At 43.4% G+C, this 254,666-nt stretch overlaps 5 protein-coding genes, 1 long non-coding RNA gene and 2 pseudogenes across 28 annotated transcripts; 7 read left to right on the top strand and 1 right to left on the bottom strand.

Moving 5' to 3' along the window:
• The first annotated feature begins 24,483 nt into the window (after positions 1-24,483).
• Positions 24,484-49,509, top strand: CGN (cingulin). Of its 3 annotated transcripts, none has more exons than XM_081487499.1 (21): positions 24,484-24,557; positions 31,175-32,049; positions 32,788-32,888; positions 33,035-33,104; positions 33,208-33,297; positions 34,972-35,099; positions 35,737-35,869; positions 36,437-36,649; positions 36,953-37,101; positions 37,350-37,482; positions 40,242-40,442; positions 40,773-40,979; positions 41,750-42,007; positions 43,007-43,177; positions 44,174-44,335; positions 45,877-45,966; positions 46,440-46,523; positions 46,636-46,754; positions 47,073-47,181; positions 47,560-47,723; positions 48,015-49,509. In XM_081487499.1, exons 2-21 carry the CDS (start codon positions 31,189-31,191, stop codon positions 48,154-48,156), a joined length of 3,585 nt encoding a protein of 1,194 aa, XP_081343625.1. In that variant the 5' UTR covers positions 24,484-24,557; positions 31,175-31,188; the 3' UTR covers positions 48,157-49,509. The 3 variants fall into 3 exon arrangements, with proteins under 3 accessions (XP_081343625.1, XP_081343624.1, XP_081343626.1); XM_081487498.1 differs by having other exon boundaries at positions 40,242-40,451; positions 40,779-40,979; XM_081487500.1 differs by having other exon boundaries at positions 40,242-40,451; positions 47,587-47,723.
• A 1,354-nt stretch (positions 49,510-50,863) lies between these two features.
• Positions 50,864-96,642, top strand: TUFT1 (tuftelin 1). 4 transcript variants are annotated; one of them, XM_081490898.1, is made up of 13 exons: positions 50,864-50,984; positions 73,299-73,373; positions 73,786-73,887; positions 78,590-78,676; positions 79,220-79,309; positions 81,472-81,537; positions 84,955-85,068; positions 89,148-89,276; positions 90,031-90,125; positions 92,199-92,304; positions 93,161-93,244; positions 94,186-94,286; positions 95,105-96,642. In XM_081490898.1, the coding sequence occupies exons 1-13, from the start codon at positions 50,925-50,927 to the stop codon at positions 95,166-95,168; spliced, it is 1,173 nt and encodes a 390-aa protein (XP_081347024.1). In that variant the 5' UTR covers positions 50,864-50,924; the 3' UTR covers positions 95,169-96,642. The 4 variants fall into 4 exon arrangements, with proteins under 4 accessions (XP_081347024.1, XP_081347025.1, XP_081347026.1 ...); XM_081490899.1 differs by lacking the exon at positions 73,299-73,373; XM_081490900.1 differs by lacking the exon at positions 79,220-79,309.
• Positions 53,249-53,371, top strand: LOC145508151 (small nucleolar RNA SNORA11; annotated as a pseudogene).
• Positions 96,643-117,089: 20,447 nt separating the features above from the next.
• On the top strand, positions 117,090-121,714 carry LOC145506384 (uncharacterized). Its single transcript, XR_014053838.1, has 3 exons — positions 117,090-117,318; positions 120,163-120,206; positions 120,431-121,714. It is a non-coding gene; the product is annotated as an uncharacterized LOC145506384 (long non-coding RNA).
• Positions 118,701-118,958, top strand: LOC145504876 (small ribosomal subunit protein eS27 pseudogene; annotated as a pseudogene).
• Positions 121,715-125,885: 4,171 nt separating the features above from the next.
• Positions 125,886-207,100, top strand: SNX27 (sorting nexin 27). 5 transcript variants are annotated; one of them, XM_081490878.1, is made up of 12 exons: positions 125,886-126,206; positions 152,049-152,280; positions 171,995-172,187; positions 173,740-173,804; positions 175,605-175,709; positions 178,591-178,669; positions 182,228-182,391; positions 194,070-194,159; positions 200,852-201,001; positions 201,323-201,451; positions 201,826-201,885; positions 203,191-207,100. In XM_081490878.1, exons 1-12 carry the CDS (start codon positions 125,896-125,898, stop codon positions 203,236-203,238), a joined length of 1,626 nt encoding a protein of 541 aa, XP_081347004.1. In that variant the 5' UTR covers positions 125,886-125,895; the 3' UTR covers positions 203,239-207,100. The 5 variants fall into 5 exon arrangements, with proteins under 5 accessions (XP_081347004.1, XP_081347007.1, XP_081347006.1 ...); XM_081490881.1 differs by lacking the exon at positions 152,049-152,280 and having other exon boundaries at positions 125,886-126,075; XM_081490880.1 differs by lacking the exon at positions 152,049-152,280 and having other exon boundaries at positions 125,886-126,135.
• Positions 207,101-212,524: 5,424 nt separating this feature from the next.
• CELF3 (CUGBP Elav-like family member 3) lies at positions 212,525-227,882 on the bottom strand. Of its 14 annotated transcripts, none has more exons than XM_081490889.1 (14): positions 227,787-227,882; positions 226,926-227,031; positions 225,647-225,729; positions 220,028-220,076; positions 219,562-219,690; positions 219,347-219,426; positions 218,100-218,243; positions 217,843-217,984; positions 217,447-217,596; positions 216,967-217,032; positions 216,552-216,683; positions 216,177-216,320; positions 215,109-215,246; positions 212,525-213,536 (listed from the first exon to the last, which is right to left on the bottom strand). In XM_081490889.1, the coding sequence occupies exons 4-13, from the start codon at positions 220,074-220,076 to the stop codon at positions 215,119-215,121; spliced, it is 1,164 nt and encodes a 387-aa protein (XP_081347015.1). In that variant the 5' UTR covers positions 225,647-225,729; positions 226,926-227,031; positions 227,787-227,882; the 3' UTR covers positions 212,525-213,536; positions 215,109-215,118. The 14 variants fall into 14 exon arrangements, with proteins under 14 accessions (XP_081347015.1, XP_081347020.1, XP_081347023.1 ...); XM_081490894.1 differs by having other exon boundaries at positions 216,552-216,680; positions 227,787-227,859; XM_081490897.1 differs by having other exon boundaries at positions 216,552-216,680; positions 219,562-219,687; positions 227,787-227,845.
• Positions 227,883-234,317: 6,435 nt separating this feature from the next.
• Positions 234,318-241,667, top strand: RIIAD1 (regulatory subunit of type II PKA R-subunit domain containing 1). The gene is made up of 5 exons (XM_081490877.1): positions 234,318-234,416; positions 234,914-234,990; positions 239,697-239,743; positions 240,843-240,969; positions 241,549-241,667. The coding sequence occupies exons 1-4, from the start codon at positions 234,333-234,335 to the stop codon at positions 240,911-240,913; spliced, it is 279 nt and encodes a 92-aa protein (XP_081347003.1). The 5' UTR covers positions 234,318-234,332; the 3' UTR covers positions 240,914-240,969; positions 241,549-241,667.
• The last annotated feature ends 12,999 nt before the right edge of the window (positions 241,668-254,666 follow it).

Here is a 254,666-nt window from a genome sequence, read left to right as displayed (position 1 = left end):
CACTGTTTCCCCATCTATTTGCCATGAAGTGATGGGACCAGATGCCATGATGTTAGTTTTCTGAATGTTGAGCTTTAAGCCATCTTTTTCACTTTCCTCTTTCACTTTCATCAAGAGGCTCTTTAGTTCTTCTTCACTTTCTGCCATAAGGGTGGTGTCATCTGCATATCTGAGGTTATTGATATTTCTCCCAGCAATCTTGATTCCAGCTTGTGCTTCTTCCAGCCCAGTGTTTCTCATGATGTACTCTGCATATAAGTTAAATAAGCAGGGTGACAATATACAGCCTTGACGTACTCCTTTTCCTATTTTGAACCAGTCTATTGTTCCATGTCCAGTTCTAACTGTTGCTTCCTGACCTGCATACAGGTTTCTCAAGAGGCAGGTCAGGTGGTCTGGTATTCGAGAGTTATAGACAGCATATAAATGAAACACTCCTTTTGTAGTTTAGTGCCATAAAAATTCAAAAACAGGAAAATTCATAGGAGAAAAGAAATTTCACTATTTTAGTGGAACCAAATAATGGACAGAGATGTGGCCTGGATCCAGGCAAAAGTATGGAGGCAGAAACTGGCATGGTCAATGCTACAGATGAGGTGGGGGTGAGAAGGGATGGTCAGACAGTAGAACTGGGGAATAGGGAGAGATAAAGTTGATGTCTGATTACATAAGACTCTGAAAGCTAGATTTGCTTTAATGGGCAGTGACGAATGGTTGGAACATTTCATGATGAATGTGGCGTATTTGGAAGATTCATCTGGCAGGTGAAGATTGGAGAATAGAAAATTAGAAGGAAGGACAATTGGGAGGCAGTTACAAAAATTCTGGCTTGAGGCGGGGAGAACCTAATTTAATATTGCATTAAACATGGAGGAGATGAGGGGAAATTTTGAGATACATGGTTTTATTTCTTTTAATTTTATTCTTTTAATTTTTATTTTATATTGAAGCATAGTTGATTAACAATGTTGTGTTAGTTTCAGGTGTATATCAAAGTGGTTCAGTTATACATATATATGTATCTATTCCTTTTCAATTTTTTTCCCGTTTAGGTTATTATAGAATATTCAGTGGAGTTACTGTGCTATACAGTCAGTCCTTGTTGGTTGAGATATATGGTTTTTAATTTATTTTCAAAAAAATAAAGGTAATTATACTTAAAGTTGAGCTTCCCTGGTAGCTCAGCTGGTAAAGAATCTGCCTGCAATGCAGGAGACCCCAGTTGAATTCCCGGGTAGGCAAGTTCCCCTGGAGAAGGGATAGGCTACCCATTCCAGTATTCTTGGGCTTCCCTGGGGGCTCAGATTGTAAAGAATCTGCCTGCAATGCAGGAGACCTGGGTTTGATCTCTGGGTTGGGAAGGTTTCCTGGAGGAGGGCATGGCAACCCACTCCAGTATTCTTGCCTTGGAGGATCCCCATGGGGAGAAGAGCCTGGTGGGCTACAGTCCACGGGGTCACAAAGATTCACACATGACTGAGCGACTAAGCTCAGCACAGGACAGCATACTTAGAGTTAAAAAAATTGAATAGTACATGAAGACATAAAATGAAAAACAAAATCTCCCTTCTTTTCCTCACCTCCAGTCTAGCTTCACAAAGGCAACCACTCTTAAAAGTTTCTTGTGTATCTAAGATGAGTTTTAAGCCCATAGCTATCAATAAACAGTTGACTGTCTTTTTTCAAGGAGGTTACATTCTATAATGTTGCCTCCAACATTGAATTAGCAAATACCATTGCTCCAGGGCGGAAATACAGGGTAGGTTCTTGCAAGCCTCTGATCAGAACATTTTCAACTAATAAACTCATAAACTTGTTTTGTGTGTGTTTCTGTCGAAAGACACCTTATTTAATAACTGTTGTTTTATTAACGTTGAACTTGTGACTAACAGCCTTCTAAATCCTGCCTGAAGGAAGCTTATTTAACACCTGTTTTCTCTCTAGGGCACAGCTTAGCCTTCTTGCACCTGGAAGCACTTAAGCACTACTGTTGGGGGCCACTGAAAATAGTGAAATCACCGACAAAAACAAACCTGAAACACACAGCACTAAACAGACCGTGAATAGGACACTTGGCAGGATGAGAGCTGAAATAAGAGGCAGAGTGTTGCCCTGTTGGGCCTCAGCTGGGAACGTTAAGTGTCCCATGACTCTGATTTGTTGTTGCTCTGGACTTGTCTGGGAATGACCATGAAAACCTTATGAGTACTGATTGAGGAATTGCCGATAAATTTTAGTAAGTAGGCAAATTGACAAATACAGAACTTGCAAATCATGGGGATGAACCAAATGTAGAGAGAGGACCAGTTTCTCAACCGTGTGACTTGTCCAGTCACACAGATTGCATTCGGAAGGGCCTTGAGCTTGCTTTAATGCTCTGCTGTTGTTACTGTCCTGAAATTCCTAACTTTAAAAATTATAGTTGATTTACAATATTGTGTTAGTTTCAAATGTACAGCAAACTGATTTGGTTATATTTATACTACACATAATTTTATATAAAATAAAATTAATATTTATTTTATATAAAAATACAGATTACTTTCCATTTTAGGTTATTATAAGATATAAAATATAGTTCCCTGTAATATACAGTAAACCCTTGTTGCTTGTTTTTATCTATTTTATATATAGTAATGTGTATCTGTTAACCCCATACTCCTAATTTATCCCTTCCCCCCACCTTGAAATTCTTAACTTTTGAACAAGAGGCCTTATGTCATTTTCACTTTGCACTAGGTTACCAATTATGTAGCTGGTCTTGTCTTTATGTTTGTGTATGCAGATTTAATTGCATAAATGAGATCATATTATAAATACCCTTCCTTTTTTCCTTCTTATATTTTCCTTTTTTAAAAATTCAATCTTTGGTGGTATTTTTATATAGACATATAGAAATATACTTTCACCTTTTTAACATCTGTGGTATAGATGTATCATGATTTATTTTTCAAGTCTTCAATTACTTTGGACAATACTTTGTTTATGAATTTTTGCTTTTAGGAATTATGCTGAAAGAACCACTCTTTTTAAACACACACACGCTTTGGCATATAATCCAATTATTTTCATACACTAAACCAGCAGTAGAATTGCTGCTACACTGGAGTATATTTGTATTTCAAATAAAGATCATTATTGCCTTGTTGCTCTCTAAAAAGTTTGTACCAGTTCTCACTCATACCAAGAAAATTTGAGAATTTATGTTCTTAAATACAGCTTGCCAACTCCACAAATTTCCAAACTTAAAAAAAATTTGTCAATCTGGGCTTTTCTGGTGGCTCAGTGGTAACAAATGGAAGATCCCCTGGAGAAGGAAATGGCAACCCACTCCAGTATTCTTGCCTGGGAAATCCCACGGACAGAGAAGCCTGGTGGGTTATAGTCCGTGGAGTCGCAAAAGAGTTGGATACAACTTATCGACTAAACAACAATACCGTTCTAAAAAAAAAAAATTTGCCAATCTGATCAGCTAAAGAGGTATTTGAGCTTCCTTGGTGGCTCAGTGGTAAAGAATCTGCATGCAATACAGGATACCTGGGTTCAATCCCTGGGTTGAGAAGATCCCCTGGAGAAGGAAGTGGCAACCCACTCCAGTGTTCTTGCCTGGAGAATTCCATGAACAGAGGAGCCCGGCCGGCTACAGTCCATGGGGTTGCAAAGAGACATGACCAAGTAGCTAACATACTAAAGAGGTGTTTTGTAGTTATTTTAATTTGCCTGTATTTAATCATGTGTGAAGCTGAACATTTTTTCTGCATGTTTATTTATTAATCAGTTTTTCTCTGTTTTTGCATTTCCTGTTGCTATCCTTTGTTCGTTTTCCTAATAGGTTGTCTTCGTATTTTATATAAATTAAAGAAATTAACCCTTTGTTTGTTATATGAATTATAAATAATCCTGACTTATGAGTCTTTTGCTTTTATTTGCAGCATTGTTTTTTCCAAAACAGAAATGAAGATTTTTGTGTTATACACTGAAATTTCTAGATGAGAGATATTTTAAATTTCAAATAGGGAATTCCCTGGTGGTCCACTGATTAGAACTGTGTACTTTCACTGCTGGGGTCTAGGGGGAGCTAAGATCCTGCAAGCTGAGTGGTGTAACCAAAAAAAACCTTTTTTAATCAATATTACTTGATGATAGCTCAGATGTAAAGGGCCTAGGAGAGGAAGACATCAAAGACAACAGCAGCGTTTCTAGGTTTGGGGAATAATAATAGTGTCTTTACCAGGCTGCCCTGACAGGGATTCTCTCAGTGATAGGTCCTTCACCATGAGCTTAGGGAGCTGAAGTTTCAAAATCAAGAATTCTTTAGAGTTTACTGCTTTTATTTTTTAATAAATGATTTAGGAATAATTTTAGATTCACAGAAAAGTTGCAAAGATAGTAAGAGATGGTTCTCAGATACCCTATGCCCAATTTTCCCTATTATTAACATATTACATTAACATGGTGTACTTATAGCAATTAATGAGCCAATATTAACACATTGCTATTGACTAAAGTCCCTACTTTCTTCAGATTTCCTTGGTTTTTAGACTCATATCCTTTTTCTATTCCAGGATACCATTGGTAGTGTCTTTTTTAGCTTCTTGGCTGTGACAATTGAGTTTCCTGATTTTTGTTCACTGTCATTCCACATCAAGTCACTAATGGGAGCAAAATCCTATCTGAGCTAGCCATCCCAGGATAGAGGATCAGCAGTAACTGACTCTAGATTCCTATCTTCCCTCTCTTCCTGCTTCAAATCCCCCTTTTCTGAGGCTCTCAGCCACCCTCCACTTCCCCTACATTCACTCCAGTACCCTGCACATTCCTTCTTTGCCCTCTGACTTCAACCTAGTATTGGTTAGGTCTTCCTTTGAAATCAAAGACTGTTTTCTAGACTTCTTTGCCTAAGATCAGGATTAACCCCCACATCTTCCCATAAATTTGCTTTATTTGTTTATTTATATGATTATTTGTTTGTTTATCCCCTGAATCAGGGTAGCTGGCTAGTTTTCTTAGCAGCTAGTCTCTAGTACATTTCTAAGCCTGGAGTTGCTCCTGATACTGGAGAGAAGGAGGACTGTAATTAGCAGAGGCAGGGAAGCTGGGAAGAAGAACCGGTTACTGGGGAATTTTGTGCACCTGGTTTGTATGTGTCCTAAGTAAAGGTGAGATACACAAGTGCAGAAATCCTGGAGCAAGTTAGAAATACAGATTTTGTACACTGATGAGAGGTCAGTGTTTAAAACAGAGCTTGGAGAGCTGTTGTCTACTTTTGGAGGTGTCAGTAGGAAGCATGAGAGTGAGAGAGAAGAGTAGGGGGCAGAGGAAAGAACCTTGTCCAGAGTCAGAGGACAGGGAAGACACTCCCACGTAGGAGGCAGGGGAGGAGCTGGAGTAGTAGATCATGGACAGAGCATTGGTGTAGGAACCCAAGGAGAAAGGAATGTGGAACACCAGGAAGCCATTCAGTATAGGGAGGACTGAGAAAAACTTTCAGTTTCTGAACTCACCTGCAGAGGAGGGATGAGAGGACTTGGAACCCTCGCATAAAATAAAGTGCTTGACTCAGACATAGTAAACAGAGAGAAAGAAATAAGACAGCAGCTTCAATCTGCAAAATAATGGGGCTAACTTTCTCCTATACATCTTCAGGCCATAAGGAAGGTGTCGCAGGGAAGAATCATTGAAGATGATAGAGAAGAAAGGGAGATTAGTGGAAATAAGATTCTAGCTTTTAGTTGTCCTACTTCACTTAGGATGTCAACTCATGTAGGCAGGGGTTTCTGTCTGTTTTGACTTCTTTAATATTCCAGGAGCCTAAAACAGTGTCTGGTACCTGGTGGGTATTCAATAAATATTGCTGAATGGTGGAAAGGAACAGAAATTATTAAGTCTAGACACTAAGAGGAGAGGCTGGTTTTAGAATGAACGATAAATAAATATCTCTTCCTCTGAGACCATGAGGAAAACTGAGGAGCCAGAGGGGAAGAAGGAACTTATACCTGAGGTCCTAAACTGAATAATAAGGTACCCGATGATGATGGACTGCAGGAAAGCAGATCTGGCAAGGAACTGAGGGCAAAAATCCCTTCCTGCTTCCATGCAGGGAAGCCAAGAACTGGCTTGGGACACCAACTGGGCACTCTTCCCAGCCCTTGCATTCCAGCCGAATACCCTACACAGTGAAGAAAGGGGACTGACAGTGCAGTGACATGATTTAGGTTAATGAACTACTGATCATCTGCCAAGTGGGTGGGAAGTTGTTTTTGTCTGCCTGCTTCTATGGAAAAAAATTTTTATGAATGATTCATCTTGTCTCATTACTCAAGAGCACGAATTGATAACAAGAGTTTAAAACCTAGGGAGAACATAGCTACCCCCACCCTATCCCACAGCCCAGTTTTTGGTGGATGGGTACGTTCACCCTCTCACCTTCTTGATTGTGAGGATTTCACAGATATGTGTGTGTGTATGTGTATATATATATATATATATATATATATATAGTCAAATTGTATATTTATATGTGCACAGTTCACTATGTGTCAATTATATCTCAATCAAGCTGTTTAGAAAAAGGATAACAGAATCTTACATGTAAAATTATTTCGATCACAGAGTTTGGATTATATATTTTATACACACACACACACACACACACACACACACACACACAGGGCTTCCCTGGTGGCTCAGATGGTAAAGAATCTGCCTGCAGTGTAGGAGAGCCAGGTTTGATCCCTGGGTCAGGAAGATCCCCTGGAGAAGGGAATGGCAACCCACTCCAGTATTCTTGCCTGGAGAATCCCATGGACCGAGGAGCCTGGAGGGCTACAATTCATGGGGTCGCAAAGAGTCAGACACGACTGAGCAACTAACACACACAAACATATACACATATATACATACATATATATATTTACTTACATATATAAATTCATCTTATTTATCTTTACAATCTAAGAGAAAGTCATTTCGAAATAAATTATTTGAGGGGAAAATAAAGGTCAATCTAGGGAGACAAGATACAAAGAGAATCACTGTAAGATTTCCAGCCACATCCCAGGGTAAACTAAGGAATTCCTTCTCTTAGGGGGAAAACTGAAGAGGAGAAAGAAAGTTTTTAGTTAGCTGGCGGTGAGAGTGTTGGGTTCTTTTTATAAACTTTTTGTAATTCTCCTTGAGGTCATGCTCTCTTTGTAATCTTCAATCTATAGAAGACTCTTTCACAGCCTGGAGAGAAAGATGGCTTTTTCCCAGGAAGGCCAGTTGCTCTACCATTCTGCTGCTGCCAAGGGTCACATTTCTTCATCCTCCTGATACACTACAGAACTCTAGAGACACCAGTACAACTCACCACATAGATGGATCTGGGGCCTCAGCGGTGAACCAAATCCTGGCTGAGGCCAGTTTACTTTAAACTTTTCTGAAGAGGTTTTGTAAATCATTTCCAAAGAAATTAAATTTAATCGAGTAAGGACTGAAATTACTCCCACTGTGGTCTCTGCCATCACCTTCACCTGGCAGTCTTAGGGTTTTTATGCCAGACAATATGCATGAAACAGTGCTGGGTGCTGTTCTTAACCCTAAAGAGGCAGGGTTGGTTCTTGATCTCGACTTGAAATTCAGAAAGCCTAGAGAATAAAAATCCCTGGGGAGGGGGTAACAAATCAATATTTACTTTGTGAGCTGGAACGGGTCTGCTTAATAAAGCTCATTCATAAGTGAGGAGGGTAAACATCAACTGACTTCCTGAACTAACAGGCCCCCCAATTCACCAAAAATCTCCAAAGGACTCTAGAGAGAAAAGAGCCAAGTGTGCTAGTAATTGCTTTCTAATCCTTCAGGCTGTGGCTCCAAAGCCAGTTCCTGCTTTTGGTCAGATCACTCCCCAAAACTTGTCACCATCATGATGCCCTTTTAAAATTGTCTTCATAGCACTTATCAGTGTTTCATCAATTAATTTATCTGTTTATTTTCTGTCTCTCCTACACTGGAAGAGAATCTCCATGGGAGCAGGGATCTACCTCCTGTTTTTGAAACTGTGAATGGCAACCCACTCCAGTACTCTTGCCTGGAAACTCCCATGGATGGAGGAGCCTGGTGGGCTGCAGTCCATGGGGTCGCTAAGAGTCGGACACGACTGAGCGACTTCACTTTCACTTTTCACTCTCATGCATTGGAGAAGGAAATGGCAACCCACTCCAGTGTTCTTGCCTGGAGAATCCCAGGGACGGGGGAGCCTGCTGGGCTGCCATCTATGGGGTCGCACAGAGTCGGACACAACTGAAGTGACTTAGCAGCAGCATTGCCACAATAATGTAATATAATGGCTTCCCCAAAATGGGATTCCCTTGTGGCTCACTGGTAAAGAACTTGCCTGCCAATGCAGGAGAAGCAGGTTTGATCCCTGGGTTGGGAATGTTAGGTAGTTAGAATAGGAAAAAGGAGTCCAAAATGGTGGTGGCTAAAAGACAAAAAGAGGAAAAAGTCCTTGAAAACGGAGCAAAGGAAAAATTTTTGGACCCAGAATGGGAACCTCAGGTGAAACAAACACTCCCCCTTCCTGATCACTGATAGGTGTTATGCTAGTCTTAATTTGCATAGGGCAGGCTCAGGGGGAGGAGACAAAAGGTATAAAAATAGGGAGAGGCTGGGGCCTTTCCTTCCAGGGTTGGCCTGCCCTCATGCCTCCGGGGTTTATTATCCTTTGTTTACCAGGTAAAACTCTGAGATGTAACCCTGGTCCTTCATTTCAAATCTTTGCTGTGGCAAGACTGAACAGAGGAAATTATGCACTCTCCCGACAGGAAGATGCCTTAGAAAAGGAAATGGCAACCCACTCCAGTATTCTTGCCTGGAAAATCCCATGGACAGAGGAACCTGGTGGGCTATAGTCCATGGGGTCAAAAAGAGTCAAACATGACTGAGCGCGTGCGCGCACACACACACACACACACGTAAGTCCCAGGGGGAGTGATGGGCAGGGTTATTTCCTTGCCTGTCTTGTTCAATACTGTATATCTGTAGTCCATGGGGTCGCAAAAGAGTTTGATGCAAACTTAGTGACTAAACAACAAACAAAAGATGGCCACGTCCTAATTCTAGGAATTCCTGAGTATGCAACCTCATGTCATTAAAGGGACTTTGCAGATTTAAGTTAAGGATGGGGATTTAAAAGCAGGGAGAATATCCCACATTTTCCAAGTGGGCCCAATGTAATCACGAGAGTCTTTATGAGGGAAAGAGGATCAGTGTCAGAGGAGATATGACAACAGAAGTAGCTATCAGAAAGCGGGAGAGGGACTGGCAGGTGCTGTGCTGCTGGCTTTGAAGATGGAGGAAGGGGCCAGGAGCTAAAGAATGTAGACAGCTCCTAGAAGCTGGAAAAGACAGGGAAATAGATTCTCTACTAGCCTTTAGAAGGAATACAGCCCTGTGACAACATGATTTTAGGATTTCTAATCTCTAGAACTGTAAGATGATAAATCTGTGTTGTTTTAAGCTGTTAAATTTGTGCTAATTTGTTACAGCACCCACGGAAAACTAACCCAAATGATACCTGATGCATAATAGACTCTTAACAAACATTTATCAGTTGACCAACTTCCTTATATATGAGGCCCCAGCCAACAATACAAGCAACACTTTGCAAACTTCATGGTGGTGTATAATAGCCAAGTGTGTTCATAATCCTAAATTCATTTTATTTTCACAATTATTATCCTTATATTACAGACAGGGAAATTAAAACTCAGTTGTCCAAATTCCCATAGGTTTTTTTTTTTTTTTTTTTTGTAAATCAACTACACTTAAATTAAAAAAAAACGTCTAACACAAGATTTCCCCAGTAGTCTGGTGGTTAAGACTCTGTGCTTCTACTGCAGCGGGGACAGGTTCAATCCCTGGTCAGGAAAGTTCCACAGGCCACGTGGGGCAGCTGAATTACAGGCTCTCCGAGGCCGCGGCAGCTTCCGTACTTCCCCTCGAGGGCGCTCAGGGACGCCCGCGCTGTGCCGCCCGCGCTGTCCCGCCCGCCGGTGCGGGGGCGAGGATTTGCATGTGCGACAAAGGGAAGAGGGGGAACCACCCAACGAAAACCCCGGCCGTCGTTTCCCCTAGCCTGGGAGGGCCGGCCCCACTTCGCCGCCCGGCCCCACTTCGCAGCCCGGCCCGCCCCCAAGTGCTCGCGGGCGGCCGGCCCTTCCTGACGTCACCGCATCCTCCGTCCCATAGGTTTTAAGAGGCAGAAAGTAGATTCAGAACCAATATTCTTATTTTCTCCTTATTTTTGTGTAATCTATAAACAATATTAACAGTAAAGGACAGGTTTAAAAAATTCGTTTACATTTTATTTTTCTATGTTTTCTTACAGGTTTTATCTATGTAAATGTAAAAAATCTTTATAGTATGTGATATATATATATGTAGTTTTAATTTTTCTTGTTAATATATTTTACTGCCTGGGTGTATCGGTTTGGGTCTTTTGGGAAACATATGCTAAGACAAAGTTAACAATAGAAGAAGTTTATTGTGGGTGATACCTGTGAAAGATACAGAGCGAGGAAGCAGGATTGGGTGAGGAGAATCCCAAATCATGGTGCAGCTCTGACAATCTCAGCAGGGCCAGCAGGGAGATCTGGGACAAAGATGGCCAGTGAGAGGAGTCTCATGGAGCAGAAGTTCCATGAAGCTGAAGCTCTAATACTTTGGCCACCTGACGTGAAGAGCTGACTTGTTGGAAAAGACCCTGATGCTGGAAAAGATTGAAGGCAGGAGGAGGAGGGGATAACAGAGGATGAGATGGTTGGATGGCATCACCGACTCAATGGACATGAGTTTGAGCTAGCTCCAGGAGCTGGTGAAGGACAGGGAAGCCTGGCGTGCTGGAGTCCATGGGGGTGCAAAGATGCGGACACAACTGAGCAACTGAACAACATGGAGCAGAAATGGACAGTCCTGGTACCCACACTGGGCTCAGTCATTCCTGGGGGCTGTCTGGGAAGAATCTGGTCTCAACTTGAATATAATAATGAATCCTGAAGGTGCTGCAACTGGAAGCTGTGCTGCAACTGGAAGGTCATTGCATTCTGACAGGTGAACACAAGTACTTTCCTGAAGGGAATCCGAGTGGGGCACCTCCACGGCTACTACAGTCTACCCCTTATGTCATGAGGATTCACTTCTCCCTACATATTGAGTAAGTGTTCTCTGGACCTCTCCTCCTCAGGAGAAACTTAGGCGAGGGAGGTTAGTGCAATAACGTGCAGTCCCATTGCTGCAGCTGGTCTCAGGGCTACAACTTGTGCTCACTGTCCTTCCTCCAGTCCAAATCCCCCTTTGTTCTCAGCCATTACCTCTACTGGTCTCAGTGGCTTACCCAGTGGTGCAGCCCAAACCCTAACCCCTGAGGGGTGTGAGGTACCTTCTCAGGTCAGAATTGCTACATTTGTCCTTTCAAGGTCAAAACTAGGCAAGAGAGAACCACGATGTGCCCGGGTAGGTCACTGCACATGTTCCTCCCTGCCCAAACTGGGTAGCAGCAGTCTACCTCTTCCCTAATCAGGGCCAATGACCCCCGACAACATGGTCATTTCTCTTCTTGCCTGCTGCTCCCTGTGTATAAGGAACCCATGACCAGGTGGCAGTCATAGCATGAAACTCAATGTTACCCTTCTGGGAAGAATATAACCCTCTGGGGATTAGAACTTCAAACCCTGCAGAGCCCAGAGTTGCAGAAACAGTCAGTGCCAAGTCCCCAGTGAGTCACTGAGAGTGATGGTGAGTGGGTGCTATTGTCTGAATGTTTTCGTCCCTCCAAAATTCATACGTTGAAATCCTCATGCCCAGTGAGATGGTGTTAGGAGGTGGGGTCTTTGGGAGGTGATTAGGTCAGGAAGGTAGAGCCCTCATGAATGGTATTAAGTGTCCTTATTAAAGAAGTCCAAGAGAGACGCCTCCCTGCTTCTGCCATGTGAGGACACAGTGAAAAGACAAACATCTAAGAATCAGGAAGCCCTTATCAAATATTGAGATCCTGGATTTCTCAGACTTCTGAACCATGAGGAATAAATGTTTGTTGTTTATTAGCTACCTGATATGTGGCATTTTGTTATAACAGTGTGAGCTGACTAAGATTTTGGAGCTACTCCTTTCCTGCTCTGGGCCCCATTCAGAGCTGGCAGTTTTTTGTCACCTAGTATGTGGGCCAGAGTACTATTCCTAGTGTGGAAAGTATTGTCTTCATAAGCTGAAGAGGCCTCCCAGCTCTGTGATCCCTTCTTTGCGAAAAGGTATGGAAGATGAAGTATTATGTCTTTTCCTTTGGAAGGGATGTCCTGGCATGTCTCTTCAACAGTGGAATCTTAAGAACTTGACTGATGTGTAGGCCCCTGAATTTCTGTAGGGATTATCTTCCACGCTTGTGTCTCCCCAAGGCTTTTAGTGTGACAGCTCTGCTTGCTCATCCTGACCGATCAGCATGATGTCATCAATACAGTAGACCAAAGGGTGCTCCGCAGGATGTCCACACAGTCCACATTGCTTCTGACTGGATAGAGTGGATCCACAGGACCCTGGACTTTGACTGGGACTCTACTTGCCACCTGACTCACACAGGGTCCCACCCCACCAGTGGGGTAAGGATGATGCTTTGGGTCTCCAGGTGTCAATGTCAACTGAGATTCTGGGTCCCACAGTCCTCAATATACCTGGAGGTTCTTTCCTATATTTACAGTCACCTGAGTAAATAGTCATAAGTTCCTTTCTGGAAAGACTAGGGAATCACTACAATATATACTTACTGGGGTGTTGCCAGTCTTGGAGACATGGACATCTCTTTAATCGGTGAATTCTGGGTCTGGAAACTAACTGACTGAGGCTGGGGAACTAGATAAGAGATTGTGATTTGTTTTTTTTACTGGGACCTCCATCTTGAGTTTCTGCTCATCTATGTTTGCTTTCTTTTGATTACATATATTCAGTAATACCCTTGTTTTGACTGCCCCTAGGGATGCCATGTTCTATTACCCATCTATACAACTCCTTGTGTCAAGCTCCTGGGCTGTCACTATGACCTTGCTAGTCATTAGGATCATTATAACCCCCAACCTACTGGCAGTTAAATGTTGCCACTTGGCCTTTATTGCTTTGGGACCCCATTATCCCTGTTACTGTTGGAGAGCCAGGCTGTGACAGCATCTCCTCTTGTTAGCTCTGGTTTGCAGAAAACCAACACTGAGCTTCTTAGTAATGTGTTACTCCTCTCACCAGCACATTCCTGATGGTGCTGGTAAATGGGCTGTTCTAGCCCACTCCAGTATTCTTGCCTGGAGAATCCCATGGAGAGAGGAACCTGGTGGGCTATAGCCCACGGGGTCACAAAGAGTCTGACATGACTGAAGTGAATTAGCATCCACGTAGACCTTCCATGGAACATCCTTTGGTAGGGTTTCTGGCCTCTTATCATTGACTGTGGCATGATCATTTCACTGAGCCATTTAATCCTTTCTTCCCCCAATTGCTGTGGCAATCCAGGCAACTGAACTTCACTCAGCAAAGGTTATCACATCCTCCATGTTCCTAAGAGCCACTGAGGCAGGTCCTTAAGAGGAAGTTAAATTCTATCCCAGGAGATGGGGGTCCCAGTCAATAAACTCTTCCTTACCCAGTCTTTTATTTTAGCCCCTTGATTAAGCACCATCAAAAATCCAATTCTAGCTGTGGTACATATACACAATGGAATATTACTCAGCCATTAAAAAGAATACATTCGAATCAGTACTAATGAGGTGGATGAAACTGGAGCCTATTATACAGAGTGAAGTAAGCCAGAAAGAAAAATACCAATACAGTATACTAACACATATATATGGTATTTAGTCAATCGGTAAAGATAACCCTGTATGCGAGACATCAAAAGAGACACGGATAAATAGAACAGTATTATGGACTCTATGGGAGAGGGCGAGGGCAGGATGATATGGGAGAATGGCATGGAAGCATGTAAATTATCACATGTGAGGCGAATAGCCAGTCCAGTTTCGATGCATGATACGGGGTGCTCAGGGCTGGTGCACCGGGATGACCTGGAGGGATGGGATGAGGAGGGAAGTGGGAGGGGAGTTCTGGAAGGGGAACACATGTACACCCATGGTGGATTCATGTCAATGTATGGCAAAACAAATACAATATTGTAAAGTTAAAAAATAGAAAATAAACTAATTAAAAAAAAAATCCAATTCTGTAGATATTCCCCAACTCTTACAGTTCATATTGGTCAGTTGTCACAGCTAATTTGGGGGTATGTCCTTTTCTTCCCTCATCAGGACCAGTATGTTCTCACTGGACTATGCTATAACTTAACCCTAATAAGATCCTGGCAGTCAGGAGAGGAGCTGGAGACAAATTCTGAGGGGGTAGGGGTGGGGGGTGGGGGTGGTGGGAGGCCTCTGCAGTATCTTTCCACATAGAGGGAATGCTAAGACCTAATAGGAAAGGGTGGGTCCCCTCTTAAGGCACTGAGGAGTTCAGAAGATTGTAGGGAGTCAAAAATCTTTGAGGGAACCCCCTAGATACCTCCATTCATTGTGTCAGTGTCCTGGGTTTCCTAACTAGGATCCTGACCTTGAGTACAGATCTGCCTCCCAGAATTCTCAAGTCCTGAGTTTGGTCTTCAGCAATTTTTATTTTTTCTTTCCTCCCCCACTGCAATAGATAAGGGCCTCTTTGTAACCCATCAAAGAGGCTCTTTGGCCTTCACAGTCAATTTTCAATGTTTGGTAACTGCTCTCATCTTTTCATTATCTCTTGGCAGGGCTCAACTCTACTTAATAACAGTCAGCCCATTCCATTGTCCTTGGATTCACTGCTATCCCTCCGCCTACCACATATGTCCGAATTGTTGCACCATAGGAATATTTGCCTGCTTCACCATCAGTGAAAGTTTTAGCAATTGGATCACCTTCTTGTCTCGGAGACTATCTATCTGTACACCCACAAACTATCCAGGAGGGGTTCTTTTTTTAAGGTTCAGTGAGGCAAATGGCAAAATGGTTGTCTGAGGAGGCCTTACAAATAGCTGAGAAAAGAGAAGCAAAAAGCAAAGGAGAAAAGAAAAGATATACCCATCTGAATGCAGAGTTCCAAAGAATAGCAAGGAGAGATAAGAAAGCCTTCCTCAGTGATGAGGGCAAAGAAATAGAGGAAAACAATAGAATAGGAAAGACTAGAGATCTCTTCAAGAAAATTAGAGATACCAAGGGAACATTTCATACAAAGATGGGCACAATAAAGGAAAGAAATGGTATAGACCTAACAGAAGCAGAAGATATTAAGAAGAGGTGGCAACAATACACAGAACTATATAAAAAAGATCTTCACAACCCATATAATCACGATGGTGTGATCACTCACCTAGAGCCAGACATCCTGGAATGCGAAGTCAAGTGGGCCTTAGGAAGCATCACTACGAACAAAGCTAGTGGAGGTGATGGAATTCCAGTTGAGCTATTTTAAATTCTAAAAGATAATGCTGTGAAAGTGCTGCACTCACTATGCCAGCAAATTTGGAGAACTCAGCAGTGGCCACAGGGCTGGAAAAGGTCAGTTTTCATTCCAATCCCAAAGAATGCTCAAACTACCACACAATTGCACTCATCTCACACGCTAGTAAAGTAATGCTCAAAATTCTCCAAGCCAGGCTTCAACAGTACGTGAACCATGAACTTCCAGACATTCAAGCTGGATTTAGAAAAGTCAGAGGAACCAGAGATCAAATTGCCAACATCCATTGGATGGATCATCGAAAAAGCAAGAAACTTCCAGGAAAACATCTACTTCTGCTTTATTGACTATGCCAAAGCCTTTGACTGTGTGGATCACAACAAACTGTGGAAAATTAGTCAAGAGATGGGAATACCAGACCACCTGACCTGCCTCTTGAGAAATCTGTATGCAGGTCAGGAAGCAACAGTTAGAACTGGACTTGGAACAACAGACTGGTTCAAAATAGGGAAAGGAGCACGTCAAGGCTGTCTATTGTCACCCTGCTTATTTAACTTATATGCAGAGTACATCATGAGAAACGCTGGACTGGATGAAGCACAAGCTGGAATCAAGATTGGTAGGAGAAATATCAATAACCTCAGATATGCAGATGATACCACCCTTATGGCAGAAAGTGAAGAAGAACTAAAGAGCCTCTTGATGAAACTGAAAGAGGAGAGTGAAAAAGATGGCTTAAAATGCAGCATTCAGAAAACTAAGATCATGGCGTCCGGTCTCATCACTTCATGGCAAATAGATGGGGAAACAGTGACAGACTTTATTTTCTTGGGCTCCAAAATCACTTCAGATGGTGACTGCAGCCATGAAATTAAAAGATGCTTACTCCTTGGAAGAAAAGCTATAACCAATATAGACAGCGTAGTAAAAAGCAGAGACATTACTTTGCCGACAAAGATCCATTTAGTCAAAGCTATGGTTTTTCCAATAGTCATGTATGGATGTGAGAGTTGGACTATAAAGAAAGCTGTGTGCCAAAGAACTGATGCTTTTAAACTGTGGTGTTGGAGAAGATTCTTGAGAGTCCCTTGGACTGCAAGGAGATCCAACCAGTCCATCCTAAAGGAGATCAGTCTTGGATGTTCATTGGAAGGACTGATGTTGAAGCAGAAACTTCAATACTTCGGCCACCTCATGCAAGAGTTGACTCATTAGAAAAGACCCTGATGCTGGGAAGGATTGGGGGCAGGAGGAGAAGGGGATGACAGAGGATGAGATGGTTGGATGGGATCACTGACTCGATGGACATGAGTTTGAGTAAGCTTCAAGAGTTGGTGATGGACAGGGAGGCCTGGCGTGCTGCAGTCCATGGGGTCTCAAAAGAGTTGGACACAACTGAACAACTGAACAGAACTGAACTGTGAAGTCACTTCATCGTGTCCAACTGTTTGCAAGCCTATGGACTGTAGTCTGCCAGGCTCCTCTGTCCATGGGATTCTCCAGGCAAGAACACTGGAGTGGGTTGCTGTGCCCTCCTCCAGGTGATCTTCCTGACCAGGGATCGAACCCGCATCTGTTACATCTCCTGCATTAGCAGGCAGGTTCTTTACCACTAACACCACCTGGGATACTACCCAGTAAATCTCATGCACTCATAAATTTGTCTCATCATCTGCCTACCAGACCACCTGAACTGACTCACTTGGTTCCAGGACAGGTCTGAGAAAGCAGACAATAGGATGGAGTTTGGGAACTGCATTATTCACCACCTGGCTGGCAGAAAGAACCCCTCCTGGGCACTTTCCTGGTAGTCCAAGGGTTAAGACTCCTCATTTCTAATGCAAGGGGTACAGGTTTGATCCCTGGTCAGGGAACTAGATTCCACATGCTGTGGGTGGCCAAATAAATAAATAAGTCCTTGGCTCACAGTTCAGTTGCTCAGTTGTGTCTTCTCTTTGCAATCCCATGGACTGCAGCACGCCAGGCCTCCCTGTCCATCACCAATGTAGTTTGAGCATTCTTTGGGATTGGAATGAAAACTGACCTTTTCCAGCCCTGTGGCCACTGCTGAGCTCTCCAAATTTGCTGGCATAGTGAGTGCAGCACTTTCACAGCATTATCTTTTAGAATTTGAAAGCTCAACTGGAATTCCATCACCTCCACTAGCTTTGTTCGTAGTGATGCTTCCTAAGGCCCACTTGACTTCGCATTCCAGGATGTCTGGCTCTAGGTGAGTGATCATACCATCGTGACTATATGGGTTGTGAAGATCTTTTTTATATAGTTCTTCTGTGTATTGTTGCCACCTCTTCTTAATATCTTCTGCTTCTGTTAGGTCTATACCATTTCTTTCCTTTATTGTGCCCATCTTTGTATGAAATGTTCCCTTGGTATCTCTAATTTTCTTGAAGAGATCTCTAGTCTTTCCCATTCTATTGTTTTCCTCTATTTCTTTGCCCTCATCACTGAGGAAGGCTTTCTTATCTCTCCTTGCTATTCTTTGGAACTCTGCATTCAGATGGGTATATCTTTCCTTTTCTCCTTTGCTTTTTGCTTCTCTTCTTTTCACAGCTATTCATCCCCAAGGAAAAGAAATGCAAAAAAGCAAAATGGCTGTCTGAGGAAGACTTACTAATAGCTGTGAAAAGAAGTGACTTCGCACAAAGGCACAGTACTTGGGAAAGGTATAGGGAAATGAAGCATGAATGGGTAAGTAAAGTCTGCGGATGGTGATACAGATTTGATAACTGAAAGAAAAGGAAGTAGGAAGGAAAATTGGGCAAAGAGAATCTCAAACCATGATGCAGACAGATCCTCCAAAGTTGCAGTTGACCCAATGGAAGGTTCCAGAGCTTAGAGAAAGGCTTAGAGAATACTGAGCAGAAATGAGCAGTGAGCAGAGAACAGCGAGCAGAAATGGCCAAGCCCTAATGCACACATGGTGCTTAATCACAGGCTGAGAGCTGCTCAGGGGGAGTGGGGCCGCAGCTCTAACACTGCGAGCGCAGTCGCTCAGTGGTGTCCGACTCTGTGCGACCTCATGGGCTGTAGCCCACCACTCTTCTCTGTCCATGTAATTTTCCAGGCAAGAATACTGAAGTGGGTTGCCATTCCCTTCTCCAGGGGTTCTTTCCGACCCAGGGACTGAACCCAGGTCTCCTGCGTTGCAGGTGGATTCTTTACTGTCTAAGCCACCTGGGAAGGTGATAGATCCTAAGGTTATGTCACTGAAGGCTGACAGCTAACAGCACTCTGGCAGTTGAATGGCATGTTTTTTCTTAAAGGGAGATCTGAGTTACGTTTCTCTGTGGCTGCTGTACCAGGTGTTTTGTTTTCGAGTACAGTGCTCTGTGTATCATCTCGCCTCTGTATCTGAGATGTATACTTTGAAAATCATTCAGATAAAGAGCCTAAGTAAATCAATGTGAGGCTGCTGAAATTCTTTGCCACAATGGACTGTGAGAGAAAGTGGGGCTTCGGGAAAGTGTGTATAGGTTTAAGCTGTCTTGCTTCTGCCTCCTTCAACGATGAGGAAAGGAAAGCAGGGTGGGAGGTGGAATCAGCTGTTGTTTGGGTGTGTGGAGGAAAGCTGGTTCTCTCCTCAGAATGGCGATTTACCAGCTCAGAAAAAAAAAAAAAAAGTATGCAGAAGGAATCTGTTCCATTTAATTTCCATTGGAATTGGAAGTATGTAGCCTTCTTGCTCTTTTTTTCTTTTAAATGATACTCAGATTTTGAATATATGCTGGAGACTGAACATACTGGAATTTCATTGCTCAGAGCATTAGAGGCTGGGACTAATGAAAGGGTTTGAGGTTAAGGGGTCACCTTAGCACCTGGGAGAGAAGTCTTTCCTTGTCAGGAAGTGACTCTGATTAGACCCAAAATGTTGCTTGGAATTCTTTGTCCCAAACAGTTACCTTGTTATATATCAGATATTGTTACACATATTCATGTTTCCAGCTGATAATAAAAGGAGGAGCTGCAAGACCAACATGACTTTTTCCTCCCAAGGAGCGCAAAAGAAACAATATAATTAAGGAATCTGGAATTATCTTAATTTCTCAGAAGCTGAGCTCCAGATTCAGGAAACTTGGCTAGGATTATAGCTTTTTCAGAAGTAAAATTAGAATACAGGTCTCTTGACTCCTGACTTATGCTCTGCCTCAGTGCTGTCCTCTCATAAAATCTCTGTGGACAGAGTGGAACATGTGGGTCAGAAGAAGTGAAATATCTTTGAGGGACTCTTGGCATTCCTGAACCCCAAGACTGGAAGAGTGTATCAAGTGAGTATATAAAGTGACCATTTCTTATCTTCCCTAACAATACCCATAATGGAAATTTTACTCAACCAGGAAAAGCCCTAAGCATGAGTGCAATTACATGTTGTTACTGCTGTTGAAGAGCAAAATATTTGTAATGAAATTTGTAAAGAAATGATGAGTAATGTGCTAAAAGGACATTCCTCCTTTGGTCACTACTTTAGCGCAGGGCTTACCACCTCAGTCAAAACTTGCCATTGCATTCATCATCCCAACCTAGGTTCACCTTCTGAAGTACATCTTCACTTTCTTGTTCAAAAATCTACAGTAGCTCTCTGTGATCTATCAATAAAGCCCACATTCCTTACCTTGATATTCACAAAGAAAGTGAAAGTGAAAGCTGCTCAGCTGTGTACAACTCTTTGCAACCCCATGGCCTAATTCTCCAGGCCAGAATGCTGGAGTGGGTAGCCTTTCCCTTCTCCAGGGGATCTTCCCAACCCAGGAATCAAACCCAGGTCTCCCACATTGCAGGTGGATTCTTTACCAGCTGAGCCATCAGGGAAACCCAAGAATACTGGAGTGGGGAGCCTATCTCTTCTCCATCAGATCTTCCTGACTCAGGAATCAAACTGGGGTCTCCTGCATTGCAGGCAGATTCTTTACCAACTGAGCTATGAGGGAAGCAAGGCCTTGAATAATTTACCCTACAATTTACCTTTCCAGTCTGTTTCTCAATACTTGCCTCTCCCTCTGCTCAGCCTGGAGGATCTCCTTCCAGTGTCCACAATAAACATTGTGCCTTCCTGCTCCAAGGACCTCCCCCTACCCTTTCACCTACCTATTTTTATTAAGGTCCACATTAGATACCTTCCCATTCTAGTTGAAAGGAAGACTTTTCAGTAGTATTTCACTTGTGCCATTCGTTTGGCACTTTTCATACTCTTCCTTAGGCTTATGGGTAATTCCAACAGCTTCAAAACTTATTTATAAAGTCTCTAGCTCTCAGAATGACTCTCCTTGGGACTTCCCTGGTGGTCCAGTGGCTAGGACTCTGTGCTCCCAGTGTAGAGGAGCAGGTTCAGTCCCTGATCAGGGAACTAGATCCCACATGCCACAACTGGCAGTTCATGTTTCCCAGCTAATAGATCCTGCATGCCTCAACTAAGACCCAGCACAGTGAATAAATAAACAAATAAATACTAAAATAATAATAAATAATTTAGTTTCTCCATCAATCTGGTGGGCTAAAGTTATCTGACTCAACTTCTGCAACTCCTCACTCCTTCATATCTGGCCTTCCAATTTAAGTTCCAGAACACAAAATTTACCTTTTTTTCTATGTCCAGGCTTTCACTGCTATTTCTTGAATCTTGCTCACTCCTCTGGCTTATTCTTTTTTTTTTTTTTAATATTTATTTATTTGGCACGTGGGTCTCAGATGCAGCACATAGGATCTTTGCTCTTAGTTGTAACACGTGGGATCTAGTTCCCTGACCAGGGATTGAACCCAGGACCCCCAGCATTGGAAGCATGGAGTCTTAGCCACTGGACCACCAGGGAAGTCCCCTGGCTTATTCTTAAAATACAACCAAGTCTCTCTTTACTGAAAACAAAACCAACATAAAACTTCCCCTTTCTTTCACCCTGTTTTTTTTAAGTCAAGGTACATTTTCCTCTTTTCTTGATATACTTCTGTTATTGCAGTTTGCCCTAAGGGTCTGCCACTCTGCTGAAACCAACATCTAGAAGATCAACCATAATTTCTAAATCCCAAATTTCAGTCTCTTCTACTTAAACAACCCTCTTCTATGGACTTTTTCATCTACCTCTCTGCCTACTCCATCACTGGTTTTTATTTTTGCTTTTATCCACCTACTCCATACTTCTCAAGGTTTGTTCTTTGGTACTGTTTAGAAACTTTCACATCTACGAGGATGATTCTTAGATCCGGTCTCTAGCACTAACTTTAACTTCATTTCTAGTTGTTTGCTAGACTGTGTGTGTGTGAAGGAGTCTTTGGGCCTAGAAAAGAAAACAACATCTCAAAGGCCCTTGCTGAACCGAACTTTAGGTCCTGCCCTGATGCTCCAGGCTGGTTGCATCTACCTGGGACTTATCACCCCCTGTCCAGAAACTTCCACCCCCTACATCTGCCAGGGACTTATCACCCCCTGCCCAGCTACAAATGCCACCTCAACTAAAGAATACCCAAAACATCCCGCCTGACCAACGTTTCCCTTATCGCTTCCACAAACCTCCCTTTAAATATGAAGCCTCCCTGATCACTCAGTCTGGTCCTTAGGCCAACTGTTTCCCCTCCTTGCCTAAATAAAGGTAACCTAAGTTGGTGATGGACAGAGAGGCCTGGCGTGTTGTGATTCATGGGGTCGCAAAGAGTTGGACACCACTGAGCGACTGAACTGAACTGAACCTCTGTTGAGGTCGTCTCTCCTTTTCTGCCTCAGCCCGAACTATACCTTACAGTGTGTGTGTCCCACCTCCCAAGATGGAATTTCCAAAGCTAATTTATTTTATTCTTTCTCTTTTAGGTCATCCCCAAATCCCTTCTGTCTCCTGTCCTTTCAAGCTCAGCCAGTGGCATCCCTCTTTTTCAGTTATTTACTTATCTTTAATTATTCTTCCTGTGTAGCCTTCCTGTTGCTCCATTTAGGAATTGGGCACAGAATAATAGGTGATCTCTGAAACAACGATTTCAGTAGAGCTGTTAGTGGTAGTGGTGACAGTCTTGTATAACTCAAGAACTGAGGAAAGAATTGTAGGATAAGAATTTGTCTCCAAATTCACTTTTCTTTCATGAAGCCTTCTCCAGTTTACCTATATCATTCTCTTCTATTCCATTTCACAAAAGTAAAATTACCTTCTTGAATATATACCAATGTAATTCATTTCTTCTTCCTGGATTCTATGTTTTGCTCTAATTTTCTGCCTTTGCTGTATTTATAAATTGGTCAATTCTGCCAAAGTGTAACATTTCTTAAGGAGAGAGACCATAAACTCTGAAAAAGGCCTTAGTGTCACCTTTGCCCTATGTGTCTGGTAAGTGTCTCTCTGAGATTGTGTGCTTCCTTGAGGAACAGGTGACTATCACTGTGACTCAGAGGCCTCCCGGTTTTTCCTTGTAATCTGTATTCATAGGGTTGGGGTGGGTGTCTCCTTTGTTACTCTAACTTTAAAAGTACACCAAGTAGCCTAACGATTGAGGCGTTACCTTAGGAGAGTAGGCATTTCCATTTTCCAATATTTAGGTCAGTTAAACAATATTAAAAAAAAAACTCTTAAAAAACCACCCCAGGGGTTTGGAGGTACTTGGTCCCGAACAGGCACTTCCTTTTCCGATCCCCAACCCCCTTGCTTTTCTTTTCTTTTCTGTCTCACCCTGGGGCACGGGCCAGTTTGATGCCTCTAATCCCTACCTTAAGGTTCCCTTGGAATGCAGATTTGCTTCCCAGCCTAGGAACCGGGAGATGGACTTTACCCTCCAGGACCTACACCTAGCCTTCGAAGCTTGGGGGGAGGGGAGGGAAATGAGCTCCCTCGAAAGCACTAGATTGTCAGCAGCATGTAGGATTCCTCTTCAACGCCAAATAGGTACACAATCAATATTTGTTGAATAAATGCTAATATCGGAACCTAGCAACGCAAACTAAGTCTCTCTCTTTTTCACATACCTCAACCATTAAAATCTCGGAAGTCAGCTTTCCCGCTGTTTAACTACAGCTAGCTGATTAGTCGGAGTGTCTGCAGTTTACGGAGCACCCCGACTTTACTCTTCAGGGTTTTGGGCTCAATTTCCCCACTTCTTGAAACGCTAAAGTCTAAAATGGATTTACAATCTGGGGTTGAGATCCCCTTCTGTTTAGAATGAGAGTCATTCCTATTTCATGTAAATTCACCCCGCCCCTTCCCATTCATTCACTCGACAAATATTTACTAAGTGCCTAACAGATGCCTGTCCCTGTTGTAGGCATTTGGGATAAACCAAAGAACAAAACAAGAGATTTTTGCTCTGGTGGAGCTTAGAGTAGGGCGAGAGACAAACGACGAATAAGAATTTTAGATTAAATTATATAATCTGGAAGGTGATAACATACTATGAAGAAAAAGGTTGCCAGGCTGAATGTTTGTGGAGGCCAGGCGATAAGGGAGGAGAATTCAAGATTGGGATCCGGCTCAGGTTGGGAAAAAGGGAGACGGAGCTGAAGTGGAGGGGCTGCTGACCTCTGGGGACCGGGAAGGTATCTTCCGTAGGATGCGACGGGAGAGTATTCTGGTTTATGCAGAGCTAGGGGAAGGGCAGAAAGGAGTCTGGACAGAGGTTCCGGCCGAGAACCCGGCAGGCGGGGGACTGCTCCGCAGCTGAGGCGAGAAGATGCTCCCAGTCCAGGGCCCGGGCAGGGGCCGGTCAAGGGCGGCCAACCACTAAGCCCCCAAAATGGCCTCCCGATGCCCCTCGCCGCCCCACCCCCGCCCCCGCGCTTCACCGCCCGCCGGCGCACGTGACCGCCGGCCCCTCCCGCCCACCCCGGCTGGCGACCCCGGGTCCCGGTCCCTGAGGCGGCGGCCCCGCCCCTCGCGGGAAACGGACCAACCGGAGGAAGGGTAGGGCGGGGCGGGTGGTGACGGCCAATGAAGGTGGAGCTCCGGAGGGGAGTAACAGGTTGGTGGGAGGGGGAGAAAGAACGAGGGAGCGCCGAGGGACAGAGGGGGAGGGCCCGGGAGCCGAGCGTGCAGCTCTTCCCGAGCCCGAGCCCGGGAGCGCCGAGCCCGGCTAGGGTGAGTGAACCGGGCGGGAGCCAGGGCACCTGAGAGGCAGGCGAGCCCTCAGGTGTACCCTTGAGGGGCGGGAGTCAAGGCGATCAGAGATACCCAGGGCCCAGGTGCTGTGTTGGCGAGAGGAGGAGGGGAGGTCAAGGTAGGGTGGGAGTACTACTGATAAAGAGCTGGCTTCTGCTCTAAGATGCCAGACGCAGGTGCTTGGGAAGGTGCCAGGTGAGGGGCACCTGAGGCTAAGGCTATTCCCAGGGCATGAAAGCGTTTCAGGGCCAAGATACCTCTGGAGGTCAGACGCCAGTCCCTGGGGCAGAATTTCTCTTGGAGACCGGAATGGTAGGGGGAAGGAGTCAGTCTCGGTAGGGCAAAGGGGACTTGCTGTCTGTGGTTCAGAGACGGAAGGGAGAGGGCGTGGAAAGGTGCTGTTTCTCTAAGGTTCTTTCCCCGACTGCCAGTCTGAGCCGGCTCTGATACCTCTCTTCTGGCTTTGAGATGGCTCTGAGGTGTGGAGTCTTTAACCTTTCACCTATGGGACGAGACAGGTGCAATTAATAGACATTGAGAGGTAGAAGGAGAGGATACCCCCATCTCTTTGCTAGGTGTGAAACTAAGGCTTTCGACATTTGTCCTCCTTTTGCTTTCTTGCCAGAGAGGGTTTTTCCTTCTTCCTCTTGAGAGAGTGCTCTAGGAGAGAGGGATTTGAGGAAGCACTGATCCCTAGGCCTACAAAATATGTTGGAATACTTCTTTCTAATGAGGCCTCTTTCTGGGAGCTAATGTCAAACTCTCCCTCCAAGCACACATACTTCCGGGGTTCTAGATGGAGCTGTTGGGTGAGGTTTGGGAGCCTAACCAATTTTCTTGATACCTCTTGGAAATTCTTCATTATTCCCTGAGACCCCACCGGGCATCCCTGACAGCTGGACCATGGTGGCTGTCAGACTGGCAGAAGGCACTGGTGCAGGAAATAAGCAGGAGACTCCAGGACTAGGAGAATCAGCACCTCTAAGTCTTCAGGCTGGATGAGAGGTGCACATGAGGGCCTAGACTAAACTGAGGCAGATTTCCTTGCCTTAGGCATGTGAGGGAACCAGAGCCAGCCGTAACTTGGCCCCTTTGATGCCCTGCCTGAGGAGAGTTGTTGTAATTGGGAAATAATTAGCAACCGCTATGTAGTCGACAGGCTGCCTACACATGCCTCCATACCTCTTTTTTCATCCTCGGTATTTGGGAATGGGGGGCTGGCTCTAGGGGACTGCTAATCCAGAGATTTGCCTGACCCTAAGAGGATTCTGGCTTCCTAGAACCCTTTCTGCTTTCCCCAGGCTGACCTGCTTGCCACCACCTCTGTGGGAAATGAGGAGAGGAGTGGGGCCGCTGCTTTTCTTCAGGCCAGGCAAGGGGAGAACTAAGGGCCCGGGAGGTGGCCCAGGTTATGTGGGATCTGGAATGCAACCTTGGGAACTCTCAAGAGGGAGAGGTAGAGGGAGACAGTCTTCCTGTCACACACTGGGCTGTCTCTCACTCACTAGGCTTATTGTGTATCTGTTCGTGTCTCTGTTCCTTCTGCCTGTTCCCTTCCCACCTTCTGCCTTGGCATCTAAGCTGGACAGAGTCCCTGCCCCTGGTTTTGCCCCTCTGCCTCCTCTGTGGTGTGGAATTTCTCTGATCTGCTTCACAAACTGCCAGTGGAGTCTCCCTGGCCCTCCCCTTCCTCTTGCCTCTCAAACCTGTCCAGCCAGTTTGCAGGGGCCCAGTTCTTCATTGTGTTTTCCCCCTACACTGGCCCAGCAGCTCTAGCCTGGAGCTCAGGTTTGGCTTTTTCAGTGGACTGAGCCAGGAGTACACTTGTAGGGTTCTTTTTGGATCCTCAGTCAACCTTATCTCATTACCTATATGAGAAAATAGGAGCCAAAAGATCAAGGTCACTCAGTGGTCCTTTTCTATTTTGTTTTCCTTGTTAACCTCCAAGGGGAGTCTAATCTGTGTACCTCTAGTTTACCCATTTTCTGCATCTGCCAATTATATAGCATCTGGTGTATTGCCAGGCCCTCTGTATACTAGTTCTTCCTGGGCACACCCGAAACCACCCCACCCCCACTTCTGCCAGGAGTCCAGAGACCCTGTCACTCCTAGTTGGAAGCCAGACGCTTATGGCTGGCCCAGAGATGATGGAATTGGGGCAGGGCAGGCTAATGAGTAACTCAGGGAGAAGTGGCTGCCTGATACAGGTGCTGTGTCCTCCCCCTCCTCGCAGGCAGGAATGACAGGCAGACAGATGAAGCTGAATTAACTTGTGTCTAGTCTTCTTCCCGAGTCCAGTTGGTGAAGAGCGCGCTGGGCACATGCCAGCGGTGGGAAAAGCAGGGTCAGGCATCTGGTGAGAGCAGAGGCTCTGGGCTCCCTGTTGCCTGGCACTCGATCACTGTTTACCTGATCACTGTTTACCTGCCTCTGGCGCTTACGCAAGACCTTAGAGCTGCCCTGCTCCCTGGACCCCGCCCCGCTGTCCTCTGTAACTGAAGGCGGATAGGTTTCGGGTTTTCCATGTTGAATCATTTAGAGCTCTGCTTTCTGACCCACCTCAAAGATCCCTTCAGCCCTCCTGGCCCTGGATTCACATGTTCTGGGGCTGAAAAAGATTGAGGTTTGGGAGTCCCTGGGACCTAGGGGTAGGCTTGGTTCTGCCTCTGAGCAACTTGATACTCTTGGGTGGGCATGGGGCTATGGACTCTCTGGGACTAGGCTGAGAACTCCTTGGCCTGAATCTGGAAGATCAGTTGATATACTATCATGGTAGAGCCACATCATGACTTCTGAGAGCTGGCAGTCTAGGCACATTTGGTTCCAAAATTATGACTGAAGAGGGCAGGGAGTCTGGGCCAGGAAGAGGTTCTGTTACTAGGACAAACAAGAAATGGCTGTGTGGTATCCTTGGGAAATCTTCCCACTGCTGTGTGAGTTCTCCTTGGTTCAGGATACAACTTTTAATAGATATATGTTGATGTCTACTATCTGCTAGGCCCTGGGGACATAGGAGTCAGCTGAGAGCAATGTTTTTTTCCCCTCCAGGAGCTTATAATCGAGTGGAGGAAACAGTAAACAAATTGTCACTCTGATAAATATATAATTGTGGTACATGTATACAGTGGAATATTACTCAGCCATTAAAAGGAATGCATTTGAGTCAGTTCTAGTGAGGTGAATAAACCTAGAGCCAGTTATACAGAGTGAAGTAAGTCAGAAAGAGAAAAATAGATATTGTATATTAATGCACACATACAGAATCTAGAAAAATGGTTCTGATGGACCTATTTGCAGGGCAGGAACAGACATGTGGATGTAGAGAACAGACTTGGGGGCATAGCTGGGGAAGAAGAGAGTGGCATGAATTGAGAGAGTTGCATTGAAACATATGTATTACCATATGTAAAACAGATCACTGATGGGAAGTTGCTGTATAACACAAGGAGCTCAACCTGGTCCTCTATGACAACCTAGGGGAGTGGGATGGGGTAGGGGGTGGGAGGTAGGTTCAAGAGGGAGGGGACATACATATATACTCATGGCTGATTCATGTTGTTGTATGGCAGAAAGCAACACAACATTGTAAAGCAATTATTCTCCAATTAAAAATAAATTAAAAAAATAAATAAACTGAGGCAAACTCATGAGGCCATCTGTGGAGCATATAATGTGCATCTGATCTAGTTTGTGGGAGGGAAGGGTCAGGAAAAGCTTCTCTGAGGAAGTGACATCCTTCTGTAAACCAAGTGAAGCCAGGAAGGTCCCCTTGGAAGGAGCAGCATATGTGCAGGAAAACATTTGTTGACAACTTTGTGACAGGCTTTTGCTGCTACGTGTGTTCGTGTTTACTATCTTGTCATTTTCCCTCTTTTTATTGAAGTAGAGTCTAAGTAAATAGAGGGCAAAAATCTTAAGTGTATAACTTAATAAATTTTTATAGTTGCGTATACCCATATAATTGTTATTGTCTAATTCTCATGGGCAGTTACCTTGTGAGGTAGTATCATTATGTCCAACTTACAGATGAGGAAACAGGCTTAGAAAAGTTGTGATTTGTCCAAGGTAATATACATTAAGTGAAGAATAAAAACAAGGATTCCAGGTCAGATCCGGAGTCTAGTCCAGAGCCTTTTCTAACGGATGAGTGGCTTGGAGAACTTATACCTTTGCCTTGTGGCTTCTTTTCTGATCCCATTTCTTTTCTTTTTAAAAAAGAATTTTTTATTTATTTTTTGGCCATGCTGTGTCTTCATTGCTTCTTGAGCTTTTCTTTAGTTGTGGTGCATGGGCTTCTCATTGCGGTGACTTCCTTTGCTGTGGAGGATGGGCTCCAGGATGCCTGGGCTTTAGTAATTGTGGCTCCCACGCTGTAGAGCACAGGCTAAGTAGTTGTAGCACATGGGCTTAGTTGCTCCAGGGCTTAGTTGCTCCACAGCATGTGAGATCTTCCCAGATCCCTGAATCTGTGTCTCCTGCCTTGGCAGGTGGATTGTTTATCACTGAGTCACCAGGGAATCCCTCTGGTCCTATTTCTTACTTGAATTCCAGCATAGTGTCCTACCAACTAAGTATCTTGCTTTCTGGGATATCTGAGTCAGAGGTTGGTTGGTCCTTGTTTATCACTGAGTCACCAGGAAATCCCTCTGGTCCTATTTCTTACTTGAATTCCAGCATAGTGTCCTGCCAACTAAGTATCTTGCTTTCTGGGATATCTGAGTCAGAGGTTGGTTGGTCCTCCCCATTGTCTGCATAGTGGAAGGACGGGTCCTTGGGCTCATGGGTGGGCTTTGAGGACCTTTTGAGATTCTGTGCTAAAAGTTTGGGTAAGCTGTCACCTGGGGGAAGGGTGCATTCCTTTGGTATTTTCTCAAATACCAAAAAGGTGAAGAACCCTTGCTGATAAGGGGTTCCTCCCAGCTGTATCTTCCTCTGGAGGGGAGGGATTGGGAATGTTAGGAATGCTCTTCCTCCAAGCCCTGTCTCACCTAGAGCTCTGCCCCTCCTTTCCCTACTCCCTCTGGTTCCTGGGCTTCTTAGCCCTTCTACAGTCCCTGTCTGAAAGGGGCCTTGCCAAGTTTCCTTGGCCCAGAGCTCTTCTGAGGGGTTGAGTTGGGTATGTTTGTATCTCTGACACTTCAGAGGCTCCTCCTCCAGTTTGGTGCTAGGCCTTGGTGGAGGTTAGCAGAAGGGGCAGGGGAAGCTGGATTTTTATTTGCTTAGAGGAGAAACTCTCCTCCCCAAGTTCCTGGAGCCAGCGCATACCTGGACTACATTCCATCTGCTGACTCTGGGTTTAGGCAGTATGGCCCAGGGAGGCGACCTGCGGGTGGTCTTGGCTCTGGCCCTTAGGTGGACAAGTCTGCCTGCCCTGGGGCCTCTTGGACTCATCCCACGTGGCCTGCGGGATCTCAGTTCCCCAACCAGGGACTAAACCCTGGCCCCGGCAGTGAAAGCACCAACTTCTAACTACTGGACCTCCAGGAACTCCCTGGACTAGTACTCTTAAATGTTATTTAAATCTTTTCTTGAGTGGGCTTCCCTGGTGGCTCAGATGGTAAAGAATCCTCCTGCAGCGTGGGAGACCTGGGTTCCATCCCTGGGTCAGGAAGATCCCCTGGAGAAGGAAATGACAACCCACTCCAGTGTTCTTGCCTGGAGAATCCCATGGACAGAGCAGCCTGGCAGGCTACAGTCCATGGGGTTGCAAAGAGTTGGACTTGACTGGGTGACTAACACTTTTACTTTTTTCTTGAGTAGGCAGTACACGGTAGCAGATTCAAAAGGGACCAAAAGGGACTTCCCTGGTAGTCCAATGGCTAAGACTGTGCTCCCAATGTAGGGGGCCTGGGTTCGATTCCTGGTCAGGGAACTAGATTTCATATGCCACAGCTAAGATCCTGCGTGCCGCAGCTAGACCCGGCGCAGCCCAATAAATGAATAAATAATATAAACAAACAAAAAACCCCAGCGGGACAAAAAGATATCTAGGAGAGAGCCAGTCATTCTCCCAGCCCTGTCCCCTGTCCTCAGTTCCCCCACTCCTGATGCCATCACTGCTACTGGTTTCTTTGAGTATCCTCCCAGAAATGGGATGACATACCCTGGGGTCTGCTGTGTTTGAGATGAGCTCTGGGAATGGAGGCCCCTGTTCTCCACTGGGCTGGAGGCATCTGCATGCGGGGCTTGTGCCTTCCTTGAGCTTGGGGGAAGCATACGGTAGTGCTATATGTGTATGTGTGAAGATGAAGAAAAATCTTTAAACTCTTGGCAAAGCCAAGCTTCTCAGGACTGTATTAGAGGAAAGGAGTTCTTCTGGGTCAGTGGGTCTCAAAGTGTGGAATCTGGATGCGGCATCAGCATCACCTGGGTACCTCCTGAGTCTGCCACTCTGCGCGGGGGTGGGGGAGGGGTGGGGGGCTGGAGTCTGTGTTTTAACAGGTCCTTCAGATGATGCTGCTCGGATGAAGTGTGAGAAACACTACTGTGTGTAGAGGGGATTGGCAGGTAGTCAGCCTCGTAGAAGCTGGGCAAGTGGAAGTTTCTGGGTTTCTATTTCTAATCTCTCAGCTTAAGCTCTTTGCTTCATCTTCTAGGACCCCTCCTATCCATGGAGCAGGCATCCACCATGGCCGAGCCCCGGGGCCCTGTTGACCATGGAGTCCAGATTCGCTTCATCACAGAGCCAGTGGGTGAGGCAGAGATAGGCACCCTACGTCGTGGTGGGCGACGGCCAGCTAAGGATGCAAGAGCCAATACTTACGGGGTTGCTGTGCGCGTGCAGGGCATCGCCGGGCAGCCCTTTGTAGTGCTTAACAGTGGAGAGAAAGGCAGTGACTCCTTTGGGGTTCAGATCAAGGGGCCCAACAACCGAGGGGCGCCAGGAGCTCTGAGCTCTGACTCGGAACTTGCCGAGAGCCCCTACTCTCAGGCCAGGGAGTTGCCTGCCCCCTCGCAGGGCAGCACCTCAGATGAGGAGCCCGGGGCCCACTGGAATGGAAGGCTACTCCGCTCCCAGTCCCAGGCCTCCCTGGCAGGCCCTGCCCTGATGGATCCGGATAATAGGAGCACCAGCCTGCTGGAGCTGGCCCCCCAGGGGACTTCCCCGGGCAACACCATTGACACTGCTCCCCTGTCTTCTGTGGACTCACTCATCAACAAGTTTGACAGTCACCATGGGAGCCAGACCCGGGGCCGGACTGGCCGCCGCATGCGGATGCTGCCCCCTGAACAGCGCAAGCGGAGCCAGAGCCTGGATAACCGGCTGCCACGGGACACCCTCCAGGAACGGGAGCGCCGGTCCCCCGATCACTGGATCCCTGGCACAAAGCATGACCAGCGTACGGGCAGCTCGAAACCATCAGCCCAGAGCTCTCTAGGTGGCTTTAGCCGTGCCCGTCAGACCCAGGACTGGGTCCTTCAGAGTTTTGAGGAGCCACGGGGGAGGGTACAGGACCCTGCAGTGCTACAGGTCAGACCCCACCCTTCTGTGCCTTCCAACCCCTGGCCCCTTCTCAGTCCCGACCCACCAGCCTTGGGCCCCCAAGTGGATTCAGATGATCTATAGCAGAGTCTACATTTTGTCTTCCACTTTATCCATCTGCTTAACAGATGATATTCACGTGTGCAAGATACTTCCATGGGCAGAATTCTAAAGGAAGTGGAAGTAACTGTGAAATCACCATTCACAAGCCTGGAGAGTCAACTCATCCTTGCCTGACCACTGCGTGTGCCTCAGTCACTAGCATTTGCTAGGGCTGCCACAGACATGAGGCAGGCTTGGAGGATATGAGTGGCTCTCTGTTGATCTGGCCAAAACTCCCACCTTTGTCTCCCACTCAGGAATGTGAGTGAGTAGGGGAGTGACGTTACTCTGAGACAAAGTTAAATCCATTCTAAAAGTAAATCATTTACACATTCTAGTACATTAACTGCCATTAGTGACAAATAGCCTGAGACACAGCTCACAACTGGTTGAGTGCTGCCTGTCGAGCAAAATCTGGTTTGCAGCAATAGTGAGAGGTGGATCCATCCTGGCCTGTTGCTCTGGCCTCAGAAGTGTTGCCTCTGTACCCCCTTTTCAGGCTCGTTCTTCATGCTTGAAGGGCCTCATCTCCCAACTGCCACTTCTCTTTTACCTGAACCCCATACACGCTTCTGGCTTAATCTTCTCAACCTCCCAATTTCTTTGGGTTTACTTCTTTTGTAGTTCAAATCAACTCCAGACCTTCTCCGAGACCAGCAGGAGGCTGCCCCACCAGGCAGTGTGGATCACGTGAAGGCCACCATCTATGGCATCCTGAGAGAGGGGTGAGTGGGGACCCCTCCCAACAGCAGAGTCACTTTCTTGTCCTTCCAGCTTTGTTCCCCATCTTCCCTGCTCTTAACCCTCCTTTCCCTCATCTCTTCTACCCCTTGCCTCCCCTTACCTTTGCATCTGTCCTTTCATCCTCCAGAAGCTCAGAAAGTGAAACCTCTGTCAGGAGGAAGGTCAGTTTGGTGCTGGAGCAGATGCAGCCTCTGGTGGTGAGTGGCCTTCTCATGGTGGAGGGAGGGGGCAGGGTTAGGGCCTCGTGCATCTCAGGATCTGGATGTGGACTCACTTCTTTCCCCACTGTGTCTCTGGCAGATGGCTTCTCCTGGTTCTGCTAAGGCAGGGCAGGCTGAACTCACCCAAAAAGTGGAGGAGCTGCAGAAAAGGCTGGATGAAGAGGTGAAGGTGAGGAGAGGATCAGAGGTGCAGGAGGGATGAAGGACCACATGGGAGAAGAAACTTGTCCTGGATGGGCCCTTCCAAGCGGTGGAAAGAGCGCTTGTGTGTCCTGTGAGATGAGACAAGAGTATGTGCTAGTTCCAGGAAGGACTTTGGGAGTTCTCTGGAGCTTAGAGAGGAAGAACACATTCATCAGGAGTCCAGCTGCTTTTCATTCTGTTCCTCTGGAAGGTCCTGTCCTAGCTCTGCCCCTTGTGCTGTGTTTAGTCGCTCAGTTGTGTCCAACTCTTTGTGACCCATGGACTGTAGACTACCAGGCTCCTCTGTCCATGGGATTCTCCAGACGAGAATACTGGAGTGGGTTTCCATGCCCTCCTCCAGGGGATCTTCCCAACCCAGGGATTGAACCCAGGTCTCTCGCATTGCAGGCAGATTCTTTACTATCTGAGCCACCAGGGAAGCCCAGCTCTACCAGTTACTGACTATATAAATCTTGAGCAAATTATTTACCTCAGTTCTTTTCATCATTATCATAATGATGGTAGTAATAGTAGCTGTCATTTATTGAGTTGAATTATTGTAGTAGGTACTATCCCAAGTAATATGTAATGATTATAGTGACCTTGTAAATTAGATATCCTGGACCCTTGTATGATAAGAAAGTTGAAGATCAGAAAGATGAAGTGAATTGCCCAAGGTGGTAAGTTGTAGAGGAATTTTAAAATTCAGGTCAGTCTTATGCTCAAGGCTTTGTACTCCTGTTTTTGTTTTTTTTTTTTTTTTAATACTGCTTCTACCTTGGCACAGTGGTAAAGAATCTGCCTGCCAACACAGGCGATGCAGGAGATGCAGGTTCGATCCCTGGGTTGGGAAAATCCCTTGGAGTAGAAAATGGCAACCCACCCCAGTATTCTTATCTGGAAAATTCCATAGACAGAGGAGCCTGGTAGTCTACAGTCCATGGGTCACAAAGAGTTGGACACAACTGAGCACACACACACAGTTATTACTGTGTAACAAATTACCTCAAAACAAACATCACCCAGTATCAGAGTGTCTGAGATCTGGGAGCCACTTAACTGGGTAGTTGTGGCTCAGGGCCTGTAGTGAGCTTCCAGTCAAGATATTGGCTGGGAGTCTAGTCATTAGGATACTTGACCAGAGTTGGAGGATTTACTTCTAGCATGGCTTACTCAATGGTGGTTAGCTGGAGGCCTCAGTTCCTTGCTCCGTGGACCTCTTCATAGGGCTGCTTGAGTGTCTTCACAGTATGGTAACTACCTTCCCTCAGAGTGAGTGATTCAAGAGAGAAGGTAAGAAGGAAGCTGCAGTGCCTTTTTATGACCTAGTCTTAGAAGTGACACATCACTTCCTCCTTTCTCTGTTTGTTAGAAGAGATAGCCTGTACTCAAGGGGAGTCCATACTAAGTCCAGCCTCTGCTCAAGGGGAGAGGTTTCACCTTTTGAAAGGAATGGCAAAGAATCTGTGGACATATTTTAAACCATTACAAGTACCAAGGTTTCATATGAGGATTAAATGCAGATAATATACATAAGGTTCCTAGTTCAGCGCCTGTCACATAGTGAATATCAATAGGTGTTAGACATTTCCATTATTCCTGGTCCTTCTGAGAAGCTTGACCTACCTTTCACCTGTTTTATTCTCCTTTCCTTTTCCAGAAACGGCAGAAGCTAGAGCCATCCCAGGTGGGACTGGAACGGCAGCTGGAGGAGAAGGCAGAAGAGTGCAGCCGATTGCAGGAGCTGCTGGAGAGGAGGAAGGGGGAGGCCCAGCAGAGCACCAAGGAGTGAGTGCAGCTGCTGGTGCATGCAGGCCTATGTGGGGACCTCAGCCAGACTCAGAGACTCCCCCAGGGCTGGGGGAGACGGAAATCTCCAGAAGCTGAAAGGGGCAGACAGAGATGGTTAAAGATGGGACCTTTCTTTTTACCTTTTCTATCAGATATTCTAATAGTGCATGAGTTAGGCTGCCTGGGTTTGCCTCTGTGCATCAAGTCCTTAATCTGTAAAATGGGGTTAATAATAGTACCTGCCTCACCGGATTGTTGTGAGGATTCAATCATTCATGTAGCAGAAGTTTTGCGATGAGTATTATATAGTAGGTACTGATCTAGATTCCTATGGTTCATCAGTGAATCATAAAGATGAAGCAGAGTTTCTAGTGAGGACGAACAGACAGTAAACAATAAGCATATTATATAAGTAAATGTGTAACGTGAGAAGGTGGTAAGTAGAGTAGGTTAAAGAACCTTAGGAGGGCTGGGTTATAGGGGAGCAGGTTACAGTATTAAATCAAACAGGGGAGGCATTGTTAAGATTTGAACAAATGCTTGAAGGAAGTTTAAAGGAATTACTATAAGTAAAGTGTTTAGAAAATGGACTGACACTTAGTGCTCAATAATGTTGTCTGTGATTGATTATTAGGCTCCAGAACATGAAGCTTCTTCTGGACCAAGGTGAAAGGGTACGACATGGGCTGGAGACCCAGGTGATGGAGCTGCAGGACAAGCTGAAACAGGCCCAGGGTCCTGAAGCTGCTAAGGAGGTGCTAATGAAGGTAGGGAGGAGGGTGTGTGTATTAATTGCTTCAGTCATGTCCAACTCTGCAGCCCCATGGACTGTAGCCTGCCAGGCTCTTCTGTCCGTGGGATTCTCCAGTCAAGAATACTGGAGTGGGTTGCCATTCCCTTCTCCAGAGGAATCTTCCTAACACAGGGATCAAACCCAGGTCTCCTGCTTTACAGATTCTTTTATCGTCTGACACCAGGGAAAGCCCAGGGAGTAGGGTGGGGTACCCTCATCTCTGCTCCCTTTAAGCAAGAGCAACCTCAAGTCTGCTCATCTATAGTTCCCCCAAAGTATGGGGAGGAGGTAGCTGTCTGTCTCTTCAGGGTGCTTTCAGACAGGTTCAGTGGTGGGGTGATACCAGAGACCAGAATGGTGGCTTTTCTTTAGCCTAACTAGGCATTATAGAGGGCAGAGAACATCTGTTCACGTACCTAGCAGATCGGAGGTGCTCAATACATATTTTTTGACTGACTGGATTAATGAATGAATGAATGAATGAACAGACAGGTGGATTCTAATACGGTGACCTCTGTACTTCCACCTTCACTTTTCCCAGGACCTGGTAGAGACCCGGGAGCTTCTGGAGGAGGTCTTGGAGGGAAAACAGCGGGTGGAGGAGCAGCTGAGGCTGCGGGAGCGGGAGCTGACAGCCCTGAAGGGCGCCCTAAAGGAGGAGGTGGCCTCCCGGGACCAGGAGGTGGAGCACGTGAGGCAGCAGTATCAGCGGGACACTGAGCAGCTTCGCCGGAGCATGCAGGATGCGACCCAGGCATGTGACAAGAGCAGGACTGGAAAAAGAGGGCATCCCTGGGAAGGGGGCTGCCTTGAGGTCTTGGTATCTGGGGATTTTTTTTTTCCTAGTCATCACCAGAACTCCTGCTAAAAGACACATGTGAGATGTAATGAAAACCTTCGTCAGGAAACCTGTAAGGGTGGAGAGAAGGAGTGCGGGCCAGAAGTCCCATGAGGGTGTGCCTCTGGACCTGAGCCATACCATCTGCACTCTCACACTCTGCTCTGGAGTTACCTCTTGCCTCTGAGCTTCCTGGCCCCTGACTCTCCTCTTCCCTAGGACCACGCAGCGTTAGAAGCCGAGAAGCAGAAGATGTCAGCCCTGGTGCGGGGGCTGCAGAAGGAGCTGGAGGAGACCTCAGAGGAGACAGGGCATTGGCAGAACATGTTTCAGAAGAACAAGGAGGAGCTTAGAGCCACCAAGCAGCAGTAAGGACAGTCCCCGCCAGGAAGCTTGTCCAGTATTCTTCTATCCCTGCTCTTCTCAGTCAGCACTGTGCTCTTTCCTCTCCCGTTTCTCAAACTGCCCTTCTCTGTATCTACGTTCCTCCCTCTTGATGGTGGGTCCTCAGTGTATTAACCTCCAGGGAGGTGGTTTTCATCGTTGTGCTAGCCTCTCCCCAGCAGGTGGCCTCACTCTGTTCCCTTTCCCTTTTATCTCACCTTGCTGGGCTCAGACTCCTGCAGCTGCGTATGGAGAAGGAGGAGATGGAAGAGGAACTTGGGGAGAAGATAGAGGCCTTGCAGAGGGAACTAGGGCAGGCCCGAACTGGTGCTGGAGATACTCGCCAGGTGGATGAGCTCAAGAAGGTACTTGGAGGCTGGGGGGCAGAAGGGCAGGTCAGGGTGATGGGCACATGCCTCACCCATCCACGAGGGCCTTCATACTGTCTCCCACATGCTTTGTTTTCAGACTTCTTCCTGCCTGCTCAGCCTTATCTCTTCGCAGCACACACTCCGGCAGGACTGGGCTCCTCATTCATTGTAGACATTTCTAATGGAAAGAACTCTCCGTGGCCAGCTTGGGTTATAGCCAGAGACTGCTGGCTGCCTCCCAAGAGACCTCATGGGTAGCGACATTGAGGTGAATTTGTGAAACTTCAGGATCATTTTTGCAAGCTTGGAAACCTCATTTGGTCAGCATAGCAAGGGTTACTTCATCTTTTAGAGGGGACTCATTAGCTACACTTATGAAACCAACATTTACAGTTAGAACACTGGTTTATTAACTTAGAGTGAGCAGTGTTGTCACATGGATTGGAACACTTGGAGTGTGTGGCCAGCTGACCTACATGGGAAGCCAAATTGTAATTTGAAGGCTACTGCAGAATCTAGATCCAGGGAACTAAATGTTTTTATCATGCGTGGATATTTTATAAACAATCTCATAAAATTGAAATGAACATAGAAATAATTTCTTCATATTCCTGGTATTAGTTTATGAAGGACAAGAAAGCAATGCCAAAAAAAAAAAAGCAATGCATTATTTCAAATGATTTGAAAGTTAGAAAATATTTTCATTAATTATAATTATAGAGAACTGGCCTTTATGGCCTCTTGAGAATCCTTCTGGGTCTACATTTCTTTGTCTATGCTTGATATGTAGTAGGTGCTCAGTTAACAAGTATTAATTAATCAATGCTTGTCTATCATGCATTTACTGCAAGACTACCTAATTGTAATCAGTAAGCATTATATTTTTAAAGAAATATAGCTCTGAATGATGATTTCCCAGATAAATAAAAGCTTGAGCTTACACAAAATTTTTGGTGGAGAAAAAGATAATAAATGTTAACCAAATATACTTTGGTGGTTGTGAAATCAAAGTACTCCTAGTTTTTACTGTATTGTTATTAAGTTAACAAATAAAGATAGTCTGAAGTCTGTTCATTATATTAGCTGTCATAGTGAACTTGGACATTCCTCTCACAATCTCAATTGATTTATTATGCTGGGTAAAGCTAAAAAGCTAAAAAGTAATAACTACTGTTTCATTTATCTCATATATTAAGTATATTTTATTAAATATTTAATCAGGCTATAACATATACGTTAGGAAAATAGACTAACCCAGTCCACTGTAAACCATACACTGTGGTAGTTTCCTTGTTCTTTGTAGTTAGTATGTTAGTGTCTTATATAGAAGACTCACTATATACATATAACCTTTCAGCCTAATTATGATACTTTCTGAATTTCAGAAGTAGCTACTAGATAATTAGAAATCATATTTTAATATTTTAAAAAAGAAATCAGATCAGCAAATCACACTAATATTTATTGTGTCACATACTTTGGTTTTCAGCATTGAAAAAAAATAGCTATTTTTATTTTATTCATACACTCATCTGTTCTTATTCCACATAGTTTTTTTAAAGTAGAGATTTAGTTCATGTACCATAAAAGTCACCCTTTTAAAGAATACAGTTTAGTGGGGTTTTGTACACTCACAGAGTTTTACAACCATCACCACTATCTAATTATAGGATATTCTAATTACCCCAAAAAAGAACCCTGTATCCATTAGCAGTCACTCTCCTCATTCCCAGGAGCCACTAATCTACTTTCTCTCTCTATGGATTTGCCTGTTCTGGACATTTCATATAATTGGACTCCTATAATGTCTAGCCTTTTGTGTCTGGCTTCTTTCATCTAGTATGTTTCTTAAGGTTTATCTGTGTTGTACCAAGTAACAGTATTTCATTACTTCTATGGCTGAATAATATTCCACTGTATGGATATACCACATTTGTTTCTCTTCATCAATTTTTAAACATTTTTAAATTTATTTATGGCTGTGCTTGATCTTCATTGCTTTCCTTGGTCTTTCTCTAGTTGTGGCAAATGGGGGCTACTCTTTGTTGTGGTGCGTAGGCTTCTCATTGTGGTGGCTTCTCTTATTGTGGAACATAAGCTCTAGGCAAGTGGGCTTCAGTAGTTGCAGCACACGAGCTTAGCACTTGTGGCATGTGGAATCTTCCTGGACCAGGAATTGAACCTGTGTCCCCTGCATTGGCAGGTGGATTCTCATCCACTGTGCCACCAGGGAAGTCTTATCTGTTCATCAGCTGACGGACATTTGGGTCATTTCTATATTTAGCTATGATGAATAATGCCACTATGAACTTTACTTACAGGTTTTTTGTGATCATATGTTTATATAGTTCTCTTGGGTATATACCTAGGAGTGGAATTGCTGGGTCATATGGTCACTTTATGGTTAACTCTTTGGAAGTCGTTCATTCATGTCTGACTCTTTGTGACCCCATGGACTATACAGTCCATGGAATTCTCCAGGCCAGAATACTGGAGTGGGTAGCCATTCCCTTCTCCAAAGAATCTGCCCAACCCAGGGATCGAACCCAGGTCTCCCGCATTACAGGCAGATTCTTTACCTGCTGAGCCACAAGGGAAGCCCAAGAACTCTTTGAGACATTGCCAAATTATTTTCCAAAGTGGCCATACCATGTCACATTCTCACCAGCAGTGTATGAGAGTTTCAGTTTCTCCACTCTCTGGTATCCCAAGCTGGCGCTCTCTGCCCTGTCACCATTTCCCTTCCCTCCTAGGAGCTGCACCGGACACAGGAGGAACTTAAGGAGCTGCAGGAAGAGCAGCAGAGCCAGGAGGTGGCAGGGCGACACCGGGAGCGGGAGTTGGAGAAGCAGCTGAGGGTCGAGGCTGAACGAAGCCGGGGGCTGGAACAGCAGAACCTCCAGCTACAAAAGACCCTCCAGCAGCTGAGACAAGACTGTGAAGAGGCTTCCAAGGCAAGGGGAGTGGGCATAGGGCTTAGGAGGTGGAGGCTGAGGGGTCTGGAGGGCTGAGGAGCCAGAGGGCGTGGAAAATTACCTATCATGGGTATGTATAGACCAAATACCATGGTCCTAGGTGTGTGCTTAAATGTAGGCAGGATGTGGCTGGGGAGGCGGGCTGTACCTTGTGACACCCATTGCTTCTCAGTAGGGTGGGGTTCTCAGGGAAGCCTCTGGCTGGCGGTACCACCCCTCTTTAAGTCGCTCTCTATGGGGTGGTTTTCCTGGGAGTGGTCGATGACCTCGAGCCCCGGGGTCTGAGCCACTTCTCTAAACTGGCCTCAGGCTCAGATGGCAGCAGAGACAGAAGCGGCAGTGCTGGGGCAGCGTCGAACAGCAGTGGAGACGACACTTCGGGAGACCCAGGAAGAAAACGACGAATTCCGACGGCGCATCCTGGGTCTGGAGCAGCAACTGAAGGAGGCACGAGGCTTGGCGGAGGGTGGGGAAGTGGCGGAGGCTCGGCTTCGGGACAAGGTGCAGCGGCTAGAGGTTAGTGCTTTTGCTAATATCTTTGGCTTCCTCCCCGTCTTCTTTCCTCTCATCCCTGGCTAAATACTGGTGCCTCAGATGGTAAAGAAACTGCCTGCAATGTAGGAGACCTGAGTTCAATCCCTGGGTCGGGAAGATCCCCTGGAGAAGGAAATGGCAACCCATTCCAGTATTCTTGCCTGGAAAATTCCATGGCTAGAGGTACAGTCCATGGGTCAGAAAGAGTCAGACACGACTGAGAGACTAACACTTTCACTCTCATGGCTCAGATGGTAAAGAATCTGCCTGTAATGCAGGAGACCTGGGTTTGATTCCTGGGTCAGGAAGATCCCCTGGAGAAGGAAATAGCAACCCACTCCAGTATTCTTGCCTGGAGAATCCCATGGACAGAGGAGCCTGGCGGGCTACAGTCCATGGGGTCACAAAGAGTAGGACATGACTGAGCGACTAACATAAACATGGAAATACTCAGCCATCGCTTTTATTTTGCCTGTAATGTGTTTCTGTTTGCCTCCCTAGCCCTCTGTTAACCTTGGGTTTGTTTCTGGAGTGTGCTTTGGTGTGAATGTCTCAGCCTTTGTGCTAGTGTTTTTGTCCATCTCCCACTCTGCATGGTCTCTGATCTTGGTTGGTTCCTCTGAGCCTGTTTTCATTGTCCACCTTTTTCAGAAATATCTCCTCCTCCTCCCTCCCATCTACTCGCCTCCAAATGGCTTGAGCCTGAGCTTTGCATCTCTTGGTCCAACATCCCTCACCTTCCCCTCTCCCAGGCAGAGAAACAGCGGCTAGAGGAGGCCTTGAATGCAGCTCAGGAAGAGGAGGGGAGCCTGGCAGCAGCCAAACGGGCACTGGAGGCACGGCTGGAGGAGGCCCAGCGGGGGCTGACCCGCCTGGGGCAGGAGCACCAGGCGCTGAACCGGGCACTGGAGGAGGAGGGGAAGCAGCGGGAGATGCTCCGGCGCAGCAAGGCCGAGCTGGAGGAGCAGAAGCGCTTGCTGGACAGGACTGTGGACCGGCTGAACAAGGAGGTGGGGCACGGGCTAGCCCAGCCTCAGGAAGAGGCTCAGCTCATACAGAAGCTTGGCTGGAGCAGTGGACCAGGGAGGGAATGGGGTCACAGCATGTGATGTTTGCTTTCCTCAAGTTCATTGTTGGGGAAACCAAGGCCAAAGAGGCAGAGTGGCATCCCTCCTGTGTCCCCTGAGTGTTCTTGCCCTCCCCCGCCATCCCATTCCTTTATGGTCTAAGACCATCTGTCTCCTGGAGTCCCATTGAGAAGTCTATAAGACCTAAACATAGGAATCTTCATTGGTAGAGTTTTATATTTAGGGGAAGGGGAAAAAAGGCCTATGGTCCCTCCTTAGACATCTGTAAGACCTAAAAACAGGAATTTTCATTGGTAGAATTTTATATTCGGGGGAGGGAAGGAGAAAGGAAGAAAAGGAAATAAATTGCTTTTTTTTTGGGTAAGGTCATCCACCTAGTCTCTTATTTATAAAACTGGAGCAAACACCTATTTCATCAGTTCTAAAATGTACATTGTATCATCTCTGGAATTGATTTGTCTTATAACTGATGGTATGTTATAGTTCAGTTGGCAACTTTTTCTTTGAGTGGTATACCTTATAATAATCATTGGTATTATGGGTGTGCTAAAATATGGTCATTTCAGGCTTACTTTGTATCAGGCACTGCTGTAAGTACATATATAATTAATTAACATAATTCTCACAATAACCTTGTGATGTGCTATTATTATCCCATTTTACAGATAGGGAACTGAGACTGAGAGAGGATAAGTAACTTGCCTGTGGTTGCACAGCTAAGTGGTAGAGCAGGATTTGAACCCAGGAGATCTATATTACTCCCAGCCATACTCGGGACCTAGGTCCAGGAGAGAGCAAAAGAGGGCTGCTTGGGCAGGAAGGAGGCTCTGGGAGAACCTTGGGAGTCTGGGCCCAGAGAAGGGACAGAGGCATCTGTTAAAGAGTTGTAGGGTTGAAAAAGCTGTTCTCTCTCTGTCTCAGCTGGAACAGGTTGGGGACGACTCAAAGCAAGCCCTGCAGCAGCTCCAAGCCCAGCTGGAGGATTACAAGGAAAAGGCTCGGCGAGAGGTGGCAGATGCCCAGCGCCAGGCCAAGGAGTGGGCCAGTGAAGCTGAGAAGACCTCTGGGGGGCTAAGCCGGCTTCAGGATGAGGTAGGAGCCTAAATGGCAGGATAGTGGGAGTCCTCCCAGCGTTCTTATATTGAAGGTCATTCATTGCCTCTTAATTAAGTGTGTCTGACTCTTTGAGACCCCATGGACTATAGCCCACCAGGGTTCTATGTCCACGGGATTCTCCAGGCAAGAATACTGGAGTGTGTAGCCATTCCTTTCTCCAGGGGATCTTCCTGACCCAGGGATCGAACCAGGGTCTCCTGCATTGCAGGCATACTCTCTACCTTCTGAGCCACCAGGGAAGTGAAGTGAAATTCACTCAGTCGTGTCCAACTCTTTGCGACCCCACGGACTACACAGTCCATACTGGAGTGGGTAGCCGTTCCCTTCTCCAGGGGATCTTCCAATCCAGGGATCGAACCCAGGTCTCCCACATTGTAGGCAGATTCTTTACCAGCTGAGCCACAGGGAAGCCTGCCTCTTAATTGAAACTGCTGCCAGAGGATCCTAGGATCTGGGCTTAGGTCTAATCATTAAGCGGGGGAGGGTGGAGGGAGTTGTCCACCCTAGATGCAGACAGAGGATGCATTCCCCAGTGGCTCAGCAGTTAAGAATCCGCTTACCAGTGTTCTTGCCTGGCGAATCGCATGGACTGAGGAGCCTGGCAGGCTATAGTCCATAGGGTCATGAAGAATCGGACATGACTGAATCAACTGAGCATGCATGCACTTAGGTAGCGCTGTATACTGTAGTGACACACTTATATCACTCCTGCACAGACAACACATCTTCTACTGATGCATTTTCAAACCCTGCTGCACATTAGGGGGACCTGAGGAGATTTTTAAAAATCTCAATACCCAGGATGCATCCTGTCTACTTAAATCATAAATGCTGAGGCTTGGTTTCAGGATCAGTTGACTGAAAACGCAGGTGATTTAAAGTGTTGAAGAATTTCCCCCCGCAGGGCGGACTGTTCCCACCCCACCTCCACCTCACTTTATCTGAGCAGTTGCATTTTTCTCTTCTGACCAGACTCAGAGGCTGCGGCAGGCCCTGCAGGCATCCCAGGCTGATCGGGACACAGCCCGGCTGGACAAAGAGCTACTGGTCCAGCGATTGCAGGGGCTGGAACAAGAGGCAGAGAACAAAAAACGCTCTCAGGATGACAAGAGTCGGCAACTCAAGAGCCTTGAGGTGAGGACACTGAGGGGTTGATGTGTGGAGGCGGGGTGGGGAGAGACGGGGGGGAAGGTCTGGATCCTGGTGCAGGTCGGACTTCTGTGGGAAAAAAAGCCAGGACACTCCCAGCCTCTTTCTGTATTCGGGATAGAAAACTGGCAGCCTACAGCTGATGGGTTTTGTTTGACTGCAGTGCTTTAAGCAGCTTTGAATTAATTGCCACTGTTGAGAAATTTAAAGATGTCACATAAAATTTTGGATTTCTGGCCTCTTGTTTACCTTTGATAAATGTAACAACGAGGGGCTTTGAGTCCCGAGTTGTCTGCATGGTAAAAGTTGGCTGGAGCTGAGCAGTGGCTTCTCCCCTTTGAGTCAACAGTGGTCTTCAGTTTGCTGTATTGGGCAATAACAACAACAGTAATAATAGCAGCAGCAGCAAACACTTAATATATCGTGCTGTGTGCCAAGTACTTAAGAATCGTTTAATCCTGAACAATGCAGGAGACCCGGGCTTGATCCCTGGGCCTGGAAGATCCACTGGAGAAATGAATGGCAACCCACTCCAGTAGTCTTGCCTGGAGAATCCCATGGACAGAGGAACCTAGTGGGCTACGGTCCATGGGGTCATAGTCAGATATGACTGAGCAGCTAACACTTATTCACTCACTCAGTCCTGAGAATAGCCCTTTGGAATGGGTAGTTTTGTTTTATCCATTTTACAGATGTGGAAAACAGACACAGAGAGGCTAAGCCACTTGTCCATGGCCCCTTTGCTAGGAAGTGGTGAAGTGAAATGAAGTGAGCAGCTAACACTTATTCACTCACTCAGTCCTGAGAATAGCCCTTTGGAATGGGTAGTTTTGTTTTATCCATTTTACAGATGTGGAAAACAGACACAGAGAGGCTAAGCCACTTGTCCATGGCCCCTTTGCTAGGAAGTGGTGAAGTGAAATGAAGTGAAAGTCGCTCATTCATGTCTGACTCTTTGCAACCCCATAGACTATACAGTTCATGGAATTCTCCAGGCCAGAATACTGGAGTGGGTAGCCTTTCCCTTCTCCAAGGAATCTTCCCAACCGAGGGATCAAACCGGGGTCTCCTGCATTGCAGGTGGATTCTTTACCCGCTGAACTACCAGGGAAGGAAATCGAAGATCTGATTTTTAAACCCAGGCAGTCTGGCTCTGGTGCCCACGCTCTTAGTCTGTATATGGTACTGCCTGGCTTGAGTTTAGAAGCTTGGGTTTCTATTTTCCCATTAGGGAAATAGGGCTGCCCCAGTGAGAAACAGATTCTGGGGTTTGTCCTCTTGCCAAGGGGTCAGGATCAAAGTGGGCCCACTCCTTCTTCTTGATGCCTCACTCGGGCAGCAGAGGGCGCTAGCTCCATGGCTAGTTCCATGGTGGCTCTGGGCAGGGGGAGGGACCAACGGATTGTGGGATGGGGAGAGACAAGAATCTTTGGAGGCTGGAGTCTGAGAGGGTCCAGGTCAGAGGGGCATTGTGATGTCCAGCATTTGGGGCAGAATTAACCCAAATTGTTGCCCCTCTGCCACAGGAAAAAGTCTCACGGCTGGAGGCAGAGTTAGATGAGGAGAAGAGCACAGTGGAGCTGCTGACCGACCGGATGAATCGTGGCCGAGATCAGGTAACCCCTTCCTGACCTCTCATCTATGTTTACGCCCGACGACAGGGCCTCTCAGCCCTTTCAAAAACAGCCGTACCTTCCCATCTTTCATGTCTGGAGAGCTCTGGCTGCAGAATTGGTGCATGACTAGTTCTACTGCAGAGTCTCATCTGCTTTCGGGAGGGGTTGGCAGGTTTCCTCAAGTGGAAAGAAGCTAGGAATTTGAATGGAGGAAGGAATCCTGGTGGCCTGGGCTACTGACCTGAGTCTGGACCATTTCCATTCAGAAGGGATTCTGGTTCCTGGTGAGACTGAGGAGGCCTTGTTTCAATCCTTGTGGCTCCTCCCATTCAAGTAGGCTGTGATTTCTCAGTTGCCTGGGAATTTGGGGGATTCAGAGAGCACCCTCCATTTACTCTGCCCAGCTTGGTTTCAGCTTGCTGGTTCATCATCAGCCCTCCCCAAGTCCAGTTCCTCTGGCCTATCCCTGCTAGGTGGACCAGCTGAGGACAGAGCTCATGCAGGAGAGGTCAGCCCGGCAGGACTTGGAGTGTGACAAAATCTCCTTGGAGAGACAGGTGAGGGGGTGGGGTGGGCAGTCTCAGGGAGAGACCTTGGGAGGTGGTAGAATGACCATGGAAGCAATTGGAAGTAGAGTGCAAACCAAGGAGGCTTCCTGTCCCCTCTCAGAACAAGGACTTGAAGAGCCGGTTGGCTAGCTCAGAAGGCTTCCAGAAGCCCAGCGCCAGCCTCTCGCAGCTTGAGTCCCAGAATCGGGAGTTGCAGGAGCGGCTGCAGGCAGAAGAGAGGTGACATGAGCCATCCTTTCTCTCTACCTCTGGGCTTTTCTCCTCTGGGGGCCCTCCGTCTTCTGCCTCAGTCATGGCAATCTGGCTTGATCTTTCGGGAGCCCTCTTCTCTTGATAGGGAGAAGAGAGAATTATGGAAATTCTGAAATGTGAATGGCCTCTGTCTACCCAGTTCTTTGGATCTGCTCTGGATCCTCCCCAGCCTAATGGTGGGGCTTGTGGCTGAGCCTTTGGAGTCCTTGGAGGCAATATGGGGCCAAGTAGCAGCTTCTTTAGAAATGACAACAGCCTAGACATCCCCCTACCTCGCCCTTTTAGGGAGAAGACAGTTCTGCAGTCTACCAACCGAAAACTGGAGCGGAGAGTTAAAGAGCTGTCCATCCAGATTGATGATGAAAGACAGCATGTGAATGACCAGAAAGACCAGGTAAGAATGGCAGGGCCAGGCAACCATAGGGCAAGTATATACTATGCATTTTCTTGAAGGCCAAGGGAGGGCCTACCTCATATGTGTTCTATCTTAGACTTTTTTTCTATAAGGATGGAGAAACTAGAGCAAAAGGACTAGATTAGTGCATAGTAAGCATATGTACTGAGTACTTACGATACACTGGGTACCTTTTTAAGTGATGTATTAACTCATTTAACCCCCAAGACAAACCTGTGAGGTTAGGGAACTTGCCTATGGTCACAACATTTTTCTAGGGCAACTACATATACCTTGTCAAGATTGCTACAGGGGAGGGTCTCAGGCCATAGTAGCAGCAGCTGCTTTTTTAATGGGGGGATTTGGTATCCTGCCTAGCTAAGCCTGAGGGTGAAGGCTTTGAAGCGGCAGGTGGATGAAGCCGAAGAGGAAATTGAGCGACTGGACAGCCTGAGGAAGAAAGCCCAGCGTGAGCTGGAGGAACAGCATGAGGTCAATGAACAGCTCCAGGCCCGGATCAAAGCCCTGGAGAAGGACTCCTGGTATGGGCTGCTCTTCTGCCCCCTGCTCCGTTGGGAATGAGCTCTCCTGAGCTGGGTGGGGAGGAGGGTCTCTAAGAAGGGACTTGGCAGGCACTCATTTCTGGATGAAAGCCAGGATGGTTGTCTTTTAGTACCTCAGTAACCATCCTGTACCCCATCTCCCCTACTTCTTAGGGGTATCTTATGGGTAGTTTTAGGTTTTAGGAAAACTGAGGTTCCTTAGCATGAGAAGGGAGGCTGTTTAAATCTTTCTGTCATCTTCCCTGACTGGTATTCCTCTCTTTGACTCAGGCGCAAAGCTTCCCGCTCAGCTGCTGAGTCAACCCTCCAGCACGAAGGACTGAGCTCAGATGAGGAATTTGACAGTGTCTACGATCCTTCCTCCATCGCCTCACTGCTTACAGAGAGCAACCTGCAGACCAGCTCTTGTTAGTTTGTGGTCCACAAGGGCCCATAAACCACACCTTGAGGCCTGGCCAGTTCTGCTCTGCTCTGCCCAGCTTCAGATTCCTCATCTCTGGCAGGGATCTAGTTATTAAAGACCTAAGATGGGGAGGGGTTTGAGTGATGGTGATAAAAAAATGCATCTGTGCTAAACCAGTAGAGGGACTTTCCCCTTCCTCTGGGGGGGAGTAGCCTCTTTAGGCCAACTGAGCCCCCTCCTTAAGTGCCCATAACCCCCTCCTCTGCTCCCTCATAGCAGCAGGCTGGTCAGGGGGATTGAGTGGGATAGGAAGGGATAGAAATTGCCATGTATATAAAGCTTTCTTTCTTTATCCCTTAACCCTAGGCTCAGGGAAATACACTATGTGATTCTGCCCCCTTGACTCCTGCAATTCATTTCCTTCCTATCCTGGAGCAGGGTTAGGGGAGCATTATGGGTAATGGACATGCTGGCATGACTCTGCCCACTTCTCACATGCTCTTTGCACAGTCATGGGGCCCATGTGGTAGTCTCCACCTGTCTCCATTACTTTATTTTTTGTCTTCCCTAGGCTAGGATCCAAGGGACCCTTTCTCCTTCCCTTCCCATTTTTACCATTTCTACATTCCTTCTTCTCAGTGCCTTAGCCAGGGTGAGGAGATATGGATGCTCTTCTTGCCTTTTATTACCTGCACATTCATACCTCTCCAAAGATCACCTTTTCCCCAGCTGGGGCCCTCTGCCTTCCCTGCTGCCCCAGTGACTGGTCGAGAGATCTACCAGCTTCTTTGCCTATGAGCCCCTGTGAGAGGGGCTTTGGTAATAAGGTGGTGGAGCTTGCTTCTGCTCAGGGTTTCCATCCTTCCTCCTCTTCCTCTGGACTATGATGTGTTTATAAGATGGTTGGACCTGGGAACCCTGACAACTGTCTACACAAGTTTGAAAAGCAAAGGTTTCCGTCTCTGTGGCCGTACTTGTGGTTTCTTTTATCAGAGATGCCCAAGCCCAGTAGAGAACTGAGGGACCCTCATTATCTCAGGAGCCTGGACCTGATACAGAGGGGCTAGGGGCTGACTCTTGGTAGAAATGGGAAGAGGCAATGGAGGATTTGTTCCTCTTTTGGGATTTGGGGAGAGCCAAGTTCTGGTGGGGAGGAGGTGAGGAAGATGATTCACCTCTCTTATTTCCTAAGCAGGCTCTGTAAGGAGCCTAGAGGAGGGAGAAGCCTGTTCTCATCAATGACTTGTAATTTCATGATTTAGAAAAATTGCTCTATTCTGCAAATCATATATTCTTTCTCAATCCAATCGAGCATTGAATTTTTATTTTAAATTAAATAAAAATTATATATCTATACTGAAATCCTTGACTTGTCTTCTCATTCATTTTCCTGACTTATTTGGAGGTCTAAATTATATGAAGAAGCCATCTTACTGTGCAACTTAGAGGCTGAAACTGGAGTTTTCCTACCTCACTTTTAGATGGGATCTAGGGAGACTAGAAGTTTATAGCAGCTACATTCTTTCCTGAGAATAGCAAGACCAGTAAATGCCTTCTTTGAGAATTAAAGAAGACAGGCTAGAACTGAGTTTTATTCCTATAGGGCATAAGGATACCCTAAATACTTGCCTTCTGTGTGCAAAGATACCATCCATTCCTACATTGCATGTGACCCAGTTCCTACCTAGGAAGTTTATGTCATCCCTGCCCTTGTGTTCCCTTGAAGAGGGGGTTAGGTGTTCACCAAAATCTATTGCCAGATTAAGAAGTTCTGCCCACACAAGAATGGGTCAGACCTCCTCCTATCTGATGTCCATGAAGATCATAGCCCCATTGAGAAGCCACCTGCCAAGAGCAGTTGGGCTGGAAGAGGCTCCAAGGTCCTGCTTGACCAACCTCTCTTATGGGCCCTTAAGATGCCAGCCTGGGCTTTGGGAGCAAATGCCACTGGAGAAATTGAGATGTATTCCTTCTTAAGAACACAAATTCCTTTTAAGGCAATATGTCCCGCCTCTCCCTTCTATATAAGGGCAGCTTGGATATAATAGCTTCTGCCGAACAAGCCCCACCCATAGCCAAGCTGACATTGACTTTGGCCTGGGCTTCCTGCCAGGGAAGGGCACTTGCCAGACTGGCTTAGGCCAGTTTGAGTGAGCTGGTCCTGGAAGTCTGTAAGGTTTGCTCAGCTCCACAAACCCTACAGGCTGGCATGTATGTAGGAACAAGAGAATGTATGGAAGATTTTTCCAACTCCTCATCCGCTGAGGGCTGGCAGAGTGATTCTATTTTACAAACACTGGTCTTGGAATTGAAAGGTGAAGGCAAGACTAATGTTTGAGGTACAACGATACACGCATATGTGCTTAGTTGCTCAGTCGCGTCCTACTCTTTGCGACGCTCTGGACTGTAACCCATCAGGCTCCTCTGTCCATGGGATTTTTCAGGCAGGAATACTGCAGTGGGTTGCCATTTCTTCATAAAGGCATAAAACGCTATACAAAACTTAAGTTAAGCAAATAAATTGCTCCCAAGCCATAAGCCCCACCTCTACGCAACTCAGAGCGAGCTCAGACGGGCGTGTCCTGATACATATAGGCCACGCCCATTGCACCCTTTCGCCCACTCGTTGGCCAATGGCGTCCTAGGGGCGAGTCCTGTCTTGCCCCCGCCCCTGACGCGTCTATACAAGGTGGGGAGGTTCGGCGCGCGCCCGCTTAGTAGGAGCCGGACTGCAGGTCAGAGGGTTGGGCTCTGTGCTGCGACCCCCACAGGAGAGGATGAACGGGACGCGTAACTGGTGTACATTGGTGGACGTGCACCCGGAGGGGCAGACCGCGGTAAGAAAAAGCATTCGCGCCGCCTACCTAGCTTGGTATTCTCGTTTTCGAATTCTTCCTTTGCAGTGCCCCGCGAGGAGTTCGCTGACATCACCTGATGCCGCGCTCGGTGTGGTCAGCTCCTCGCGGCGCTTCTCTTTTTCTACCACTTCGCGGCGTGCAGTGGGGTCAGCAGGATAAAGACTCTTCTGAGGCTCGAGGACACGGGGCTTCCCTGCCCTTTGGGAGGACACTGCGGCTCCTGCCCGAGACTCGGCGCGGGTCGCCGGTGCGCGCTGCTCAGGCGTCCTTTGGGCTGTTAGGTTGTGTCGTAGGAGAATGAGCTCCAGGGACGGGATCCCTGTGCTCTTTTGGACTTTGGTTCCCATCGAGGGGGATTAGGCTTTTCTGTGGGTCCTGGTGACTTCAGGGGCTCTTCAAAGAACTTCTTAGTGCTTTGGGCGAGCAGTAGCAAGACAAAGGATACAAAGTGAAATTCTAGGGCTTGGACTGGAGGGTGAGGTTGGTAGAACTCCAAGCACTCCGAGATTGGCCAAGAACTCTTATCTTTCGCTAGGAGGCTGTCTGCTTAGGGTCACCTCTGCTATGATTTCTGCTCTTACCCTCATGGAGGTTTTTCTCCTCCCTTCCTCCCATCGGTCAGCCGATAGCTTCCTGGGACTTCTGGTTGGTTTTGCTTCCGTCTTCAAGCACGGAGCAAGTGGATGGAAGGAATGCCAGAACCTGGGCTAAGAAGAGGAGGGAGGTGACCTGCACGAGCTTCTAGACGGAGTGAGGGTGGGGGAGCGAGGCGCCCTTACCCATCTGCTCCAGTGCTAAGCGATCTGCCCAGCTCCCCTGACTCCCTTGGTCTCCTCCCCACCACAGCAGACCGTATGATTTTTCCTCATACCCTCAGAGGAGCGTAGCTTGTGGCTCTGCTGGGAAACCTAATCCAGAATGAATGTGTACTGTTTCATCATTTTCCAAGCTATTCTGGGGGAGAATGAAACGGGAGCCAAGGTGATAGGGAGTTTGTATCCCTCCCTTTCCCCCACTGCACTCTGATTCCGTTCCTGTCTTCCTGTCTCAGCATGCCCTTGAGATAGAGCTAATCCATCTGCACCTGGATTATGGCTTTTCAAAGTATATTTGTAGAATAGTTGGTCATTTCAAGCTTAGGGTATAGATGATCACTTAATTTGGCTCACAGTCCCCTCTCCATTTCTGTCCAGGCTGTGACTTTCTATCACATTACAGTTCAGGTATTGCTGCTGCCCAACCCCAATACTCCCATCCCTGTCTTCTGTTATTTGCCACTCACCCAGCTCTGGGACACAGAAGAGATGGGGAAAAAAAAAAAATCTATCTTCTATTGTGTTAGACCCAAGTCCTATTCCACATGCTTGCTCACTGTTTTGGAATGGCTGAGGCAAGGAACAGGATATGAGGGAAATAAAGGAGAGGGATGACTGGACTTCTTTTTGAGTGCTGTAGAAAAGAGATTCAGAGAAGTCTTAAATCTAAGGCATTGGCAGTGTTGAGAATGAATTGACCCTCTCTTCTATCCCTTGATGTTTTGCTGCTTGTCTGGTGGGGCAGAAAGAGTAGATTGGAAAATAGCAAGAAATTCAGACAGTCTCCAGCCGTAGATTAGTTTGAAGCTAATAAGAGGCCTCTAGAACAAGAGAGAGACAGAAATTCTCTTTTATTCCTTCTTACCAGGCTGGACTTGAGAGTTATTTGACTTCAAAGGTGGGAATGAAATCACTATTGCCCATATCTGGTGTTGGAGACATTCCTGAGCTCTTACAGAAGAGGAGATGGTAAACAATCAATCAGTCAGGAGACAAGCTTTGTCCTGGATTCCTTTCCTCTGAGCCATCTCGAAGACAGAATTTATGGCTCTGGACAGTCCCCAGAAATCTCTCATATATTCACACTGTTGAATGAGTTCTCAGTGCATGTGCAAAGTGAGTGAGTGAATAAATGAACGAAGAAGTTGTTTCTTTTGGTGTCAGCAGTGCAGACAATTTAACTGACTGGTGTGTCCTGCTGAGTGTCAAGACCCTGGGTCTGTGTTGGTGTTTCTCCAACAACCAGCCCATGTGCCTCAGTGTACCACGCATGGTCACTGGAAATATGGCTCCTGCATTCTCTGGGTTATTTTTATTGTTGGAGGCAGATGTGGCAGGTACAAGGAGCCAGTGCTTTCCAACTGCTGATCATAATCACATAGTCACTGAAATCAGCTTAGTGGATCAGAACCAGCCTAAAAAAAGAAATAGATGTGCTCAGAGCAGAAAGAAATGGCCCCTCTATTTGTAACACACCCAGCAGGAATCTGGGTTCATTGTAACAAGAGGCACAAAACTTGTGGCCTTCCTATGAGTAAATACTCTACACATGTCCGCCTGTACCTCCACTGGGCAGGGACAGTGGGACAGGGCTCAGTATTGGAAGAAAAGTTGCAGTATTTAGTGGAAGAGTTTGCCACCTACAGCCTGTCTAGCCCGTGCATGGGTGAGCCATGAATGGTCTTATAGTCATAAAAGCTTTGAATGTCTCTTTTCAGGAAAAAAGAAAACGATTCCAACTGTATGCCATTCTGGAAATGGTAAAACCATAGAGACAATAAAAAGATCAATGGATGCCAGGAATTTGGGGGGAGAGTGCAGATGAATACACAGAGTACAGAAGTTTTTCAGGGCAGTGAAAATACTTTGATAGTATAATGATGGATATATGTCATTATACATTTGTCCAAACCCATGGAAGGTGTAACATACTCACTTGACTTAGAGTGAATCTTAAGATGATCTGTGGATCCTGGGTGGTTATGATGTATCAGTATATGTTCATCTTTGGTTAAAAAGTACCATTCTGGTGAATGATACTGATAATGGCTATGCATGTGTGTGGGGAGGGGGTATATGGGAAATTTCTATACCTTCCTGTCAATTATGTTACAAACCTAAAACTGCTCTAAGAAGCAACAAACTTCTTATTTCTTAAAATAAGAAATAAGAATTAACATGCTCAGAGTGTTAGGGTAGACATTTTTGGTGAAACTTTTGTTTCAGTTATATCTTTGTTTACATATTATATATGTGTATGTGTATTTATTTGATTGTGATGTAAAGTTTGTTTTTTAAGGCCAAAAAACTTTGCAAGCCACTATAGTAAATTGTACTGGCAAATAAAAGCACAGATTAACTTCATACTCATTTTTTTAAAGACATTTCCATTAAGTTTCCTTATAAACAACAGAGAGTGGCTTCAACTAACTTAAGCAAAAGAGGTATTTATTAGAAGGAAATGGGCAGCTCACAGAATTTAAGCTTAAAAAGTCCAAACCAAGGGAGTCCTGGGGCCTGGGTAAATGGAAGGAGAGAATAGAGGGTTTCTACTTCTGGGTGCACTGTTTCCAGCGGTGTTAGGTCTTTTTTGCCATTCTGTTCAAGATTCTAGGGAGAAAGTGTCATTGGCCCCTTCTCCTCTTGGCCAGAGCTTGGGGTTCCTTGATTAACAGGCCCACCAGATTACCCAATAAAGGAGGGAGATTCTCTGAAACAAAACCCAAGTGCTGTTATCAGTGAAGGAGGATGGAAATTGGTGACAAGAGCAAAAATAGACTTAATTTAAATGATCTCTGATTGTCTTTCTTTTCCTTTTTTAATCATTTTTAATCAAAGGAATGTATGTGTATGATTTTTAAAAGATCTAGTAATATCAAAGGCCTTTAAAAGAAAATAGTAAGCAATTCCCTACCTAAGGCCAGCTGAACAGTAAAGAACCTGCCTGCTAAGGCAGGAGATGGAGATTCTATCCCTGGGTAGAGAAGATCCCCTGGAGAAGGAAATGGCAACCCACTCCAGTATGCTTGCCTGGGAAATCCCATGGACAGAGGAGCCTGGCAGGCTACAGTCCATGGGGTCGAAAAGAGTCAGACATGACTTACACTTAGCGACTAAAACAACAGCCACCCAAAACCCCCCAAAGTTGAAGTTACCGCTCTTAACTCTTAGTCCTGTCCAGTGTTTATGGCCATGTTCCTAAATAGTTTGCTTATGATTTATCAGTTTTAGACATTGTTGACTTCTTGTTGTAGGAATTATAGGAAGGTTTATACTGGCACCCCTTACATGCTTCCTTTTCCTTCTCCCTTCTTCCCAGAGAAATTATATCACAAGTTTTGACTAAACTGTGGTTCTATTCATTACATTGCAGTTAAGAGCCTGGTTCTGGGAGTCTGACCCACTGGACTATATAGTCAGGGCTTCAGTGTTTGCTTTGCCCAAGAGCACTTTGACAAACTACTTTATCTCTTTAGTCTCAGTTTCCTCATTTGTAAAATGAGGGTAATAATTACATCCTTTTCATAAGGTTGTTGTGAAGAATGCATATGAAATATTAAGTACAATGCCTGGCACATGGTAAGTGCTCAGAAGTTAGTTATTATTTTCTCTTTGTTACTTATGGCTCGACTGTTTTAACTCCCCCTAATCAAGGGATGGAGAAAGAACACTCTGGTCTGGTCAAGTTTTGCTCCTTCTCATTATGTTGATGTCTGCTCTTACCTGTTCCTTTCCCCTTTCCTCTGCCAGTGGAGGGTCTTGAGGGTCAAAAAGGACATCTAGGTAGACCCAGAGTGAAGATCTGAATAACCTTGGCTAATCTCAACTCAACTGGGACTGTCTTAGAGTGATAGTCAGGGTTCATGTTTTAGCATCGTGTTCTGGGCTCTTTTCCTCCTTCTCCTTTTTCCGAAATCTTGGCCAAGGCAGCTGGTGTCGCATGATGCCCTGGACTCTGATAAGGTCCCTTTAAGCATCCTATCAGTGTTAACCCTTCCTTAGAATATTTTCTCCCCACCTACACCCCAGAACTTCCCTGGTGGCTCAGATGGTAAAGAATCTGCCTGCAATGTGGGAGACCCAAGTTCAGTCCCTGGGTTGGGAAGATCCTCTGGAGAAGGGAATGGCTACCCACTCCACAATTCTTGCCTAGGGAATTCCATGGACAGAGGCTACAGTCTGTGGGGTTGCAAAAAGTCCACAGGCTTGAGCAACTAACACTCCCCACCGCCACCACCCAGTCCTTTCTACATTTTTTATATTGGTCAGTCTAACTAGAGAGATTTTCTCAATATCTGAGTGGATTTGAAATTTTACATCAGCTGCAGTCTGAACCTTTGTCTTTACCCTGAAATAGGTGTCATTCCTTTAGGACCTCAGGAGCTGCATTAGTTTAATGCCAAGTCTTTCCTAACTTAGAAAAGACTTTTTTTTTTTTTTTTTTACTGAAGTTATGATTTACTGAAGGCTCACTATAGGCCTTGTTTTCATTTTCTTTTTATAATAGCTTTATTGAGATATAATTCACATGCCATACATATCACCCATTCCATATACAATTCAATGGGTTTTAGTATATTCACAGAGTTGTATAGTCATCAACACAGCTGATTTTAGAACATATTTCATCACCCCATAAAGAAGTCCTGACCTATTAGCAAGCACTCCCCATTTTCCTCCAATAGTCCCTGACCCCAGCCCTAGCAGTCTACTTTCATTCTCTATGGTTTGCCTATTCTAGATATTTTATCTAAATGTAATCATATAATATGTGATCCTTTGTGACTGGCTTCCTCTAGTTAGCATGTTTTTAAGGTTGACCCATGTTGTAACGTGAATCAGTATTTCATTCCTTTTTATGACTGAATAATAAATATTACATTGTATGGAAATATTTTGACATGTTCATCATGGATAAATGTCAGTGGGCTTTTAGGTTGTTTCTTTTTAAAAAAAATGTTTTGAAATTGGAGTATAGTTGATTTACAGTGTTGTGTTTGTTTCAGGTATGTGGCAAAGCAAATCACTTATACATATATCCACTCTTTTTTAGAATCTTTTCCTATATAGGCCATAACAGAGTATTGAGTGGAGTTCCCTGTACTATACAGTAGCTTCTTATTAGTTGGTTGTTTCTTCTTTCTTCTTTTATGAATAATGCTCTTATGAACATTTGTTTACAAGTTTTTATGTGGACTTATGTTTTAATTTCTCTTGGAAAGAAATACCTAGGTTTGGAATTGCTGGGTCAGAATATTTGCATTTTAAAAGAGGATTCTTCTGGAGTCACTGATGCTTACTCCAAAGGAATGAATGAATTCTAAGCCGGTGGCAGCCCTGGCTCTGTGACACCTGGGTGGGGAAAGAAACTCCTGGGCAGAGGAACCATTCAAGTTCGGTGACTGCCTGTTCCTTTCACTCATGAGCTCTGCCACAAGCTCAGCCTGTAAATTCCTCCTCACACCATTCTATCTCCCCCATTCGTTGCCAAATTCTTACCTTTAAGAGCACTACAAATGATGCCTCCAAGCCTGCCAGGAATTTGGGGAATGCTGGGCTCTGTGGGAGGATCTGAGAGGGGAGGCTTACGGAGTCACCAGGCATTTGGCGCCAACGTTTGCCCATATTTCTTGCAGTTGGGAGTGGTGGGGTGGTGTGTGCACCCAGATGGTTTCAGTTCCATACACATGTACTCAGAGCAGGTGGGACAAGCTTCCTCGCCTGCTGATAATTATGGTATGTGCCTCTCTGGGTCACAATTCAGTCTTGTGAAATACCTTTGTCTCCTAGGGGTGGGGAGGTTTAGTTGAGGGAACAGGTATGTTCCAGGGAGACTCTTGGCCCAGATTGAAGCCTGGACAGCAGGGGCAGAAAGAGGAGAAGAAAATAGAAAGGAAGGAAAAGGAAATGGTCTTTTAGGGCTTGGGGGCAAAGAAAGCAAAAATCACAAAGCAAGGTAATCAGAGACTGGAGAAGGGAAGGGGGTGCCAGGGAACTGGGGATTCCAGGCTGGCTCGGCACAAGGTGGGTTTCCTAAAGGAAGACTAGCTGAGCAAAAGGGTGTCTTCCTCAGAGTTGAGAGTTCAGGAGCCCACCTCCCTCTTCCTGCTGGCCCCTGTGTTTTGCTGTGCCAGCGGTCCAGAGAATGAGAACAGCTGCCCCAATTTAGGGTGCCACCCTAAATCCCTTTTTCTCATTTCACCTCCCAATCACCTTGGTCAACTCTCTGCATAGAGCTTGTCCAGCCCATGCCTTTGGGCAGGGAACCAGACAAAAAGCAAACACCTTTGTTGTTGGTTACTCTGTGGGGAGGAGCAGGAATGCAACAAAGGGCCAGCTCTGACCTAGAGAGCCCTGCAAGAGGCAGGACCAAGAGTACCCTGAGAGACCTGTGAACCAAGTGGGTTAGGAGTCTCAGCCAAGAGATGGTGGTCCCCCAATCACTGCACCTAGCCTCTTTGACTTTACTGGGGCTTTCCTCAACCTGACCTCTCGGGAATGGTTATTGCAAGAGGCTGGCTATTTCTATTTCTCAGAAGAGAAAAATTGAGGTGGCTGCTTGAGAGACCATGGACATTCCAAGTGGAAATAGGGAACAGGATCAAGGGACAAGATGGTGGAGGAGTGGATTATAGGGCACGGATAAGTTAAGGATGCTGGTTTCCAGCTGAGCGGCAATCTTATACTCTGTTGGCTTCCTTCTCAGAGGCCCTTGACTCTCAGCTGCCGTTCAGTCTTCATGGCCTTCATAGCAGCCTGGGGAGTGAGAGCTAGGGAGACATATTTTCCCATGGATCTTTCCACTATTCACGTGAGCCTGAGGTGTGAGAACCTCTGGGGCCTCCCTGTTTATCTCCCTATCACTGTTCCTTAGCATCTTGATCTCTAAGCCCTTAGCTATGTGTTTACCCCCTCCCCGCTCTGAGGAGTGAGTCACAGCTGGAGATTTGTTTGAACAGAGTGGAGAGGCTGCCTATAATTTTAGAAGTGGCTGGGCTTCTCCCCAAGAATGTTTATGAGGTTAGAGGCTGCTTACCTTGTGATTAGCTCTGTTCCTTTTTCCCTAGAGAAGATGGCTCCCCTTCCTATCTTGCCATTCAGAGAGTCCCCAGAGGGGACCCCCCTGCTAGATATTTTGGGATATTCCTAAAGCTGCCTGAAGCCTGCTCACAGCCCTAGGGTCCCTCCAGCCCCAGAAACCAGTGGCACCAGAGAGGGGCCTGGGTTTTCCTCTTTGGCTATGGTTTGGGGTTGTGAGGTGAAGCCTGTGGCCTTACAGACTGGATCCTCCAGTTCTGGAGGATGAAGTGCCAGAAAGAACCCTAGATTTATTCATAGGCTCCTTTAATTTTTTTATTTATTGAAGGCGCACGGGCTTAGTTGCTCCATGGCGTGTGGGATCTTCCTGGACCAGGGATAGAACCCTAGTCTCCTGCATTGGCAGGCAGATTCTTTACCATTGAGCCACCAGGAAAGCCCTCACAGGCTCCTTTTAGACAGTTGGTTTCACCTACTCCCCTTCCTTGCAGTCTTCCTAGAGCTCCTTGGGAAAGTCAATGCTGCCTCACTTTTGGGAAGTGATTTATGGTTTGCAAAGCACTTTCATACTGTTGCTAAACATCTACTACCTACTTTCCTAAAGTTACAGGCAAGGTAGGTATTATTACCCCCCATTTTGCAGATGGGAAATTGCCCAGAGAGATAAAATGATTTGCTCAAGGATTAGTAGGTGCCATTTGTACTCAAACCCCACCTCTGTCTCGAAGTTTAGTACTTTTTCTTTCCTTCTCTTTCTTTTACGTATTTTGTATAGGAATGTCACACAAATACATTTTTGTTGCAGACGTTTAAAACACTGTAGAAGTATTGATACATGAACTGCAAGTCCCTTTACTCCTCTGACTTTTTCTGTGTGTTCAATTGTGTCCAATTCTTTGCAACCCCACGGACTGCGGCCTGCCAGGTTCCTCTGTCCATGGGCGTTTTCAAGCAAGAATATTGGAGTGGGTTGCCATTTCCTCCTCTAGGGGATCTTCCCAACCCAGGGATCGAACCCCAATCTCCTGTGTTGCAGGCAGATTCTTTACTGCTGAGTAGACTTTTTCTAGCTTAGTGTGTATGAGTTCAGTGCTTTTCTGTTGTGGTTACTTTCAAGAAATGCCAGTGTGGCATGGTGGTTAGGAGTACAGACTCTGGAATCACAGGGCCTGGGTTTGAATCCTGACTCTTCTCCTTACTAATTATGTGACTTTGGGCAAGATACTTAACTTATGTGCCTCAGTTTTCTCATCTGTAAAATGGGGATTTATACCTAACATATAGTTGTCTTGTGAGGATTAAATGAGTTAATACATATAAAGCACTTAGAACAGGACCCAGTAGGGCTCAGCATGTAGTATTCGCTTTATTTAGGAGTTGACAATTACTAATACTCTGAACATATATATGTACTTAAATAAATAAAAGGTCATATTTTATGAATTAAATTATGACTTGCTTTTTTCACTTAATATATCTTTTTAATATTTATTTGGCTGCATCTGGTCTTAGTTGTAGCATGGGATCTTTGCTGCATCATGTGGGATCTTTGCTGCGGTCCACAGACTCTCTAGTTGCAGTGCATGTACTCTGTATTTGTGGCATGCAGGCTTTCTAGTTGTGGCACTTGGGCTCCAGAGCACATGGGCTTCAGTAGTTGCAGTGTGCAGACTTAGTTGCTTCACGGCATGCAATCTTAGTTCCCTGACCAGTTATTTAACCTGCATCCTCTGCATTGCAAGGTGGATTCTTAACTACTGGACCACCAGGGAAATCCCTCACTTACTATATCTTGGAGGTCTTTTCCTGTCAACTTGCAGAGGTTTACTTATCAGCAGTGTAGTATTTCATAACATGGGTATTACCATACTTAATTCACTCACTCGAGACTATTTGTGCTGTTTCCAGGTCTTTAAGTATTGTAAAGAGGATTGCAGTTAACATTTTTACACACATATCTTTGGGTAAACGTGCATGGATTTTCATAGAGCATATTCCTAAAAGTGGAATTAGTCAAAGGGTTTAAAAAAGTATGCACTGTTAATATTGGCCAAATTGATTTCTAAAAATACTTTTATAATCTCTGATGATATACATGTGAAATTAGTCTTTTTTCCTGCAGCCTCACCAATCCTAGGTATTATCAGTATCTTTAAAATTTGCCATTCACTTGATCTAAAAATGATATTTCTGCAGGATTTACATGAAGTAACTCACTCACTTTACTGAAAATCAAGAAAGGATACCTTTGTATATGGGAAGTTTTTTTTTCCTTGTCATACCATATGGCATGCGGGATTTTAATTCCTTGATGCCCAGGAATCGAACCCATGCCCGTGCTCCTGCAGTGGAAGCACAGAGTCTTTATCACTAGACCACCAGAAAAGTCCCTATACGGGAAGTTTTCAAACATAGCAAATAAAATGGTCACTTGTGTACTGAATGGCCACCTTAAGAAACAGAACATTACCAATATTTTGAAGCTCCCTGGGGTCCCTTATGGATCATAACCCTTCTGCTTCCTCCACAGAATTTGGGAATTTTGTGTTTTTATTTTTTTGCTTTTTATTATACTTTTACTACATACTCAAGTAATATATTGCTTAGTTTGACGTGTTTTGAACTTTGTATACATGGTATCATCTATATTCTACTGCTTACTTTTTTGCATAGCATTAATTTTGAGATTCTTTCATGTCGATGCATGTAGCTGTAGTTCATTTATTTTCACAGCTGAATATACTAGTTCACTGTATTACTGTGACAGAGTTTATTCATCCATTTCCTTGTCAGCGCACCATTTGGGTTGTTTCCAGTGTTTTCCCACTGCAAGCAGTGCTGCTGTGAGCGTACTTCTATGTGTCTTATCTTACACTTTTCAAATCAAAATTTAATGAAATTCCCCCCAAATGATAACTCATTGTTATTTTAATTTTTGCATTTCCTTTATTACTGGTAATGTTGAGCATCTTTGATATATTTTTTAGCCATTTGTATTTCTATTTGAAATTTATTTATTCATTCATTTATTTATTTATTGGTTGTGCTGGGTCTTCATTGCTGCCCGTGGGCTTTCTCTAGTTGGGGCAAGCAGGGGCTACTCTCTAGTTTTGTGTATGGGCTTCTCATTGCAGTGGCTTCTCCTGTTGCAGAGCACAGGCTCTTGGGTGCCTGGAGTCAGTAGTTGCTGTACATAGGCTTCAGTAGTTGTGGTGTTTGGGCTCAGTAGTTGTGGTTCATGGGCTCTAGAGCACGGGCTCAGTAGTTGTGGTGCATGGGCTAAGTTTCTCTGCAACATGTGGAATCTTCCCGGACTAGGGATTGAACCCATGTCTTCTGCATTGGCAGGCTGATTCTTAACCACTAGACCACAAGAGTAGTCCCTGTAGTTTTTGTTAGTGTTGCCTTTCTTGATCTTTGCTCATTTTTTTTCTTGTTTCCTCCCTTTTCATGTCTGCTTTTTTCCAGTGTTCCGTACCACTTCTCTAACTGAGGAGTCTAATGTTCTCAAAAGAAAAGGAATTGGGAAGATCCCAGACCACATTACTTGGAATTCACGCAACACATATTCTTTGACGTGCCTGCTCTAAGCAAGGCACTGTGCTAAATAAGCCATCAAGGTCTTCAGGAGCTTATGATTTTATCGGGGAGAAGAGTGAATAAGTAGTTATGAAGGAATGGGGCCTGTGTTACAGTGTAGGGTATGTTGGATGCAGTGGGTGCAGGAGCAGGCTCTGACAGAGGAGTGCTGGGGTAGGACTGTTAGAGGGGAGCCTTAAGGTTGAGTGCAATTCTCCAAAGAGGCAAGGGAGGGGAAGGTAATCTCAGAGGAGAAAACAACGTGTACACCTTTGGGGAGGTGGGAACGTGTGTTGCATTGGAAGGCTCATCCACAGAAATTTGGATTTGGGTGCTTTGCTACAGTTGGATTAGGAAAGTTTGGAATAGCTAGTGTCGGGTACAGGTGAGGTCCTGGTGGGAGTCAAGACACTGTGTGATGCAGACAGTGATAATAGGTCTGATCATAAGGGAATTTTAATGCTATGATAAGCAGTTTTAAATTTTTTTGTTTGCTTTTAAAAAAGACATACATTTATGTATGTATGCAATAACATACATACATAAATATACTCAAATAATTTTCAAAAACTGAATACTATCACCCAGATCAAGAAACAGACCATTACCAGCATCAGGGCATCCCCTTTTGTCCCCTTCTAGTTATTACCAACCCTCTATCCTCACGGGTAACCACAATCTTGACTTCTGAAAGCATTCTTAATTTTGCTTGTTTTTATACTTTTTGTAGAAATGGAATTATATGGTATACTTTATTGTCTGACTTCTTTTGCTTAACCTATCTATAAATATATCCATAACATATCCATGTTGTATGTCCATTAGTTCATTCTTTTCCATTGTTGTACAGTGTTCTGTTGTATGGATGGCTATATCTCAATCCATTCTACTCCAAAACATTTCTTAATTTTGGCTATTGTGAAAAATGCTACTATGAACATTCTAGTATGTGTTTTTTATGGGAAAGTATATGTGCATTTCTATTGAGTAGATAACCAGGTGTAGAGTTGCTGTGTTATAGGATGCTTATAAGATTGAAGGCAGGAAGAGAAGGGGACGACAGAGGGTGAGATGGTTGGATGGCATCACCGACTCAATGGACATGAGTTTGAGTAAACTCTGGGAGTTGGTGATGGACAGGGAAGCCTGGTGTGCTGCAGTCCATGGGGTCACAAAGAGTCGGACACGACTGAGCGACTGGACTGAGGTTGTCATGTGTTCATCTGTGGTAGATACTTCCAAAATGATTGTGATTGATTGTGATAATGAGCAAACCCTCCATCAGTGTATGAGAGTTCTGATTGTTCGACAGCCCCTAACACTTGGTTTGTTTTTTTTTTCTAACCCGTCATTCTGATGGGTATTTTGTGGTATTGCTTTGTCATTTTAGTTCCTAGTTCTTTGATGACATGGCTAATGAGATAGAACCCTTTTCATATGTTTATTGGCTATGTGAATATCCTCTTATGTGATGATTCTATTGAAGTGTTTTGCTCATTTTTCTGTTGGGCGACCCTCTCTCTCCCTCTCATGTTCCCTCCCTCCCCTTCTTTCTTCCTTTAAATATACTCTTTATTTTGAAATAATTTTAAGTTTACAGAAAAGTTGCAAAGATAATACTCATATACTCTTCACCCAATTTTCTCCAGTGCTAGCATCTTACATAACCATGGCACATTTGTCATAACTAAGAAATTTTTAATTGATATAGTACTGGTTAACTAAATTGTAGGCTTTAATTGGATTTCACCAGATTTTTCACTAACGTACCCTTTTTCTGATCCGAATTCAGTCCAGGATATCATGTTGTTTTTTGTCTTACAGGAATTCTTAATGTATTCTGAATATCCTTTGTCAGATAGTCATAGAATGAATATCTTCTACTCTGTGGATTGTTATGCACTCTGTTAATGGTGTCTTCTGATGAATGAAAGTTCAAAATTTTAATATAGTCTAATTTATCAATTTTTTACGAGAAGGATTTTCTAATGTTATGTTTAAGAAAAATTTTGCCTTTGTCAAGGCCGTAAAAATGTTCTGAAAGAAAGAAAATGAAGTTGCTCAGTCATGTCCAACTCTTTGTGACCCCATAGACTATAGCCTGCCAGGCTCCTCCGTCCATGGGATTTTCCAGGCAAGAGTACTGAAGTAGGTTGCCATTTCCTTCTCCAGGAGATCTTCCTGACCGAGGGATCCAACCCGGGTCTCCCACATTGCAGGCAGATTCTTTATCGTCTGAGCCACTAGGGAATCCTAAAAAAAAAATTCTATAAAAACCTTTATTTTTCTGGGAATTCCCTGGTGGTTCAGTGGCTAAGACTCTGCTTTCCCAATACAGGGGGCCTGGGTTTGATCCCTGGTCAGGAAACTAGATCCCATGTGTCACAACTGAGACCCAATGCAGCCAAATAAATAAAAATAAAAAAAATTTTTTAAAACCTTTATTTTTCTGCTTTTCACATTTACATCTGCAATCCACTCAGAATTAACATTTGTATATACTATGAAGTAGAAATTAATATGCATTTTTCCCATAACAAGGCATATTTACTTTAACCTATATGCTTATGGAAAATATTTTAAAGAGGAGCATTGTCAGATTTTGAGGAACTGGCATTTTTGTATGTCTATGTGTATTAGTCACTGTGTTCTCACTTAAGTGTTGTACTGTCCATCTTACCAACTAGTAAAGTAAGGCTGAGGAAGAATAAAATTAATGCACACAAGAAATGAAAGTCAGAGCTAGTGTTTGGGCCAAGGTCTAACTGTTCTAAATGCTATTCTTTTTCTGCAAAGGGGTAGAAAATCAGTTTGGGCTTGAGGGATAATGGACCAGGCAATAGACCTGGTGGTGATTTGGGTACTGTTTGTTATGTATCATCTCATTCTATCAAAATAAAATTTATTTTCTAAAATAAAAAATAAGTATATGAAAAGTAAAATGAAAGAAGTTGATCATATCCTACACTGAAGTTGGGGGGCAGTTAGGCTGAATAAATTAGCCTGATCTATTCATGGAGTATTAATAGTTCAGTTCAGTTCAGTCACTCAGTCGTGTCCAACTCTTTGCGACCCCATGAACTGCAGCACGCCAGGCCTCCCTGTCCATCACCAACTCCCAGAGTCCACCCAAACCCATGTCCATCGAGTCGGTGATGCCATCCAACCATCTCATCCTCTGTCGTCCCCTTCTCCTCCTGCCCCCAATCCTTCCCAGCATTAGGGTCTTTTCCAATAAGTCAACCCTTCGCATGAGGTGGCCAAAGTATTGGAGTTTCAACTTCAACATCAGACCTTCCAATGAACACCCAGGATTGATCTCTTTTAGGATGGATTGATTGGATCTCCTTGCAGTCCAAGGGACTCTCAAGAGTCTTCTCCAACACCACAGTTCAAAAGCATCAATTCTTCAGCACTCAGCTTTCTTCACCGTCCAACTCTCACATCCATACATGACCATTGGAAAAACCATAGCCTTGACTAGACGGACTTTTGTTGGCAAAGTAATGTCTCTGCTTTTAAATATGCTATCTAAGTTGGCCATAACCTTCCTTCCAAGGAGTAAGCGTCTTTTAATTTCATGGCTGCAGTCACCATCAGCAGTGATTCTGGAGCCCAAAAAATAAAGTCTGACGCTGTTTCCACTGTTTCCCCATCTATTTCCCATGAAGTGATGGGACCAGATGCCATGATCTCAGTTTTCTGAACGTTGAGCTTTAAGCCAACTTTTTCACTCTCCTCTTTCACTTTCATCAAGAGACTCTTTAGTTCTTCTTCACTTTCTGCCGTAAGGGTGGTGTCATCCGCATATCTGAGGTTATTGATATTTCTCCCGGCAATCTTGATTTCAGCTTGTGTTTCTTCCAGCCCAGCGTTTCTCATGATGTACTCTGCATAGAAGTTAAATAAGCAGGGTGACAATATACAGCCTTGACGTACTCCTTTGCCTATTTGGAACCAGTCTGTTGTTTCATGTCCAGTTCTAACTGTTGCTTCCTGACCTGCATACAGGTTTCTCAAGAGACAGGTCAGATGGTCTGGTATTCCCATCTCTTTCAGAATTTTCCACAGTTTATTGTGATCCACACAGTCAAAGGCTTTGGCGTAGTCAATAAAGCAGAAATAGATGTTTTTCTGGAACTCTCTTGCTTTTTCGATGATCCAGCGGATGTTGGCAATTTGATCTCTGGTTCCTCTGCCTTTTCTAAAACCAGCTTGAACATCTGGAAGTTCACGGTTCATGTATTGCTGAAGCCTGGCTTGGAGAATTTTGAGCATTACTTTACTAGCATGTGAGATGAGTGCAATTGTGCAGTAGTTTGAGCATTCTTTGGCATTGCCTTTCTTTGGGATTGGAACGAAAACTGACTTTTTCCAGTCCTGTGGCCACTGCTGAGTTTTCCAAATTTGCTGGCATATTGAGTGCAGCACTTTCACAGCATCACCTTTGAGGATTTGAAATAGCTCAACTGGAATTCCATCACCTCCACTAGCTTTGTTTGTAGTGATGCTTTCTAAGGCCCACATGATTTCACATTCCAGGATGTCTGGCTCTAGGTGAGTGATCACACCATCATGATTATCTGGGTCGTGAAGATCTTTTTTGTACAGTTCTTCTATGTATTCTTGCCACCTCTTCTTAATATCTTCTGCTTCTGTTAGGTCCATACCATTTCTGTCCTTTATCGAGCCTATCTTTGCATGAAATGTTCCTTCGGTATCTCTAATTTTCTTGAAGAGATCTCTAGTCTTTCCCAATCTGTTGTTTTCCTCTATTTGTTTGCACTGATTGCTGAGGAAGGCTTTCTTATCTCTCCTTGCTATTCTTTGGAACTCTACATTCAGATGGGAATATCTTTCCTTTTCTCCTTTGCTTTTCGCTTCTCTTCTCTTCCCAGCTATCTGTAAGGCCTCCTCAGACAGCCATTTTGCTTTTTTGCATTTCTTTTCCATGGGGATTTTCTTGATCCCTGTCTCCTGTACAATGTCCCGAACCTCTGTCCATAGTTCATCAGGCACTCTGTCTATCAGGTCTAGTCCCTTAAATCTATTTGTCACTTCCACTGTATACTCATAAGGGATTTGATCTAGGTCATATCTGAATGGACTAGTGGTTTTCCCTACTTTCTTCAATTTAAGTCTGAATTTGGCAATAAGCAGTTCATTTTGAAGAATGCTTAATGTGATGGAAATTAATGATGAAATATTAAAGGGGGGGAAAACACGTATATAACTGTACATAGTAGTATGCCTTTCAAAAATGTGCATAGAAATATTATAAGGAATACATTTTAATAGTGGCTGTTTTAGAGTAGTAGGATAATAATTACTTATTTCCTTCCTTAATTCTTTAATTTTTATCTCTGTATTTTTTTTAACACAGTTGTAGATTCACATGCAGTTATAAGAAATAATAGAGATCTTTTGCATTTTCTTAGCATTCCTCAGTGGTAACATCTTACAAAACCATAATGCACTGTCACAACCAGGATAGTGACATCAGTACAGTCAAGATACAGACTATTTCCATCACTACAAAGATACTTCAGGTTGCCATTTTAGAGTCACACCCACTTCCTTTCCACCTCCATCTTCTCCCTAACTCTTGAACCCCTTTGCCTGTTCTCTATTTCTGTAATTTTGTCATTTCAAGACTATTAGATAAATGAAATCATATAGTATGTAACCTTTTGTGATTGGCTTCTTTCATTTAGCTTAATTCTTGGGAAATTGGTGTTGCATGCGTCGGTAATTGGTTCCTTTTTGTTGCTGAATAGTAAGCATTCCAGGGTATGGCCTTACCAGAGTTTGTTTAATCATTCACTTACTGAAGGGCGTCTGGGTTGTTTCTGGTTTTGGAGTATTACAAGTAAAGCTGTTATAAGCATTAGTGTGCAAGTGTTTAAAAAATATTTATTTATTTTTAATTGGAGGATAATTGCTTTACAATACTGTGCTGGTTTCTGCCGTACATTAACATGAATCAGCCATTAGTATATACATGTCCCCTCCCTCTTGAACCTTCCTCCCATCTCCCACCTCAAGTGTGCAATTTTTTGTGGGAACATAAGTCTGCATTTCTTTGTGATAAATGCCCAGGAATATAATTCCTGGGTCATATGGTGATTGTATGTTTAGTTTTTAAAGAAATTCCAAACTATTTTTCAGAGTGGCTGTGTCACTTTATATTCCCACCCAGCAACGTGTGAGTGATCCAGTTTCTCTGCATCCTTGCCAGCATTTGGTGCTGTAGTCTTTGTTTTAGCCATTCTAGTAGGTGTGTAATGATATCTCACTGTGGTTTTAATTTACCTTTCCCTAATGACTAATGGTGTTGAACATCTTTTTATATGCTTATTTGCCACCCATATATTTTCTTCAGTGAAATATCTTTTCATGTCTTTTACCCATGTTCTAACAAAATGTTAGGGAATAAAATCTTTGTATTTATGAGAGATATTGGTTTGTAGTTTTTTTGTTTTTGTTTTCTTTTTAAAATTGTTTTTGGTCTTGGTGCCACAATAAGAATAGCTTCATAAAATGAATTTGAAAGTGTCCCTCCTCTTATTTTCTGGATGAGATTATGTAGAAATAGTATTGGTGCTAATTTTTAAAATATTTCATAGAACTCTCCAGTGGAGTCATCTGGGCCTGGATATTTCTTCTTAGAGATTTTTTTTTTTTTTTTTTGGCTATGCCACGTGGCTTGTGGGATGTCAGTTCCCCGACCAGGGATTGAACCCAGGCCATGCAGTGAAAGCCTGGAATCCTAATGACTAGGTCACCAGGGAACTCCTCTGAGAATTTTTAAATTATGATTTTAATTTCCTTAGTAGTTATAAGGCTATTCATATTACCTATGTCATATTAGACAAAGAACTTAGATAGTTCATATTTTTTTTAAGAATTGATTCATTTTTCTGAATTGTCAAATTTATGCTCGTAGAGTTGTTCATAGTATTACCTTATACTTTTAATACCTGCAAGTTCTATAGAAATATTGTGTTTCATTCCTGATATTGGTATTTATATTGGTATTGATCTCTCTCTTTCATTCTTTGTCAGTCTTATTTGAAGTTATGGATTTCATTGATCCTTTCAAAGAATAGCTCTTTGTTTCATTGGTTTTTCTCTATTGTTCTGTGTAAATATTATTTATCCATGCTCTTATTTTTATTAAGTCCTTTTCCCTGCTTGCTTTGAGTTTTAGTTTGTTTTTTTCAAAATTCTTGTAGTGGAAGCTTAAATTATTGATTTGAGACTTTCTTTCCATCTAATACATACATTTAGTGCTATGAATTTCCCTCTCTTTAGAGGGAGTTTAGAGAATTTCTCTCTCTTTCCCTCTCTAAAGAACTACTTTGGCTATATCCCACAAAGTTTGATGTTTTGGTTTTTCATTTTCACTCAGTTCAGCAATTTTAAAAAATTTCCTTTGAGAGTGTCTTTTTGACCCAAAGATTATTTAGAAGTATATTGTTTAGTTTCCTAGTGTTTGGAAATTCTCCCATTATTCTTCTATTATTTGTTTCTAGTTTGAATCCATTGCAGTCGTATAACGTACTCTGTATGATTTCAGTTCTTTCAAATTTGTTGAGTGTTTTCATAGTCCAGATTATGGTCTGTCTTAGTGTATGTTCCACAGATCCATGAAAAGAATGTGTATTCTGCTGCTGTTGGGTGGAGTATTCTATAAATGTCAATTAGATCTTGTTGACTGATGGTGTTGTTGAGTTCTTATATATTCTTGCTAATTTCCCCCACCCCAATTGTTCTATCAGTTGTTGAGAGATAGGTATTGAAGTCTCTAACTATAATTGTGGATTTGTGTGTTTGTTCTATCAGTTTTTGTTTCACATATTTTGCGGCTTGGTGTTTGGTGAATATACATTTGGGATTGCTCTGTCTTCTTTGTGGATTTACATTACATAATGTCCTTTTTATGGTAATTCTCTTTGCTCTGAAGTCTACTTTATCTGATATTAACATAGCACTCCTGCTTTCCTTTGATTAATATCTACATGATATATCTTTTCCCATTCTTTTACTTCAACCAGCCTATATTTTTAAAGTATTGAATATGTTTTTATAGACAGCATATAATGAGTCATTTTTTAAAATCCATTCTGCCAATCTGCTTTTTATTTTTTGACTGTGGTTGTACAGCTTACTGGATCTTAGTTCCCCAATCAGGGATCTAACCTGGGGGAAAGTATGGCATCCTAACCATTGGACCAGCAGTGAATTCCTGCCAATCTGTATTTAAGTGATGTATTTAGACTGTGTACATTTAGTGTAATTATTGGTATGGTAAGCCTGGTATTTTATTTTTGTTTGTTGTTTGTTTTCTCTGTCTTTCAGCCATTATTTCTTTCAGCAAGTTGAGTACTTCTTCAACTTTCTTTCTTGTCTCCAACTGAGATCCTGATGACATGAATAGAGGAGATGACCTCTCAAGGCCCAAATCCAGACTAGTTGTCTGTGCTCTTCCAGTTAAAATGCCATGGCTGAACCCGGAACATGGCAGTGAAAGCATCAAATCCTAACCATTGGACCATCAGGGAACTACCGAGACTATGCTTTAATCAAAGTGCATGTCTGTGTCCTGGGGAAAATAGTTAGCAGCCACTTTGGCTATTTTGGGCTTCCCTGGTGGTTCAGTTGGTAAAGAATCTGCCTGCAGTGCAGGATACCTCGGTTCGATCCCTGGGTTGGGAAGATCCCCTGGAGAAGGAAATGGCTACCCACTGCAGTATTCTGGCCTGGAGAATTCCATGGACTGTATACTCCTTGGGGTCACAAAGTCGGACACAACTGAGTGACTTTCACTTTGCTTTGGCTATTTTGAAATCGTTTCTTCTTTCTTTTGAAATGTTCTCTTGACCTAGATGTCATGGAACACTCACTATGCATTCAGAAAATGCTTACCTTTGTTAGGGGCTGTGGCAGACAGCTGCCCACAAGGAGTTAACAGTTAGAAGATCACATGGCTCACAGATAAGTGAGAGGCACTTGCCACCAGAAGCCTTGTGAAGCAGAGGGAGCACAGGGAAGTGAGTATGTGTTTCCTGCAGGATGTAGGGAAGTGTCATGGAAGATGTGGCCATTGAATGCAAACTCTTGAGGGACTCGCAGGTACCCCTGGTGAAAATGAGAAGAAAGAACATTTAGGCAAAGGAAATTAAGAGAGCGAAGTTACTAAAGTAGGAAAGCATGGGGCATATTGGACCACGGGCAATGAAGACCAGTGACAGCAGAGGCGAGTTCACTCAGATTGTAGAGAGCCTTAAATGCCACGCTAAGGGTCTGGCTTTTATTTGGTAGGAATTAAGTGTTTTCGTAAAAGCTAGCTACATTGCCAGGTTTGGTAAGGCTTAAGGGCCATGTGGGAGTGTCTTCAATCTTTCTTATATTTGGGCTTGTTCCAAGAAGTGGGAAGAAGCTAATATTTGAATACTTTCCTCTTCTGTGGCTTCCCCAATGGCTCTGCTGGTAAAGAATCCACCTGCAGTGCAGCAGACACAAGAGACTTGGGCTCGATCCCTGGGTTAGTAAGATCCCTGGAGAAGGAAATAGCAACTCACTCCAGTATTCTTGCCTGGAGAATCCCATGGACAAAGGACCTTAGCGGGCTACAGTCCGTGGGGTCTCAAAGAGTCAGACATGACTGAGTGACTAAGCACACAGTCTTATGTGGCAGAGAACAACCTCCATATTATTTTCAGTTAATATTAAACAAAAAAGCCCTCAGTTGGATGGTAGTATTTCCATTTTATAGGGAGAACACAGAGTATCTGATTACAGAGACTGATGACTTCTCCACCCATTTGTTCTTTCTTGTGTAGGAAGATCTGTTGCCTCCCAGAGAAGCTTCTCCCAGCTTTCTGGGCAGAGTCCATTCTTTTTCCTCCTGTCACTCCATCAGATATTTGGAAGGTTAGGAGGATTCCTCAAAACTGTTAAGAGTAAGATGGCATTTATACTTCTGGACCTCATGGCAGGGTATGACCAGATGACCTCAAAGTCACTTTTGTCTTGGCTAGTTCAGCACCCATCTTCCCATCATTAGCTGCAAGAGGCATGTACTCCTCTTTTATGCTGTTATAATATCAAATATGGAAGGGGCCTTAGAGATACTTAGTTCAACCCTTATTTTTCTAGTGAGATCCACAGATCAGAGTTGCTAAGCCTCTTGTCTACCTATACATGTTACGTGGGTTACTGGCAGCATTTGGTCCATTCTACCTTGCTGATCCTCTCTCAATGTTATTATCTCCCCAGATCTCCAGCCGCCCACTTTTCCCTCTTCTTGCATGTTTCCCCCCTCAGGTTTTCTATTTTCCTCACAATGAAAAGAAGGTTTTAAACCTTCTTTAAGTTACGAAAGAACACCTGCTTCTTCCTTTGAAATTAGGCTGATCTATTGTATTGCCTGCTTTCTTCTGGATAATTTCTGTGTGGCTCATAGAAATAGAGGTTTGGATTCAGGTACCTTCCTATGATTTGATTCAGGAAAGATATCCTAGTCTTGTAAAGGGAATCAGTAACTTCCTGGCTGGATGTCAGGTGCAGAATTTCTGAACTGGGGATGACCAATCCAAGGATGCCTTCTAAACAGTGGGGAAAGGAGATCACATACAATGTGCTGTGTAAAGAACACTGTCAGAGTCCCTGGAGACACCCTTATCACCTAAGAGTGAACTGACCTTGGGCAAGCTGATGTACCTCTCCAGATCTCAGCTTTTCTTGTCTATGAAATGGCAATAATAAAACCCACTCTACAGGACTGGCAAAAGTGCATGTGTACTGGTAGTAGACCATAAAGGTGAGAGATTATTGTTGCTGTGATTGTCATTATTAGGGCAGCGTGGACGTGCTCAGGCTGACTCTCCAGAGTGAACTGACAGGAGATGAACTTGAACGCATAGCCCAGAAGGTATCGAGGTTGCTGGTGGAGCGCAGCCTCCTCGTCTCCGCCAGTTCTCCTTCCTTGCTGCTGACCCCTCGGCCCAGGGCTGGCTGGAGCCATCTCCTCTGCTGCCTGGGAGCATCTCCTTTCAGACACAGCCAGCTGACCTCAGTATCGTGCCTTGCTTTGGGGATATAGAGGTCCCCATTACAATTAAAACTAACCTGCAATTTCAACTAATTCTCCCCGTCCTGTGTTCTTGCTGCTGCTGCATTCATCCTGTGGCTTCGGGTTGAGGTTCTGAAATGAATTTTTGGAGGGAAACATTGGACTAACCCTTCAAGTCTTTTGAGGAGCAGTTCTGCATTGGTTGAGGGGCAGAAGTTCAGAGCTGGTCGTATGGTTTCTGATCCACTTTTCTTTCTCTCTCTCTGGGCAGGCGGGCAGGAAGACCTATGCCATGGTGTCCAGCCGCTCAACTAGTCATTCTCTGGCCTCAGAACTGGTGGAGTCCAATGATGGACACGAAGAGATCATTAAGGTAGGCTTAGTTCACCTCCACTGTTTCTGCCCCCTCTCTTTCTCCCTACAGACACAGGAGAGGGAACGGCTGACTTCGCCAAAAGGCCCTTGTGGTTTGACTGGGAAGAAGCAGATCTGTGATGCTAGTTCTTGGCTGTCCCCTGGAAAGATCTTAATTAACACCAGGAGACCACAGTCAGGCTATAGTGGCTCTCGTGCCCTCTGGCACTTGGCAGGGGAATGGATGAGATAACCTTTCAAGGTGCTTATCTATTGTCTATATTCATTTCAGCTGCTGAAAGCTGTGGAGACAGGTAGAAAGTGTGTTTATGGAACTTATTTTTTTTAATTAAAAGAATTTTTGTTTAATTAAGATAATTAAAACAATTTAAAAAAATTTAAAGTTTCTTTTCTAAAAACAGCGTTTTGAAATATAATTCACATACCATACAATTAACTCAGTTAAAGTGTAAATTCAGTAGTTTTTGATGTATTCACAGAGTTGTGCAGCCATCACCACTGCTAATTTCACAACTTTTTCAGTCACTCCTTCTAGCCCCTGATCACCAGCCTATCAATACCTTCTTTCTCTATGCATTTGCCCTTTCTAGACATTTTATATAAATGAAATCACAGCACAACATGTGGCCTTTTGTGTCTGGCTTCTTTCACTTAGCAAAGTATTTTCAGGGATCAGCCATATTGTAATGTACATCAGTACTCGCTGCTTTTAATGGCTGAATCATATTCCCTTGAATGAATATATTATATTCTGTTACCCATTCATCAATTGATGGGCATTTGGGTTGCTTCCACTCTTTTGCTTTTATGAATAATGCTGCTTTGAATATTCATGTACAAGTTTTTAGGTGAACATGTGTTTTCAATTCTCTTGGTATATACCTAGCAGTAGTGAAATTGCTAGGTCATATAGTAATTCTATATTTATATTTAATCTTTCGAGAAACTACCAGACATTTTTCCAAAGCATCTGCTCTATTTTGTATTCCCACCAGTTATATATGTGGGTTTCAATTTCTGTATATCCTCATTAACGCTTGTTATTATCCATTTTTTGGTTATTGCCATCCTAGTGGATGTGAAGTGGTGTCCTATGGTGGTTTTAATTTGCATTTCCCTAATGGCATCTTTTCATATGCTTATTGCCTGTTTGTATATCTTCTTTGGAAAAATATTTATTCAAATCCTTTGCTCTTCAAAAATCCAGTTGTGCTTTAATTGTTACAGTATAAGGGTTCTTTTATATATTCCGAATAGTAAGTGCTTATCAGATAAATGTTTTGGGAAAAATTTTTAATTTTTTCCCATTCTGTGGGTGTTTTTTTTTGCTTTCTTGATGATGTCCTTTGAAACAAAAATGTTTAATTTGTTGAAATCCAATTTATATATATTTTTCTTTTGTTACTGTGCTTTTGGTATTGTATCTAAGAAGACTTTGCCTAACCAAAGGTCACAAAGATTTATCCCTGTACTTTCTTCACAGAGTTATAGTTTTAGCTCTTATGCATAGGTCTAACACAAGCTGGAATCAAAATTGCCGGGAGAAATATCAATAACCTCAGATATGCAGATGACACCACCCTTATGTCAGAAAGCGAAGAAGAACTAAAGAGCCTCTTGATGAAAGTGAAAGAGGAGAGTGAAAAAGTTGGCTTAAAGCTCAACATTCAGAAAACTAAGATCATGGCATCTGGTCCCATCACTTCATGGGAAATAGATGGGGAAACAGTGTCAGACTTTATTTTTTGGGGCTCCAAAATCACTGCTGATGGTGATTGCAGCCATGAAAATAAAAGACGCTTTCTCCTTGGAAGGAAGGTTATGACCAACCTAGATAGCATATTTAAAAGCAGAGACATTACTTTGCCAACAAAGGTCCGTCTAGTCAAGGCTATGGTTTTTCCAGTAGTCATGTATGGATGTGAGAGTTGGATGGTGAAGAAAGCTGAGCGCCGAAGAATTGATGCTTTGAACTGTGGTGTTGGAGAAGACTCTTGAGAGTCCCTTGGGCTGCAAGAAGATCCAACCAGTCCATCCTAAAGGAGATCAGTCCTGGGTATTCACTGGAAGGACTGATGTTGAAGCTGAAACTCCAATACTTTGGCCACCTGATGCGAGGAGTTGACTCATTGGAAAAGACCCTGATGCTGGGAAGGATTGGGGGCAGGAGGAGAAGGGGACGACAGAGGATGAGATGGCTGGATGGCATCACCGACTCGATGGACATGCGTTTGGGTAGACTCCGGGAGTTGGTGATGGACAGGGAGGCCTGGCGTGCTGCGGTTCATGGGGTCACAAAGAGTCAGACACAACTGAGCGACTGAACTGAACTGAACTGAACTGAATGATCCATTTGGGTTAATTTTTATGTATGATGTGACTTCATTCTTTTGCACATGATGTCCGTTTTTACCAGCATTGGTTGTTGAAAGGCTGTTACTTGGCACACTTGTCAAAAATCAGATTATGTAATTATTATTTCTGGACACTATATACCATTGATCTACATGCCTATTAGGATATCAGCCCCATGCTGTCTTGACTTCTATAGCTTTGTAGTAATTTTGTTCTTTTTCAAGAATGTTTTAGCTATTTAGGGTCCTTTGCATTTCCATATGAATTTTAGGATTAGTTTGTCAGTTTCTGCAAAGAAACCAGCTTGGATCTTGATAAGAATTGTGTTGAATTTGTAGTTCAATTTGGGGAGTATTACCATCTTAGCAATATTAAGTTTTTTAATCCATGAAAATAGGATGTTTCTTCACTTTTTAAGGTCTTCTCTTATTTCCTGTTCTGTAATTTCTTGTTTGTTATGTTCTATAATTTTCAGAATGCAGGTTTTGAACTTTATTAAATTTATTTCTAGATTTTTTTTCTTTTGGATTGTTCAGTGCTATTAATAATGTATAGAAATACATTGTACTTGTATCCTACAACCTTGCTGAATTCATTTATTTGTTCTAATAGTTTTTTATTGGATTCCTGAGGGTATTCTGTATACATGATATTGTTATCTATGAATAGTTTTACCCTATCCAACCTGTATACTTTCAGTTAATTTTTTTTATTCCAAGTCATTACATGGCCTTTACATGGCCATTACATTACCACCACATAATTCTATTAATATAATTATTGTTAACATTTTATTGTGTATCCTCTCAGACATTTCCCTATACGTTTGTATTTTTTAAAAATTGTATATTTATACTACAATTTGCTTGCCTCCCTTTAATGGTAGTTTATAATATCTTCTGTATCCATAAATGACTTCATAGTATTCTATTATACACATACCCTATAATTTCTTTAATCCCCTATTGTTGAACATTTTTTGTATTTCTGCTTTTTGCAGCCATAAACGATATTTTGTCAAGTATATATATTACTAACTTGTGTATGTGTTTTATAGTATAAATAATAAAGAAATATTTTCTCAATTGTAAAAAATTCAAGCATGGTATACAGAGAAAAATGTGTAAATCCCCTTTACAGTCCCCTTTTCATTAATTTACGTGTATGTATGTAAGTATTTATACTAGTTTTTAGCTAAATTTATTTCATTAGGATAAATTTCCAGAAATAGCTTTGATAGGTCAAAGAGTAAATATAGCTTTAAGTCTTCTGATCAGAACCACCATATTACCACCCAAAAAGGTGACAATTTGCCCTCCCACCAACAGTGTATGAGTCGGACACGACTGAGCCACTGAACTGAACAGCAGTGTATGAGGCTACCTGTGTGGAGTTAATTTAACTGGAGGTTTCTTTTCTTTTTCTAAAATTTTTATTGAAGTATAGCTGATTTACAATAATGTGTTAGTTTCAGCAAAGTGATTCAGTTATAGATATCTTTTTCAGATTCTTTTCCCTTATAGATTATTACAAAATATTGTGTATAGCTCCCTGTACTATATAGTAGATCCTTGTTGTTTATCTATTTTATATATACTAGTGTGTATATGTTAATCCCAACCTCCTAGTTTATCCTTACCCCCTTCTCCTTTGCTAGCCATAAGTTTATTTTCTGTCTGCAGGTCAATTTCTATCTTGTATATAAATTCATTTGTATCATTTTATTTTTCTAATTTTCATATGTAAGTGATGTCATGTGATATTTTTCTGGCTTACTCCAATTAGTATGATAATCTCTAAGTTCATCCATGTTGCTGCAAATGGCATTATTTCATTGTTTTTTATGACTGAGTCATATTTTAGTGTGTGTGTGTGTGTGTGTGTATGTGTGTGTGTGTATGTACCTACCACCTCTTTTTTTCCCCAATTTTTATATATTGATTTAGTTTTGGCTGTGCTAAGTCTTTGTTGCTACTTGGGCTTTTCTCTAGTTGTGGCAGGCAGGGGCTACCCTCTAGCTGTGGTACGTGGGATTCTCATTGCGGTGTCTTCTCTTGTCGTGGAGCACAGGCTCTAGGATGTGAGGGCTTCAGTAGTTGTGGCATGTGGGCTCTAGAGCACAGGCTCAGTAGTTGTGGCACATGAGCTTAGTTGCTCCATGGCATGTGGGATCTTCCTGGATCAGGAATTAAACCCATGTCTCCTGCATTAGCAGGCAGATTCTTTACCACTGAGCCACCAGTGAAGCCCCTGTACCACATCTTCTGTATCTGTTCATCTGTCAGTGGACATTTAGGTTCCTTCCACTGGAGATTTCTTAATTAGTGTTGTTTTCCTTATTTTAGGTGTACTTGAAGGGGAGGTCTGGAGACAAGATGATCCATGAGAAGAATATTAACCAGCTGAAGAGTGAGGTCCAGTATATCCAGGAGGTGGGCACCCCTTCCCTTTGTGGAAATGACCAAAGTCGTTTCTCGAAACCTCACATTTTTTGGCTTCTTTCATAGGTTCTGATTTTCTCCCTTCTGTTTCCTTCATATCTCCAAAGTGCTGCCATGCCCCCTCATGTGTAAATATCATTTCTGACCCTTCCATTAATCAACAAATTATTAAGCACCATACACCTAGCGCTGTCCCCCAGTCATCCTATCTAAAGTGCCAGCCTTGCTTCCTCACTTTTCTTAAGCCTTAACTTGGCTCGTATTTCTTCTTGGCACTTGTGGCCATAACATATCACATTGGGTTGTGTGTCTCCCCAACTGGAAAGTTCGATACACCAAGGCAGGATTTTTTATTTTGTTGCCTCTGTAGGAGAGACTGGACTACAGCCCCACTTAAGTAGAGTCTCTCCTTTCCCAGCCAGTGCTTAGAACAGTACTTGACTCATAGGAGTATGGGTTGGGAAAGGGCACAGAGGTGGGTGAGTTCGTGTGCTCTCTTTCCGGAAGCTAAAGCCTCTTGCCGTCTCCTCCCAGGCCAGGAACTGCTTGCAGAAGCTCCGGGAGGATATAAGTAGCAAGCTTGACAGAGATCCAGGAGATTCTGTCCATAAACAGGAGATACAGGTAATAAGAAATGGTCCACAGTTGGGTCCAAACTGAGGAGGTGAAGTTGTACCATTTACCAGTCACCCATTGGTTCCCAGATCTAATGCCAGTGCCAGGAAAGTTGAGAATACAGGTGATGCTGGCTTCTCTGAGCATTCACACCTTGTTAGGGCTCTCCAGAAGATGGACACTTGTATTCACACATGTCAACCTATATACAACCACACCTGTCCCTAAAACATGTACAAAAGAAATTGAATTTATATCAATAAAATTATCATTCACTTGATGGCAAGCCATCTTGTCCATAGGGATTCTGTGGCCAATCTTTTGTAATACAAAGTCTTATAAAGCAGACAATCACCTATAAATCCAAACTTCTCATAAGTTGATCTTGCTTAACTTGGTGATGCTAGTGGTGTAAATTGGAAGTCTTGGTCCTTGTCTGTTACTGTGTGTGTCTAGAGCTGTCTCTACCCTAGCACAGGAAGCTTCTCCAGGTGAGAGTTCATCCTCCCACCCTCGTCTCTGTGCCCTCATACCCCAGCCCAGGGTCTGGGATGCACAAAGTAAAAGTCACTCAGTCGTGTCTGACTCTTTGCAACCGCATCAACTATACAGTCCATGGAATTCTCCAGGCCAGAATACTGAAGGGGGTAGCTGTTCCCTTCTCGAGGGTATCTTCCCAACCCAGGGATCGAACCCAGGTCTCCCACATTGCAGGCAGATTCTTTGCCAGCTGAGCCACCAGGGATGCACAAAAGTGAAAGTGAAGTCGCTCAGTCGTGTCCGACTCTTTGCAACCCCATGGACTGTAGCCCACCAGGTTCCTCCGTCCATGGAATTTTCTAGGCAAGAGTACTGGAGTGGGTTGCCATTTCCTTCTCTGGGGGATCTTCCCGATCCAGGGAGCGAACCTGGGTCTCCCGCACTGCGGGCAGACACTTTACCACCTGCGCCGCCTGCACAAGGTCATTAATAAATGTTTGTTGGACCAAACTGATTGGAGAATCCTTCTTGGCATGGATGGTCCTGGGATCCTACTTTTTAGTCCTTCAAAAATTTGAGGATGGAAATGTCCCCAGGAGAGCAGAACTGTCTCCTCCATGACTTCACCCTCATCTTCCCTTAGATTCTAGGCAGTGTCTCCTTTGTCTGCTTTCGTTTGGGTGAGGTGGTCCTTCGTTCTCCTAAGGGGAACAGTGACCTTGCAGCTAGAGCCAGCACAATTACCCTTCGCCTTGGGCATGTGCCAGGCTTGTGTGGTGGACACCCCCTAATTCATTTTGCTTTGGCTCAAGGTAAGACTTTCACTGCCTGAGCTCACATCTAGCTGGTGGGAGGTGCTTTGTCTTGTGATTGAAGAGCCTAGTGTGCTCAGAGCCCAGAAGTCCAGGGCCCTTGTTTATATCAACCAGCAGTCATATGATGACTAATTAGGCTTTGGGTTGGAAAGAATGGCAGCAAAAGCTGCTTCCCCTTTTGATTTATGTTTTGTCAAACCTTGTCAGGATCCCCGAGGGGCAAGGGAAACTCTTTGTTTATGGCAGGCAGCTGCTTGTGTTTCCTGGGCTTCGGGGAATGGGCCAGCACATTTTCCAGTCTGCTGAAAGATTTTAGCCTGGGGTTTCCTTCCTCCTCCTGATGGGGCTCAGGTATTTTCTCTCAAGGCTGTGCGTTTCTCCACTTCCTGTTTTCTCCATTTTCCTGCAGAGCACTAGACGTTTTTTCTTCTTCTCTTTCCTCCCTTCTTTTTCTTTTTCCTCTTTCTCTCCCCCAACTCATCCTTTTCCCTTTTAATCTTTCTAAGATTTGAACTCAGAAAAATAATGTTTCAAGATACCATGTGATATGGTTTATATGGAATCTTAAAAAAGTGATACAAATAAACTTATATACAAAACAGAAATAGACCCACAAACATATAGAACAAACTTATGGTTACAAAAGGGGAAGGGAGAGGAGGGATAAATTAGAAGTTTGGGATTAACACATACACACTACTCTATATCCCTGGAGAGGAGGGCATGGCAACGCACTCCAGTATTCTTGCCTGGAGAATCCCATGGACAGAGGAGCCTGCTGGGCTGCAGTCCATGGGGTTGCGAAGAATTGGACATAACTGAGCGACTAAACAACAACAGCAATTTTCACTACCAATTTGATTTTTCTTTGAACAGGTGGTGTTAGAAAAGCCAAATGGCCTTAGTGAAGGTCCTCTGACCACGAATAGCAGCCCACCTGAGGTAGGTAACAGGGAAAGTAGTGGCAACTACTGGTTAGCCAAGAGGCAGGAAATACACCTTCCTTATCTTTTTGTTTATTGCTTGCTCTCTCTGTCTCAGTAAATATGAAAGTAATGTTTACTGGCTGTAAAAACTCAAACAAAAGAGAAATATATAAAGCGGAAATTCTCCTTCCCCAGTTCCACTTCTTGTAAATATCCATGGTTAACAGAAGTGGGTAGGTCCTTTTATTTATTTATTTTTTTGGCTGCACTGCATGGCTTATGGGATCTTAGTTCTCTGACCAGGGATCAAGCCTGTGCCCTCCTCAGTGAAAGTGCAAAGTCCTAACTAGACTGCCAGGGAATTCCCATGGGTGGATCCTTTTAGAGCAGTGCTCACCGTTCATTATTAAGATGGCCTTGGGAGCTTTAAAGGATGCAATTCCTGTGTGCTGTCCCTAGAGACTGTAATTTAACGGATATGAAATGTGGCCTATGCATCAAGACTTTAAAAAAAGTATATTATCATATGTGTAACATGTATATTATCATATGTGAAACAGAACACCATTCCAGGTTTGATGCATGAGACAAATGCTCAGGGCTGGGTCAATGGGATGACCCAGAGGGATGGGATGGGGAGGGAGGTGGGAGGGGGGTTCAGGATGGGGAACACATGTAAACCCATGGCTGATTCATGTCAATGTATGGCAAAAACCACTACAATATTGTAAAGTAATTAGGCCCCAACTAAAATAAATAAATTTATTTAAAAAAAAAAATTTTTTTTTGACCATGCATGCCATGAAGCATACAGGATCTTAGTTCCCGACCAGGGATCAAAACTTCACCCCCTGCAGTAGAAGTAGGGAATCTTAACCATTGGACCACTAGGGAAGTTCTGCATTAGAACTTTTAAAAGCTCTTCACTTGATTCTAATATTTAGCCTGTTCTATTAGTTCTGATATTCTAGTTTAAAGTTCTAGAGTGTTTTTCTGTACATAGGTATCCATATTTAAAAGCCATATGTGTGTGTGTGTGCGTATGTGTATACACCAATATATAGACATGCGTCATATATGTATGTATAAATATATGTATATAATATGCACATGCTTTTTACAAATACAGGGTTGTGATAAATAATACATTATTTCTTCTTTTTTTTAATTTTTTTAAACTGCAGAGTATAGCCTTCTTTCCATGTTAGTACATGTAAATCTAGGGCTTCCCTGATGACTCAGAGGTAAAGAATCTGCCTACCATGCAGGAGACACAGGTTCGATCCTTGGGTCAGGAAGATCCCCTGGAGAAGGAAAAGGCAACCCACTCCAGTACTCTTGCCTGGGAAATCCCATGGACAGTGGAGCCTGGCAGGCTACAGTCCATGGGGTTGCAAAGAGCTGGACACGACTGAGCAACTAAACAACAACGATATGTAAATCTGTCTCATTCTTTTGAATAACAACATAGTATTTTTTTTTACAACATAGTATTTTTAATCCCCCCCAGCTTTATTAAAGTATAATTGACAAACACATGGCTATACTTTTTTAAAAATGACTTTTGTTGTTATATTTTTTGTGATTATGTAATAATACAAGACATGCATACTGTAGAAAATTAGGGAAATTCAGAAACATAGAAAAGTTGAAAGAAGAAAAAGATATCAATTGTAATCTACCCAGAGAAAAATCAGTTTGCTGAACTTTTCTTTGTTTTCCCTTCAGTGCAAATATATATTTACGATATTGAGATTAGACTATCTGTAGCAGTTCTTTATACTTGTTTCTTGGGTGGTTATTTTTTGTGTTGGGTGTGTTTGGCCTTCAAGGGCAGAGCTGACTCAGACCTTCCCTTCAGTTCAGGGCTCCTTGTCATCACTGGGCCCACAAAGGCCTCTCACTGCTTTGGCTTTTTTTTTTTGGTCTCCTTGACCGAAAGGTGCGCACTCTAATATATTTAATATAAAATTTAAATATGCCTATTAAGTATGTTTTTAATTTTCATAATAGACTTGCTCTCTATTTGTTTTTTCCTTTTTCATCCAACACCATGTTTTAGGGCTCTGTTTCCATTGCTATGTTAAAATGAGTTTTCTTGTCTTGAGCTCCTACATGTAAAATTTTATAACTCCCTTTTATTCTCTTCATACTGGATCGTGAAATTTTTCCATGTCATCAAAGAGTCTTACAAGAATGACATTTGGATGAATTTAAAAAAAATTTTTTTTTTCCTGCCCCAGGTCTTGATCTTTATTTGCAGCATGCAAACTCTTACTTGTGCCATGTGAGATCTAGTTCTCCGACCAGGGATTAAACCTGGGCCCCTGCATTGGGAGCACAGAGTCTTAGCCGCTGGACCACCAGGGAAGTCCCTACTGGCTGGATTGGGAATGTTGTGATTCTAGCCACTCACTTTAGATGTGCAGTTTGGATTTTTCCCTTCCCCTGAGTCACCATATTTGGCAAATAACGCTGTTAGCAACAAGTTATAATAACACCTGGCACTATCTGTTCAGCCTTTCTTCTTACAAGCTCCAAGATATTATCTTACTTAGTTTTGAGGCAGCCTTGAAGGCAGGGTGTGGTAAGGAGTCTTCTCCCTGTTTCCCAGTTAGAGAAGCAAGGCCCACAGTACTCAGTGATAACACACCACCTGGGACACTGTCCTCTCCTCCCTGCTGAGCTCTGTGCTCTGCTTTGAAGGTGCTGCTGCCTTCCACTGTGCAAGGCAGGGAGAGACTCTTCTGTCAGACCCGAGGGAGCTGGTAACTGAAGTGTGGCAGAAATGGGGGTGAGACCCTACACGCCAACTCAGCCCTAACCACCCCCAGTTTGGGTGTGTCTGGGGGAGACACTCACAGTAACCTCAATGAGACACCTTTTCCTACATCGCATCTGATTCCTGGATTCACCGGGTCTTTTGCCCTAAGCTGCCCATTTGTCAGTAACCCTTTATCTGCTGATCTCTGTGCTAGGTGCAGAGAACCACCAAAAACGTGCCTCTGGGCTGTGCCCCTCTTGACCAGCATGGCACAGCCCTTGCCCTTGGGGACTGAAGTCTAAAGAGGATCATGGTCCCTGCTCTCAGAGGGCTCTAGTCTGGTGGAAAAGCAGGACACACGTGTGAAGATGGCATAAACATACCTGGTCATCAGTCCGTTGACAAGTATATAAAAACTACTGTAGTGTGTCCTAAAATAATGAAGTGATTGGAAACTAGTTGAGTTCTTTAGGGTATGATTGTGTTTTCATATGAATAACTTAGAACGCCTGGGTACCTAAGACTGACTAACTTTACTCCCTTATGCGATGTAAATTCCTTCATGAGGGTGGTTTGGGCCAGTCGGTCTAACAAGTGTTTATTATGGGGCAACCTTGTCTTACCAAGTCACATAGTGGCTTCACCTTCTCGTCCCTCTTCTGGCTATAGGTGGACAGCTGTATAAATGAAGATGTTGAGAGCTTGAGGAAGACGGTTCAAGACTTGCTTGGCAAGCTGCAGGAAGCTGAGCGGCAGCACCAGTCAGACTGTTCGGCTTTTAAGGTGAGATTTGGTTCGGCTTTTAAGGTGAGATTTGGGATTTGAGGAGAAAGTGCCCTAAGGGCAGGGCCACTGGATACAGGTGCAGATGAATTTCTTCCTGGCTGGGATGCCATCAATCAACTGGAAAGGCTAGGTTTGGTGGCCCGGGGCACTTCCTGTCAGCTTTGCCCTTTCTTGGATACTTACAGTTTTTGCTGTCCAAGGCTAGCCTGTAGTTTGAAGGTCAGCTTTTGAATCTCTGCTTTACTGGAGTGGAGAAGTGGTGCTGATTTAGGAGAGCAGGTAATTCAGAAGTCCTTTCTGTCAATCCATGGTAAGAACTGCTGGGCTGTATGTGCCGTGCAGGCAAAGATTGTTGCTGTAAAGTTCACGACTGCATCTCCAGTGTCTGGGACAATTCTAGGCATCGGGTGGGTGCCTCTTAAGTGTGGATGGGGTGAGTGGATGGATTGGTGTGTTCTTAAGAAGAAATGTGCCTGTGGAATTAGGAAACTTTAGATCAAGTCTTGGCTTTACTACACAGAGCTCTGTGATTTTTTTTTTAATTGAAGTATAATTTATAAACAGTGTTTTAAGTGAAAGCGAAGTCACTCAGTCACGTCTGACTCGTTGTGACCCCATGGATAGTAGCCTATGAGGTTCCTCCATCCATGGAATTTTCCAGGCAAGAGTCCTGGAGTGCGTTGCTGTTTCCTTCTCCAGGGGATCTTCCCAACCCAGGGATTGAACCGGGTCTCCAGCATTGCAAGCAGACGATTTTACCGTCTGAGCCACCAGGGAAGCTCCCCAACAGTGTTTTAAGTCTACAGCAAAGTGATTCAGTTACACACACACATATATTCTTTTTCAGCTTCTTTTCTATTATAGGTTATTATAAGACATTGAGTGTTCCTGTGCCATATAGTAGGCCCTTGTTGTTTATCTGTTTTATATATAGTCAGTGTGTATCTGTTAATCCCAAATTCCCAATTTATCCTTCTCCCCACCCAGAGCTCTGTAATCTTGAGTATCTCAATTATTGTTATAAAAGTAATACAAGGTTATTATAGAAGATTTTAAAAATACTGAAGTCTATATGTATAAAGCCCCTTCCCCAACTATTAAAAGCGTGTGAGGTGTTCCATGCTTTCCCGAAAATTCTTGGGGTAGAAGATGAGGTACACAAGACGAACACAGAGCAATTTTCCTACTGCTCTGTGTGAGAGGAACAATCTGGTATCTGCGGTTGTTCACTCAGTCATAAATAAGTAATGATAGGATTCTGCCCTGCCCAGGCTTGCCTGGGGCTGTTGGAAGGGGAACTCCCAGCCTGAACTCTTCTCTTTCATGGACTAAAGAGAGAGAATTTTTGAGAGATGTATTGAGGGTGTGGACCAAAGGTAGTGAGAGTGATTAACTGCCTCAAGAGTAGTTAAAGTCTTATCTGGGTAATTTAACCTCCCTAACCATCAGTTTCAACTTTCATAAAAAGGGGTCATGAGTTGTGATTACTTAGGAATGTAGTATATGATGAAGATGTCCTTTTAAACCAACAGAGATAGATGAGAATATTCAATAAATGAAGATGGAATTAATTAACTAGCTTTAAAAATAAACTACATAGATCCTTAATAAATCACTGTTTACAAAAATAAAATCCAACTAGATTAAAGAGTAAATGCAGAAAAATAAGATTATGAAAATATTCAAATATATATATAAGGATATATATTTTTAAAAAGGGTCATGAAATATACCTCACAAGTTTGGTGCATTGATTGAGTGAGGTAATATTTGTAAGTATATTTATTACTTGAAAGAGTTTTAGAAATAATAAATATTCTATATTTTTCTTAGTCATCAGTTTAATAGGTGTTTTCCTGTCCTAAATAAATTAGACTTAGGGTCCCCAGTGGCTCAGTGATAAAGAATCCATCTGCCAATCCAAGAGAGGGGGGGTCAGCCCCTGGGTTGGAAAGATCCCCTGGAAATGGAAATGGCAACCCACTCCAGTATTCCTGTCTAGGAAATCCCATGGACAGAGGAGCTGAGGGCTACAGTCCGTGGGGTCGCAAAGAGCTGAACACAACGTAGTGACTAAATAACAACCACAACAACAGGGTAATACTAAGATTAATTTGGTCTCAGAACAAAGTAGCTATGTGGTAAAGGAGTTTATTGAATCTATTTCAGATTCCACAGTTTGGATAATTCAGTCAATAATGAATCAGTTCATTGACCCTTTCTTACCTTCTTGGAATAGAACAGGAGGAAGGGGAGGCTGAGGCTGTAGCAATGACCAGACTGTGAATGTTGGAAAGAAATTTCTACATTGAGAAACACTGTGAAGTACTAGTTGGTTTTGGCAGCAAACGGGGGAGCTCTGCTAACCCTGGGTTTCAAAACTTGAGCAAAAGTAGCCTCAGTAAAAGCCCAAGGCTGTAAGCCCTCTGACTGCTGTTAACCACACACTCATGGCTTCTTACAAGAGGCTGCCCTTTAACCCCATGACATGTAGCACAGATCTATAATAGGAGATGCTCCTTGGGTTGCTCCCACTACTGGGGTAGGTCCCCACACCCTCTCATGATTAAGGGGTTCCCTTAGGGCAGGGCTGGCTGGAACTGTGGGACTGATGTAGCAGAAGGTGGCTTTTTTCCTTTGTGATTTTACAGCTGCGTGTGAGGATCATCTGTGGCCCGTTAGTGCTGTGCTCCAAGCACACAGCAACCTGGGTGCAATGTTTGTGTACAGAAATGAGAGGCCTTCTTTTTACACTTCTGCCCAAGGACCTGGCCTGTTTGAGGCTAATATGGGACATTGGAAGGCTTTTCTCAGTCTCTCCGGGTGGCTTAGACTCTCTGGTCTGTTTTTTTGAAGCTGGGGGCAAGAAGGGCAGGATTGTCTATTACCATGAAGACAATCTGTCATTAGGCGTGGGTTTCCCGTTCTACTGGCTCCTGGCTGTCAGGAAGGATTTGCTCTGGACAGGGCTGTGTACAACATGGACAAGTCCCATCACACATCATCCTTTGCTTTGCTTTCTTCTCCTTGATTCTGACTACGGGAGGAGCCAGACAAACTGGTTGCTGGTATTTCGTTTTACCAGGCCTGGTTAGGCTTTCCAGAGGTTACCCAGATGCTTTTTTAGTCTCTGATTGGGGAGTCAGAGTGGGGTACCTGGGAAGCATTGAAATCGATGATGAAGCAACTGAGTTTACTGTTGTTTACTGGCTGTATAATCTTGAATAGATCATTTGACCTTTAGTTGTGAAAGGAGAGGGTTGGACTAGATGATCATCCAGTCCATTCCTGATGTTGCAGAGCATTGGCTGTGTGCTCAGTGCTGTGCTAAGCTCTGGAAAGGTAATGGTGCCCAGGGTCTCTGCCGTCATGAAGCTGATGGTCTCCTGGGGAGTGCACACAAGTGACCAGGCAAAATCCACTCAGTGCATAAGAGGGAAAGGTTGTGTGTCCCTTGTAGACACACAAAGGACATACACCTCATTTGAGCTCCAGCTCCCTGGAAGAAGGGGTGTCTAAGCTGAGACCTGAAAGATTATCAGGAGTTGGCAAAATGTACACAGGAGGAAAGGAGGCAAGTTCTTATTTTACTTTTTCACTCTAAATTCCACTTCTATCCTTTCCATATTGGAAAATTCTTCCTGGTGCTAGTAATGCTTCTGGGTGCTGTTTTGGCCTTTCCAGTATTGATGGAAGTGAGGATGAGGAAGAGTGGGAGACAGAAGGAGGGACACAGAGATTCCTCCATTGGATTCTTTGTATTAGGAAGAAAGCCATAACACTGGTTTAAGCTTCAGTGACCCTGGAGGGCTGGTGGGGATGCTGAAGACATCAGGCATCCGGAAAGTGGAGCTTGTGGGTTCCAGGTGTCACTCTGATTATGTGACAGTTATCCTTGGGAGTGGAGTTAATCTGCTGGTCTCCTGAGTGGTCCTGGAACAGTGATGGGGAGACGGCAGTGTGCCCGTCAGGGTTGCCTCCTCCTCCCATCTCTGCACCCACATTCCTGGGTTTTTTCCTTTTTATCCATGTTTGTCCTTCCACATGGTTCACACAGTCCCCATCCTGTGTCCCAGGTCACACTCAGCCAGTACCAGAGAGAAGCCAAACAGAGTCAGGTGGCCCTTCAGAGAGCGGAGGACAGAGTGGAGCAGAAGGAGGCAGAAGTCGGGGAGCTGCAGAGCCGCTTGCTGGGAATGGAGACGGTAACTGCTGGGGTCTTGCTCTTCAGCACCCAGACTCCTGGGCCAGAAAGTGTGGGTGGACTGACTGAGACGGTTGCAGAGACCTTCGTTTTCTGAGCGATTCCAGAAAAGCTCATTTCACAGCTTCGTTTGGAGTACTGTTTAGCCCTCAAAGAATGGGAAGGTGTTTTTTTTTTTTAATCTTTTATTTATGTATTTGGCTGTGCTGGGTCTTCGTTGCAGCGTGTGGGATCTTTAGCTGTGGCATGCGGGATCTAGTTCCCCAACTAGGTACCAACCCTGGGTCCCCTACACTGGGAGCACAGAGTCTTAGCCACTGGACCACCAGGGAAGTCCCAGGGAAGATCTTTCTTTATCTAACTTAGCCCTTGGTAACTCGACTTGAATCCATTTCCATTTTAGGTGGGTTCTGGTAGAGCTGACCTTTGGCCTTTGAAGACAGTTCTTCAGGGGCCACTCAGACTAGTTTCCCGGGGATTGGTAGCCAGAGCTGGCGGGTGGACCCAGCTGATACAGGGCCAGATTCTCCCTTTGGGCAGCTGGGCGAGGCTGAGAAGTTTCTATGTGCTGAGGGTGGGAAGGGTTATCCCTGACAGGGGAGAGCACCCCATCAAACCAGCTTGACCTGCTGCTCTCTGGCAGCTGTCCCAGGCCCTGCAGGGGCTGAGTCCCAGCCTTTAGTGCCCATCTTACCCCGAACACAGACACCATCACTGTCTCCTCATTGTAGATTTTCTTTCCTTTGGCCCACCAGGAGTATCAGGCCTTACTGGCGAAGGTCAGGGAAGGGGAGACAGCCCTGGAAGAACTTCGGAGTAAGAACGTTGACTGCCGAGCGGAACAAGAAAAGTAAGGGCCCTGGCTCACCGTGAGGTTGGGGTGCGGGGAGGAGAGGGTGCCGACCTGGGGAGGAAGCTGGTGCTGATGTCAGGTTTTCCAGCTCTGACTCACTGTGTGCCTGCTCGGGGTGGGGCCCTGCCCAGGGAGATACTGTGGGGAGGCTGCCATGTCTGAGGAGCTCATATTCCAATACCCTGAAGAAAAGACTTCTGTGGTTGTAGGGTCAGGGGCAGGCAGGAGCTGGTGAAGCGTCTACTGTTGCAGCATGTCATTCTGAGATTCTGAGGTTGTTACACTGGATGTGTTACTAGATTGCACCACAGCCTACTCCCTCCTAAACAAAGTGTTAGTTGCTCAGTCGTGTCTGACTCTTTGTGACCTCATGGACTGTAGCCCACCAGGCTCCTCTGTCCATGGGATTCTCCAGGCAAGAATACTGGAGTGGGTTGCCATGTCCTCCTCCAGGAAATCTTCCTGATACAGGGTTCACACCCACATCTCTTACATCTCCTGCATTAGCAAGTGTGTTCTTTACCACTTGCACCACCTGGGAAGATCACAAATGGTAAATCAAATTTAACATTAGCATACTGGGGGACTTCTGCGGCTAAAACTCCACACTCCCAGTGCAGGGGGCCCAGGTTCGATCCCTGATTGGGTAACTAGATCGCACATTCTGCAACTAAGATTTCACATGCCACAACTAAAAATCCTGCATGCTGCAATGAAGATTGAAGATCCCGAGTGCCACAACTGAGACTTGACACAGTCAAATAAATAATTAAAAACCTGGACCTTTCTAAGCTCAGCAGACATTACCTGAAAGGCTTTCTAAGGAATTCCAAGATGACAGACACAATCCTTGCCTTCTTGGACCCCTCAGTCTGCTAGGATCATCTTCTCTCCTTTGGGATAACCTTGATCTAGGCCCACCTGGCATGGTAAATACAGACATCTTATTGTAACCTTCTCTCAGACTTCATAGCAGAATTGCTTTAAATTACTCAGTGCTCCCTCACCACTCCTGTGATGGAGGTGCTCACAGGCAGGAGACTGAGTGGAAGGAGCAGGAGAGACAAAAAAGACCAGATAACCGAGATTTGGGGATGGCAAGTGATAGTTGCACATCATAAACGCTGATTTTCTAAATAAAAGGAGACTGAGGAATAGAGCACTGGAGAGCTGAGGGTGGGAACTTAGAATGTTTGAACTCAGGAAGAGTGAGTTGGGCTCAGAATGCATTGTCCCCCACTCCTCGAGCTGCCCATCTTCTAGCAATGGGCACTTGTTTGCTTCCTTAGGCAGATGCAGAGAATAATGGGTACCAGCAATTCTTAAATGCCCTGAACTCCTGGGCACTCTCCCCAGCCTCCTGACCTTTGGAGATCTTGACCTAGTTTGCTTAGAAGATGCAAAGGAATCAGCGGTGTCTGGGAATCAAGAGACTTAGACTTGGGACTTCCCTCGTGGTCCAGTGGTTATGACTTCTCGCTACCAGTGCTCTGCACTGGGCATGGGTTTGATCCCTGGTCAGGGGACTAAGATCCCACATACTGCCCGGCACAGCCAAAGAACAAAACAACAAAACCAGACTTGTGTGAAGAGGCATTAAGTGTCCTCAAATTTTATCTCCCTCTTGGTATAAAATCCCTGCTAACAGCTTGATGGTCTTGGGTATCATAATCCCAGCTTGTACATGAATCTTTCCAGGAATAAGGAGCTCATTAGATGTGAGGCAGTCCACTTTCTGACAACTTGAATACTGAGCATGTCTTTCCTATGTTATTAAATAACATAAGAACTGCTGCCTTGGTACATCTACCTATTGGTTCTAGTTTTACTGGTGGAACTATCCAGAATGATTTATCCTTTCTAATCTTTCTGAGCCTCAGTTCCCTTGTTTGGACTGGATGATCTCTAGTGATGCTTCTGATGTGTGTTCCCACCGCCTCCTCCTTGCAGCAGACCTGGGGTGGAAGGAAACACACCTGATTGGAACCCCCTGAGTTCAAGGTCCTTACTGTGACCAGATGGAGAAGGCATCTTTTCCTCTTACCTCAGCCTTTTGGTCTTAATTCCCAGGGCCGCTAACCTGGAGAAAGAAGTGGCTGGGTTGCGGGAGAAGATCCACCACTTGGATGACATGCTTAAGAGCCAGCAGCGGAAAGTCCGGCAAATGATAGAGCAGGTACATGGGTAACCCCTGCTCTGGGGGGCCCACTCTGAGAGTCTCTGCACTGTGTCTAGCCCTGTTTTCCTGTCGAGCCTACACCTTTATTTATTTATTCTCCTGGGTATCTTGTCTTATATTCTTGAGTGTGCCATAAAACACTTAATCTGCCTATTAAATTAGAGTGATTGGGATTTGCTTTTCTTCCATCTTTCCCCTACTTTTTTGGTCATTTGACTTGTGGTTTTCCATGGGAAAAGAAGGAAAAGGTTAGTCTTCCTTGCATGTTAAAAAGTGCTGGTAAATAAGTAATTAAGTCCCACTTATTTGTGTGGGACAAACTCACTTAACTGTGTGTAGATTTTCAACCTTTGCACCTCATGATGTATTTTCTGCTTTTCCTTGCTGGAGCTTTAGGCAGTCAGAATGTGCTGTTTTGTGGAATTGTTTTGAGAATTTCAGACCCCATAATTGGGAGGGCATAGTTGTGGCATGTCAGCTACATGTGCACTAGGATTTCTTCCATCTTGTTCACTGCTGTTTCCCATTGTCTAAAATAAGGACTGTCATACAGTCTGGCATTCAGTATCCTTTTCTTGAGCCAATACATCATTTGTTTTTCCCAAAGGCAAATGAAATGTCTTTTGAGCCATCCATTATTTTGGATTATGAGGGTGGTGTTCCCCCTCACCCCCCTCACGCAAATCTGGGATAATCAAGAGTTTAACGTTTACTGAAAAGCTAAGGAAGTCACGTGAGAGGTGCAGTACTCTGCCCTTTGTCTCCACTGGCTCCCCCAGCAGCCGGGCAAAGTTGGATGAGTATGTCATGAGTCATTTCAGAGTGAGCCCTAGTGTCTCCCACATCTTTGCAGCTCCAGAACTCAAAAGCTGTGATCCAGTCCAAGGATACCACCATCCAGGAGCTCAAGGAGAAGATTGCCTACCTGGAAGCCGAGGTGTGTGTTCCGGGCAGCCCTGGGAAGGGAGCAGACTCTTGAAGAAGAAACTGGACATGGGGAGGGGGAGATTCTGGAGGGGTCTTGGTTGTGTCTTGCTGCTGCTCAGAAGTGAGTATCTGAGGTGGTTGGTTGATCTCCAGCTTTTCTGCTGAGTGAACGTTTTCTGAGACTCTTCAGGGATTGCGGGCAATGATAAGACCTGTCCCCACTCTGAAGGGATATTCCTTGTGGTGCCACCCCTGTGCCACAGCAGCATGAAGGCCAGCCCTTCATTCTGATTCTGTGGGCTTAGCAGAGGAGCTGACAGTGGAGCTGAGCCTTGAAGGAGAACACATCCTATAGATGGAGTCTGCTCCATGGCTAAGGTGATGGGCTCGATTGGCTAAGGAGTTCTTCTTGGTCTGATGTCCACAGTACTTCAGAGGCCTTCCTGTCCATTGACTGACTCCCTGAGATTGCTTTGCAGCCATTGTGTGAGGGTGTCTCAGATAGAGGGGGAGATCAAAAGAAATAGGAGACAGAGTTGTTTATCTCCAGGGAGTCTGCATTTAGAGATAAAATGCAGTCTAGATTTAGAGATAAAATCCATTAAAAATATACCTAAGGATACTTTATAGAAAAGCATATCAGCAAATGCAAGTAAATGACTCAACAGACTATAGATTATATGCAGGAAATGTATAGAGGGGAAGTATAGGAGATGATCAGTGTTTAACAGTTATTGAGAGAACACATCCTCAGGGAAGGAGGCTGGAGCAAGTACTGGAAGGAGAGTGCAACCTGGAGTGGTGAAGATGAGGGCTTCCTGGTGGTGGCATATACAGTGGGGGTGGGGGTGACAGCAGCACCTAGAGGCGGAGACCAGGATGAGCTGGTTAAATGTGACCCACGGCAAACCAGAAGAAACCCAATTCTAACCTCATAAACTTGTGTTACAGAATTTAGAGATGCACGACCGGATGGAACACCTGATAGAAAAGCAAATCAGTCATGGCAACTTCAGCACCCAGAACCGGGCCAAGACCGAGAACCTGGGCAGGTGAGTGAGTGCGCATGGAGCGGGGCCCAGGTAGGCAATGAAGGAAGGAGGGGCAGAGCCACAGGAAAGAAACTTTTAGTACCAAGGCCAGGATGAGGCTCTTCTAAGTCCAGTTTCATTCTCTCCGTCTCTCATCTGACCCATTCTCCACCTGAACCACTTTCTAACCAGGTTAGAGTAGAGCCTGATACCACAACCCCAGGGAGGCCCATGAACAACACTAGAGGCATATGAACCCCCGAAATTGGATGCAAAAATTGTGACTGTATAGCAAGGGCATATGGAGCTTCCTAGGTGGTACAGTGATAAAGAACCCACCGCCTAATGCAGGAGGTGCAAAGAGACGCAGGTTCAATCCCTGGGTTAGGAAGATCCCCTGGAGTAGGAAATGGCAACCCATTCTAGTATTCTTGCCTGGAAAATTCCATAGACAAAGAAGCCTGGTGGGGGACAGTCCGTGGGGTCGCAGAGTTGGATGTGATTGAGCACACACATATACAGCAAGGGCATATATCTAGAGAGAGGGCTTTTTGTTTCCGAATGATTCACAGAAAGGTCCAAAACTTTGAAAAAAAAATCAGGAATCACAGCCGTCCCGCTTCTTAGGTGTTCAGCTGCACCCTCTGTGTTCCTCACCCCCGTCATGAGATAAAAGCACCAGTCCCCTGGCCGCTTAGCACTGATGGTGATGGTTTCAGGACATTAGAACCAAGGGATCAGTGGGCCCTGCAGGGTAGGACCTGGAGGCAAGCCAGAGGGGTGGATCTGGGAAGGCTGGGCCATGACAGGGCACTCAGCGTTTCCGACTTTCTTTTCAGCATCAGGATATCCAAGCCCCCCAGCCCAAAGCCCATGCCTCTCATCCGAGTGGTGGAAACATGAGCCCAAGGACATGGACATTGCTGCCACCTCTGGCCTGCGGAGGAGCCCACCACCCCTGGAGGCTGCCGGCCCTGACTTTGACTTTCCAACTGCTCCCTGGCTGTGCTCAGGCTCGGGCTTCACGGTTCTGTATGCTGGGCAGATGGAGGACTAACGCCCCTCTGGACAGTGTGGCCTCTGGAGGCTGGTACCCTGCCTGCAGGAGCCAGGGCAGTAGCCTTGTTCCCGTAGTTACTATTTCTCCCCGTAGCAGAGCCTCCCTTCTGTTGTAGACTGGAGTTCAGCTACCCCAGAAGCAGGCCCTCCGCGGGTCAGGTCAGGAGAGGTGATGAGATCTGCCCTAGAAGCTGGAGTCCTGGGGGAACGGAGTTCCTTCCGTAAACAGAGCTCAGTTCTTAGCAACAAACTGTTTTTCTACTTGCTCCACCCTCAGCTCATCCTGAGCAGGGCCTCCTGCAGACAGACTATGGGGCTCCCTGTCATGGCCTGGTCAGAGTCAGTGAACCTCAACCTTGACCGGGTGGTCTTGTCTTTGGGGGAGGGGAAATGTCCTTCAAGGCGTAGCTGTGAGCAGAAAGGTTCTGTGAGGCCACGGACAGTTATGGGCAACTTCTCTCTGCTGTGAAGGCTCCCAGAACCTCTTAGGGTTTCCCCCTAACTGGAGGTACAAGATACACCTCATTCTTCTTGACTCAGAGCCTAAAAACTGTTTTCACTGGGTTACATTAATTTCAGCGAAGAAACTCTTGTGGTATTTATTTTGCTAAGTTATTGGTGTTTTTCCTTCCATCTCACAACTGATTTAATCCCAGAGTTTCTGCAGTCTTCTGCAGTCTTCTCTTGCGGTGTTTGGATTTACTTGACAGAGGGAAAAGAGCATTTCCAATGGACTCATTGATTTCAGAATGATGTTATAAGTCTTTTTCTCTCTTTCCTCTACCTGCTGCCTTTCCCTTCCTCCTCCAAACCTCAGTAAGGCAAGTATATTTACTCTGAGGCGTCAGGATCTGAATGTCTGTTGTTTGGGGGAAGAGAGCAATCGGGAGGGATTGCATTCCTCTCTTAACCCTGCTGTGCCCAGGTGCTCCACCATCAGTTTGTTATCCTGGCTCTGAATGAACCTGCCACTCATCTGTGTTTCCTTTAGGGCTCTTCCTGCAGCCTTAAGAAGGAGGCAAGCATCGGAATGTGGTACTCTAGGACACAGAAAAATGAAAAATAAACATTAATTCTCTTTAGGTTCTACTTGGCTCAAAACCAGAAGCCTTAAGTCTGTGGTTTCTGTGCATTGGGGCTGAGCTCCCATGCTAGCTTTGTCCATCGTGGTGTTCTGGTGTTCTTCACATCGTTCCCATTTGTACAATGAGGGGGTTGCACCAGATAATTTCCATGGGTCCTTCCAGTTCTGTACTCTTTCCCATGGCATATTCTTTGTATGGTGAGTTTAATAAATTATGCTAATGTGTCTCTTTGAGCTCCTGGTGTGGTTTCTTTTCACTTTTCAGGGAGGATGAAAGAACATAATTTTAGTGCTTCTTGCAGGTGGGCACCCTGGAAGACGGTGTGGAGACATCCCCATTACTATGATTTGGGGACTTTGAGGCATTCAGAGGAGTTAGAGTGTCTCTGTTAAGCATCTCAGCTCCACGGTCTGAGTCCTTGATGTAGGAGGTAACCCCTAACTTTTGCTCTGACCCGTCTGGGGTGGTGGCCTTGTGGAATCCCTAAGCTTGGCTAGTTGGAAAAGAGCTGCTCGCAGACAGAGGTCTTGTGATTATTCAGAGATTTACCAATCTCAAAACTTAGAGATTTATTTGCAGACATAGGTCCTGTGATTACTTAGAGTTTTACCAATCTCAAAACAGAGATTTACCAATCAGCACTGGAGGGAGGTGACCAACGCCACATCCTTTGCAGAAATGAAAAGCACTCTGGAAAAGCTGACTGCAGCTGTTTGAGGCTTTAGGTTTTGGCATCTCTAGGTATTGCATTCAATTAACCCAATGATCATCTTTTTCTTTCTGCCAAAAAAATGTAGTTGACTGCAGGGCCCAAAGGGGACATAGCTAAATTTACAGGAATCTTCCCTGGGCCAAAGGAACTAGAAACCCCCTTCATCTCTGGCTCCAATTCCTCTCTCGTCCCCTTTCTCCTTCAATCAGAAAAGTATAATATTTTTCTCTTGTGACTTTTCTTCCCCTTTCTGCTTCTCAGCTAATTCACATTCAGGTTTCAGAATGCACTGGAAACCTCCTTCCATTCCAGACCTAGGTTTGTCTTTGAGCAGCCTGAGTTCTCTTCTTTCTCTGGCAGTCTTGCCTGGCATGGGTGTATCTAGACTGCGCTTGTTTTCAGAATATTAAGAGGGTGGAAGCAGGGTGGGGTTGCCTAAGGTGCCAAGATGGCTTGCAGATCTGGAAGAAGATGGAGTGAGGAAGAAGATGGAGTGAGTGAGCCTGCCATACAGGAAAGAGAAGCTCTGGACTGAGCCTCAAGGACTTGGTGAGATAAGCAGAGATTGGACTTGGAGATAATGAAATGGCCTGGAATGTTCTGGGAACTAGAACTGAGCTCTAACGGGAGTTCCCTGGTGGTTTGGTGCTTAGGACTCTGTGTTTTCACTGCCACGGGCCTGGGTTCAATCCCTGGTTGGGGAATTAAGATCCCACAAGCCACACAGCATGACTGAAAAAAAAAAAAGAACTAGAGCTCCGGGAGATTTCTGGGACCAAAAAGTACCTCTGGTGTACATTTCCCCAAGTTTAGTTGTACCACTGCCAAAAGGAACAGGAGCTAAGGAGGTTCTATGGGAAGAGAAATAGTCAAGGGAAAGATAGTTTATATCCTGGCAACCTTTTCAATTAGAGATGGAGAATGGGGACTGGAAAACGGTTAGAGGCCCAGGCCTGAGAAAGGGCGTGGTGAGAAGCTGCTCCTGACTTTAGCAGCCTGTTTATTGCCTGTGTTATGTCATGTGTAAGCCACTCCTCTGTGCTCCCTGAATGTGTTGTAGAGAAAAGATTGAGTCTGACTCTCTGGGACCTTTGCCATGATGGCCTGTTTCTTTGGCTGAGTGCTGAGAGCTGCCCGGGCACGCAGCCGTCATCAGCAGCACCCTGTAAACTGGGAGCATCACCCCAACGTGGGAAAAGCTTGGAAGAGTGCTCCCTGCCTCCTGAATAACTGCCCCTGTCCTCCTACCTCTTTATTTGTCCCCTCGCTGGGTAGAAAAAAGCCTGATCGAGACATGGTATTTCAACCAAATGGTGTATTGGGCCTTTTTTCTAAAACTAAGTACCTAAAACCAAAAATTGATTGACTTATTTTCATCTCTGTTTTAAAAAACTTGGCATTATGAAATGTTCCACGATGTCCTCTGGAAAGATGCTTTGACATGAGGTGGCTTAAAGCTACTTAATTTGACTGAGGAGGGTAATACTGTCTAATCAGCGCTTCGATGTGTGTTGCTGGTTTTTGTGGGGCCTCTGCTAATCCCCTGGGCTCCCTCGTTCCTCAGAGCCAAGCGTTGTGGAGCGTGGGCCTGAGTTTGTTCAGGCTCTGACCCAACAGCAGATGTTCGCCTAGGGCCCTTGGCCTCTTTCCCATGCTTCGATTTAGGACTCTAGCTTCGCAAAGAGAAATCGTTTCCTATCTTCCCTGTCCCAGTTCTAAGCACCATGGCCTTGAAACTCAAAGTTGGAGACCTAAATATTCTCTCGCCCCTCTTTCTCCAAGGAAAATCCTTATCCAGGCTGAGGCTAAAGAAGATCTTTTTTTGTCCAAAAGGTGAGAAATTTCTAGCTCTGTGTGCTCTTATGGGTTGGCAGTGAGACCTACACTTTGAACTCTCAAATGTGTCGGCCTTTTCTCCTGGAATCTCTCTTCCTCTGGAGCCCTCTGGGACATGGGATTGAGGATTGATGATGGCAGGATAATTAATTTCCTAACCGGGTGTTGGTCTCCAAGTCTTAGACCTCAGGACCTCACAAGCCGAGGGGAAGGAAGTCATTTGTCCTCATGACTTTATCTATCAATTCAGTGCTGACTACATATCTCACCTTTCCTCTGCCTCACTAGTATTCCAGGCCAGACTTGTGCATGTCTGCAGGAGTTGGGGCACCCTTATGTCTGTTTCATATCTATTTCTATGTGTTCGAACTGGCCTGCTATATATGATTATGGAGGAAAATCAGAAAAATACCAATATTTAGGAAAAATATTAGTTTTTGTAGTAATTTATCAGTTATAATTATAATAATAATATAACAATATTATCAGTTTTTATAATAATTATTTGGCTGTGTTGAGTCTTAGTGGTGGCACACATGATCTTTGTTATACTTTCTTTCATTGTGGTACATGCACTTTCTAGTTGTGTGCTTGGGCTTACTTGGTTCTCAGCACGTGGGATCTTAGTTCCCTGACCAGGAATGAATCTGCGTCCCCTGCATTGCAAGGTGGATTCTGAACCACTGAACCACCAGGAAAAACTCAGTTTTCCACCTGTATGTCTTCTTTACAACACACACAGACCACTTCACTTGTGGTCACCAAGTGTGTGGGGTTTTCTGCCCCCCACAACAGGCAATTCTCAGCAACCACCAGCTAGGTTTAGCTCAATTCTGATACCATCTACCTGGAGATAAGGTTAAGGGCTAAATTGCAAGAGGCTGCCCTTCCCTAACATCAGATGCCAAAGATAAGTAGCAGGTCCCTAGCTGGATTTTTGTCTGACTTGACTGTGAACCAGAGATTCCCACAACCCTCTCCTTGAATTAATTTGCTAAAGAGACTCGCAGAACTCAGGGAAACTCCTACTTACCTTTACCAGTTTATAAAAAGATGTAATAAAGGATGCAGATTAATAGCCAGGTGAAGAGATCCATAGGGTGAAGTCTGGGAGGGTCCCGAGTGTAGGAGCTTTTGTTTTTGTGAAGTTGAGGTACATCACCTCCCTAGTATAAGGATGTGTTCACATACCTGGAAGCTCTCCAAATCCCATACTGTTGGGATTTTATGGGCTCTTCCTCACGTAGACATGATTAATCATGAATTCCATTTCTAGCTCCTCTCCCCTCTCTGGATAAGTGGGGAATGGAGCTGAGAATTCCTTTCTAATCATGGCTCAGGCTCTCTGGTGACCAGTCCTCAACCAGAAATCCATTCAGAGTCGCCTCATTAGAGCAAAACATGATCCCAGTGCTTTTATCACTCAGGAATTTATAAAGGTGTTTAGAAACTCTGTGCCAGGAACACTGGGTCACAGACCAATATATATATTTTCTGTTATTGGACAACTAGTCTATAGAGCTGTCTCCTAGGATATATTGTACTTTTTTTTGACCACTCCATGTGGCGTATGAGATCTTAGTTCCCTGACCAGGGATCGAACCCATGCCCCCGCATTGGGAGCGTGGCGTCTTAACCACTGGACCACCAGGGAAGTCCCTGGATATATTGTAATTTCAGGGTCAAGAGAAATTAAACTGACTTCCTTTGAAACAGACTTCCCTTTTCAACTCTCATACTTCTTCTTAGTAGAGAGAATCACTCTCTTCAGTGATTCAAACTAGAAATTTAAAGCCACTTTTGACTCTTATTTCCATTTCTTTATCCCTTATATCTAGTTTGTCAACACATCCTAGTGTTTCCTCTATTGAGAAATATCCCAGACTTTCCCTTTCTCTTGTTCACAGTCTCATTGCACCCCATCTCTCTCTTTCTCTCTCTTTTTTGGTCATTCTGCATGTCATGCAGGATCTTATTGATACTGTATATCCCTGACCAGGGATCAAACCTGTGCCCCCTATATTGGAAACTCAGAGCCTTAACCACTGAACTGCCAGGGAAGTCCCTGTAGCTTGGATTCTCTGCGAGCCTGGATTACCACAGAAACCAGTTCCTACTGGTCCCCCACCTCTAGCCCAACCTACCCCAAATCTACTCTCCTCGCCACTGTCATTTGAATTTTTCCCAGATACTATTTTTATCCTACCAGATGGGTTTACTTAGTCAGGACAAAAGGCTGATGGAAATATGATAGCAGTCTCCAAAGAGATGAAAATCCATCCCATAGAAGGAGGTGCAGTTTTACTCCATCTAGCTCCAGAGGGCAGAACTCAGACATGTGGGTGGTACCTGCAGGGAGATGGCTAAGGAACAAAAGGATGAGTTGACAATTTGAGTGTCAATTGGACTGTCTTGACAAGTTAGTGAGTTTCCCTACATGCACAAGTATTTTCCCAATTAGAAAACAATCTATAATAACAAATATTCAATACAATATACCAAGAAATAAACTTTACTTGAAGTGTCAGTGATCTATGTGAGAAAAATGACCATATTTTGTTGAGAAATACGGGAAACTTGATGAAGAAAAACCTTCCCAGACGGCAAAGTTAAAATTGTAAAGATGTCATTTCTTCCTTAATTTACTTTTAGGCTTTGTGTAATTATAATGAAAATTCCAATAGAGTCCTTTTAGAATTGGATATAATTATTTTAAAAATTCATCTGGAAAAATAAAGAGGGGAGATGGCAAAGGAAATTTTGAAGACAAGAGTTTAATTAGGGGATTATTAGCCTTGGGGATACTGAAACATTACATAGCTTACACATCAATTTAACACGCTTGCAAGGCAGAAGTAGACCTAATTTTATAGAAGCATTAAAAAAGGATAAAAGAAGCATTGCAACTCAATGGGGAAAAGGTATTTGAACAATTGGTTAAGAATTTGGGAAACAAAAAAAGAATTCTAACCTTAAACAGTACACCTGAATAAATTCTAGGTAAATTAAGGAAATTAAATATTACACCTTAACTGTAGGAAAACTAGAAGAAAATACAACTGAATATCTACTCAGATCTATTTAGCATTTTAGTATTAAAGGTCAAGAAGGTATATGTCAATTGCGTGTCAGTTAAAAAAACAGAAATAAAGGCCATGAAGGAAAATATTTTGGTTCATAAAAATGTAAGAGTTCTAAATTAAAAAACTAAAGAAGGCCAAAATATGAGGAATTATTAGTGGCAAATTATTAGAAGGCAAATATGATGAAGAGGTAATGTTTTTGTTGATAAGGTCAAACTGATAAAGTACTAAGATCCTTAGAGATCAACAGTGAGGATTAGAATGCATAATTCATGCAAGAGTTCATATTCTTTTTTCTGCACATGTTTATGAGGCTCCTACTCCATGCCTTGGACTGAGGATTGAGGTAGAGTTACAACAGTGAGCCAGACAAGCACCGTCCTGTCCTTGGAGCCCTTGTATTAGGTGGGTTGCAAATCAGAGAAAATGCAGCTCAATGGGGTTAAGCAATAAAGGATCAGTTTGATTCAGGTGACTAGAAAGTCCAGAGACTCTTTAGGCTCAAGTGAGCCTTCACAGAACAGTTTGAGGTCTCAGCAAGGACCTATCTCCTTCCATTTCTTCTCTCTGCACAAGAGATTTGTGCTTCTTACATTAATAATAGCATAAAATGGGAAACAACGTGTCCAATAAAAAAGAAATGGATAAGTACCTGCAGATGCAGCCACTCTGGAATATTATGCATTTACAAATGGCCTTTATGTCACATCAGGGAACTGTGCTTAGAATCTTAAGTGAAAAAAAGTAGGACACAAAATTTTATGGACATTTATTTCAGCTTTGCAAAAAAAATAAATAAAGTTTCTCCAAAAGGCTAGAAATAAACACACCTAACTACTAATCATGTTAGTGTTCAGGCAGGATTTATTCTTCTGTTTGTTTTTGTTATCTTGATTCTTCATTTTCCAAATTTTCTATAGGGTTCAGCCTTCCCTTTCCAGCAAGGCTGTTCCCACACTGCCTTCCATTCATGCCAGGATCATTACTCCCTTTTACGTTTGCTGGTGTTATTTCCTTCACCAGAAATGCCTTCCTCTTTTGACCTCTTAATCAATTAAATATTTATGGATAATTGATACAAGGTTATTGTGCAGTTTATGGAATATAATGTACATGAAAGCACTATGTGAAGTGTTATACGGATGTTAATTGTTATTGTTAGGAGAAAATAAGGGAAGAGGAAGAAAAGGAAGAGAAAAAACTATTATTTATACAATATTGTGCTGGGTGCTAGAGGAGGGCAGGATGGGAAAACATAGAACATTCTGCGGTCCTCCAGAAGCTTAGGATCTTATGAGATGAGAAGAGGGGAAAAAAATACCACATTGTGGAACAGAAATGGATAGAAATGAAATGAATAGAAATAGATAATGGAACATGTGAGATGCAAATATGAGAGAGGCAGTCAGTGCTATAAGAGGAAAGCAGAGAAGAAGGGTTGGAGCGGGCAGAGCTAGAACCAGACCCTGGGGGTTTGGGGACAGGAAAGTTCAAAGAGAAAGGACACAAAGAAAGCTTGAGTTGGAAATAAATGAGGCATGTGGGAGGGTGGTGAGCCTGGCTGAAGATCCTGCTGGAAAGTGGTAGGAGGTTAGGGGGAGGTAAGCCACATCACTGGAATTTTTATTTTATTTAATTAATTTTACTTATTTTGGTTGCACTATGTGGCATGCAGAATCTTTTTCCTCTACCTGGGATCAAACTCATGCCCCTTGCATTGGGAGCATGGAGTCTTAACCACTGTACCACCAGGGAAGCCCTGTCCTTTGGAGTTTTAAAAGACTAATATGTACATCTCAGGGTGGGCAGGGTTCTTCCTTGCCTGTCTTGTTCAATACTGAATACCTTAGTATATAGAAGAGTGGTGCCTAGAACCCAGTAGATGCTCAATACTCAATAATAAATATTAGTTGAATGGAAGTTGGAACGAAGGAATCATAGGATTGACACCATAAAATACAAAGGCTAATCCAAAAAAGGTGGATGACACAGACTGAAAAGGTAGAGGCTGGCAGCAAAGAGAGAAGTTAATAGATTATTAGAGTACTTCCAGGCATGACGGAGAAGGCAATGACAACTCGCTCCAGTACTCTTGCCTGGCAAATCCCATGGACAGAGGAGCCTGATAGGCTGCAGTCCATGGGGTCGCTGAGAGTCGGACATGACTGAGCAACTTCACTTTCACTTTTCACTTTCATGCATTGGTGAAGGCAACCCACTCCACTGTTCTTGCCTGGAGAATCCCAGGGACGGAGGAGCCTGGTGGGCTGCTGCCTATGGGGTTGCACAGAGTCGGACACGACTGAAGCGACTTAGCAGCAGCAGCAGCAGGCATGAAATAATGAGGGACTGACATCTGCTAGATCATCGAAAAGGCAAGAGAGTTCCAGAAAAACATCTATTTCTGCTTTATTGACTATGCCAAAGCCTTTGACTGTGTGGATCACAATAAACTGTGGAAAATTCTGAAAGAGATGGGAATACCAGACCATCTGACCTGTCTCTTGAGAAACCTGTATGCAGGTCAGGAAGCAACAGTTAGAACTGGACATGGAACAACAGACTGGTTCCAAATAGGAAAAGGAGTACATCAAGGCTGTATATTGTCACCCTGCTTATTTAACTTATATTCAGAGTGCATCATGAGAAACGCTGGGCTGGAAGAAACACAAGCTGGAATCAAGATTGCCGGGAGAAATATCAATAACCTCAGATATGCAGATGACACCACCCTTATGGCAGAAAGTGAAGAAGAACTAAAGAGCCTCTTGATGAAAGTGAAAGAGGAGAATGAAAAAGTTGGCTTAAAGCTCAACATTCAGAAAACTAAGATCATGGCATCTGGTCCCATCACTTCATGAGAAATAGGTGGGGAGACAGTGGAAACAGTGCCAGACTTTATTTTTTTGGGCTCCAAAATCACTGCTGATGGTGATTGCAGCCATGAAATTAAAAGACGCTTACTCCTTGGAAGGAAGGTTATGGCCAACCTAGATAGCATATTTAAAAGCAGAGACATTACTTTGCCAACAAAAGTCCGTCTAGTCAAGGCTATGGTTTTTCCAGTGGTCATGTATGGATGTGAGAGTTGGAGGGTGAAGAAAGCTGAGCGCCGCAGAATCGATGCTTTTGAACTGTGGTGTTTGAGAAGACTCTTGAGAGTCCCTTGGACTACAAGGAGATCCAACCAGTCCATCCTAAAGGAGATCAGTCCTGGGTGTTCATTGGAAGGACTGATGTTGAAGCTGAAACTCCAATACTTTGCACCTGATGTGAAGAGTTGACTCATTGGAAAAGACCCTGATGTTGGGTAGGATTGGGGGCAGGAGGAGAAGGGGACGACAGAGGATGAGATGGTTGGATGGCATCACCGACTCGATGGACATGGGTTTGGGTAAACTCCGGGAGTTGGTGACAGACAGGGAGGCCTGGTGTGCTGCGATTCATGGGGTCACAAAGAATCGGACACAACTGAGCTACTGAACTGAACTGAACTAGAATTATGGCCACTGGACTTGAAAGTAAAGGACTGGTGTGAGAATCATTTGGAAAGAACCAATAGGCCTTGGTGACTGACCAACAAGATCTACAGAGATGGAGAGAAAAGAATCAAAGACAATATCAGAAAACCTTAATCATGGTTTAAGATTTAGCCTGAGTTCCTCTTCTAGGAAGCCCTCCCAGAATTCTCAAGCCTGTGGTGTGTGTTCTGTTTCTCCAATCAATTAACACAAATAACCTATATCATCCTGTATTAGGATGTAATAATTATAATATTATAATTCAGACTTTGCATATGTTTGTTTCCTCAATTAGATTGCAAGCTTTGAAAGGTCAAGGAAATATTTAATCCCCACAGTGCCTGGCCCTGGTACTGCCACAAAGTATATGCTCTGTAAATCCTCATTGATTGGAAGAAATCTGTCTTCTCTTCTGTACTGAAGAGGGCACTTTCCTCCGTTTTTTGTTTTGAATTGTTTTCATCTTCTCTCTTAATTGGTCCCAGGTAATGTGGTAAAGGGGGCTTCCCAGGTGGCACTTGTGGTAAAGAACCTGCCAGCCAAGCAGGAGACATAAGAGACATGGGTTTGATTTCTGAGTTGGGAAGATCCCCTGGAGGAAGGCATGACAACCCACTCCAGTATTCTTGCCTGGAAAATCCCATGGACGGAAGAGCCTGGCTGGCTACAGTCCATGGGGTCACTAAGAGTCAGACATGACTGAGCTCACACTACCAGTTTTAATTTCTTCATCCATAAAATCAAGACAACCATGTCTACCTAATGAGAACATTTACTGAAAACTTATGTGCTGGGCACTGCTGTTTAATCCCCATTTTACAAATGAGGAAATTGAGACACAGAGAAAAGACGCACAGGTAGGAAGTATGGAACCAGTAGTCGGTCATCGGCAATCTGGTCCCAGAGTCCCTGTGCTTAATGCTGCACTTTATAACCTCACAGGCATGGCGACTGTCAATACAAAACCATATCTAAATATCATATGTAATGTTTCTGGCAGTGTCAGCAGACACTGAATGTGCTTATTATTATTATTGCTCTTTTAAATATTTATTTATTTATTTGGTTGCTCTGGGTCTTAGCTGTGGGATGGGGGTGGTCTTCCTACTGTTATGTGGGACCTAGTTTCCTGATCAGGGATCAAATCTGGGCCCTCTGCATTTGACACAGAGTCTTAGCCACTGGACAACCAGGGAAGTCCCAGAATATGCTAATTATTGTTAGCAAATATTTTCAAGCATGTAATATGTCTGTGGTATAGGGTTAGGCTTTGGGAATGTGAAGAGGAAAAGATACAGACTCAGCCCTCAAGTTTCTCCCAGGTTTAACAATGCCACCAGATATTCCTATGCCAAGAGGCAAACAGACAATCATAAACTATCAATACTAAAGGAAACTTTAGAAAACATCCAATTGAAGAATAAACAAATAGGACCTAATTAAACTTAAAAACTTTTGCACAATGAAGGAAACTATAAGCAGGGTGAAAAGACAGCCCTCAGAATGGGAGAAAATAATAGCAAACAAAACAACTGACAAAGAATTAATCTCCAAATTATACAAGCAGCTCATGCTGATCAATACTAGAAAAATGAACAACCCAATCAAAAAGTGGGCAGAAGACCTGAAGAGACATTTCTCCAAAGAAGATATAGATGGGTAATAAACACATGAAAAGATGTTAAACATCACTCATTATTAGAGAAATGCAAATCAAAATGACAAGGAGGTATCTTACACCAGTCAGAATGGCCATCCTCAAAAAGTCTACAAACAATAAATGCTGGAGAAGGTGTGTAGAAAAGGGAACCCTCTTGTACTGTTGGTGGGAATGCAGACTGGTGCAGCCACTATGGAGAACAGCATGGAGATTCCTTAAAACACTAGGAATAAAACCACCATATGAACCAGCAATTCCACTACTGGGCATACACCCCGAGGAAACGAGACTGAAAAAAACATATGTACCCCAGTGTTTACTGCAGCACTATTTACAATCGCTAGGATATAGAAACAGCCTAGATATCCATCAGCAGATGAATGGATAAGTTGTACATACACAATGGAATATTCCTCAGTTGTAAAAAGAAATACATTTGAATCAGTTCCAGTGAGATAGATGAACATATAGCCTATTATACATAATGAAGTAAGTCATAAAGAGAATGATAAATACCATATATTAACACATATATATGGAATCTAGAAAGATAGTACCAATGATCCTATGTACGGGGAGACACAGGAGGCACAGACAAAGGAAACACAGATGTAAAGAACAGATTTTTGGGCTCAGTGGGAGAAGGAGAGGGTGGGAAGATTTGAGAGAATAGTATTGAAACATATACATTACCATACGTAAAATACATAACCAGTGCAAGTTTGATGTATGAAGCAGGGTACCCAAAGCTGGTGCTCTGTGACAACCTGGAAGGATGGGGTTGGGAGGGAGGTGGGAGGAGGTTTCATGTGGACGGAGGGGACACATGTATTCATACTGATGTATGGCAAAAAGCATCACAATATTGTAATTATCCTCCAATGAAAATAAATTTAAAAAAAAAGAGAAAATATCCAATCCAACTCCCTCATTTTTCAGAGGAGAAAACTGAGGCCCAAAAGTGGGAGTGAGATATGAGTAATTAAAAAGTGAAGCTTGGACAAAAGTCCTGATCTCCTACACTGGAGTGCTGCATCCTTGGCATAAGGTAGTGTTCAAAAAAGACAGAGAGGTGGTTCTTATCCAAAGCCTGTGTGAAATGACAAAGCAGCTTTCCTTGGCAAGCAGAAAATGGGAGGAGTGGTCGCTGATGGATGGAGAGAAGCCCACCAGATCCTCCAGACTCAGCTGACTCACTGTATCTGCAACTCTTTAGCAGCCGCTGTCTTTCTAAATTTCAGCTGGCAACTTCTTTAGCTTTCTTGTCTTCTAATGAGGGTGAGTATTCCATTCCAGGTGACTTCTCTAACTAGGGTGTGTCCTTAACTAAATCTCTCTTATCCTTGGGCTGCTTCTCTTAAGAAAAACAACCCCCACCATCAAAAAAGGGGGTTGGACCCAGGCCTTTTCCAGTTCTAAAATTACATGGATTTTTGTAGGGGTCAGGGTGGAGAGGGCACTACAATGCTCAGCCAGTGAACTTGAAAACTGCTGCTGCTGCTGCGAAGTCGCTTCAGTCGTGTCCGACTCTGTGCGACCCCATAGACGGCAGCCCACCAGGCTCTGCCGTCCCTAGGATTCTCCAGGCAAGAATACTGGAGTGGGTTGCCATTTCCTTCTCCAGTGCATGAAAGGGAAAAGTGAAAGTGAAGTCGCTCAGTCGTGTCCAACTCTTAGCGACCCCATGGACTGTGGCCTACTAGGCTCCTCCGTCCATGGGATTTTCCAGGCAAGACTACTGGAGTGGGGTGCCACTGCCTTCTCCGGAACTTGAAAACTAGAGGAGGTTTTTTTGTTTGCCAAGAGGAGGTGCTACTACACTCCAGGCTACAGCCACAAGAGGGCAGCAGGTCCTTGAGCACCTAGGCAGGTGCCTACCGTGGGCCTCACAGGAATAAAAGCAACCATACTCCACAGACCTTGCCTGGCCCCTGGAGCTTTCCTGTCGTAAATCCCAAACTCACTTATTTAGTGAAGGGCAGCCAGCCAGGTTGAGGTGAGACAAGAGAGCAGTTTTGCAAATTAAGTCTAGCACCAGAAAGATGAAAGATAAAAGACTGGGCCTAAAAAGAATTAGGATTCTAGGAAAGTAAATATTTTATGAAAAATTGAAAACGTATCTCTGTCCTGGTTTAAGTTGCCTACAGCTCACATCATCAGAGGCAGTGCTTGGAAAAGAGCTGGGAATTGGGAGAAAAGAATTGATGCTTTTGAACTGTGGTGCTGGAGAAGACTCTTGAGAGTCCCTTGGACTGCAAGGAGATCAAACCAGCAATCCTAAAGGAAATCAACCCTGAATCTTCATTGGAAGGGCTGATGCTGAAGCTGAAGCTCCAATATTTTGTTGCCTGATGTGATTCATTGGAAAAAACCCTGATGCTGGGAAAGATTGAGGGCAGGAGAAGAGGGCGGCAGAGGATGAGATGGTTAGATGGTTAGATAGCATCACTGAGTCAATGGAGATGAATTTGAGCAAACTCTGGGAGATAGTGAAGGAGAGGGTAGCCTGGAGTGCTGCAGTCCATGGAATCGCAAAGAATCAGACACAACTAAGGGACTGAACAAAATTTTTAGCAGGCAGAAAGATGATTGTTAAAACTCATCTGTAACGCTTGTGCGTTAGACCATCATTTCTTAGAGTTCCTTGAGAAGTCTCTGTTCTGCTCATGTTTAATAGGCTCTTACTCAAGAAAGAATTAGCTCTGGAAGTTTCCAGAAAGCTCAGCTAAACCAACACTTAATCAATTTTTCTGGAAAGGATGAAATAACCAAATTTATCATGTGTTTATTGAATGAAGAGTACCAGCCTGGGCACCTGAGGGGTCTGAAAGGATGGATAGGGAGTTCAGTGAGGGTGGTAAGGAATGTGGGGCACTGGCCTGTCTTGTTCTCTTCAGAGTTCCATTCAGGAATAATCACATTTCAGATCAACTCAGTAGCCAAAAATTCCACATGGCCTGCTCAAGGGTCTTTTTAAGAATATAAAGGAATTCGATTCCTTGAGAAGACAGTTTCTAATAGAATATAACCTTGCAAAATACCTAGAACACCCACAGAAAAGGATATATAGGGACATGAGGTTTCTATAGAATGATAACATTGCTTATTTACCAGCAATAGAGCTAGAGCTTTGTTTTTTGCCTCCCTCCCCCAGGGCCAAGGAGGGGTCATGGCTGGGATTAAATTGCCCACTGTCTTACTCGTCCAGCCTCATTTCTGAGCGTCTGCCACCTTGCCAGTTGTTTCCGAAACACACCAAGTCCTTCCTCACCTCTCTGCCTTTGCATATGCCCTCTGCCTGGAAATCCTTTCCCTGCTTTAGCTTTCCAGCAAACTTGTGAAAGTGAAAGTCACTCAGTAGGATCTGACTCTTTGCTCAGGCCAGAATACTGGAGTGGGTAGCCTTTCCCTTCTCCAGGGAATCTTCCAACCCAGGGATCGAATCCAGGTCTCCTGCATTGCAGGCAGATTCTTTACCAGCTGAGCCACAAGGGAAGCCCAAGAATACTGGAGTGGGTAGCCTATCCCTTTTCCAGCGGATCTTCCTGACCCAGGAATCTAACTGGGGTCTCCTGCATTGCAGGTGGATTCTTTACCAACTGAGCTATCAGGGAAGCTCAGCAAACTTTTACTCATCCTTCAAAACCCCATTCAATGACACTGTTTGGTGAAAACTTCCCTAACTCCCCAGAGAATCCCCAGACAGTTAATCATCCTTCATCAGTGCTCCCAGAGCAGCTGGTTCAAAACTTATCACACTGTGCAGTCATTGTTTGTTTTCATGTCTGCTTTTCCCCACAGACTTGAGAATTCCTAAAGGGCAGGGGCTGAAAAATTATCTCTGTGTCATCAGTCCTGGCCCACTGCCTACTGTGCAACCTCAGTCAATGCCGGCTAAACAGAAATGGATTCTCTTTCCTGTAACTGGCAGGGTATTTTGCAAGGTGACCAACCAGGATCACTGAACAAAAGAAAATCATTCCTGGAGGGAGCCCTGGGGTGCTTGCCTAGTACCAGGAGCTAAATGCATATAACTGATTGCTAACATTCAATTGCATTGGAAGGCACACATCACTCAAAATTTGATGGAGGCCATTTGCCCAGAATCTATTTTAATTACAGTAGAAAGTTATATGTAAGGAGACACCTTTTGATAGTGTGATTAAGCTCTGAGACATGAATTTAATGGAGTGATGAGTGCTCCATGTTGGAGGTCTTTATAATCTATATGTTTTGGAAAAGACTATCCAGAGTGAGTAAGATAAATATGAATAGATGATGGGACTTTCCTGGCAGTGCAGGGGTTAGGACTCCGCATTTCCATTGCAGGTAGCAGGGGTTTGATCCCTCGTGATAAGATCCTGCATGCCATGGCCAACAAACAAACAAATATGAAGAGATGATCTCGGTTTTCAAGTTTATGTAATAGAATTGCCCAGCTCTGGGCATTGGAGATGGGGCAGAGGCTTTAGTAGCTGCATGTGGAACTACCTGGTCCTCCATAAATGGGTGTTGGGGTTGGATACATAGCTGCCACTTCTCTACACAGCTCCTCACAGCTTTGCCTCATTTGCAAACATCTGAGGGATCAGTAAATATTAGTACATATGTGCTGTCAGTAAATAGATTTTGCAAGAGCTGCCAACACCTGCTGGTGCTTTGTGCTCGTGCTTCTCTCTGGCTCCAAGTCCTCCTCTCTGCCTCCTTGTCCCAAAGCCTCTCGGCATGGACATGGGGAGAGCCAGCTGTATTGAAAAAGGACTAGAAGACAAAGGAAGGAAAGGGAAGGTAACCTTCAAGGGGCAAGTAAGTGGGCATCATGGCTGATTGCATTCTGGGCATTTTTTGGAGATGGAATTTCTTGATCTGCGCCTTGGTCAAAATAACTGTTAATGTGAGGTAAGAGAAGAGAATGGCACACGATTTGGACAGAAGTGATAGCTAAGGCTGGGAAATGGTTCCCACCCATAATTCAAACTAGGCAAAAGTTCAACATTAAGGTTATTAGTACCGAGAATTTATATTGTACATTTTTCAAGCTTAGCACAATATCTTTGCTCTATTGATGCTTTCGAATTGTGGTGCTGGAGAACACTCTTGAGAGTCACTGGACAGCAAGGAGATCAAACCAGTCAAGTTTAAAGGAAATCAACCCTGAATTTTCATTGGAAGGACTGATGCTAAAGCTCCAGTACTTTGGCCACTTTATGCGAAAAGCCAAATCACTGGGAAAACCTCTGATGCTGGGAAAGATTGAAGGCAAAAGGAGAAGGGGGCGGCAGAGAGTGAGATGGCTAGATAGTATCACTGACTCAATGGACCTGAATTTGAGCAAACTCTGGGAGATAGTGGAAGACTGAGGAGCCTGGAGTGCTGCAGTCCATGAGGTTGCAAAGAGTCAGATACAACTTAGCAACTGGACAATAACATATCTTAAATAGCCTCACTGTTTTATAACATTTTTTTGTGATAGAATATACACAACATCAGTTCAGTTCAGTCGCTCAGTCGTGTCCGACTCTTTGCGACCCCATGAATCGCAGCACGCCAGGCCTCCCTGTCCATCACCAACTCCCGGAGTCTACCCAAACCCATGTCCATCGAGTTGGTGATTCCATCCAACCATCTCGTCCTCTGTCGTCCCCTTCTCCTCCTGCCCCCAATCCTACCCAGCATTAGGGTCTTTTCCAATGAGTCAACACAGAACTTACTATTTTAACCCTTGTTAAGTACACCTTTCCATGGCATGAAGTATTTTCATGTTGTTATGAGACTGCCATCTGCCTCCAGAATTTTTTCAACCTCCCTGACTGAAACTCTGTACCCATTAAACACTAACTCCCCATTTCCTCCCCCATTAAGCCCCAGGAAATTACCTTTCTTTCTCTCTGCATGAATTCGATAATCCTAGAATCTGTTCTTTAATTAAACTCTTTTCATAAGAGTGTCCTTGTGAAAAATCTTATTTCTAAAAGTATCTCTACATATAGATGAAGTAGATACTATCATGTCTAGTTTTTAGTTGGACAAACTAAGCTAAGAGAAGTTCAGTGCATAAGAAACAAGTGGCTACTTAGTCAAATCTATTCTGCCCTGCCCCCCTCCTCTTTCACCCTTCTTTATTTTTGCAAGTCCCAAACTTTGTTCTGCTATTCACAAGCAAGGTATGCACACAGGGAAGAGGGTACTTTTAGCCCTAGGAGTAAGTCTTGATGCATTTGAGTCAATCACAGTAATTTCAGTCCCTTTTCCAAAGACTGGTGGTATAGGGGATTAGCAAGTGATACACTTCGAGCCTATAAGACATGAGAGAACACTGATGTAAGGATTCTAAATAGGATTTCTTTGCTTTGACAAATACACAGTTCCTATTTTCTGCTTCTCAATATGGTGGCCATGTGTGAAGTGGTGCCTGAAGCTCAGCAGCCACCTTGCCACCATGAGGAGAGTTAGCCACATCACCCAGATAATACACTGAAGATGGCAGAGGGGAAGATGGAAGGAATCTGGATCCTTTATGATGTGAATGAGCTTCTGAATTAACCAACTTTGGAACTCCCCACCTTTAGTCTTGCTGTTTATGTGAGATCATATATTTCCTTTTTATTTAAACCACTTTTGCATTTTCTGTACTTGCAGCCGAAAGCATACTGAGTAACCTGTTAAGGATTAAAGCTAAATAAGAACCAATGCAGATGACCCAAGTCTCACAAGCTTTTCCACTGGATGATGCTATTGAGGCAGCATTGGTCTTTTTGTTATGAGAGAGCCCATCCTATCGTATTATTTCTGAACTGTTGGCTCCGGGAAAAGATTTCTAGGAAAAAGTACTCCTGAAAAATTGAGTTTGATTTTGAGAAAAGAAAGAGGTGGGGAGATATGGGAGAAAATGGAGAGAGACACAAATAACAGAGTGAAATTTGTGTAGGAAGTTGCAACTGGAAGGATGGAGAAAAATTTTACTGGGAATGGTCCTTTGAAATACGATGGTCAGGTGTGGTGAGAGGGATGAGAAAAAAAAGCCAGTCAGTATAGCTGTAAGAGCCAGGGAGCTTTTCTCTCCAATGAGAAACCCAGGAAATCTCAGAGAGATGGTGTGTGACAAAGTGGAAGGCAAGGGCATGATATGAAGATGACTAGGTAAAGGGCTTTGAAATATTGCAACTACAGAAGCTGACAGGGAACTAACAGAATTACACACTGAGCTGACAGCAATGCTCAGTTACGTTGAACTTGTGGCCAACTGGACTACTCTTTAGAGTCTACTCAGCAAACTTTCTTTTAGGCATGTGAGCTGGGCATGTGATCCAGATTTGGATAATCATAGTTCTTCATTCTCCAGGCAACTTCAATCAGTCCAAGTGGTAGGCACATGACTCAAGGAACGGCCAGAGTCCTTTCCTAGAAAATTATATACAGATGCTGAGAAAAACAAGGTGGGTTTTTTTTTTTTTTTTTCGCTAATAGACAAAGAAACAGAATTGAGCAGAAACAATAGGCAGAAGAAAAAGAGGGAAGCGACCTTGAGTTCTCTGTGTCAAACCTTAAGGCCTAGGCTCCTATAGCATTTGTTTTAAATCTGTGAACTACCCCAGGGTGGCAGATCATTTTCTTCAGAAATGGCCACCATGATATATCTCATCCCACGTACTCTAATTACAATGCAACATTATTGCATTGTAAGGAGTGTGCAAGGAGTGGTGGTGTCTGTATCCCTGCCTCTTGTACCTGGACAGACCTTTGTGACCACTTGATCTGAAAATGTATGGTGGAAGTGGTGCTATGTGACTTCTGACACTGAATCATAAAAATGCCGTACACTATTGCTTTATTTTCTGGGGACTTCTGACTTTGGAACCCAGGCACCATGCTTGAAGAAGCCAGGAGCTACATGAAGAGACCATAGCGGTCGTGCCAACAGCCCTAGATGAGGTCCCAGCAGACAGACAGCCTCAACCAGAAATGAGACATATCCAGATGAACCCAGGCATCGAGTTACCTTGAGCCTCAGTCTTCCCAACTGAGGTTCCAGGCATTGAGGGGCAGGAACAAGTCACCCCTACGTATCCTATCTGAATTCCTGACCCATACAATCCATAGAATAATAATATAATGGTGCTATATCACTAAACTTTGGGATGGTTTGTTATACAGCTACATTTAACAGAAATACTCAGTGTCCTTATTAGCTATGTGAACCAACAAATTCTCTTTTTTGCTTAAGCTAGTTTGAAATGAGTTTCTCTCCTTTGCAACTAAGGATTCTTGACTCATAAACCCTCTGTGCTCAGTTGGTCAGAGTGTCTGACTCTTTTGAGACCCTATGGACTATAACTCGCCAGTGTCCTCTGCCCATGGAACTTTCCAGGCAAGAATACTGGAGTGGGGTGGCATTTCCTACTCCTAGGGATCTTATTCTTTACCACTAGTGCCACCTGGGAAGCCCCCATAAACCCTCTGTGCTAAGTCACTTCATTTGTGTCCGACTGTTTTGCCATCCTATGGACTGTAGCCTGCCAGGCTCCTCTGTCCATGGGATTTCCAGGCAAGAATACTGGAGTGGGTTGCCATTTCCTTCTCCAAGGGATCTTCCCAACCCAGGGATTAAACCTGGGTCTCTTATGTCTCCTTCATTGGCAGGCGGGTTCTTTACCACTAGCGCCACCTGGGAAACCTCTGTGCTGTGCTTAGTCGCTCAGTCGTGTCCGACTGTTCGACCTGTGGGCTGTAGCCCTAGAGGCTCCTTTGTCCCTGGGGATTCTAGAGGCAAGAATACTAGAGTGAGTTGCCATGCCCTCCTCCAGGCGATCTTCCCAACCCAGAGATTGAAGTCTCCCACATTGCAGGCAGATTCTCTACAAGCTGAGCTACCAAGGAAGCCCGGGAAGCCTCCAGTCTCTAGGAATTATCCATTCTTGCAAATCAGTTACTCAGTTTACAAAAAAAAAAGATGGTTTTTCACATGGCCTTCACAGAAAAAAAGTACAGAAAGATAGTGAAAAAGAAAGAACAGTCAGAATTAGGGCAAAGGCCCAGAAAAAGGGATCCTCTTTCTGTTTTATTCAATCCATGACTTCATGGGAAATGGCATGCCTTATCTCCTCATTCAAATCATGTCATTTTTCTACTTAGGATTGGGTGCTAGCCACTGATTTACTGAGTGACTTTTGACAGTCATTGTTACCTTGCTGGGTCTATTTCCTTTTTTAAAGGGTGATAGTGGAGGGAGCTAGTTCTTTATCAGCAAAAAAAGGAAATGGGGCTAGATGTGGTATTTATTAGCATTCTTAATAATAGCCCTGTGCTAAGTATTATGTTAGGTGTTTCCCACATATTCCCATTTGCTCCCCACCATGCCGCTAGGCAGCAGATATTATTAGCCACTCTGCAGTCCTTTCCTTAACTAACATGCTATCCACCCTGTTGAACTTCTTCTCTAGTGCCTCTCACTATGATACATTCTGAGGGTGTGGCAAGTCACATGGGACAAGTTCCTCATTTTTAAGAAGCTTATGTTCAGATTGGAAAGGTAAAGCTAAACTAGGTAATAAATTGTTACAATCTAAACTGAGTCGCTCTGACCATAGATGCAACCGGAGTTACATTTATTACCTGTCATCATGTAACAGGTTACTACAAATTCAGCAATTTAAGACAACACACATTTATAATCTCACAAGTTTTGTGGTCCAGGAGTCTGGGTTCAGTTTAGCTGAGTTCTCTGTAGAGTCGCACAAGCCTGCAACAAGGCATTGGCTGGGTTATGTTCCCAAGTTGAAGCCAGGATCCTCCTCCAAGCTCATGAGGTTTGTTGTAACAATTTCTTGCAGATTTAAGACTGAGGGTCCTATTTTCTTGCTGTCCACAGGGGGCAACTCTCAGATCCTAGAGGCTCCTGCAGTTCCCTCCCACGAGCCTTCTCCACAGGCAGTTCACAACATGGCAGAGTTCTTCTTCAGGGCCAGCAAGAGACTCTCACTCCAGTCAGCAAGAAAGGAGTGTTATACAATGTGTCTGTAACCATGGGAGTGACACACCAGTATCTTCACCATGTTCTACTGCCTAGAAGCAAGTCACAGGTCCCGCCCACACTCAAGGTGAGGGAATTACACAAGCATGTGACTCACTGAGGGGGTGATGGGGTCATGGAAAGGTGTATGTGCTGCAGGAATTTAAAAAAGAGAGGGGTCAGAGTAAACTGGAATCCTCAGGGGAGGTTTTACGGAGGGACTTAGGCTACAGTTTGAAGGATGAGCAGAAGTTAGAACAGCAAAGAGGGGAAGAGAAGAGGCAGGACATCAAGGACCAAAGAACTATATGACTGATGGTGTGGAGGTGGGGTTCTCATAGTACACAAAAAGCTAACGGAAACCTGCTGTCTTTGTACATCACAAAGGGTAGAGAAGAACTTTTTTTTTTAACCAAAAAGGAAGCTGGATAATGGAGACTCCTGGCCTTGGTGTCAGAAAATTTGGGTTCTAGATTCAGTTTTGCTATTAACTAGCAGTGTGATTGGGGTCTGCCGGTTATCCAAGTCTAGTTTCTCAAAAACACTTTTATTTACCTGGTTATTGTGAGTACTAACCACGCTCTTGCAAAATGTCCTATTTCCAAAGGTAGCTTCATCAAATTTCAAGTTCCTGCTCTCTCTGGGTCCCCCAACTCTCTGACTCCTCTTTCTCAGTCTTTCCCCCGATCTCCTTCCTCTTAAAGTCTCTTAAATTTGATGAGGGAGAGCATTCTCTGGGCTCTGACCTTGGCCCTTCTCTCAGTCACTACCCCTCTGCCTTGGGACTCTCAGGAGCCCCACCCAGGACTGATGGCTTCCAAATCTATGCTCCAGCCCAGACCCTTTCCCCCAATGCCAGACTCATGCATGCAACCAGTAACTGATCAATTCTTCCTGGGTCTCCCGCAGGCTACTCAAATTCAACATACTGAATTCATTACCTTCCCGCCCAAACTTTTTCCTCTTCTGTTTCATGCCTGCTTTTAAAGAATCCCACTGGAAAGTCATCATTCTTTCTTCCCCCACCCACCTGAGAGCCAAATGGTCACCAAGTCCCTTTTCTTTAGCTTTTCTCCCCTCCATCACCACTGCCCTAGCTTGAATCTCATCAATTCTCACCTGAATCACTGCAGTCGCTTCTTAACTGATCTATCTCATTCTATCTCCACGCTGCACAGAATGAACCTTCTGAAGCACAGATCTGATGATACTGATGCTCTGCTCAAAAGCATTCAGAGGCCCCCAAGTACTTCGGAATGACATCCAAACTCCTGGGCACCCTCTTCAGTATCTGAAACCCTCCCGGATCTGACTCTTGCCCACTTCCCCTGTCTCCTCTGTGCCCATTTCCTCCCTGTCGCCTCTGCTCTAGCTTGCAGTTCTCACACTGCTCCGTGTTCTTACCAGTCTCTGTGTGTCCTGCCATATTTAAAATGGACAACTTTCCAGCAGTGACAACCTCATGAGAACATGCCTCTCTCAAAGGGTCTTCTTCATCCCTCTCCAGAAGAGGAGAAGAAGAAACACAAGAAGAAGTGCCTGGTGCAGAGCCCCAATTGCTATTTCATGGATGTAAAATGCCTTGGGTGCTATAACATCACCGTTGTCTTTAGCCACGCACAAAGAGTAGTAGTTTTGTGTGTTGGCTGCTCTAGTGTCCTCTGCCAGCCTGCAGGAGGAAAAGCAAGGCTTACAGAAGGACACTCCTTCAGACGGAAGCAGCACTAAAAGTACCCTGTATCAAGATGAATGGGAAACCATCCCAATCAACATGTTTTGGATACATCCTGTTTATTGTCTTGTTTTACTGCTAGGAAGCTCCTACCGCACATATTCAGGGGCAACCAGAAGAGTGGACTCTAGAGTCATCTAGAGTCTGGGGCAAGTAAGTGGCCAAGTACTTAAAAAGTCCATTTGGGACATTGCTATCACTAGGTTCATGGAGTAAATCTGCAGAGCTTGATTAAAAACTGGAATAGTATGTAAATGGGGTATTTCCTTTCACTTTTATGTTTTCTTAGAATTAAGAACTGACAGTTGATACTTAAAACGCAATCCAGCACACCACTTTAATATAAAACAGCTTAGGGTCCTTTATTTACAGTTCTCAGAAGCCTTGTTTGAGGGTGTATGAGGGTAGAGGTTGCTGCTAGGCACCTGGGGCTAGAAATCTCCAGTCCCCTATAGTTAAAGACTTGTCCAAGCAGAGGTTAGTGTCTTATACTCCACAGCTAGTGTTGCAGCCGATTCTGAGCTGGTGGGGGTTGTGGACTCATGAACAGAGGGGGAGAACATGTGGATGTGTAAGAACCTAGGAGTAAAGGAGGAATGGAAATAGAAGAAGGATGAATAGAGGTGAATGAGGGTGATACCTGAACTTTTCAAGATACAGATGATGATTCTTTACCTGACTGTGTACCTAGAGTTGGTGCATAAACAACTGGAACTGTCTGTATCTTGTTTAGGAAAGCATTGTATGCTGGAAAAAGAATAAGAGAGATGTCAACAAGGTGATCTATTTTCACCGGAGTAAGGCTTTAAGGGTCAAGTCCGTTTTTAAGTATTGCTATAAAAAAGTAATGCTTCTAATTAAACAACACTATATACTTAACAGGAAATTTTTATTAAGTGATTTTTAGAGGTATTCCAACTTTTGTCTGAAAGATGGGAAAGGCATATGTAGATAATGGTATGTGCTGTGTTGCCTGAATCATCTCTCACTATGTATTTGAGCAAAACTAGCTATAATCTAAAGTTTAGCAGTGATTTCCACTTCTGAGTGGTATTTGTTTGCCACATGCAGTATATTGTTCTCAGTAAGTTGGACAGGATCTTTGGTCCACCAGGTGACTAAGGGTAGGGAGGCTAAGTCAGTTTCAATTGCATGTCCGAAATTAGATGTGATAAATAACTAATTTTCATCCTCATTTAGTTTGTGAAATAAAATGAAGGCAGTTTCCAAGTTTAAAGTCCACAGTGCTGAATATAAGGATTCCTTACGTAGAAAGAGGAAAACTGTTGATGCCAACACCACAGAGAGGGTAAAGAGGAGACTCTGGTAAGAACCTCCGAACTTCTGGAGAACACCTGAACCATCACATTGATCTACGCATTGGCAGAATAAAAGAAGATAGTTTTTTGATATATCCAGGCCAGACGTTGCATTTAAAAATTGTGTGCTCCTGCAGAAAGTGAAGAAGAACTAAAGAGCCTCTTGATGAAAGTGAAAGAGGAGAGTGAAAAAGTTGGCTTAAAGCTCAACGTTCAGAAAACTAAGATCATGGCATCTGGTCCCATCACTTCATGGGAAATAGATGGGGAAACAGTGGAAACAGTGTCAGACTTTATTTTGGGGGGCTCCAAAATCACTGCTGATGGTGATTGCAGCCATGAAATTAAAAGACGCTTACTCCTTGGAAGGAAGGTTATGGCCAACCTAGACAGCATATTTAAAAGCAGAGACATTACTTTGCCAACAAAAGTCCGTCTAGTCAAGGCTATGGTTTTTCCAGTGGTCATGTATAGATGTCAGAGTTGGACGGTGACGAAAGCTGAGTGCCGCAGAATTGATGCTTTTGAACTGTGGTGTTGGAGAAGACTCTTGAGAGTCCCTTGGACTGCAAGGAGATCCAATCAATCCATCCTAAAAGAGATCAATCCTGGGTGTTCATTGGAAGGACTGATGTTGAAGCTGAAACTCCAATACTTTGGCCACCTCATGCGAAGGGTTGACTCATTGGAAAAGACCCTAATGCTGGGAAGGATTGGGGGCAGGAGGAGAAGGGGACGACAGAGGATGAGATGGTTGGATGGCATCACCAACTCGATGGACATGGGTTTGGGTAGACTCCGGGAGTTGGTGATGGACAGGGAGGCCTGGCGTGCTGCGGTTCATGGGGTTGCAGAGAGTCGGACACGACTGAGCGACTGAACTGAACTGAACTGTACTTGTACCTCTACCTCTTTTTGGCTTTTTACCACTCTAACGTAACAAACTACAGTTCTTGAGCCTTTCTGTTCAGCTTGTAAAGGAATGTTTAAATTCTCTGCCACTGTAAAATGCCTGTTATCTTTCCGGTGTACTTTAACTCCAGGTGACATGCTTCAACTGTTAATCCCTCTAATCTGAAACAATGACCTCTTAAATCCAGGAGCCACTTGTCCTTTTTTATTCAACTGTCATTTCTAGGGAACATAATGATTTGTATGTAACTTTGTCCTCAATAAAACTTCAGACTTATGTCTTTTGAAGTGAAAAAATAATAATAAAAAATAAAATAAAATAAAATGGATAGTTATCAAGGACCGACAATACAGCACATGGAACTCTGCTCAGTGCTGTGTGGTGGCCTGGATGGGAGGGAAGTTTGGGGAAGAATGGATACATGTGTATGTACTGCTGAGTCCTTTTGATGTTCACCTAAAACTGTCACAATATCATTAATCAGTTACACACCATACAAAATAAAAAGCTGAAAAAAAAATCTGTGTCTTGTCAGAATGTCCTTCCACCACTACCCTTCCCTGCCTTGCTAACTCATCTGTGATCAGTCAGCCGTTCCATGTGGAAGCCCTCTCCGATGCGCACTCTTAGCAGCTGGTGCAGCCTCTATCACAGCTCTCATTGCTCAGGAGTGCCAAGGCTTGTATTGTAATCCCTTTTTCTTTTGCTGTCTCTCTTGCTAGATTCTTGAGAGCAGTAATGGTGTCTTGTTTTATTTTCCTATTTTGATGCTCTGATCACCTTTTCTTCCAATTTGATCCTTCTAAGTATTTTCTGTATTTATTTTGTGAACAGACAACACATTCATCTATCTAAAAGAACTTACAAAATGGCATATAGTGAAATGTCTCCCACTCCTGTCCTCCCTGCTCCCCGCAGTTGTCCAGTCCCTCTTCCCAGAGGCAATCAATGTTATTGATTTCTTGTGAATGTGTGTGTGTGGGCTCAGTCTTGTCTCTTTGCGACCCCATGGACTGTAGCCCGCCAGGCTCCTCTGTCCATGGAATTCTCCAGGCAAAAATATTGGAGTGGTTTGCCATTTCCTACTCCAGGGGATATTCCCAGTCCAGGGATTAAACCTGAGTTTCCTGCGTCTCCCGTATTGGCAGGCGGGTTCTTTACTACTGTGCCACCTGGAAAGACCTTCTTGTGAATACTTCTAGAGATATAAACATATCTATGGTTCCCTTTTATGCAAAAGTGGTATCATACTCTACAGACTGAGCTGCACCTTTCCATTTAATTGTGTACAGTATCCATGAGGTCATTCCTCTTTAGTGAAGAACTTCCTTATTCTTCACTTACAGTTTTTCAGTTTTCCATTGTGGATGTATCCTAACCAATGAACATTATTTCCTAGCTTTTGTGAAGACAAACAATACTGCAATGACTAACTTCACAAAAAGGTCATTTCACACATGTACAAGTGTGACAGTAGAATAAACTCCTACAAGCGGAACTGACAGATCAAGGAGTATGCACATTTGTAGGTTTGATCATGTCATATTGCCTTCGTGGAGTTTGTAGATACCATGTTTGGATCCCTAGCCACTATTACAGAGTGTAAAGCAGATAGGCATTCAGTATATCTTTGACAAATACACAAATGAAGAAAAAAAAGTCCAGCTCTTTTAGTGGAAGTTCTCTTTTCCTTTCTCTGATGCCTTGCTTCGTTGGATAAATTTCTTCCCATCCAGTGCTCTGTTCAAACCAAATGATTCATGTTCAATCTAAATGCCATTACTATTTTGGAGCAAAATTCTCATTCCAACTTCTATTCATTTCCGTATTTATTTAACTAATCAAGACCCTTCTTCGTTAGCTTGGTTATAAAATACGGCACATTAATTTTATGTTATAATAACTTTGAGTCCTCATCCCACATTTTAATAAGATATCTTAATTATTCTACTGGGGTTGTTTTTTTGGCTGCATCTCTTGGCTTGTGGGATCTTAGTTCCCTGACCAAGGACTGAACCAGGACCCTCAGCAGTGAAAGCAGAGTCATCAGGGAATTCCCTATTCTACTGCTTTCCCCTGCCTGCGCTTATATAGTTCATAAATTCTTTGGAGGGGTTGCTTGTTGCTTTTACAAGTCATCAGACCTCTGTAAATTAACTTTTATTTTCTTCTAACTATGTATCCCTCTTGTTTTTCCTAGATTCACAGCTTATTAGCTGTGTGAGCTCTCTATGCCTGTTTATTTAATCTATGAAATACAGGACATTAAAGGGTTGTGAGGACTAAATGAGATTATAGATATAAAGTGTTTAGCATTTAGTGCTTAGTGTTTGGCACATAGTCATGTGGAGAGAGACAGTCCTTCATGGGTTTTTCATGCTTTTACCCACCTTCCTGTGGCGTCACAGGTGGCACATTAGTAAAGAATCTGAAAGAGACGTGAGTTTGATCCCTGGGTTGGGAAGATCCCCTGGAGTAGGAAATGGCAACCTGTTTCAGTATTCTTGCCTGAAAATTACCATGGTCAGAGGAGCCGGGCAGGCTACAGTCCATAAGGCTGCAATAAGTCAGACACAACTGAGCATGCATATACACACATCCACTTTCCTGCATATGACAAGAATGCAAGGCCCTGACCATTTTTTACCAGGGTCATTTCTCAGGGTTATGTTTACAGTGAGCAGATGTGAGGAACGAAATAAGCTCTCCCTCCAGGATAAAGAATATGTTTGCTTACTACTCCCTACAAAATGGTGTAGGTTCCCCAAGCTCAGTGTTCCCCAACTGTGGAGTTTAAGTCCACCAAGTGCACAGCATTCATCTGAGCCTTCATGTCATCCTCGTGGCACTTGGCGGGGCAAGAGGAATTAATACAAAGGGGCTGAAGTTGTTGCTCCTGTCGTGAATAAAATTTCTTTGTCTCTGACCTAGGAATCTTGGATCTTTTTTCAGCATTCATGAAACAGTAACAGACTTATTAGCTGGCCAGACTTGAGCAGTAAGTGCTTAAGCAAGCTATTTTTCATATTTTTGTTCTTGTTCTTCTTACTTGACTTTCCAGGCATTCTGCACAATATTTGTAAGTTTGTGTTTGTGTAGTTAGCCAAAAAACATCAATTACTGCTCTTTGCAAAGAACACTACTGTGCTGTTGGGGGAAACAAAATGAATTTGAAATAAAGGTAACTTCAAAATCATTGCTCAATACTATGTTACCATTTATATGTGAAATCTAAGACATAAAACACAGTAGTGAATATAACAAAAAAGAAACGGATTCTCAAAAAAAAAAAAGAAAGAAACAAACTCTCAGATACAGAAAACAAACTAGTGTTACTAGTGTGGAGAGGGAAGGTAGGAGGAGCATGATAGGGGCTGGGAATTAAGAGGTACAAACTACTGGGTATAAAATAAGTAAATTACAAGGATACATTGTGCAGCACTGGGAATATAGCCAATATTTTATAATAACTATAAATGGAGTATAATCTTTAAAACTTGTGAATCACTATGTTGTATCCCTGAAACTTACATAATATTGTAAATCACTATACTTCAGTAAGAAAAAAATGAACATTTTAAAACGAAAAAAAAAACAAACAAACCCAAAAAACAAAATCACTACTCAATTGAAATTATTACTTGGCCACTCTAATATCCAGGTCTAAATCACTGAGACTATAGTTTCTTCTACATAAGCTTTTTACATAGATGGGGGACTCTGGGTTGAGAAGACCCCCTAGAAAAGGATATGACAACCTGCTGCAGTATTCTTGCCTGGAAAATTCCAAGGACCGAGGCGTCTGGAGGACTATAGTCCATGGGGCCCCACAAAGAGTCAGACACAACAGTTCTTATGTAGTTGCAATATAAGAAAAGAACGTTGCACAAAAGTAACTGGGCTTTAGTTCCTGTTACTTAATAGCCGGATGACTTTGGTTCAGTTTCCTGTTATGTTAAATAAAAAAATGAATTCATGACCCAGTTGTCTCACAAGATTGTTGGAGGCCTGAAATAAAATAATGTATGTAGGGACTTCCCTGGCAGTGCAGTGGTTAAGACTCCTGCACTTCCACTGCAAGAGGCACGGGTTCCATCCCTGGTGGGGGAACTAGGATTCTGTATGCTGGCAGGCAGAGCTTAGGGGAAAAAAAGGAAGTAATAATAATAATGATGTATGTAGACAAAAAATACTGAGCAAATGAGTTATAATTTAACACTGTGTTGAATTACAACTGTCAAATCTGTCCTAACAGAATTGTTTTTAGAAGTTATGATATGAAAGGAAAATTAAATTTGCCCCTCACCAAAAGATGAATCTGTCATCTACATTCGAGTCCGAATTAGGGACTCCCTGTTTAACAGGATAAAACGAGCATAAAAGATGAACTACAACCCCCAGCAGGCCTTGCGCCCCGAATTGCGTCATATAACCTCAGCTCCGGCCCGGGCCAGCCCTCTCCCCGCCCCCACCAGCCAGAAACTACATCTCCCAGGAGGCTTCACGGCGTCTAACCGTCCTCTTTTTCCCCCGCCCCCTGTCTCCCCTTAACCCGCGCCGGTAGCTCCGTGGCCGACTAGGGTCCCGCGGTCGGCGGAGCGGGCGCGCGCTCCGGGGGTCGCGCGGCTGCTGAGAAGGGCGAGCACGCGCGGAGGGAGTGGAGGTGTAGGGGGGTGGGAGTACGGCTTGCTAGCTCGCAAGATGGCGGACGAGGACGGGGAAGGGATTCACCCCGCAGCCCCTCACAGGAACGGAGGTGGCGGCGGCGGTGGGGGGTCTGGGCTCCACTGCGCCGGGAACGGCGGCGGGGGAGGCGGCGGCCCGCGAGTCGTGCGCATCGTCAAGTCCGAGTCCGGCTACGGCTTCAACGTGCGGGGCCAAGTGAGCGAGGGCGGGCAACTGCGGAGCATCAACGGAGAGCTGTACGCGCCGCTGCAGCATGTGAGCGCCGTGCTGCCCGGGGGGGCAGCCGACCGGGCCGGGGTGCGCAAGGGGGACCGCATTCTGGAGGTGTGAGTATTGGGGCTGCCCGCTGTCCCACCCCGCCCTCTCCCGTCCGTCTGTCCCTGCATTTCTCCTCTAACCCTGTCACCCTCAGGCCGCACCTCCCTGCAACCCCCGAACCGGCCCTCCGGTCCCCCGCCCCTCCACGGAGGTTGACCCTTTTACCTCCCCACGCCCTGGGTTTCTGGAACCCCCACTTCCCTCCCTGTAATCTCCCAGCGTCCCTCCTGATGTTACCCCTTCCCCCATTGCTTTGGCTTCTTTTCTGCTCCGCTTGCCTCCCCCCCTCGGTATGCTGCCGCCTTCTCCGCTTTCCTCTTGTTGAACCTCTTTCTGCTTCTGACTGACAGCATCTCTTTTTCTGACCCAGCCACTGTGTGTCCACCCCCGCCCCCGGCCCCGCAAGTTCTCATCTTGAACATCATAGTTTCTTGCTCTCTACCCCTCCTTTAAGCCCCCGTGGACTGTCTCTTCTGTCCTCTAGACCAAAGAGGCAGGACCTTTGGTCTGCTCCGACTTTTCTCCGAAAACATATCCCTCCACGCCGCACTCCCTTTTCTTCCCTTAGTTACCCACTCCTTATGGTTAAGCACTCCCTGTATTTTTGTATCCTACCGTGTGTCCCCTCTTTTCTTGTATTCATACTCCAAGAATACCTTCTTCTCTGACTCTTGGATTTTTTGGTGGTGGTGGTGGCGGTGGCGTCGTCTTTGACACGATGGTTTGTCTTCACAGTAGTCCCTACATCACATCAGGATTTTGAATCTAGTGTCTCCATCACACCTCTCTGAGAGCACCCCTGTTCTGGCCCTCGTCTTCACTCCTGCACGGTGCTCATACTTCTTTTGAGTCAGAGCTTTATAGTAGAACTCTCCCTAGCTGGTACTTCCCCCAAACTACAGCCCCTTTTGGGTCTTTGACCTCCGCACTTTTACAGGGCATGCCGTTTTCATTCTTTACTGTATTCCCTTGTTATCTCATGCTTTATTTTTTTATCTTATTCTTTCTCTCCTCTGGGTTGCTTTCCCTTTCTTCTCTTTTTAGGCTCCTTCTGCTGTTGCAGCGCCCTTCCTCTTTCCTTGCTGCAACCCCTCCCCCTTCATATTCCTTCATCCTTACTTCCTCACTGCATCCCTTAAAACTCTGGCAGGATGCTGCCCTGTTTTGCAGTTTCTTTGCAGACCTTCTCCACTCCTTTAATCCAGCTGTTACATTTGTGTTTTTATACTTTGTATTAAAATTTATATAGTGCTTGCTGATTGGTAGATGGTGTATATGCTGTCTCCATTCTCCTCAGCAGTCTTCTATCTTACTGACTCTGTCTTGTATATTCCTTTTTCCCCCACACTTCTGTTCTTCCTTTCAGAGTTTAGATTTGCCCTCATGAATCTATCTCTTTCTCTTTTCTTTTTTTTTGACCTTGCTTTGCTCCTTGCAGGATCTCTGTCCCCCTACCAGGGATCTAACCCTCGCCCACGGCAGTGAAAGCTCAGAGTCCTAACCACTGGACTGGGAGGGAATTCCCTCTTTCTCATTTTTATAAATGTTATTTTAACTATAATTTCCCTAACCTTCAGCCTTTCCTCTAGTAGAACAGTAGGTTTGATCAAAGTTTCAAGGGGGTAGTGTTTTGAAGGACCTGTAGAGGGTCTATCCTTTCTTATTCAGCTCATGCCTCTTACCTTTATCCTTGACATTCTTACTCTGTGGTATCTCTTCATTCTGTTTCCTCTTACCTTATACTTCAAGAAAGAGTAGCTCACCAAAGTAAGTGTTTGAAGCTGTTATACCTTTCCTCTGTCCTTTTTGTAAATGGATGAGTTATTTTTCTGTTAATGTCCTACAATTTTTCTGGTTCTCTCTGGCAGTATATGCTTATTGAGGTTTTATTCTCAACCTTTTGTTTTATACCTGGGCACCTAATTCTTTGTTTTTTTTCCCTAGAAAACTCAAAATCTGTGACTGACATTTCCTTCTGGTAGAAGCTCTTGAAATTGTCATTTTCCTTTCCTTTTCAAAGTTAATTTTGGATCCAGCTGTTTATTTTTAAATTTAAAACTGAAGTGTTTATTTAAAATTATAAATTTATCATAGAGTTCTAAATCATTTACTCTTTACTGAAGGTAAAGGAACTAAACTGAAACAAATAATTCTGTAGAAGACAACAGCTAACATGACCATTTTATATATACTAACTAGTGTAGTTGGTGGCTTCTTGCCTTTTCTGTGGTTTTTGCCGCAGAGTTCAGATATAAACTAGGTATTGTAAGGGAGATCTCAGGTGATTCCCTATAGAAGGACTTGCCTCAGGCACAGGTCCCAGTCTAGGCCCATTTCTCCTAGAGAAAAGACATTATTACATTTTAGCACATCATTAGTGGTGAGTGGAGAACTTTATTTTCGTGGGCAGGGCAAAAAGAGCACTCTTTGCTTAGAGAACCTTTCTTGGAAGGTTGTGATGATCAGATATCTTCCAGACACTGGTTTCTCACTTTCCAACTGTATTTTGATTTCTAAATTCTTTGAGGCACCTCTGCTAATAGTGAAAATAGTGATAGTTGCATCAGAGAGCCAAGGTAGTTGGTAAGTTGTTTGGGTCCTCAACTATACAGCTTCTTTCTCTTTCCTTCCTTCTACTAAAGTCTACATTTTCTTCTCAGTTTTCAAGTGAGAGGAGGAAATCAGAGACATGGTTCTTGAGGGATATCTGTATCTGAAACTTGTTTTGATCTTTGTTAGGTTGATGCTGATTTTCTTAAAGCATTCTTTAGGTAACACTTTTCTCTGTCTGTCACCCAGGTTCCTTAATTAAGCTCTCTATTGTCCCAGGAAAGTTTTGCATGTTGATGAAGTGCCAGGTAGAGTCAGGGTAGGTCTAGGTAGGTTATTATTGTATAGATGTAGTTTGTATTGAGTCAAAGGTGGATGTTTGGACCTTGATAATTGCCCTTTCAGACTTTTCTGCTTTCTTTCAATACGTAAATTATTACAATTTCCATATGTTGCAGTAATTTGGACAACTGACAGAGGTTTGAAAGAATAGAATAACTTTGAGATTTAAGAGAATACAGACTTGGACAAAAAAGAGCATTATTTCTGTGCATTTCTTTAAAGGCTCCTTACTATGGCCTTGTCCTCACTGAATCTTGGAAAAGTCATTAAACTGAATTCAGTATGGTTTGGTTTGTCCTCCTCTCAAAACTGACTAGATTCTTAACTGGTTTGGGAAAGGCTAGATACTAGAGTATGAACAAGCCTCTGGGTTCTGACTTTTACTGCAGATGGAAAGTTTTCTCAAATGACATTGTTAGTCTCCACCTTGTAATTTTTCAATGTGTAATATATATTGAGTGTCTTCCCTGTGATGTGTATATACCTGGAGGCTAGTGAGAAAGGATGCTTTCAGCAAGTAGAACCAAAATAAATACGTCTTTGCACTAATTATATAGTGTATGAAATATTTGACTTCAGGTTGATTTTTCTTAAGGTAGTTTCATGGGCTCTTGATTGATTTCTTACGAGATGCCCTTAGGAGGGTTTAAGTGTGCAATGGATACGGATATAGTACTGTCTGATTTTGAGAGATTAGGTTTGTCTGTTGGCTAGTTTGTTTTGTCTCTTTGGTATTTGTGTAATATGGTCTTCAATAAGCATGAACCCTAAGGTTGGCTTGTAAGCATTCAGTATCATGATATGTTTATGCTAGGCAGAGGGTGTATGCCTTACTTCTTGAAAGCTGCAAGATAATATAACTTTCCTGTGTTAAACCATAAGAAAAATTGAAGATGTTTGTGTGTGTATATATGTATTTATTTGTAATTTATTTTAAAAACTTATAAATATGTCATAGGCATTTTCTCTCTTTTTCCTTCATTTTATTTGAAAATTGACTAAAAAGAGGTTGGGGCCACAAGTATTTTTATGAGTTAAAAAGTACCTTCTTAAGATCTGCTTTCTCAGTTGTAGCTGAATTCTATTTAGCTTAGATTTTCAAGGTAGATTTTGAAAATGGTGTTTGAAATCATGGTTATTGATCAAAGGAAGTTTTTATGGCAGTGATTCTCAAGCTTTAGTGAGTATAAGAATCACTGGGTGTGCTTGTCAAAAGTATAGATTCTCAGGTTCACCCTTTAAAGATTATGATTCAGTAGGTCTTGCTTGGTGGCCTGAAGTCTTTATTTTTTACTCCCTTGCCAAATGTGGTTAATGCATTCCACATACCGAACCTGTACCTGGAGTGAATCTACAGGCCTTGAATTCTCAGTTCATTTTATTTTCATGGTTATGTAGAGAGTCATTAGTCAAGAAACAAAGTGAAAGCCCAGCCCTTAGGACAATCAGTTCAATAGATAATGGACTAACTATTATATCTAGTCATCTGTGCTTTATTTATTGATTCTTGCTTCTTGTTGTTCAGTTGCTTAGTCGTGCTCTTTGCAACCCCATGGACTGCAGCACATCAGGCTTCCCTGTCCTTCGCTATCTCTGGGAGTTTGCTTGAACTCATGTCCATTCAGTCGATGATGCCATTGAATCTTGCTGAACTGTTGTAATAAAGATGAGGGTTAAGAGGTAGAACAAGTTAATAGTAATAATAATCATATCACTTTGCAGTTTGTATAGTGGCTTCCCTGGTGGCTCAGATGGTAAAGAATCCGCCTGCAGTGCGAGAGACCAGGGTTCGATCCCTGGGTTGGGAAGATCCCCTGGAGGAGGGCATGGCAGCCCACTCCAGGATTCTTGCCTGGAGAATCCTATGGACAGAGGAGCCTGGTGGGCTACGGTCCATAGGGTGGCAAAGAATCAGACACAACTGAGTGACTAAGCACACAGCACAGTTTGCACAGTGTTTTTATGTTTGATTTGATCTTCATAATAGCATTGTGAGATAGGGAAGTCAACTATTCTTGCCTGAAGTCACTGAAAATTCTTAAAATTCAGTCACATTCCTATGAAGCTGGGTAGCAGTTGAACTTTGGTTGTATAGTTTTGAAGTGGAACTATTTTATACCCCCTTTCTCTTACTGTTAAATTGGATGGAAGACAGGGATAAAATAGTCATTCTTTGCTGTTATTTTTTGCTATCTTTATCAGTGAAGAGAACAAGATGATTGTAACTGAAACCCCAAGAAATACTTTTAATTCCATAGGTAGTAGGGCAGCAAAATAATACAACTAAATTTGAAAATAGCATTATCTTCCCCTCAGAAATGTCTTCTGTAACATTACTGTGACCAGGAAAAAGATCTTTTGTTAGTAACATGAAGATTTGTCTGGGTCATGTAAGTTACTGTGAAGAACAGTTCTCTTTGCAGCCACTACTTTCCAGTTTGTTTCAGGAGAGGGTTTGTTACCATGCTCTCAAGGATAATTGTTTTTATAGATAAGCCCCATTGGGAATAATTCTTATGATCCGTAGATAAGCAAAGAGCCTCAGTTGACAAGCAAACATTTACAATTTATGATCACGGCAGGGCGCTTAGGGAGCATGATCTGTGGTAAGTTCATTTGTTAGATGATGGCATAAAGGATATTGTAGTGGTTTAGGTTAGAGCCAGTTAGGGTCATTCTGTTCTTCGACTGTCAGCTATATAGTTTCTGTGCTTCCCTTGGGCAGTCTAGTAAGAGCCTATATATGGGTCCACATTTGGGGAAAAAACTATTCCAGGCCTACATTTGGAAAAAACAGTATCTAGGCAGTTTAAAAATATAGATTGGAACTCACAGTAAGAGATACATTTTGTATTACAACCCAATTAAAAAACAAACAAACCAACAACCCACCTGAAACAAGTTTCACAAAACTGTATTTACTAGTATCTTGCACTCTGGTATTTTTTAGTCTGTTCAGTATTTTATTTTATTTTTTGTTTGAACGGTGATGGTGACCCACTGCATTAATTTCCTGACTCATTAGGTTGTAATCCACTGTTTGAAAAACAGTGATTTAGAGTGTCACTTTTTTGATATTGGCCCACTGACATCACCTCATATTTAGCCTGATACCACAATTAAGCACAAGCTATGTGTAAAACACTGTTAGGCTCATATGAGTCACAGAGTCCCAGCATCCCTGCCCTTGAGAAACCTACACTGCAGGTGGGTTAGATCTAGCTGCTTGAAGTTAGATCAAACAGAGTTTTGATTGCAATGCTAAAAAGTTTGGATTTTATACTGTTTTTGAGGTCAGAATATGGTTGTATGTGCATTAATACCCAGGACCCCCTGTGCATTTCGTTTTTATCTAATTATTTATCTGAAGAGGTTGAATAACATCTACAAGACCAGAGAGGAGAATCACTGTTAGAAGAATTTCAGAGCATCTACTTTCTTGGGCTGTCTTGTACTATTATATAAAGAAGGGAGCTAAAGACAACTAAGTTCTAATACTCAGAGGTGAGAGTAGCAGATGAGGAACTAGTTGCCTTTAATTTGTATATGTGTTTTACCTCACAGTCCAGTTCAACTTCTCAAGTGTCCGTTTCTCTTTCTCTTATGTTTTACGTGACTGTTCTTGCTATTGTGTTTACAGTTGATCCTGTGTACTCTAGGCCCACTTGTGCTCTGAAATACAGATGTTCTGTTTTAGCTGCAGTCCTCTGATTTGAAGATGCCTCCTTTCAATCTTTTATTTTGGCATATTCAGCATGTTTGGGAATTGAGGGGGACTGAAGGAACTTAATACGTACGGTACTAAGACTTATACCTGCGTCTACCTTTAGAACGAAAAAATTCTTACAGATTCTTCAAATGAGTTTTAAGAATTGGTGGTGACTGTACAGTGAATTTCTGCTGTCAGTAATGTGAGGGGTACTTAAGAATTAAATTTTGTGATATAACGTTAGTCAAATGCTAAGTAGTATGTGTGTAGCTTCTTTTGTTTATTACTTATTTTCCCTGCTAACTAATAAAGCTCTCATATAGTTGAGGAAATACACCTGTCTTCAGGGTATTAAAGTTGCAGAGTAAGGTACTGTATTTGAGTACTCTTGTATGTACTTCCTTCGGTGAACTTCCGTTATTATGAAAACATCTTTTAAAAATGACTTGTTTTTGCTTAAGCTCTCTGAAACTGCAGATTCTTGTCTCAGGCCTTAGAGCAAGACTAGAATGACAGGTCTATGTATTCTGTGGACTTGCAGCACAAATTTACTTCTGTTTGGAAAAGTACAGAGCAGTCTGCAGAGAGTCAGCTGCTTGGGTGGATTTTCTTCCAGCTGTGTTCAAGAGCCTGATTACTCTTAGGGAGAGCTATTCAGTGAATTAACCAGGAAGTTTTCTCTCTCCTCTCGACTCCTCCACCTCCCCTGCAACATTTTTATATCTGTGTGTCTGTCTAGTTCTGGTTATATTTATTTAGTATGTTTTGAACATTGGGAGGTTGATTAGTTTAATGTTTGGAGATTTTGGAAAATGTGATGACCTCTGTGAAAGTTTTGAAAACTTCTTTGAGTTCTTTTTGCTGATCAGTTTAATCATGATAAAATTTGTAATTTATAAAGTGTATAGTTTTTCTGTTGAATGTACCATGAAGGTTACTTAGTTCTTTTTACCCGTTATGATCATTTTGATTCTGGTAGGGTTAAAAACTTTTTTGGATCTGTTTTCTCAAGGTATGTAGCTTACATCTCTTTTCTTAGAAATGACAATGAATGTTGTTCTCTCTACCTGGTGTTTTGAATCTAAGGAAATGTGACATGAAGTTTCCCTTTATGAATTGTGTGCTGATAGATTATTCTAGATTTCCCTGGCCCACAAAATTATCTTTTATGTTAACTAATTTGGAAAAAGTCTTACTGTAACTTTTTTCTCACTCAATATGTTGAAATAGACTATAGCTTACAAAAACGATACTGTAGTCTGTATTCTTCAGCTTTCAAAAGAAATGGCACAAATTTAATTTGGATTAAAGGATGCATTTAATTGCTAGCGAGTCATATCACTTAAAAAAGATCTCTCTTTTTATTAATTTCTAAGGGTTTCTTTCAAAGATGAAGGTATTTTGAGCTGTTTTTTCAATAGTAGTGATAGATTTACACTTCTGCTCACACTCAAATACAGTACCTCTGAAGACTAACTGAATATTTAGGAAATGGGTATTGGGATTCAGGGTGCCGTCTGTCACCCCAGAATAGATTTATCAGATCACATGAGGAATCATGCTTTTAATTGCTTCATGTGGTAATTCAGAAATCGTAATGAAACAGAACTTTAAAATATTAAGATGCCTTCTTCGGTAATTTACCTGAGTTGCAAACTCAAAGGTTGTTGATAAAGCAAGGATATCTTATTCTTTAACTTTCACCATATACCAAACTAAAAAACATTTGGGAGTTGCATTTAAATTGGCTGTAAAGGCTATGGTTCAAATTATAGCAGATCTCAAGAGCCTGAGTTGGTGTTGATTATGTTTGTTTTGCTGGTGAATAACTGATTGAGGAGTCCTCAGAAATAGGGTGCATAGGAAGAGAATGAGTTAAGTTAGGGAAACTGTTATGGCTATTAGCAACTTTCTTCCCCGTAGCATTCATTATTCCACACTGTGAAGAAGTAACTCATTTTCACATCCAGCTGGTGGCTTAGACGGTAAAGAATCTGCCTTCTATGTGGGAGCCCTGGGTTCCATCCCTGGGTTGGAAAGTTCCCCTAAAGAAGGGAATGGCTATCCACACCAGTATTCTTGCCTGGAAAACCCATGAAGAGAGGACCCTAGGGAGCCATAGTCCATGGGGTCGCATAGAGTTGGACATGAGAGAGCAGCTAACAGTTTCACTTTCATAGAGTTGTTGTATGCTGATCAGGTTTTTAAAGATAAAAATTGGAAAGTAAGTAAGCAAAAAAATCTTATCCAGACAAAATAAATGTTTATCTTTACAGCTTTAGCATCAGAAATTTCTTTAAGACTTTACTGGTAATATTTAGCCTCTATTATGTGAGGAAACCCATTGTGTTTAATTTTTTCTTACTAAGTGTGGTGCATTTATTTTTTATGAGATGAAACAGTATAATTATAATAGATTTTATTCCTCGAATTAACATAAAATAAAGGCTACTTTTTAAATGTCAGCATGTTTGCTTCTTATTCCTTCTTCTTACCTCATTTTGCTATCCTTGGAGTTAAAGTTTATTTTTTTAAATAATAAAAACTTTTATTTTTAGTTTATTTCAGTAAAGGAAAACATAGCCTCACTTTGAAATTGCTTACATAATTGAATGTAATATTTTATTTTTAAGCATTATTTTTGTTGCTTCCCATAATAGGAAACAAAACTGTCACTAATACTAAAACTTGAAAAATGTAGAGCTTGCATAATATTTTTAGTACTTCCCTCTAAATAGTGAACAGGATCTTCCTGGTGGCTCAGTCGGTAAAGAATCTCCTGCAATGCAGGAGACTCAAGTTAGATCCCTGGGTTGGGAAGATCCCCTGGGAAAGGGAATAGCAACCCACTCCAGTTTTCTTGCCTGGAGAATTTGATGGACAGAGAAGCCTGGTAGGCAATAGCCCACAGGGTCGCAAAGAGTTGGACACAACTGAGTGACTAACACTTTCACACTTTCACTAAACAGTGAAACCAGTATAAAAAATAAAAATAAGGAATGAAATTATGAAAGTGCATGAAGGAAAACTAGTATGAGTTTATATGCTAGCCTTAATAATCACCATTCATTCAGGGAAAATTTTTCTAAAATTTTTATTTGTTTATTTATTTTTGGCTGTGCTGAGTCTTTGTTGCGGTGCACAGGCTTCTCACTGTGGTAGCTTCTCTGTTGCAGAGCATGAGTTCTAGAGTGCTTGGGCTTCAGTAGCTGCAGTGCGTGCTGTCAGGAGTTGCGGTTCCCTGACTCTAGAGCACAGAGGCTCAGTAGTTGTAGCACTTGGGCTTAGTTGCGCTGCGACATGTGGAATCTTTCCGGACTAGGGTTCGTACCTGTGTCACCTTCATTGGCAGGCAGATTCTTTACCACTGAGCCACCAGTGAAGACGCCCAGGGAAAAATTTTAATGAGTACTTACTAGGTGACACATACAATATTGGACACTGGGGATAGGAAGCTGAATGACAGGTAGTCTTTGCCCTAAGGAATTTTAGGTTTGATGGGGAATTTGGCAGCCTTGGGTCATTTCTTAAGCCCAGTTGACCTCATGTCTCATTCCTCCTTGCTGACCTCTCCCATCCTGCCTCCCCACAATGGAATGAACAAGTTTAGAGCAATTCCTCTAAGTCCCGGCAAGTACTTTTCTACTCTTAGTTATCTAAACTAGTAATGCAGGTGCCCAGAGACCATATGCCTATTAACAGGAGTCTTCCAGGCACAAAATGTACTAAAACTGGGAAGACTATGTAGTGAAGGGTACAAACCAAGACACTTGAGAATGAAAGGGACCCATTAATTATGCTAGGAAGAAACATGTAAACTGGTTGTGTCCTGGCCACCTGGAACAGAAGTATATAGCCTTGGTAATTTTAAATAAATGAGGCTGTTTTAAAATTCTAAGAGTAGAGTTTTGTATTCTATTAGGAGGGAAATGAACAAGTTTATTTTTATTCTTGATGTCAAGTTGTTCCTTTGGCCTTGTAGGTAATTTATCAGATAACAAATGAACTTTTCTTCTGAATAGCTTGCTTATAATTTTATACTGATTTTAAAAATGTCTCAAAACATTAAGCCTTATTATACTTTTTTTTATTGAATGACAAATAAGATTGATTTATTTAGAAATAAGTCTGTTTGTGTCGATTATGTTTTTATCCTGATTGCCTTGGAATTAGAAGGTTTGAGGAATCTGTTACTCCTTCCCAAGTAATCAACCCTTGTTAGCTGTGGCTGAAGGTATTATGGTTGAAAGTCAGATGAGGTTTATTTGTGCTTTTACTGCCTCAGGCAGCATTCTTTGTGACTAGAACACCCAGCCAGGGTTAAAAAGTCCCAGTGATGATGAGCAGCTTATTTGACAAGTTATTTATTCTTTTTTCCCTCTTTGGGAAGACCAGATGCTCATTGACATACCTCTCAGTTTCTCAGTCCTGACAGGGCATACTCTATTGTTATTATTAACAGTAATATGGTACTCTCTTTTGCCCAGCATTAAAATTTTGGATGTGCTTTAAAATATTGGTGTAAATATTATATTTTGCTTTTGATACTTAAAAAGGCACCAAGGGTTTGTGAATTAGGGGTCTCCATAGAGTGCATAACCTCCACCATTGTAAACATCCCCCACCAGAGATGGTTAGAATTGAAGAGACTACTTTGATATGTCATTGTCATTCAGAGTCCATGATTTATTTTAGGGTTCACTCTTGGTGTTGCGTATTCTATGGGTTTGGACAAATTTGTGATGACGTGTCTGCCATCATTGCACACAGAGTACTTTTACTGCCCTAAAAACCCCCTGTGCTCTGCTTATTCGTTCCTTGCTCCCCCTAAGCACTGGCAACTAATCTTTTTACTATCTCCATAGTTTTGCCTTTCCCCGGTTATATAGTTGTAATCATATACTATGTACCCTTTTCAGGCTGTCTTCTTTTACTCAGTAATATACATTTAAGTGTCCTTCATGTCTTTTCATGGCTTAATATCTCATTTCTTTCTAGGGCTGAATAATATTCCTTTGTCTAGTTCTACCACAGTTTGAGCTTCCTAGATAGTATAGTTTCCACATATATATCCCCCACTCCTGCCAAACAGTTTCTCGTTATGAACATCTTATATTAGTATGGTTATTTGTTAATTGTTTTAACATTTATTAAGATAAATAAATCAATGTTGATACATTATTACTAACTGAAACTCATAGTTTATTCTGATTTCCTTAGTTTTTACCTATTGTCTTTCCGAATCCCATCCAGGACACCACATTACATTTAGTTGTTATGTCTCCTTAGGCTCATCTTAGCTGTGATAGTTTCTTAGTCTTTCCTTGATTTTGATGACCTTGACATTTTTGAGGAGTACTGGTCAAGTATAGTATACCTGACTGTTAGAATTTGTCTGAGTTTTTTTCATGATTAGCTTGGAACTTTGGGAAGACAGTCACAGAAGTAAAGTGCCATTTTCATCAGTTCATATCAGTGGTGTATTTTATCATCATGATTTGTGACTCTCTATATTGACCTTGATCATCTGGCTAAAATAGTGTTTGCCCGGTTTCCCTACTCTGTTCTCCTCCTCTCCCCCCTTTTCATACTGTAGACTTTGGATAGGAGTCACTATATATGCAGCCCATACTTAGACTCTTCCCCTTAGTATGTAGTAACTATATAATTTATTTGGAATTCTACACAGGAGAAGACTGTCTCTTCTTCGTGTATTTATTCTGTCATTTATTTGTATCAGTATCAGCTAATGAATTATTTATTTTATACTTTGTGTTATGTAAGGGCTTCCCTGGTGGCTCAGACAGTAAGAATCTACCTGCAATCCTGGAGACCTGGGTTTGATTCCTGGGTTGGGTGGGGAATGACTACCCAACTTCAGTATTTTGCCTAAACAAGTCCATGCCGTTGCAAAGAGGTGGACGTAGCTGAGTGACTAACATTTTGGCTTTTCACTTAGGTTATAAAATCCGATACTGCCACTGTATTTTGTTGCTCCAGAATTGGCCACTGGTAGCTTTTTCGTTTGGCTTGTGTGCTCTTCTGCCATCCTTTCATCAGTGTGTGTGTTTTTGCTTTGTTTTTGAGCACTTTCTTACTTTCTGGTACTACAGAATGCTCTAGGCTCATCTTGTGTAGTTCCTGCTCCAGTACTAGAAACAGTCATTTCTCCAAGAGGCACTGGTTCTTTTTATTGAAGCATATTATTAGAAACCAAGGTCTGGGCATAAGGTATGGTTCTTGGTACAAGGGTGTACCTTCTTTTAGACCCTCTCAGCTGACAAAGCAAAGAAATATATGTGTTTTTAAACCCCTGTGTATATTCATGAGTTGAGTTCAGTCGCTCAGTCATGTCCAACTCTTTGCAACCCCATGGACTGCAGCATGCCAGGCTTCCCTGTCCATCACCAACTCCTGGAGCATGCTCAAACTCATGTCCATTAAGTCAGTGATGCCATCCAACCATCTCATCCTCTGTCGCCCCCTTCTCCTCTTGCCTTCAGTCTTTCCCAGCATCCGGGTCTTTTCTAGTGAGTCAGTTCTTCGCATCAGGTGGCCAGAGTATTGGAGTTTCAGCTTTAGCATCAGTCCTTGAAATGAGTATTCAGGACTGATTTCCTTTAGGATTAACTGGTTTGATCTCCTTGCAGTCCAAGGGAATCTCAAGAGGCTTCTCCAACACCACAGTTCAAAAGCATCAATTCTTCAGCACTCAGCTTTCTTTATAGTCCAACTCTCACATCCATACATGACTATTGGAAAAACCATAGCTTTGACTAGATGGACCTTTGTTAGGAAAGTAAATGTCTCTTCTTAATATGCTATCTAAGTTTGTTGTAGTTTTTCTTCCAAAGAGCAAAGCATCTTTTAATTTCATGGCTGTAGTCACCATCTGCAGTGATTTTGGAGCCCCCCCAAAATAGTGTGTCACTGTTTCCATTGTTTCCCCATCTATTTGCCATGAAGTGATGGGACCGGATGCCATGATCTTAGTTTTTTGCATGTTGAGTTTTGAGCCAACATTTTCATTTGCTGAGTTTTAAGCCAACTTTTTCACTCACCTCTACATATCTATAAATATTTCTATATGTAATCATCTGTATCTATAGTAAGTTAAACATGAGTTTTTTCTGATGTCTCTGGCTTTTCTTCATTACTATATGGATGTTTTGTCCCCCTCTCCTTGCGGATCTGTTCATTTTCACTCTGACATTGAGGAACTTGACTCCCTGGATCCACCCTTTATTTACTTAATTATTCAATTCCAGTATACATACGTAGCAATACCAGAATTGTTAACCTGTAACCCAGGGGAAACAACTTTATTGACTAGAATACAGTACTTTTGTGCAGTCCCTTTGGCCTTGAATTCATTTCCAGATACTTAGGTCTATATCTCCCTTCCCACTCCCTCTCCCTGCCCCAACCCTGTTTAGTGAGACTTTTTGAAATAGATTTGAAATATAGTTAGACTCTCTTGTCACAACTGGAATTCTCTGGACCTACTGACTTAAGAAAAAGTTGCAAATATTACGGTTTCAGTTCAGTCGCTCAATCGTGTCCGACTCTTTGCGACCCCATGGACTGCAGCACGCCAGGCCTCCCTGTCCATCACCAATTCCTGGGGTTTACTCAAACTCATGTCCATTGAGTCAGTGATGCCATCCAACCATCTCATCCTCTGTCGTTCCTGTCTCCTCTTGCCTTCAATCTTTCCCAGCATCAGGGTCTTTTCCAATGAGTCGGTTCTTTGCATCAGGTGGCCAGAGGATTGGAGTTTCAGCTTCAGCATCAGTCCTTCCAGTGAACATTCAGGACTGATTTCCTTTAGGATGGACTGGTTAGATCTCCTAGCTCTCCAAGGGAATCTCAAGAGTCTTCTCCAACACCACAGTTGAAAAGCATCAGTTCTTCGGCACTCAGCTTTCTTTTTTTTTTTTATACTCCAACTCTTACATCCATACGTGACTATTGGAAAAACCATAGCTTTGACTAGACGGACCTTTGTTGGCAAAGTAATGCTTCTGCTTTTTAATATGCTGTCTAGGTTGGTCATAGCTTTGCTTCCAAGGAGTAAGCGTCTTTTAATTTCATGGCTGCAGTCACCATCTGCAGTGGTTTTGGAGCCCCAAGAAATAAAGTCAGCCACTGTTTCCACTGTTTCCCCATCTATTTGCCATGAAGTGATGGGACCGGATGCCATGATCTTAGTTTTCTGAATGTTGAGTTTTAAGCCAACTTTTCACTCTCCTCTTTCATTTTCATCATGAGGCTCTTTAGTTCTTCGCTTTCTGCCATAAGGGTGGTGTCATCTGCATATCTGAGGTTATTAATATTTCTCCCGGCAATCCTGATTTCAGCTTATGCGTCATCTCATAATGTATTCTGCATATAAGTTAAATAAGCAGGGTGACAATATACAGCCTTGAGGTACTCCTTTCCCGATTTGGAACTAGTCTGTTGTTCCATGTCCAGTTCTAACTGTTGCTTCTTGACCCACATACAGATTTCTCAGGAGGCAGGTCAGATGGCCTGGAATTCCCATCTCTTGAAGAATTTTCCACATTTTGCTATGATCCACACAGTCAAAGGCTTTGGCATAGTCTATAAAGCAGAAGTAGATGTTTTTCTGGAATTCTCTCGCTTTTTTGATGATCCAGTGGGTGTTGGCAATTTGATCTCTGGTTCCTCTGCCTTTTCTAAATCCAGCTTGAACATCTGGAAGTTCATGATTCATGTACTGTTGAAGCCTGGCTTGGAGAATTTGGAGCATTACTTTGCTAGCATGTGAGATGAGTGCAATTGTGTGGTAGTTTGAGTATTCTTTGGCATTGCCTCTTTTTGGAATTGGGATGAAAACTGACCTTTTCCAGTCCTGTGGCCACTGCTGGGTTTTCCAAATTTGCTGGCATAGTAAGTGCAGCACTTTCACAGCATCATCTTTCAGGATTTGAAATAGCTCAACTGGAATTCCGTCACCTCCACTAGCTTTGTTTGTAGTGATGCTTCTTAAGGTCCACTTGACTTCGCATTCCAGGATGTCTGACTCTAGGTGAGTGATCACATCATTGTGATTATCTGGGTCATGAAGATCTTTTTTGTATAGTTCTTCTGTGTATTCTTGCCACCTCTTCTTAATATCTTTTGCTTCTGTTAGGTCCCTACCATTTCTGTCCTTTATTGAGCCCATCTTTGCATGAAATGTTCCCTTGGTATCTCTGATTTTCTTGAAGAGATCTCTTAGTCTTTCCCATTGTGTTGTTTTCCTCTATTTCTTTGCATTGATCACTGAGGAAGGCTTTCTTGTCTCTCCTTGCTATTGTTTGGAACTCTGCATTCAAATGGGTGTATCTTTCCTTTTCTCCTTTGGCTTTTGCTTCTGTTCATTTTACAGCTATTTGTAAGGCCTCCTCACACAACCATTTCACCTTTTTGCATTTCTTTTTCTTGGGGATGGTCTTGATCCCTGTCTCCTGTACAATGTCACGAACCTCCATCCATAGTTCTTCAGGCACTTTGTCTATCAGATCTAATCCCTTGAATCTTTTTGTCACTTCCATTGTATAATCGTAAGGGATTTGATTTAGATCATACCTGATTGGTCTAGTGGTTTTCCCTACTTTCTTCAATTAAAGTTGAATTTGGCAATAAGGAGTTCATGATCTGAGCCACAGTCAGCTCTGGTCTTGTTTTTGCTGACCGTATAGAGCTTCTCCATCTCTGGCTGCAAAGAATATAATCAATCTGATTTCAGTATTGACCATTTGGTGATGTCTATGTGTAGAGTCTTCTCTTGTGTTGTTGGAAGAGGGTGTTTGCTATGACCAGTGCGTTCTCTTGGCAAAACTCTATTAGCCTTTGCCCTGTTTCATTCTGTACTCCCAAGGCCAAATTTGCCTGTTACTCCAGGTATTTCTTGACTTCCTACTTTTGCATTCCAGTCCCCTATGATGAAAAGGACATCTTTTTTGTGTGTTAGTTCTAGAAGATCTTGTAGGTCTTCATACAACTGTTCAACTTCAGCTTCTTCAGCGTTACTGGTCAGGGCATAGACTTGGATTACTGTGATATTGAATGGTTTGCCTTGGAAACGAAAAACGAACAGAGATCATTCTATCGTTTTTGAGATTGCATCCAAGTACTGCATTTCGGACTCTTTTGTTGACTATGATGGCTACTCCATTTCTTCTGAGGGATTCTTGCCTAGTAGTAGATATAATGGTAGTAGTAGTAGTAGATATAACGGTCATCTGAGTTAAATTCACCCATTCCAGTCCATTTTAGTTTGCTGATTCCTAAAATGTTGATGTTCACTCTTGCCATCTCCTGTTTGACTACTTCCAATTTACCTTGATTCATGGACCTAACATTCCAGGTTCCTATGCAATATTGTTCTTTACAGCATTAGACTTTACTTCCATCACCAGTCACATCCACAACTGGGCGTTGTTTTCACTTTGGCTCTGTCTCTTCATTCTTTTTGGAGTTATTTCTCCACTGATCTCCAGTAGCATGTTGGGCACCTACTGACCTGGGGAGTTCCTCTTTCAGTGTCCTATCTTTTTGGCTTTTCATACTGTTCATGGGGTTCACAAGGCAAGAATACTGAAGTGGTTTGCATTCCCTTCTCCAGTAGGCCACGTTTTGTCAGAATTCTCCACCATGACCTGTCCGTCTTGGGTGGCCCTACCTGGCATAGCTCATAGTTTCATAGAGTTAGACAAGGCTGTGGTCCATGTGATCAGATTGGTTAGTTTTCTGTGACTGTGGTTTTCAGTCTGTCTGTCCTCTGATGGAGAAGGATAAGAGGCTTATGGAAGCTTTCTGATGGGAGAGACTGACTGAGGGGGAAACTGGGTCTTGTTCTGATGGGTGGGGCCATGCTCAGTAAGTGTTTAATCCAATTTTCTGTTGAAGGTTTAAGGTTTACACTTTGTGTTTTAAAGTTCTGTAGGTTTTGATAAGTGCATCCTGTCATGTATGCAGTGTTACAGTATCATACAGAGTAGTTTCACTGCAATAAAAATCCCCCCTTCTTCACTTATTCATACCTCCACTCCATCCAAAGCCCTGGCAGCCTACTGATATTTGCCTTTTCTGGAATGTCATGTGATTCATTGGAATCAAACAGTGCCGTTTCAGATTGGCTTCTTTCCCTTGCCAATATGCATTTAAAATTCCCTTATGTCTTTTTGTGGCTTGAGAGCTCATTTCTTTTTATAGCTGAATAATATTCCATTGTCTAGATGTACCATTTTTGTCTATCCATTCACTTACAAGAGACATCTTGGTTGCTTTCAGGTTTTGGCAGTTATGAATAAAACTGCCATAAACATGTATGTGCTAGTTTTTGTGTGAATCTAAGTTGTAAACTCTATTGAGTAAATACCTAGGAGTGTGATTGTTGAATATTATTGGTGAGACTATGTTTAGCTTTTAAAGAAACTGTCAAAATGTCTTCCAAAGTGGCTATACCATTGAATGAGTTGCTGTTGCTTCACATCTTAACCAGCATTTGATATTACCATTTTTTTAAAAACCCATTCAAATAGGTGTTTAATGTTATTTGCGGTTCTCTCATGATGAATGATGTTGAGTAACTTTTATATACTTATTTGCCATCTGTATATCTTCTCTTCAGAGGTGTCTGTTCAGATCTTTTGCCTGTTTTTAGCTTGTTTTCTTACCGTTGAGTTTTAAGTTTTAAGGTTCTTTTATATTTTGGATACAAGTCTTTTATCAGATATGTTTTCCAAATATTTCTCCTAGTCTGTGGCTTGTTTTTCATTCTCTTAACAGTATCTTTTGCAGAGTAGACATTTTTAATTTTAATAAAATTCATCTTAGCAGTTTTTTTTTTAATGGATCACGTTTTGTTGTTTAAAATCTCGTTGTCATACCTATCACTTGGATTTTCTCCCATGTTATCTTTTAGAAGTTGCATTTTTATAATCCATTTCTTAGTATTGACTCAAACATATGCCTAGATTATCTTGTTCATATTTAAAATTTTAAGTGATTGCTTTATAATCAAACTGTTCTACCATAATTTTCTCGACCATTCATTTCCCCCTATTGTTGACTTTTTATAAGAACAGAAATTGGGAAACAACCTAAATAATGATGAGCATACTTGCACTTTGCTTTTTCTGTGTTCAGAATTGTTTCATTTCTTCCCACAAATACTTGAGAATGGTCTACCTGCCGCTATAAAGTTCTTGTCTTCATGAAACTCATATTTTGGTGATTTCTTTAGAATAAATCCTCAGGCCACTTGGGGTGGAAAGAAGAATGAACATTTTTATGACTTTAGATGCATATTACCAGTGAAATTGCTTTCCAAGAGTATTTTACCTATTTATATAGTCATCAACTCATTTTCCGTATGTTAACATTAAAAGTAATTGAGGTAGTAGTTTTGCACCTTTAAAATCGTTAACCAGATTTACTGTTTATTAAAAAAACTGCAAACATTTTAGAAACCTTTGATCATTTACTTTCTCTAGTTGTATTTCTCTTTTCCTATCAGTAAATTAGGTGTTCTAAAATGTTATTTCTGCAACAGAATTCCAAAAAGTTCTTGATACTTAGTAGTCTGGAATTATACATTGGTGTAGACACGTTCAAGCTTGAGTTCTTTTGGCTATTTTCATTGCTTATGCATGCCTGAGTCCCTTATCTCCAGAGTGTAAGGGCAAAGTACAATATCATTCCTGAGACAATTAGTCAATAAAAATATTATCTGACTTGATTGTTTGCCTAAGTAAGGTAGCAAAGAGGCAGAGGTGGATGAAAAGAAGTCAGCTTAAGCCAGCCAGTGTATTTAACTGCAAAATTTAAAAGGACTTGTCTTTACATTTCAGTAGAGTGGTTTCTTTTTATAGTCTAGTGTCTAGTATAACTGTACGCAACTGGGCAGTCACAACCAGTGAAAAGTCAAAGGAAATGTCTTTCTTTTAAAGTGTCAGGGGACTGTTTTCTCTAACTTGTAAGGTGTTCACCCAGTTTCCAAGAAGATATATTACAGAGAAGATAGTTTGTTTAAAAAGCTTTGTATAACTGAAAAGATGGAAAAACTTTGTTAAGTTTAAAAAATTACCCATAGTTCCATAATTACCCTAACTCAGTTATTTTCATATTTTACATATCGTGACTATTTTTGGCACAAAAATATCTTATGTGCTCATAATCACAATGGATAATATTTTTATATTTTAAATGCAAAAACCTCCAAAATAGATGCTTTGTTTTTTGCACATTACATACTATACAGACTTTTCCATGTTTGCATATAGTCTTCCTAAATATTTTTTAAAAGTTGTGAGTCCATTTGCTTGATGTACTTCGGTGTCATTAAAAGTTTTTCTAATGTTAGATATTTGGCTGAACAAATTCTTTTTCAAATACTCTGTGAGAAGAAAATGCTTTATAGTTTTGAATGCTTAAAAATCTAACAAGGGGATTCTAGGACTCCTAAAAAGATCGATTATATTTATAATGTAATATAATAGTATTAATCAAGTGTTGAGTGAGTTTGAAGTTTGTTTCTCACATTATGGTTTTAATAAACTTGAGAGAGATGCTGTTGCTCTCTGGCTTAACTTTATAATCATCCATTGCTGAGGTTCTTAGCTACACTGGGCTCGAAATAGCATGCGTGTTCTGTTGTTTATAGGAGGTTAAGGCAATGCGAAATAATAGGGATAAAACTAGTTCTGGCGTAATTTTGTCTTTATTATTTCTGTGAACTAGGCTTGTAAGACATGAAAGTATTGAAGGCTTAGTTTATTTTCCACAAAGATATGGGAGGTGAAGGAAAAAGGATGTGTTTTATCCATTAAACAATTTTGTATTGCAGATATGTGTATGGATTCATCTACTAGGATCTTCATAACATTATTCAATAACAGCAAAAAAAAAAAATTCAAAGTAACCTAAAAGTTGAATAGGGGCTCTTTCACTCTGATGACTACTATTTCACATTTATAAATGAGGATATTGTATAATTTTAAAATCAGCTTTACTGAGGTTTAACTTATATACACATTTAGTTTACATGCACACATTTTTGAGAATTTTAAATTTGAGAAAAGTATAGATTTACCACACCAGTCAAGATACAGACACATCTGTTACTTGAGAAAGCTTCCTTGTGTGTGTGTTCCCCACCATCTGACTATAATCACTGTAGGATAGTTTTGTCTATTTTGGAACTTCAAATAAATGGAATCAAATCAAACAGATTCTTTTCTGTCTTCTTTGCTCAGTGTGGTTTTGGGTTTCATCCATATTGTGGACATCAGTAGTTTGGTCCTTTTCACTGCTGAATAATACTCCATTTCATGAATATGCCACAGTTTTTCTGTTTACCTCTTGATAGACATTTAGTTGTTTTCAGTTTTGGACTATGATGAATAAAGCTTCAGTGAACATTCGAGTATAACTGTTTATATGGACATGTTTTCATTTCTTTTGGGTAGATACCTATGAGTGGAATTACTAGGTCATATAGTAAATGTATGTTTAACATGCTGAGAAACTGCCAGAGACTTCTCTAGTGGTCCAGTGGCTAAGACTTCAAGCTCCCAGTGCAGGGGGCCTGGGTTCAATCCCTGATGGGGGAACTAGATTCCACATGGCACAACTAAGTTTGCATGCTGCAAATAAAGATCCCAGGTACTACACCTAAGACCTGGAGCAGCAAAATAAATAAAAATAAGTATTAAAGAAACTGCCAGATTGTTTTTGCTTTATGCTCCCGTCAGCAATGTAGGAGAATTCTGATTCTTCCATATCCTTGGCAAAACTTCTTTTTTTAATTTAACTGTTCTGTGAACATGTAGCCATTATGCTTTAACCTCTAGAATTGAAGTGTCTCCTACCGCTTGCAGTTATAGGAATTTATTGTCTGTTTTTTACAGGCTGCAGACTAACTACACTTTAACTGCTTTCCTGCATGTCACAGGAGGTCAAAGTAGTATTGTGCTTGCCACATGGAAGGGCCCTTCCTGTGCCACATGTAGTGATTGACTGTCATATTTCCATCCATACCTACTTTCATTATGTATAGGTTCCTTCATAAACTGTATACAAATCCTGACTATTTAGAGCATTTTTTCTTGCTTTTTGGGAGTATTTGTATTAGTTTTGCAGTTTCCCCAGCTGGTTAACTTTGAAAAGTGAAAGTATTAGTTTTTCATTCATGTCTCATTCTTTGTGACCCCATGAACTGTAGTCCACCAGGCTCCTCTGTCCATGGAATTCTGTAGGCAAGAATACTGCAGTGGGTTGCCATTCCCTTCTCTGGTGGATCTTGCAGACCCAGGGATTGAACCCTGGTCTCCTGCATTGCAGGCAGATTTTTTACTATCTGAGCCACCAGGGAAGGCTTGAAGTCACTGTTATTAGCTAGCTAAAGGCCTCTTAATGGGGCCAAATTTTGGTCTTATGTAAAAAATGAGGGGCATTTTAATAAAATTATCAAAGTGTATCTTTAAAATGCTGAAGGCACAAAGTAATTGGACATCATCTAATTGCCTAAGGGGAAAAAAAATTGGCCTTAGTTGTGGATTTTTTGGAGGCTTGGAAAGAAGCCTTCTTTTTTCCCTCCACAGTGTACTATGAAAAATTTCAGGAATACAGAAAAATTGAAGGAATTGCACATGAATACCTGTTTTACCTACCATCTGGATTCTGTAATTAACATTTTGCTGTATTTGTTTACTCATGTATCTGTTGAAAAATTTTGATGATGTGTTTAAGCCTTTCTTTGTGGAAGAAGCGTTGATGGGTAGAACCTACTGGGTGGTTAGTTACTTTTGTGTGGTGTAGGATTTAATGGTTTTCTGATGTGGTAGTTCACTTTTGAAGTTGATTATCTTGTGATTCCTATTATCACTGGCTGAGAGCTCAATAATTTATTTTCAAATGAATGGCAACTAGATTGTGTTACATAGACAAAAGAAAAGCAAGGGAAATTGGTTGTAGAAAGGGTTTGCATCATCAGGAGCCCCAAATACTACCAACCTGCTTGCCCAGCTGATATAATTAATACCACATGAGTAACCACCATTTGTTGAGTGACCACTGTATTCTAGAGCTTTATCTCATTTGAGGTCTTATAGCAACTCTGTTAGCTGAGGGTATTATTAGCCCCATTTGGGTTAAGAAATTGAAGTTAAATAAGATTGAGATTGAATTATTTACCTAATGTCTCATCTGTTAAATGGCACAATTGATATTTAAACCGAAGTCTCTCTTAACTCTAAAACCCACAGTTTGAACCAGAAGTCTATAGTGCTGCAAGTTCCCTTTATTGCAGAATTTATATTTTACATTCATTTATGTCTTCAGAATTGATCAGACTGGGCCACACCTAATATGAGCCTAGTAGAGTAGCATTCCTATAGAAAAGGGGTATCATAAACATTTTTATGAGTATGAAGTCCTCTTAATTCTTGAGGAGGGAGGACTCTTTGAAATCCGACATCCTGGGGTTTTTACTGACCCATTTCATTCTCTGAAGAAGATTCCAGCTTGTATTAAATTGTCAAATGTATAGTATTCCTTCTATAATTGAACCAGATAAGTATTACCAAGTGTGTTTAGAATATAACACTGGTAATTCTTTCCTGTTTTTGTTTGTTTTGTTTTTTTTAAGAGAGATTTGGGATGATAGCCAATTTGAAGTGTGGTCTTACTGTTAAAGAAGTGAAACCCAAGCAAATTTCTTTGCTTGCTGGCAGCTCTTAGAGTAAGCCTCACCTAAGTTTCTCTGCCGATTTTCAGGGTTTATTTCTGTGAGGGACCCGTAGGAGCAGTGTATTCTAACTTAAAAACGGAATGACTGGAGGTGTGTATTGAAAGCAGTAGTTCTTAACCTTTCTGAGATTATATACTCCTTTTTGAAGTGGATGAAAGCTGTTAGCCCTCTTCCCTGAAAAAAAAAAAAAAAAGCATGTATGTAGGCAAATACAATTTTACATATAATTTCTGCAGGGGTTCACTGATTTCCTCTGCTGCTGCCACAAGCCTATCAACAGAGTAGCCCAGATTAGGAATCCTTAAAGGGGAGGGATTAGGGAGCTGAAAAATAAGAGTGGAGCGTTGCTTCTTAACTTTTTTCACAAGAGCTCATCTCATAAAGTTGATTGTATTCATATAAAAATCACATTTTTAGTATATAAGGTGTTTTCTTCAGTCTCTGAAGTGTTAGTTTTTCACTTTTTTTTTTTTTAAACTTAAGGATATTTGTGAGTTAAGCTGATTCCTAGGGATAGATCAAATTTTCTATGTTGATTTTTTAACTTTTGCTTTTTCAGTTTTATTTATTCTACCATCAAAACATTTTCCCGAAACTGCTAATTAGATCAAAGATTTAGATGAAATCCTTTACCAGTCCCCAACTTTAGTTGTCCATTTCTTCTTTAACCAAAATCTCTTCATAACACATAGCTACGTAGTACTTCTTTCCTTAATACACCTTCTAATGTGAGTGTTCAGGCACTGATCTTAGCAAGTTACATGTTACATTACATATGATGTTATGTTACATTAATCTTCACAGTGATCTGTTACAACTTATTGTCTCCATTTTATAGATGGGGAAAGCAATGGTAAGAAAGATTAAATGACTTGATTAAGATCAATTTTGGCAGGGCTAGGATTTAAGCCCATGTAGATCTTACTCCAAAGCCCATTTTCTGTTTTATCATCCTGCTTATGGTCAAAGAACTGACCACTTCTTTTGGTCACTGGTCTGACCTGATCTGAACTTTAAAAGCTGAAATTTCCATCGGTGGAGGGGGCTGATTTTCTTCTATAGCTAGCCAGTTGTAAAATTGCTGTATTTATGTGTGTGTGTGTGTGTGTGTATAGGTGTAAGTTAGATTTTGGATTGTGAAAAGTCAAGAGTGCTGAATTTACTGGGTAGATTGTTAGACCCGAAATAAGGAAGGAAGCTTGGCTGGATGATCTCCTGCCTGTTCTGTTTATATAAATGGATATTTCAGCTACCATACTCTGACAGACAATTCCAGTGATTGAAAAGTTGGTGGAAGGCTTGTTACTAAACTTAGCAACATTTTCAAGAAGGAAAAACCCTAATGGTTTGGAACAGGACTGAAAAAGTTTAAAGGTAAATAAGCTTTAGTCAAATTGACTAAAGGCCAGGTGTGTATTTCCTCACCCTCTTGGGATAGCCATGGAGGGAACCTCCAGGTCAGCTAGCTGCCTAGTGGTTTTTGCTGAGATAGTAGGCTGGGTCAGCATTCTGGGAAGGTAGCTCAGTTTGCTGAGTGAGTTTTGTGAGACTCAGCATCTTTCTTGACAAAATTATTGTTCTTCCAAACCTTGTACTTTTCCAAGTTTCAGCCTTTATATACACAGTGGAACGGAAAGGAGAATGCGTAGGTTGATTTACTATGTAACCTTAACTGTACATTTTTTAGTTTGAACTGATTACACAGGGCTTTAAGTGAGACAGCACAGAACAGAAAAAAGTAGATAGACTCCTAAAAGAGATTAATTGAAGTGATTGGGAGAGAACAAAGGATGTTGGGTTAGATAATAAAATTTTAGAGATGTTATCTCCTTGCTTTTCTTAAAACTGAGTATTAGAAGAAACTAGTGTATGACGATATGATCATTTAATTCTCAAGGTAATGAAACTTGATATAAGGGAAAATGAAGTTGACTGACTTGAATATAAGGGGAGAAATCAGATACAAATGCCAGATAACTATCTTAAGTTAGTCACACTTTTTGAGTATTTACAAGTTAAGGAAGCACATTTTGTAAAATTTTTCTTTTAATGAAATTCCCAGTTCCAGGAGGTTTAAAAAGGACACAGAACAGTTCAAATGGCAGGATTATTAAAAGTCACTTTATTGTATTGTATATATGCTTAGTTAGGATGAGGAAATTGGATTCTTCAGCTTTAAAAACTTTGTTTCCTCTTCAGCTTCACCTTCTTTGCCGTGTGTTTTCCTAAGGCTATGTGTGGAGTTCTAGTATAGTGGAAGAGTAGGTCTTCTCACCTGCTACCATTTTTTCCCCCTGCCTTAAGTACACACACACTTTTTCACATTATGATTTGTAAAAACATAAACAGCTTTTCTGGAACCAAACTGATCCTTTTTCTTTTATGGTTCACACTTCATGACACTGGAGTGGGGGCAGGAGGGTGGAGCTATAAGGTGTTTGGACCCTTCTGGTTTATGGGATTGTCTTTTTCCCTTTTTCCCCTTAGGAACGGCGTGAATGTTGAGGGGGCGACACACAAGCAGGTGGTGGACCTGATCCGAGCAGGCGAGAAGGAATTGATCTTGACAGTGTTATCGGTACCTCCTCATGAGGCAGATAATCTAGATCCCAGTGACGACTCGTTGGGACAATCATTTTATGATTACACAGAAAAGCAAGCAGTGCCCATATCGGTCCCCACATACAAACATGTGGAGCAGAATGGTGAGAAATTTGTGGTGAGTGTCAGCCCAACTCGATCCTCAAACACTTAGCTTTTGTTTCTCCCAATCTTATAATTTATGATATATATTAGAGCACTGGGATAAATGACTGCAACCTAGGTCAGCTTGCCTACCAGGAATGTGGGTTTACACATAAATAAAAGACACTGACCCTGATTTATTGCAGGGGTGAACTGCAGTAATGAAGAAAAGTCCTATTTCTGCTTAAGTATTTCTAGACAGTTTTAAGTTTCCATTCGGGCCTATTGTAATCATGTGTACGTTTGTTTTGTTTGTTCTTTTATTGGTTATCATATCTCCGTGCTAGTAGTGTCTCACTGTTGACTCTGTAGAGCTATAGAGCAAGATTAATTTTAAAATGTGCAATCTTCTAAAGCATTTGGGTAATACAGTTTGTCTATGTTAGAACTTACAAGTGCCCTATACCCCTTTCACGTCTTGTTCTTTTTCATTTTCTTTGGAGATATCTGTGTGAATGGTTAATTCGGGTTTTTGCCAAGGTCCTTATTATATTCTGAATGCAATTCACATGGGCTACTTTATACATTTCCAATTTCTTGCTGTTGTAGATATGCAGGAAAGCCCATCTTGAATTTGGATGATATGTGCCAGCCCCTTTCTTAAATGCCTTTGTTTGTTCTTCAAAACCTAATTGTAGTCAGTGATCACCCAATCTACTTAATTTTTCTCTTGGTTGCAGTATTCTTTATTTACCTTTGATTAGTCTGGGAGTAATGGTACAATGAGAAATTCACTAATCTATGTGAAAAATGCAGTATATTCTGTTAGGTATTGGCAAACAGACTACATGTATTTAAAACTGATCTGCTCTTTAAAGTTGCAGTCTCTGAAACAGATTTGTCCCCTGTATAGGAATGAGCTACTAGAATTTTATGTAGGTTTTATGTCAGTCTGGTGTATGTATTCTCAGAGCCATACACACAAAATTTAGAGTTTTGTTTTACAGAGGTGCTATACCTTTTGTCTTTAACCATTTTTTAAATTGAAGTATAGTTAATTTACAATGTTGTGTTAATTTTAGGTGTGATTCAGTTATACATATACATATATATCGGGTTGGCCAAAAGTTCATTCTGGTTTTTCTGCGACATTTTATGGAAAAACTCAAATGAACTTTTTGACTAACCCTCTATCTATTCTTTGTCAGATTCTTTTCCATTATAGGTTATTAAAAGATAACTGAATATGGTTCCCTGTGCTATATAGTAGGCCCTTGTTTATTTTACATACAGTAGTGTATATATGTTAATCCCAAACTCCTGATTTATCTCTGCCCCACCCCCACCCCCTGCCATCCCACTATTCCCTTTGGTAACCGTTAAGTTTTCTGTGTCTATGAGTCTGTTTCTGTTTTGTAAATAAATTCATTTGTATCATTTTTTAAAATTTCCGTATATAAGTGGTGTCATATGATATTTGTTTTTTTCTGTCTGACTTACTTCGTTTAGTATGATAATCTGTAGGTCCATCCATGCGTGCTGCATGCTAAATTGGTTCAGTCTTGTCTGACTCTTTGTGATGCTATGGACTATAGCCTGCCAGGCTCCTCTGTCCATGGGATTTCCCAGGCAAGGATACTGGAGTGGGTTGCCATGCCCTCCTCAAGGGGATCTTCCTGACCCAGGGATTGAACCCCCTTCTCTTACGTCTCGTGCATTGACAGGCAGGGTTTTTACCACTAGTGCTGCCTGGGAAGCCCTAATAGCCTTATTTCATTCTTTTTATGGCTCAATAATATTCCATTCTATAAATGTTCTATGTCTTTTTTATCCATTCGTCGGTGGATATTTAGGTTGCTTCTGTGTCTTGGCTGTTGTGAACAGTGATGCTGTGAACATTGGTAGGCATGTATCTTTTCAAATTGGAGTTTTCTCCAGATATATGCCCAGGTGTGGGATTGCTAAGTCCTATAATAACTCTATTTTTAATTTTTTAAGGAACCTCCATACTGCTTTCCATAGTGGCTGCACCAATTTACGTTCCCACCAATGGTGTAGGAAGGTTTCTTTTTCTCCACACCCTCTCCAGCATTTATTATTTCATTGTTAGTGTATAGGAATGCAACAGATTTCTGTGTGTTAATTTTGTATCCAGCACCTTTACCTAATTCATTGATGAGCTCTAGTAGTTTTCTAGTAGCATCTTTAGGATTTTCTGTGTATAGCATCATGTCATCTGCAAACTGTGACAGTTCTGTTAGGTTGATGAAACAGTAATTGCAGGTTTGTATTGTTGAACTTTACTGCTTGATATTGGAATACATTCGTAAAGAAATGTTGTCATGTTGTCCATCATGTTAATGTGCATTTCTTGCTGTATGTTTTTTTTCTGATGACTTATTATTAGCTGTGTATTTTAGATTTATTTCAGAGTATGGAAATGATGTTAGACAAAAAGCAAATTCGAGCAGTTTTCTTATTTGGGTTCCAAATGGGTCATAAAGCGGCAGAGACAACTTGTAACATCAACAACACATTTGGCCCAGAAACTGCTAATAAACCTTCAGTGCAGTGTCGCTTCAACAAGTTTTCACAGGGGACGAGAGCCTTGAAGATGAGGAGTGTGCTGGCTGGCCATTGGAAATCGACAGTGACCAGCTGAAAGTGACATCAAAGCTGATCCTCTTAGAACTACATGAGAAGTCGCTGAAGAACTCAACATTGACCATTCTATAGTTAGCCAGCATTTGAAGCAAATTGAAAAGGTGAAGAAATTCAGTAAATGGGTACCTCATGAACTGACTGAAAATCAAAAAAATCATTTTGAAGTATCGTCTTTTCTTATTCTATGCAACAACAGTGAACCATTTCTCAATTGAATTGTGACTTGAGATGAAAAGTGGATTTTATATGACTGTTGGTGACAACCAGCTCAGTAGTTGGATTGCGAAGATGCTCGAAAGTACTTCCCAGAGCTAGATTTGCACCAAAAAAAGGTCATGGTCACTGTTTGGTGGTCTGCTGCCCATCTGATCCACTACAACTTTCTGAATTCCAGTGAAACCATTACATCTGTAAAGTCTGCTCAACAGATCAATGAGATGCACCGAAAACTGCAATGCCAACAGCTGGTGTTGGTCAAAAGAAAGGGCCCAGTTCTCCTCCATGACAATGCCTGACTGCCCATTGCACAACCAACACTTCAGAAATTGAACAAATTGGGCTAGGAAGTTTTGCCTCATCCACCGTATCCACCTGACCTCTCAACAACCGACTGCTGCTACTTCAAGCATCTCAACAACTTTTTGCAGAAAATGCTTCCACAACCAGCAGGAGGTAGAAAACGCTTTTCAAGAGTTTGTTGAACCCTAAGGCAAGGATTTTTACATTACAGGAATAAACAAACTTATTTCTCATTGGCAAAAATGTGTTGATTGTAATGGTTTCTATTTTGATTAATAAAGATGTGTTTGAGCCTAGTTATAATGCTTTAAAATTCACAGTTCGAAACCTCAGTTATGTTTGTACCAACCTAATACTTCCTAACATGCTAGCAAAGTAATGCTCACAATTCTCCAAGCCAGGCTTCAACAATATGTGAACCGTGAACTTCCAGGTGTTCAAGCTGGATTTAGAAAAGGCAGAGGAACCAGAGATAAAATTGCCAGCATCTGTTGGATCATCGAACAAGCAGGAGAGTTCCAGAAGAACATCTACTTCTGCTTTATTGACTACACCTAAGCCTTTGACTGTGTGGATCACAACAAACTGTGGAAAATTCTTCAAGAGATGGGAATACCAGACCTCCTTACCTGCCTCCTGAGAAATCTGTATGCAGGTCAAGAAGCAACAGTTAGAATTGGACATGGAAAAACAGACTGATTCCAAATTGGGAAGGGGGTTTGTCAAAGCTGTATATTGTCACCCTGTTTATTTAACTTATATGCAGAGTACATCAAGCGAAATGCTGGGCTGGATGAAGCACAAGCTGGAATCAAGATTGCCGGGAGAAATATCAATAACCTCAGATATGCAGATAACACCACCCTTATGGCAGAAAGCAAAGAAGAACTAAAGAGCCTCTTGATGAAAGTAAAAGAAGAGAGTGAAAAAGTTGTCTTAAAACTCAACATTCAGAAAACTAAGATCATGACATCCAGTCCCATCACTTTGTGGCAAATAGATGGAGAAACAATGGAAACAGTGACGGACTTTATTTTTGGAGGCTCCAAAATCACTGCAGGTGGTGACTGCAGCCATGAAATTAAAAGACGCTTGCTCCTTGGAAGAAAAGCTATGACCAACCTAGACAGCATGTTAAAAAGCAGAGACATTACTTTACTAACAAAGGTCTGTCTAGTCAAAGCTATGGTTTTTCCAGCAGTCATGTGTGGATGTAAGAGTTGGACTATAAAGAAAGCTGAGTGCCGAAGAATTGATGCTTTTGAACTGTGGTGTTGGAGTAGACTCTTGAGATTCCCTTGGACTGCAAGGAGATAAATCTAGTCAATCGTAAAGGAAATTAGTCCTGTATATTCATTGGAAGAACTGATGCTGAAGCTGAAACTCCAATCCTTTGGCCACCTGATGGGAAGAACTGACTCACTGGAAAAGACCCTGATGCTGGGAAAGATTGAAGGCAGGAGGAGAAGGGGGCGACAGAGGATGAGATGATTCGATGGCATCACTGACTTGATGGACATGAGTTTGAGTAAGCCCCAGGAGTTGGTGATGGACAGGGAAGTCTAGTGTGCTGCAGTCCATGGGATCGCAAAGAGTCGGACACAACTGAGCGAGCGAACTGAATACTTCTTCTCCAGTTTGGATTCCTTTTATTTCTTTTTGTCTGTGATTGCTTTTGGCTAGGGCTTCTAAAACTGTTGAATAAAAGTGACAAGAGTGGGTATCCTTGTTTTATTCCTGATCTTAGAGGAAATGCTTTCCTTCAGCTTTTCACTGTTGAGTATGATGTTAGCTGTGGATTTGTGATATATGGCTTTTAATATGTAGAAGTATGTTCTGTCTGGGCCTACTTTCTGAAGAGTTTTTATCATAAATGGGTGTTGAATTTTATCAGAAGCTTTTTCTGTGGTTTTTATTCTTCAATTTGTTAATGTGGTGAATCACATTGATTGATTTGTGAATATTGAAAAATCCTTGCATCCCTGGAATGAATCCCACTTGGTCATTGTTTATGATCCCTGAAACTCCAATACTTTGGCCACCTCATGCGAAGGGTTGACTCATTGGAAAAGACCCTAATGCTGGGTAGGATTGGGGACGGGAGGAGAAGGGGACGACAGAGGATGAGATGGTTGGATGGCATAACCGACTCAATGGACATGGGTTTGGGTAGACTCTGGGAGTTGGTGATGGACAGAGAGGCCTGGCATGCTGTAATTCATGGGGTTGCAAAGAGTCAGACACGACTGAGCGACTGAACTGAACTGAACTGAATGTATCGTTGGAGTTGGTTTGCTAGTATTTTGTTGAAGATTTTTATATCTGCCTGTAATTTTGTGTGTGTGTATGATATCTTTTTTTGGTTTTGGTATCAGGGTGATGATGGCCTCATAGAGTGAGTTCAGATGTGTTCCTTCCCCTGCAAATTTTTAGAATAATTTCAGAAGGATAGCTGTTAACTCATCTCTAAATGTTTCGTAGAATTCACCTTCTAAGCCATCTGGTCTTGGACTTTTGTTTGTTGGGAGTTTTTAAATTCCTAATTTAATTTCAGTACTGGTAATTGGTCTGTTCATATTTTCTATTTCTTCCCTGTTCAGTCTTGGGAGATTGTACTAGTCTAAGAATTTGTCCATTTCTTCTAGGTTGTCTATTTTATGGGCACATAGTTGCTTGTAGTAGTCTCTACGGTCCTTTGTAGAGGTACTTTTAATCATAAGACGCCTGAGAAGTAGAAATCAAGGTCCGGTTCTAAAAATGGATCCATTGGATGTTGGCACCTTTGGGGAATTGCCTAAGACTTTGAGAACCTCTGTAGACTTAGAAAAGGAATGAAACTACTAATTGTCCTTTTTTAAAAATCAACTTCATTAAGCATAATATACTTGCATTAACATTCATCACTGTTAAATGTCCAGTTTCATGAGTTTTAATTAATGTACATAGTTTTATAATCACCACAGTCAATATAGAACATTTTCGTTGTCCCAGAAAGGTGCCTCACACCCTTTGCAGTCATCTTCTCTCCCTCCCACTGCTTTTATCAACCACTGATCACCTTTCTGTCACTGTATTTTGTCTTTTCTTGAATGTAAAATAAATGAAACCATATAGTATATAGTCTTTCATGTCTGGGTTTGTTCACTTAGTGTAGTTCTTCTAAGATTGATGGTGTAGTTGCATAGACCAATAGATTATTGCATTTAATTACTGATAGTATTCCATTGGGTGGATTTATTACAATTTATTTATCCATCCTCTTGTTGTTGCCCATTTGTGTTGTTTCCAGTTTGGGCTATTATTACTGAAGTTGCTATGAAATAATATTAATGTACAGGTTTTTATGTAGATTTATGTTTTCATTTCCCTTGAGTATATACATAGTTAGAAATGGAATTGCAGGATCAAATGCTAAGTGTAAGTAACCTTATAAACTGTTTTCCAAAGAGGCTGTACTATTTTTGTATTCTCATCTGTAGTGGAGTGTTCCAGTTGCTCCATAACCTCTTGAACAGTTGGTATTTTAAGTTTTTAAATTCTGGTTATTCTGAGTATAATGGTAGCTCACTCTGATTTTAATTTGCATTTGCCTAATGACTCGTGATGAGTGTATTTTCATCTGCTTACTGGCTTTTCTTATATCTTCATTGTTGGCGTAGTTGTTCTACTCTTGCCCATTTAAAAAATTGGACTGTTTGTCTTGTTATTTTGTGTAAGAGTTCTGTATGTATTCTGTATATGTCTTCTATCAGGTAGATGCCTTGTAAAATATTTCTCCCAGTCTGTGGCTTGCCTTTTTATTTTATTTTTAGCTGCCTTTGAAAAAAAAAAAAAAGCTATAAATTCTGATGAAGTCTAGTTTGTCAATTTCTTTCTGTTATGGATAATACTTTTTTGTGTTCTAAGAAATCTGCCTGCCTGCCCCAAGGATGCAAATCTTTTATGTTTTCTTGTGAAAGTTTTATAGTTTTACCTTTGTGTTTTTGTAATAACTTTATTTTGAGGTTTGAGTCACATATCATAAATTCACCCATTTAAAGTATACAGTTCACTGGTTCTTAGTATGCTCAGCATTGTGCAACTATCACCACAATTTTAGAACATTTTCATCATCTCAAAAAGAAACTTTGTACCCTTTAGCCATCATTCTTCAAACCTCCTATCCCCTCTAGTCCTAGGCATCTACTTTCCATCTCTGTAGATTTGCCCACTCTGGATGTTTCATATAAATGAAGCCATATGTGTTTTCAAGGTTTATCCATGTTGTAGCATGTATCAACCAAGTGACATTCCATTTTATAAATATACCACATTTAACTTATCTGTTCTTCAGTTGATGGACATTTGGGTTTTTTCTACTTTTTGCTTCTTATGTATAATGCTGGATTGAGCATGTGTATACAAGTTTTTGTGTGGATACCTGTTTTCATTTCTCTTGGAAAGAAATACTCAGGAGTAGAGTCACTGGGTTATATGATAACTTTTATGATTAACTTTTTGAGGACATGCCAAACTGTTTCCAGAGTGGCTGGATCCTAGTTTTCTTGTTTGTTGTTTTTTTTGGCTGCGCCATGCTTGACATGCAGGATCTTAGTTCCCTGACCAGGGATCAAACCCACACCCCCTGTAGTAGAAGTGTGGAGTTTTAACCCCTGGACTGCCAGAGAAATCCCAGTTTTATTCTTATGTTTAGGTCTGTGATCCATTTTGAGTTGACTGTTTTATATGTATGATCTAGGGGTCAAGGTTATTTTCCCCCAACGTGGACATCTTGTTTCAGCAGTTGTGTTGAAAAGACCATTCTTTCCCCATTGAAACACCTTGACATTATTGTTGAAAATCAGTTGAACATACATGTGTGTTTTTATTTTTGTGTTCATTGAGTATATGTCTGAATATTTTAATATTTATGTCATTTTGAGTTTGTCCTCTGTTTAGTGTTTTTGTTTTCCTTGAGAATGGCTCATATCTTCTGAATTCTTTGTATAGTGAGTAATTTTGGATTGTATCCTGGGTATTATGAATGTTACAACTGTGTAGGCTCTGGATTCTGTGATGTTCTTCTGAGGAATGTTGATGTGTTTATTTTACGTGGCAGGTAACTGAGTAAGCTATGTCAGCTTCTGTGAGTTGTACAAGTCTCATTATAATTCTTTAAGCTTTAGCTGTGCTGCTTTTGAGTCGGTCCTGTGTGTATATCATTTAGGGAGGAATCAGCCTGAGGTATATGTGATGTTTGTTCACAGAGTTAAGGCATCTCTTTCTCTGATTCTCTCTCCTTTGGGATTCTCCACTCATTTTGGTGGCATCTGTGATTGCCCAGAACGTATCTCTCTTTCCACCAGCCAGAAAGATGTCTATTGGAGTTTTAGTTGCTTAAGTTATGCTACTTTGTGACTGATGTTCACTATCAAAGCAAAACTCCCTAAAAGTAGGAAACTCCCCAACTCTTTTGTCAATTGCTTAATGTTTTGACTCCTGTCTACAATTTTAGGGTGCTATTCAGAATCCTCAGGTAATTGGTTTTTGTGTTTTTTTTCCAGAGTTTGTGGTTGTTCACTGGGAGGGTTGGTCTATGGTGAGTTTACCTGAAGCATAATCTTCAGTTCTACCCATTTTTTATATGTAATGAAGCTATTATGTCATTTTGATGAATTGATCCCTTAAACATTCTCACTTGTAATGTTCTTTGTTCTGAAGTCTTTCTCTAATGTTAACATATAGCCACTAATAGTCACTTCAGCCTTCTTTTGATTATTGTTTTCATTGGATATCTTTTCCATCCTTTTAAACCTATCTTTATAATTATATTTGAAATGGGTTTATTGTAGATAGCATATAATTGTGTCTTTCTTTTTTATGCAGTTTGGCAATCTTGGTCTTTTATTTAGAGTGTGTAGTCTGCTTGCTTAGTATAATTATTGATATAGTTAAAATTAAATCTACCATCTTATTCTTTGTTATCTGTATCTCATCTGTTCTTTATTCCTCCTTTCTTGCTCTTTTCAATTAGTAGAATATTTTTAATGATACCATGTTATCTCTATATAATTTGTTTCATTTTGTTAGTGGTTGTTCTAGGTTTACAGTATGCATCTTTATAAATAGTATCTTTAATACATTATTGCTTCTCAGTGTAAGAATTTACTAATGGTATATTTCATTTCTACCTTCTATCCTTTGTGCTGTTGTTATACATTTTTCTTCTATATGTATGATAAATTTTATGAGATTTTGTTGTTGTCTTTGCTTTAAGTAATTAAAGAGATTGAAAATGAGAAGAGTTTCTTTATATTTAAGCACCTATTTCCATTTCTTGTGTCTTTCATTCCTTTGTGTAATTGTAGATTCAGTTTCCATCTGGTATCATATTCCTTATGCCTGAAGAAATTCCATTAATATTCTTGTAGTGTAGATCTGCTGGCAGTGATTTCTCATAGCTTTTGTTGATGTGAAGAAGTCTTTATTTCACCCTTATGTTTGAAAGGCATAAAATTCAAGGATGATGGTTTTTTCTTTCAGTATATTAAAAATGTCATGCCAAAGAACCAGCTCTTAGTTTCATCAGTCTTTTCTATTATTCTGTTGTTATTTAGTCTCTATTTCATTTATTTCTGCTCTGATCTTTATGGTCTCTTTCCTTCTACTAACTTTGGGTTTTGTTTGTGTTTTTTCCTAGTTACTTTAGGTGTAAGTTTAGCTTGTTTATTTGAGATTTTTCTTGTTTCCTGAAGTAGACTTATATTGTTACAAACATCTCTTAGAACTGCTTTTTGTTGTTTGCATAGGTTTTGGATATTGTGTTTTCATTTGTCTCCATGTATTTTTAAATTTCCTCTTTGATTTCTTCACCCATTATTTGTTGAGTAGCATACTGTTTAGCCTCCATATGTTTGTGGTTTTTGCAGGGTTTTTTTTATTGTAATTCATTTCTAGTCTCATAGCATTGTGGTCAGAAAAGATGTTTGATATGATTTCAATCTTAAATTTCATGAGACTTGTTTTGTAGTCTAGTATGTGATCTGTTCTGGAGACTGTTCTATGTGCACTTGAAAAGAATGAATAATGTGCTTCTTTTGGGTGGGATGTTATACATGCTAGCAAAGTACTGCTCAGAATCCTTCAAGCTAGGCTTCAACAGTATGTGAACCAAGAACTTCAGATGTACAAGCTGGATTTAGAAAAGGCAGAAGAATCAGAGCTCAAATTGCCGACATCTGTTGAATCATAGAAAAAGCTAGAGGATTCCAGAAAAACAAATACTTCTGCTTCATTAACTATGCTAAAGCCTTTGACTGTGTAGATCACAACAAACTGTGGAAAATTCTTCAAGAGATGGGAATACCAGACCACCTGACCTGCTTTCCGAGAAACCTGTATGCAGGTCAAGAGGCAACAGTTAGAACTGGACATGGAACAACGGACTGGTTCAAAATTGGGAATGGAGTACGACAGGGCTGTATATTGTCACCCTGCTTATTCAGCTTATATGCAGAGTACATCATGTGAAATGCCAGGCTGAATGAAGCACAGGTTGGAATCAAGATTGTGGGAAGAAATATCAATAACCTCAGATATGCAGATGACACCACCCTTATGGCAGAAAGCAAAGAAGAACTAAAGAGCCTCTTGATGAAAGTGAAAGAAGAGAGTGAAAAGTTGTCTTAAAACTCAACATTCAAAAAATGAAGATCATGGCATCCAGTCCCATCACTTCATGGGAAATAGATAGGGAAACAATGGAAACAGTGACAGACTTTATTTTCTTGAGCTCCAGAATCTCTGTGGATGGTGACTGCAGTCATGAAATTAAAGGACACTTGTTCCTTGGAAGAAAAGGAATGATAAACCTAGACAGCATATTAAAAAGCAGAGACATTACTTTGCCTATCAAGGCCCATATAGTCAAAGCTGTGGTTTTTCCAGTAGTCATATATGGTGTGAAAACTGGACAATAAAATAAGTTGAGTGCTGAAGAATTGATGCTTTCAAACTGTGGTGCTGGAAAAGACTCTTGAGAGTCCCTTGGACTGCAAGAAGATCAAACCAGTCAATCCTAAAGGAAATCAACCCTGAATATTCATTGGAAGGACTGATGCTGAAGCTGAAGCGCCAATCCTTTGGCCACCTGATGGGAAGAGCTGACTCATTGGAAAAGACCCTGATGCTGGGAAAGACTGAAGGCAGGAGGAGAAGGGGGTGACAGAGGACGAGATAGTTGGATGGCATCACCAACTTAATGGATATGAGTTTGAGCAAACTCTAGGAGATGGTGAGGGACAGGGAAGGTTGGCATGCTGCAGTCCATGGGGCTGCAAAGAGTCGGACACAACTGAGTGACTGAATAGCAACAACAACTATGTATATCTATAGCTGTTGTTGTTCAGTTAAGTCTTTCTGGTCTGATGTGTCATTTAAGGCTAGTGTTAATTATTGATTTTCTTTTTCTTTTTTTTTTTTGGCCATAGCACTTGGCATGTGGGTCTTAGTTTCCCCCCCTCAGGGATTGAACCCATAACCCCTGCATTGGCAGTGCAGAGTCTTAACCACTGGAATGCTGGGACTATCCCTCGTTATTGATTTTCTGTTTGGATGATCTCTCCGTTGATGTAGGTGTGGTGTTAAAGTCCTGTACTATCATTGTGTTACTGTCAGTTTGTCCCCCTTTATATTTATTAATATTTGCTTTGTGTATTTAGGTGCTCCTTTGTTGGGTGCATGGGCATCCCTGGTGGCTCAGATGGTAAAGAATCTGCCTGGAATGCAGAAGACCTGGGTTTGATCCCTGGGTTGTGAAGATCCCCTGGAGAAGGGAATGGCAACCCACTCCAGTATTCTTGCTTGGAGAATTCCATGGACAGAGGAGCCTGGTGGGCTATAGTCCGTGAGGTGTCAAAAAGTCAGACATGACTGAGCAACTAACACAGTGGCAACAGCATGTTGGGTGCATATATATTTACAAATTGTTATATCTTGCTGGATTGCTTCATTGATTGTTATGTAATTTTCTTCTTTATCTCTTATTACAGACCTTGTTCTAAGGTAATTTGGTTTGATATAAGTATTGTTACCCTGGCTTTCTTTACATTTCATTCATATGGCATACCTTTTTCCATTCCCTCCTTTTCTGCTTGTGTGTTTTTAGATCTGAAGTGAGTTTCTCTTAGGCAGCATATATGTGGTTCTTGTTTGTATATCCATTCAGCAGCTCTGTGTCTTTTGATTAGAGTAGGTAGTCGATTTATATTTAAAGTAATTGGATAGACTTGTACTTATTGCCATTTTATTAATTGTTTTGGGGTTGTTTTTATGACCCTTTTTTGTTCTTTTCTTTGTCTTTTGCTTTTTACCATGTCTTTAGTGTTATGTTTGGATTCCTTTCTCTTCTTTGTGTGTATATCTTGTGTAGACGTTTGGTTTGTGATTACCATGAAGTTTATATATAGCAGTCTGTCTGTCTATATGATTATTTCAAGTTTCTGATCCCTTAATTTCAAATGCATTTTAACAATCCTGTGTTTTTTTTACTCCTCACCATGTTTATTGTTGTTAACATCATATTTTACATCCTTTTTTGATGTGTATATCCCTTAACTGCTTATTGTGATATTGATGATTTTGATACTTTTGTCTTTTAACCTCCCTACTAGCTTTATGTGTGCTTCCCTGGTGGCTCAGAGGTTAAAGCATCTGCCTGCAATGCAGGAGACCTGGGTTCGATCCCTGGGTTGGGAAGATCCCGTGGAGAAGGAAATGGCAACCCACTCCAGTATTCTTGCCTGGAGAATCCCATGGATGGAGGAGCCTGGTAGGCTACAGTCCACCGGGTTGCAAAGAGTCGGACACGACTGAGCAACTTCACGTTCACTTTTCACTAGCTTTATAATTGACTGATCAACTACCTTTACTGTATGTTTGTCTTTAACAGTGAGATTTTTCCTTTCCTAATTTCTTATTTCTAGTTGTGGCTTTTTTTGCATAGAGAAGTCCCTTTAACATTTCTTGTAAAGTTGGTTTCATAGGGCTAAACTCTTTTAGCTTTTGCTTGTCTGTAAACCTTTTTTGATTTTCTCCTTCAAATCTGAATAATATCCTTTCCAGGTAGAGTATTCTTGGTTGTGGGTTTTTTCCTTTCATCACTATAGTATATTGTGCTACTCCCTACTGGTCTGCGGTTTCTGCTGAAAAAATCAACTGATAGCCTTATGGGAGTTCCCTTGTGCATAACTAGTTGCTTTTCCTTTGTTGCTTTTAATATTCTCTCTTTATCTTTAATTTTTGCTGTTTTAATGACAGTGTGTCTTGGTGTGGTCCTCTTTGGGTTGGTCTGTTTGGGACTCACTGAGCTTCCCAGATCTGGATGTCTGCTTTCTTTCCTAAGTTAGGAAAGTTTTTAGTTACTACATCTTCAGATATGCTCTCTGCATCTTTTATTTCTTTTCTCCTTCTGGGACCCCTGTTAAATGAATGTTATATGCTTGATGTTGTCCTAAAAGTCTCATTTTTAAAAATTATTTTTCCTTTTTTCTGTTCAGTTTGAGTTAGTTTCTTTACTCTGTCTTCCAGTTTTCTGATTCATTCCTCTGTATCATCTAATGTGTTATTGAATCCTTCTAGTGTATTTTTTATTTTAGTTACTGTATTTTTCATCTGTTTTAGTCTACTTTATATTTTCTAACTGTTTGTTAGAAAAATTCTAACTTCTCACTGTGTTCATCTAGTCTTCTCCAAAGTTCTTTGAACATTTTTATGATCATTACCTTGAAATCTTTGTTTCATAAATTGCTTATCTCCATTTCACTTAGTTCTTTTTCTGGGGTTTTGTCTTGTTCCTTTGTTTGGGACATATTTCTCTGTAGCCTCATTTTGCCTAATTCTGTGTTTTTATTTCTATGTATTTGGTAGGTTGGTATGTTTCCTGATCATGGAGAAGTGGCCTTAAGTAGGAGATGCCTATGGGCCAGCAGCATACTTGCTTCTGGTCTCCAGACCTTTATGCTTTAGGGGTGCCATCTATATGGGCTGCATGAGCCCTTCTGTTGTGGCAGGCTGACTCCTGTGAGGCACATTGGTAGGCATGGCTGGGCCCTGATTGGGTTGGTTGCCAAGCCTTGCCTAGTGCAGAAGCTGTCAGCCACTGGTGGGTGGGGCCATGTCCTGGGAGGGTTCTGGGTCAGATGTCAGACTGCTGGTAAGTGGGGCCAGTTCCTGACTCAGCTGGCTGAGGGGTCTGGGGTTTTCCACAGTGGATGTTGGCCCACTGGTGGGTGAGCCTTGATCCCTGGGCAGCTGGCCAATAAATATATATGGAGAGACAGTGATCAACATCATTAATAATCATGGACCTGTAAATTAGGACCAGAGCAAGAAATCTTTTCATACCCATTCCATTTGCAAAAATTAAGAGGATCTTTTTATATTATTACTGAAAAGGAGTGTAAGGAGTATAAATTTATGTAACTGCTTTAGCTTATAAGTTGGCATTGTCTCCTTAGGTTGAATATTCACATACCTTATAATTCTGAAGTTCTTCACGTGGAGTATATCCAGGAGAATCTCTTATATTAATGTATGTACTACAGGTGGCATATGTGCAAATGTTCACAGTAGCATTGTTCATAATAGCTAAAACCAAGAAATATTAAACCCCATAAACAACCTAAATGTATGTCAGCAGAACAGATTTTTTTTTTAATGCAAAACAACAAAGTATTATGTACAATAGAATAAACCACAAAGATACATAGCATTGTGGATGAGACTATGTGAAAAAATAAGTGCCAGAAAGTCTCATTCTGCATAATAGACTTTTTATAAAACTGAAATATCCTTCAAAAATTAAAATAAGGACTTCCTTGATAGTCCAGAGGCTAAGAATCTGCCTGCCAATGCAGAGGACACAGGTTTGATCCCTGGTCCGGGAAGATTCCGTGTGTCCTGAGGCAGCTAAACCCATGCATCACAATTGCTGAGCCCACATGTCACAACTACTGAAGCCCATGTGCTCTAGAGCCTGTGCTGTGCAACAAGAGAAGCTGCTGCAGTGAGAAACCCATGCACCACAACTAGAGAGTAGCCCCACCTTCCCACAGCTAGAGAGAGGCTGCACACAACAACAAAGACCCAGGGCAGCCAAAAAAATTAACATAAAAAATAAAAATGTAAAGATTACATGTAAACATAGGAATAAACTATGAAAAGAAAAACAAGGGAATAATGAAACATGGTTGAGCCTAATAATTTTGAGAGAGAAACAAGGAGATGGGGTGAAGGAGGCAGAGACTATGTGGTTAGAGATTGTGGTTAGAGATGTTTTTGTCAAGGTGTTAGCTTTTAGTTTATTTTTTACAACGTCAAACATAACTAAATTGGGATTTCCCTGGTGGTCCAATGATTAAGACACTCTGCGCTTCCACTGCAGGGGGTGTGAGTTCAATCCCTGGTTGGTGAACTAAGATCCCACATGCTGTGTGGAGTGGCAAAAAAACAAAAACAAAACAATTAATTAAAATAAATTTTAAAAGATAAAAATATCTAAATTAAATATCCAAACAGAGTTCATCAAATGAGACTGTGTTATGAACCAAGGATCATTGTTAACCCAGTTCTATACACCCGAGGTCCAAATAAAGAAAATAGATGCCATTTATGATCTACATTAGGGAAAACACACACACATAGCCTAAGTTCTTCAGGAGCATCTTGTTGTCTTTTGATTTTTTTCTTTCCAAGAAGAAACCTAAATACTTCAGCATTGGGAAAGAATCCCTTAGTTAAGGATCTCATGCATTTTGCTCTAAAGTCAGATAAGAATGCTGAATCTCCTTTTGCTATTATAAGCAGCTTGTGAATACCTGTTAAGGTGTCCTTTGGAAGACAAATTTTCAGCTAAAAGCAAGATTAAATGGCAAGGTGGCATTGCAAACAATTTGTTGGTCCTAATGTACATAGAGGATTTAGCCAGATCAATAGCATGAACCAGATGAATGTCTGTTTGATATTTGGAGGCAGAACTTGGGTGGCGTTGTCTTTTTTCTTTTTATTGGAGGATAATTGCTTTTACAATATTGTGTCTGATTACTTTTGCACTGTTTAAGGACATTCTCTTCTGTGTGTTCAGTAGCACAATTCCTGTGGGTTACTAGAGGCTTGAGAAAGTGAGAACATATTAATACTCAGATCCTACACAGAATGAGGGGAGAAGACAATGGCATCCCACTCCAGTACTCTTGCCTAGAGAATCCCATGGACGGAGGAGCCTGGTGGGTTGCAGTCCATGGGGTTGCTGAGAGTCGGCCATGACTGAGCGACTTCACTTTCACTTTTCACTTTCATGCCTTGGAGAAGGAAATGGCAACCCACTCCAGTGTTCTTGCCTGGAGAATCCCAGGGATGGGGGAGCCTGGTGGGCTGCCATTTATGGGGTCGCACAGAGTCGTCCACGACTGAAGTGACTTACAGCAGCCAGCAGCACACAGAATGAGATGTTACCATTTAAAAGCCTTAAGAAATCTGTAAGTGGGGATTAAGATAAAAATCTCTGATATCTGGAATTTTGTTTTTTGATATTGAATATAGAGCCCAGATATTACTAGAATTGCTTTCCCTACAGTGGTTTGTGCTTTTGTGAGGATTTATCAGTTACCACCTTCTGGCATTCATTCCACAGAATTAAATCATGAGGATAAAGCAAAATGGCATGGCATGGATTTTCAACATTTACATATAGAGAAATTTAGAAATTATTTCAAAGCTGAATTTTGAAACTTATTTGCAGAATCCAGAGAGACAAAATCAGATCACTGATCAGATAAGTTTTACACTTTCCCCACTCATAATTCATTCCTTACCCCTCATTGGGGTCTAACTCAGCAAAGAGTATCTCAAGAGGGCAATAACTTGTTACCCTTGGAAGCTGGCTTTGCAATGTTCATTCCAACTTCTGAAGTTTTGTAGGATATGGTCAGTTGGAGAAGACAGTGACCAATGATCGTCAAATTCAATATGTTCTCGCAAGCTAGACAAACTGTCTAATTCCATGTATGAGCCAGCCCGTCTGGGGTTTACATTAAGATGGAAAGATCCTAGAAGTACTACCTGCCTGCCTATATCTTTAGTCCCTATTTTATGATAATCTCCTTCATGTCTGGCAGATATATTTTTTTGACGGGCCATTCTCATTTGTGATGAGACCATGGTCATTTCTCATGGACCATGGACCTTCACGAGCTGATTCAGCAGGGAATCAGTCATTTTCTTTGCAAATGAGTGTGTCCAAATCAGCGAAATGAATACTAATGGATCATAGGTTAATTTTAAGGACAAATGAAGAACAAAGCATCACTGTTGTAATATCTTTTTGTATGTTTTTCGTTTGCTAAGCACTGCTCATTTAAAAATGGTTTGGCTTTTGTGGAAGCCATTCCTACCTGCATGAATGTATTACTGTACTGTCAGGCGTCCTATTTATAGTTCTGTTCCCTTTGACTTCACATTTAAGTGGGAAGAGGTGGGTGGTGAGAGGCTTTTTGATGTTACTGTTCTCACCTTATGAGAAACTGAAATTTTAGGGTTGAAATTGTCACAAAGGACTCTTAAGTTTTAGGGTTCTTTCTACCCTAAGAAATGTTTTGTTAGACTTGAGATCACTCAAGTGATCATCATTGGGGAAATGTAGTCATAGTCTTTAGAAGGCAGTGATGGGAATACTTGGTATTATGTGTGATTCATTACAATCGGTTACAAATTTGAGTGATAATTACAAGAAGAAAACTCGTTGATCAGGATCGTATTCATCCCTGGACACTGATAGTAGTTAGAGGCTTTGCTTAGGGGAGGATCATAGGAGGAGAGTTGTGAGAGAGGAGTTTTGAATGACTAAATTATTGTTGCATCTAATTTATACGTTCTTAAATCATAGAAGCATGGAAAAGATTCTTCTTGAGATGGAAGGAAATGCTTTGGTGTATACATTCTCAGTGACTAAGTCTTTATTTATTAAATTGAAGTATAGTTGATTTAGAGTAATTGTGTTAACTGCATCTGTACAACAAAGTTATATATATATATTTTATAAGAATATATTCTTTTTTGTATACATATATACATATATATATATATATACTTTCTTTTTTATATTCTTTTCCATTATGGTTTATCATAGGATATTGAATATAGTTCTCTATGCTGTACAGTAGGACCTTGTTGTTCATCTGTTCTGTGTATAAAAGCTTACATCTGGTAACCCCAGCCTCCTTCTCCCATCCCTCCCCCAACCCCTTCCCTCTTAGCAACCACCAGACTGTTCTATGTTCAGTAACTAAGTCTTGATTACACGAGTAGATGACCTGTTTTGTGCACATTTAAATTTTTGAGTGATTTTTGCTAAGCCAGTAAGTGTGATTTGGGACTAATTTTCCCGTCTCTGCGTAATTTGATATATTCTGAGACTACAAAGTTACTTACTTGATATTTTTGGATCATGTATCCCACCACTTTGCTTTATGAGGACACATATCTAAGAATTGCACATGTATACATTCATTTCTTCATCAAATATTTACTGAGTGCCTACCGTGTGCCAGGCCCTATTCTAGAAGCTTGGCATGCATCTGTGAACAATAGACAAAAATCTGTCTACTTCTTTATGAGGATTATTAACTGTTTATTATTATGAGGAGGTCCCTAGAGTACATTTATTCTTTAGCTTTTTGTTAACTCTGTTTTAATGTTGGAAAGGAGAAGACCAAAACTAGGGACATCTGATTTTAAAAAGGAGCTTTGGCATAAACTATCTTTTTGGTGGCAAAAATGATCTTTTTGGTAGCAAAAATACCAATATTGCTTGCATCATTTTTTAGGCCTTTTCTTTGGAAATGTGGTTCACACACAAATGTCAGTCACTTTGCTTTATGATCAATTCTAACCTTTTACATCTCTCTCTTTGCTTGCTTGTTCATTCACATTGGCTTTGAATGATTTTTAACTTTCTGAAAATAAAAACTGATAATTGCCTCCAAAGATATTTAAAACAGTGTGCTGGAGGTAATTGTAATAGCAAAAATAAGATCATGGGCCCCTTGAAGGCAGTATCTGTCTTTTTTACATACAATTTCTGGCATGTTTATTAAAAGTAAATCTTGTTTTATGGTGACCTTGAACATAAATTCTCTGTTAAGTATATAGAGAAATATAGCTGTTGCTGCTGCTGCTAAGTCGCTTCAGTTGTGTCCGACTCTGTGTGACCCCATAGACGGCAGCCCATCAGGCTCCCCTGTCCCTGGGATTCTCCAGGCAAGAACACTGGAGTGGGTTGCCATTTCCTTCTCCAAGGCATGAAAGTGAAAAGTGAAAGTGAAGTCGCTCAGTCGTGTCCAACTCTTTGCAACCCCATGGACTGCAGCCTCCCAGGCTCCTCTGTCCATGGGATTCTCCAGGCAAGAGTACTGGAGTGGGCTGCCATTGCCTTCTCCGACCTAACCCGTGTTAATCTGAGCCTGACTCTAGGTGATTCTGTGATTTAATATGTAGTAAGTAGGCTCTTTTTTGTTCTTCCCTCTCACCAGGTCTACAATGTTTACATGGCAGGGAGGCAGCTGTGTTCTAAGCGGTACCGGGAGTTTGCTATCTTACACCAGAACCTGAAGAGAGAGTTTGCCAACTTTACATTTCCCCGACTTCCAGGGAAGTGGCCATTCTCTTTATCAGAACAGCAATTAGATGCCCGACGTCGGGGGTTGGAAGAATATCTAGAAAAAGGTAAGCCAGCCTATTAAACTCTATTATCTTGAGTAAACATAAGGTCGAGATAGTATGTTGTGGCTCCTAAGCTGCATAGCTAAGTTTCCTCAATAGTGAAAGTCACATTTCTGGCTATAGATGTTGATTGATCTGAGCATTAAAGCCAACACTGAACTGTTCAGTACAGCAGTTAATAGCCTATATTATTGACTCACTGAACACTTAACAACAATAAAAAAATGCATAATTATTTTTTTATGCATTAAGGACCTTTATTTATAGGGTTATGTTATTTGCCAGCAAACAGATACACACTCAACATGCTAAATTTATTTGGAAGCTAGGTATTTAAGACATTGTTATGAAAATGATTCTTGGTTTACTGACATAGCCTACTTGAAAATCCCTTATTCCTTTTGGACAGGTTTGCTGAGTTGTAAGTAAGCTAAAGTCCCCTTGTTCTTAGCAGGTTATAGGTAGAAATATTAAAACTAACTTGTTATTAGTATCTCAGGACTTGCAAACAAGACATTAGGAATCTTTGGATGTGGCAGCTGAGACATTCATTTGTCTAGAAAGGCAGGGAGAAATGACACAGATCTCCTAAATATGATGGTTCAGTTTGTGGCTCAGAGAAGAGACCTTGCTTTGATATATTATAGAGTTATATAATTTGCTAGGCACACAATAGTCTTTTCTTTAAAATACTCATTTAATAGAATAATGGTCTTATGTGGTATTTAGTAATCCTGTGTCCTTGTAGAAGAACTGATTGACCTAGTTTAATTTTTTAAAACTTTGGTAGAGAGCTTTCCCTGAAGAAAAACCATTTCCTCCATAGAAGGTAGTTAAACTTCATCTATTTTTAACTTCTCTAACGTGGAATGGCCTCTAAACACAGCCCTTGGGAAATGAAAAGGAGTACAATTTTTTTTTAATAAAATGAAGTAAAATCAGCGGTGTAATTTATTATCCCCTTGAGAATGTTAGGAAATTGACTCTCTTAGATGATTGCCTACCTACCTGCCTGTTTTCCTTCCCTTCCTTTTCCCTTTCTCTCTCTCTTTTCAGTTATAGTTGTTTTGAAGTTAAGCTTAGTGAGATGAGAAGAGGTACTCAGCTTAATGCTTGATTACCCCTTTTTTTCCAAAGTGGCTTTAAATGTTAATGATTCTCTTACTGACCTTCTCCTATGCCAAACAGATATTTTTCTTTGTATTTTAATTGTGTGTTTGATACATTCCTAATGTCCGTACTATTGCTCTATTCTCTGGCTTATTAACGCAAGCCAGCAAAGTTGGATTTACTAAACTTTTATTTCTCTTTTATGAGTGACTTCGTTTGTCTATGTTTAATGTTTTTAGAAAGCTGTATCTTTGTACATCCTATTGTTCCTCAGTTCTGCTTCATATATAAATGTTTGTTGTGCTTAAAATACCATGTGTCATGGATGGCATACTACTTCAGCATTGCCTGTTACTGATGATTTATATTTAAATCTTGATATGTTCTTGACTATATATTCTTAATTTTAGGGCCTCATGCCAGATTGTATCTTTGTTTTCTATAGTGTGCTCAATACGAGTCATTGGCGAAAGTGACATCATGCAGGAATTTCTATCAGAATCAGATGAGGTAGGTGAATACCCACTACAGTGACTATTTCCCTCTTGGCTCCTTGTGGGGAAAATTGAAGTTATTGATTCTGGATTGAATTGCCATAAATTCTCCAAATGACTAATTTTTCAACTTCCTTTTTTACGTGTTCTGCTTATCCTTCATGTCCTAGTGTTAGGTCCACCTGCTCTTTGATCCCTTCCCTGATGCTCAAGTCATTAATTTTCTATTCCACGAAGAACTTCTGCAGTCAGTACCACTTAATTATCACCTTGTTGCTATCTCATTCTCTAATTTTTTATACATATAGTCAGGTTATCACTTCATAATTTTACTTTACTAGAGTATGAGCTACATGTAGGTAAGAGCTAAATCTTAATTATTTTCTTTTCAGCTTTTTGACATATAATTGTCAAATAGGAATTGTATATATTAAGGTGTATGACTTGATGTTTTGATATCTGTATAAATTGTGAAATGATCACCATAATCAAGTTAACATTTATCACCTCATTACTATTTGCTCCCTTCTTTCTTGTTCTTTTCTTCCTTCCATCCTTCCATCTTCCCTTCCTTCCTTTCTTCACTTCTGATCTTCCCCTTAGCAAATTTAAGATATACGAAATAGTATTGTTAACTATGATCACCATGCTGTACATTAGATCTTCAGAACAAGAGCTAAATCTTGATCATCTTTATATTCCCAGTGCCTTAGCACAATGTCAAACATACTGTAGGTGCTTAATAAATACTAATTGAATAGACGAATGACTGTGTAATGCAACTGTACTAGTATGTTATTCATTGGTTATTTTATATGTATATATTTTATTTTCCCAACTGGATTATAAGTTCTTGCAGACAAGGGCTTATAACAAAATAATGCTTAGGATGATTTTAGGCAATTTTACTTTTTTAAAAGTGGTATTTGTTCCTAAATAGTTGTTTCTCTGTAGTAAAAATTACAAGGTCACAGTTTGTTAGAGGAATGTGTAAATTTATCAAAAGCAGTAAGAGAAAAGGACTTTTGAATTAAGGAGGATAAGAATTGTTTACTCTTTACTTGAAGAAAATTGTACATCAGACTAATGCAGATTCCTGAGTTTCATCAATTTTTCCTTTCAAAGGTGTGGTGATTATTTCAGAGTCCGGAAAGGAACTTAGAATTCCACTTGAGCCAGTCAGATATTGTTGTTGTTCAGTTGCTTAGTTGGTCCAACTCTTTGTGACCCCATGGACTGTAGCCCACCAGGCTGCTCTGTCCATGGGATTTCCCTGCAAGAATACTGGAGTGGGTTGCCATTTCCTCCTCCAGGGAATCTTCCCAACCCAGGATCAAACCTGTGTCTCCTGCACTGGCAGGTGGATTCTTTACCATTGAGCTACCAGGGAAGCCCATGCCTGACCATTTAAAATTAGAGAATATTTGTTGAAACTGCTGCTTTCAGTTGTTTTCTTTTCTCATTTGTGAGTTCTGAATGTTTGAAAGTAAGCCAAAAATCTCGTCTGTGTTTGACCTAGACGGCTTCACACAAGCTTTCTGTTTTGGATATGAGCACACTGAGTTTAATGTATTTCTTTCCTTCCTGTTCCTCTTAAAGGTTAACTTTTGCTGCAGCTGAAAGTCAGCTTTATGACTGACTTATAAAATGTAAATGTATTGATTCATAAGATGTCTTTTTTCCTCTTTTCATTGAAACTCATTTTCTTTCTGGTCACAAGTTTAGGTTGTTGTTTAGCTAGCATGTTGCAAGGAGAGTGAAGATATACTGGGTCATAATTTTTTTTTAATTAATTCTTTTTCTGTCTTTTCCCCAGAATTACAATGGTGTGTCCGATGTAGAGCTGAGAGTAGCATTACCAGATGGAACGACAGTTACAGTCAGGGTTAAAAAGAATAGTACTACAGACCAAGTATATCAGGTAAATTAAACTTGAACAAGTAGACTTGACATTGGTTGGTTTAAAACTGAGAAAGATAGATTAAATGAGTTAATACATATAAAGTGCTTGGAGTATCTGGCATGTAATAAATTTATTAAATATTAACTGCTACTGTTGATGTTAATTATTATTAATTTGAAAGTACTTTGTCTTCCTTAAAAGAAAGGCAATAAATATCTTAGGTTGTATTGGTTAGTACCCCCTCTTTTTAATTGTAAAAACTTTATAATGTACATGAAAATAGAATAGTACCATGAAGTTCCATGTTCTAATCATTCATATTTAATAATCCTCAAGATTTTGCCACATTTGTGTTATATATCCAGTTTTCCTTTTCCTTTGTTTAAATATTTTGAGACAAATTGCATGTTATTGGACCTGTATGCATCTCTAAAAAATATGGACATTCTTCTTATATAATCACAAAACCATTATCAAACCTAAAAAATTAACTACTTGCGTGGTATTAACTAATAACAAATCCATAGTCAGGTTTTCCCAGTTGTCTAAAAATGATTCTTTACAGTTGGTTTGTTAAAATCTGGATCTAAACAAGGTCCTCATGTGATATTTCCTTTCATTCCCTTCCCCAGCTTTTCCCCCCAGATTATTTGCTTTATTGCAGAAATTGGGTCTGTGTCCTGTGGTATGTTCCACATTCTGAATTTACCCATTTGTTTCTTTTGTCTATTTATGTCATTTCTGTTTCCTTATATTTTCTGTAAATGGAATTTTGCTCTAGAGGCTCAATTAGATTCAGCTTTTCTGTTAAGAATACTTCATAATTTGTGCTATATACTTCGTATTACTTCTCAACAGAGAAATACAATATCTGGTTATCCACTTTAACTGATTAATTAGTAGGTTTAGGTGGTAATAACTTGATATCTCCATTGTTTACTTCACCGATTTTTTTTATTCATTGAGTTTTTCACTGATGATTGCTGTTGTAACCAGTGATTGTATTAAGGGTTACAAAATGCTGATTTTCCAATTCTCTCATGTCTTCACATTTATTAACTAGAATTCTTCTATAAGAATGTTCCCTTATCAACTAAGGCTATTTGATATCCTGAAATACACTTTCTAGGGAAGTGGGGATAAATACTTAATTCTTCTCTTTTATTGCCAGTTTGTGGTATAAAGAAATGGTGCCCTTATTGATTCCAGTGATGTCCATTGAGATTTTTTTTTTAGTATCATGTGGGTTTTTAGATACACTCAGTATGATTTAATCAAAAGCAATATTCTTTCTGGTGCTCACATTGTTCTGTCTTTGGTCAATGGAAGCTCCTTCATGTCTGCTCCTGTGGGTTTTTTTGGTGCAACTCATTTGTTTATGATAACATCCTTGCTTTTTGGTACAACAAGATTCTCTGGGCTCATCTTTGTATATTTCCTATACTAGATCTAGAATCAGCCATTTCCCCAAGGAGTACTGTTTCCTTTCAGTGAGGAATGGTATTTAAAGATCATGATCCAGGTGCTGGGTATAATAGTTTCTTTTAGGCCTTTTCTTTGGTCGTTAATCTTGATTTGATACAGGTTTTCAGAGAGACTAGCAAGTTTCTGGATATTAGTGCTTATTTCTACTTTGTAGCAAATAAATTATCCCCCAAACATTTACTGTATACCATGGCAAAGGATATGTACAGGATCTGAGGTATTTCAGAAATTAGAAAATGGTAGATTGATTACAAGGAAACATTAATTTTATATAGCTTATTGATGTTTTGTTTTCAATATTTCTCTACAAAGGTCTAATTTTTTTTTTTTTTTAGTTCTCTCCTTACCGGATTACTGAGACTTCTAGCTATAAGCCATTTTCTAAACCCTGAGAAGATATCAGTTTCTGTCTGATGCAGTGTAGAATTGTAACTTAGAACACTTACAGTCTCCAGTTTCTACCTCACATCAGGGATGACCCTAGGTCTGCTTTGTGAGCAGATCTGGGAAGAAGGATATACTTATGTTTCGTTTACTGAGACACTAATACTCAACAGTTTTTTCTTGTTTAATTAACACCTTATTTATACATTTTGGGATTGACCTTGAAAAGGAATTTTGATACTGCTAGTTTGTGTTTTTTCCTTTATGTTTTGTTGTTGTTTGTATGTAATTTCAGTTTTCTTTTATCTGCATATGGATCTTTCAGTTTCTTTTTATTTGTCATGTTAGGACCTTAGTTTCTAGAGAGAAGGACTGATGCTTGTTCAAAATGTCTTTGTTGTTCCAACGTTTTGCTTTTTTCATGTGGATAAGAATGACAATAATTCTTAGGAAATGGAGGTCCCAAGCATGAGACATGGATTATCTGAAAAGTAAACAAGAATAATTTGTGAAGTATGAACAAAATTGATAACCAGTATTTTAAGCTCAAGAACCAAAGATATAGATCTTTTATGGTAACAGCCTGTGTTAAAATATAGGCTGAATGTGTAAGACTAGACATTTGTAAGAATTTATTTTCCTCTTAAAATCTGTCCTTGCGAAGCACATGTCTTGTTAAGTGCTGTTAAAAAAAGACCCTTATGAGATGAAGTTATATTTCAGAGAGCAAAGCTGATATTTAAGGAGAGACTATTAATCAGCTTTAAAATTCGTATTTAGAGATCATAGCTATTTGGGTCAAATACTGTAGGTATTTTTACCCTTTTATTTTGTGCATGTATATGCATGTATGTATACGTACATACAAAGAAGAGTAGCTATGGACCATGGATTTAGTTTATATGAAACCAAGATAGTAAGACCCAAGACCCTTCTCTTCTCCCTGCTTCTCATGCATACACCTATCTTTTCCCAGCCCCATGAAACTGATTAGTTTCCCTAAAACTAATCTATTTTGTTTACACTTTAGGCAATTGCAGCAAAGGTTGGCATGGACAGTACGACAGTGAATTACTTTGCCTTATTTGAAGTGATCAATCATTCCTTTGGTAAGTGCCAGTGACTGATACTAAGTTTGGGAATATTTTTTTCTAATACTAATGTGCCGAACATCTCAGAAGCTGTCAGATTGAAACTGTTGGCCTAGAGAAGAAGATATTGACGACACAGGGCAGTCCCACTAATTGGAACTGTTTTTAACAAGCAGACAGGACAAATCCCATTAAGCCCAAGTCTAGGTATCTGATCACCTTTTTCCTCTTCTGTCAGTGTTGATTACTTGCACCCAGCACTGAAGCAGATATTTTCATGAGATTTTTTAAAATCAGCGATTCAAAATTAATATATTCTGATGAAACCACATTAAAAAGAGGAGATTTTATTTAACTACAACTTGCTTTAGTGTTCTTTATGCTTTTTGTAGATTTTTAAGAATAGCTTTTTGTTTTCAGGAGTTAGAGATACACTGATTAAAAGGCTTTGCTTTAATGCATGTATTTAAGTTTCTGTGTAAACAGGTATCCTTTTCCTAGGAAGTTTTATTGCATGGTGACAGATTTTCTCTTACATATTAGTTTATAAAAGCTAGGGACAGTTTCATTGAGGGGAGGAAGTCGGAAGGCTCTCTTTAAATGACAGATTTCCAATGGTTTATGGGTTTTTTCCACATCATACGTATATATAGGGGTAAGGCCAGAAACAACAGATAATATCGATAGACCAGAATTTCCCCATTCTGGAAAGGGAGAGAGTTTGGGAGATTTGAATCGCCCTGACATCCCAGGTCAAGGTAGAACAACTTTGATTCCCCCTAAAGCAGCTATTTCTCAATTATTTATTGTCTTCCCAACTCTCTGTAGTCTAATAGGCAGATATAAATGTTGCAAAGGATTGCTAAGGAACCAGGACACTTGGATTCTAATCTTATCCTTCTTTTCAGTTCAGTTCAGTTTAGTCACTCAGTCATGTCCAACTCTTTGCGACCCCATGAACTGCAGCACCCCAGGCCTCCCTGTCGATCACCAGTTCCTGGAGGTTACTCAAACTCATGTCCATTGAGTTGGTGGTACCATCCAACCATCTCATCCTCTGTCATCTCCTTCTCCTCCTGCCTTTAATCTTTCCCATCATCAGGGTCTTTTCCAACGAGTCAACTCTTCGCATAAGGTGGCCAAAGTATTGGAGTTTCAGCTTCAACATCAGTCCTTCCAGTGAATACTCAGGACTGATTTCCTTTAGGATGGACTGGTTGGATCTCCTTGCAGTTCAAGGGACTCTCAAGAGTCTTCTCCAGCACCACAGATGAAAAGCATTAATTCTTCGGCACTCAGCTTTCTTTATAGTCCAACTCTCACATCCATCCATGACTACTGGAAAAACCATAGTTTTGACTAGATGGACCTTTGTTGGCAAAGTAATGTTTCTGCTTTTTAATAAGCTGTCTAGGTTGGTCATAACTATCCTTCCAAAGAGTAAGTGTCTTTTAATTTCATGGCTCTAGCCACCATCTGCAGTGATTTTAGAGCCCAACAAAATAAAGTCTATCACTGTTTCCATTGTTTCCCCATCTATTTGCGATGAAGTGATGGGACCGGATGCCATGATCTTAGGTTTCTGAATGTTAAGTTTTAAGACAACTTTTTCACTTTCCTCTTTCACTTTGATCAAGAGACTCTAGTTCTTCCTTGCTTTCTGCCATAAGGGTGGTGTCATCTGCATATCTGAGGTTATTGATATTTCTCCTGGCAAAATCTTGATTCCAGCTTGTGCTTCATCCAGTCCAGCATTTCTCATGATGTACTCTGCATATAAGTTAAATAAACAGGGTGACAATAGACAGCCTTGATGTTCTTCTTTCCTGATTTGGAACCAGTCTGTTGTTCCATGTCCAGTTCTAACTGTTGCTTCCTGACCTGCATCCAGGGTTCTCAGGAGGCAGGTCAGGTGGTCTGGAATTCCCATCTCTTGAAGAATTTTCCACATTTTGTTGTGATCCACACGGTCAAAGGCTTTGGCATAGTCAATAAAGCAGAAGTAGACTATGTTTTTCTGGAACTTTCTCGCTTTTTCGATGATCCAGTGGGTGTTGGCAATTTGATCTCTGGTTCCTCTGCCTTTTCTAAATCCAGCTTGAATATCTGGAAGTTCATAGTTCACGTACCATTGAAGCCTGGCTTGGAGAATTTTGAGCATTACTTTGCTAGCATGTGAGATGAGTGCAATTTTGTGATAGTCTGAGCATTCTGTGGCATTGCCTTTCTTTGGGATTGGAAGTCCTGTGGCCACTGCTGAGTTTTCCAAATTTGCTGGCATATTGAGTGCAGCACTTTCACAGCATCATCTTTTAGGATTTGAAATAGCTCAACTGGAATTCCATCACCTCCATTAGCTTTGTTCGTAGTGATGCTTCCTAAAGCCCGCTTGACTTTGCATTCCAGGATGTCTGGCTCTAGGTGAGTGATCACACCATCATGATTATCTGGGTCGTGAAGATCTTTTTTATATAGTTCTTGTATTGTTGCCACCTGTTCTTAATATCTTCTGCTTCTGTTAGGTCCATACCATTTCTGTCCTTTATTGAGCCCATCTTTGCATGAAATGTTCCCTTGGTATCTCTCATTTTCTTGAAGAGATCTCTAGTCTTTCCCATTCTGTTATTTTCCTCTTATTTCTTTGCATTGATCTCTGAGGAAAGCTTTCTTATCTCTCCTTGCTATTCTTTGGAACTCTGCATTCAAATGAGCATATCTTTCCTTTTCTCCTTTGCCTTTTGCTTCTCTTCTTTTCATAGCTGTTTGTAAGGCCTCCTCAGACAACCATTTTGCCTTTCTTTTTGGGGGGATTGTCTTGATCACTGCCTCCTGTACAATGTCACGAGCCTCCATCCATAGTTCTTCAGACACTCTGTCTATCAGATCTAATGCCTTGAATCTATTTGTCGCTTCCACTGCATAAGCTTCAGTTAGCAAATAAAATGAAAAATACTAAATCTCTCTTTTGCAGTGTTATAAAGACAGTAAACATCAAGAGAAAGAACTCAGCCTTTTTCAAGAGAAACAGTATAGAAATTAAAAGTGGTAGTGTTTTATCTTGCTTGAGCATTGTTAGGAATAGGAAATAATGCTACCCAGAAGACACTTTTCACTTTGATGAATGTCTTATATTTGTGAGGGAATAGGGAGAGCCTTTCAGCTCTTAACAATAAAAGCACCATAAGTAAATAAAATGCATTATAGCTGGATAAAAGGGGAGACTTGCCTTAAAGAGGTTCAGTGGTCATTGCCATAACTTGCCCAATAAAGGATCAGATATTTTAACTGGCTTTAGAGTAGGTGCTGTCCGCAGAGTCAGCATGTTAACTGAAGGGCGTGTCATTCAGGTGATAGATTTCAGTTAGCTTGAGGCTCAACTGGCCAGTCATATTAGAAGGCATAGATTTGGCTAGACAAATGGATATTTTGTGGTCCCAAAGCAGAGCACCTTGACAGTCTCAGCTGATGTCCTGGTTAATGATCAACTCCATTCTTGTCTGCTTTATACAGTTCATACTGAGGAAATGTCTTTTATGTCTTCTCACTATGGCTTGCTTTGTTTTGTCTTCTCTCTAGTGCGTAAGCTGGCACCTAATGAATTTCCCCATAAACTCTACGTCCAGAATTACACATCAGCTGTGCCAGGTACCTGCTTGACCATTCGAAAGTGGCTTTTTACAACAGAAGAAGAAATCCTCTTAAATGACAATGACCTTGCTGTTACGTACTTCTTTCATCAGGTAGGTAAATTGATCTCTCTGAAGAGGCCTAATTTCTTTTTCTGTTTGTATATAGTGGTCATTTGCCAATCCTGTGTGAATCCTTGAGTAAGATGTTTTGCCTCCTGGATTTTAGTTAAATTTGTAAAATGTTCTGTTGCATTTCACAAAAGATAAGTTTAAGAGGGGGATATCCTGGAGTTCAAAATGTATTTATTATTATTTTTTAAAGCAATAGCAAATGAAAATTATGGGGCTATGTACTTTTTCAAAAAGATCTTCATCAGACAGTATGGAGATTCCTTTAAAAACTAAGAATAAAACTACCATATGACCCAACAATCCCATTACCCTGAGAAAAACCATAATTGAAAAAGGCGTGTGTACCCCAATGTTCATTGCAGCGCTATTTGCAGTAGCTAGGACGTGGAAGCAACCTAGATGTCCATCGACAGATGAATGGATAAAGAAGCTGTGCTACATATATACAATGGAATATTACTCAGCCATGGAAAGGAATGTATTTGAGTCAGTGCTAATGAGGTAGATGACTCTAGAGCCTATTATACAGAGTGAAGTAAGTCAGAAAGAAAAACAAGTATCATATATTAATGTATATATATATGGAATCTAGGAAGATGGTACTGATGAGCCTAATTGCAGGGCAGTAATGGAGGTGCAGACAGAGAGAAACGGACTTATGGGAATGGGAGGCAGAAGGAGAAGAAAAGAGTGGGATGACTGAAGAGAGTGGCATGGAAACATATACACTACCATATGTAAAATAGATTCCCAGCGGTAATTTGCTGTATGGCTCAAGAACTCAAACTGGGGCTTTGTGACAACCTAGAGGGGTGGAATGGGGTGGGAGATGGGAGGGAGGTTCAAGAGGGAGGAGACATATGTATTACCTATGGTTGATTCATGCTGATATATGGCAGAGACCAACATAATAAAGCAATTATCCTTCAGTTAAAAATAGTAAATTTAAAAAATTTTCATCAAAACTATACATCCATAGAGCTTAAAGCATCAAATAGTTCTACACAGGTTATTATGAAAAATATTAGTTATTCCCACTTCTTTCCTCTCATAGGCAACCACTTTCACCTCTTTTTAGCTTTGTTTTCCTGTTGTTACTTATTCCATCTTTTTCTTAAAAAATTATTGAAGTATAGTTGATTTGCAATGTTGTATTAGTTTCTGCTGTACAGCAGAATGATTCATATATATGTGTATATATATACATATATATATGCTTTTCCATAGTCTTTTCCATTATGGTTTATTGCAAGATATTGAATACAGTTCCCTGTGCTAAATAGTAGGTCCTTGTTAATTACCTATTTTGTATATAGTAGTGTGTATCTGTTAATCTTAAACTCCTAATTTGCCCCCCCGCACTTTCCCCTTTGGTAAGCATGTGGGATCTTAGTTCCCTGACCAGGGATCAAACACGTGCCCCCTGTATTGGGAGCATGGAGTCTTAACCACTGGACTACCAGGAAAGTCCCCTGTTTCTGTTTTTTAAAGAAGTTCATTCGTATTATATTTTAGATTCCACATATAAACTATATCATATGATATTTGTTTTTCTCTGCCTGACTTCACTTAATATGATAATCTCTAGGTCCAGCCATGTTGCTACAAGTGGCATTATTTCATTATTTTTTATGGCTGAATAATACTGTATCTCACACACACACACGTTCTTAATCCATTCATCTATCCATGGACATCTAGGTTGCTTCCATGACTTGGCGCTTATAAATAGTACTGCAGTGAACATTGGGGTTCTTGTATCTTTTTGAATTAGTTTTCTCCATATATATGGCCAGGAATGGAATTTTTGGATTGTATGGTAACTCTGCTCTACTTTCAGTTTTATGATGAACCTCCATACTGGTTTCCACAATCCAGTTCAGTTCAGTTCATTTGCTCAGCCATATCCGACTCTTTGTGACCCCATGAACTGCAGCATGCCAGGCCTTCCTGTCCATCACCAAACCCTGGAGTTTACTCAAACTCATGCCCATTGAGTTGGTAATGTCATCCAACCGTTTCATCCCCTTCTTCTCCTGCCTTCAATCTCTCCCAGCATCAGGGTCTTTTCCAGTGAGTAGGTTCTTTGCATCAGATGGCCAAAGTATTGGAGTTTCAGCTTCAGCATCAGTCCTTCCAGTGAATATTCAGGACTGATTTCCTTTAGGATGGACTGGTTGGATCTCCTTGCAGTCCAAGGGACTCTCAAGAGTCTTCTCCAACACCACAGTTGAAAAGCATCAATTCTTCGGTGCTCAGCTTTCTTTATAGTCCAACCCTCACATCCATCCATGACTACTGGAAAAACCATAGCTTTGACTAGATGGAACTTTGTTGGCAAAGTAATGTCTCTGCTTTTTAATGTGCTGTCTAGGTTGGTCATAGCTTTCCTTCTAAGGAGTAAGCGTCTTTTAATTTCATGGCTGCAGTCACGTCACCATCTGCAGTGATTTTGGAACCCCCACCAAAATTGGTGTAGCTACTTTCCTCAGTAGCTGCACCAATTTACATTCCTACCAACAGTATACGAGGGTTTGTTTTTCTCCACACCCTCTCCAGCATTTCTTATTTGTAGGCTTTTTAATGATGGCTATTCTGACCATTGTGAGGTGATATCTTATTGCAGTTTTGATTTGTATTTCTCTAATAATTAGCGATATTGAGCATATTTTTAAAAAAATTCACTTTATTGCAGTGTTGATTTATAATTATGTTAATTTCTACTGTACAACAAAGTGATTCAGTTACACATTTGTGTGTATACACATGTTCTTTTTCATATTCTTTTCCATTATGGTTTATCACAGGCTATTGAATGTAGATCCCATTGCTATATAATACTATTCATCCTATATGTGATAGTTTGCATCTGCTAATCCCAAACTCCCAATTCTTCCCTTCCCCAATCCTTCTTCCCCCTTGGTGACTGCAGATCTATTCTCTATGTCTGTGAGTGTGTTTTCTGTTTAACAGATACGTTTATTTGTGTTGTATTTTAGATTCTACATACAAGTGATGTCATATGGCATTTGTCTTTTTCTGACTTACTTTGCTTAGTATCATGATCTCTAGGTCTGCCTATGTTGCTGCAAATGTCACTATTTCATTCTTTTTTATGGCTCAGTAATATTCCAGTGTGTGTGTGTGTGTGTGTGTGTGTGTGTGTGTGTGTGTAACCTAGGTCTCCTGCCTTGCAGGCAGATTCTTTACCATCTGAGCCATCAGATCACATATACCCCTTTAAATTAATTCCCAAGTATTTTATATTTTTATTACAGTTATGAATGGAATATTTTTTCTTTGTGTTGTTGGAGTAGAAAAATTATTTTCTAGAAGTCAGAATATCTGGTTCAAGTACAAGCTCTCCATTGGGTAAATACTTAACATAGCTTTGTTAAGATCTGTTTTATGATCTGTTAAAGGGTAATAGTAGTACTTCACTTTTTTTTTAAATCAGTATCAAACTTTAAACAAAGCAGAGCTTGTGAAATTACTTTTTGAATTATAAAACTGTAAAGCAGAAGTAGGGCTGGCTTCCCTGGTAGCTCAGTGGTAAAGAATCCACCTGCCAGTATAGACAGAGGTTTGATCCCCTGGGTCAGGAAAATCCTCTGGAGAAGGAAATGGAAACCCCCACTCCAGTATTCTTGGCTGGGAAATCCCATGGACAGAGAAGCCTGGTGGGCTGTATAGTCCATGGGGTCACAAAGAGTTGGACACAAGTTAGCAACTAAACAACAACAACAGAGCAAAACATTTAGGTGGAGAGATAGAAAAGCTTTTGTTTTTCTATCAGTGTCTCATACCCCAAAACTTTTTGAACTCTCCTGTTTCTTCAGCTTTTTAAACAGCTTTATTGAGGTATAGTTGACACAATAGACTGTATATATTTATAAGTTGGTAATTTTTTTTTTACTCTCAATCATTTAAAAATGTGCAATTCAGTAGTGTTAAATTCACTTCATTATGCACTACATCTCCAGAACTTTTTCCTCTTGCAAAACTAAAATTCTATCCATTAAACAACTCATTTTTCTCTCCCCTACTTATGGCAACTCCCGTTCTACTTTCTGTGAACTTGACTACTTTAGATATCTCATGTAAGTGGAATCATACATTATTTGTCTTTTGTGACTTGCTTATTTTATTTAGCATAATGTCCTTCAGGCTTATTCATGTTATTAAAGCTGAATAATAATATACCATTGTATGTGTATATCACATTTTGTTTATTCATCTGTGGATGGACATTTGGGTTGCTTTTACCTCTTGGCTATTATGAATAATTCTGTTATGAATATGGTTATGTAAATGTCTCTTCAAAATTCTGCCTTTAATATCCCCAGAATCATGATCAATGGCTGGATCATATGGTAATTCTATTTTTAATTTTTTGAGGAACTGCCGCATTGTTTTCCATAGCAGCTGTACCATTTTACATTCCCAGCAGTGCACAGCAGCTCAGGTGATTTTATGATTGACTAGGTAAACAATTGTGCCTTTTGGAAAATAATACTAAAATTTTTCCCTCACTTAATTTTGGTTGATTTTTTTGTATCATATTTTGATGGTGAGACTGTCTCATGCATCTCATCAATTCTAAGATGCCATAAGTTGTAACATGCACTAGTATTTTAAGTACTGCTAAGAGAAAAAAGCTACCAATTAAGCAGCATATATAACTGATAATAAGATGCATCCCACTTTTAAGAATGATAAAATGTGAGCAAACTATGCACCTTAGAATTGATGAAATACTAGATAATAATGATAGTAATGTGCCTTTTCCTTAAAAAATTGATAAAGTCAAAATCCATAGTAGGATATATTTAATTTCTGGCTAAACCTGGCAGATTAAACATACATTTAAACTACTTTTTGAAAGCTTACTAGAATAATCATAATGGATTTTAAGATGCGTAAACCTGTGAAGAGAATAGGCAGAGACACAATAGATGAGAATGGTCAACAGTTTTTAGAAAACAAATGTTTGAATGAGTCAACAGGAGTTTGGTGTTTGGTTATCGTGGAAGAATTGGTAAGAGGCATGTGGAAATACAAACATAATACAGTTAACCTAAAAGGAAAACAAAGTGTATGAGAAAGGAAGCCCTGGTAACAGCATATGATTTAGTTGTGAACAATGTTTACATGCTTAAAATAATGTATTGATTACAGTATTCAATACTGATTACTGACATAATTTTTATTGAGATGTTGGAGGAAGAAGAGAGAGTGTAGGAGTGGTATATGAAAGCTAAAACATTACTATTTTTGGCTGCACATTATGGTATGCAGGATCCTAGTTCCCCAACCAGAAATTGAACCCATTTCCCTCTGCAGTGGAAGCATGGATGCTCAACCACTGGACCAGCAGGGTAGTCCCTAAAACTTTTCTTTAAAACTTTTTATTTATTTTTTAAAATAATTTTATTTATTTATTTATGGCTATGCTGGGTCTTCGTTGCTGTGCAAGGACTTTCTTTAGTTAGGTGAGCAGGAGGCTACTCTCTAGTTGCAGTGCGGTGACTTCTTTTTTTGGGTGTTAGTTCTAAAAGGTCTTGTAGGTCTTCATAGAACCGTTCAAGTTCAGCTTCTTCAGCGTTACTGGTCGGGGCATAGACTTGGATTACCGTGATATTGAATGGTTTGCCTTGGAAACAAACAGAGATCATTCTGTCGTTTTTGAGATTGCATCCAAGTACTGCATTTTGGACTCTTTTGTTGACCATGATGGCTACTCCATTTCTTCTAAGGGATACCTGCCCACAGTAGTAGATACAATGGTCATCTGAGTTAAATTCACCCATTCCAGTCCATCTTAGTTCGCTGATTCCTAGAATGTCGACGTTCACTCTTGCCATCTCCTGTTTGACCACTTCCAATTTGCCTTGATTCATGGACCTAACATTCCAGGTTCCTATGCAATATTGCTCTTTACAGCATCGGACTTTGCTTCTATCACCAGTCACATCCACAGCTGGGTGTTGTTTTTGCTTTGGCTCCATCCCATCATTCTTTCTGGAGTTATTTCTCCACTGATCTCCATTAGCATATTGGGCACCTACCGACCTGGGGAGTTCATCTTTCAGTGTCCTATCTTTTTGCCTTTTCATGCTGTTCATGGGGTTCTCAAGGCAAGAATATTGAAGTGGTTTGCCATGCCCTTCTCCAGTGGACCACATTCTGTCAGACCTCTCCACCATGACCCCTCTGTCTTGGGTGGCCCCACATGGCATGGCTTAGTTTCATTGAGATAGACAAGGCTGTGGTCCGTGTAATCAGATTGGCTAGTTTTCTGTGATTATAGTTTCAATGTGTCTGCTCTCTGATGCCCTCTTGCAACACCTGCCGTCTTACTTGGGTTTCTCCTACCTTGGACGTGGGGTATCTCTTCACGGCTGCTCCAGCAAAGTGCAGCTGCTGCTCCTTACCTTGGACAAGGGGTATCTACTCACGACGGCCCCTCCTGACCTTAAATGTGGAGTAACTCCTCTCGGCCCTCCTGTGCCCACACAGCCGCTGCCCCTTGGACCTGGGGTAACTCCTCTCGGTGGCCGCCCCCGGCCTCGGGCGCGGGCTAGCTCCTCTCGGCCATTATAGGGGACTGGAATGCAAAAGTAGGAAGTCAGGAAACACCTGGCGTAACAGGCAAATTTGGCCTTGGAGCACAGAATGAAGCAGGGCAAAGGCTAATAGAGTTTTGCCAAGAGAACGCACTGGTCATAGCAAACACCCTCTTCCAACAACACAAGAGAAGACTGTACACATGGACATCACCAGATGGTCAACACTGAAATCAGATTGATTATATTCTTTGCAGCCAAAGATGGAGAAGCTCTATACAGTCAGCAAAAACAAGACCAGGAGCTGACTGTGGCTCAGATCATGAACTCCTTATTGCCAAATTCAGACTTAAATAGAAGAAAAGTAGGGAAAACCACTAGACCATTCAGGTGTGACCTAAATCAAATCCCTTATGATTATACAGTGGAAGTGATAAATAGATCTAAGGGACTAGATCTGATAGACAGAGTGCCTGATGAACTATGGACAGAGGTTCGGGACATTGTACAGGAGACAGGGATCAAGACCATCCCCATGGAAAAGAAATGCAAAAAAGCAAAATGGCTGTCTAAGGAGGCCTTACAAATAGCTGGGAAAAGAAGAGAAGCGAAAAGCAAAGGAGAAAAGGAAAGATATTCCCATCTGAATGCAGAGTTCCAAAGAATAGCAAGGAGAGATAAGAAAGCCTTCCTCAGCGATCAATGCAAAGAAATAGAGGAAAACAACAGAATAGGAAAGACTAGAGATCTCTTCAAGAAAATTAGAGATACCAAGGGAACATTTCATGCAAGGATGGGTTCGATAAAGGACAGAAATGGTATGGACCTAACAGAAGCAGAAGATCTTAAGAAGAGGTGGCAGGAATACACAGAAGAACTGTACAAAAAAGATCTTCACGACCCAGATAATCATGATGGTGTGATCACTCACCTAGAGCCAGACATCCTGGAATGTGAAGTCAAGTGGGCCTTAGAAAGCATCACTACGAACAAAGCTAGTGGAGGTGATGGAATTCCAGTTGAGCTATTTCAAATCCTAAAAGATGATGCTGTGAAAGTGCTGCACTCAATATGCCAGCAAATTTGGAAAACTCAGCAGAGGCCACAGGACTGGAAAAGGTCAATTTTCATTCCAATCCCAAAGAAAGGCAATGCCAAAGAATGCTCAAACTACCGCACAATTGCACTCATCTCACATGCTAGTAAAGTAATGCTCAAAATTCTCCAAGCCAGGCTTCAGCAATATGTGAACCGTGAACTTCCAGATGTTCAAGCTGGTTTTAGAAAAGGCAGAGGAACCAGAGATCAAATTGCCAACATCCACTGGATCATTGAAAAAGCAAGAGAGTTCCAGAAAAACATCTATTCCTGCTTTATTGACTATGCCAAAGCGTTTGACTGTGTGGATCACAATAAACTGGAAAATTCTGAAAGAGATGGGAGTACCAGACCATCTGACCTGTCTCTTGAGAAACCTGTATGCAGATCAGGAAGCAACAGTTAGAACTGGACTTGGAACAACAGACTGGTTCCAAATAGGAAAAGGAGTACATCAAGGCTGTATATTGTCACCCTGCTTATTTAACTTATATTCAGAGTACCTCATGAGAAATGCTGGGCTGGAAGAAGCACAAGCTGGAATCAAGATTGCCGGGAAAAATGTCAGTAACCTCAGATATGCGGATGACACCACCCTTATGGCAGAAAGTGAAGAAGAACTAAAGAGCCTCTTGATGAAAGTGAGAGAGGAGAATGAAAAAGTTGGCTTAAAGCTCAACGTTCAGAAAACTAAGATCATGGCATCTGGTCCCATCACTTCATGGGAAATAGATGGGGAGACAGTGGAAACAGTGTCAGACTTTATTTTGGGGGGCTCCAAAATCACTGCTGATGGTGATTGTAGCCATGAAATTAAAAGACGCTTACTCCTTGGAAGGAAGGTTATGGCCAACCTAGATAACATATTTAAAAGCAGAGACATTACTTTGCCAACAAAAGTCCATCTAGTCAAGGCTATGGTTTTTCCAGTGGTCATGTATGGATGTGAGAGTTGGATGGTGAAGAAAGCTGAGTGCCGCAGAATCGATGCTTTTGAACTGTGGTGTTGGAGAAGACTCTTGAGAGTCCCTTGGACTGCAAGGAGATCCAACCAGTCCATTCTAAAGGAGATCAGTCCTGGGTGTTCATTGGAAGGACTGCTGTTGAAGCTGAAACTCCAATACTTTGGCCACCTGATGTGAAGAGTTGACTCATTGGAAAAGACCCTAATGCTGAGAAGGATTAGGGGCAGGAGGAGAAGGGGACGACAGAGGATGAGATGGTTGGATGGCATCACTGACTCGATGGATATGGGTTTGGGTAAACTCCGGGAGCTGGTGATGGACAGGGAGGCCTGACGTGCTGTGATTCATGGGGTCGCAAAGAGTCGGACACGACTGAGCGACTAAACTGAACTGACTTCTTTTTTTGTGGAGCGTGGCCTCTAGGGCACGCAGGCTTCAGTAGTTGTGGCATGTGGATTCAGTAGTTGCAGCTCCTGGGCTCTAGAGCACAGGCTCAGTAGTTGTGGCACACGGGCTTAGTTGCTCCGAGGCATGTGAGATCTTCTGGGATCAAGGGTTGAACCCATGTCTTGTACATTGGCAAGAGGATTCTTTACTACTGGGCCACTAGGGAAGCCCAAAACTGCAGGTCAACATTGTCTAAAATTGACAAGTTAGGAATTAGCATAAGCATGAGATTTAGAATTATGAAAGGAATATCACAAAAAACTGCTTACAGGGCTTAACAATATCTGGAATGAGGCTTTGTGATCAAACTTGTTTTGGTTAGGTGCCTCTTATTCATACATATTTTTAAAAACTATGTATCTCTTTTATTTCATAAATTTTTTTCAATTACAGGAAAAAGGAATCTAGTGTCCTGGTATTTATGTTTTCCACTCAGCTAGTCAAGCAATATAATCTTGATTAGAAGTAAGTGAGGAGAGAACATTTTTACTGCCCCACATGAAAATAGTTCACTTAGAGTTGCTGGAGTAGATGTTCACTCTGGCCCACCTCTGCCCAGGGGAGATGGTCATCAGTAAGTACTTAAGTGCTATTACTAGTCGGACAGTTCTAGGTATTGGAGAAACTGAATTGATAAACCAATATTTGTTTGTTTTCCCTCTTTACTTCTCTCCCAACTTTTCAGTCTAACTGATTTAAATTTGATCTAGCTGGAGCAGTCAAGTCTTTTGGTGATAGTGTTCAGGTTCTGCAGGACATTGGTGGCAGTTCTCATTGAGCATCCCCTCTGTGAATATAATCTCTCTGCCTAAGTGAATCCTCGCTTGTATGGCTAGGATTGGGGAGACACTGGGATATTCTTTGCAATGGCAGTCCCAGGGAGGATATATCCTTGTGTGGTTCTTAGAATTTAACAGGCAAATGATGCCAATATCAATGATAGTAATAATAACTATTTATATATATTTCACAGAGTTATTAACATCTTTTATCTTGTTTTGTTATCTACCTTCAAGGTGGATTTTATTCTTGTTTTACAGACTGAGAGGGTTTAAGTGACTTACTCAAATGTTTATGGGTAGGTGACAGCTAGAATTTGAACTCGTCTCTTGACTTCAATCCTGAATTCATTCTAATAGGCAAATGTTTTCCTGTAAAAGACTATGGGGAATGATTTCTACCTGAAGGAAATCAGCAGTTTTCTGATAAAGATTCAGGTGGTTCCGTGCCTAGTGTCTGCATAGGGTTGTCTTTGGAATAACTCACTGAGGATAGATCCTGAATGCTCTGGACAAATGGTTCTGTTTGTTCTTTTTCTTTTTTTTCCTCCCAAAGATCAGTTTTCCCTTCAATTAGATTTTTAAAGTTTTTCTTAAAAACTTTAAGAGAGGTGGAGTAAGGTTGGGAAGGGGACGTATGTTTCATACAGCTGAACCAGGAATAGTTTAGTATATTATATCTGGATACAACCAGTCCATCCTAAAGGACATCAGTCCTGGGTGTTCATTGGAAGGACTGCTGTTGAAGCTGAAACTCCAATACTTTGGCCACCTGATGTGAAGAGTTGACTCATTGGAAAAGACCCTGATGCTGGGAAGGATTGGGGGCAGGAGGAGAAGGGGACGACAGAGGATGAGATGGTTGGATGGCATCACTGACTCGATGGACATGAGTTTGGGTGGACTTCAGGAGCTGGTGATGGACAGGGAGGCCTGGCGTGCTGCGATTCACGGGATTGCGAAGAGTCGGACACCACTGAGCGACTGAACTGAACTGAACCTTCATTTCTGTATCAGATCCTCGCTGGAAGCTTTTCCGTTTATGGTCTCAGATTTATCATTTCTCTCTTCCAGTTGCTACCCCGCTGGACTAAGGTCTTGTTTCACTTCATGCTTAAAGTACCACAGTATCATTGATGTGCCTTGTTTCATTCTCTTCTTAGCTTAAATCATTTGGCAGTCACGTAGAGATCAATCTTCCTGAAACAACAACTTTTTATTATTTATTTTAGCTCTCTACTGTCCTTAAGTCTAAATTCCTATGCCTACTCTTTGGGATCCTTCATATTCTATTAACCTATGCATCCAGAATTATTTTTCATTGTCCACTAACATGTATCCTTTATTCTGATCAGGCAGGTCTGTCTCCTGAATATATTTAAATTCAAACCCATTTCTGTTTCCTGACTTTACCCTGAAGTTTCTCCTATTCATCCTATCCTGTGGGGTCCAACCAAGATTTCCTTGATAACTACAGTTAGCAATAAGCTTTCCTGTTCTGGCTGCATGTATCACTTACTATTTATGTCACACATTTTTGCTACTTCATCGTTATCTTTAATACAGTATTGTGTACTATCTGTGTTCTGTAATTATTTCACATGTATAAATTAACCTGAATTTAAATCTCTTAACAGAACAGACCTAGAATAAGAGTTGCAGAGTTCACAGGCAATGATGATGATGGTCCAGATGGATAGGAATTATTGTGAAAATGAATCTGTATCCCTTTATTTTTATCAAGAATGTACTTGATGATAATTTTTACATTTCTTTCTTCCTTGCCTTTGTTTTGGTGACAGGCTGTTGATGATGTGAAAAAAGGTTACATCAAAGCAGAGGAAAAATCCTACCAATTACAGAAGCTGTATGAACAAAGGAAAATGGTCATGGTAGGTTTATGTTCCATAATATCTTTATAAAATGCCCCTTATCCCTTTTTAAATTTAATTTTATATTGAAGAATAGGTGATTTACAATGTTGTGTTAGTTTCGGGTATACAGCAAAGTGATTCAGTTGTACATATATCCATTCTTTTTCAGATTGTTTTCCCATATAGGTTTATTACAGAATATTGAGTACAGTTCTCTGTGCTATACAGTAGGTCTTTGTTGATTATCTATTTTATATATAATAATTTGTATATATTAATCCCAAACTCCTAATTTGTCCTCCGTGCCCTCACCTTTCCCCTTTGGAAATTACAAGTTTGTTTTCAAAGTCTGTGAGTCTCTGTTTTCTGTATGTATTCATTTGTATTATTTTTTAGATTCCACATATGAGTAGTTGTGATAAGTCCATTTATAGCCTTTTTTTAGATTCCACATGTAAATGATATACAGTATTTGTCTTTCTCCTTCTGACTTGCTTCAGTTAGTATGATAATCTCTTTTTGAATTATAGTTTTGTCTGGATATATGCCCAGGAATGGGATTGCTGGATGACATGGGGATTCTATTTTTAGTGTTATGAGGCATCTCCATACTATTTTCCACAGTGGCTGCATCAGCTTACATACAGTGTTGGAGGGTTCCCTTTTCCCCACACCCTTTCCAGCATTTGTTATTTGTAGACTTTTTGATGATAGCCATTCTGACTGGTATGAGGTGATGCCTCATTATAGTTTTGATTTGCATATCTAATAATTAAAAATGTTGAGCATCTTTTCATGTGCTTTTTGAAAATTCCCCTTCTTATCTTTTAAATCTGTTGTTCTAGTCATTTTTTTTTTTTTTTTTTACAACTAGATAATACTTTGTAGTAGGTGAAAAAATGAGATGGAACTGTTTACACTGCTAGAGAAATTCATCAGAAAATAGATCTTTGTACCAAGACATGAAAACAACCCAAGTGGCCCTCAACAGATGATTGGCTTAAGAAGATGTACACATATACAATGGAATATTCAGTTCAGTTCAGTCACTCAAGTCGAGTCCAACTTTTTGCGACCCCATGAGCTGCAGCACACCAGGCGTCCCTGTCCAACACAAACTCCCAGAGCCCACCCACACCCATGTCCATTGAGTTGGTGATGCCATCCAACCACCTAATCCTCTGTCGTCCCTCTCCTCCTGCCCCCAATCCTTCCCAGCATCAGGGTCTTTTCCAATGAGTCAGCTCTTCGCATCAGGTGGCCAAAGTATTGGAGTCTCAGCTTCAACATCAGTCCTTCCAATGAACACCCAGGACTGATGTCCTTTAGGATGGACTGGTTGGATCTCCCTGCAGTCCAAGGGACTCTCAAGAGTCCTCTCCAACACCACAGTTCAAAAGCATCCATCCTTCGGCGCTCAACTTTCTTTATAGTCCAACTCTCACATCCATACATGACTGTTCTAGTCATTTTTGAAAGATGTTGCAACCTGGTCAGTGGCTTAACTGATTTAAAAAGGAGTGGAGTACTTACCCAGTAGTCCAACAGTTAAGACTCAGCACTCCCAAGGCAGCGGCACGGATTCAATCCCAGGTCGGGAACTAAGATTCCGAGTGCCACGTGGTGCAGCCAAAGAAACAAAAAAGGAGGAGGATATAGAGCTTGATATAAAGTCTATTGTGTTCCTCTATTTAGCACACAAAGAGCTTATTGTTTTATATATGGGTATATAACTTTATTATTAGTGATTACTAAACAATATTCTTTTTTATAATAAAAAGGCCTAAAATAAAAGATGTGTAAAACATTAATATGATAAAAATAAGATTCTGTGAGAATTAATATTTAGGTGTTTAACATTAGAAATTATTTTAGTTGTGATTTAGCAGTGGCAAAGTCATTTGTTTTCACAACTCCCATCTCTGCAGTTGCTCAAACATTTATGCTCAGTAGTGCTCTTGGTTACTGTGATATCCTAGAGCTGTGCTATTTGATTCCATAGCTACTAGCCTCGTGTGGCTACTTAAATTTAATTTTAAATTTATTTAACTTAAAATTTAAAATTCACTTCCTCAGATGCATTAGCACATTTCAGGTATTGAGTGAGTCACTAGTAGCTACTGTATTGGACAGCTCAGATATGGAACATTTTCATCACCACAGAAAGTTCTGTTGGAGAGGGCTACTACGATATTCTTAGAATATTTCAAAAATAGTTTTGAATTTATATATGCCATAAATGGAGGGATGAAACTTGTCAAAAATAAAATATATAAAGAACATTTATAAAGATTCTACTCATATCATTTTAAAACTTCTTTCCTGGCCAGTTCATATAGTTGAAAATTTTCTAATTATAGTTTTTCCTAAAAGTTTTCATATAGTTTTTACACAATGGAGTAGGAAATCACAGTTCACTCCAGTATTCTTGCCTGGAAAATTCCATGGTTAGAGGAGCCTGGTGGGCTACAGTCCATGGAGTTGCAAAGAGTCAGATACAGCTGAGCAGGTGAGCACAGTTTTTACAGAAGGCAGTAATTGCATTGGTAATAATTCTAATAGGCCACTTGAGTTTCTTTGTACTTTCTGAGCAGTTTTTAGGAGGGAATGTTTGTAATAAGAATACAAACAAGTTAGCCACTGAACTTATTTAGCTCCTAGTCTTATATCTAGGTGGGATATTTATTTTATCACTCATATGACAAAGAGGGAACTATCTACTAGTGTTCTGCATACCAACAGGCTAAAATAGACATTCCCCAAATCTTTTAAATGGAATTGAGTCTTGGCAGAATTTTGGTTAAGGGAATTTTGCTATGTGGGAGACAAGATTTTAAAACTCAGCTTCCACCTCTTTTTTAATGGTATTGTTTTCTATATGTTAATGCATGATTCTGACTGAAACGTCTGTGTCTTTTGGTGAAAAGGACTGTTAACCCCTGCAATAGTTCTTTGGCTTTGTCAAAACCAACAGAATCAAAGTAATTTCATAAAAGCTTCTGAATGTGGAATACATACTGTTTCTTTGTACATATAGCACTCTAAATGCACTATCTTCCATTTATACATTTACAAAAAATATTTGTTGAGCACCAAGTGTGTGCCAGGCACAATGCAAGGTGCTAGAGAAATAAATAAGTTTGAGTTGTTCTGTGGCAAAATATAGCAAGTCTGAGTTTAACAAACATAATAATCTATTATGAAGTTATTTCTTAGATTCAAGTTTGTATCTTGTCATACAAGGTGAAGAACTCAAGTGCAGTTCGTACGTCGATATTTCCCCATGGGTCATCTTAACTGAGTATAAATATAAAATATGCTTAAACATTTATGGAATTCTGTTCTCTTGAAAGCCTAGTGCCAGTGTACAGTTTTGTACTGGCCACATAATGTTGCAACCTGATTTTAAAGACCTCCTACCCCCAAAAAAAGTTTGGATTTTTTTTCAAGTGTTAGTGTTCAGAGACATTAGCCTAGACAGTGGTCATGGTCAATACACTGAAACTTCCACCTCAGATGGATCCCTCAGAGCCCGTGGGTCTTGATACCATTATGTATAACAGCTTAGCATGTTGATAGGCCTAAGATTAGGTCCGATCACTACGATATTTTGCCAGATAACTGTGAGACTTTCAGCCATTCACAAACTTCTCACTGTCAGTTTCTTTTTTGTAAATTGGGGATGTTAGGATTGCTTGCCATCAAGTAGAGTCTTGACGAAACGTCACAAAGTTAAGACCAATAAATAAGATAAATAAGCTTTGTGTGAGTTCCTTTGCTCCCCACATACAGAGGATAGCTCATACCTTTGCCGTAGTTTGTAATACCCAGTATGGTCAAAATGTTTTTGTTTTTTACTTATTTACAAAGTTAGATTGAATCTCAAATTTGGATGGTTGAGAATATAATGTATACAAGACTTGTTTTTTCTTTTTTCCCTCTCTGTCTTTTTTTACTCTCTTTCAAACAGTGAGTGTGTGTAACTTATGTCTTGCCATTATTGAACTGACAAATAGAAGTTTCTGGGTTTGTGTTTGTCATAATTTTTAATGGTTTCACACAAGGTGGTATATGTGGAGGTCAGTGTTTCTCAAAATGTAGTCCCCAGCTCAGTTACACAGGAATCACTTGTGAAGCCTGCTTCAAGTGCATATTTCTGGACTCCACCTCACATACACTAAGCCAGAATCTCGAGGGGTAGGATCTAGAAATCTTTGTAAAGATTTTTGCAGAAGCACCCTAATGAGTCTGAAACTTCAGATGCTTGAGAATTTCTGCCCTTGAAATTTGGGAGAGTTGGTTCCCATGGTTCCTCTCAGGCCTTGATTTCAATATTAGATCTGGTTTGACCCTCCACAGGAAGTTTGGGAGAACAGAGAGTTCTCCAGAGTGGATCTCCATCCCCCCACCGAAAGTGTTTGCTCTGTTAAGTACTTTGTTTCTGCCTTAATAACTGTCCTATTTTGGTATTTACCTATCTTGCTGAACAGTAAATGTTTATAAAATGTCCCAGGCCATACCTGTCCTCTTCTCTTGCCTAATGTGGGGCCATCATCTAAGTAGTATGCAAATCAGAGGAGCTAATTTAGGATACATATTTATTAAAAATTTAATATGAAAGGAGAATGGACAGGGTAACTTTTGTTTGAAATACAAACAGATACATAGTTATACCCTTAAGTAAATATGTTTGAAAACAAAGGTTAACTTCCCTTTTGGAAATTTTGATACATGTGAATTTTAAAATATTTCTTCTCTGCACTTTCTGCAAATCCAGGAATATAGACATTGCCCTCTTAAAGCTGAGAAATACTACCTGACCTGATAAATCTGGGAAAATCTTTAGTTTCCCCAGTGACACTTGACCTTAATGGAGCCTTTAAAATTATTTTTTGTAGCTGTCATATATTGGATACCTAATTATGTACTAAGTACTGTGCTTATGTACTAAGTACTTTCAAAGGTTACAAATAGCTGTATGGTATAAATGCTATTTAATATTATTATTTCTGTTTTTCTGGAAGAGGAAACTAAGGCTCCTAGGTTTAGTAATTTGCTTGAGTTCAGATAACTTGCCCAAGATTACGCAGTTAGGAAGTGATGGGGCCAGGATTCAAGCCCAGGGCATCTGGGCCCAGGAGCTGGATCACTCTTCGGTGCACTGTTTCCTGTCTTGTCATAACCCCAGAAGAGTTCTTTCCTGTATCATCCACTGCCTGTCGTATTTACCAGAATGAAGTAGCCAGAGATTTCTTTTGATCATAGTGCCAGTAGAAGGGCTAGGCAGTTTATCACTGACTCAGGAAGGATGATGATAAAGGGTGATCATTGGGGTAATGGAAGGAAGGAGACAGAAGAAAAATGATGCAAACAGGTATTTTGGCACTTCTGAATTGACACTGACCCTGTGTTCTTGCTACCCTTTTGTAAGTTTTCACCTTTAAAGTGGCTATTATTTTACCTGAGCAGAAGTAACTACAAAGTAGGGAAGGGAACCTGTGGTGTGATTCCTTCCCGCCCCCCTGGGACCTTAGGTCTTCCCAGACAGTCCCTGGTGGCAGTAGACAACAGTGTTAGGTGCCAGAGCCATAGGTTTTGTAGGGTCTTTTTTGTGCCTCTTCTCTTGGTGAGGCAGAAGGCAGCTCTCCAGTGTATCCTAACTTCCTTACCCATCTAGTTGAAATCAGCTAGGGGGCTCCACCTTTGTCTTCTCTCTAACTCTCTCTCTGCACACATTACCACTATGCCTGTTCTTCCTGTGTGACATGCAGATGGTGGTGTCACACAGATGCAAGACTGTTTGCTTGTTTCCCCTGCAATCTATGAGGAAACCAGGTCAGAGTTCATGTGTCATCTTTTGTTCTTATCATCTTTTCTCTGTTTCTCTCCTACTTTCCTTCCCGGTCCTTTTTTTTTACTCTGTCCCCACTCAATTCAAACTAGTATTAAGGAAGAGAGAGGCTAGCCTTAACTGTGGAGGAAAAGAGTCAAAAGAGTTCAGAGACCTCTCGGTGGGAAAATTGCACCTGTGAGGGTCACGTAGGTCACTTGATTCGGGTCCAGATGCTTTTTAAGGAGACATATATGCTGGAGACCCAGGGGACAGTGGGGCTGAAGGGGACTAGAGAAAAAGGATCAGAGGCATAGAAATTAAACCTGATTTGTAATCCTGGTTGTACCACGTATTATTATGTGTAACATTAAGCAAGTCTCATATTATTCTGGGCTTCTATAAAGTAACTAACTTTTAAGTTTCCCTCAGCTTAAACCTTTTATGAATATGAGATTTGGGTGGTTTAATCCTCATCACTGAGATCACTGTAACTTTTGATTGGAGAGGGCACGAGAAACATTAGCTCTCAGATTTGATTTCATCCCTTAGGTACAGTGAAAATAGGGGGCTGGACTAAATGGCATTATGAGTTCCCTCCTGTTTTCAGAGTCTTGGTTGCAGTCTCTTTTCTGGCTTCATTTATGTATCTTTTTTAAGTAGAGAGAGAGACAAGGGTTGAAGTATGGAGGTAAAAGTTAGAAGGAGGATGAAGGATCATCCAGGAGTCCTGTCCCAGCTTAACGATGGATGTGAGCCCAGAGGCAAGGTCTATAGGTTGTGAGGATTTTCTTGGTTCTTTTGTGCCTTCTCAGCAGCTCTTGAGGATGGTATAGTTCCAGAGTAGCACTGTTTCTCTTTCCCATTTTTTTCCCCCTAGTACCTCAACATGCTAAGGACTTGTGAGGGCTACAATGAAATTATCTTCCCCCACTGTGCCTGCGACTCCAGGAGGAAGGGGCATGTTATCACAGCCATCAGCATCACGCACTTTAAATTGCATGCCTGCACTGAAGAAGGACAGCTGGAGGTGAGAGTCCACTGAACCTGCACCAGGAGGTCAGGGGGCAGGACCAGGAACACTGGGAATGCTTTGATGCTCACTTGCTATGTTTTAGTTCCTACTTGGGGTGGGGGAGAGTGAAATCAAAACTGTTTTGACTGGGATACATAGGCTCTGGGTGCACACTGCTCCTCACCTTCACTGGCTTTTAATACTGACTTTTATTCTTCTGTCAGTCTTTTCCATGAAATGGTATAGACATCTCTACATTTCTTTTCTACTGCCTGGTTCAGAACCATCTTACCTAAGCTCCCCAGCATTCTCAAACTTATGGTCTTGATTGTTCAGAACCAGGTAATAGCATTTGAATGGGATGAGATGCAGCGATGGGATACAGATGAAGAAGGAATGGCCTTCTGTTTTGAATATGCACGAGGAGAGAAGAAGCCTCGATGGGTTAAAATCTTCACACCATATGTAAGTGATGGTGGGGAAGCATGCTTGGGGAAAGTAGATTGGGCTTAAAGTTCTCCTAAAGCTAAATGCATAAATGGAGCTGTAGGGATGACAGTCTTGAGATCTGAACCTGTTTGAATCCTAGATCCCCATGTTCTTCTGTCTTTCCTTTAAGCCCAAGTAGGATTAGCAGTTTCACTTTCCTCTTGACTCACAATTACCACTAGAAGGAGCCAGAGGATAACAGATGAGCCAGGCCTGGGTTTTATGGAGTCTCTTAAGGTTTTTCTCAGGCTGAGCAAGTTTGGAAGGTGACTCTGGACAGGAGTTCAAAGGCATGGTTTTGTGATGCCTGGTCTGGAGAAGGCAGTGAATGTTGCTTTGTCTTTTTTCAGTTCAATTACATGCATGAGTGCTTCGAGAGGGTGTTCTGCGAGCTCAAGTGGAGAAAAGAGGTAATTCTAAACAATCTTGAATTGACCTTTCCATCTTTGTTTGTTTGTTTAAAATGTACACTCCTGTGTCCAAATACCTGGGACCCTCACCTCCATCTTTTTAGGAATATTAGTTAGAGACCAGTTATCCCACATGAGCCAGGATGCTCGTTTGGGAGTATTAGTTAGAGACTGGTCATCCCACGTGAGCCAGGGCACTCTTCTAGGAGTATTAGTTGAGACCGGTCATCCCACATGAGCCAGGACACTCCTCTAGGAGGATTAGTTAGAGACTGGTCATCCCATATGAGCCAGGACGCTCTTCTAGGAGTATTAGTTAGAGACTGGTCATCCCACGTGAGCCAGGATACTCTTCTAGGAATATTAGTTAGAGACCGATCATCCCACGTGAGCCAGGATACTCTTCTAGGAGTATTAGTTAGAGACCTGTCATCCCACATGAGCCAGGACACTTTCTAGGAATATTAGTTACAGACTTGTCATCGCACGTGAACCAGGACACTCTTCTAGGAGTATTAGAGACCGGTCATCCCACGTGAGCCAGGATACTCTTCCAGAGAGGTCATTAGCCTTGGCCACTAAACCAGCCAGACTGCAAAAAAGCCCTGTTTCCCTTGTCAAGAGGGTGGCTATTGGCCACAGGCTGTTCATCTCCTGTGACTTCATGGACCCTCCTCTACCTATTTTTTTATCAGTTGCCCTCCATGTTGTTCCTGATCAGGAAGGGCAGTTGTACTAGCTTTAGTCCTTCTGACTAGATGAGACGTTAAAGAGTGTGTAGGATAACCAAGAGTGTGTGTGTGTGTGTGTGTGTGTGTGTATGGTTTTTGCTGCTGCTTTCCTGCTGTCTGTACGTACTAGTGATGGAACAGAACTTAAAAGATTCTGAATAATTAGCTGCTTACTCTCCAAGAAGATGTTTTTGAGGTTCAGAAAGTAAAGTAAGGAATATGAACATTTATATTCTTGGTTTTGTAGGAAGAATACAGGGCTCTGGGGATCAGATCTGGATTCTCTCCTAGCCATTTTTCTCTCTGTGATTCTGTTCAAATTGACCTTCCTGGATCTCAGTTTTCTCATCTTTTCTTATCTGTGAGACTGAAAGACTGAGCTGGATAAGTAATATCCTGGGTCCTTTCCAGCTCTAAAAGGCTGTAATTCTTGATAGAAAGTTGTGTCCAGTGAAGAGGCACATCATGTTGAGTCATCCAGTCATACATTTTCTGTGTGAGGGGTTGTCTCTGGATGGGAGGAGATGAAGACACCTGAGGCTTCCCAGTAACTCTTGTCTTTTTTTCCTTTCAGAACATTTTCCAGATGGCAAGGTCACAGCAGAGGGATGTGGCCACCTAGCCTCTCGTTACCCTGTTCCCTTCACCCTCATCCTCTTACCCTTTTTGTCTCCCATGTCAGACAGAGTAACCATTAACACAAAAGAAGAGAAAAAGGAAAAAAGTCATTATATTCAAAAGCCCTAAACTAAATGTCATTAATAATCCCTCTGAGTTTCATATCTCTGTAATTGAGCTGGTAGAGAACAATAGATGGGTCAGCACCAGGAGTCAGCTGAGTTAAGACAGGAAAAGAAATAAGCCCAACCAATTCGCCAAAGGGATCTTTGTCCTTTCCTCTGGGCCTCATACCAACAGACGCTCCTTGTACTATATTTTTAGAACTGGAACTATGAACTCCATCCATTTGCACTGTTCAGACATATATATGTATGTATGTAAAAATTATATATACGCAAATTAGCTGCACGTATATACATATATATATTTCTTTTTAAATTTCATATTGATGGCAGTACCTTTTTTAGCTTGTGTTTTTACGCACCTTTCACTAGAATTCATGACTTCTCTCTTGCGCTCTTTATTTTGAAACAAACTTTAAAAAGGAAAAAAATAATTTTACAGGGAAAATACCTCTCCTCATGAAGGACTCGAAAAGTTTACAACCTGCTTGGGTTTTCCCCCTTTTTTTGTATTGAATGAAGATTCTGGATCATGGGTTGCCATAGAGTCTGAGGAGCAAGGAGCATAGTTTCTTTATTTTCAAGAGGCTGCTGGGGAGGAGAAAGAAGTGTGTTTTTCAAGGGCAATGGGGCTGCAGATCTGCAGGGAGAGTCTGAAGACTTGGTATGGTCTCTCTTGATTCCAAGACAATGTTTCTGGTCCATTTCTCTCTCTTCCACTCATGGCTTTTAGCCACATTCCACATCTTCCTGCTTCCCAAGGGCCCCCTGTGTGCTTTCCCTCAGCAGGCCTAGAATGAAGGGGAGGGGGTGCTCAGAAGGTTGATGCCACAGACCCCTGAAACACTTCACGGTCATGACTGCCCATTTCTCTGCTGTTTGTAAAGCAGGGATCGTACTCGGGACCAGAGTCAAAGCTGATACCTTTAGGCACAAAGGTTGGACTTAGGTAGGGGAGGAAAGAAGAAAGGCACTATGTACGTAAGCTTCTTCCCACTCCGTTCCTGACCAGTAACACCTGTAACTATTAGGTTCTCTGTGACTTCCTTAAACAACCATGTTGGGGAAGGATCTGACTATATCCCCAAGGCCTTGGGGAAACTTGGAATGGGTCAGTGATCTGAGCCAAGCAAAACCATAACCCGTCTAAGCCAGCTGAGGACCCAGGAAGGAACAGTAGAAATATGGTTGATTTGGATTGGATCTCAACTTTTAATTAAAAGGAAACTGAAGGAAAATATTTTTGCCCCTTAAAAGAGCACCTCATCTGACCTTGCAGTTAGACCTTTTGAGACCTAAGAACTGCATCGCTGGGTCTGGGGCCAGGGCTGAATGGGGGTTGAGAATGTCGCTCTCAAAGCCTGCCCTCCTGACGTGAGAGCAGCAGGAATGACATTCTCAACCCCCAGGCTCCAAAGAGATGGCGTTGAGAGCTCTTAGTCAGGCTCTGATGCATCTGAAACACATCTTTGAGCCTCTTTTCCTTTTTTCCTTCTCTACCTTCTGAACAAAAGCCTTCACAGAGTGGCATCTCTTGCTTTGTCTAACTGGGAGGCAACCATGGTTGGTTGTAGACACTGAGCAGTGTTGGGGTGGTTTGAAGTTTCTTTTTCTGTAACTTGTTTCTGCAGATGATTGTGAGGCCAGTTTACTTTCTCTCTCACTCTGTTATCCTGCAGGCACTTGCCCCGGGGGGTGTGGTATCATGTAGGACATCCTGTCTTTCCTTGCCTTCTCCAAACCAGGCTGGATCGCAGAGTGCAGACTGTAAGGAAGCTGTGTTTAAAGTCACAGAGAGTGAGGCCTGCTTTGGAGGCTTTGGCACAGAACTAACTTCTTCTGGCATAAATGAATTTAATAACGAGCCAGAGGACCATGGGAAGAAGGTATGTTGATTGCCCACTCCAAGGAGCTGAAGAGGTTTTTGGCCCCAGCTTTGTTCACACTTTAAAAATAGCAGTTTGCTCCTATTCTGTCAGAGTGGGAGAGGAACGAACAAATCCTGGAGTCCACGGGAATCCCAAAGGCTGCCCTCCAGATGTGAGAGCAGCGGGGGTGCTCTTAGTGTGTGTAGACGCTGCTCCCTCCCTCCTGCCCTGCCCTGGCACTCACTTGGCACTTGGAGATTGGATGGGGCCCATTGGATGATTAGACTGTTGGGAGAATATGTTGAGGGCCAGCCCCTACTTGAGGCTGTTCCATTAACAAAGCCCCAGCTTGGGGAGAAGGGGAAGGAGGGAAGGCCTGGAGGAAGGCTTTCTCAGCTCTCCCACTCACAGCAGGTGTCCTGCGATGGAGGCAGAGGTCGCTGGGTCTGTGCAGCTCCTAGGGTCAAGCTCTTCTTTGCATGAAGCAGTGTTCGTGTGATACCCTTTCCCTCTTACTCTGCACTTCCTTTCTGGAATCCCTGCTATCTTTCTCAGTCCTGAGTTCTGCTCAGGGAGGCTTCTCCTCAGTCTTTTTTTTGCAGTTTGTCTCCGGGAAATGGAGAAGTCCCCCTGTCCCCTGCTTTGCCCGCAGCAAAGCCAGCAGGATCGCCCTAGTCTCCTCTCCTTTCACCCCCACAGAGAGTTCCTATCCTCTTTGATAAAAGCTCAGAGTTTTTATGGGTCAGGAGAAAATGCAGGCCCTGAGAAACCTATCTCTGTAGAAAGTTTCCCTTGGCCCGTGCTTTGGGTTTTCTGCTCTTTATAGTTTAATTTTACTCTCCATTTTTCTCCCCTCCCCTTGCTCTAGGTCTAAGCTCAGCACAGGTGTGTGCTCAGGGCAGCTCCTAGGCCTGGACAGCTCTCAGGGAGGAATTAGGTAAATGTTTGGCATCCCCATACCTGGCCTATCTGGTTTTCATCCTTTGCCCAGGCCAGTAGCTTTGGGTCACTCCCTCTTGTACCTCCAAATCCAGTGCTTGGAGCAGCAGTATAGGGCTCTGATGGGAGATGAAACCTTTGTCTCTCATTTCAGAATTTGCCAACTCGGGGACCTGGCTCTGGAAGGCAGTTTTCTTAAAGGGGATGGCATCCTGGGTGACCCAAAGTCTCTAAACCTAGAGGGACAACTGTGCCCTCCTTTCTCTCCTTGGTGTTCTCGGGATTGATTCAGCAGTAGAAACCATTTGGTCTGTTGGGCCCCAGCATACTCGCTAGGTTCCTTCCAGATTCACTGTGTCACATTAGCTTCCCTTTGGGAGGGTGATGTGGTTGAATACTCAGAGAGGAGAGGTGGTGGGTGTGCGTCTTTAGTCCCCCACCTTCCGGTTTCACCTCCTGCCTTCCTCTTCCCCTAAACCTGAGCACGTCATGCCAAGCCTCACTCATATACACAGTGGCGTCAGCTCATTCCTCAGCAGTAATCTAGCATGTGTGGGAAGCTTAGGGTACTGGAAGGAACAGAATCTGAGAGGGGAGTGATGTGGGTGGAGGCACTGGCCAACTGCTAAACTTGGACACCAGTTTTATATCATGCCCCCTTTGTAAGCCAGTGAGCTGGGCTTCAGTTTTCCCCAAACCATGCACACTTTTAATTTATTTGAGAGAAACTCTAATTGTATTTTCACTGCAGTATCTTGTATTTTTTATTTGTGATTTAGGAAATGTGAAGAGAAAATACACAGACACATAATGGCTAACAGTGTTTCTTTCATTCCTTGTTCTAGACCTAACCACTCTAAAATTGTTTGGTAATGTCACTTAGTGTAATTAATTGTAACATATTCTTTTAAATAAATTGATTTATTGATGAAACTATTCTTTGGTTTCCTTGACTACAAATCCTTTGGGTTGTGTGGGAAGAGGTGAAGAAGAATGTTTGAGATTTGTGTTTGAATGATCCCTCTGAAGATGGGGAGAAACATGTAACTGGCTCTCGTGCGCAACTAGTGAGGTGGTTGTTTGAGAGCAGGAGTTGGGGAGAGGTGGAAAAAGGAGAAGGAGAAAGGAGAAGCTGGGAGGCCCCTGGTCCACAGTTCTGTTTGCAGAAAGTCCCTTCCCCAGCTCTCAGGATTGGTTGTGCCAGTTCACTCAAGCTCCACATTAAGACTCACGGGACATCTCTCCCTCAGCCTGATGCAGATAGAGTCTGGCAGGGCCCTTGGGACAGGTTTTAGCACTGTCCCCCTGGCCCAGCAACATGTATTTTCTTTTTCGCTTTTCAAGTAACAGGAAACTTCCCTCTAGAATCAGAACTGAAAGGTACATATCACCTCTAATGAGTGCCACCTCAGTGCTGTGTACTCTGGATGATTGGAGTCCCTCCTCTGCACACATGTGGTCTTGCATGTTTTTTGTTCTTGCAGAAGAATCTCAGGTGCTATGGACTGAGTACCTATACTTTAAAATCCCTATTTTACTCTGTGTGTTAGTTTCTGGGCTGAATCTGTTCTGAAAAGCTCAGCGTTTTTGTTTGGTTGGATGTTTTAAATTCTTTTTATAGACCCTCTTGTTTTATTTTTATAATCCCGAGCAACATGCTTTTGCTCCTTGATTGGAGACCATGAGAGCAAGGAGTAGTTTGACATTTTGTTTGGCAGTTCGGGGAGAGACATTGCTTGGGTCTCTCACTCAGCTGTCAGTACTAAATAATTGAAATCTGGTAAATATTAAAGTCCCTGATGCTGGGAAAGATTGAGGGCAGAAGGAGAAGAGAGCGTCAAAGGATAAGATGGCTGGCTGGCATCACCAATGCAATGGACAGGAACTTAGGCAAACTTCCAAAAATGGTGAGGTACAGGGAGGCTTGGTGTGCTGCAGTCCATGGGGTCGCAAAGTGTCGGACACAACTGGGCAACTGAACAACAACAAATACTACTGTGTTAATTGGGAAAAACAGTTTTTTTCTTTAATGAGGAAAGAATCCACAGAGAAGTAGAAAGTGGAACTCCAGAGTTAGAATAACAGAAGGTAAAGTCAAACATTTATTGATTATCTACTTTGTGCAGGGTATTATGTTAGATACTGCAGTAGATACAAAAGCAAAGTAAGAAACTCTACTAACTTTCAGGCTCTTGGAGGAATGATTGTGATCCCCAGCTGTGGAAGGGTTAAGTGGCAAAAGGACTAGAAAAGATGGGAGAAAGATCTTTGGATGAAAGCAGTTAAAGAAATCTTGATGAAGAAAATGGTGTTTAAAGGTAACTGTTTAGAAGGAGCAGGATTTCAACAAGAAGGCATTCAGTGAACTTCAGTGAGCTGTTATGTGCCAACAGTATTAATTGAGAATGAAAATACATGGGTTGGAGGTATCAAATACTTGTCTAGACAACAACAAACAGTTGTATTTTATTAGAACTTAAGGTGTGTATAGGAGTAAAACGGAAGATAAGCCTCTGAAGAGCCTTGAATGCCAGGTAAAATCTCTAAATTTTTAAAAAAAAGAATTTCCCCAGTGATCCACTGGTTAGGACTCCATGCTCTCATTGCTGAGGACTCAGGTTCAGTCCCTGATTGGAGAACTAAGACCCCAGAAACCTCACAGCATGGCCAAAAAATAAAAAAGAACCAGAGAAGTTTGATTTATCATCAGCTGCAGTTGAGAAACTTTGATGTTGCAGAATACATACAGAGGGATCAGTTAGTAGGAGACTGTCTTGATTAGTAAGTGGATGCAGTAATAACTTGAAATGAGGGAAATGAATATGAAAAAATTATGGAAGTAAAATCATTTATGATTTAGCATTAAACATTGAGTTTACTTGAGAGTGGTAAAAGATTCTCAAGGTTTCATGGCTCAGTGACAAATGGATACATTTAAGATGTGAAACTTTGGGAAAGAAAATATTTTAGCTTTGGACCTGTTACAATTTAGACGTGTGTGAGAAATCTAGATACAGGTGTCCAGCAGTTATTTGCCAAGCACCTCCTAATGTTCTGGACACTGATTAGGATGGTGGGGACATGGCAGATGAACAAGGCAGAGTAGATATCTGAATGAATTTGTAGAAGATGGATGACTTCTCTGGAGAACAGGAAGGGAGATGTGGAGATGGGTGGGGAGGAAACTAGATCTCCGGTGGGTGAGAACCTGAACAGTGTTGATGGCAGTGAGATGGAGAAACACGTGAGTGAGAGTGAGCCAGTAGGGCTTTGAAGTTGGATTGGATCTGAGACAGGAGAGAAATGGTGTGATCGCTGTTTGGGCCTGGGCCAGTTCACAGTGATCCTCTCTATTGGTGAGGAGGGCTGAGGGAGGAAAGGCACCACCGAAACTGAGTTCAGGAGAAACAGCAGGTTATAAACTCGTATCCGGTAGTCATCTTCTTTGAGTAAAGAGAAGATGCAACCTCATTTATGAGGAGCAAGAGGAAGCCGACTACTCAGGAAGATAGACTGAAAGAGGAGCCAGAGAGGGGAGAATCTTAAGAGCTGGGAGCTTGAGTCAGGGCTGCTCAAGTTCTCAAATTTGGAAAAGGGAATGAGGTTTGCTTGGCCAAGAGTGGGAATTGCTTCAGTCACAAACTCACGTAGCCAAGGCTGTGAAAGCCTTTGAAATTTTAGCAGGAGAATGAAAAGACAATGGAGAGCCTGAAAATCAGAGAGGGAATCAAGTTACTGAAGAGTCCAACCCTAAGGAAGCAAGACACCTTGTATTACATTCATATATTTTAAAGATCTGAAAATACAGACGGGATGGGAATGCACTGAAGGAATGATGGGACTTTTCCCTTACCACATTCTCATCACCACAGCCCCCTCCCAACTGAGGATATTTTCCTAAATGTCTTTTTATCTCTAAAACTAGAAGGCTTCCCCCAATCCCTGCTATTAACCTGTCAGCTCCACTCTTCTGCCTTAGGTTATTTTCCTTCTCTCTGCTCTTCATGCTGCCATAAACATTTAAACAGTAACTTGATTATTTTAGAAGAAACTAATGCTGTTTCCTCTTCTTTGGTTTGAAGGTAAGTGATCCTGTTGTCATCATTTCCTATTTCTTCTGCATTTTATTACTGCTACTACTACTGCTAAGTCGCTTCAGTCGTGTCCAACTCTGTGCGACCCCATAGACGGCAGCCCACCAGGCTCTCCCATCCCTGGGATTCTCCAGACAAGAACACTGGAGTGGGTTGCCATTTTCTTCTCCAATGCATGAAAGTGAAAACTGAAAGTGAAGTTGCTCAGCCGATTTTTATTACTGAGGCCTCCTCTACTCAGAAGAGAGGTTAGTGAGCTTCATTAGCTAACAGAACTACCTCTCCTTTATACCTTTCCTGCTATGTTTGAAGCAGTATGATGTCTGAAAAATCTGTGTTCATACAAGTTAGGAGCCCCCTTTTCTGTCTCAGGTGGCCTCCTTTGTTTTGCCGTCAAAGGGCCTGGAGAATCTTTGCCAAGATGTTGTGATTCCTCAGAAGAACGCTGTGTCTTCTTCATCCCCATCATTCAACCTGACTTGCCTAATGCTTCTCTGGAGAAAAACTGGCTGCAGCCTTGAGGGAGGCGGGACAGCAGCAAGCTGCTGCTGCTAAGTCGCTTCAGTCGTGTCCGACTCTGTGCGACCCCATAGACGGCAGACCACCAGGCTGCTCCGTCCCTGGGATTCTCCAGGCAGCCTTGAGGGAGGTGGGACAGCAGCAAGCAGTGACAAGCAATGAATGTTGTCTTCCCTGTTTGTGTGAAGGGGAAGATGCCAGGAAGGGAAAGCCTTCCTAGTCCCCCCAACCCCCACATCTCAGGAGATCCCAGCTGTCAGTAAATCACTCTAGAGGTGCCTTTTGGTTTAAACTCAACCTTCCATCTTTCTGTCCTGACCCAGAAACTGTTACAAAGCCACAGTGAGCTGCTCAGGGGAAAATCCACAATGTTAATTCCAACTTTGGTGACCTTCCTTGTTGTGCACACCTCATCCCATCTCTGACCACACACACACATACACCCGCACACACAAACAACCGTGTCTCTGAGATTTCGTATGCTGCGGACTTGGCTCAGAATCCTGAGTAAGTCCCATCCCTGATGTCTTACAAAGCCAAGAGACATGTTTTTTTCTTGGAACAGTGTCCACAGATAGTCCCTCCAGTGCCACACATGTTACTTCTCCTTCTGTCTCTTCTTAGTTTGGGACACTTTAAGAAAAGGCAGAAGTATGGGGCGTAGGTGGGGGGTGAGTTGTGGGGATTCACTCATCCTTGTCCTCTCACAGAATAGCTCTGGCCTGAGGCCAGATCTAGGCTGGAAGGTGAGCAAGTTTATAAGTAGAATGTCATGTGGGTGAGGTTGCAGGTAGCCACATAGAAGCAAATGGCCCATATGTTTTGAAGACAACACCTGTGTGAACCCCAGCAGGAAAGTAGTTTACAGAGTGGAATCTAGAAAACTGAGAGACCTAGGGCTAATGCATCCACTTTCTGCTTGATAGGAGTCACTGCTCCAGCCTGCAAGGTACTTCTTGGGATCTTTGCCTCAGGTCACAGACAGGTAGTTGAAGCTGTGAGACAAGAGCATCATGGGCTTTGGGGCCTGGGTTCCATTCCTGCACCATCCCTTCATCACTCTGTGACGCTGGGTAAGTGAGCTCACCTCCACATCCCCCATTGCCCTGTCTGTAAAATTATATCCTGCCTCATGTCATTGACTCAATGGACATGAGTTTGAGCTGAGCAAACTCCAGGAGATAGTGAAGGACAGGAAAGCCTGGCATGATGCAATCTATGGGGTAGCAAATAGTTGGACACGACTGAGCAACTGAACGACAACATAGGGTTGTTGAGATGAGGAAATGCACATTAAGGGCCTAGAAGAGAATCAGGTAGGTACAGAGCAATTGCTTTATAAACGGTGGTGGTACACTCCGCTCCCAGCGGGGTGGTATCCCCGCTTGCTGGGTGCTGAGCCAGCTCCCCCATGTGAAGGAGGGACAAGTGGAGGTCTGAAGTGTGAGGCCACCTGTTCTCAGCCTTCAGATGGACAGGGCTGGCTATGGGAAAGAGGCCTGCTGACCTGCTTTCTCCCTTCTGTGCCTGCTCTGTAGAGCATTCCAGAATTAAGCCCAAAAGAAGGGCAGAGGAATAGATCATGAAGGTATGATCAAGGCCTAGACTGTGCTCAAAGGACTTCCTATGAGGAAGTCTGGGCCCTCCTCATAGAGTTCTCTCCCCAACCTCACTCTCCTTACCTCCTTCTCTCCCCATCCCCTATGGGCACCACATCCCCTACCTCCATCCTTCCAAGACAGTTATTTGAAGCTTTTAAACTTTTTTCTTTATTTAGACAGAAAAGACCAACTCTTTAAAAGTAAAATGCAATAAATAAATAAGTTAAGCATAGAGAAATGTCTGAAACTGACTCCCCACTCTCCCCTTACCACTCCCACCCCCACCCCATTTCTTTTCCCTAAAACCTCTTTCTAAAGAAAATGATCAGGTAATAAACCCTTTTAGCCCGCCCCGCACCCCTCCTCCCAAATACCCAGTTACCCCCCAAAGCAAAGGGAGAAATCAAGAGAGAGAAAAAATCAAGGGAAATATTGTCTAAACTCCCAGAAAGAGAGATGGCAGCGTCCGGGCTGGGCCGGGCTGGATAACGCACGGGTGGTAGTGGTATTTACACGGAGGGGACCAGCAGAGACTGTAAACATTTTTAGGGGTTTGGGGGAGGTCTTTTCCTCATGAAAGGAGGAGGGTCTCTGTGGCTGACTGGCGGAGAGGCAGCCCTCAGGGCTCCCCCACACCCTCCTTAGAGGGGGCCCTCAAGGGAGGCAGTGTTTTAGGGCTGGGAGCCCAGGGTTAAGGGTTATCCTACCTCGAGCTGAGGGTGGCAGGGAGTGTGAGAACCAGCTTCTGAGAAACCCCTAATGTGGGGAAGAGGCTGGGGTGAGGTGGGTGGGGAGCGTGTCGGAGGCCCCTGCTGCCCTCCTGGGCTACACAGGTAGACGAGGCCCACTGGTGGGGGAGGCAGGTGCGAAAGCTGGGCACAGGAGGCCTGTCACAAGAGCCTCAGCAGAAGGCAGATACCCCCGAGCCTTCGAGCCTGGTCCATGCTCCCTCACAAAAGGCCAAAAGGGCACCTGGCAGGAAAAGGCCCTTTGGGGGAGGCAGGGTGATGGGAGTGGGACGGTGTCCTGTGCCCCTAGGGCCACGAAGCAGCGTTTGCCCCAGAGCCCAGACAAGGCCCAGGGCGGATGTGCAGAGAGGGCCGGGGCCAGCCGTGGGGAGAGGGGTGAGGCGCCCCTTCCTCTGGTGTCTCCAGACCTGTGAAGGAAGGAAACACAGGTGAGGCTGGGGGGAAGATGGCAGCGGATGCAGGTCACAGGCCCTGGGGTCAGAGGGAGCCGGGGCGCTGAGGAAGGCAGGTCATCAGGAAGGCCTCGGTCCAAACTGAACCGTCTGGCCCCCCAGCCATTCGACAAGGGGCCAGGGTGGAGGAGAGGAGATGGGAGGGGTGGGGCGGATGATACAGGAAACCAAAGGATGTTAGGAAGGAAATACTCAAACAGCCCGTGAGAAGAAAGACTGGAGGGTGTGGAGACAGGGACTAGAGGAGGAGAGGCAAAGACACAAGGTGACACACAGGCAGGCAGAGGGGACTCAGAGGAAGGAGGGTGAGGTATAGGGACAGACACCTGGAAAAGAGCAAGAGGGCGTCCGCAAAAGGGCGGTAGAGCAGGCCGGGGTGGAACCGGGGCTGGAGTCTCATGGCGTGAGACCCGCCCCAGCCCCTAGGGGGTGCTCTCATTCCTTTTTGAAAAGGAACAAAGAAAGCCAGAGAGAAATGCACGGAACACAGACCACAGTCACCAACCACTGTTGACCAAGCACGTCCCGCGAGCTGCCCCCGGCCCTGACCCTGGGCTGGGGGGCGCTTCCCTCCGCGGCCCCCTCCCCAAATAACAAACAATCGGCTCCAAAGACAACACGCTCGTTCCATGCAACTTACAGGGGCCCGGAGCAGGGGTCCGGGGATGGGGGCTTCGGCCGACAATGGACACGGGCCCTGGGCTGGGGGGCCCCCAGGGTGGGGGGGAGTTAAGCAGCCAGGATTGGGGGGAAAGGGGGAAAAACAGAAAATGTGGGTATTGTTCTTGGGTTGTGTTTTTTTCAGGGGTTTGGTCCAAAAGAGATTAAACAACACAAAAGTAATCAAAGCTCACAGCTCTGTGGCCATGAGGCTGGGGTGGTGGCGGGCAATGGGAAGGAGGGGGCCTGTTATGTAAAATTCACAGGCAGTCCAGCATTCCAGCCACCTCACCTGAACCAAAGGTACTCCCCAGAGGCCTGACCCTCAGACTCCCCCCAATCTGTTCTGTCACTCTCCCCTGTCCCATGGGTCTACTGCTACCACTTGGGGTACAAGGCACCAGGACCTGATGTCCCCACTTCTCAGGACAACAGATATTCTAGGAGCCAGTGATTCTAGGACCCTCCAGTACCCTAAATCAGTTCCCCTAGTCCCCAAACCCTACTCCCCTAATTCTACTCCATCCCAAAGGAAAACCAGAAAGAGAGACACATAGACACATGGACACTGACCAGACAAACGAGACCAGATACTGGGGAAGTTCTAGGGAGTGGACACAGATAGATACAGACTTGGCTCTCTCTGGGGTCACTGTGTGTGTGTGTGTGTGTGTGTGTGTGTGTGTGTGTGTAAGAGAAAGTGAAAGAGAGAGACCTGGGTGATTGAAAACAGCTGAGGAAGCTGCTCCAGGTCCCTGAGTGCCCAGAGTCAGGGGTGGGCATCCCTGAGGGGGGTGGGGAAAGGGGTGGGGGCCCTGGCTGCAGTGTGAGGGGCTAGAGAGCTGACAGGACGGGAGCGGGACCCACCTGGGTGGCCTCAGTAGGGCCGATTGGCATCCTTAGGCCGCTTTAACTGGACTTTGAGACGCTTCATGCCAATCTGGAAACCGTTCATGGCCTGGATGGCAGCCTGGGCGCTGGCCGGATTGTCGAAACTCACAAAGCCTAAGGTGAGAGGGTCATAAGGCCTGGCCCAGCCCCCCTCACTCCCCTGAGCTTAAGCCAAGGCCTACTCTTTGCTTTTCCTGTAATCATCCTACTTTTTCCATGTCTCCCAAATGCCAAGAAACTGCCCAGCACACCAGAGGCTTTCAGTAAGTAGCTGTTGAGTGGATGAGTCCAGTCCACCCTCTTGCATATCCCAGGACATTCCTTTCTGCATTCTTTGAGGGGAAGCCCCCTCCTTGGCCTGGATAGCTCAGAACCTGCCTTCTGAAAGTTCCACTCCAGACCCTAAATGACATCTGAAGCCCCGAGGACAAGTACGTCCCCTTTCTCCCCTGAAGCAGCCTTTCAAAGAAAAAAGACCACCAAACTCTGCTCCCTAAGTCTTCCTTTTGAAAACTGAACTACCCCAGCTCCTGAGCCTCTTCCAGTCCTCTCGGAGCATGGATTTGACCAGCTCTCAAAGGAGGAAAGATGTGGTTTCTGGAGGAAGGGATGGGCCTGGGCAGCAGCTGGTATGGGATATCAGGAGGGGAAAAAATGGTTCTTTCAGACTCCTGGATGATCTGGATTTCAAATACTGGGCCCATTGCAACCATATGTGCATGTGTGCATGCTAAGTCGCTGAGTCGTGTCCGACTCTGTGCGACCCTATGGACAATAGCCTGGCACGCTCCTCTGTTCATGGGATTCTTCAGTCAAGAATACTGGAGTGGGTTGCCATGCCCTCCTCCATGGGATCTTCCCATCCAGGAATCGAACCCATGTCTTTCACAGTCTCCTGCATTGGAAGGCACACTCTTTACTACTAGCACCATCTGGGAAGCCCCATTGCAACCCCAAGTGCCTTCAAATGCGTCAGACTTTGTCTTCATCTGGAGTCTGGCCAAAATGTGCCCTATTTTCTCTTTCGGATCATTGTGTTCTTACCAAAACACTTGCTCTGATTGGTGGCTCTGTCAACAAAGACTTTGGCTGAGATGACGTGGCCAAAGGGGACAAACATCTGGAGGATCTCTGAGTCCGTGAACTCCTGGGGCAGGTGGTAGATGAAGATGTTGCAGCCGTCAGGTCCTGGGTGGCAGCAGAGACAGAAGGAGGCATTCAGTGATGGGGAGACAGACTGCAACAGGCCGGGGAAGGCAGCCCCCAACATGTAGGCCAGGGCACCAGCCACCACATCTGTCCCCTACCCACTCTCATCCCCACGCACGGGGCCAGAGCTGGCCTTGGAGCCCACAACAAGGGCACCTCACCCCTGAAAGCTCTTAGCTGGGACACCCCCCCACCCAGGCCACACCACACCTTCCCGTTGCTGCTGCTGCTGCTGTTGCTGCTGCTGCTGCTGCTGGGGGGGTGGCGGGGGCTGCTGGGCCACCAGAGCAGGAGGCTGTGGGAATGCAGGTGCCACCAGGCTGTAGGCCGCTGGGTAAGCTGCTGGGGGGGTTGTGGAGAATAGACAGAGTTGATGGGGTTCCTGAGATGCCCCTGCCCCTGGCCATCGTAACCAACCCTGTCCCTCTGCCCAGAGCCTGGCTGATGGAGCTGAGAGGGATGAGAGGTATCAGAGGAGGGCTGCCCCAGACCATGCCCATAAAGATGTGTCCTCGCAGGTATGGCCTGAGGTAAGTCTGAGGGGGTGACTGGCAGAAAGCAGGAAGCCCAGGGCTCTTTTCCTCTCACCAACCCTTCCATCCTGGCTGAGGCCGGGGCTCCTCACCTGTATAGTGCTGCATCCCCGCGTAGGCCTGCTGCAGGGGGTCCACGGGGGCCGCGGGGCTCTGGGCTGGGGAGAGCAGCACTGACCATGAGAGTGGGGCTCAGAGGCAGCAGGGAGCCCCACTTGTGCTTCTGGGAGCTGAGGCCAGGCAGGTGGGGAGGAGAACCTCATGGGAGGACATGGGGGTGAACTGAGAGGGTGGACATGCACCGAGTCGCGGGCAGAGGGGAGAGCCTGGCATCAGCAAGACTTGAGTCGTGGCTGGCTGTGCCACCCTGGACAAGTTGCCTTGCCTCTCTATGCCTCAGCTTCCCTGGCTGAGACGGGGAAGGAACATCCTTGTTCCGGGTGACAGAGCAGGAGAAAGCACCTTGTCAACTCGGAGTCTAGAGAGGAAAGGGGGGTCCTGACTGCCCAGTGAGAGTGGTGGGGGGGATGGTTGCTGGGGAGAGCGCTGGGCAGGCGGGCAGAGAACCCCACCTGGGTAGGGGTGAACCCCGTTGGGATATAGAGCGTCAGGGGCAGGCTGCCCGGTGGGCTGGGTGGGCACTGGGCTGTAGCCGTTGACGCCCAGGGCAGCAGGGATGGCAGAGACGGGTGTGGCAGCGATGGCAGGAGGCGTGCTGGTTCCTGGGGAGGAGAAAGCAGCAGAGACAGGGCAGAGAAGCAGATACACACACACACAGATGCAGAGAAACGGTCAGCAAGTCTGGAAGTGGAGGGGAGGAAGCAGGCTACTGTCTGACCCCTGACCCCTCCCAGACCCCACGCTTCCCTGAGCGATGCCCTGAGCCCCCCTCCCCACCTCCACCATGTGGAAGCTCCCGTGACCTGCCTCCTGCATCCCAGCCCAGCCCAGCCCTGCCTGGACCTTACCTGAGGAAGGGGTGATGGGGGTGGCGATGAGGCCGTTGGCATTGATGGCGGCCATGTGCTGCATCTGCACGGCAGCCATGGTGGCCATGGGGCTGAGGTAGGCACTATGAGCCGCTACCAGGGCCGCCTGCTGCTGCATCAGCTGGGAACAGAGGAAGAGAGGAGAGTGGGGCCCCTGCACCCTGGCCTGGCTCCCCTCTCCACCCTGGGCCTTGGCACTGGGGGGGAGGGGCAGGACCCCGGAGGGAGATGCTCACGGCCTGGGTGTAGGCGCTGTAGGCGCCGAACTGGAGGGCGATGGGGCTGAACATGCCCAGCTGGGTGGCCACCTGCTGCATTCGGCGGAGACCGCGCTCCTTCTCCGTGTCGGCAAACTTCACCACCAGGCTGGATGAGGCACCCTGAGCAGCGGCCCCACACGTGGTCAGAGGGATGGAGTCACGTCTCTCCTCCCCAGAGCCTTTAGGACCTGGCCTCAGTTCCACCATTCCTGGCTTGGCCTCGTTGGCAGGGCAGCCATCATAGCGCCGATGTCAAATGGGGAGGCTTTCATCCCGCCCTCCCCCCATGACAGGTTGTGCAAGAGACTAGGAAAAGTCAAGGAATATGAAGCCATGTGCTGGAAAGGGGAAGATGCTCCCAGAATGCAAAGGGCACTCCTGGCCTCTCCATGCAGATCCTGAGCCGGAAATCATCCCCAGGATGGATCAGCTACAGCAGATGTATAATCTCAAGCTCATCCTGCCTTGTAGCTACCCTCCGTGTCCTTGTAGCTGCTCCCCTGTGTCCCAGTCCTCACAGCGTGTTCAGGGGACACAGCTCAACATTGAATACCAGCCTACGCTATTAGTAAATAAAAACTAGCCTGGAACATTTGCAAGGATCCTTGTAGAATCCTGGGCTCTGGAACACATTTCTCTATCTGATGCTGTATCCTCTCACCCAGGTCCCTGCTAAGTGCCTGCTTGCCCAGCCTCTGCTGGAGAACCTGATGGAGTTTGGGGAAACCAAACTCCAAACTTCCTTGGGAGCTAGCTAGTTCCTTTTGAGGGGTTTGCTCTGCTGGAGAGCCCTCTGTGAGAGCAGTCAGCTAGCTAATCCACTGCTAATGTGAGGGGAGGGGGTGGGGCAGCAGGATGAAGGTGGGGAGGGCAGGTGGTGCCGCTAAGCAAGTGTCCTGATGCCCAGACAGTGAGGGCGGGGGATGTGGGGGGGAGGAGGGAGAAGAGATGAAAAGTGAAGAGGGCTGAGGGCTGGAGGAGGCTGGAGAGGAGGGCAAGGGCTTTTGGACTGAAGATGGGGGATGGGCCTGGGGACAAGGGGCAGGGAGATGGTCTTTCCAAGGGGAAGCTGTCCCTAAGAGGTTTGATTCTTCTGCTAGAAAATTCTTTTTTAATAAATTCAAAGATCCTATCCAGAATGGACTGCCCACTCTGAGCCAGGGTCTGGTGTGGGCCAGTGAGGCTGGAAGAGGCCTGAGGGCTAGGGCAGCAGTGGGACTCACCGGCAGGGTCCGGCTGCTGTGAAGGGTGTTGATGGCCGCCTGGGCCTCCGCATGGGTCTGGAACTTCACGAAGGCGCAGCCTGAAGAGTTCAAGAGGGAGGAGGAAGGGGTGAGTGCCCACCCTGGAGGGTGCCCCCATAGTCCCCACCGCCCATAAAAGCAGTGGGGGAGGGGCAGGAAGGCGGAGGGCAGGTGGGGGGTGGTCGGTGGGCTACCTTTGCTGGTGCCGTCTGGGCCCCGGAGCACAGTGCACTCGTCTATGGTCCCGAAAGGCTCGAACATCTTCCGGACATCCTCATCTGTCTGCTGCTTCCCTAGCATCCCCACAAAGAGCTTCCGGTCTTCTGGTGGGGAGGGCATAGAAGGAGGGGCAGATTCAGGGCCTTGGGGGCACCTTCCCTGCCCTGCTCCAGCCTGGGACAGGCAGAGACCCCTCCCCTTCTCCCCTTCACCTCCGCTCTTCCCTGGGACTCCCCTCACCCTGAGGACCAATGGCTCTAGAGTGAGAAACGGGGATGGTTAGGGGATAGGCTACAGTTACATAGGGAGGCCACCCCGGTTCTGAAGGAATGACTTACACTCCCCTGTGGGCCTCAGTTTTGCCATCTCAGCAGTGGGCTGGGTCACATCCCTTCTGGCCACCCTGACTCATGCCCACCTTTCCAAAGGTACAGAACCTACCTCCTCGGCTCTCGCTGTCGGCTGGCTTGACCTGGATTGGCCTGTTCATCTAAAGGAAAGAAGAGAAAGGAACTGCTAGGGACCACTTCTGACCACCCCAGGTGCCCTCCCCAGGCCAGGACCTGCAGAAAGGCTAGAGGGAGTAAGCCCCAGGCCCAGCCCTCTAAACTGTTGGTGGGAAGGAAGGGATGGGGTTCAATCTTGTTTGGGATTAGGACTCGAGGGGATTAAAGGTAGAGGAAGGAGAGGATGTAGAGGAGGATGCTAGTGGGGCAAGACTCCAAGCTCAGGTAGGGCCCCAGATGATTTGGCCAGGAGAGGTGCTGCTCTCCTTAGGGGGAGAGTCTGGCTGCCCACAGGACCCAGGTCCTGAGATAGAGCCCAACCAAGGGCTATTCAGCAAGGCTGCCTCAGTTCTACAAAGTAGGAGCAGCAGAGGCCACCCCATCAAGCAAGCCCCAAGGAAGACTCTAGACTGAAGGAGACCCCACAGATGCTCTGACTTCCGTCTGACCCCTGGAGGTGTGTCTGCCTCTTTTTCTGCCCCCCTACACCCCTTGACCCCAGGGGGAAGGCACTCGGGCAGCACAAAGGGAGCAGATGCCCAGTCTCCGTGGCAACGGGAGAATGCGCGCCATGGCAACCGCCCACTCAGCCTGATTTATCCGTCCCCGTCGCCCTGGCGACCGTGGTGACGTCATCACTTCTGCTGCTCCACACACCCGGAGAAGGAGTGGGGAGCGGGGTGGGAACAGGGTTTGTTGGGGGTGGAGGATTTGGTGGGGGCTGAAAGGTGGGGGAGGGGCCCAGAAGAGCTTCCTGATTCTGCAGGGAGGCGCTGAGTAGGCTCTACAGAAGCCATACTGTCCAAGCTCCTGTCTTCCTCTTCCAGATCAAATCCTTGGTGTCTCAGTGTCAAGACAGCTCTAAAGGAGGAATTGCTGTCCCATGCTCCTTTGAGATTCTCTGGGTACCCAGAAGTCCTCCCAAACTCTACCCTCTCTACTCCTGCAGCATCTCCCTTTGTTCAGCTTCCAGTGGAAATGCAGACAGTTCCCTTCTCTGTGTTCCTGTCTGGTGAGAGGACTTGGAAATGACTCTTGCAGGTGGATTTCCTTCACCAGGGTGGGGAGCATCTTAGGAACTGGAGAGGCAGGAGAGACTCAGTATTTCAGGTCTGAATATATTTTGCTGTTGAAGACTTTGACTGTTGGGGCCACACCTGGTCACCCCACCCATCTGCTGGTGGAGCAGCCCTTGTTGTAGTGGCCAAAAAAATAAACAGAAGTAGCCATTCATCCACATTCCAAGGGTGGGACCAAAGTTACCCTCAGGAAAGGCACTAGATAGACTTTGAGGACTGGCCCTGCCACTCACTAGCTGGGTGACCTTGGACATTTCTCTCCTCTAGGCCTCAGCTTCCCCATCTGTGAAATGGGCTGGATCTGGCGGTCTAGAGTCAGGTTCTCTTCATTCCTAGTATTCTAACCTTGAGACTTTGTACATCAGCGCATCACCCAGAGAAGTTCAGGAACGATAGTTGTCCCTGCCCACTTCTCACATGTACCTTGTTCCCAGGTGGCAGATCATGCCAGTCTGTCCAGCTGGACTCTGCAGGTGAGGTATTCTCAGCTCCAGATCCAATCTAGGCCCCACCTCAACCAATGCTTCCTCCCTGTCCACCCCTCCCCCTAGTCTCTGGATCTGAGAGCAGCTGGCGGGGGTGGGTGGTAACAGACACACAAATCCTCTGGCCAATCTGCCCCAGCTTTATCCTTCAGCAATCTGGGATTATCCCATCGGAGGCTCAATCTCCTCAAGGGCGTGTTTGTGTGTGTGTGTGTGTGTGTGTGTGTGTGTGTGTGTGTGTGTGTGTGTGTGTGTGTGTGTGTGTGTGTGCGTGTGCGTGCATGCAGCAAGGGGTAATGGTCAGCCACTCAGGCCTCTGTTCTTTCACTCTCCTCCTCTCCTGTTCTCTGATCTAAGCGACCAGGAAATCCCCTCATGGGCATCTCAGCAGCCAACCTCTGAACCCCCACTACAGGAGCAGTAGGACCTGAGTCACAGCACTGGAGTCACAGCTTCGGGGAATTCTTAGGCTTGGCCCTAACCCCTTCTCAACAAGCCCCTGGGGATTTGCTATTCTGGTTGGGGATGGGGAACCTGGGATCCAGAGAGAGAGAATGGTGTTCCTGCCCTGCAAGGCTCCCAGGCACAAAAATAGCATATCAATAAATATCCACAGCTGATATAGATTCGCACAAAAACACACAAGTGCACAGACCACAGCACAGACCACACTGACGGACGGCTCTCCCCACTCCCCCACAGACAGCCTTCTCCCTTGGTGGCCCCCAGTGCCCCATTCCCAGCCTCTCCTTCTTGGCCTGGCACTTCCTGTGGGAAGCTCAGCCTTTGTTAGCTCAGCTCAGGCACACCTGCCCCCTCCCCTGAGTCCAGCTGGGCCCTGTTTACCTGGCAACCAGGTGCCGGGTGCCTCTCTTCCCTAGCTACTACCCGCCAGGTGATAAGCCCTCCCCAGGGCCTCCCAAAGAAGAAGGGGCTATTTATACTTCAACCAAGTATCTATAAGACCCCCACCAACATGGTCACTTGTAACTAAGTCCTTGTCACCGAGAGCAAAGACCCCACTTCCAAGAAGAGTTCCCCATGCCCACAAATCTAATTTTTCTGAAGACAGAGGCCTGGTGCCCTGCCACTCCCAGCTCCAGACTCAAGCCCAGTGTCCCAGATCACACACAGGCCCTCTCCGTGGAGCCATAATCCTCCTGCTCAATGGCAAGGTGAAGTGGGGACTCATGTCTCCGCTGTGGGATTTTGGCCCAAGTAGAGCAGGAAAGGCAGGTCAGATAGAAGGAGTCCTTCATGCCACCACCTCCAGGAGGCCACAGGGAGAATGCTTGCAGAGAGAATTCAGGGTCCTGTGACAGAGCCTCTCCTGGGAACTCTTAGGGAGGAGAGAAGGAAATGGGGTTCCATGGCCATAGGTTCAGCTCCCATTCTTTCTCTCTGCAGCATTAGGCATCACCCAAATATGACAGCACCTTCCAGATTCTGGGGTGACAAAGGTGGGGGGAAGGAGAGAGAGTAAACGTCCCCATTAAAGAAAGAACCTGCAGCAGGAGGCATGGAGATTAGACAGTAGGGGGAACTTCCCAACACAATTGTGCCAGAGCTGGAGACTGGACACACACATACACTCACACACACACACACTTTCACACTCATCTGAAGGAAAACACTGCTGCCAGAAAGGCAGGTGGCTGAGAAAAGACCTGGGGTCACACAGGGTCAGGCCGAGCTTGGCTCCCCTAGGCTGCCCTGGTCTGCTCCCCCAAAACCCCAACACGGGCTCCCCTACACGGGCTCCCCTTGGAGGACAGAATCCCTCATTTCCTACTAAAATCTCTGTCAGGTGCATCTGGATTTTGTCACCTGGGGCAGGGGCCAGAGTAAGAACTCAGCATCACCTGGGAGCCTGGGGCAGGGCTGGATAATTATCAACCGGGGTGCCCTCCTCACTCACCTCTGAGCCCAGGCCTTACTTCCTCAGGAAGAGGAGGCAGCACCTTTCCATACCTAGGATGGAGCCATGCCCGAGCCACACAGGCAGCTGGATGGGGACAGGGCCAGGAGGAAGCCCCCCGCTGGCATAGATGGCCCCGGGGCTCCTGCCCATCCCTGCCATCTCTCTCACCCATGACCCCCGAACCCTACTTTCTACCTCCTCCCTTGTCCCTCCCTACTCCTCTTTTCACGGGAACTCTGAGATGGGAGACAACAGAAAAAGACAGAGAAACAGCAATGGAAATGAAAACTGTTGATCTGTGTGGGGCCTCCACAGAAGAGAGAGAAAAAGGAGGGTTGTGAGGTCATGCGATGGAAACCAGGCTTCCTGGAGATGCTTGTGCCAAATACAGACACACACAGACACACAGACACACACATGAGCGCGCACACACACACACACACATGAGTGCGCGCACACACACAGACACACACATGAGCACGCACACACAGACACATACACACACATGAGCACGCACACACACAGAGACACACATACACACACATGAGCACACACACACACGAGCGTGCACACACAGACACACAGAGACACACACACACATGAGTGCACACACAGAGACACATACACACACATGAGTGTGCGCACACACACAGACACACAGACACATACATGAGCGTGCGCGCACACACACACATGAGCGCACACACACAGACACACAGAGACACACATACACATACATGAGGGCGCGCGCGCACACACACACAGACACACACGAGCACACACAGATACACACAAATGAGCACACACACACACGTGCTTCTTAGAAACCTAGCCTTCTCACACATGCCCAGATCCTTCACTTCATGGGCCGTGGCCGGGATAAGATAGTGGGTGCAGGCGGGGACCTGGCAGTGGATCTGCTTCCCTAGTGGTACTGAGGGTCGAGGGCCACAGAGGGTCACTGAGCTATGGAGGGTGTGAAGTTGGGAGTGATGGAGACAGTTCTGTTTTCCTGGATTCCCCCCACCCTCTTTCCATCTGTTTTGTCTATTTCCCTCCCTGGAAGAGCTGGAAAAACAAGCTGCATCTCCATTTCCCACACAAGGGAAGGAGCAGGGGATGTGACAGGTGTGTCTCCAGCACTCAGACTGTTCAGCAAATATTGGCTGGAGGGAAGGATGGAGTTAGTTCTCAAGAGGTACTTTCCAGGGGAGGCCACAGAAGCCGAGAGATACGGAAAAGAAATGGCACATCCTTTCCCCCCAGGATGCATAACTGGGGGGCAGTCTGAGAGTCTTTATTCTTGTCCTCACCCTCCTCCCACCCAGGCCTGGGACAAGCTGCAAGGATGGCTGAGAGGAAGACAAAGAGCTCTGACCTTGTAGGAGGGAGGCCACATTAGAGGCAACCCTGCCTCCCTAGGCACACTCGGTGGGGTCAGGCCGGGTCCTCCATGCTGATGGCTGCCTGCCCTTGCCTGTTGCCCCTTGCCCCCCTCCTCAGGGCTTACTCCCAGCCCAGGCCCATCAGGCCCTGATCCACCCTGATGCCCTGTGACACTGTTCCTGTGGTTTCTCCTGGGAGACACGAAGTGAGCTTGTTTGACCTCAGAAGTCAGCTCAGAGATGCCCATCCAGTGGGCACCAGCTGCTCATCTCAGGGTGCAAGCACCCTTCCCCCATCTCATAGTCAGATTTCCTTCCCAGAGCCAGAAGGAGTGCCTGAGCGCCTCCTGCCCCCCTCTGCCCTGCACTTGGTGCCCATAGTCTTCTCCCCACACCTCCCAGCCTGCCAAGTCCTCCCTCTACATGTGGCCCCAGGGGCGGGTGGGCGGGTGGGGAAGGGGCCACCTCTGCTGCTGGCAAAGGTTATATTTACTCCACTTATCGCTGTTTTCCTTCTATCTCGGTGAGAAGAAATGCATGCATCTTCAGCAAGGAGGAGGGGAGCTACCAGGAGGAAGTGACCTCCTAGTGACTAGAGGAGGTGGAAGATATGTTCAGTGCCTTGGGAAGGTGGTGCCCCTTCTACGGCCCTTCTCAGCCCTCTGGCCCTGGAGTGGGACTCACCCCTGGAAGCGTCTTCTGTTCGTGCAGGGCGCTCTGGGCCTTCAGGGCTGAATCGCGGGCACAGTATGTCAGGAAGGCACATCCTGAGGAGGGGCAGGGGCAGAGAGGCCGGGTGGGGGTGAGTCCCCATCTCCCCTCCCTAAAAGGCTCCCCTCCCCCATGAGCCTGAGGACTGGGGAGCTGGTCTCTTCTTGCTACCTTCTGCCTGCTGGGGCGGGGAGGTGCCTGAGAGAGGGTGCACATTCTCCCCAGGAGTCTCTGGGCTGAGGAGCACGGGGCAGAGACCCCGAGACCAGGAGTCTTCCACGGTGGGGTGATGGAAGAGAGAGAAGCCTGGGCTGTCAGAAGCTAGGGCTTTGTGTGGGGGGAGGAGAAGGGGCATGTGATCTCCAGACAAGTACGTGTCTGTGGTTTCCTCTCTTCCTTAGCTGGTCTTCTTTCCCCTTCCTCCTTCGCCTCCACCTCCCTCCATCTTGGTCATCACCCCTCCCCTCTCCCATTTTCCCTATTTCTTCCTTTCTTTCCAACTCCGAGGGTGGAGAGCAGACTAGAGAAGGAAGGGAAGAGCAGGGCACAGGAGTCCCTGGGCTGGTGGAGGGAGGCAGTGTGGCCTATTTGAGCCCCACCACCAGGGGCTTTCCAAAGCCTGACCCCGGACCTGACTGACCCTGGGCCTGACCCTGCTTAGCTGCACAGCCCTGAGGCCTCTCTTCACCCCCAGCTCCCTTAACTTCCCAGTCCCTACACTTCCCACATCTTCACCAGTCCCTGTCATTCTATAGTCACTCCAGATCCCTCTCTAGTTCTGGAGCTGCCCTGCCCAGTCCACGAACATCCATCCACTCTCTCCAGGTTGAGCACGTGACCCCGGGTCCATACCCCTGTCCCAGTAGTATCTGAGGCTACTAAGACTTGTGTGCGACACCTCCCTCACACACACACCCCTGCCCACCTTCTGTCTCTCAAACCAGCTCTTGTTCCTCCATCCTTCCTTGCGTACACATCCACATCATCCGCCTCAACTTGGGGAGCCACACCTCTGCAGCCCCTTGACAACTCTTCCCCCAAAGAGGCTCTCCTGAGTCCTCCACCTAGAGTCCCCTGGTCACCCGAGCTGAGTTCTCTTCTGGCTCCTCCATCCACAATCCCCATCCCAGGAACACTTTTCCTTCTAGATCAGCCTTTTCCAGTCACTCCATCCCTCCAGCCTGGCCTGTCCCCTCCTCCCAGCCTCCCAGCCCACTCCCTGAAGCCTCTCCAGCCTGGCCTGACCCCTCACCCTTGTGCAGCCCGGTGTACTTGTCCTTGATGACAGTCAGCTCGAAGATCCGACCGAACTGTTCGAAGATGGGTTTCAGGTCCTTTTCCTCCAGGTGCCTCGGGATCTGCCCCACAAACAGCTTGATGGCATCCGGTTCCTTCATTGGGGCGGCCCAGGAGAAGGGGCCGAGGGGAGCAGGGAGAGGCCAGAAGGCCAGGGGGAGCTGCCCAGCAAGGAGGCAAGTGGCCGGGGCTGGGGCCCAGCCGGGGCTGCCTTTCCCTGTGGCCCCAACCACAGTGCTAGCAGAGGGGCAGCTCTTCACACAAAGGAGGCCCAGGGAGTTGAAGGCTAGGGGTCAGGGGTCTAGGCAGACACTGTCATGCCACCAGGGGGCATAGCCCAAACAAATGATCTCCCTCCCGGAGAGCTGGCAGAGATCCCAAGATGGGGGGCAGTGTGGCCAAGACCTGGAGGGTCGGGGTGGTAGCAGAGGCACTGGGAACTGGAGGTTGAGATGAGAGCTGGAGGTGGAGGACAGGGGGGGCCTGAGGAGGGTGACAGGGATGGGGGCTGAGGCTCAGGGTCCTGGTATGGTGGCCAGCAGCACTGGGAGGGGGGCACTCCTGATGTGGGGCAGGTGGAGTTCTCCTTGGCTTTCCTGGAGGACACCTCCCCTGTGGCTGATCCTTCTGCTGGGTCCGAAGATCCCTGATGCCAGATGCTTGGTCTCTGATGGCGGCAGGGCTCCGGGGGTCCCTTTGGCCCTGCCTCCCCCCTTCAGGTCCTCCCCTCAGCCCCCCTCCCACCCCCACCCCGGTCCCCGGGCCTGGGTTGCTGCTGGCTGCTCCCGCCGCTGGGGCTGCCTGCTTTCCCGGTCACCTGGGTCCCGGAGCTCTGCTCTCCGGCCGCGCTCTCCTCAACAAAAACCTCCCCCCTCCACACCCCCCTCCCCACTCCCACCTCCTTTCCCCTGACATCAGTGATGTCAGTCTCAGGGGTGGAATACAAATTCTCTACCCTGGAGAGGGACGCACAATCCAGACAAGAGCCACGCCCTCTTTCTATCTCCTTCCTCCCTGACTCCCTTCCCACCCCCAGAAGAACAGCTGGTCCTGTTGATAATAACCCTTCCCCCATCTTACTCCCCAGTCACGAGTTGGGCAAGGCACTAAGATGGAGAATTTATAGAGGAGCCCTAAGGTGGGGTCCATTGTTCCGGGGGCTGGAGCTGTCCCCGGTGCTGGAAGAGAAGACCCAGGAGAGGGGAGCAAAGGGGAGGAAGAGAGGGGAGCCAGTGTCTGGGGAGACTGAGAATGGGGAGCCAAGGAAAGAAATCAGGGGAAAGAAGAGGGCATAGAGACAGTTGGGCAGGTTAGGGGCGGGTGAGGAGAAGGGTGTAGCTGGCGAGGGAAGCAGGTCACGGAGCCTGGGGGAAAGGGCAGAAGGGACCCAGAGAGAAATATGGAAACGGGGTTGTGGAAGAGAGAGCAGGGTGAGAAGAGTGCAGAGAGGGAATTGTGTGTTTTTTAGAAAAGAAAGCAAGGAAAACTCGATCTTGCTGGCATTTGCTGACGCCCCCTTCTTGCCCTCTGGGGGGTTTGTGTGTAATAAGTGCGTGGGCAGAGAGGCAGCGGTGGTGGTGACAGCCGGTGGTGACAGTGTCACGGGTGGTGACAGCTTTCTCACTGGGAAGCTCCTTGAAGACCAGGACACCGTTTAATTCAGCATTTTACTGTTCACAGTGTCTAGCACAGTGTCTTATTCACACATAGTAGGAGCTTAACAAATATTTCTTGAAGAAATAGTCAACTCAAAGAACCTCTGATGAGAGTAGATTCCTGATTGCTTCAGTGGGCAGAATCACAACCGTCAAGCTCCCCTTTAGCGCAGAGGAGACCCAAACACTCCTTCCTTCTCCTCCCCCTGCCTCAGTTAGGTTCCCTGAGTGGGACTCCGAGACTGAGTCAGGTCTCACAGAAGCACACTTGACGGCCAGTACTCCCCTAGACAGCCCTACTGTAGATGATCAGTTTGCCCGATGATGTCGAAGGAGCTTGACTCATCCATGCACTGGGCTTGCTCACAGCTCCCCCCTCAATGCAGAGAGTATCTGCTGACCTCAAACCTCTTGGACGGGGCAGCCTTTTCCCGCCATCTGGTGCTCACCTACCAAGGCTCACAGCTTTTGTGGGACACCTTTTCGTCACCCCAGAATGAGGCTGATGTCTCCACATCTGAAATCTGTCCCACCTGAATCCAAGCACCCCTTTTCCTAGGCTCTCTGAGCAGGCCATCTTCTCTTCTGGAAAGGGAAGAAATAGTAACAACCACTTAGAGGGCTCTCACAGTGTTGGTTCATGTCCTAGGCATTGTTCCAGTGCTTTATATTGACTAACTTGTTTAACCATCAGCACCACCCTATGATGTAGGCTCTATCATTATCTTCCAGTAAAGATGAGGAAACCAAGGCACAGATAGATTAAATGAATTGCCTAATGTCATGCATTAGAAAGAGATATAGCTAGCTGAGAGCAGAGACCGGACAATCTGGTTCCAAATCCATGGGTTTAACTCCCCTGTCACATCTCCTAGCGGGAATGTGGGAGCGGTTGAGCCTGGCTTTTCTTCCTCTTGTGTCTTCATCTGAGCCCTGGGTGAGAAATATCCTTCCTTCTACTGCTCAGTCCTCCATTAATCCCCTTCAACCCTTCCCTCCTGTGGCGTGAAGTCACATTCTGCCAGGTATGTATGTTTGAGAGAGAGAGAAAGTGTTTGTGCGTGTGTATAGACATGATTATACTTCATTGTATGAATGTCCAGGTCCTCCCTGTAGGGTCCTCTAAAATGGGTGGGTGGCGGGAGGTGGTAGAGGACCACCTGACCACCATTCTGACCAGAGTGGTCAGAACACGAGATGGCAGTGCCAGGGAGTCAAGAGTGCAAACACATCTGGAAAGTAACTTTCCACTCACCTCCCCACCCCCACTGCTCCTTCCCTTGCCTCCTAATCTGATCTTGGTATTTATGGAGATGCTAAACAGATCTCGCCCTCTGAGGACAGAGCCTAGGAAGACCCCATGGCCCTGTTGATCTCATTACTCTGTGTCTTGTCAGCAGAACTGCCGCCCTGCTGCTCATTCAGGCTTGGGGCTAATCATATTAATTGAAATATTAAACATTCACAAAAGTGAATTATAATGAACTCCCCTCACTCCTCCTCCCAGTCAGCAATTGAGGAGACAGCTGCAGGCAGCAAAATGTCTTCAATCCTTCATTTAGTTTGTGGTCCCCAGATGGAAGGTTTCAGTCTGAGAGGAGAGGCAGGGTTTAGGGGAGAAGAGGTGGGAGCTCTCTTTGGCCCTCGTTGCTAGGTGACTTTGGGCACATCTCTGTTTTCCTTCCAGCCATGGGGGAGGGTATCCCTATGAGGTAAATGCTGGGGTGGGGTGTGTGTGTGTGGGGAAATGACCCAGAGGCCCATACTGGGGAATTGCTCTCCTGGAGGAAATGAGGCTTCCGGCTCCTAGTTCCTCCAAGGTACTTTCTCTTCCCACCGCCCCCAAGCTCATCCTCTTTCTTGTGCTTTTGCGCTCAACAGTAAGATGTGCTACATTAAAGGATTATTGACTTTTTAAAGGGAGAGCACACTCCTGGTTTTAGATTCTTAGGAACTGAGAAGTGCTAAATAATTGGGATGCTTTTCAGAAAGGACAAAATGTAGTGATGGCATGTGTGGGCAGAGTGACTGGTCACCAAATACTTGCTGGCCTCACTAATTGAAAACAAGAGTGAAGACTTCTGCAGCAGAATCTATAAGAATGTACAGAGAGAATTGATGCTATAACCTTCCTTCCCTCGAGTGGAGAGGTAAGACAGGCCAACGCAATTTACAATAGTGAGAACTGACCCTTCACTTGCATGCATGCTCAGTCGTATCTGACTCTTTGTGACTCCATGGCTTCTCTGTTCATGGAATTCTCCAGGCAAGAATACTGGAGTGGGTTGCCATTTCCTACTCCAGGGGATCCTCCCGACCCAGGGGTTGAACCCAAGTCTTAAGCATCTCCTGCATTGGCAGGCGGATTCTGTACCACTGTGCCACCTGGGAAGCTGTTTGAAAAAGTGAAAGTAGCTTCTCTCATTTCCACATATGTGTATTTGGGGTTTAGGCAATGGGATGTGGTCAGTCAAGAAAGGCTTGATTGATTCTCAAAGCACAAGAAGATCATAGCCTAGCAGAAGGAGGACATTAATTATTTTATGCACGAGGGTGGGGGGCGTGGAGGGAATTCTGCATGTATATGCCTATTATGTGTGCGTGTGTGTGTAGATTTTCCAGTCCAGACCAGTACTGATTACTATAATGCAAGCTATATATATATAAAATATATATATAAATAATTAAAAAACTTCTAGTAGCCACATTAAAGAAAGTAAAAATGAAAAGTCTTTTCATAATATATTTTATTTAACTGATATACTTAAAATATTATTCAATGAGTTTATATGATATATCCAAAATATTCAACATGTAATCAACATAAGGATTAATAATGATGTATTTTACATTTTTAAAATACAAAGTTTGACTTCCCTGGTGGTCCAGTGGTTGAGAGTCTGCCTGCCAATTCAGGGGACACAGGTTCAATTCCTCGTCCAGGAAGATTCCACATGCTGCAGGGCTATTGAGTCCTCAAGCCACAACTATGGAAGCCCTTGCACCCTAGAGCACATGCTTTGCAACAAGAGAAACCACTGCAGTGAGAAGCCTGAACACAGCAAATAGAGAGTAGCCCCCACCCTCAGCAACTAGAGAAAGCCCACACACAGCAACAAAAACGCAGTGCAGCCAAAAATAAATAAACAAAAAATTAAAAAAAAATGAATTCTTCAAAATCCAGTAGGTATTTTGCACTTACAGCTCATCTGATGCAGCAAATTTCAGCCACAGGCGTCTGGTGATGACCACAGTGGACGGTACAAATCTAGAGGTTTTACTACTAACTTCTCTGGGGAGTGAAGGGGTGGGCAGAGACAGGTCTTAGCCGGGAGAAGTATCACCTCTGATTAACCTCTGCTTCGGCCTAAAAGAATCACTTCCGACAGATGGCAGCTTATCTACCTCTAACTATAACTCACGCTCCTAAAAAACAACCCACATGATTTGTAACCCAGATGGGGTTTCTGGGAAGAAGCCTTTAGGTCACTATTTAATCTACCTATGGAGGTTTTCTCCTGGCTTGAGAACCGCCAACATTTTCACTTCTTTTCCTCAGTCTTTTTTTTTTTTTTTTGTCCACACTGTAGCTTGCAATATCTTATGTCCCTGACTGGGGATTGAACCTGGTCCCAGCAGTAAAGCACCAAATCCTAATCACTGGACCACCGGGGAATTTCCTCCTCAGTCTTTTCTGAGAAGCAGATGGCAGAGAGACCCCTGCCAGCCCATGGCCTGATATTGGGTTTGTTAAGCTCTTTCATTGCTCCTTGGGCATATGTGCCATGTGATGCAGTTGTTCACAAATCTGAAAAGACTGCCTCCTTTTCCGCTCTCTTCCCCGCCTCTCAGGCAGTCTGTTGGGCATGATCTCTGCGGGTGTAGAAACTCAGCACTTGTGTGTATTGTCAGACAGCCTCTTGCCCTTTCTAGGTGCTATTTTCAGCTCTCTGACTTTTTGTCTCACTTTCTCTTCTTAATTAGCTAGTAGAAGAATACATCTTGAAGACCAACTGCTTTCCCCTCCTGTGTATTATTGGGAGTGGGAGACATGATTTAGAATTTATAAGGAGCAGTTAATCTACACTAGAAAGTCAGTCTAAGATGGGAAACTTCTGGCAGGATGTCCCCAGGTCCTTTCCAGCATTTTTAGTCTGAGGATATTCCTTCCTTTGTAGAACTCGGTTCATTCCTTGCTATGGGGTGCTTTCATGTTTTAAGAACCCGAGACTTCAGTGTCAAGTGTCTACAGGGCAGATGGAGGGGTTTGGCTTCTGGGCCAGTGGAAAGGGAAGAAGCCTAGATTCTCCTTTACTACTACTAAGGCTTTAAGTGAGAGGGTCAGGAACCAAATTCTGGGAGATTCTGCCTTAAGGAATCCCTTTTCCAGTTTTGCTCTTTTTTTGTCAGTCTCTCACTCGTGTCCATCTCTTTGCGACCCCATAGACGGCAGCACGCCAGGCTTCCCTGCCCTTCACCATCTCCCAGAGCTTGCTCAAACTCATGTCCATTGAGTTGGTGATGCCATCCAACCATCTCATCCTCTGTCATGCCCTTCTCCTCCTGCCTTCAATCTTTCCCAGCATCAGGGTCTTTCCCAATGAGTCAGTTCTTCCAATCAGATGGCCAGAGTATCGGAGCTTCAGCTTCCGCATCAGTCCTTCCGATGAATATTCAGGACCGGTTTCTTTTATGATTGACTGGTTTGATCTCCTTGCAGTTCAAGGGACTCTGAAGAGTCTTCGCCAACACCACAGTTCAAAAGCATCAGCTCTTTGGTGCTCAGCCTTCCTTATGGTCCAACTCTCACATCCATACATGACTACTGGAAAAACCATAGCTTTGACTAGATGGACCTTTGTCAGCAAAGTTATGTCTCTGCTTTTTAAGGTTTGTCATAGCTTTTCTTCCAAGGAGCAAGTGTCTTTTAATTTCATGGCTGCACTCACCATCTGCAGTGATTTTGGAATTCAAGGAAATAAAGTCTGTCACTGTTTCCATTGTTTCCCCATCTATTTGCCATGAAGTGCTGGGACCAGATGCCATGATCTTAGTTTTTTGAGTGTTGAGTTTTAAGCCAGCTTTTTCACTCTTCTCTTTCACCTTCATCAAGAGGCTCTTTAGTTCTTTTTTGCTTTCTGCCATAAGAGTGGTGTCATCTGCATATCTGAGGTTATTGATATTTCTCCCGTCAATCTTGATTCCAGCTTGTGCTTCATCCAGTCCAGCATTTCTCATGATGTACTCTGCATATAAGCAGGGTGACAATATACAGCCTTGAGGTACTCCTTTCCCAATTTGGAACCCATCCGTTGTTCCATGTCCGAGTCTAACTGTTGCTTCTTGACCTGCATACAAGTTTCACAGGAGGCAGATAAGTGGTCTGGTATTCCCATCTCTTTAAGAATTTTCCACAGTTGTCTTTCCAGTTTTGCTCTCAAGCTAAAGAAAAAACTATTTGAGGTTGGGTGGGGTCAAGAAGAAGGGCTCATTTTCACACAGAGTCAAGCTGGAAATCCAGGCTCCAAATCTGGGGAAGGGGGTCCTTTAGAGTCCCTCCGGAGCTTACTCCCTGACTTCAGAATAGCCCCCTCATTGCTTCTCTTAGCCCCGCCCCCTGCTGGAGAGGGCCGGATTTGAGGGCGGGGCCAGACTGGGGGCGGGTCCTCACCTGCTGTGTTGCCCGTCGCCTTGACGACCGCGACAAGATGGCGAACCTGCCGGGCGGGATTAAGGGGCTGTACCCCGAAACGCTGAGCCCAGAGCAGCTGGAGAAGCTGCGCGGCTTCAAGGTGGGTGCGGTCCCAACTCCCGCCTCCATCGGAGTGCAGCTCCTCCCTGGGTGAGGGCCGGGCCCCAGAGAGAAGGGACTCGGGAGCCTGTTCCCAGATAAAGGGGCGGAAGGCTGGGGAATGGGGACACCTCCGGCGGACCCCTGGCTACTGGGTCCTTGAACAGATCCCGACAGGCGCTTGAAGTGCAAAAAGAACTAAAATAGGAATGGACCAGAGAAATGGACCGAAATGACTGCCGGATACTTTAACTTAGATACAAACAAGAACTTCCCAACGGTAGAGACCCGACTTTAGTTAAGGCGCCTAAGCCTGAGCCTGAGACAACAGTGGAGATGTTAATAATCTGTAAGAAGAGAGATGGCTTAACTGTTCAAACATCCTGGGAAGAGACCCGGGTTAAGGGAGCCCTTGTTTCCCCAAGCCCTCTGCACCTCCACCTGGAACCCTGAAATCTTTCTCTTCATGGAGGGTGACCTTTTGCTCTTGCCCCCCAGATTCAAACTCGGATTACTAATGAAAAGTACCTTAGGACCCACAAAGAAGTGGAGTTGCTCATAAGTGGTTTCTTCAGGTAGGTGGTTTTCCAGACTGGCCTTGAGCAAATAGTGGAAATTTTTACCAAATCTCGTCTGGGATAGATGAGTGTGAGTCACCTCCTCTTTGTTTAAACACTGCTTGTTGCTTCCTTTAGGGTCTGAAGATTAGAAAATATCCTAAGATCGAATGTTTTCTAATGCTGGGGCCTGTGACACCCAGGAGTTTCTTGTTATTTCTAGAGGCTTCCTTCAGTTATCTCAAAAATATTAATATGCATTCATTTTAGCTGTGAGGATAAATATATACCTTCTGACACTTGGAAGAAGGAATTTGGCATTGAGAAACTCAGCAGACAGCTACTGGGTGTAGAACACTATTCTCCACAGTGGTATTTAACAAGATCATTAGAACTTAAAAAAAAAATTACAGATGTCTGGCCTGTTTGATGTACCAGAGAACATTGTTGTAGAAAGACTCCAAGGGTTGGAAGCCACTCCACTGTAAGTCCCGGGGAAAAGAAAACCATTTTCCACCATATCTTGGAGACCTTTTCCCTTCCCCCACAGTGCTTTTCAGCATGGCATTTGCTTGAATGAAAAATTTTCCTAATGGGATGAAAAGCAAGGAACTGAGGGGGAAAAAAATCATGGCGCATCAATGGATGGAAACAATAGAGCAATCTCAGAAATACTGTTTGGCTACAGACAAATAGACAAGATTTAAATAATAATGGCTTCCATATCCAGGCACTGCGTTGGTTTCCTACATTAGCAGTTATCACACTGTATTGTAATTGCATTGTCCATCTTTTGTCTCTCTCCCTGGACCAAAGCTCTAAGCTGGTGGAGCCATGTTTTTGTCCCCAGGGCCCACACAGTGTATGGCAAATTGGTACATTTTTGCTGATTCTCCCAGCAGCTCTGCAAAGATAGTTTATTATCAGTTCCATTTTACACATGAAGTACTTTCCCAGGTGCTGAACCAGGATCCAAACTTCTGGCTTTTCCACTGTGTTTCACTCTAAGCACACAGGAGCTCGGAGCCAGAAGTAGTGCTCTCCTTTGTCTTTTAAAGATTTTTTTTTGCTCCTACCGGAGTACATGCAGGATCTTAAGTTCCCTGACTAGGGATTGAACTCAAACTTGAGCCCCCTGCTGCAGAATTATGGTAACCATTGGACCACCAGGGAAGCCCCTGTCTTTTTAAAAGTAGGCCTAAAGGGGTGTCTTTTTTCATGCTTCGTTGTTCTTCGTATTTTAGCCATTTCTCCAAATAGCAGTGGAGTCTCAGAGGGCAGATAGGGGAAGGGGCAAATGGAAACCTACCTGTGAAGTTTGGTTTTATTTGGGTTAGGGGTAAGGCTTGGCCAAAGGATCGATTAGGGGTCCTTTGGCAGTGTCAGCCCTGGGGATTGGGCCATCACTTTCTGTACCTTTTCTTCTAAAGGGAGATAAAGGAAGACATCTATCCTGTCCTGGGGAGCTCACAATCCAAGTTAGGAATGATTCCAGCATGGAGATTGGGAATAGATGGTAAAACCTGAAATATCTCACTATTTGCAATGTTCACAGACAAAAGGATTAAAAGCAGTGGGAGTGGTGAATGAAGAGGGCATTGTTTTAGTCACATGGCAGGAATGGCCCTGCTTCTCTGCCCAGGAACAGTTTGCAGGAGTAGCCTGGCATCTGCAAGGACAGCCCCAGGCAATTTTCCCTCTCCTTCCTTATCATCCCCATCTTGGGCCAGGTAGGCCATGAGGCCTCTCCTTTTGCTGTCCCTCAAGCTCCTCTCATGAAATCCTTCTGGCCCCTTTTAGGCCTTTCTCTTTCTGGGATGGAGGTGGGAGAAAAGGGGAAGTGTTTGAAGTTTGAGGGTTTGTTTTCAGGGGTTATGTGTGTGTGTGTGTGTGATTGTTATTTCTTTTGGATGGTACCAGAATGAACCAGAATCAGCCTGTCATCGACCCTGGATGCTTCTGATGGTCCTTCCTATGAGAAAAGAGGAAGGGAGAAGAGGGGACAGAGTCCAGGGCAGCATGCCTGTCCTCACCTGTCCGCAGGTCCCTGTTGTAGACTCACTGCAAGCCGTGAGAATCCTCACACTGTTTTTGTTGGGAAACTGGCTCCCCACTTGGCTTTTCTAGATCCTAATGATTTATGGCCATTCAGCCACAGCTTTCTGGTCTGTACTTATATATACAGTGTACGGAACTCTTCATACCTTGAATTTGGGAACTGAAAAATGGAAGGAGTAGGGATCTAACCTATTTTTAGGCACCCAGAGATCTCAGATTTTAGGCTGGAGATAGGAAACAAAGTGTGCCATTGTAGGAAGGTTTTACTAGGTGTTTCTCTAAACAGCCAGGCAGATGAATCTTCCCAAGCCATAACACCAATCATATCATTCCTTGGCTGGAAAAATCTGCAGTGGATCCACAATATCACCTTAAAAAATTCTGTTGAAATATAAAATACAAAAAAAAGTGGCCTGAACTTTCACAAGCTGAGAATACACATGGTACTAGTGTCCAGATTAAGAACTAGAATCTGACCAGCACCTCAGACCCTTTGTGGCCCCTTCCAGTTGCTTCCTCCAAAAAGTTAACAAGTATCCTGACCTCTTTGTGTGTGTGTGTGTGTGTCCTGACTTCTAATTGCTCAGATTCATATTGCCTTTCTGTGTCCTTTGAAAGTGAAATGAGAGTCACTCAGTCATGTCTGATTCTTTGCGACCCCATGGACTATATAGGGATTCTCCAGGCCAGAATACTGGAGTGGGTAGCCTTTCCCTTCTTCAGGGGGTCTTCCCAACCTAGGGATTGAACCCAGGTCTCCTGCATTGCAGGTGGATTCTTTACCAGATGAGCCACAGAGGAAGCAAAAGAATACTGGAGTGAGTAGCCTATCCCTTCTCCAGGGGATCTTCCTGACCCAGGAATCAAACCGGGGTCTCCTGCATTGCAAGCGGATTCTTTACCAACTGAGATATGAGGGAAGCCCTCTGTGTCCTTTATATAAATGGAATTCCATAATATGTGCTCATTTGTGCCTGGTTCTTTTGCTCAGCAGTATCTTGTAGCACCACCCCCCCCCATTCTCCTTGCTGTATAGTATTCTACGGTGGCACTTTACCACACTTAATTTATCCATTCCTATCATCTCTTTTGGGCTTCCCTGGTGGCTCAGATGGTAAAGAATCTGCCTGTAACACAGGAGACCCAGGTTCAGTCCCTGGATTAGGAAAATCCCCTGCAGAAGGAAATGGCAACCCACTCCAGTATTCTTGCCTGGAGAATCCCCATGGACAGAGGAGCCTGGCAGACTATGGTCCACAGGGTCATAAAGAGCTGGACGTGACTGAGTGACTAACAACGTCATCTCTTGAATTAAGTAGGAATGTCTCTCCCTGGTCTTTAAGGCCTTCCAAACCAGGCCCTCCTTCACTTTCCTCTATTTCCTGCGTGTGCCCCTACTCTAGCCAGACTGGAGCCCTCTGGTTGTTTCACTGAGTGCCCTTTTAGACACTGGGGAAGCAAAAGTGGGGATGACCCAGTTCCTACCCTAGAGGAGCTCACTGTCAATAGAATGTGAGCTGCTCCCTCTACTTTCCGGACCTTTGCTCCTGCTGCTTCCTTGTTCTGGAAGGCTCTTGTCCCTCAGCCCTTGTCCCATGTGTACCTCAAGGGTTCTCAGATACCAGATGCGGTGTGAAGCCTTGGGGGGTCTTGTTTGAAGAGGCTGCCTTCTCTCCTCTGATCTCTCAGCACACTATTCCGAACCCTCCTGTAGCGCTACCTGGAGGTTACTTGGCATTTTGGGAACTTACCCGTTTCCTTGTGCTTGACTGTCCTTTCTTTGAGGTGGGGCTGTATTTATCTTTTTAAAATCAATCCCTCATATCTTATATAGTGATTTACACCTAATTTGTGCTCAGCAGTTCTCAAGTTGAATTGAAGGAGAAGAAGGGAAGCAAAATTGTTAAAACTTGGAAGGCAGGGGCCTCCTGGGCAGGCAGGGCAGCTGTGGCCAGGAGGCTATGTTGCAGAACCCTGGCCTTGGAGCCACATGACCTGGGGCTCCTCTCGTTTATTTACTCGCTTTATGAACTTGGGCAAATGGTCAACCTTTTGAAAGCTCAGTTTCTTCCTGTGTAAAATGGGGCACGGTCACTGCTGTTTCATGGGGTTGGAGAGTGAGGTAATATTTGTGGACCTGCTTTATGAGCCATAAAACTCCGTGGGATGTGAGGCAGTTTCAGCTTCCCAGTGGACCGGCACTGCGGGTGTTGTCACAGTGTCCATGGGCCTGCCGGGCCAACAACTGTCTCACGTCTGTCTTTTCAGCTTTGTTTCCTGTGCTCTCTCCCCCCACCCGTGGCAGTTTTTGGTTGCTCTTCCTCGGAAGGTTGTGAGTGGCACACCTGTCCCCCCACACGTGAGACCCTCAGGGACGAGGCAGCGAGCTCTTCAACCCTGGCCTGGCCTTGGTTTTGTGAAATGATTGTTGAGTGAAAGACAAGCTTCACTTGGCTACAGCACTCGCTGTCTCGTGAGCTGAGCATTCCCTAGGCTCCTTGCTTCTGGCCCTGGATCCTGACTTGAAGGAGAATCACACCGGAAAGGGTCCTTGGCAGGAGGCCTCTGGCTCTCTGCCCGCGACGACAGGTGTGCCTCAGGTCATCAACCAACAGACAGCTCAGGACCTGCTTTACCTCCACCCCGTACCCCTTGTTGTTTTCCAGAGAAATGTTTTTGAAAAGACCAGACGACATTCCAGAATTTGCCGCAGGTGAGTAAGGCAGCATCCGTTTTGGGTGAGTGATCAACACACACCAGGAGTGTTCCTGTGAATTGCAACTCGGACGAGGCAGAGCCTGGGATACCACGTCACCTGATGTCTCCCAAGAGAGCTTTCTTCAAAACGCTCTTTCCTCCATGTCATCTCCTCAGAATGAGGACAGATAAGACATGAGGCAGAATTTCCTCGTGGTAAAGATGGTTAAGAATGTTGAGATTCCCAAAGGGACAGACAAGCAGCTCTTTTCCCGGGAATCTTAAAGCAAGGTTCTTAGTCCAGGCTGTGCATTCAAGTCACCTGGGGAGCTTTTAAAAAATACCCATGCCCGGGCCCACCCCCGCCCCAGGGTTTTATTTAATTAGTGTGGGGCGGGGCCTGGCAGCCACTGTTTTAAAGGCTCCCCAGGTGATTCTAATGGGCTCTGCTGCCCTGAGAGGGCTTGAGGTCAATGGTATTTAAAGGGAAGGGGCTAGGCAGACGGGTTTCTCGGGTCCTTTTAGCCCTGGGAGTCGGTTACAGCCTCACAAGATTCCTGATTGAATCTAAGTACGTCTTTGCTGCCACAGCAGATGCTGCCTCTGATTCACATTATGCCGGGTGTATAAAAATCCTTCTGTCGTCATCCTTCGAGAGCCTGGCCCTCCTTGGAGAGAATATTCTCAGAGAGGGCGTGATGTCTCAGACAGGAGCCGGCAGGCCTAGTGGAGACAAGAATAACACTTGGTATTTATTTGGGCCCCAAGATGGGCCTGGAGCAGAAAGCCAGAGACTCATCAACCCTCTGACAGCTTCCTGTGCGTCAGCAAGCTGACAAGCCAGTGGCAGGGTGGTGTGGTGAGGACTGGGGCCACCCTGTGTCCCCCTTCCCGGGAACGCTGGAGCTGGAGGCTCAGAAATGCTGAGGGTCGGGGCAGTGCAGATGGTGACCCTGGAATTTGCTGTGACGTCTCATATTACCTTGTAAAACCGACCCGCAGGAACAGTCCTGCCAAGACAGTGCTGTCCTAACTTTTTAGCAGAGTGAGCTGTCTCCCCCCTCGTCTCTTCCCCTTGGGTTTAGATGATTTCTTCTTTTTGATTCTCATCCCAGACTATTTCACAGATCCAAGACTTCCCAACAAGATTCACATGCAGCTAATTAAGGAGAAGAAAGCGGCTTAATTAGCAAAATCTTGATGCTCAGCTGTTGAGAGAGACCAGAAAGAATCCAGCCTCTGGTGGGTGTTAACCTCACTTACAGACAGAGGCTTCTTCAATCCTGTGAAAATAAGCACTGGCTCCTTGGCCCGGGGTGTGAAAGAAACCAGTCTGCAGAGAAGTTTCTGCAAGTGTTGAGTTTTCCTGACACTACCTTGGGGAATTAGGGGCTGTGAAGAGAGGCCCAGGGTTTGTCTGGCATATCTGTGGCAGAGATATCCGTCTTCTTAATCTAGTGACGTGGTTGAGGAGAGTGGAAGTTGGAGTAGTTCTGGAGGAAAGAGGGAGGCAGGGAAGCGGGGGTGGGATCTGTTACCACAGGCTTCCTGCGAGTTCCTGTAGTGGCCTTTTCCTTGTGTCCTTGGTGGTGGGAGTGGAAGGGCTTCCCCACTGCTTCTGGAAGGGGTGGAGGCTGCTTCTCTCGCAGCATTTGGATTGGGCATCCCCCCACCTCCATCGTGAAACCAGGCTACCCTGTGAGGGCTAGCACACATTTTCCAGGCAGGCTTTCTGAAATGATTTGGAAGGTTGGGATTTTTAAATGTGAGGTGGGAAGAAGCCATACTCCTGATTTAGCAGCACCGTTTCTTTTTTTGCAGGGTCATCTGAAAGCCAGAGAGCTCTCTTGCCCTCAGTGTGGGTTTCCAGGCTGCCCTGGGCTGTGCCTGCTGTTGCAAAGGCTTTTAAAGATACTCATTAAAAGCAGACCTTCCTGTGCTCTCTGCTTTATTTCAATCAGGAGGAGGAAGACATCCTTCATGGGAGGCTGCTCTACTCCTCCTCTGACCCAGGAGGTAGCAGGGCCTGTTTCTGTGTCCATGGGAGAGGCCTCTTAGCTCAGCCAGTGGGTTGATTCATGTGCCTTAGCCCCGTGTACTCCCTGCCCCTCTAGGCCCTCCCGCCCAGAGCCAAGACTGGACAAAAGAACAGCGGTGAGTATTTGGAGAGGACCACAGCTGGCCGTGGTGGTACTCAAACAAGCAGAGTCCACGCTTTCGAGGTGGCTTTTGTTTTTTATCTCACCTCCGGGGTTACTGTACAGAGAGTACGGGTGATGATTAACTTTTATTTCCATAGAAGCAATAATAAGAGGAATTGGGTTGGAAGAACAGCAAGAGTGAATGAGATTGGACATAGAAAACCCACTCAGGCTCATGAATAAGAGTGAGGGACTCAAAGGTGGTGGACTTTGTTTTGGGGGATTTTTAGGAACACGCTGCCCAGCCATTTCGTTTTCAGCATTAGAGGCAGGAGAGTGGACCAGCTGGCCTTGTGGAGTCCTTTCTAGGCCTAGGAGGCAGGGAAGTTTTGCATACATGTGTCTACGTCTCTGGCCTCCACAACATACTAGCTCCACTGTAGGAAGGACCTCTCACTTGTGTGTCACTTGTCAGCTTCGCGATGGTTACAGTAACACCAATATTAATAATACAGACTGAAGCAGGGGCTGTATTTTTATTTGCCTTGTCTCTGCTGTCTTGTCCCCAGCTACTGTCACCTGATGTAGTAGAAAAGGCAACCAAATGGGGCAGTTAGAGAACTGTTGGTCTTCCCTGGCGGCTTAGACGGTAAAGAATCTGCCTGCAAGGCGAGAGACCTGGATTTGATCCCTGTGTTGGGAAGATCCTCTGGAGAAGGGAATGGCTACCCACTCCAGTATTCTTGTGTGGAGAATTCTGTGGACAGAGGAGCCTGGGCTACAGACCATGGGGTCACAAAGAGTTGGACATGACTGAGTGACTAACACAGAACTATTAAAACTACAGATAATAAGCTATAAGATAGGAACCTGAGGAGTTATTTTAAGTGCTTTCAGAATCACAGTTCAGCAGCCATGGATCTGATAATGAGCTATCCCTGTTTAGAAAATCCAAATGAAGCCATCAGCCGAACACACATCCACTAAGGACCCCTGATGTGAAGTGTTACATCAGACATTCTTGGAACCTTCTGTGGGAGAAGAGACCTGCAGCACTGTGAAGAGGGAGCAGAGGTTTTTCAGGGTGCTCGAAAGCATGATTTAATACTGTGACAGTACAACAGCCCATGCTTAGTGAGTTTCCTGGTAAAAAGAAATGTATTCCACTGAAAATACATTTGAAAGCCTTTCTGAGTAAAGAATGCACTTAACACAGGTCATAGTGTGAGACTGTGTGCTAGGTCCTGGGGATAAGGCGGTGATCGTCCCTCCCTGTAACGGTTCAGGGTTTGGGAGACTGGCCGCTTTACTCCCCAAACCTCAGCTGTCTACCTATCTCACCTTTTAGATCACAAACTCCACCAGGGCAGGGACCACACCTAAAAGGTGATCTTGTTCACTGCTGAATTTCTGACACTTCCTATCACAGTGTCTGAATATAGCAAGTGCTCATTGTGCGTCTATGAGAAAATGAATGCTTGTATAATTGAGTGACCAATCCCATTGTGTACCTATGATGGTAGCAGGGGCATAATGCCTGAGGTGGTGGAAGAAAGAACACCTGGTCTGACTGGGGAGTGAGGGAGGCCTCATGGAAGCTGGCATGTGATGGGTAAGAAGGGGTTTGCCAGGCAGACATGAGGGAAGAGGCCTGGGGCAGTCAGGGTATCTCGGAGCATCTGTTCTGCTCAGCAGGGTGCTGGTGGCCTGCTGATGCTCATCACCCCTTTCTTCCTTGCTTCCAAAGCAGAATGGGGCAAAAGAGGGGAGGGGAGCAGCTTTGGCTCAGTCCCAAAGCAGTGTCTTCTGGCCCCTTCCTCCCTGACTCATTCTCCACACATCGCAGCTAGAATGATCTTTTAAGAAACTTAAATAAGTGTTACTTTCATGCCTAAAATCCTTTGGTGGTCTTCCATGCACTAAAAATCCAGATGCGTTTCCCAGGACTACAAAGCTTCACAAGTCCCTTCACCTCCTAATGCGTCTCCTCCTCTGCTCTCTTCCTCCCACCTCACTGGGCTCCAGCCACGCCAATCTTTCCTCTCCTCCTCGAACACACCAAGGTTGTTCCCACTGTAAGGCCTTTGAACTCTGCCTGGATTTCTCTTCCCCAGAACCTCATAGAGCTAGTGATCCAAGTTGGGGTGCTTTGTGCTGAAGGGAAGAGTCTGCTAAACAGGCCATGCTTTTCTCACGGAGGGCAGCTGCCAGAGCTGGTTCAGGGGCTGCCTTTCTGCGGCTCCCACCTTTCCCCCCACGGTCACGGGAAAAGCAGGAGGACCTGGAAGGGACTTGCTAGTGGTACTTGCCTGTCTTTTCAGAAAAGCAGAAGCTTCCTCAGGACACCCCCTTCACCACCCGCCCCACCACCTTTTGTTACCGTCTTGGCCAGAACTGTGTACGTGGCTCCCTCTTGAAGGGTGACTAGGAAACTAAGGGTTTAGCTAGTGAACAGTGCCCTCAGTAGCTTCTTGTCACTTCCTCAGAGAGTCTTTTCCTGGGGATCCAACTGAAGTCGCCTCCCCCAGACATTTAAAAATCTTTAATTAAGAAAGTATCACATCACTGTTTTCTTTTCAGCACCTACCACTGTCTGATACTATCTTGTCTGCTTGTTTTCTTGCTACTGTTTTGTGGCCCAGGAATGTGAGCCCCAGGGGAGCAGGCCTTGTCTCTTGTGCACTTGCTTGGATGGGTGGATGGTGGTTAGAAGCCTGACTGTATGTGCCATGGAGGCTTGATTGAGGCAGTGGCATGAGAAGAAATGAATCCTAGTTGTCTTTCAGTTCAGTTCAGTTGCTCAGTCGTGTCTGACTCTTTGCAACCCCATGAATCGTAGCACGCCAGGCCTCCCTGTCCATCACCAACTCCCGGAGTTTACCCAAACCCATGTCCATTGAGTTGGTGATGCCATCCAACCATCTAATCCTCTGTCGTCCCCTTCTCCTCCTGCCCCCAATCCTTCCCAGCATCAGGGTCTTTTCCAATGAGTCAACTCTTCGCATGAGGTGGCCAAAGTATTGGAGTTTCAGCTTCAACATCAGTCCTTCCAATGAACACCCAGGACTGATCTCCTTTCGGATGGACTGGTTGGATCTTCTTGCAGTCCAAGGGACTCTCAAGAGTCTTCTCCAACACCACAGTTCAAAAGCATCAATTCTTTGGCGCTCAGCTAGTTGTCTTTAGGGGAGGAATTGCCTGGACTTGTGATTTGAATGGGGTGGAGTTATAAGAGGGGATTGTAGATTCTAGACGGACTTCCAGGTTTCTTGTGTGGACAAGGAGAGGGGTGAGAGGATCATTTACTTATGCAGAAGGGTTGTATAAGGGGCAAAGGAAATGGCGAGATGGATTTATTTTTTGGTTGTGCTGTGTGGCTGGTGGGATCTCAGTTCCCTGACTAGGGATTGAACCCAGGCCATGGCAGAGAAAGTACTGAATCCTAACCGTTAGACCACCAGGGAACTCCCCAGGAGATGGATTAGGATCAAAAGCTTTCCACCGATGTGTAACTGGATCATGGGTAATACTGATGGTTAGCTTCAGTGGGGTTGACAGAAGTTTGACTGCAGTGGACGTAGTAGTGATTGTGAGCTGAGGATGTGGAAGGGGATGCGTGCTCCCTATGGACATGACCTTCTAGGAACATGGCCAGGAGGAAGATGGAGGAAGGGCAGTAGGTGGAGAGGCAGCGTCAAGGATGGACTTTTGTAACGGGAGATGCTGAGCATCTAGGGATTTGACGTCTTCTATTGCTGCAGGTCTGTTTTAGGCTAAAAAACATTCGGAGCATCTTGGAAACGTCAGATGGGCCCTGACATCCAGAAGTAATGGGGACTAATGGGCAGGCCTGACTTTGCCATCATGTGACCCAGAGCGACCTCCGCGTCAGTTTTCTCATCCTCACAATTGGAGCAGAAGCTCTCATGGGCTTGCTCTCCTCATGGGGTGGGAAAACAGGGCTGGGCTGGAAAGCTTGGGCTCTCATCTCACTGGATGGGCCTCTGCTGCCCTCTCCTGGGTGAGACGCCACTAGGAGAATGCCCGCTCCAGGCCCAAGGAGTGAGCAAGAGGAAGAGGAACAGGGCTAGGAGTTGGGAGCGTGTTCACACATTCCTGGATCCCTATAATAGAAAGTTTTTCAGAAGTTGCGAAATCCAGGGCCTTATCTTCAACAGAGCTGCTTCATGAGCCCGTTTGTTGTCTCCTTTAAAGTGTCATAACCTAAGGTTGCAAGGTTGATTATTCATTCATTTGTTCACTTATTCACTATTCAACAAATACTAGGGTACATTATATAATCAGGATGCAAAGTTTTGAAAATAAGACACACTCTTTCCTCAAGAAACCCATAGTCTAGACAGTTCCCATGGATTCATGGATAATTATAATCAGTTTCAAAAGTGAAATGATAAGAGAAAAGGGCAAGCTGTTGCAAGGGCACGGGGAGGGGTACCTTGGCCAGAAAACATTTCCAGTATGTGGAGCTAAATGCTAACAGATGATCAGATATCAACAGGCACCAAGTTGCTGCCCAATATCATATCTCCCCATTATTAAATCTGAAGGGCAAGTCTTGTTTCTTCCAAGCAAACTTCTTCCTGAATTCTTTCCTCACTCTTATTTCTGTGCTTAACAGTCTTGTAGGCCCTTGGTTTTCCATATCTGTAAAAAGTGGGACATGCTACTAGATTTGACCTTTGAGCATTGTTGTCATCATGAATCGGAGTTCTATGGATGCTAACATTAGCTTTGTAAAAGCAACTTCTTGAGAGCATGCTAGCACATTCATTATAGACATACAAACCCAGAAAATTTTCAGCATCCATGGGAGGATTCTGCTTTACCAGAAAGAATCAAATGTGCTTTGCGTACAGTAGCTTTTCACTAAATGCTTGTTGGAAAAAAAAACAGGCTGTTGGCACTGATAAAGTATTCCTGTTGTCCCCTTGGATTGCTGAGTTTCTTCATCTACAAGGGGGATAACATGTCTCTTGTGGACTTGTTGTGTGGGGTGCCGTTACACTTGCGGGCAGCATGCCCATGGTAGGGCTCTGTAGAGAGCAGTGCTTGTTTCAGTGAGGTGGTAAATTTAACCTGGGACAGGGCGCAGTCATAGAGAAGAGTCTCCAGGGGAAGAGGGAGTAAACTAAAATTAAATGCAAGTTGATATGTTGGAGTTTAGGCCTATTTGTGGGAGACTGAAGACTCACAGCTTTCTGGAGAAAGCGTCTTCAAGGCCCAACACAACATCAGTAGTCACACTTTGGACCCATCTCTCACAGGCCCCAGATGGCCTGGAATCTAAGACAGGTCCTTCAGGAGCAGGACTTCACAAAGTAGCCTATACTTTGGTCATTGAGCTGGAGAAGTGACAGCATAGAGCACTCAAAGAATTACAGCGATAAGTGCATCTCTGGGAACTGGAAGAACAAAATCCCAATAGTTGTCTGGTAGCTGTACTCAGTTCAGTTGCTCAATTGTATCCAACTCTTTGCGACCCCATGGACTGCAGCACAACAGGGTTCCCTGTCCATCACCAACTCCTGGAGCTTGCTCAAACTCATGTCCATTGAGTTGGTGGCCATGCAACCATCTCATCCTCTGTCATCCCCTTCTCCTCCTACCTTCAGTCTTTCCCAGCATCAGGCTCTTTTCCAGTGAGTCAGTTCTTCTCATCAGGTGGCCAAAGTATTGCAGTTTCAGCTTCAGCATCAGTCCTTCCAATGATATTCAGGACTGATTTCCTTTAGGATGGACTGGTTGGATCTCCTTGCAGTCCAAGGACTCTCAAGAGTCTTCTCAACACCACAGTTCAAAAGCATCAATTCTTCAATGCTCAACTTCTTTATAGTCCAACTCTTCACATCCTTATATGACTACTGGAAAAACCATACCTTTGACTAGGCGGACCTTTGTTGGTAAAGTAATGTCTCTGCTTTTTAATATGCTGTCTAGGTTGGTCATAGCTTTTCTCCCAAGGAGCAAGCATCTTTTAATTTCATGGCTGCAGTCACCATCTGCAGTGATTTTGGAGCTCAAGGAAATAAAGTCTGTCACCGTTTCCATTGTTTCCCCATCTATTTGCCATGAAGTGATGGGACCAGATGCCATGATCTTAGTTTTTCGAATGTTGAGCTTTAAGCCAACTTTTTCACTCTCCGCTTTCACTTTCATCAAGAAGCTCTTCAGTTGCTCTTTGCTTTCTGCCATGAGGGTGGTGTCATCTGCATATCTGAAGTTATTGATATTTCTCCTGTCAATCTTGATTTCAGCTTGTGCTTCATCCAGCCTGGCATTTCACATAATGTACTCTGCACATAAGTTAAATAAGCTTTATTGACTACATCAAAGCCTTTGACTGTGTGGATCACAATAAACTGTGGAAAATTCTTCAAGAGATGGGAATACCAGACCACCTGACCTATCTTCTGAGAAATCTGTATGCTGGTCAAGAAGCAGCAGTTAGAACTGGACATGGAACAACAGACTGGTCCCAAATTGGAAAAGGAGTATGTCAAGGCTGTATTGTCACCATGCTTATTTAACTTATATGCAGAGTACATCATTAGAAATGCTGGACTAGATGAAGCACAAGATGGAATCAAGATTAATGGGAAAATATCAATAACCTCAGATATGCAGATGACACCACCCTTATGGCAGGAAGTGAAGAAGAACTAAAGAGCCTCTTGATGAAAGTGAAAGAGAGTGAAAAAGTTGGCTTAAAACTCAACATTCAGAAAACTAAGATCATGGCATCTGGTCCCATCACTTCATGGCAAATAGATGGGGAAACAATGGAAATGGTGACAGACTTTATTTTGTTGGGCTCAAAAATCACTGCTGATGGTGACTGCAGCCATGAAATTAAAAGATGCTTGCTCCTTGGGAGAAAAGCTATGACCAACCTAGACAGCATATTAAAAAGTTGAGATATTACTTTGCCAACAAAGGTCTGTCTAGTCAAAGCTCTGGTTTTTCCAGTAGTCATTTATGGATGTGAGAGTTGGACTGTAAAGAAAGCTGAGTGCCGAAGAATTGATGCTTTTGAACTGTGGTGTTGGAGAAATCTCTTGAGAGTTCTTGGACTGCAAGGAGATCCAACCAGTCCATCCTAAAGGAAATCAGTCCTGAATATTCATTGGAAGAACTGATGTTGAAGCTGAAACTCCAATATTTTTGCCACCTGATGCGAAGAACTAACTCATTGGAAAAGAGTCTGATGCTAGGAAAGATTGAAGGTAGGAGGAGAAGGGGATGACAGAGGATGAGATGGTTGGATGGCATCACCGATTCACTGGAGATGAGTTTGAGTAAATTCCGGGAGTTGGTGATGGACAGGAAGACCTGGTGTGTTGTAGTCCATGGGGTTGCAGTGAGTCAGATATGACTGAGCAACTGAACTGAACTGATGTACTCTTTTCCCAGTTTGGAACCAGTCTGTTCCATTTCCAGTTCTATCTGTTACTTCTTGACCTGCATACAGATTTCTCAAGAGGCAGGTCAGGTGGTCTGGTATTCCCATCTCTTGAATAATTTTCCATAGTTTATTGTGATCCACACAGTCATAGGCTTTGGCATAGTCAATAAAGCAGAAATAGATGTTTTTCTGGAACTCTCTTGCTTTTTCAATGATCCAACGGATGTTGGCAATTTGATCTCTGGTTCCTCTGCCTTTTCTAAATCCAGCTTGAACAGCTGGAAGTTCACAGTTCATGTACTGTTACTGGGGCCTGGCTTGAAGAATTTTGAGCATTTCTTTGCTAGCGTGTGAGATGAGTGCAATTGTGAGGTAGTTTGAGCATTCTTTGGCATTGCCCTTCTTTGAGATTGGAATGAAAACTGACCTTTTCCAGTCCTGTGGCCACTGCTGAGTTTTCCAAATTTGCTGGCATATTGAGTGCAGCACTTTCACAGCATCATCTTTCAGGATTTGAAATAGCTCAACTGGAATTCCATCACCTCCACTAGCTTTGTTCATAGTGATGCTTCCTAAGGCCAACTTGACTTTGCATTCCCGGATGGCTGACTCTCGCTGAGTGATCACACCATTGTGTTTATCTGGGTCATGAAGATCTCTTTTGTACAGTTCTTCTGTGTATCGTTGCCACCTCTTCTTAATATCTTCTGCTTCTGTTAGGTCCATACCATTTCTGTCCTTTATTGAGCCCAACTTTGTATGAAATGTTCCCTTGGTATCCCTAATTTTCTTGAGGAGATCTCTAGTCTTGCCCATTCTATTGTTTTCGTCTTTCTTTGCGCTGATCTTTGAGGAAGGCTTTCTTATCTCTCCTTGCTATTCTTTGGAACTCTGCATTGATATGGTTATATTTCCTTTCAACAGTATGAAAAGGTAGCTGTAGGGTGTACATCAATTAAACTGTAGGGTACATTAATTAAGATGTACCTGAGAACGAAATCTGATGGAAGGAGGCCAAATGGGTTACTGTGTTTTGTTTCCACATTTTAGAGAAATGAAAACTAGATGCCAAGGGGAAGAACTGAATCTTAGAATTTCTTCAAGTAGAAATTGCCTTGGAGATCAGCCAGTCCAGTCTTATTTCCCAGATGGAGAAACTTATCCACAGATGACAGTGTGGCACAGGGGACTGGCACTCTCCTGATTTCACATCTAATGTGATTCTAGTATTTCACACTGGAAAAAAGCTACCTAGACTCGTTTAGCTTGGAGAACAATAAGTAGATGACAGTTCAGGAACAAGGACGTACTGTGTGTCCATGGATAATTAACTTACTCTGACTGTAGGTGAGGTCAAAATCCATTCATTTATCAACAAGCATTTTGAGTGTGTGCCAGCTCTCTCTCATTCAAGGTCACTTCCGTCTCCGTGCCTCTCATTTTTCAGTTCTGTATGTCATCTTGCACTAGATGTTATGGGAAGACCTATCAAGTGTAAAGACAGGTCGCTCACCCCTAGAGAGCAGGCAAGATTCACAGTGTATTCTGTGTTTTTTTTTTTTGGCTGAGGCATGTGGAATCTTAGTTCTCTAACCAGGGATCAAACCTGCTCCCCATGCAGTAGAATCATGGAGGCTGAACCATTGAACCACCAGGGGAGTCCCCAGCATGTGGTCTCTTGTGTACAGCTTATTTCATGTAGCATATATTTAAATCTATCTGTATTCGTTAGTTTGTTCCTTTATCTCCTGCATAGTAGTCCATTCTTTATGCACCAGTTGATGGCCGTTTGGGTTATTTCCATTTGGGGAAATAAAGCTTTGATGAACATTAAATTAATAGTAACTTTTCATTTCTCCTTAGTAAATATCTAGGACTGGGACTGCTGAGTTAAATGGTAAGTGTATATTTAACATTGTAAAGAATTGCCAAGTTCTTTTTCTTAGTGGCTACTCCATTCTGCATATATATTGTGGCTCAGCGGGTAAAGAATCTGCCTGCAATGCAGGAGACCTGGGTTTGATCCTTGGGTTGGGAAGGTCCCCTGGAGAAAGGAAAGGCTACCCACTCCAGTATTCTGGCCTAGAGAATTCCATGGACTATATAGTCCATGGGGTTGCAAAGAGTTGGACACGACTGAGTGACTTCACTTACCCCATTTTACGTTCCTACCAGCATTGTATGACCAGTTTCTCTATCCTCACCAGCATTTGATATTGTCACAATTTTTTACTTTAACCATTCTGATAGGTACATAGTAATATTTCCTTGTGGTTTTAATTTGCATTTCTCTGGCTAATTTTGTTGAACATCTTTTCATGTGCTTCCTGTCCCTCAATATTTCCTTTTTAATGAAATATATGTTCATGTCTTTTGCCCTTTTTCTGAATTGCCTGTGTGTTTTGTTTTTTTTTTACTTAGAGTTATTCTAGCTTATTTAGATATGTAGATATATGGTTTGCAAATATTGTTTCCCAGTAGTCTGTCTTTTCATTCTCTTCACATGAGCTTTCAAAGGAGCACACATTTTTAACTTTGATGAGATCCAAATTCTTGATTTTTCCTTTTATAGAGCATGTTTTTGTTGTCAAATTTAAGAACTCTTTGTCTAATCCTAGATCTTAAAGATTTTCTCCTTTAAAAAAAGTTTTATAATTTTACAATTTACATTTAAGTCTGTGACCATTTTGAATTGATGTTTGTATAAGGCATTACACTTAGGTTGAATTTCGTTTTTGGCCTATGCCTGTCTGATTGCTCCAGCATCATTTGTTGAAAAAGCTGTCCTTCCTCCATTGAGTTGCTTTGGTATCTTTGTCAAAAAAAGGAGTAGAACATATTTGTGTGCGTCTATTTCTGAGATCTCTGTATTTTTCCTCTTATTGATGTGTCTGTCCCTCCACCTGTAACACACAGCATTGATTATTGTCACTATATATTAATAATAAGTCTTAAAGTTGGGTAGACTGATTTCTTACACTTCATTGTTTTTTTTTCTGAAATTATTTTAGTTGTTCTAGTTCCTTTGCCTTCCATATAAATTTTGGAACCATACTATATTTGTCAACAAAAAATGTTAGGATTTTGATAGTAAATTTCATTAAACCTACATATCAATTTGGGGGAAAGAATTGACGCCTTTACTAAGTTGAGTCTTCTGATCCATGAACATAGAATGTCTCCATTTATTTAGATCTTTATTTCAATGGCATTGTATAGTTTGTATTTGTATTTGTTTTGTTATTTATACTTAAGCATGTTTTGAGCAATGACAAATAGTATTTTTAATTTTGGTGTCCACACAGGGGTGTGTGTGTGTATTAATGCGTTGTTGACCAGAGACATATTAATACGTCTTTTGTTACCCAAATGTTATTGACTGGAGACATCTCAATATTCACTTACATGATAATTTGCTGGCCACAGCCATTAGTTTCTGTGGAAATCCCCCAGTCAATAATGTGTTAATTTGCTTCTAGGAGGTTTTTGTAGGTTCACTAAGATTTTCTACATAGAAAATTTGGCATCTGCAAATGGGGACAGTTTTACTTTTTCTTTTCAAATCTGTATGCCTTTTTATTGCCCTTTCTTGCCTTATTGCACTGTCTAGAACTACTAGCACTATTTTGAATAAGAGGGATGAGAACAGATATACTTGCTTTGTTCTTGATTTTAGGAGAAAGGCACTCACTCAGATTTTCAGCATGGAGTATAACGTTAGCTGTAAGCTTTGTAGGTGTTCTTGTCAAGTTTTAGAGATTTCCTTGAATTCCTATTTTCTTGAGAGTCTTTTTTTTTTTTTTAAATCACGAGTGGGTGTTGAATTTTGTCAAATGATTCTTGAATCAATTAATATAATCATGTGATTTTCTTCTTCAGAGTCTTAATATGGTGGATTACGTGGGTTGATTTTTGAATATTGAACCATACTTGCCTCCCAGGAATAAACTCCACTTGGGCGTAGTATATAAATCTTTCCATACATTGCTAAACTCTATTTGCTGATACTTTGTTAAGGATTTTTAGATTTATATTCATGACAGATATTTGTCTGTACTTATCTTTTTTTTTTGTACTGTTGTAGTCTGTCCCCTCTCCCCACCCCTGGGTAATATAGCTTCATAAATTGAATTGGAAAGTATTCTCTCCTCTTCTACTTTGTGAAAACGATTATATAGAATTGGTGTTAATTCTTCTTTAAACATTTGGTAGAATTCTCCAGAGAAACTATATGGGCCTCAAGAGGTTTTTGCTTTTTTGGTGGTGGGGGAGAAGGGGACACTTTAAAATTACTCAGTTTTCTTAATTGTTACCAGTTCAGTTCAGTTCAGTCGCTCAGTCGTGTCTGACTCTTTGCAACCCCACAGACTGCAATATGCCAGGCCTCCCTGTCCATCACCAACTCCCGGAGTTTACTCAAAACTCATGTCCATTGAGTCGGTGATGCCATCTAACCATCTCATCCTCTGTTGTTCCCTTCTCCTCCTGCCTTCATTCTTTCGCAGCATCAGGGTCTTTTCAAATGAGTCAGCTCTTCGCATCAGGTGGCCAAAATATTGGAGTTTCAGCTTCAACATCAGTCCTTCCAATGAATATTCAGGACTGATTGCCTTTAGGATGGACTGGTTTGATCTCCTTACAGACCAAGGGATTCGCAAGAGTCTTCTCCAACACCACAGTTCAAAAGCATCAATTCTTTGGCGCTCAGCTTTCTTTATAGTCCAACTCTCACATCTGTACATGACTACTGGAAAAACCATAGGCTTGACTAGATGGACCTTTGTTGGCAAAGTAATGTCTCTGCTTTTTAATATGCTGTCTAGGTTGGTCATAACTTTTCTTCCAAGGAGTAAGCGTCTTTTTATTTCATGGCTGCAATCACCATCTGCAGTGATTTTGGAGCCCCCCAAAATAAAGTCTGCCACTGTTTCCACTGTTTTCCCATCTATCTGCCATGAAGTGATGGGACCGGATGTCATGATCTTTGTTTTCTGAATGTTGAGCTTTAAGCCAACTTTTTCACTCTCCTCTTTCACTTGCATAAAGAGGCTCTTTAGTTCTTCAATTTCTGCCATAAGGGTGGTGTCATCTGCATATCTGAGGTTATTAATATTTCTCCTGTCAATCTTGATTCCAGCTTGTGCTTCATCCAGCCCAGCGTTTCTCATGATGTACTCTGCATATAAGTTAAATAAGCAGGGTGACAATATACAGCCTTGACGTACTCCTTTTCCTATTTGGAACCAGTGTGTTGTTCCATGTCCAGTTCTAACTGTTGCTTCCTGACCTGCATACAGATTTCTCAAGAGGCGGGTCAGATGGTCTGGTATTCCCATCTCTTTCAGAACTTTCCACAGTTTATTGTGATCCACACA

Source organism: Giraffa tippelskirchi, chromosome 5, assembly GCF_054371585.1.
Source record: "Giraffa tippelskirchi isolate mGirTip1 chromosome 5, T2T-mGirTip1v1.2.pri, whole genome shotgun sequence".
Lineage (NCBI taxonomy): Eukaryota > Metazoa > Chordata > Mammalia > Artiodactyla > Giraffidae > Giraffa > Giraffa tippelskirchi.
Note: the sequence above shows the minus strand (reverse complement) of the source record. Positions and strands in the feature narration are given on the sequence as shown.

Bases quoted from the DNA above. Each gene is read 5' to 3' on its own strand.
- CGN (XM_081487498.1), top strand. From the start codon at position 31,189: ATGGAGCAGGCATCCACCATGGCCGAGCCCCGGGGCCCTGTTGACCAT. The intron at 32,889-33,034 runs GTGAGTGGGGAC...TTCATCCTCCAG, and splicing joins TATGGCATCCTGAGAGAGGG to AAGCTCAGAAAGTGAAACCT. The intron at 35,100-35,736 runs GTGAGTGCAGCT...ATTGATTATTAG, and splicing joins GCCCAGCAGAGCACCAAGGA to GCTCCAGAACATGAAGCTTC.
- TUFT1 (XM_081490898.1), top strand. From the start codon at position 50,925: ATGAACGGGACGCGTAACTGGTGTACATTGGTGGACGTGCACCCGGAG. The intron at 50,985-73,298 runs GTAAGAAAAAGC...TGTCATTATTAG, and splicing joins ACCCGGAGGGGCAGACCGCG to GGCAGCGTGGACGTGCTCAG. The intron at 73,888-78,589 runs GTAGGCTTAGTT...TCCTTATTTTAG, and splicing joins GACACGAAGAGATCATTAAG to GTGTACTTGAAGGGGAGGTC.
- SNX27 (XM_081490878.1), top strand. From the start codon at position 125,896: ATGGCGGACGAGGACGGGGAAGGGATTCACCCCGCAGCCCCTCACAGG. The intron at 173,805-175,604 runs GTAGGTGAATAC...TCTTTTCCCCAG, and splicing joins TTCTATCAGAATCAGATGAG to AATTACAATGGTGTGTCCGA. The intron at 175,710-178,590 runs GTAAATTAAACT...TTTACACTTTAG, and splicing joins CTACAGACCAAGTATATCAG to GCAATTGCAGCAAAGGTTGG.
- CELF3 (XM_081490883.1), bottom strand. From the start codon at position 227,070: ATGAAGGAACCGGATGCCATCAAGCTGTTTGTGGGGCAGATCCCGAGG. The intron at 217,597-217,842 runs GTAAGGTCCAGG...TCTCCTCCCCAG, and splicing joins CCCCATCACCCCTTCCTCAG to GAACCAGCACGCCTCCTGCC. The intron at 215,247-216,176 runs GTAAGAACACAA...CTCTCACCTTAG, and splicing joins CAATCAGAGCAAGTGTTTTG to GCTTTGTGAGTTTCGACAAT.
- RIIAD1 (XM_081490877.1), top strand. From the start codon at position 234,333: ATGGCGAACCTGCCGGGCGGGATTAAGGGGCTGTACCCCGAAACGCTG. The intron at 234,417-234,913 runs GTGGGTGCGGTC...CTTGCCCCCCAG, and splicing joins AGAAGCTGCGCGGCTTCAAG to ATTCAAACTCGGATTACTAA. The intron at 239,744-240,842 runs GTGAGTAAGGCA...TTCTCATCCCAG, and splicing joins CATTCCAGAATTTGCCGCAG to ACTATTTCACAGATCCAAGA.